The sequence below is a fragment of the Canis aureus genome, chromosome 5, assembly GCF_053574225.1.
Source record: "Canis aureus isolate CA01 chromosome 5, VMU_Caureus_v.1.0, whole genome shotgun sequence".
In the NCBI taxonomy this organism is placed as follows: domain Eukaryota; kingdom Metazoa; phylum Chordata; class Mammalia; order Carnivora; family Canidae; genus Canis; species Canis aureus.
The window spans coordinates 56423817-56659998 of NC_135615.1; the positions used below are offsets into that span (position 1 = coordinate 56423817).

At 41.2% G+C, this 236182-nt stretch overlaps 4 protein-coding genes and 2 long non-coding RNA genes across 15 annotated transcripts; 4 read left to right on the plus strand and 2 right to left on the minus strand.

The window, feature by feature from the left end:
• Positions 1-18804: 18804 nt before the first annotated feature.
• On the plus strand, positions 18805-20402 carry LOC144314242 (uncharacterized). Its single transcript, XR_013380068.1, has 2 exons — positions 18805-18914; positions 19190-20402. It is a non-coding gene; the product is annotated as an uncharacterized LOC144314242 (long non-coding RNA).
• A 22474-nt stretch (positions 20403-42876) lies between these two features.
• LOC144314243 (uncharacterized) lies at positions 42877-51381 on the minus strand. The gene is made up of 5 exons (XR_013380069.1): positions 51199-51381; positions 49836-49957; positions 48685-48763; positions 44485-47918; positions 42877-44223 (listed from the first exon to the last, which is right to left on the minus strand). It is a non-coding gene; the product is annotated as an uncharacterized LOC144314243 (long non-coding RNA).
• A 120-nt stretch (positions 51382-51501) lies between these two features.
• Positions 51502-51861, plus strand: LOC144313566 (histone H2B subacrosomal variant-like). The gene has a single exon (XM_077896500.1). The coding sequence runs from the start codon at positions 51502-51504 to the stop codon at positions 51859-51861; it is 360 nt and encodes a 119-aa protein (XP_077752626.1).
• A 37475-nt stretch (positions 51862-89336) lies between these two features.
• LOC144314245 (uncharacterized) lies at positions 89337-112118 on the minus strand. Its single transcript, XM_077898135.1, has 4 exons — positions 111676-112118; positions 110775-111536; positions 90372-90459; positions 89337-89451 (listed from the first exon to the last, which is right to left on the minus strand). Exons 1-2 carry the CDS (start codon positions 111952-111954, stop codon positions 111093-111095), a joined length of 723 nt encoding a protein of 240 aa, XP_077754261.1. The 5' UTR covers positions 111955-112118; the 3' UTR covers positions 89337-89451; positions 90372-90459; positions 110775-111092.
• Positions 111885-208759, plus strand: TNPO1 (transportin 1). 4 transcript variants are annotated; one of them, XR_013380070.1, is made up of 26 exons: positions 111885-112029; positions 146942-147055; positions 149543-149618; positions 153489-153638; positions 157475-157581; positions 159692-159825; positions 165809-165890; positions 169403-169525; positions 171552-171670; positions 178913-178973; positions 179545-179713; positions 183259-183411; positions 184143-184368; positions 186492-186663; positions 188093-188179; positions 189520-189627; positions 189761-189919; positions 189999-190086; positions 192477-192575; positions 192787-192882; positions 195732-195807; positions 196691-196790; positions 199538-199612; positions 200486-200628; positions 201613-201726; positions 203017-208759. XR_013380070.1 is itself a non-coding variant. In XM_077898132.1 (25 exons), exons 1-24 carry the CDS (start codon positions 112015-112017, stop codon positions 200591-200593), a joined length of 2697 nt encoding a protein of 898 aa, XP_077754258.1. In that variant the 5' UTR covers positions 111886-112014; the 3' UTR covers positions 200594-200628; positions 203017-208759. The 4 variants fall into 4 exon arrangements, 2 of the variants coding, with proteins under 2 accessions (XP_077754258.1, XP_077754259.1); XM_077898132.1 differs by lacking the exon at positions 201613-201726 and having other exon boundaries at positions 111886-112029; XM_077898133.1 differs by lacking the exons at positions 111885-112029; positions 201613-201726 and adding an exon at positions 146696-146828.
• A 2981-nt stretch (positions 208760-211740) lies between these two features.
• Positions 211741-218532, plus strand: LOC144314246 (uncharacterized). Of its 7 annotated transcripts, none has more exons than XM_077898139.1 (4): positions 211741-212243; positions 212745-212864; positions 217613-217703; positions 217981-218532. In XM_077898139.1, exons 1-4 carry the CDS (start codon positions 212154-212156, stop codon positions 218175-218177), a joined length of 498 nt encoding a protein of 165 aa, XP_077754265.1. In that variant the 5' UTR covers positions 211741-212153; the 3' UTR covers positions 218178-218532. The 7 variants fall into 7 exon arrangements, 5 of the variants coding, with proteins under 5 accessions (XP_077754265.1, XP_077754264.1, XP_077754263.1 ...); XM_077898138.1 differs by having other exon boundaries at positions 218106-218532; XM_077898137.1 differs by having other exon boundaries at positions 212745-212850.
• Positions 218533-236182: the final 17650 nt, after the last annotated feature.

The window sequence follows — 236182 nt, forward strand, 5'->3', positions numbered from 1 at the left end:
CTTGGCGACACTGTGCTGAAGATTATCTAAGGACTCTGAGTTGTGTTTAACTCTAGCCTTGAGTGTGGTTTTCTTGTGGCCAGGGCATCACCCAAGCCTGAGGAAAAGGGTGAGGGTGCTAGGGCCTGGGGAAGAGAAGAGTAGAGTGCCAGGACAAGTGAAATGGGGAAAAAAGTTTGGCAAAGAACATCTGGAAGCCTTTTGAAAATGGTGGAGAAGGTGGAGAAATTTTGCCTTATCCGAATATCACCTGTATTATTATTTAACTGTTATCTTTCTTTATATCAATGCATGTCATACTGCCCCCTCCTTTAGACTTGTCCTGAGAAGTAGGATCCAGGTTAGATAATGTTTTGCAAAAATGCATTACAAAAAATATGATGCAATTATTGACATTTTTAAAAATCATCTGTGTGCTACTAAAGTCTTTACAGAACTACTAGTGATCAGAACATCATCCTTAGGAAAACAGCCTTTTACTCTGTGAGCTTCCGAAGGGCAGAGATTATGTTCATTCCCTTGGCAATTCCTTGTGATTACCATTCTTCCTCTAGGACAAAGAAAGTTTTTAAAGAAACACCTGTTTTCCAGAATGAAGATTTACCTCTTGCCCACCTTCTAAACAAGGCATAGTTCATCAGAGGTTGAGGGTCCTGAACAGTTTGATCACCATACTGTGCACATACATGATTGCCACTGTACAATGCAAATGTGCCATGAATTAAAAGTCAGTGCAACTTCCCCAGAGGGTATCAGAATTACCATCAGAGCTCTACTTTTTATTTCTTTACTTTAAAAGTTCAGTTTTTTAAGAAGGGCTTTAGAGTCAACAAAATGTATATAATATCCTAAAGAGTGCAAATTCAAAATATTTAGAGGAAATTTTCTTGAAATAGGAAAAAAAGAAAAAAAATAGGAAAAAAAGTGCAAGTGTAACTTTTTTGCAGGTTTAGGTTTTGTTAAACACATATAAAAGAATGTGTTCAGATGAATTTCAAGTATGTCTTTATCAGTGACTATTTCTCCTCCTTCAACATTCCTTAATAGGGGAGGTTGTAAGGAAGCTGCCTGCATATGCAACAGTAAACTCATATCCCAGTCTTCCAGGAACATAATGCAATCATAGTTTGCAAATACAAATTTGGGGGAGACACTAGGTTCAGTAAATAGAGATTTATGAGGTTGTCTCATTAATATTTCTTGGTAAGCACGTATTACACAAAAGGGGTGAAGTGAAATCCTCTATAGCATTTTGAGCATCCTACTCATAATGAGATATGTAAATGTTGCAAATCAGGAGAGTATAATAATGTTTTCCATGCTAATAGGCTAAGTTCAGTCCTATTTATTATACATTTGGTTCTATTTGTTGCGTGAGTGCTGTATTCATGCCAATCACCATTTGGGGGGACTTAAAATGGAAGCATACATTGATGTTTCTTTTCCTGGCTTAATGTTTTCATAGTGCCAATTGAGTAAACATCTGCAGGGAAGACGCATATGCTTTAGGCAGAACAGAAATCTTGTATTTTTATCAAAGTGCTAGACCCCTTCTGTTTGCATAGCCAAACAAACAAAAAACCGTATCTCTATGTACTAAAAACACACTGGGTTGTAAAGCCCAGAAGAGTATGCTTTCTTTTCTTTTAAAGGATTTTATTATGTTTTCCAATATACTATGTATAATGAGCATGGTTTTGGAAAGCAAAATACTTCACCAAACTAGGCTAATTGCCTAGAGAATAATGCAAATGCATATAAGATTCAACTTTCTATACTTTTCTTGGTAGAACAATCATTCCTATCCCGAGGACATTGGTGTTTTCTTTAAAATATGCTTACCCTGGATACTTCAGGGTATGTGTGCCCAAGCAAACAAAATATTCACATCTAGGGCTTTATTTGTCATTTCTCTCGTATCTTTCAGGAAAAGTCCTAACTAGTATATAGTTTCATCAGATCCTAAAAAATAGCTAACTCAACTTGGATGGACAGTTCAGAAGAATCAGAATCAGAGTAAGATCCTTATTTGTATAGTGACTTGTGTGGCCGAATAGTTTCACTGAGAAACTCCACTGGGCTGTCTGTGCTCAGCAGTAGGCTTGAGAAGAAAGAGAGCGAGCGGCATTAGACTCTCCCCTTCTAAAGATCGCAAGGGCTTCCCTTTCTCCAAAGCAGAAGCACAGAGCCTTTGGATTTAGTCTCCCATGTATTAAATTCTACATCTGAAAAGATGTGAGGAAGGGTAGAGAGGCAGGCAGTTAGGGAGGGTTAGTGATATGTCATGTCTCTTCCACACAGCCTTTCCAGGGTGGCGAGACCTCCAATGAAGACCTACATGGAGCCACATACTGAACACCATGCGCTCTAGACTTGTGGTCCTCAATCAAGACACTACTGGCCAAGCTTGAGCCAGCTTGGCCAGACCACAGCTGTCGGGGCCTTTATAGGGACTCTTAGGAGCCTTCCAATATGAGAGGCTTTCAACAGGATCCTCTACAAAATGGGAAAGGCAGGTGCACTGGCTTAAATTATCAAGCTTGAGTTTTTATACCTTACTCATGCCAGCACTATGGCTCTTGTCATATCTTTCCCAACCACCAAGATATTTTAAATACAACTAATATTGCTCATTAAAAATGATTTCTAATATCTCTTTTGTTACCATGCCAGCTTCAAGATAATGATTCAGACTAATTACACCTACACCACACTCCTCAAACCCAAATATTTCCAAGTACCATAAATCCAATATAACAATGTGGCTTCAAGAGAGTGGGTGCCAATCACAGCAGCATCTCCTGTCTTCAAGTAAACACCACAGGTTTGGACAGGGATGGTCAATGGACTGATGACCAAAAGCCTTTCCCCCAAATTTCTTAGATTTCTTAAATCCCTAGATTTCGTTATCGCCTAGATATTGCAAGCCCCAAGGAAGGGCGACAGGCCACTCAAAAATTATATTTGTATTTCTTGACCCAACTAATTATGTATCCAAGTTCAAATTAATATGGCTTTTAAAAAAAAGTAATGTGACATTTCTTGTGCTCAAGTGTTAGGACCCAAATTCACATGTCTTACATTGGTTTAATGTCTGTCTCCCTCACCAGACCATAAGCTTCTTAAAGGCTGGGGCCAAATCTGTTCTGTTCACCACTGTATTCCACACCACATTACATATACTCAGTAAATATTTATGGAAAGATGGGGACAGGGAAGGAAGTAGACGAAGGGAAAGGTGGGGGAGAGAATGTGTAGAATAGTGTTAAAACAGAACTGCCAAAACCAAGCCCTCCGCCTCTAGTGTACCTCATTGTTCACTATGAGGATTTCAACTCCAGGGCTCTATGCAGTCTTTCTCCAATATGTCACAGGCCCAGTGACATCTCTAAGACTAGACAAGGCACCAGAATAGAGTAACTACACAATAGTCCTGTCTTCTCAAGCTAAAATAGATCTCTATGTTTAAAAATACTCCAGAAGGACAAATAGTGTGCTATACCATAAATCAAGAGCTGACAGCCACAGGTGCCAGGCTCATGAAGGAATCAGTGCTCTTTATCAAATGTCCAGGCTAGGAGGTGGCTGCAAGATCTCCAGGAGCAACCCTGCCCCTTACGGATGAGAAGAACTGAGGCTGATGATTCTCTACTGGCACAGCCAGGATGGCAACCGATGATTCTTTTTAACTGATGATTTTTTTAACACATAATCTCATTCCTTTGATCTAGTCCACGCTCTTCTCACCATATGAAGTTCTTGAGATGGGTTTCTTCAGAAGAAAGGCAGAAAGGAAAAGGTTAGGAGATGGAGGTTTTAAACATCCAGGGTGGCAAATACAATGAAATGTAAAAACCGAGGGAAGGGTATGTGGCATAGCAGAGGTCCTGAAATCCCTGCTTCGTAACATCAAACACTGAATAAAATATAATTAAATAACAGGTCATGGAGAGATAGACAACTTTAATTGAATGTCTCAGGCTTCCAGAAGCTAAGAGCATATTCTACTGAAGTCTGGAACAAGAGTCTAGAAGGTAAGTGAGTTTGGAAGCCACTGGTGTTCAATCTGTGGGGTGGTGATGGTAGCGGAGGCTCAGGGTGAGTGCAGTGAGAGGGTATATGGAAACTCTGCATACTTTCCCACTTAATTGTGCTGTGAACCTAAAACTTCTCTAAAACAAAATAAGTTCCAGTATTTTTTTTAAAAAGATCATGAGGAAAAAAGCTCAGTAGATGACTGAAACAGCAGGTTAAACACAGATGAGGAGTGGATTAACTGAAAAAAAATTACATATAACGTAGCATAGAAACCAAAATACACACATGTACACTTCACATGTAGAAATAAATTTTATTTATTTAGAAATAAAGTTCACATTTACAGAGGGTATGGCGAGAAAGACCAACATATGTTTACTAGGAGTTCCACAAGGAACAGAGGAGATTGTAGGAAGAATAAAGGAGAGGCAACATTTGAAGAGACTGTGGGAAGAATAGTCCAAGCCTTCTCAAATCGAAAAGCACCATGAATCCCAAGCAGGATAAATAAATGTAAAGACACACCTAAACACATCATATTAAAATGAGGGGAAAATACCTGAGTTAGAGACACTATCTTAAGAGCAAGTACGAACAAAATAAATTACCTACAGAGGAGAGGCAAGAGGATCCATAGCTGACTTTTCAACACCAGCAGTGGACTAATTTTTTCTATGTGCTGAGAGAAAATGAGGAAAAGTGAACCTAGACCTTCGGGCTCCGAAAAACTACCCTTGAGGAATAAAGGTGAAATAAAAATATTTTCAGAAGAACAAAACCTCAAATTCTCCACAATTTCTAATGTACTTCAAGAAAAAGGAGAATTTTCCAGAAGGCAATCTGAGATAAAAGAAGAAATGTTGATAAAAATAGATCATATGATGATGTAGGCAACTCTAAACAAATGTTGACAAATTATAACAATATCAATAATACTGGGTAATTTGTAGTCTAAAAAAGATGAAGCTAAAATATCAGTAGAAGCCAAAATGTCTTGAATTCAGAAAGTAGGGATTGCAGCTTTCAAAATTTTAAGGTTCTTGTATTTTTGAAAGAAGAAAAGCAGGTTCAGTAACATAAAGGTTATTTTACTAAAAATTCAAGGGTAAATATAATATTATACAGGATCACCAAAGCCAGAGTTGTTTTTAAAACCCTCGAGCAAGAAATTATCAAAAAGTGAAAATAAAAACAATATTAGGAATGAAGCCAGGTATAATTCCAGACAAGGAAAAAACTTAAAAAACAGAATGATAACACTTCTATTAGAATAAATTTGAGAACAAGCAAAATGAAAAACTCTGTAGAAAAATATCTTGCCTGAATAGATAAAGAAGATGCAGTCTAAACACAGTGGAATATTCCTCAGCCATCAGAAAGGATGAATACCCACCATTTACATCGACATGGATGGAACTGAAGGGTATGATGCTGATTGAAGTAAGTAAGTCGGAGAAGGACAGTCATCATATGGTTTCACTCATATGTGGAATATAAGAAATAGTGAAAGGGACCATAAGGGAAGGAGGGGAACTGAGTGGGAAAAATTAGAGAGGGAGACAAACCATGAGAGACTCTTATCTCTGAGAAACAAAGGGTTGTGGAAGTGGGGGAAGGATGGGGTGATGTTATACTATATGTTGGCAAACTGAATGTAAATAAAATTTTAAAAATAAAAATTAAAAAAGCATGTCACAAAATCTAGAAAAAAATATAGTAAAATAAAATAAAATACACACTTAAAAAAATATATCTTGCCAAAATGGAAACATTGATAGATCTGTCCTTTAACACTAAAGAATTCAAATCAGAAATTAAAATCTTACCCCCAAGAAAAGATTAGACACATACGATATTTTCAAATATTCCAGAATCAGATCTTTCCAATTTTATGCAAAACTTTCCATAGTGTAGGAGGTGGGGAATGGAAATAGTCATCAAGTTTTTCTAAAAAGCTAGTATAATCTTAATACAAAATTTAGATAAGGCTGGTTAAGTGAAGGAAAACTATAGATCGATAGCATTTACAAATATAGATGCGAAAATCTTGAACAAAATATTAACAAACAAAATCCAAAGTAAATAAGAAAAATAATCTGTTTACCAAGTTGTTTTTTCCTAGAAATGCAACCATATTTTAACACAAGAAAATTTACCACATTAACAGATTAACATAGAAAAACTATACAAGCATCACAATAGATACAGAAAAGTATTTGATACAAAACACTACATCCATTCTCACTAAAAACCTTTAAGCAAACTTGGCATAGAAAATAAATTCTTTAATCTAATAAATGATAACCACTAAAAAGTCTCCACAGTGAAGAGTTCTCTTGTAGAGACAACTTCCTAAAAATCAGGAATGATTTTGACAAAATAATATTCTGAAATATTCCTGATTCCTTTGTAATCAGGAATAAGAAATAGATGTGTGCTGGTTCACTCCTTCTCTTTTATACTGTCCTGACTCGTGTAGGAAGATGAGATAACAAAATATAAAGTATAAGAATTGGAAGAAACAAAACTGTAATCACTTGCCAGTGTTATGATCTCTTACATGGGAAAAACTACAGTAATTTTCAGGATTAATGGAGAGTTCCACAAGGAAGTTATGTAAAAAGTCAACATACAATACTAATTGCACTTTTGTACATTAATAATAGACACTCAGAAAATGGAAATTGTTTAAAGCTGTCCCTGTTCACTTTACTTTTAATTCTATTTTTCTATACATTTCACACTTGTGACAATAAAAGGGAAATACTGAGAAGATAATCAAAACACAGATGTAACATCCCCGGCCACAAAAACAAGAAGATACCTAGCACTAAATCTAACAAAAGTAGAAAATAACCTTAATGAAGGAAATTACAGAATTTTACTTGGGAAATCATTAAGGAATACCGAAATAAAACAGAATGTCGTGTTCATGGATGGAGAGATTCAATATCATGGAGATGCCAGTCATCCTCCAGTTGATCTAATTGGTCACCAACCAGAATCACCCTTTCCGATGACCCAGGCTCCAGGTACAGCAGAGTAATCAAGACCAGCTCAGTGCACAGAAGACAAGGATCACGGGTAGGAGCTTCGTCCCTCCAGGCACAGGTCATCGCATCTCTCCAGGCGCAGTCATCGTGCCTGCTTCCATCAGAGCAGCAGTAGCTGGTCTTTGGGACCTAAATCTCAGGCACGGTATTTAGTGCAGGATTTCTCTACCCTGGCAGCATTGACATTTTGGACCGGATGATTCTTTGTTGTAGGGGACTATTCTGTGCATATGGGAGGATGTTTAGCGGCATCTCTGGCCTCTACTCACTAGATTCTAACAGCATCCAAGCGCATGTGCCACTTGTGACCATCATGAATGTTCCCAGACTTCGCCAAACAATGGAGCACGTGCCCTATGGACTTTTCTCCTTTATTCACATGTCTTTCTGCTGGACTTTGTTTTATAGTGCTGGGCTGAGTCAGTCACCAAAAGACACATCCCAGGTGCAGAGAATCGGGAAACAGCAACATGGAAAGCCAGAACACCAAAGAGGAATGCCTTTTATTCATTTATTTTTAAAGATTTTACTTGTTTATTCATTAGAGACACACAGAGAGAGGCAGAGACCCAGGCAGAGGGAGAAGCAGGCTCCTCGCAGTGAGCCCGACATGGGACTCGATCCTGGGTCCCCAGGATCATACCCCGGGATGAAGGCAGAGGCTCAACCACTGAGCCCCCCAGGCGTCCCGAGGAATATGTTTTTTGGTTTTTTTTGTTTTTTTTTGTTTTTTGTTTTTTGTTTTTTTTTTCCGAGGAATATGTTTTAAAACTATAAGAGGAAATGATTTCGTCCCGAGGAATATGTTTTAAAACTATAAGAGGAAATGATTTCGTCCCGAGGAATATGTTTTAAAACTATAAGAGGAAATGATTTCCAACTGTGGCTAGAATATTAGAATTCGCAATATTCCTGTTTCTCCTCTTCCTCCTGGACATGCAAGTAGACTACACTTCCCAGCCTTCTTTCACTTAGTCCATGTGACTGAGTTTTGACCAGTGATATGTGGGTGAAAGTGAAAGCTACTTCCAGGCCAGACCTCTAAAACCTTCCAGAAGATCCTCCACGTTCTCTCCTTGAGGGAGAGAGAAGGGATGCACAAGTCCCAGGGGAAGATTCCAAGCCCCTGGTGGGGTCTCCAGATGGAAGAAACCTAGGTCCCTAAATCATGTAAAAAAACTCCCCCATAAATAACTACACTTAACTATGAACAGAGCAAAACTTGGTGTTACTTCCCTGACGCGTGAGAGCTGTCCGATACCGCGGTTAGCTTGTTCCAACTAATGCAGCCCCTTGGAATCCTGCACCCACACCAACCCTCAAACAAATGGGCAAATAGGAAGGACGGGGGGTGGAGGTGGAGAAAGTAAATTTCAGAAACTTATCTCCTCTGAAATTTTTTCTCAGAAAAGCCAGTAGAGGACATACCCCATCAAAATAAGGGAGTAAATCAAAGAAAGAAGCCATAGACTCCAGACAGCGCAATCCGATGCGGGAGCCAGGCAAAGAGAATCCTTAGAGCAGTGGCGAGAGGCCTTGGTGGGATGGCTGGGCAGCAGCTAAGACAGCAGCCAACAAAGATGAGAGCAGGAGGGCAGAGGCTTCAGAAGGGACCTTCAAAAAAAATAGAAGCAATAGATTATCTGGATTCTTTGTTTTATAGTGCTGGGCTTCGTGCCCTTCTACCAGAGTCTGGGGTTACATCAGTGATGAAACATGGAAACTGAGGCAACCGGGGGCACCTGGCTGGGTCAGTCAGTTAGGCATCCAACTCTTGATTGCGGCTCAGGTCATGATCTTAGGATCGTGGGGTTGAACCCATAGTTGAGCTGCTTAGGATCTTCTTGCTCCCCCTCGGCCCTCCCTGCCTAGCTCACACACACACACATGCTCTCTCAAAAAAAAAAAAAAAGACTGAGGTAATCAACTCCAAGGAAAACAAAAGGAAATATAATTCTGACACACTCTGACATTTAGCTATCACAGTGTCTATGTAGACACAGCACTGTATATCTTGAATATTGACTTACGGCCCAATTATTACACATTTGTATTGGGAGAATGGGAGGTAGGACACTCTCCAGGGGAGCGTGAGGGCATAGGAGGGGGAATTCATAAGACGAGTAAGTTCTTGGGGTGCCTGCATGGCTCAGTCAGTTTGCCTTTGGCTCGGGTCATGATCCCAGGGTCCTGGGATCGCCTCCTGCTGAGCCAGGAGCCTGCTTCTTCCTTTTCCTCTGCTGTTCTCTCTTGCCCTTATGCGTGTGCTTTCTCTCTCTCTCAAATAAATAAATAAAATCTTTTTAAAAGATTTTAATCTTTTAAAAAAATCATTTAAAAAGACAAGTTCTTATCTTCTATAATGGGAAGTTCATGGATAATGTCTACAATTTAAAAATCAAGAAATAGCAGTATAAGCATATTATTTAAAAATATTGAGGCAAATTGCTCCCTGAACCCCCAAAAAGAAATAACAGCTAAAAGAAGTGAAAGTGGTTGCTTATTGGGAGAGAAATCAGGGGCAGAAAGGTTGGGAAAGGGCTGGTGTCCTTTGTGATTAGCCACTTAGTATTATTTGACTTTTAAATGACATATGTCAAAATTACTTTGTTTAAAAATTAGATTTAATATTTAGGAGATGAAAGGAGGAAAGAAAGAAAGAAAAAGAAGAAAGAAGAAAGAAAGAAAGAAAGAAAAGAAAGAAAGAAAGAAAGAAAGAAAGAAAGAAAGAAAGAAAGAAGAAAGAAAGAAAGAAGAAAGAAAAGAAAGAAAGAAAGAAAGAAAGAAAGAAAGAAAGAAAGAAAGAAAGAAAGAAAAGAGAAAAAAAAGGAAGAAAAGAAAAGAAAAAAGAAAGAGAAAGACAGCCAAGCTGGGGCAACTCATGTAAGAAACAATAATGATGCAGAAAAAATTATTTACTTTCAAATCAAAGAAATAGAAATTAAACTCAGATACAATTTATTTTAACCCATAAACTAGAAAAGGTTAACAAAAGAAAAAAGAAAGATGGCTTACACGGTTGGGGTGGGAAGCCCCCCGCCCTCGAGAGCAGCGGCCTAGCCTCCCGGGAGGTGGCTCCTGCCCTGCCAGGCCTGCTCCAGATGACACCGCGGAGATTGTCTAGACTCCATGACTCTTCCCAGCTGAGCTGGAACTAGGGCTTCAGAGTCTTACTCAATACAACCCTCAAGACAGTCATTACCAATTGATCAGAATTAAGATGTAAGCTCAAACAAAACTATTTGCCCTCCTGGGATAAAAAATACAGAAATAATATCGTCTTAGCCCAAATCCTCTAGAACCCAAAGCTAAAGCTTTTGTGCTCATGCTTTGTTGGAGGCGCAGTCTTAGTGAAGCATTAATGAAGGAAAAAGGCAAATGAGTCCCAGAAGGAGGGACAGCAAATACATTGCAGGATGTTATCAAGCAATACAGTTGCTTGCTCAAAGAAGACTTTTCCAGAGAAGGGACCTGTAACCCTGCTCCTCAGAACACTCTTCCTCCTCCAGTGGAGGAAGGATGAACAATTTTCTGCTCATCCCTTCCTTTCTCTCGCTCATCGGAGTCCACCCCACAGGCCATTAGCCTTCACCCCCTTTCTAGACTGCATCCCCTGACCTCTCCAGACAGCCCCTGGACGTGCAGTGGCCCCTGTGGGTACAGTCCAGCTGGAGGCCAGGAACAGCTTCCCTCCTTCCAGGCAGTGGGGACAATAGCAACCGTGAGACTCGCAGGGGAGCAAGGCAACCAGGGCCAAAAAGAATTAGGTGGTGTATAAACTAGGTGTGATACAAATATGATCCCATTTTTGCAAAAATGTTTAAAATCTGTAAAATATAAATATTTACATGTATACATTTGCATAGGAAAGTCTGGAGGAATATGTACAAAAACATTTTTAGAGGTTATACCCAAGTGGTTTCTTTTTTGTTTACCTATATTTTTTAGATTTGCTCAAATAAACATTTATTTCTTGTATAAAATGAAGAAAGGGAGATAAATCCTTTAAATTTTAAAGCATAATATCATGTAGTAAGTCTAGTAAAATTTAAAAGATGGTACTCGTTAATGAAATTTAAAATTAAAAAAGACTTTTAAGGAATTTTTGTAATATGCCCAAATACATATTGAATAATGAATATCAAACAGAAAAATGGACAAAAGCAATAAACAAGAAATCCATTTTTTAAAGAATGTATATGTATGAAAAAATTATTACTATAATTTTTGTACCGCAAAAGACCATTTTTAACCCATCAAATCGACAAATATGTTTAAATGATAATACCCAGCATGGCAAGGGTATAGGGCAAAACTTTTCATGCACTGAGAACAATTTAGGATACGTAGTGCTATGGACTAAATTGTGTGTTTCCACTCTCTCCTCCCCCAAAATCCGGATGTTGAAGCCCTCGCACCTGATGTGGCCATATTTGGAGACAGGGCCTTTAAGCAGGTAATTAAGGTTAAATGAGGACATAAGGATGGGCCCCTAATCCAATGCAATTAGTGTCCTTATAAGAAGAAGAAGAAAGGGGGATCCCTGGGTGGCGCAGCGGTTTAGCGCCTGCCTTTGGCCCAGGGCGCGATCCTGGAGACCTGGGATCGAATCCCACGTCGGGCTCCCGGTGCATGGAGCCTGCTTCTCCCTCTGCCTATGTCTCTGCCTCTCTCTCTCTCTCTCTCTCTCTCTCTCTGTGACTATCATAAATAAATAAAATTAAAAAAAAAAAAAAAGAAGAAGAAGAAAGAGCTGAACTCACTCTGTCTCCTTGTGCACAGAAGAAGGGCCAGTGTGAGGACACAGCAAGATGGCGGTCGTCTGAAGCTGCCTCGCAGGACTGCTGTGACTATTAAGGCAGATAATCGGGTCATTATAATTAAGGGTTTCTCTAAGTGGTAGCCACAGAGTGGGTACTAGGGACTCAGAGAGTCAAAGGATTCCAGACAGGGTCCAGCCTGCTCCGTCGTGGACCTTGGGCAAGTCATTCTACCTCTCCCACCTTCAGTTCTTCATTTTTAAGATGAGAGCTCTGTCTCACTGAGCTTGAAGGATCCTTGTGGCCCAAAACCCCTAGGAGGCAAGTCCACATCACATCAATAATGGGGGATATTACGGCTTTAAGCAGTCAACTGCATGCTGATGCCGGGCTCCTCTGTGGTCATTGCCAGCCTTCTTGTCAGAGGAGATTTTCACATTAGACGATGCCAGTGCCCATGTGATAGTTTTCATAACCACTGGTTCTAAACATACATCATGACAAGAGCCACTAAGCACTCGGCATTGCTCTTAAATTAATTTTTATTTTAATTAAGCCCAATAGCAACCTCATTCGCTTGAAAAATAGCAACACTTACATGGGAGACACTTCCTTTATCTCGCTCACAGGCCTTGCCTGGTGCCCTTTGTCCTCTTGCAGACCCCTCTAGACTATGCCAAGACCCTCAACTTAAGAACCACTCGGAGGCCCACTTGGGAAACCACTAACAAAGAGGACGTCTTCTCAAGGCTTTACCAGGAAAGTGAAGGAGAAAGATCTTTTCTTTCGGTGTCTGTCTACAGTTTGACACTGAGCCAAAAGGTACAGTGTGCTTGTAGCCTCTGGGAAGACTTCTCCTGGTTGGAGTGTCAGGAGGTGTTAGACACCTGTGTAGCCCCTGGGCATCTGTGGGGACTGCCTTTGAGGTGAATAATCCACCCTGGATCTAAGAGTCATTGCCCTCCTAGAGCCAGAAGCATGAGGAGGTGACAGATAGAATGGTTTCCTCCTTGGAGAATCTTCACCATCAAAGAGAGACATTACCCTTGATTCCTACCCTTGAACTGAAATCATATTGTTAGTTGTGATTTTTGTTACAGAAAATGCTGGAACCTGTGCTTGAAATACGCAGTTTCCAAGTCAGTGTCTCTTGATCTCCATTCCCTCATCTATAAAAGGAGTGAAGATAATGCCAATTCAATGAGTTATTGTCAATCAGATAATGAAAAGCTCTCGATAAACTCCAAAGCACTATGGAAATGCCAATTATCACTAGTAGTATCATGTAATTTTTCAAGGTAAAAGAAAAAAAGTGCTAGTTCTCTCTCTCCACGGAAATCTGGCAACCCAGATAGAAAGTCTTTTAACAGCATGCAAAAATGACCAATTTAATCCCTAGCAAAACCCATGCCCGGCCGTCAGCCTGTCAAAGGTGCCTTCTGTGCATAAGAATGATCTATAGAAGCCTGAAGGTTGATTATAAAATCTCAAGTGTCTGCTTGCCTCGAGCCATTTTAGATGAGCTATTCAAAACGCATCCGAGTAATCAGTTTGCTCTGATGGACAGGAATAACAAGGAGGAGGGCTTGATTTCCCCAGCTGAAGACGAGGCGCATCCATTGTTGTCTACCTTTCCATAGATCACATAGCCAGCTCTTTGTTCTTACTTAACAATATGGCTTGAGGCTTAAAATTTGTGTTCAAGTTTCCCTGCTAGGGAAGACCATGTTACTTACTTCACAAAGAACTCCAAAGACTCACAGGCAGAGATGAAACCAACCAACTCGCTTGGCCTGCAGCCTCTTCTAGAATTTAAGGGCGTATTTATATTTTTGGAAGGGAATAATTATTTTATATATGCATATGTGATATTAAGGTCCCAAAGAAGAATCTTACTAAATGCATCATCAAATATTTACGTCGGTCTTGTTGCCTCTGTCTTAATGAGGGAATACTTCCAATACAAATTATTAATTAATATCCAATTAAAATCCCAAAGCATCTTGTTAGCTGGAACTTGGGGGCACTGGGCTTGTCCTCGTGGTCAGAAGTCACCATGATACGCTGACAGAGCACAGAATTCAGACCTGGATTGACTGTGTGTATGTCAACTCGAGGAAGTCTGTGTCATTTCTTGAGTCTCCATTTTTTTTTCATCTAGAAAATATGAGTACTAATGCTTCCGAGCAGAATGAAATGAAAAAGTGGGAATGAGGACATTGTCATCATGACATAAACGTTTGTGATTGTTGTTACTATTAGTGGCAAGCTATGAGGACAACAGTTGGCCCAATTATTCTTGGTGGCCCAAATGCGGGGATTGGTACTACCATCATTGTTACCGCCCTCACCACCTCTGCAGCGTGAACAACCTTAGGGAAAAGATAGGTGTATTCTGAAATATTTACAGACGAAACGACACAATTCCTGGGGTTTGCTTCACAAATGAAAAAGCAAGTTGTAGAACAATATAAACTATATGCTTCCTTGGAGAGAGACATAAATAGGAAAGCTGGTATGAATATAGATACACAGAGCGACCACAGAGGCGTAGATGCCGAGATGAATGCAGGTATGATGCCTCATAATACGTGGTGATTATATCTGGCTGTTCTCATAGGAGGGTTTCTTTTTCCCCTTCTTTGTGACATATCTGTATCTTTCCAACTCCTTTACGATGAACACTTAGATTTCTATCATTTTTAAATGTGTATTTTTTTTCATTTTTTTATTTGGTTTTTCAAAAAGATATTAGGAAAAAGAAAAGCCACAAAACTCATGATGAGAACGCAGAGCGTTAACTCTGTACTCTGTCGTACAACTAACACGACCTCCTGGTGATTTTAGCTTCACAAAGGCTCATCTCTCTACTTGGACCATTCCCACGGCTCCGTAATCAATGGTCTCTACTTCACATAAGCATCTAAATGCATCTCCTCAGCAATGTCCTAGCTGGTCTCTCAGGTGAAGCCCACTGACTTTGTTCATAGTGCCCGGAATAATATTATAATTTTATTCTTTTGTTTCCTTGTTACTTGTTGGTCTCACTTGCCCACGAGCAAGACTATGCCTACTTGCTTTATCACTGTATCCCCAGTGCCTAGCACAGCGCTTGGTGCATAAACACGCATTGGAAGGATGGATGAATGAATGAATGAACGAACCAGGCTCCACGCAGGAAGGCAGATGTCTTCACCCAGATAGATCCAGGTGAATCAGACTCTGAAGGTGAGGGTGGGGATTAAGTCGACAGGCACCCGAGGGCTGGCATATCAATAAATATTTCCCTGCTATACTGGAAATGAAACCTGAAGTGGTAATGAGCAACTTCTATTTAAACTCAAAGGACTCCTCAGGGCAACGCTTACTGGAAAATTCTAGAGCTAAAAAAACAGAACTTTAAAATCAAACTCTGTGTGTGTGTGTGTGTGTGTGTGTGTATCTCATGAATAAATAAATAAAATCTTTTTTAAAAAAAATAAAATAAGGGGATCCCTGGGTGGCTCAGCGGTTTCGCGCCTGCCTTTGGCCCAGGGCGTGATCCTGGAGTCCCAGGATCGAGTTCTGCGTCCGGCTCCCGGCATGGAGCCTGTCTCTCCCTCTGCCTGTGTCTCTGCCTCTCTCTCTCTCTCTCTCTATGTCTATCATAAATAAATAAAAATAAATCTTTAAAAAAAATAAAAATAAAAAAATAAAATAAAATAAAATAAAATAAAATAAAATAAAATAAAATAAAATAAAATAAAATTGAACTCTCTTCTGCAGATGGGGAAAGTAAAACCAGAGAAATCTCACTAGGCCGGGAGCCCTGGTCCCTGGCCCCTGGTCGCACCTGCCAGGCCAGCAACCTCTCAAGTGCCCCTCGCTGACCCCAGTGTGACAGCGACATAAGCCAGGCATTCACACAGATTGATAACCCCAGAGGCTCCTCTTGGCATCTGCTAGCACGAGGAGTCCGAGAGTAAATGAATAGACTTCCTACCCCGATGTCCTTTTTCATAGGTTGTTTATTACATAAAATACGGATTCATATCTAGCTTGACATCAACAGTCCTTTTATTGTAGAGCTATCTCAAATCCCCAACCAGCATGGAGTGCACTCTCTCCCTAGGCTTCCCTACCTCGCCAGCTCGCCTAGCGTCCCCCAGAGCTGGGTCTAGATTTAATTATCACTCGCCTTCATTTTGGCATTTAACAAAGATATTTAAATATGTGTATTTCCTACCCATTTCTTCTCCCTTCCCTTCTATTCCCTTTCACTATCAGAAAGGGAGACAGAACATAAAGACTCCTAACTCTGGGAAATGAACTAGGGGTGGTGGTGAATGGGTGACGGGCACTGAGGGGGGCACTTGACGGGATGAGCACTGGGTGTTATTCTGTATGTTGGCAAATTGAACACCAATAAAAAAATAAATTTATTATTAAAAAATAAAAAAATAAACACTTATTGCTTTCTAGTTAAATAAATAAATAAATAAATAAATAAATAAATAAATAAATAAATAAATAAATAATTGTAGCCACAATTATATTTGTTGAGGGCTTAACGTAAGCCAGGCACGACTTTGCGACACTTCGCATGTTGGGATCACAACAACCCTGTGAGAAAGGTGGTATTACGTCCTTTGTAAATGCGTAAAATGAGACACAGAGAGCGCTTTAAATAACTTGCCTCATTAGCAAGCAAGTGGCCCTAGAACTGGACCCAGGCAATCTGGCTCCAGAAAGCACGTTCATAACTACACATGCTTTTGGGGAGTTTCTGTGTTGTTTACTCTTTGTATAGATCAGATACACATTTGTTCCTGTGTTGTGTATTCTGGCACAGGTGTGTGTGCTCCAGGACTGTAGGGGAGAATAGTTTTCCCTCCACATGTGGCTTTTATCTCTAAATGCAAGGCTGTCCATCAACTCGTGGCCACTTCCCAGGCTGGGGAGGTGGGAAGAGGAAGAGGAAGGCAAATCGCTTCCCTCTCTCCCGGCAACTTTTCATTTTGAAAAATGTCAAACCTACAGAACAAAATCTAAAGATTTTTTTTTAAGATTTTATTTATTTATTCATGACAGACACAGAGAGAGAGGCAGAGACACAGGCAGAGGGAGAAGCAGGCTCCAATGCAGGGAGCCCGACGCAGGACTCGATCCCGGGATTCCAGGATCACACCCTGGGCCAAAGGCAGGCACTAAACCACTGAGCGACCCAGGGATCTTCCTCTTTTTTTTAATGGAACCAAGAAACTTTCGGCTAGATTTATCAATTGTGGACATTCTGCAGTTGGTTTTCTCTCCCTTTGTCTGATGAGGGTGATGCTGACAGTGACACAAAGGAGTGTTGCTCCCAATAGAAGCAGAAGATCAACCAGCCACGTTAAAGACATTCTGAATGGAAACAGTGGGTTTGATGAAATGAAATGCGGTGGATGATTTTCCTCTTTTTATTCCTTTCATGATTGGAATGCTTGCCCCGCAAACAAAAACACAAACGAGAGAGAAGATTTTTAAAAAGATAAAAGCATCAAAGCCACAACACCGCGAACGTCGCTGGCCTGGCCTCTCCTTACAATCTAGGGACTGACCTCGTAAGACGATCGGCACCTCCAGCGGAGCGGACGCAGAACGGATTTTGAGAACCGGGTACAAACCCTGACTGATCCCTTGCTGAACTGTGTGATAATCAGGCAAGTTTGTTTTTGTTTTTTTTTTCCTATCCTTTCTGAGCCTGTTTCCTCATAGGTAAAATATGTGAGGACTCACTACAAATCTCTATTTCCAATGATTCTAGGATAGAACCTACAAGAGTTGCCCTTTTTAACAAATGCAGCATAGGTGGGCTACAGAGCCCTTTCTGTGGGGCAGTGGGTCGGATCGGGAATGGAGGAAGAGGCCCCAAAGCTTGGACACTGTCTCCTGAGCTCCCTCCTCCCCCGGCCCTGCTGCCTGGACCCTTATGCTCTCCCACACGGGAGGCCGCACAGAACTTTGCTTCTCTGGTTCCAGTTTGTTGTTCTCCAGTTGAAGTCCTCTTCTGGCCTCTTCTCTACCCTGTGCCCTACCCCAGCTCAGCTGAGTTTTCCCACCAGTGTCCAAGAAAAAGCTTCCACTGTGGCCAGCCTGATCTCCGGGGACACCATGAGGACCTAGCACCTCCCACTTGGCCTCCCCTCTGCCTCCTGTTCAGGGCCCAGCCTAGGTTGTCTTCTTCCAAGAAACTCTCTGCTTCCGCCACCCAGAGTTCTCCCATCCACCTTGCATTTCATTCTACCCCCATCATTCTCTTCCCAGCCCCTTGTCCTATGCTGGGCATTGCTAAATGAGCCCTGAGCTCTGTCGGGACAGAAGCAGTTCTTCTCCTTCCTCTTTCTCTCTGTGACCCTTGGCGGAGTACCAGACACACAGTAGGTGCTCAGCTCAGCCCATGGCGACAGCCCGCTCATTGCCATGACTTGCTGGGGAAGACGAGAGGAGGTCAGCGGTGAGCACAAACATAGAGCCTCCTGTAGGGGCCCTTGAGGATGGCCGAGCCGGTCTTCAAGGGTGGTTTAAATAATGAGCTCTGTGTGACTGAATAAAAGTAGAGCTCAAGATAAAATCTGAAATAAATGAAAAGCAATTGGTAAACAGCTGCTGTCACATGCTCTGTTGTGTCTTTGATGAGTTTCAATTAAAAATAGCCCTAATACATCCAAAAAAAAAAAAAAAACCCATGGCGAATTCCCTTTATTGTCCCTTTAATGTGTTACTAAGGAGTTATTGGTATCATTTCATGGCTCCAGCACAAATGCCTCTAGGATTTATTGCTGGGTTCACATCTCTGCTCTTTTATGGATTCCTTCCAAGAGGGGCTTGAATCCGGGGCTCCCATTATATGTCCCTTGTGGTTGGTTGGCTGGAGCAAGCTGCATCAGCAAATGGCAATAAAGCTCACCAAGGCAACAACTGTTCTTCACCAGTGTAGTTTGATTTAGAGCAGAATGTTTCCAGATGGGTTCTGATGTAACCCTTTTCCTTCCATCTCCCGATGACACTGAAACTGAAAAATCAGTCGCAGCACCCAGGTTTTGTACATCGCTGAGTTTTGTGTGGGTGGGAGGAGAAGGGGTGGTAAAAAAATATATATCCGCCTACGCATATATATGCATAGACCAGACATACTCATTTCTCTGTGGGCAGAAGCGCATTTTCTAAATGACTCAATAACAATGAGAGAAGGTCCAGGAAGGTGATAGGTGTGCTCAATAGGGCCGATTACAAATAAGTACTATTAGAAAAGACCTTATTTATTTTCGGGTTTCGAGGCCGCTCAAATCACAAACTCTCAGTTTGTTATGTCAACAGGCTGTCCGTGAACATGGGGTTCCTGGGGTCAGCAGCGTGGCTAGTGCCTTCCTCAGTCCCGCTTCTTTAACCAGAGGCGGTGGCCAGACCTCATGAGCCATCATCTAGCAGTTACATTACTGCGTGACAAACCGTCGGAGAGAAAGCTTAGATCTGCCAGGCTCTACCCCCAGGAAGGAGAGGCCGACCGTCGGTGGTACCAGCTCTAACAGAAAGCCAGTCTTCGGCCGCCGGTGGCCTGCGTGGGCTGGGCTGGGCAGCCGGTGCCTGCAGACTTCTCGAACCTGCCCCCGGGGGTGCTCCCTGGCTCAGCCTCTGTGGAGGAGGCACGATCAGCGCCATGAAAGGAGCTTGAGTTCGGGGACACTAATTAGAGGACTGTCTCCCATGGAAGTGCAACCCCTGAGCCACCAAGCAGGGAAGACGGGCTGTCCGGCGTGCATCTGGCTTGGCAAGCAGGCCCGGACACAATACTCTCTCGTCCTGTACGTGCCAGGCCAAGGAAGGACCGCAATCAGACTTCCTGTCTTCATTGCCACACCCTCAGGTGATTTTCTCTTGGTTAAACCAACGTGCCCTGCGAGCAACACCTTATTCCCACCACGTCCAACTCATATTTGTCTAAACGACAACCTGTCAAATTGTGTCGTAAATTGTCTCCACCTACCAGATGCTCAGGAGGAGTCTCGGTTCATTTGATTGCCCACGTCATAGAGTGGGGCTTCTGAAGCACCCGGGGGTCTGGGTACAATGCGGACTCTGACGCAGGGAGCCTGGGGTGGGACGCTCAGAGTCTGCATCTCCAACCCGCTCTCAGGTGGTGCGGATGCTGCAGGTCGGAGATTCGCATGCTGGGCCCAGAGCGCCTTAATGATGTTCTCTGAAATTTCCAACAGGAAACATAAACACAGTCACATAATTTTATGCAATTTGCTTCCTGAAAGATAAGAATGATGATGTTTAAAGAGAAGTCGATATTGGACATGAATGTTGAAACACAGTTAGAGTCTCCCCGGACGCTACCTCCACGGATAAACATCTTTGGAGAGCTCGAAGAGGTCCTTTAAGGTCGATGAATATTGACTTCAGGAAGTGATCCAAAACAGAACACAAACTGATTCATTTAAAGCAAAGCTTGAATCCAATACTTCTCCCCAGCTGCTCTATTGATGACTGCTTGGCTTTTTCTTTGCAGTAAATGTACATAAACAAATCGAAATATGCTCTCCTTATTTTTTAAAACCTCTTCCTGAGAATAGGATTCGAATTCATTTGCTCACCTGCAACATCCACTGTACAACATTTATTTAAACGAGACATAAATAAGATTTCTGTTATATAAACTAATTCCCTTTGAAATTGATTAGCTAATACATCTTCAGCTGTGGATATAAATGTCAAAGATCAGAGCATTCTGGTTCACCGTTAATAATATTAGGGCCCTGTGCTTAATAACTACTTTCTTCTGAGGAGCTCATAATACCTCATATTTATCCTCCCACTAACCTTTCCTGAGCTTGGTAAAGAAATGTGTTCTTTTTATAGATCTGGATTTGCAAAGCTAATACCCAAGGACTATTTAATTTTTGTGTCTCTGGGTAAATAGATATTAAGCAGAACATAGTAATACCTTAGAGGTGATTCTCTTACTGAGCCTAACTCAGTTTTCCAAAAGCAGGGTTAATGGATTCACGGGTACTAGCACGATTTCCTATGCCCAAGAAGAACATTGTAATAACACAGCTAAATGTGCTCACTGCACAGATATTTATTTAGCATCTATAATAGTAATACTAATGATAATTAATAATAAGCGCTTATAATAAACTAGAGACTATTTTAAGCACTTTACATATAAATCAGTCTTCCTTACAACAACTTACAGAGTAGATACTGATGTTAATCCCCATTTCACAGATAAAGACAGTGAAACACTGAAAGGTCAAAACTTTACCCAAAGTTATAAAGCTCGTAAGTGGCTGCTATGGTCTGAATGTTTGTGCCCTCCCAGAATTCATGTGTTGAAATCCTAACCCCCAAAGATGATGGTGTTAGGAGGCGGGGCCCTTGGAAGATGCTCAGGTCATGAGGATAGACCTCATGAATGAGATTAGTGTTTTGTAGAAATGGCCCCATGTTTGCAAGAGGTGAGGGTAAGAGGGCTCTTCTAGAACTTGCCATGCTGTTCTCCTTGATCTTGGACTTCCCGGCCTCCAGAACTGTGAGGAATGAATTTCTCTTGCTTAAAACTCACACAGTCTATGTTATTTTGTTATACCAGCCCCAAACAGATTAATCCAGCTAATCTTGGTCAAGCCAGAATTAAAACTCAGATAACTTAGCCCCTGTGTCCAAGCTCTGTCATGTGTAGACACCATGATAGGTAATGATGGTCACAACAAAAGTGCTTATGGGAGTAGCGGACATGCTGCATTCACAATACCTCCACCCCACCCCACTTCCAACCGACGGTAGTCATCACATCCTATAAAGTTAGATTCCTATCTTCCAAAATATAATTACGCCCAGGTTTTTAAATTTTTTTTTATTATTTCAGAAAATCGTACTGAGGAAAATGTGAGATTTCCGTTTTAACAGTGATGGGGAGAGGACGTCTTTCTCAAGCACGACCCAAGTCCATAAAACATAAAAACAGATTTCACTGTATAAAATCGCAACACTTCCATACTGCAAGGATACTATAAGCAAAATTAGAAGATAAATGACATTTCCAAAGAGCGGAGATAATGGTGGCCACCTAAATCTGAATCTCCCTGCACACCCTCCAAACAACTGTACAGGTCAACAAAAAGAAACACACACACACACACACACACACACACATCTCATACTTTCATCTTAACTAGAAATCCCAATAACACTACAAACTTCATATTATCTGTAATTCAGAAAAAACACATCAATTTACAGCAGCACGAGACCTGGACCTGCCACCACAAGTTTTGCAGAGACCTGGGAGGGCATCTCCGGAAAATCTACGTGGAAGAGCAGAGAGGGAAGGAAGTGAAGACAGCTCTCAGAAAGATAAAGGCCATCTTGGGTGTGAAGATATTGAATGCGTTCTGGTATCTAGGAGCACTGACTGTGGTACAGAAACTGCAGAGTGATGTGAGATTCGAAAAAGCAGTTCTGGAAAGGCTGGGGAAGAAACGGATGGAAAAGTCGAGGCAATCTTCGGATACTTCCTAGAGAAGGCAAAAAGAAACATGGGAGAAAGATTCAAAGACTCGGGATCTGTCAAGACAAAGAAAACCAAAATTAAAATAAAATAAAATGTAAAATATAAAATAAAATAAACACAAACACTATTTGGGCCAAATATTTTTTTCCTTACTGAAGTATAGTGGGGTCTCTTCCGAACATTGCAGGGTATTTGGCAGGACCCTGTACCTCGTAGATGCGATTAGCATGTCAACTCCCCCACTAGCAGCTGTGACAACCAAATATGTCTCTAGACGTTTCCAAGTGTCCAATGACCTAAAGCAATCAACTGTCGCATTGCCGATTGGCTCGTTTGTTGTTTGAAGACTCATCTTTAAATGTTGGCCTTTTTGGCGTTAACCAATAAGAGAAAAAAATAAAGACCATTAAAGGAAAGGAAAGCAGCTCTCCTTCCTCACGCCCTCATTCTTTGCCCAGGTCCCCGTCGCACGCCCGTGAAGTCATGGGCCGGGTAGCAGGCTCTCGGCCCCGCAGGTACGCCCCCCGGGTCATTGCTCTCATGTCACTGTGGCTTGACTCGCTGGGCGGTGGCTCTGCTCCTTCCACCTGCCTGACATGTGCACACAGCCCAGGACGTGGCCGAGGGACGGTTCAAGAATCAGGGCCTAGGTTACAATTTACCACAGTGGAGGAAAAAAGCCTTGTTTTATGATTTCTAAGTTAAGATTTCTTTTTTTTCAAGTTTTCATGTCAATTCCAGTTAACGTCCAGGGTTGGATCAGTGTCGGGCCCACAGGAGAGCCAGGGCACAGGCCCCTACCCCCCGAGCTCCTCATGCCAGGGCCCCTCCTTCACCCACCACCTGCTTCAGCCGTCCCTGCCCTGCGGCCGGTGACCCTCGGTCCCCATAACTGTGTTTCTTGGTTTGTCTCTCTCTCGGATCTTTGGCTCATCTGTTTTGTTTCTTACATCCCACATAGGAGGGAAGTCACAGGATACTCGTCTTTCTCCGACTGACTTCCTTCGCTGAGCACAATACCCTCTAGCTCCATCCACATCGTTGCAAATGGCGAGATTTCATTGTTTTATGGCTGAATAATTATTCGTTCCTTTTTACAGCTGAGGAACTCTTCAGCTGTACATATGTGCAAATACACCTTGTTTATCCACTTGTCCACTGACGGCCGCTGGGGCTGCCTCCCTGTCTTGGCTGTTGTAAATAATGCTGCTTTAAACACAGGGGTGCAGGCATCCCTCTGAATTAGCGTTCTTGTATTTTTGGAGCAAATCCCCAGTAATGCAATTGCTGGATCATAGGGTAGCTCTATTTTTAACTTTTTGAGGAACCTCCACACTTTTCCACAGCAGCTGCACCAGTGTGCACTGCCACCAGCAGGGTTCCTTTTTTTCCATATCCTCCCCGGGGCCTTTTTTTTTTTTTTCCGGTGTTGTTGATTTTAGCCATTCTAATAAGTGTGAGGTGATCTCTCATTGCAGTTTTGATTTGCATTTCCCTGATAAGAGATGATGAGCCTCTTTTCACATGTCTGTCAGCCATCTGGATATCTTCTTTGGAGAAATATCTATATAGTATCATGTCATCTATAAATAGTAGAACAGAATAGAAAACCCAGAAGGAAAAAAAAAAAAAACGTGAAACTATATGGTCAATTTATCTTTGACAAAATAGGATAGAATGTCCAATGGAAAGAGGACAGTCTTTTCAACAAAAGGTGTTGGGAAAACTGGACAGCAATACACAAAAGAAAGAAACTGGACAATTTATTAAACCATACACAAAAATAAATTCAAAATGTTTAAAGATCTAACTGTGAGACCTGAAACCATATAAATCCTAGAAGAAAACACAGCCAGTAGCCTCTTTGACATTGGCCATACCCACTTGAGACAAGGGAAACCAAAGAAAAAATAAACAACTGGAACTACATCAAAATAAAATCTTCCACACAGTGAAGGAAATAGTCAACAAAACTAGAAGGCCACCTATAGAATGGGAGAAGATATTCGCAAATCATGTGCCCGATAAAAGGTTAGTATCCAAAATACAGAAAGAACTTATAAAACTCAACACTCAAAAGGGAAAAAGCCCTCACTTTGTTGAGGTGCTTTTTTTTTTTTTTAATCATGAGCAGATGTTGTACTTTGTCAAATGCTTTTTCTGAATCTACTGAAATGATCATATGGTTCTTGTCCTTTCTCTTATTGATGTGATGTACACACTGATTGATTTGTGAATGTTAAACCAAACGTGCAACTCGGGAATAAATCCCACTTAATCCTGATGAATGATTTTTTTAATGTATTGTTGAATCCAGTTTGCTAGTATTTTAGTGAGGATTTTGCATCTATGTTCATCAAGGACATTGGCCTGTAGTTCTTTTTTTTTTAGTGGGATCTCTGTCCGATTTTCATATCAGGATAATGCTGGTCTCTTAGAATGAATTTGGAAGATTTCCTTCCTTTTCTACTTTTTGAAATAATTTGAGAAGAATAGGTATTAATTAACTCTTATTTATTTATTTATTTATTTATTTATTTATTTATTTATTTATTTATTTTGGATATCTGTGTGTCTCTCTTGTTATTAACTCTTCTTTAAATGTTTGGTAGAATTTACTGGCCAAGCCATCTGGTCCTGGACTTTTGTTTGTTGGGAGTTTTTTTATTTCTGATTCAATTTCTTTGCTGGTTATTGGTCGGTTCCAATTTTTTCTTTCTTCCTGTCTCAGTTTCGGTAGTTTATATGTTTCTAGGAACTTACCCATTTCTTCTAGATACGTCTAACTTTTGGTGTACGGTTTTCACAATATTTTATTCTAATTGATTATATTTCTGTGGTGTTGGTTGTTATTTCTACCCTTTCATTTGTGATTTTATTTATTTGAGTCCTTTCTCTTTTTTTCTTGGTAAACCTGGCTAGAAGTTAATCAATGTTATTGATTTTTTTTTTCTCAAGGAAACAGCTCCTGGTTTTATTGATCTATTCTGTTGAGATTTTTTTTAAGTTTCTATATCATTTAGTTCTTCTCTAATGTTTATTATTTCCTTCTTCTACTGGTTTTAGATTTTCTTTATTGTTCTTTTTCTTGCTCCTTTAGTTGTAAGTTTAGGTTATTTATTTGAGATTTTTCATGCTTCTTGAGGTAGGCCTGTATTGCTATAAACTTTCCTCTTAGAGTCACTTTCGCTGTATCCCACAGGTTTGGGACCATTGTGCTTTCATGTTCAATTAATTCTATGTACTTTTATTTCTTCTCTTATTTCCTGGTTGATCCATTCATTATTTAGTAGTCTGTTATTTAACCTTCTTGTATTTGTGGGTTTTTTCCAGGTTTTTTTTCTTGTGATTGACTTCTAGTTTCATAGTGTAGTGATCAGAAAAAAATGCATGGTATGACTTCAGTCTCATCTTGCAACTCAGGAATAATTCCCACTTGATCCTGGTGAATGATTTTTTTTTTAATGTATTGTTGAGTTCAGTTTGCTAGTATCATAGTGAGGATTTTTGCATCTATGTTCATCAAGGATACAGGCCTGCAGTTCTCTTTTTTAGTGGTGTCTTTATCCAGTTTTATCCAGTTTTCATATCACAATAATGTTGGTCTTTTAGAATGAATTTGGAAGTTTTCCTTCTTTTTCTATTCTTTGGAATAGTTTGAGAAGAATAGATATTAACTCTTCTTTAAATGTTTGGTAGAATTTACCTGCCAACCTATCTGGTCCTGGACTTTTGTTTGTTGGGAGTTTTTTGATTTCTGATTCAATTTATTTGCTGGTTATTGGTCTGTTCCAGTTTTCTCTTTCTTTTCTTCCTGGCTCAATTTTGGTAGTTTACATGTTTCTAAGGGACTTTAACAGATCTTTAACTTTTGGAAAAAATTTTATGGGCTATTAGGTGATGATTCTGCAGACAGTTCCATGTGCATTCTGCTATTTTAAGATGGAACATTCCCGGGATCCCTGGGTGGCTCAGCAGTTTAGTGCCTGCCTTTGGCCCAGGGCCAATCCTGGAGTCCCGGGATCGAGTCCCACATCGGGCTCCCTACATGGAGCCTGCTTCTCCCTCTGCCTGTGTCTCTGCCTCTCTCTCTCTCTCTCTCTCTATCTCTGTGTGTGTGTGTGTGTGTATGTGTGTGTGTGTGTCTCAGAAATAAATAAATAAAATCTTTTAAAAAATAAGATGGAACATTCTGAATATATGTTTAATCCTTCTGGTCAAGTGTGTCATTCAAAATACTTATTTCCTTGTGGGTTTTCTGCTTAGGTGATCTGTCATTTGATGTAAGTGGGCTGTTAAAATCCCCTGCTGTTATCACATCATTCTCAATAAGTTCGTTTGTGTTTCTTATTAACTGTTTTATGAATTAGGGTGTTCCCATGTTGGGTGCGTAAATACTTAAAATTGTTATAACTACTTGTTGGATTGTCCCCCTTATTGTTATATAGCATCCTTCTTTGTCTCTTGTTATAGTCTTTGTCCTAAAGTCTATTTTGTCTGATATAAGTATTGCTACTCTGGCTTTCTTTTGTCATCCATTTGCATGGTAGATATTTTTCCAGCTCCTCACTTTCAAAGGGGACTGTAGGTGTCTTTGGGTCTAAAATGAGTCTCTTGTAGACAGCATATAGATGGTTCTTGGTTTTTATTTTTTTATCCATTCTATTACCCTATGTCTTTTAATCAGAGCACTTAGTCCATTTACATTCAAAGTAATTATTGATAGATATGTATGTATTGCCATTTTATTACTTGTTTTGTGGTTGTTTCTGAAGATTTTGTCTGATTCTTTCTCGTCTTTCTCACATGTTTTATTGATTCTCTTTAGTGATATATTTGGATTTCTTGCTTTTTATTCTTTGCATATTTATTAATGGTTTTTGATATATGGTTACCAATATGTTTGTATATAACCTCTTCCACATAGAGCAGCCTATGGTTGATGGTTGTTTAAGTTTGAACCTATCCTTTCCTCTCCCCCTCACATTTTAGGTATATGTTATTATATTTCATATCCTTTTTGTGTGTGTGAGTTCCTTGACTGATTTTTTTAAGAAAAATACTCATTTTTACTGCTTTTGTGTGTGCTACCTTTATATTGTCACTTTTGGCCTCTCCTTTCTACTCAAAGAGTCTCCTTTAATATTTCTTGCAGGGCTGGTTTAGTGGTCATGAACTCATTTAGTTTTTGTTTGTCTGGGAAACTCTTTATCTCTCCTTCTATTCTGAATGACAGCCTTGCTGGCTAGAGTGTTCTTGGCTGCAGATTTTTCCCATTTAGCACTTGGAATATATCATGCCACTCTCTACTGGCTTGCAAAGTTTCTTTTGAAAAAGCTCCTGCTAGCCTTATGGTTTTCCCTTGTAAGTTACTTGCTTCTTTGATCTTATTCCTTTAAATAAAATTGTATCACTATATTTTGCAAATTTGATTACAATGCGTCTTAGTGTGGGTCAGCTTTTGTTGATTTTAATGGAAGTTCTCTGTGCCTCCTGGATCTCATTTTCTCTTTCTTTCCTCAGATTAGTGAAATTTGCAGCTATTATTTCTTGGGTTTTTTTTAAGATTTTATTATTTATTTGACAGAGAGAGAGAGAGAGAGAGAAAGGGAGCACAAGTAGGGGGAGGAGCAGGCAGAGGGAGAGGGAGAAGCAGCTCTACACTAAGCAGGGAGCCCCCTGTGGGACTTAGTTGCAGGACCCTGGGATCATGACCTGAGCCAAAGGCAGACACTTAACTGACTAAGCCACCCAGGTGCCCCTTCAGCTCTTATTTCTTCAAATAAATTTTCTGCCCTCTTTTCTCTCTCTACTTCTTCTGAGACTCCTATAATACGAATGTTATTGCATTTGATGGAGTCATTGAGCTCCCTAAGTGTATTCTTATTTTGCATAATTCTTTGTTCTTTTTGTTCAGTTTGATTATTTTCCATTACTCTGTCTTCTACATCACTAATTCATTCTCTGTGTCTTTCATCCTGCTATTCATTCCAGCAAGCACATTTCTCATTTTGGTTTTTTAAGTCCTTTATCTCTGCTATGTCATTCCTTGTCTCTGGGTTGAGGCTCTCATTCATATCTTCCAATCTTTTCTCAAGTCCAGAAAGTATCCTTTTAATCATTGCTTGAAATTCTTACCAGGCATGTTACTTACATCTGTTTTGTCATGATCTCATCCTGTTATTTCATTTAGGATAGAGGTCTCTGTCTCCTCATTTGTTTACCTCCCTGTATCTGTTTCTATGTATTAAGAAAGTCAGCTATGTCTTCTGTTCTTGAAAGTAGTGACTATGAAAGAGAGGTCCTAGAGTGCCCAGCAGTGCAGTGTCCCTTGTTCACTAGAACCCGGCACTTCAGAAGAGTATTCAGTGTGTGCTGCTTACGCCCTGCTGTTATCACTGAGTCACGTTTCCTTTCAGTGCAGTGTCTACACTGACTCTCTGCCTGTTATGGACTGTTTGCTCTCTACGGTGTTAGAGGGATGTAGGCAGGCCAACTCTGAGGGCGCAGGCCCACCAGGGAAGTTGGGGGCAGGGTTAGAGTTATAACAAGATTTGTGCTGGGCCACTAGTCCTATGCTAGATTCCCTGAACCATTGCAATGGATGGGATTTGTGAGCTGGGGTGGCTGTAGGTGCAAAGCTGGGCATGACACACAAGGTAACAAAATTTGCCTTCAGCTCAGTACCAAAGCTACACGTATGGAGTGGGCAGGTCCACAGGAGAACTCATGGGACCAACATCCTGCTGGCTGGTTAGGTAGCAAGTGCCTATACAGTGCCACCTCCCACAAGTGTGTCTGTGTTTATGCTGGTGGGCACGGGAGGAAAATAATGACTGCCAGCTCCCTTGTGGAGAAGTCCCCCAACATGCTCCAAAATCAGGAAGAACAGATCTGTCTCCCACTTCTCCTAGCATTGTGTAAACTGTCATTTTGATGTTGCCTCTTTGCACAGGTTGCTGTCTCTTTGAGGGCAGTGGCCCAACTATCTTCTCCCCTCCTGGCTCACCCAATGCTGAGTTAGCTGAATTTTAAAGCTCTAGGCTCCAAGTCCCACTGGTTTTACTAACTTACAGAATTTAGGGGCGCCTGGGTGGCTCACTCAGTTAAACACCCAACTCTTGATCTCAGCCCAGGTCTTGATCTCAAGGTCGTGAGTTCAAGTCCCATGTTGGGCTCAGCCCCTGTGGTTTTTAAAGCCAAATGTTAAGGGTATTAGTCTTCCCCCTGTGAGCTCCCTGGTGTAAGGACCTATTTCTTTGCCCTCTCCATGTGTACAGCTCCCTCCCTCCTCCAGGCAGCCTCCCTCCACCTTTCTGAACCTTCCAATCTTTCAGATGCAACTTCTCCTCCCTAGTTAGTTGCATAATTTGTTCTGCCAATTTTCCAATTGCTCTTAGTTCATTGAGTTGGATGTGGATGATATCTAGTTGTAAACGTGAGCTCAGGGTCCTCCTACTCCACCATCTTCCCAAGCTACTCCACAAATTAAGATTTCTGAACACAGATCTTCAAGTTAAATGAATGACTATAATAGAATCATAATTTTCAACGATGCAGAAAAAGATTAAATAAGCCATCAACCTCAGAGGATTTATTATTTCAGTGTATTTTTATTAAACAGGCAGCAATACCAAATTTACCTATATTAAAGCAATTCATTTCTAGAGACCAACATTTCAATGATGAATGCCAATAAATGACTTTTACTATCATATATGTTACACCTTTTATAGCTGTTTTAGTAAGAAACGTTTCAGATGCCTTCATTTATATTCTCTATTTGTTCTTAAAAGGAATTTTCCTGAAACATAACACTTCTTAAAATCAAGTCCTGATCCAATAGATTTAAATGTCTACATTCTGTGTACTCCAGGGGAAAAAATAATTGGATTATGCTTTCTCATTCATGACTATTTAAATATTCTGTTTCTGAGGTTACATTTTAGTGTGTTTTTATGTTTTATTCAGGACACAGTGTTCCAGCAAATATCACAAACCCAAATCAATGGCTTATACTGACATTAAATATGCCATTAACATGCTTGCTCTCAGGAAAGTTCAATGAGAAGCTGTCAACAAACCTGCAGAGAAAGCCTTACTGCATTCAAAATAAATGATAAAAGAGGAGCCAGAAATAACTTAAAACTTTTAGGATAATAAAGAGAAGAAAAAGTAATCTGAAAATATCTAGCTCTCTGCTAGGCAAACAAAAATTATTTCAATTTTCATATGCCTAGAGCTGTCATTTTCCACAGCAATCATGAGGCTGTTCCTTTCATCCCTGTGACTTAGGTGCTTAGGATGTAATGTGACTAACACCTTAAAGCCCTGGTCTTTAATGTCCCCATCACCATGAGCAACAGTGAGGTCCCACACAGCAGCACTCTAAAAAATAGCATCAAAAGATCAGCCACTCAAATAGAGGGACAAAAAAAGAAGATAGTGTGTCTGAGGTTTTAGAACTATTTCATCATTATTTCATTCATTCATTTACTAAACTGAGGATGCTTACTGGCCAAGTCTTTGAAAGGGAATACATGGCCCACCAGCTGGGATTCACCTTGAAGATAAAGGAGAAGGCTGAGTGAAGCCAAGGAAGTTGAGTGAGTGAGGGCTCATTAGTGCTGGAAAGGGAAAAATGAGAGCCTCTGCAGAGATGGCCTGTGAGCTCTTTCCTGTAGAAGAGTTTGGCAAAACACCTGAGGCCAATGGTGCATCAAAGAAGGTTTCAGAGCAGAGGAGGATATGCTGTTGACAGGAGGCCATGGAAGCTGATAGCAGAAAGGGGCCAGAACAACTTGAAGAACAGACCAAATCCCAGGTCCAGACTCAATCATTTATATTTGTCTGAGTTCATTTTTGAGCCTGTCTAATAATAATTCACATTCATAATGGTGACCCCAGAGTCACTCATAAAGTATTAATCATATTCATTTAGCTCTTTAAAGAAATGCAAGACAAAGGAGCTTCTTTCTTGAAAGATTTTCATGAAAAAACTGTTACAAATTTTTAAAAACTTTATTGAGGTATGTAATTTATATGTAATAAAATATACTTATTTAAAATGTACACTTTGGGGAGTTTTGATTTAACTATATATCTGTGAAACCATTACAATTAAGGTAGTGAAAATACTCATTAACTATGAAAGATTAAGAATGCCCCTTTAGAATGCCACCTTCCTGTATCTCTGTCTCCACAACCAATTCCTAGACAACTACAGATCTGCTTTCTATTACAGTAGATTAGTTTGCATTTTCTATGATTTTATATAAATGAAATCATACATTATACACCCTTTTTTGTTTGATTTCTTTTACTCAGCATAAATATTTTGAAATTCATATATATTATGTGTATCAATAGTTCATTCTTTTGAAATTGCTAAATTAAATAAATAATAATAATAAATAAAATAAAATTACTGAATAGGATTCCATCATATGAATATACCACAATTTGTTTCTCTTTTCACTTGTTGATGAATACTTAAGTTGTTTCCAATTGGGGCTACTAAAAATAAAAATATGTATTTGTGTATAAGTCTTTGTATGAACATATGATTTTACTTCTCTTGTGTTAGTACCTAACATTGGAATGACTGGATCATACAGTAGGTGTATGTTTAACATTTCAAGAAACTACCAAACTGGTTTTTTTAAGTACTTGTACCATCTTGCTTTTCTACCAGCAGCGCCTGAGAGTTATGATTGTTCCACATTCATACCAACACAAGGTAGAATCAGTCATTTTAAATGTAGAAATTCTAATAAAGTGTGTAGCGCTATCTCAATGTAATTTTAATTTGTATTTTCCTAATAACTTATGGTGTTGAGCATATTGTCAGGTGCTTGTATGTCATCCATGTATCTTTTTTTGGTGAAACATCTGTCCAAATCTTTTACTCATTTTTTAATTGGGTTGTTTGTTTTCTTAATAAGTTTTTCTTATCACTAAGTTAGAGGAGTTTTTTAAACAGATCTTCCTCAACCTACAATGCGGTTATGGTCTCATAAACCCATCCTGAATTGAAAATACTGTTGAGAAGTGTTCAGTTGAGCAAAATCATCAAACACAAAGACTATTTTATAATAAAGTGTTTAATCTCCTATAATTCATTAAATACTGTACTGAAAGTGAAAAGTAGAGTTGTTGTATGGATGCAGAATGGTTGTACATGTATCAGTTGTTGACCCTCCTAATCTGGTGGCTGACAGAGCTGCGGCTCACTGCACTGCCCAGCATCAGGAGTGAGTATCATTGCTAGCCAGGAAAAGGTCAGAACTCAAAATTTGAAGTACAACCTCTACTAAATGTATATCTCTCTCATACCATTGTAAAGTCGAAAAATTGAAATTCAAAACCATCCTAAGTTTGGGGCCATCTGTACATTCATGATACGTATGAATGCTTTATCAGATATTTAATTTGCAAATATTTTCTCCCAATATGTAGTTTATCTTTTCATTCTCTTAACATTATCTTCTGTAGAGCAGAAGTTCTTACTTGTAATGGAATTCATTTTAATTTGCTCTTTTATGAATCATATTTTTAATGGCATATCTAAGAAGTTTTTCTTTGCCTACCTAATTTAAAGCCAGAAAGATTTTTCTCCCATATTTTCTTCCAGAAATTTTTTAGTTTTAGGTTTTATGTTAATGTCTGCTGTCCATATTGACCCAAGTAATTAAATTAATTTTTTGTATATGATGCGAGGGACTTTTTTTTATATCCTGTTGTAACAACATTATTTGTTAAAAGGAGTCCCTTTCTCCATTGAATTGTCTTTGCTCCCTTGTCGAAAATCAGTAGACTATATGTATAGGTCTCTATTCTGTTCCATTGATTATTTGTCCATTTTTATGCCAATACCACACTGATCTGATTACTGTAGTTGTGTAGTAAGTCTTAAAATGAAGTAGCATTAGCCTCCAACTTTGTTCTTTTGGAAGTTGCTCTAGTCCCTTTGCATTTTCATATGAATTTCAGAATCAGTTTATCAATTTCTATTTTAAAACCTCAGGAATTTGGATTTGGATTTCATTGAATCTATGAGTCAATTTGGGGAGAATTGAAGTCTTTACATTTTTGAGTTTTCCATCCCACGAAGACAGTATATCTCTCCATTGTTCAGGTCATCTTTAATCTCCCTCACAGTATTTTGTAGTTTTCAATGCAGAGGGCTCACTCATCTTTTGTCAGATTTATCCCTAAATGTTGAATACTTTTGATGCTATTGTAAGTGATATTTTTTAAGTTCAATTTCACATTGCTTATTGCTGGTATATAGAAATACAGTTCTATTTGTATGTTGATCCTATTACCTGCAACCTTGCAAACTCACTAGTTTTAGCAGCTTTTTTTGTACGGTCCATAGGATTTTTCATAAGACATAGATCTGGGAATAAAGACAGTTTTACTTCCCCTTTTGTAATCTAGATGCTTTTTCTTTCTTTCTCTTCCCTTCTTGCACTGACTGGAACATCTAGTTAAACAGAAGTGTGATTTAAATTAAAAAAAAAAAAAAGCTTTGTTTTGTTCCTGATCTTAGAAAAAAATAATTTTTTCTTTAAGTATGATGTTAGCTCCATGTTGTTCATAAATACCCTTAACTGGGTTGAGGAAGTTCCCTTTTAATTCCTAGTTTGCTAACAGGTTTGTTGTTGTTGTTGTTGCTATAGTTGTTTAAATCAGGAATGGACATTGAACTTTATCAAAGATTTTTCTGCATCTTTTGAAACGATCATTGGGTTATTTTTACGTTTGTTACTATAATGAAATCTATTTTATTATATTGATGTTCACATATTAAGCTTGCTTTGCACTCCTGGGATAAACCTCACTTGATATCATATATCATCTTTTTTTTATATTGTAGGGTTTGATTTGCTAAAATTCTGTTAAGCATTTGCATCTATGTTCACGAAGGATATTAGTTTAAGAGCTGAGCTGAACTGGAGGGAGCTTAGCTGCCAGGTGTCAACTAAGAAAAGCCAGAATGAAAGTCATAGTCAAGCTTGTAATCAATTACTGTGAGAAAATGCCAGCTCCTTCAATGCTCCACGTTTTTTTCCCAGGAACAAGGCAAGTGAGGGTCAGATATAGCAGCATGAGTTGGGGTACCTGTCTCACTGCTGAGGGAGCCCCATACAAAAGACTCCTGCCATTTTATGGACCCAGCGAGTAGAGCTGAGGGAGAAGGAAAGAACCAGGAATGGAAAAGTACTGAGTATTAAGTCAGAGTGGAGAAAAACGTCTTTAAGTCATCCCCCTTCCTCTTTCCATTCCAGTAAAAAGAGAGATGTTGGCAGAGATGCCTGAAGAAGGCCTTGGCCAAAGGCTTCCAATAAAGAGGCCCTAAGAGGAGGCACCTGGGCTAGGAATGCATCTATGCACAAGAGCTTGGCCAGCCGGGGAGCCTGAGCTCTTGACTGCAACTTCCTCCAGGCAAGTCTGCTGTGGAAGGGGCAGCTTGTTCCTAGGACACCCAGTAGGGTAAGCCTTTGTAACTATCTGTGTTCAGGCCTGGAAGATCACACATCGAAATTTGGCCAGGAGCCAGACCTTAAGTTGGGGGGGAGGGGTTCTTGTAATACTTTTGTTAGATTTTGGTGTCAGAGTAATGCTGGCCCCACGAAATGATGGAAATGTTCTCTCTCCTTTTCAATTTTCTGGAATAGTTTGTGTAGATTTGGATTGTTTCTTAATGTTTATTTGCTGGAATTTACCAGTAAAGTTATCTGGGCCTGGATTTTTCTTTGTGAGAGGTACTACAAACCTGAATTTAGTTAATTTATGAGGATATTTAGATTATCTATTTTTCCTGAGGGGGGGCTTTGGTAATTTGTGTCTTTCCAGAAATTTGTCCATTTAATCTATGTTGTGGACTTTATTGTCAAAAAGCTGTTCGAGCTTCTCATTTATCCTTTTACTGTTTCTATAATCTGTAGTGATATTACCTCTCTCAGTCCTGATCACTCTGGCTAGGCAGTTATCAATTCTATTGATCTCAATCAGTTTTTTAACTCATTAATTTTTCTCTACTGTTTTTCTCTTTTCTGCGTCATTGAGTTGTAATCTGATCAGTATTATTTCCTTATTCTATCTATTTGGGTTTCATTTACTCTTCTTTTACAAGTCTCTTGAGGTAAAAACTAAAGTCATTGATTTGAGACCTTTCTTCTGCTCTTACGTAGTTCGTTAGTACTTCCCTTCTAAATCCTGCTTAAATTTAATCCCACAAATTTTGATATGTTGTGCTTTCATTTTCTTCAGCTTAAAATACTCTGTAGTTTCTTTTTAAATTTCTTCTCGGACCTATAGGTTGGAATTATGCTTCTTTATTTTCTAAAAATTTGGGGGTTTTAAGAGATATGATTCTCTTGATTGCTAGTTTAAATCACTTGTGGTCAGACACCATATTTTATGTGACTCAAATTATTTTAGATATATTGAGATTTGTTATATGGTCTGTCTTGGCAAGTGTTTTCTGTGCTCTTAAAAAGAATGGATTATTTAACTGGAGTGTTCTATAAATATTAATAGGCCAAGCTGGTTGATAGTGTTGTTCAGGTCTTCTATATTTTTACTGAATTGTGGTCTACTTATTCTAGCAATTTTTGAGAGATAGCTATTGCAACCTCTAATTATACTGTGGATTTTTCTATTTATTCTTTTTTTCTCTCCATGTCTGGATAGTTTTTATTGTTGTGCCTTCAAATTCACTACTTTTCTGTAATATCTAATCTGCTATTAATATGATCTCTGTGTTTTTCAACTTATTGTTGGTTTCATCTTAATTTGGATCTTTTTAAATATATTTCATGTCTCTCCTCAATATGTTCAATCTTTCATTTAGCCTTTTCAAAATATACCATCTAGCCATTACTGTTTTAATGTCCTTTTTTACTAATTCCATCATTTGTGTCATTTTTATTTCTATTGATAATTTTTTCAACCTATTATGGGTTTTATTTCCCTGTTTCTTTGCTGGTTTTGTTACCAGATGCTAAGTATTTACCATGTTGTTTCGCTTTGTTCTGGAGTGTAGTCAAGTTGTGTATACACTCCAGGTCTTACTTTGAGGCTTTGTTAGACAGGACCAGACCAGCATTAAAATAAAACTAATTTTGTTCTGCTACTGAGAGAAAATGCTCCTGAGTACTTCACCTCATGACCCAGGAATTACATTTTCTACCCCTCCTGGTGAAAACAGGCACTTTTCCCTGTGTGCGTGAGCCAGAGAGATTACTCCCTCTGCCTATTTTGAATGATTCTTCCCTCCTTTGTAATTGGTTTGTATATCTGCATAAGTGGATCAGTACCCAGCTGAATCCTCAAGGGGACCCTAAGCAGACCTCTGAATTTCTGTGTGCATCTCTCTCCTTTCTGGTACTCTGTCCCATGAATTCTTAACCATCTGGCCTTCCTAGACTTCTGGCTTCACCCCCTTATACTCAGGAGAATGCTGAGCTCTAGCCTGGGTTCTCCTCCCTGCACCATAATCTAGAAACCATCTCAAGACAGTAAATTTGGGGCAATTACAAGACTCATGTTGCTTGTGTATCATCTCTCAAAGATCACTGTTTTTCATTACCTAATGTCCAGGATCTTGATAATCATTATTTCTTATATTTTGTCCTGCTTTTCATTTATTTCAGACAAGAAGGCAAATCTTTTCATTATTACTCCATTATGGCCAGAAACAAAGGTCTGAAAAATAGTTAAGCATTGTAATATCAGCCAAATAGTTTTTTTTTTAGTTAAGGTATTTAAAAATAAACTTAAATTACCTAAACATCTACTTTTTCCTCACTGATAGCAAATAAACAAGATTTCAATATAAGTTGTCATTCATCATGAAATTGTTCAGCTGTAAACACTGGGAAATAATGGACTTTGCACTAAGAGTTTTATAGATCTTGATGCACATTTTCAAGGAGCAACAAGAAGAGATCAATAAACAATTAACTTATTTGAGAAGTCAACCTTTTAGATGTTACCAGACTGTTGAGCTTTGAACATCTTCACTAGAGTGGGACCCAACAAACAGGAAGGAAGCCTCTGCGTGTGGCCATACACCCCTTGTGGGGAGCCTTTCAGTTTAATTCACCTATTCAAAGTATATTTACTGAGTTCCTGCTGTCTGCCAGCAACTTTTCAAGTCCATGAAGATACAGTAGTGAACAAAACAAAGGCCTAAACCTTTGTGGAACTTAGTAGATGAAACAGACAATAAACCAACATAAAATGGTTCTACTGAGAAAAAAATGTAATCAGAAAAAGGGGCTAGCGAACTTCAATTTTAGACTGAGCTGTCAGGGAAGACCTCTCTGAGAAGGTCACATTGACTTTGAATGAAGTGAGAGAGGACACCATGCAAAACTCTAGAAAATATTCTGGAGAAAGGGGACAAATGCAAATACTCTGAGGTCCAAATGAGGTGAGCTGATTGAAGGATTCTGGTAGGAGTCTGATCCGAAATTAGCACTAACAAGGAACCATTTGGTTTTGTTGAACTACGTCCATTCATTCACTTATATATGTAAACTACATATCAACTGCGTATGCATTCGCTGTATGCGTGAATGCAAGGATGAGCTGCATAAAATAAAACATAAACACTACTTAATGGGAGAGAATCTGGTACATAAACAAGAATGGTCATAATAATGGGTATAGTGAGGCTTCAAGTTTAACAGCTGGAAGGGTATACTAATTGTAAGAGATTGGCCTACTTGGCCATGTGCGATTGGCCCGCTGGGCCCTATATTCATGAAGGGATCGGAGATTTGGGGGACATGCTCTGTGTAAAGATGAGAAGCAACTATTCAAAGGGAAGTGCTATGTTAATCAGAGCAAAGGGCCTACTTGTCAGAGCCCTTTGGCCCTGCCTCTCTGGGTCCATGCTCAAGTTCTTTAGAAGAGAGGTAAAGGGCTTCATTGTCGAAATCTGTATAAGAAACCAGAGCACCAAGCCATGCTGCTTGAGGAATAGTTCATATTGAACCCCCTTCACTGGAGTAGCTGCTGGAGAAACAGGGACAGGGATGAAGCAGCCAGAACACCATGGACAGAGACCCACACCAGCCAAGGCCAAGAGTCAGAGCAGCCCCATGGGGCCACCAGTGGTAGAGGAAATGCCTTGGTAGCCAGTAGGGCTGTGCTTAAAAGCACAAGAGAAAACTCCTGAGGATTCCTTAAATTAGTCCCTGGATTTTTTTCTGATGCAAATGTGTGACCTTGGGGTTATAAATACTTTAGTTATAATCTTAAAACAGCCAATTATTAGCTGTGTTTTCTTGGGCAAATTACTAAACATCTCTGGACCTCATTTTTTCATTGTTAAATAGGGATAATAATATCACTGTTAGGTGTTAGGATTGCTATGAGGTTTTAAGAGCATGTGGTTGGAGTGTCTGACTGGCTCAGTCAGTAGAGCAGATGATTCTTGAGCTCAGGGTCATAAGTTCAAGCCCCATGTTGGTTGTAGAGATGACTTAAACGTAATTTTTAAAATCTTAAAAAATAAAAGTAAGTGAAAAGCATGTGGTGTTTGAACAATGGCAACTGTTTTTATTATAATTACTATTAGTATTATTATTATTAAATTTTAGGAAACCTGAAATACCCAAAAGCTGGTTAGTATAGATTAAATTAATACTACTTAAAAACTATTATTAGGATCCAGCTCTCCCCTCAAGCTCTTGTGCTCTGGGAAGCATGAGATAACATTACAAGTAAGTACACAGCTTGGGCAATTTATTTAAGTCCCTTGAGCTCACTTTCTGTGTAACGGGGTATTAGTAATACCTGCCCCTTGTCCTCATGGGGTGGTTGTGGGGTCCCCTTCCAGCAATGGGCACAGAAAACCTTTTGTAAAGAGCTGTTCAAATATCACTGATGTCCAGCTGTCGTCTTTCCCACCAGCTCTGCTTTATGAAGCTCCTGGGACAGAGAAAACTCATTTTCGGGCTATTTTCAGGTCTGTAAGATGCAGCTGCTCAGAATCAATCGCTGTACAGCCAGAAGATTCTACAAGCCACCTGTTAAGGCTGCTGGATGCAGAAGCCCTGGGACAATCTTCCCCAAGCTCCTGACTTGCATTGCTCAAGGGACCAAAGGTAAATATCTTTTTCCTACTGTTTTGCTGTATTTACTTCCTGTTGCCTGACTACTTGCCTCCAGCATCAGTAATAGCCTCCAAACCCTTGAGTATATTTCTTTTCCATCCGCTCTTTCCCTGTTAGCAACAGCATTTACGGTGCCTCTAAAGAGCCAAGTCCTGGAAATTACCGCCCAAAAAAGCACTCAAAGTAGTAGAGGGATAATTTTCTCCCTTGTGTTCTCACACACTGAACGGTGTGACTCCAGTCCTCAGAGCCCAGGAAAAACTACCTTAAACCACTGGGCAAACTTTTCTTGCTCAGGTGCATATGTGCAAAAGGGGGATAATACTGATTCTCTGAGAAGAAAGTTAAATCCAACTCAAAGGTTTAAAAAAAAAAGTTCAGACTTGAAATAAAATTTAAATTTAGGATTTAGGGATCCCTGGGTGGCGCAGCGGTTTGGCGCCTGCCTTTGGCTCAGGGCGTGATCCTGGAGACCCAGGATCGAATCCCACGTCGGGCTCCCGGTGCATGGAGCCTGCTTCTCCCTCTGCCTGTGTCTCTGCCTCTCTCTCTCTTTCTCTGTGTGACTATCATAAATAAATAAAAATTAAAATAAATAATAAAAATAAATTTAGGATTTAAAGGAAGGAAGATTTGAAAAAACAAAAAAAAAAATACAAGAAAGGAGATGTAAGACCTTAGAAATGTGAAATATGAGAGAAGGGACAATGAACCGAAAGAGATATATGTTTACATACTAGAAGGAAACTGAAGATGATGGGTAGCTGTTTGGGAGCTTAAAAAAAATATACAACCTGGAAGAATGAGGATGATAGAAATCATAGCTCAAGGTGCTGAGAATAGCAGGATTTTACAGATTTAGGGATGGGAAGGGCAGCCTCAAAAGAAATTCTTTCCAATCGTTTGTGATATTGAAGGAAACAGCAGACAGCTGTTCTCCAGGAGAGGATGGGCTTAACCTTCAATAGGAGAGATTTAGGATAGACATTAGAAAATACCCAGGTATAAGTGTTGTGAGAAAAATGTGGAAACTCCAGCTCTGAGGATGTTAGGCATTAATAAGAGTGGCCACTGTCTTGTAGTCGTGGCTTCAGGACAAAACTGAGCTTTCAAAGGTCCCTCCATCCATATGCAACTATGACTCTCCATGAAGTTTTCTCCAGTCCAATTCCTTCTTTACCGTGTGTGGTAGAACATAGGAGATTCCTTCAGAAGTCTTTGCTGTTTTCTGAGTGTATCTGAGTCAGCTTCTAAATCTGGTCCACCTCTCTGACCTGCACCTTGAATTTTCCTTTAAAATGTTTCCCAGGGACGCTTGGGTGGCTCAGTGGTTGAGCACCTGCCTTGGGCCCAGGGCGTGACCCAGGGGTCCCAGGATCGAGTCCCGTGTCAGGCTCCCTGCATGGAGCCCGCTGCTCCCTCTGCCTCTGCCTCTGCCTCTGTGTCTCTCATGAATAAATAAATAAAATCTTAAAAAAAAAAAAAAAAAGGTTCCCATGGAACTCCAAGAGCAAGAGCCCGTATTTCTCTCTGTATCCCTGGCCCACCCTGTGCCCAGCACAGATTGTACTTGACAAAGAGCCTCAGAACAGCCTTCAACTCTGAGAAGTAAAGAAAACCACTGCAATAAAATAAAATATGGTTTGTGGAAACATCAGCGATACCAGAGAGAAATGGGTTGAGCTCCGGCCTCCGCCAGAGCAAGTTGGCTGCAGAGCCCTGACGTCCCGCTGAGGAGGGATGCCTGCGGGCCCTGAGCTCGGAGAACTGACCAGGGCCCTATTGTCCGGTTCAGGTTGAACTTTCACCCCTGAGCAGTGCAACCCACAGGAGCTACAGGGGCAGGGAGACTGCGAGGGTCGGCGAGGGCCTGAGTGCGGGTCCAGCCACCCCGGTCCCCGGTCCCCAGTCCCCGGTCCCCGGCCAGCACTCAGCCCTGCTCTCAGCCGCCCAGCCCAGGCCCCACGGGGACCCTGTCTCTCTCCAAAGCCAGTTGCTCACGCATCATCTTCAAGGTTTTGTCTTATCTTTATAACCCCGATTCCTCTTCTTAAGATTCATATTCATTTGCTTAACATTTGTCTTTACGTTGTCTTTAAGTAAACCTCTGAATTTCACTTATACTACTCATATGTAATGAGAAATTAGGGCTTTATATGCTGGTCACGTTTTTTTCTTTTTTAAATTAAATCCGTAATTTTAAAAATAAAAAAGATATATGAACGTGCTCCCCAGGATTTCCCCCAGTAGTGGAAATTCTACCCAGGGTTAAAATTCAAGCTATAGCCTAGCTACTCTTCATTTTTTTCCTCCACCAAGATGTCCATGGGTGCTATTCACAAGGCCACCATCCTCCTGCATGAGCGCCTGAACTTCTAACAGAAAATCTGGAGCAACACTGTATTATTTTCTCATTCAAGGTGGTATATGAGAACACAAGAGAATGATCACAATTATAGGGATAACCATGAAATCACTAATACTTTCCTCATAGAGCTGTTGAGGGGCTAAAACGGAACAATGAGCCTTTAGCATGGTGCTTGGCACACAGTCGGTACTCAATAATTTGTTCCTGTTTTGTTAACATGAATTATTCATCAATTTTGGTGATTTCTCTTCTTTTTTCATAAAAGAAGAGTGACATGACCTCACTACTCATGGTCACTGTGTCTGAGGACCCTGGCCACCACTCACACCAGTGGGAGCTGCTCCAAGAAGATGGTGGATGCTCCACACAGAGCACTTTCTCCCAGTCTCCAGGAAATTATTTTTCTATTTTTCTATTAATTCTATTAATTCATGGACTATGGACTATGAGTCCGTATCTATTTTCTGTTTATATTACAGCTGAGAAAACTTAGGTCCTTATAGAATCTTTTCCATTTAGAACTTTATCTTATTTCTCCATGTAGCATTACTCTGGCTCTGACATACTCCTGGTTTCTAAAGAAACCCACAACCACATTATGAAGAAAAATGTGAACTTCTGTTGGAGATTTACATGGGATAAAATAGTTACCTACGTTTCTATGAACACTTATACGAAATACGGAAAGATAAACCCCAAAACTTTTATTGTAAATGAAGTCGCTAGGAGACACAAGCAAACCGTGACCAGGTATAAAATAGTCATTGTATTCCAAAGAATATCCATCTATTCTTTTGTTTATTCATTCTATTCTATACATATTTTTGGACCAGTATTTATTTATTTATTCATTCTATTTAAAATACTTTTTTCAGACCACTGTGATAAGAGATTCTTTTTGATCAAGTCACCTACAGTTCAGTAAAGAAGACAATACATGTGTAATATTTTTTTTAAGATTTTATTTTTTTATTCATGAGAGACCCAGAGAGAGGCAGAGACCCAGGCAGAGGGAGAAGCAGGCTCCATGCAGGGAGCCCGATGCGGGACTCGATCCCGGGACCCTGGGGTCACGCCTTGGGCCAAAGGCAGACGCTCAACTGCTGAGCCCCAGGGGTCCCAATACATGTGTAATATTAAGCAACATTAGGTAAATATCTCACCATTTAGCTTCTAACCTTCCATCGTGGGGGTACCCTGCGTTTGTGTACCCCCTTGGAATTTTTACTGACTACTCTATAGCACACGCAGTTAAGTCATAGTGAGCGCCACTTAAATTTTGTCTTGGCACAAGGCATCTTCAGACATAAAGCCAACACAACTCATCTGAGATTTTTTTTTTATTATTAAATACCAAAAAGAAAAAAATTAAAGAAAACAATACAACAGGAGCACCTGGGTGGCTCAGTTGGTTGGGCGGCTGACTCTTGATTTCTACGCAGGTCATGATCTCAGGGTCATGAGATCGGGCTCCACTCTCAGTGGGGAGTCCGCTTGGGATTCTCTCCCTCCTACCCCTGACCTCCCCCCGCCCACATGCTCACTCTCTCTAGAAAATAAATACATTTTTTAAAAAGAAAATAATATTTTAAAGAAAAGAAAAAAGAATGTAATGGACATCTGTAACATTTTTTTGTCATATTTGCAATAGATTTCTTTTTATTTTTTTAAGATTTTATTTATTTATTCATGAGAGACACAGAGACAGAGGCAGAGACACAAGCAGAGGGAGAAGCAGGCTCCATGCAGGGAGCTCCATGTGGGACTCGATCCCGGGACTCCAGGATCACTGCCCTGGGCCAAAGGGAGGTGCTAAACCACTGAGCCACCCGAGCGTCCCCTATTTCTCTTTTTAAAAACAATTAAATAAAACATTACAGATACCATGAAAGCCCCACTCTGATCCTTCTCCATCCCTCCCTTTCTCCCCACAAGAGGTAACCAGCCTACCGCTGGGCAATAGGAATGCTTCCCATGTGTTTTTCATAGTCATGCTGCACATGTCTAAGTCTATAAACGGTCTATGCTATTGTTTTATGCTTCACTTTTTACATAAGGGATATCATACCTTACATATCATTTTGCAACTGGCTTTTTTCTCACCAGGATCTAAGTTTTGTGCATAGACCCCGGTTCATTTGTTACAATTGCTTCAGATTATTCCACCATATGAAAAATCATAGTTTATTCAGCCATTTCCCTACTGAGGGACAGCTTGTTCCACCTCCTTTTCTGTCCAAGCGTCACTCCAGGGGACATCCGTGCACTTGCCTCTGCACGCACATGTGCATGCATTCTTCTAGAGCAGCCCTGGATCACGGGTGCTGAGCTGTAGGACGTAAGCGTCTTTATATATATATATATATATGTATATATATATATATATATATACATATATATATATAATTTATTTATTCACGAGGGACAGAGAGAGAGAGAGGAGAGGCAGAGACACAGGCAGAGGGAAAAGCAGGCTCCATGCAGGGAGCCCGATGTGGGACTCGATCCCAGGACCCCGGGGTCACGCCCTGGGCCAAGGCAGACACTCAACCGCTGAGCCCCCCGGGATCCCCGGGCTGAGCATCTTTACCGGCTGGGCCGTGGCCAGAGTCGCCGCCAGGTGACCTAGCACCTGACACTCTGCTCACGGTGTGACCGCCAATAACTGTCAGCTGCTCCCGCCGTCTCCCGTGTCCACCGTTAGCGCGGGAATTCACTGCTGTGCGTCAGTGGGTGTGAAGTACACTCTGTGGCTTTAGTTTGCCCCCCTGCTTCCTCCTGCACGTCCCTTGTGGAGCAGGCCCAGCTGGCAGCTGTGAGGCAGGAGGCCCCCCTGTCTCCCCCAAGGTGTGGGGATGCCGCAGCAGGTGCGGTGGGACCCGCAGCAGGTGGCGCAGCAGCAGCGCCCCAGGGCGCCCGCACCCCGATGGGAGGTTCAGGTCCCATTGCGCTGCCACCTGCTCTACAGTCTGAGGCAAATCACCTCTGTGCCCCCCCGCACCCCCCAAAAGAACGGCTGCCGTGGGCAGGACCCGTGTCACCTGGTTGCTGCACGACCCCACCGGGTTGACGCTGGGAAGCACTTGGACAGCGTCTACACCCCGAGTCCGCGCTCAGTAAAGGTCAGCGTCAAACCAGAGGCGTCCTGTGCCTCTTGGCCAGGCCCCAAATCCATCGTGGGATCTGGCCCATTCTCTCGAAGACAGTTCCTCCCCCCACAGCCCCCCTGCCCGGGTCAGACCTGTCGTGGGTCACTTGGGGGCCACTGGGCAATGACAGTGCCACCCTGTTCTAATCCCCCTTGGGCCCAGCCCGAGACCACCTCTCTCCAGCGTCACTTGGAGCCCATTAGTCCATGCTTCGAGTTCTCGTGACTCTCGAGTAGAGTAACTCACCGCAGGCTACGACCCAGGACACCGTGGCCACCCAGCCACCCCCTGCCCCCGGGGATACAACCCTCCAGCGGAGCTGTGGGTCCGCCGGTGCTGCCGCTCACCCCCTTTCTCCTGCATGGAACAGCCCCCCCGCCCCGGGCCCACTAACGAGGGACCGGGTGCCTGGGTGTCTAACCGGCCTCCACTAACCTCCTGGCCCCCAGCCTCCTGGCCAGGGGCCCGCGAGCAGCTGTTAGTCCCACCCCGTGTTTGGCAAGCTCTCCCCCTTATTACCCAACCTTAGAGGAAAACCCGTTTAACGATGCTCCTCGATTGATTCGGGCGGCGTTTCATGACCGTTGGGCGAAGCGGTCCTACCACAGGGCCTACCATAGTGTGTGAACCAGAACTCAAGACAGAAGTGACATTTTTCTTATGCCTGTTGTCCCAACACACGTTCTGTGTTGTCGTTGTTGACGACCTCAGACTCACGGGGAACTTCCTCGGGGGCTGACCACCTGCTCTTCACTCCCAAGCTAATTCCTTCAGGTTCTTACTCTGCACAAAGCTAATCTCATTACTCCTTCTGGGGTCACCTGAGAACAATGACCCAGCTTTGAGATTAGCCAAAGCAGGATGCAGGCAGCTCCACTACCGAAGGCCAGGCCTCCGCCTGCAGAGCTTAGCAGTGTCGGCCTCAGGAACCCAGCAGGAAAGCGAGGATAAAGTCGAAGAGAAACGACCCAGGCCAGAGCCAGAGCGTTGCCAGCACGGCAGCCAAGGGGAGCGTGGGAAGCGCGCTTTACCCACCCACCCCCACCCCCGGAACCACGAGGCGGGTAAGACACCAAAGCACAGTGGGCCCAGCCTCGTTCCCCCGTCTCCTCCGTACCCCCCGTCTGCTCCTCGGAAGCACTGAAAAAGCTTTTTGGCAAAGTTAGCCTCAGTTTAAATGCACAGAAACACGTTTACACCAAAGTCTGCATCTCTTCATGTCCTTGAACCTGGGGTCCCCTTGGCCAGAGAGCACGGTCCACCCTCTCTCTGCCACTCCCCCCGCTACTCACCTGTCCCCCTCCAGCCTCTTCCTCCCACCTGCTCCACCTTTCCTTCCAGTTGGTATACGGTTGTTAGGTTCCGGCTACAACACAGCGACCTGGCAATCCTCCGCATTATCAAATACTCACCACAGCACGTGTCGTCACACACAGCACGTGTCGCCACACCATGTGTGTCCACACAACGTTATCACGATGCTGTGTCCCCTGTGCCTCTCCATGGATGGAACCGGAGCTTCGTATCTCTGAGCCGCCCTCATCCACTTGACCCCTCTCCCACCCGCTTCCCTTCTGGGAACCACCAGTCCTCTGCATTTACGAGCCTGTTTCTGTTTTGTGTTTGTTCATTCATTTTGTTTTCTACATTCCACATATAAGCGAAACCATATTTTTGTCTTTCTCTGACTTAGTTCACTTATCATAATATACTCTAGTCCATCCATGTTGTTGCGAATGGCAAGATCTCATTTTCTATGGCTGAATAATATCCCCTATATCTGTGTGGGTGTGTGTGTGAGAGAGAGATATGTATATATCCCACATACATAATATCTCATGTCTCTCTCTCACATCTTCTTTATCCACGCATCTATCACTGGACACTTGAGTTCCTTCCATAACTCGGCTATTATAAACAATGTTGTGCTTAAAAATAGGGATGCATATATCCTTTTGAATTAGTATTTTTGTTTTCCCCAGGTAAATACCTAGAAGTGAAATTGCTGGATCATGTGGTACTTTTTAGTTTTCTGAGGAACCTCCATACTGCATTCTACTGTGGCTGTAGAATTCCCACAAACAGTGCACAAGGATTGACCCTTCTCCTCATCTTCCCCCACACTTGTTATTCCTTACCTTTTTTGATACTGACAGGTGGGAGGTCTCACCTCATTTTGGTTTTGATTTGCATTTCCCTGGTCATCGTTGATGATGAGCGTCTTTGCACATGTCTGGTGGCCATCTGGATATCTTCTTTGGAAAAATGTCTTTCCAGGTCCTCTACCCATTTTTTATTGTGATTGTTTCAGGGGTAGGGGGGTGTTGAATTGTATGAGTTTCAACCCTGGCCGTACATTAAAAGAACTTAAAAAAAAAAATGTCTGAGCTTCACCCCTGTAGAAGCTGCTTCATTTGGACTGGGGTCTAGACCTGGAATGTTTGGCTCGTTGGTTATAATCTCCCCAGGTGACTTCAGTGTGCATCCAAGCTTGAAAACAACAGCCTTACCTGAAACCTGGTTCTCCCCTGACCAACAAGTTTCCTTTGCCTCTTGCTGGAGAATACACATCCTCCCATGCCTGAAAACCATCAGCCAAGCCAAGCTAATCAAGCTCAGGCTCTTCGAGACCATAGTCTCCCATTCTCATGTAAGAACAAAGCAAAACCAAAAAAATCATATCTTTACTCACCCAGGCATCCCAACAGTATTTTTAATATATTTCTCATGGGGATTCCTGGGGGGCTCAGCAGTTGAGTGCCTGCCTTCGGCTCCAGGTGTGACCCCAGGGTCCTGGGATTGAATCCCACATTGGGCTCCCCACAGGGAGTCTGCTTCTCCCTCTGCCTGGGTCTCTGCCTCTCTCTCTGTGACTCTCAGGAAGGAAGAAATAAAATCTTTAAAAATATATGTTTGGTCCATCTCCTAAGGGCAATATTATTCGTCTCTAATATCTGTATGATCAGCGACCCAGAGCTTCCCTGACAATGTCATCCTATTGATGGTGGCCCTCAAAGTTGTGCATTTCCCAGATTCCTTACCTAGCGACATGGGATGTGCAGATGAAACTAAGGATATTGAGATGTGGAGAAGAGCCTGGATTATCCAGGTGGACCCAACGTAATCACAAGGGTCCCTATAAGTGGAGAGGGAGGCAGGACTCTGTGTTAGTGATACACCATGAGTTAACTTGATCATCTATTGCTGGCTTCCAAGGTAGAGGAGAAGCCAAGAAACACAGGTAGCCTCCAGGAGATGGAAGAGGTAAGGAAACAGATTTTCCCCTAGAGCCTTCAGAAGGAATCCAGCCCTGCTGACTCTCGATGTTAGCCCAGTGAAACCCACTCAGACTGATTCCACCACTAGAATTGTAAGGTCGTTTGTGTTGTTTGAAGCCATTCAATTTATGGTAATTTGTTACAGCCGCAGCAGAAAACTAACACAGTGGCGGTAAAAATGTTCCAGAGTACACTCATACCTGCCAGGGCGTGCTTTTGGCTTCGAGTTAGTGTCACCTCTGCTACAGCTCCTGTGGAATAATCACTGAGAGTCTTGGTGATGACCTTGAGTCATGACTAGGCCTTCAGCCATAAAGGGAAGAATAAGCAATTGTAACACAGTATACGTACTTGCAGACCTACCAGGAGTGCGCGTGTTTGTTCATGGGAGACACACAATCCATGCCCCAGATGGACAATGTGATCAAGCACAAAACAAGAGCTGGGAAAAATTCATGAAATGGTTGTTAACTTTTTTTTTTAAGATTTATTTATGATAAACATAGAGAGAGAGAGAGAGAAGCAGAGACACAGGAGGAGGGAAAAGCAGGCTCCATGCAGGGAGCCCGACGCGGGACTCGATCCTGGGACTCGATCCTGGGACTCGATCCTGGGACTCCAGGATCACGCCCTGGGCCAAAGGCAGGCGCTAAACCACTGAGCCACCCAGGGATCCCCGGTTGTTAACTTTCAATTCCAGCTACACTAGAGCAGGTCAGAGACCACAGACCTCAGGCCTCTGGCACATTGGTCCTCACTCCTTTCAATCTCCTGTGTCCCCTGCTAAGGACATCAGGTTTTGTTCTAAGGCAACGACCTTGAGGGGCAGGGCAGAGGAGAAGAGAGGACAGATGGAGGACTTCCCAGTGCTCATTCCCAGGGTAGATGGATGCAAAATAATCAGATTTGCTCCATTGTCCAAACTGATAATCCAACAGGCATCTCCTGAAGGTCATTATGCTAAACAGTGTCTGTCCCTTGTTCCAGACTGTCTGGAGGAGGAGGGAGGGGGAAGGAAGAGAAAAACCCACATATCAGCGGTGAGCTCATGCATATTTTAGAATGAATCATTAAATTTTAAAAGGGGAATTTGGGTTAACCCAAAAGTAGCCAGAAATTTTGTAGAATCAGTATTCCTCATTTTCCCAACTTCCTGACCATCAGTATCTTAGCATACAGCTTATTTTGTCTTGAAAGCCTTTTGCTTTTAACTTCTGTAATGTATCATCACACCCTCCCTTTTCCCCCATGCAGTCTCAACCGATCAAGAGTCATAGGGATTAGAAAGACAAGGATCGAAATGTCGAAATGTCGGCTTTATGACCGCTGAGCTTTTGGAGGAGAGCCCTACGTGTGGGGCAACAACAGGCTTTCTTTTAGAGCACCTCTGAGGTAAGCAAAATGACCTCCTCCGTTAAGGCCGGCTAGTGAGGGTGGCCCGACCCCAGGAGCAGAGCTGCCCACGGCCAAGGTCTCAACAAGAGTCCAGAAGGGGCTGCCACAGGCTTACCTACCTTCTCCCTACCTCAGCGACCCCAGGGAGGGTTGTCCCAGGAGCACAGGCCAAGAACACTACACTCCTCAGCTTGGGTACGTGAAGAACAGGGAGTGAACCTTCTCCACCTGATAGCTTCTGCTAAATGATCACAAATAAAACTATGCTGTAATTAAGCTAACCAAGTAATTATATCCGGAGAAATCCTGAAAGCAAAATTAGCAAGGGCTGACTGAAGATCCATCACCACAAAGCGTGCTTAGAAGCAGCAGCCTCCAACTCAGGATGACGCAGAGTTTGAGGCGTGTGGCTAGGAATAAATAAAGTCCGGACATTCACCAATGATGCCTGTGCTCTTTAGAAATCAGAACCTGTTCAAAGTTTTCCCTGTAATAGCATTTTTCCTACTCACCTTATTTCAGATCTACTTTCTGGAGTGACGGAAAAGGGGGAGGAATTACATGTAGCATTCCAGAAATGACCATCTTATCTGTGAAGCCACCTGCAGGGAAGAATTTTTCCCCGTAGCATTCATAGCTGTGGCAGTTGTGCACTATTGAAATACCTGGGACTTGGGATTTTTCTAGTTACTCCTGTTTATTTTTATTTTTATCGAGGGACAGAATTTGATTAAGAAGATAATGGAGTTAATTTTTTGTTTTTTTGTTTTTTTTCAGCATGAATATCAACACATGAGCAAGAGTGACCCCACGTTTCTGGTTAATAGTGAGATGAGCTATGGTATCACGTAAAAAGCAAACCATGTATTGAAATACGTGAAATTTTCAAGAATGGTATTAATATCGTCTTAAAAACTTAATGCACGTGACTCACATATATTAATTTAGACAGCAAAGTTGGACAGTTTTTGTTTTACTCTCCTTTTGTACATAGTTGCTTATATGGAGTTGGGGGTTCAGATTTATTTTAAATAGGATTCATTTCTAAATTAATTTGTAGGGATCCCTGGGTGGCACAGTGGTTTGGCGCCTGCCTTTGGCCCAGGGAGCGATCCTGGAGACCCGGGATCGAATCCCACGTCCGGCTCCCGGCGCATGGAGCCTGCTTCTCCTTCTGCCTGTGTCTCTGCCTCTCTGTCTCTCTCTGTGTGACTATCATGAATAAATAAATAAAATATTAAAAAATTAATTAATTAATTTGTAAAAGCCGATGAACTATATTTACTTGTATTATAAAATAATCACTGCAAGTTTTTTAATGGCTTATTGCTCCTAAGCTTATAAAATGACTTCATGAAAACTTTTAGAGACAGAGGTTCCCCCATAAAAGGCTCATGGTACATTTTCCTTTGTGTTCCTGCCACCAACTCGCCAATTTGATGAGATCTGTCCAATTCTGAAAATATCGTATGTTATGCTTACAAAAACTGCCAAGAGATAGAGTAGGAGAAATGAGCACTCTCTTCTGCCCTGAAGCCAACTCGATCCTTCTACAACACTCTATCCTCTTAGGAAAGCTTTAGGTTGGCCAAGAACCAGATTTTCCCTTGACAACAAATGAGTCCTGTTGCTAGGTGATTGTGACATAGGAAAGGTAACCTCCAATCAAAGAGAAGCCCTAAAAGGCTGATTGTGGCATGCCAATATAAATATGAGAGCTCCCTGCCACCACTGTTAGGCCCTTCTCCTCTCCACTCGTAACTGCCAAGGGGAACAACATCTGCAATGGCCAGATCCATCACCAGAAAAACCAGACGACATCAAAGCCCAATCTCCAGAAAGAAATCACATTCCAGCACCGATTTTGGCCATAGAAATTATTCACTCTATGTAAACAGGGTCCTAAAGGAAGTGGTTCCCCAGAGGGGCATATCATCTCGCACCTTGGACATCATGAACACCCTGATCAATGACATCTTTGAGCTCATTTCTATGGAAGCCTGCAGCCTGATGTGCTTCAGAAATCGCTGTACCCTCACCCCGGAAGATCTAGAGAAGGCAGTGTACTTGGTGTTGCCCACGAAACTAGCTAAGTATGCGGTGGCTTTTGGAAGTGAAGCTGTCCAAAGATATGTCCACTCCTAAACTCCATATACCAGCTTAATTAAATCTTGGGGAAAGTAAATCGAACTTACTACCCAAATAATCACTCCACTCCAGAATTCATTCTTCTTTTTTTTATATCATAGCGGTATTTCCTGGTATAACGCCCCCTACCTGTCCCCGACCCTTGTCTCTAGAGAAGAATTATTCTCTTGTGATTTTACCTTGTAACGATTTGGCTAATTAGGTTTTTCTGACACCTGCTCCCTGCCCAAGTTCTACCCAGAACGCTTGTTTTTCCTGGGAGTGTGTAAATCTCATATAAATTCAGTGCTTGTTGTATTGGTATCGTTAACCATGTACAGGATGGCTCAAGCTGGTTATTCCAATCCCCGGGTCACACTGACTTTGAGCTTATGGGTTTATGAAGACATTTTAATCAGGAGTATACCGGCACTGAAGATTTTTTTAATCAACAAACTGTTTTCTAAAGCAAACTATATTCAACCAATTCAGTTCCTTAACGAATCTCTCTACAGTGTGTCAGTGATTTCCTTCGTTTTGTTTCTTAGTTCCTGATTTTCAACAAGTTCTGTCCATATCCATGTACATTTTATCTTTACATTTATTTTTTTAAGATTTTATTTATTTATTCATGAGAGAGAGAGAGGCAGAGACACAGGCAGAGAGAGAAGCAGGCTCCCTCTGGGGAGCCTGATGTGGGACTCGATCCTAGGACCCCAGGATCATGACCTGTGCCAAAGGCAGATGCTCAACCACTGAGCCACCCAGGGGCCCCTTATCTTTACATTTAAAACTGATCTTCACATTTGTTCACATCTTCACATTTGTTGCTCTCCACTTGTAGCATAATAAGACCAATACCCAGGACCCTACTACTCAATTGATAAACCTTTTTTTTTTCCCACAAATGTCACTGTTTTGTCTACGAAATACTGGAGGTGTTTCCAAGTCCCGTTTCCCTATCCACTGTCTTAAGTCTCATTTCTTTCCCATTCCCTTGCTTCTCTGTGTATTTTTTTGCAAATATCTCTACATAGTAAGTTGAATTTTGCTTATTTTGTAACATGAGGGTATGCGATTAGTGCTCTTCTGTGCCTGCCTCTTTCTCTTAAAGCTGTTATACCTGTTGAGATACATATATATATATATATATGGCTCTGGTTCATTCTTTTCACTCCTAGGCTGTATAATATTCCTTAGTGCGAATATACCAGAGTTTGTTTATCCATCCTCTCTGGATGGACATGTTTTTGTTTGTTTTCAATTTTTCCTATTACAAACAATGAATTCCAACAACAGCTAAGACTAGCAGAGCATTTGCTATACTTATGCCCAGCATTTCACATAAATTAACTTGCTGAATCCCTACAACCTTGTGATAATTAAATAATTTTCCCCTCCTACAGATGAGGACAATGAGGCACAGAGAACTAAGCTCTCCGTCTGTGGTCACACACCTGTGTAAGTGGCAGAGCTGAGATCTGACCAGGTCCATAGCACCCGCCGGGGCACAGCTGTGAGCATTCTTCTATGTGTAGCTTCCGGTACAAACACACAAGAATTTCTCTAGATAAAATAGCACACCATGGAATTGCCAGGTCATTGATGTGCTCGTATTCAACTTTGTAGATATTACCAGACTGTCTTCCAAAGTGTTTGTACCAATTTACATTTGCAGTAAGTGAGAGCGATGTAGATTCTTTTGGTTACGAGGAACATATCACTTACAGTTCTTTGAGAAAAGAGGGTTCCTTGTACATAAATACTAGGATAGGAACCGAGATTATTCTAGGTGTCTCGCTCTTAGGACCCACTGTGTTTCTCCTCAGTTGCTCCCTTCTAAATGCTTCCTTCTCAGAGTTGCCAACAGGAATCCAATGCCAACATCGGATCCCACCTAAATGAGTGCCACAGTAAGATTTTACCACAGCAGAAAATGGTTTAAACATTTTTAAGTGAGTATTTCATACACATGCATTTATATGATCAGGCTCGAAATTAGCTTATTTGATTTGAGCCCACACAGAGGTTGCCAGCCGTGCCAAAGATTGGTCGACCGTGATTACATAGTTGCCCACAACTGCCCCCCTGCTGGGGGTTGGCCCCAGAAGGACTTCAAAGGTCTACTAAGGGTCAGGAAACTACAGCCACTGGGCCAAGTCTAGAAACAGCTCTTTTTTGTATGGCCCCACAAGCTAAGAAGGTTTTTAAATTTTTATGGGGATATTTGAAGAAAAAAGTAATTATTCAACAATGTGACCCCACAAAGCCTAAAATATTTATTGTCTGGCTCTTAACAGAAAAAGTCTCCGCCTGTGGTCTATACAGTTGCTGCTGCTTTTGCAGAGATTGTGATGAGGCAGGTTTTCTAAGGCTTTTCTTGGGACACGCATGTTGGTATAAAAAGCTTACCGATGTGAAAAGTTCATCGTTGGCTCTGCAAATCCTTGCAATAAGGGCAGTACCTACAAATGGTGCTCAACAATAGGGGCAGTGGAATAACCATTCACAAAAACAGTCTTATTATAAATTGAGGTGTTAAAGACGGGTTAAGGGAAGTGGAATGTTCTTTACACGTTATTCTCTCTATTTCTGTATATGTTTTTGAGATATTTTAATAGCATTTCAAAATAGGGGGCACCTCAGTGGCTCACTGGTTGAGCGTCTGCCTTCGGCCCAGGGCATGACCCCCGGGGTCCCAGGATCGAGTCCCAGGATCGGGCATGGAGCCTGCTCCTCCCTCTGCCTGGGTCTCTGCCTCTCTCTGTGTGTCTCTCATGAATAAATAACATCTTTAAAAAAAAAAAAAAAGAATTTCTTTCAAAATAGGATCAAGATTCTTGGCCAAAACCCTCTGGCAATGGATTCAAGTCTGATTCTATAAGCGCATGTATGTAAAACTATCCACATTTTCAAAGAATTTTAACCTTTCTTTTACCGTGGTCCAAGATAAATAACATAAACCCTGCTATTTTAGCCACTTTAAAGCGCCCAGGCACAGTAAGAGCATTCACCCTGTTACGTGACCAGCGCCACCAAGCATCTCTAGTACTTTTTCATCTTCCCAAACTTCACCCCACCCGCCCCCAGCCCCTTACAAGTACCATCTGCCCTCTCCAGGAATCTGCTGACTCCAGGGACTCGGTATAAGGGGAGCACACGGGCATTTGTCCTTTTGTGACCGGTGTCTCACTTGCACGTCTTCGAGGTTCATCCATTGTAACACACGTCAGAATTATCTTTCTTTTAAGAGCGAATACTATTCCAGTGTGTGTGTTTATCAGATTCCGTTTATCCATTCATCCATTTATGGTCACTTGGGTTGCTTCTACCTTTTAGCTACTGAAAATACCACCACTCTGAACAGGGGTGTACCAACATCTCTTGGAGTCCCTGCTTTCAGTTCTTTCAGGTATATACCCAGGTGGGAAATTGCTGGATCATGTGCTAATTCTATTTTTACTTTTTTGAGAAACCACCGTGTCATTTTCCCAGAGTCTCACAAGCAATGCACAAGAGCTCCAACGTCTCCACATCCTCACCAACACTTGCTAGTTTCGGTCTTCTGTTTTATATATTGTATATTCGAGTCATCCTAATGGAGAGAAAGTGGTTTTGATTTGCATTTCCCTAATGATGAATGATGTTGAGCATCTTTTCGCATGCTCACTGGCCATTTGTACTTTATCTTTTTCTTTTTTTTAGGGTTTTATTTATTTGAGAGAGACACAGCACAAGCAGGGCAGAGGCTGAGGGAGAACAAGAAGCAGACTCCCCACTGAGCCAGGAGCCTGATGACATGGGGCTCGATCCCAGGCTCCAGGATCATGACCCGACCAAAAAGCAGACACTTAACCAACCAAGCTACTCAGTTGTCCTGTACTTTTCTTTAAATGAATGTCCTTTGCTCATTTTTAAATTGGCTTTTGTTATTGCTGAGTTGAAGGAGTTCTTTTTATATTCTATATTAATTTATTCCTCGATATAAGATTTATAAATAATTTTCTCCTGTTCCATGGGTTGTCTCTTCAGCCTGTTGATAGTATCCTTTGATACACAGAAGTTCTTAATTTTTATAAAATCCAATTTGTCTACTTTTTCATTTTGTGTCCTATGCCAATTAATATTTTTATTGCTCCTTTATGAGTAAATTATTTGCAACATTAATATATTTTTTTAATTTGGGAATCAATTCCCAAAGACAACATAGCTTCTAAAATTTGCAAATAGTCTCACACTAGCCAATGCATTATCAAAATATCTCAGTGCATAATTTTGACATCAGTAGGGCCATGTAACCATTTTTTCAGTCTTGGATCCTAGTTACCTGAGACAGTTAAATGACAGGAAGACAAAAAAATAGTACACACTGCTCGTAGTCGTCTCAAATGTATTTACTCCTTCTTCTCAGAAATAGGACCCCAATTTTTAGCTGAGCTCATGGCCACCCAGGTCAAAGGCTCTCTTCCAACCCTTCCCTTGACTGGTTGTTCCACATGGCCAAGGGCCGATGAATGGGAAGGTGTTTACACCTTCTTTTTTTTTTTTTTTTTTTTTTTTTAAATAAATCCCACTCTGTGGTGGCTGTGATCCAAACTGATCCCTGTGATCACTACCTCCTGATACTTTTTTTTTTTTATTTTTTTATTTATTTATGATAGTCATACAGAGAGAGAGAGAGAAGCAGAGACAGAGGCCGAGGGAGAAGCAGGCTCCATGCACAGGGAGCCCAACGTGGGATTCGATCCTGGGTCTCCAGGATCGCGCCTTGGGCCAAAGGCAGGCGCCAAACCGCTGCGCCACCCAGGGATCCCCGGTGTTTACACCTTCTGAAAAGTTTCCTTAAATACCAGCAAAGTGCTCTTTTCCTTTTTCCTCTTTCTTACTGACTGGACTGAGGATGTGAAAGCTGGGGCTGAAGCTGGAGCAGCCACCTTCACCCAGGAGTTGAAACCTGTACACCGAGGCTGATAGAGCAGCAAAGTCAAAGGGCTCTGGTCTCTGATGACTAAACTGCCATGCGGCCCAGGACTGCCGACGTGTACGTGAGAGGGAAATAAATTTCTGACTTGTTTCAGCCAGTATTATTTTGAGTTTCTCTCATTCATAGTCAAACCTAATTCTAATGTAGCCTTACAGAAGATTACTGATGGCTAAACAATGTGGTTAGTCTCAAAAATGATTGCACACTTATTAAATAAAAACATAATAATCTATAAATAGAGGATGATGAACGTTCTGTGTATTTACCAGGAGATACTTTTGTGAAATGAAATCTCGTACTACTTAGCAGCCCTTTCTCAGAGATGCATAATGCAGGAGCTTAACTGTTGTTAGTCTACCGGACACACGGCGGCTCTGGAGACACTACTTAAAATATAGAAATAGTAAGAGATTCAAAGAAGATAGGAGAGAGAACTTCCAACTAAGCCAATGTGACCAACATGCCAATTCTATGGTAATTGGAAGCTAGTGATACACAGTATCATAAACGAGGTCCTGCACCACTGAGAAAGAATAGGGCCGATTTCGTAATACAAATGATCCCAAGTTAAAAAAAAAAATCTAACAAATTTAGATTCTCTTTCTAGATTATCCTTAGATACCCTTGTCCTTAGGTGAGATATCTGAACTTATTTCTGAGTTTAGAAACCTTGTTTTGGAATTGACTAATGTAACCTCACATAAACCTATGCTGTCACCAGGACCCGTTAAGGTCTTGGTGTGCACCCTGGAGCGTGTTCCTCTACGGACTAAGTATGTTGGGAGCTGCTGGAGAACAGAAAAGTATCCCATTAAGTGTGATACCTTGCACGTGGCGTTTATAGGTCACGGAAACGCTGCCTTCGTGATAGATGCTGAGCAAAGGCAAGGTCTTGAAACGCTTAGAACCGCGTGAAGAAACGGAAAGTGGAGTAAGCTGTTGAGAGCCACGGAGAGCCTTGAATGCCGCTGCCAGCCGGGCACTGCCCGCGCGCTCCACCGGTGCCGGCGTGACCCCAAGGCCCGGGGCGGCCACACGAGGCACTGTTCCCGTTTCACAGTCGGGCAAACCGAGGCCTCCAAGAGCAGGGAAGCCGGCCGCAGCTGGCACAGCTGGTAACGGGTTGTGCGAAGGCCGGGAGGGCGCCCAGGCCGAGCCAGGGGTCCTGCAGGGGCGACGGCCCCCCGGGTCCGGGGAGGACGAGCAAAGGCGGCGGGGGCGGAGGCGTGGCTGCTCCGGAGCGGCTCGAGCCCCGGGCGGGACCCCGAGGGCACCTTCCGCGGCAGAAGCACGTGCTGTCGTTTGGCTCCAGGAAGGTCGTCTCACGGCGGGGACAGGTGCACGGGCTGGCCCGGCGACCACGGGGGACGCGCGGGCCCCACCACCCCCACCCGGGGCCGCGGGCTGGAGGAGCGGCGGCAGTGAGCGGGCGGCGCCGGGAGGCCGGTCCCCGCGCTGGGAGGGGCTCCCCGGGGCGGCGGCCCCACACCTGGCCAAGCCCGCGCGGACCGGCCGTGGCTGTGGGGCAGTGGCTGTGGCTGTGGCTGCGGCCGAGCGGCCGAGCGGGGCTGCCCCGGGGCTGGCAGCGGTCCACCCCCCGCCGGGTGCGCGCGCATGTGACTCCGCCGGGGCGGGGGACTCCCGGCATGGGGGGGCGGGACCCCGGGGATGGGGGGGACCCTGGGGGGCGGGGATCCCGGGGATGGGGGGCGGGGACCCCCGGGGAGGCGGAGATCTCGGGGATGGGAGGGCAGGGATCGCCGGGATGGAGGGTCGGGAATCCCAAGGGGGCAGGGACCCCGGGGGGGGGGGCCTGGAATCCGGGGGATGGGGGCGGGACCCCGGGGGGGCGGGGACCCGGAGATGGGGGGCGGGTACCCCCGGGGAGGCGGAGATCTCGGGGATGGGAGGGCGGGGATCGCGGGGATGGAGGGTCGGGGATCCCAGGGGAGCAGGGACCCCGGGGGGTGCCTGGCATCCCAGGGGTGGGGAGGTGGGGACCCCGGGGGCGGGGAACCCTGGGCGGGGCGGTGGAAGACCACCTGAGCGCCAGTGACAGGGTCCGGGACCCAGAGGTGGGCCTGGGCCGCCCCTCCTTCCCCTGCCCTGCGCCTGCAGGCCCGAGCCCAGGCCGCCAAGGACCCGAGCTCCCGGGCCGCTCTGGGGGCCCTGTGAAGCCAGGCCTCTTGGGACCACCGGGGATACTGCTGCGGGGAGCTTTGGGTGAATCCCAGCTAAGATTTTATTTTATTTTTTTTAAGATTTTATTTATTCATGAGACACAGAGAGAGAGAGAGAAGAGAGATGCAGAAACCCAGGCAGGGAGAAGCCCGACGTGGAGCCCGACGTGGAGCCCGACGTGGGACTCGATCCCGGGTCTCCAGGACCCCGCCCTGGGCTGAAGGCGGCGCTAAACCGCCGAGCCCCCCGGGATCCCCCACAGCTAAGTCTTTAACTGAAGAGGACTTCGGGGTTGGCCCCACACCATCCGTCCCCCAACGAGCCGGGGCTCCTGCAGCCCGAGGGCGCGAGCATCACCTGCTGTCGGGTCCCGCTCCGCCTAGGCGCACGCAGGCCCCGCTCCAGGGACCGTTTCAGGACACGGTCGCCGAAGCACGTAGTCCTGGGCCCAGTAGGACGCATTTTCATCAGGGCGACGGTATAGTTAACAGCTTTCCAGAAAAATGAACAGGACCGTGTAACCCGCAGGCTGCCTACAGGAGGGCTTCCGGCTGGCCTACTCCCGGCCCTGCACCCGGTCTGGCCCCTCCAGGGTACATGGGGGGCGCGCTGGGTCACCACACAGGACGACGGACAGCGTGTGGCTTTCAAGCCTGCCCCATTTAGGAAAAAAAAGCAATGCCACTTCTGTATTTCCTCTTGGATGACTCGTTCTGGGGAAACCAGCCACCGGGTCGTGAGGACATCAAAGCCACCCCACGGAAAGGTGCAAGAGATGAGGAACTCAGGTCTGCTGCCAGCAGCCAGCAGCCGCTTGCCAGCCGCCTTGGAAGTGACTCTTCCAGCTGCAGTCGGGCCTGCCGAGGGCCGCAAGCCGGGCCAACATCTTAACCAAAAACGTCCAAGAGACTCTGGGTTACAACCACTCAACTGAGCTGCTCTGAATTCCTGATGCTCAAAAAATGTTATGAAATAAAAATTAGTGGGGCACCCGGGTGGCTAGGCAGTTGGGGGCTGCCTGTGGCTCAGGCCATGACCTGGGGTCCTGGGACTGAGTCCTGCATCGCGGTCCCTGCAGGAGCCTGCTTCTCCCTCTGCCTGTGTCTCTGCCTCTCTCTGTGTGTCTCTCATGAATAAATAAATAAAAATGTCTAAAAACAATAAGAGTACTATTGCTTCAAGTTCAGGATAATTTGTTAAGTGGCAATATTTAATGAACTCATATACTTAGTTTATATCCACATGAACAAGACCACGGACCAATGTAATCCCCCCAAAACACAGAGATCGCCCCATAACAGGTTTTATCTTCTACTTCTAGTCAACGAAAGTGTATTTCTGGCACTTTTCAAATTCAATCATGTTTTTGTCCTCACTTAGAGATAATAATGTTCAGAAATATTAAAGCCTAAATCCAAAACAACCATGTAGGTAGCAAGCTAGGCTCCAGAGTCTGCTAAATTAATTTCAAAAAAGCAGGCAAAAAATTAGTCTAGACAGTCTCTATGGGTAAACAACATCATTACATTCAATTATCGGACCAGAGAGAGAAGGCAAAAAATAAAATTCTGACAGTAATTTGATTTTAGGAAAAGGGAACTATGATAAAATGCTATTGTTAAGGAAAAACCAAGTGGTATATTTTCCAAAGCAAAATGCCTAGGGCAGCATGAACACATTCAAAATCTGTTATTGAGGGCAGCCCGGGTGGCTCAGCGGTTTAGTGCCACCTCAGCCCAGGGCCAGATTCTGGAGACCCAGGATTGAGTCCCACATCGGGCTCTCTGCATGGAGCCTGCTTCTCCCTTGGCCTCTCTCTCTTTCTTTCTCTCCCTCTCTCTCATCTCTCATGAATAAATAAATAAAATCTTTTTTAAAAATCTTTAAAAGAAATCTTTTAAAAAACAATCTGTTATTGACATTCCAAGGAAAATGCTGGCCTCTGCATGAGGGGAGGGGCTTGAAGAGGTCTCAGACTAGGAGCAACATTGTGAATAAATTCAAGCCAAAAAAAAAAAAAAATCAAGATGTTTCAGTTGGCACAAAAAATAATAATAAGCAGAACTAGAGACAACTACTCAAGTTTGGAAGGATCTCAAAAATGAGATTGTCGGTTGTCCTAGTGCATGGCTTTGCACCGTGGCTCATGCTTTACGTATCTGTCACTTGGCCTAAAAGCACAAGCTCCTAGAACATAGGGACTCGGCATCTGTCTCAAGTCACTACCTGTAGTTAGTGTGTTAGTCTGGGTTCCCTAGAAAAGATGATTCCGAAGCAAGACTTTCTTGGCAGGTGCAATCACAGGACAGCCAGAGTGAAAGTAAAGGCAGACAAGTCAGGAGGGTGGGAAGAAGACGTGCACTGATGCACTGACCACGCTGGAGACTGGTCTATAACAAGCAGCTGCTTGGCTGGTGTTGCCATTTGGCCCTGCGGGGCACGCCTGGACAGATGCAGTGGAAAACCATGACTCAGAACAGTCTATGGTCGGGGGGAAAAAATAGAGAAAGAATTTATCTGCAAGCTCCATCCTGACTTCTACTTTTCACTAATCAAAGTTCATTCCACGAAGAGCTTATTTCCGTGAACACCCAGGTTGCGGCCCCTTCAGCCACCAGTAGGGCAACAACCAATCTGGAAAGGTCAGAGCGACCAGAGGTCCTAGGCATTCCTCTCAGGTCAGAGAAGTGCAGGGACCCACAGAGAGTCCTTCCCCACAGCGGCTACAGGGAAGATCCACAGCCCTGAGGCATTGGGGGTCAGGTGAGCTGCACAAATGCATACGGGATAGCCAATGTTAGCCAATGGTAGTGGATAGAAGCTTCTTGAATGCACAGCAATCACAACCACAAGAATACTAATATTTATCATTTTCTGAGTACCAGCTACTGTCTCAGAGTCTTCATTTACATTATTTCCTATAATTCTCACTGCCTGCAAAGGCAGTGTTATTTTTTTCCCCATTTTACAGATAAGAAAACTTCGAGGCTCAGATATTAACTAATTTGGCCAAAATTACACAGCTAGCAAGTGCACCCTTCATTCTGGACCCAGATTTCTTTCCACTGACCCAAACTCCTTGTATTGCCAAAGTACATTAAAGCTGACAAAAACAAAAAAATAAAAACAAGACAAAACCATGTTTTTTTCACACACGCACTAGCTCTTTTCATCCTAATCATGACTTACTTTCTGGATAAGGAAATTGAGGCTCAAGACGTCAGGATACCTTTTCCAGGTTCACACAGCTATGAACTGTCAGCGCTAGGAGTTGAAGCTTAGCTGGATAGTTGGTTTTTGGTTTTGTTTTTCAATCTCTGCCTCTCCCCAGAAACTACCAAATGCTTGGTTGAAACCCCGACTGTCTGTGTTCCACTCAGTGTTTGTTGATCTATCATCATGGACACGCTACCTAAATATTTGTTTCCACAAAATCCTGTTAAATTAAAAAAAAAATCACTTAAAGCAATTGGCTTCACAAGTTCCTACTCTGAATTGATGAGAAACCTCCATGTTCATTGAAATAAGTGGGATTTTATGTGCGGCCCTCGTGAGGATTGGAGAGAAGAGGGCGATGAGAGTGGAGGAAATGATGGGACCCATCCAGAGACGCTGAACGTGGGGGGATGGCAGCCCGGATCCCCAGAGCGGCTGCCGGCTTAGCAGGAGACCTGGGCGACTGTGGGAGGAGGGGAGATAGAACTCGGATGCTGGAGATGAGCAGCGACGAAACCACGCCATCCAAGCACTTGAATGGACTGAGAGGCACACGGAGAAAGTTTTCGTGAAAAGTTTGTTACTTTCTTCGAATATTTATTAGAACTGGGCTTGGCCGCATCAAACAGATCCAAACAACACTGGAAATAAGATAAAAAGTTTGCATCTCTCACGCAGCGACTAGAAATTGGCCATTCGAGGCTGGTATGGAGTCTACACGGTGTTAGAGACCCGGTACCCTCCCCGGCAGCGGCTCGGTGACTCGAGGCTTCCGTGTGCACAGGAAACTCGTGGCCCGGGCTGGCTGCTGGGGTTCCAGCCTGACACTTCAGGCCACAGGAGGAAAGAGGGGGAAGAGAAGGGTCTCCTCCCCCCCCTTCTAATGACATTTTCCAGAAATAACTCCCCACTTCCTCTCATATATCACTGAGCACAGTGGACACCTCATTGCAAAGAAGGCTGTCCTTGTGCTGAGTATATTGTCCCCACCGAAATGCAGGTTAAAAGGGCGCCTGGGGCTCAGCGGTGGAGCGTCTGCCTTCCGCTCAGGGCGTGACCCCGGGGTCCCGGGATCGAGTCCCCCATCCATCGGGTTCCCCACAGGGAGCCTGCTTCTCCCTCTGCCTGGGTCTCTGCCTCTCTCTCTCTGTGTCCCTCATGAATAAATAAATTAAATCTTTAAAAATAAATAAATAAATAAATGCAGGGTCATGTTACTGAGGAGAGAGAAGGGATCTTGAGGTGTGCAACTAGCGGATTCTGCTACAAATGAGTTAAAGGATTAGTAATAATAATAATAGTAACAACAAAAATAATAAAACTCAGCCCACCTCCCGGCCTCCTCAGACACGTCCACGACAGGACACTCCAATGCCAAACGTAAACTGGCACCACGGTACCATTTTCTATTTACAAAACCTTTAAAGTGAAATCAATTTAGATCCGTCTGAAGCAAGCTTGGTGGGGATGGATTGATTATAAAGCCAAAAGTGAGAAAACTTGAGTTTTGCATTATTCTAAAATCACAGTTTTCCTCTAATCTGGCAGTTGGCTTTTGTTCTCGGGCTGTGGTGGCTGGCAGCCTGTGATAAGAAGCCTTTTATGGTCAATGTCATCTGTATGCGTGCGTTGTTGTGCTGCCGATTGCTCGAGTCGAACTTGCAGCCGCCTTCTTTTCTACTTAACTGTATTCATATTTCAAGCCAACACAGCTCACATTTCAGGGGAAAACTCTATCAGAAATGATATTCCACCCTTCTGCATTCAAAACACTGCGGAGAAGCTGAATGCTCACCTCTTTCTAAAATGGTATAGAAATAAGCCATCAACGGGAAGGAAATTGTGGGAAAAACAAGACGTCTGATGCGTTCCTGTGCAAAATTGAATGTTCTTTTAATTTCTAATAAATGATAATAGTAGCGAGCATTTATTGAGTGGTTACTATGTGTGGAGAGCAAAGGAGAGCATGTTGCTCTATTCATTCATAAACTGTAAGAAGAGCCTCAAGTCTGTCTTCTTAAATTTTTGCTCCACAGGCTCTGCTGTTCGTTCATCCTTCCATAAACATTTGCCAGACGTTTATTATGCACCTAGCACTACGCTGGAAGATAGAGACAGAGATTTTTAAAAAACAGAATTTTTTAATTAATCTAAGGACATCTGCTTTTTTTTTCTTTTTCCAAATGAACAAAAGGAGAAATAAAAGGAATACATTTCAATCCCTGCCCGCTTGGCTTTCCCGAACAGGCCTTCGGGTTCACATCCTGACTCTGAACGCCTAGCCGAGGGGCTCGCGGCAAATCTCCTGACTTCCCCAAGTTCCCATTTCCCCATCTGAAAAATGGGACTAGCAGAGGACCCCACGAGACCAGCCGCAGCAGCCCTAACTCCCTGCTGGGCGCGGTAGGCACCCAGTAGGTGTCCGTGGTGATGGCTCCTTAGGGTCACAGCACCCAGGGTGCTAACGGAAGGCGCGAGGCTGAGCTCGGCCACCGGGCCGCGAGGCCTAACGACAACACCCAAGGCGAGGGTCTAAGACGCACACCCCAGACATCGTCCTAAATTCTCAGCCCTCGGGGGGCAGCCCTGTCTCTCATGCCCAAGTCGTCCTGACGCCCGCACCCCTAAAAGCACAAAGTCTCCTCTCTCCACGGGCCGCCCCCCAGGATCGCAGCCAAAACCCGAGGCCTGGAGCTGTTTCAGAGGCCCCTGGGCCCCGCCAGACGCCCCCTCTACACGATGGCTCCACTCTGCGCAGGCCGGTCCCCTGTCCCCCGGCTGTCTCTGCTCCCCTGGCCCCGCTCCCGGCCCCAAGCAGGCACAGAGCCTCCTCCGTCGAGGCTTCAGGGCTCACCCAGGAGACGCCGTCCCTTTGAACAAGGCTCTGCTGCAACAGTGGGGAGGACCCACAGGCCGGGGCTCTGGTCTTTCCCAGTGGGGGTAGCAGCCGCTGCACCCCGTGCACAGGACCTCTCAGCACCTCTATATTCCAGCATCCAAGCTCCGTCTCCCTTTTGGTGCCAGGGAAGATGGAAAGCCTCTCTCCCCTGAGGCTGAGGCCCTTCTGTCTCCCACCTCAGGGTGGCAGGTGCATGGGCATCCAATTTCTTCAGGGTGCGTGGCCGTCCACTCAGGGTCACAGCTGCACAGTCAGGTGAACCCACAAACATTGCCCCCAAATCGACATTATCCATCTTCGCTCCTAGACAGGAGATCAGCGGTTCAGTCCATCCGGTGCTGCCTCGAGGTGATCTGGGTCCACATCACAGAGGTGGCCTCGAGACGAAAGGAGGCCCAGGCCTGCATGAACTTGGTAGCTCCTTGCCTTGTACACACGCGGCTTGGACAACACTACACCCAACTCTACCAACACATCCCTCCAGGCAAAAAGGACACTGTAAATCCAGATTTAGGAAAATCCGCTTTCATTAATTTGCTTTACATTATTAAACAGAACATAATAGGAGCATGTGGGTGGCTCAGTCGGTTGAGCTGTCTGCCTTGTTCTTTGGGCTCAAGTCATGATCTCAGGGTTCTGGGATCGGGCCCCACGTGGGCTCCAGGCTCAACGGGGAGTCTGCTTCTCCCTCTGCCTCTCCCGCCCTCCATCCTTGTGCTCTCTCTCACTCTGTCAAATGAATAAATAAAATCTAAAAAAAAAAAAAAAAAAGAAAGAAAGAAAAAACACAAGAGGTTACTCTGAAGGTTTTTGCATTTGGGGTTATTATCCTACTTTCTGGGCTTCCCTAAGATAAATGGATCAGTGTTTGCCTTACAGATGCATTTACTAAAAAGAATTCATTCAAGTGGTCCATCCTCAAACAAATGGAAGTCTCACCCCAAAGACAAATGTTTACCTGTCAAATGTCTCATTTCCTCAGAGCTCTGCTCACAGACAGATTTTATGTTAGGTATATTTTGCTTTTCCATAAGTGTATGCTTCAGTCGTTTAGAACAGAAATAGCCCAGAGCACTTTACAAGCAATAAAGAACTTTCTTGTTAAAAGGCATTTTAGTATTCTATTACTAGGGAACACAATATTACTTCTTGGCCAGAAACTCTTTCAGGGACATTAGGCGTATAAGGTAAAGTCCCCATCTGGAAACCAAGGAGAACCACTTTTTAAATAGTCGAGAATCATTCAGCATTTGGACACGGACCCAAAACGATTTGTATTAATATTACTCAAGCGATCGTTTAAGAGTTAGTGACTTTTACATTCCTAGAATCATTAGCTGGAGTGTATTGTGCTAGGCAAAACAGTCAGAGAAAGACAAGTACCAAATGATTTCACTCCGACATAGAAACAAAACAGATGGACATTGGGGAATGGGGGGGAGAGAGAGAGAGAGAGAGAGAGAGAGAGAGGTAAATCATGAGACACTCTTAAACGATAGAGAACAAAAGGAGGGTTGATGGAGGGAAGTGGGCGGGGATGGGCTAGATGGGGGATGGGAATTGAGGGGAGCGCTTGTGATGAGCCCTGGGTGTTGTACACAAGTGATGAATCACTGAATTCTACCCCAGAAACCAATATTACACTATATGCTAACTAGAATTTATTTTTTTAAGATTTTATTTATTTATTCATGAGACACACAGAGAGAGGCAGAAACACAAGCAGAGGGAGAAGCAGGCTCCCTGTGGGGAGCCCGATGAGGGACTCTATCCCAGGACCCCGGGGGTCACGACCTGAGCGGAAGGCTGATGTTCAACCACTGAGCCACCCAGCTGTCCCAATTAACTAGGATTTAAATAAAGACTTGAACTCAACCATCCAACCAACCAACCAACCAACACATCTCTCCTCTGCTTTACATGGGCAAGTTTAGACAAGTTCAGACTTTCCCACCAATAAGTCAAGTTTCCTCTCTGTGGTAGGGAATTTCAGAAAATACTTTTGTTACTATTGTTACTAAATAACTGAAATGTTAAAAATAGTTTTTGCCAGGTACTTCAATGGATTGTTGGAAAAACCAGCTGGGGTAATAGGGTGACGCGTAGAACAACTTTTAGGAAACTGTAGACCATGTATGAATTATTATCATCATTGCTTTGTTAAAATCAGAGGAAGGTGGATAAGTGTTTATTGTACACATGGCTTTAATACCCGGCCTGGGGCGCTGGAAGCAAGAGGGGCTAACTCATACGAGACCAATTCTGTAATCGCTTAGTCTGCCTTAATCCTTCATTTCTAACCTATGAATTAGATATTTCTATTTTACTAAAAAAGGAAACAGAGGACAGGAGGGGTTAAGGGACTTGTCCTATGGCCCCATGACTCATAAGAGCCTGAATGGGACTCAGACTCAAAGGGGAGGGCTCACAAAGTGTTAGCAGAAGAATAGCAAGAATGGGACTGTCTAACGTGCATCTCACTGTTGCCCGGCCCAGCCTCACCTGGTTCCCCTTGCCAGTGAGGAATGTGACCACCCTCTTCCTCCATCCCTTCCTGCTCAGCCTCAGCCCCCAAGATCACCCAACCAGGCTGGACCCTGGCCAGCCAACAGCGAGAAGAGGACACGCACATGGAGTTGCTGTGTAGAGCGGCTGGTGAACCTGCCCGGAAGCCCTGCGCATCCAGAGACCCACGGAGCTCTAGCTCTCTCCTGCCTCCACCATATTGCCCAGGTTGTAGAACTGGGATTCTTCGGGGCTTTCCACCCTTCCCATTTCCATGCTGGGGTTGCAGGCCTATCCTGAGTTTCAGGACACTAACTTCTCCCAGGGGGTTGAACTTGCCCCTTGGACTCTAAGACAAGCAGATAGGCCATCTTGAACCCATGCATTGTCCCTCATCAGATTTTTAGTATTACAACCAGGAACTCCTGTTATGCTGTCCCATCCATGAGACGATCTCCTCGGGCCAGGATTCCTGGCTACGTCACTTCTGCATTATTTGCTTTGGCTTTTGAGATGTTGCATGTTGGCTAACAGCTAACGCCTTTGGATCCAGACTAACCCCCTGCCCTTCCTTTACTCTCTGCCCAAGCTTGTGACGTCTTGGTGTGCCTCATGGCTAAGCCATCTGAGTTAGGGCAGAGCGAGGCTTTGCCTCATCACGAACGGTTTGCCGTTAAGTGAAAAATGCCTGAGCTGAAAATGGGCAACATGCCGCAACCACCCAAGAGTGTCACAATCCACCAAGACATGGCCTGACTGGAGAGTCACAGATTAAGAACAGAAGTTTGAGAAGACGTAGGCATGAGGAGTTTGCTCCACTTACTAGCTCTGCGATCTTTGGCCTCCGTCCATAGTGTCACTGTGCCTCACTTTGCTCATCTATAACATAAGGGCAAGGATACCTGTGTCACTAGGTTTTTATAAGAATTAGTTGAGATGATGTTTGTCAAGGATCAGGAACAGAGCCTGGTAATAGTAGACATGTAGCAAATGCTGTATATAATTGATCCTAAGATGCACGTTTGTTTTCACATTTTAACACTCTGAAATTGGAAGGAATCTTATATTGTGTCACAGTTTCATCAACAGATATTTTTTTTCTTCTTTTTTAATGGACATAAAATAACAGTACATCTTAGAATCGGTGGCGACTTAAGTTCAATGAAATGCGGTCCAGATGGTCCCCAACTTACCACGGCTCAACTTACAATTTTTTTTTTTTTTTTTTACTTCATCGTGGTGTGAGAGTGACATGCGCCCAGTAGAAGCTCTACTTCACATTCTGAATTTGGATCTTTTCTCCAGCTGGCAATGCGCAGTAGATACTCTCCATGATACTGGGCAGCGGATCCATCAGCCACGTGTGCATGACCATGAACAACCCATACACCGACAAGCACTCTGTTTCTCACTTCCAGCACAGTATTCAATAAGTTACATCGGAGCCAAACTTAAATACGAAATAGGCTTGGGAAGCCTGGGTGGCTCAGTCAGTTGAGTGCCAGACGCTTGGTTTCCGCTCAAGTCATGACCTCATGGGTCATGGGATGGAGCCTCAAGTGGAGCTCCGTGCTCAGCGGGGAGTCTCCTTGGGGTTCTCTCTCCTTCCGCCCCTTGTCCCACTATTGTGCACGCTCACTCTTGCTCTCTCTCTCAAATATAAATAAATATTTAAAATAAACAAATAAATAAAATGCACTTTGTGTTGGATGACTTGCCTAACTGTAGGCTAGCGTAAGTGTTCTGAGCACGTTTACGGCAGGCCGGGTTAAACTATGATGTTCCACCGGATACGTGTATTCAATGCATTTTCAACTTAGGATATTTTCAACTTACGTTGGGTGTATCAGGATATAACCCCATCTTAAGTCAAGGAAGATCCGTACTATCTTTCTCTTGCCACTGTGGTCTCCAAGACCTTACTTTATTCCTTCCCAAACCTGACAAGTCACACAGCACTGTAATGGATGATGCCTTATAACCATTTAGAACAATTGAGAACAATTTTCCCTATTTCCCCTGACAATTCCACGCATAGGGCTGTGAAAGGAGCACTGAGATCTTTGTGAAATAACAGGATCTTTAAAGAGGGCTCTTCATTTTTGCATTTTCCATGGACAGGCCTTGTTTTTCCAAAAAACAATAATTGCTAACTCTAGATAATGCAGCTCTGTCAGAGGAAATATGTTCTTCTTGTTTAAAAATGTTGCACTGAAAAAAAAAAAATGTTGCACTGAGACCCTACTGGTTGGATCCGCCAAATCACCAAACATTTCTAAACAGATTGAATTGTTTGGGTCCAAGTCCTGGTTCTAAAACTGATTCATATGAAGACAGCCATGAGTGAATGAGCCCCACAAACACACCTACTCTCTCATCGGTCACTGGTCCCTTTCTTCCTGGAATGCCCTTTCTCCTTGCCTCTCCATCTGCTGAATTCTTATCCAAGAGCCAACTAATGAAGCAAGAAACCATAGATCCTTCGAGCTTAACTGAAGCATTCCCAGATACCCCCAACTCAGAATCAACTGCTCCTCTGTTGGGTTTCCATAATCCTTCAGCCTTATTTCCATTCTAGTACTTATCTGCCACAATTATGGTTTTAGGGAGTCTCTGTCTCTTTTCACTTCTCCTCATTGGCTTTCAGAGTCCTGAAGGACAGGGCCTTATCTTTGGCTTATCTGCATCCCCACAGCACCTTACAAAGTACCTGAAATACAGTCATTGTTCTAGCTTAGCTGAAATGTACTGAATTAAGCGAGACTTATGTATAAGTGCTTTTCACCAAATACAATGGACTCTGTCAGTACTGTTATAATATGGATAACATCAGAGAACCCACATAATCACAAATGAATATGGGTCCTGATTAAGGAACTGGACCTTCCCTGAAACTCGGTTGGTCTTACATGCAAGACTATTCCCAGAAAACCCTAGATCCTCCATAAATATTGAATGAAGGAACATCTACTCTGCCTTGCTTCTCACAATCATCCTATTTTTCCAAATATTCTTCTAGGGAGTTATAACATTTTCCTTTTGTCTACTCAAGCAGAAAACAGCTGCCTTTCTTTAATCTCCACATCATGACCACTGTCGCTGTGACTGTCAGAGCCTGACACCTGTCCACAGTCCTCTTTTTGTTCCCTCTCGCCCTCCAGTGCTACAGCTCCAGGCTGACACAGCTGCTTATAAATTTTGCTAATGACCCTAACCAAGCCATGTATAGATGGATGATAGATGATAGATCGATAGAGATATATGGAAAAAAGACATATATCTTTTAAAAATATTATAATAGGGATCCCTGGGTGGCTCAGCAGTTTAGCACCTCTCCTTGGCCCAGAGCATGATCCTGGGGTCCCGGGATCAAGTCCTGCAATGGGCTCCCCACAGGGAGCCTGCTTCTCCCTCTGCCTGTGTCTCTGCTTCTGTGTCTCTCATGAGTGGATAAATAAAATCTTTAAAAATAAATAAATAAATAAAAAATAAATAATTATAAGTAAATAAAATATTATAATAACTAGAAAAATGGAATAATAAACCCAAAAGTACAATTTTTTAAAATTATCTGTGGGAAAGGGAGAAAATGGCCTGAGACAGAGAAAAAAGTTACGTTACTCCAAATATATTTTATTTTGTATATTGGAATTTGAGGCCACATAAATATTTTATGTAACTATAAGACAAAATTAAATTTAAGGGTGCCTGGATGGCTCAGTCAATTAAACATCTGACTCTTGGTTTAGGCTCAGGTCATGATCTCAGGGTCCTGGGATTGAACCCCGTGTTGGGCTCCACGCTCAGCATGGAGTCTGCTTGAGATTCCCTCTCACCCTCTACCCCCCCTCAACTCTCACACACATGTGCGCTCTCTCTTTTTCTCTCTCTCTCTCAAATAAATAAATCTTTAAAAAATTACATTTAAAATTCCTAAAAACAAAGACAGAATCGAAAAGTTAATTAAAAAGTATTCCAAGTGATTTCACAACAAATAATTAGACTGTACAATTCTAGTAGGATTAAATGACACAGACAACTGTAAAATCGTTTTCAGTAACTATAATGTCGGTATGATGTTGATACTGTTATTGTGCTGGGCATGTTTTGTGGGACAGAGCAAATGAGTAATGATGCTGATGTCATTGGGAAGTCATCAACTCTGGCAAGGGAGAAAAGAGATGAAGGTGATGTAAGACTGATAATGGTAAATAACAACTCTGTAATCCTGAGTTTGAATGGGAAGTTATCAGTGTGAATTCGTCATGCATTTTATCTTAAAACTTTTTTCCTGGCTCTGGCCCCTGAAAAAGACAGGAAACCCGATTGTAGTTTCAACGTGACATTTTTACTTGAAAATGCAGAGCTTCTTGGAGAAATGGTTGACTCCAGGTCTGGGGCAGAAAATGCATCAGATGAGGCTGGACGATCACATCATACCACGAGCGAGGAGGTTATAAAAGAGTAACAGGTTGTTGTCCAAAGATGCGGGACCAACTTCAAGGTTCTCCCACTGGCCAGAGAGGGGACGATTTGGGCATCAGTAAGTAATTTGATGGAAACCCATCAAATAAGTTTGAATCCAGAAATTCATAATACTTAAAAAAAAATCCTTGCTGGTCACATTTGAAGGATGCTGGCTAAACGATTCATTATTTTGAAAACAGACAAATACAGGGAAAGAAGCATCCATTTGATCTATTTTATGCAGATCATACCTCAGACTACAACAATCATCTTTTAAATAAAGAAGTTTCTTCTTCTAGAAATAGTCCAGGTAATAAGTAAAGAATGATATAATTTAAATATAACCATTTCATAAAACGTCATGAAATAATGGGTCTAGAAAAAAGAGTATTAATAACTGCTAACATCACACAAAAAAGAGACATTACTCTATCCAGATGGAAGTACCTAAGAGCACTTACGAAGTAGCCACATACCCAATAATCAAACATAAATCTCTCCAGCCTTGATGTTTAAATACCAAGTTACAGGAATAGGAGGAACAGTAGAACATGTTGAACAAAGCCTAGGGATGCAAGTAGCAAAATCCAGACCATGGATAATTCTACAGGACGTAAAGACCCAATTTCTCCAACAAGTCAATTGTTAAGGAAAAAAAGGGAGGTGGGGCAATTATACATTAAAAGAGACTTGCCATACTAGCAAGCAGTATGGAGACCTTGCTTGGATGGGGATTCAAACAAATTCTAAAAAAAAAAAAAAAAAAAAAAAAAAGGAAAGAAGAAAGAAAGAAAGAAAAAAGAAAGAAAGAAAGAAAGAAAGAAAGAAAGAAAGAAAGAAAGAAAGAAAAATTGAGACAGAGAAGTTGAAATAACTATTTTATAATGTTAAGAATTGTTGCTAAATTTTTAGGTAAAAGAATGGTACCTAATGTTTTAAAGATTCATATTGAAATATTTGCAGATAAAATGACATTGGTCTGGGATTTGTTTTAAAAGAATGTATGACAGAGGAACATTGAGTGGAGATACAGATAAAACTCAGTAGTGAAATTATTGAAGCTGAGTAATGGGTCCATAAGGAGAGGTTCCTTAGACCATTCTCTCCACTTTCAAATAGGTCTGAAATGTTCCATAACGAGAAAAGGTTTTAATGTACCACCATAAAAAGTCATTTCACACCTCAGGTGAATGAATCCTGTAGAATTGTCAAGAAGTACTAGAGATGGCACATGTCCATATACGTAAAGTCCTGTTTCTTCGAGGTGGTCAGATATTTCGAGACACAGGACACCATAGTCTGAACGAAGTCCACGTTTAGATCCACATAAACTCATTCAGCTCTACTTTTTATCCAAGAAAGGCATCTTTGGATGGATTTGGCTCCAAACCCACCAAATTTTTGTGCATCGTCACTTCCAGAAGATTCTATGATAAACTAACCATGTCTGGAACATCTCAGAAACCATCATGGGTCTCCTGGCACTACTAAGGTTTTTTCTGGGCATCGGTAGCCCTGTCTGGGCCTCTCAAGTTTAAACATACCCAGGTCCCTCCCAGTTGAGGCCACAAATATCCCTTACATGATCTTATAAAGAAGATAAACATCCCCGGATCCTCTTCGCCAGGATTTTGCTCATTTTTTCAAGGCTGTAGGCAAACAAAATTACTGTATTTACCTGATGGAGGCTGTTTGGCCAGCACATTGGCCCAAATTGGCAGCAGCGACGGGGACACAGCGCAGAAGCAGGGGAGCAGCCCCAGGGGTGGCCCGGGCTGAAAGGGGGGCTGTGCAGGAGGCCCCATGGGGCCCCGGGGAGGCTGGCTTGCCCCTGGCCCCTGGAGCCTGGCCGCGGTTCTGCACAAATACCAACTCTGGCCAGAGGATGGGAAGGAACTACCGGAACAGAGGCAGTACACTTGGTCAGTAAATTATTACAAAATAAGGGTTTACACATTGACACTGCAAGAAAACATGTCAAGGAGTCTTCACAATCCTTTGGAGAGTTTAGAATCTCCGTTTTAAAAACTGCTTCCACATTGCCAAGCACATAGCCACAGACTCAGACACAGAAAAGACATGTAAAGACTCAGAAATTTTAGGACATTTGACCATAAAGCATACTGCACTCATCTTACCAATTATTAATGAAGCATGATCATTTTAAAATAACTTTTTCCTGGTAGCTGAAAATGCACTGACAGAGTGCAGAAACCAGAGTTTTGAATTCTATATAAATCGTGAAGCCACATTTGATTTCTTGTACAACCTCCACAAGTTACGGAAAATGTCAGAGGAAACATTAAAATACTATTGCATAAATTTACATGTAAAATTAAAGTTTAACTTACACGAAACGATTTGTATGAAGAATTAAGTATTTTGAGAAAAAAAAATTGTTCCATGGGAATTATGTGCTCTACATGTATTACAATTTTTATTTCAAAATAATTTATCAGAAATATATCTGAAATGTTGCCACAACTGGTAAAATGCTCTTAACAGCTTCCAACGACAATTGCCTCAGCAGAAGAATCCTTGTCAGAATTTAAAATGACCAAAAATTATTTGCAATCCTTCATGCCTCAAGAGCAACTGTCTCCTTCAACTGTATCAACTAAAAATAAAGTTGCTAACCATGCCTACTTTAATGATCCAGTGCGTAAATTCACAGAAAAACAAGCCACAGAATGGTGTTGACTAATCAAGATATCACATTAATAATGTTACTTATTGTATTGCATAAAGTCTTGACACCAAAAATATTTTTTTACTTTGTGAGTTATAGTGTAACTCATAGGTTAGATTTATAGGTAAATCACTATTACCTCTGCTGTATTTTACAAGCAAAATATTTTTATCTCTTCTTTTTGGTTGTTACAAGTAAAATACTTTTAAAGGAGAAGCTTCATATCTAATACTTTTAATGGCACTTCTTTCCTGCTTTTGCATTCGGCACCGCGCTCCTCCAACTATGAAGCTGCCCTGTTCATAAAAAGGCCTGATCTTAAAAAAAAAAAAAAAAAAAAAAAAACCTGATCTTACAGGTCTCCTCTGGGGGAGCAGCTGTCAGCAGCAGGTGCCCCCGGGGCCAACGCTCGCCCAGCCCCGGGGGACAGAAGCTTCTAGGTCGGGCGGGGCCTTAGCCATCAGCAGTTCCCCTGCATGCAACCACGGCTGCAGGAGGTCCCAGGTGCGGTAGAAGCAGACCTGGAAGTCTCCAGCGCCCCCAGCGCTTCCGAAGTGTCCCCAGGGCCCGGGAATCCGCCGGCGACCGCGTCCCGAAGCTCAAAGGGAGCGGTACTAGGCAGACCCCGACCGGGACCCCCAGACCCCAGGACCCTCAACCCCAGGACCCCAGGACCTCAGGACCCCCAGACCCCAGGACCCCAGGACCCCCAACCCCAGGACCCCCAGGACCCCCAGGACCCCAGAACCCCCGGACCCCAGGACCTCAGGACCCCAGAACCTCAGGACCCCAAGACCCCTGGACCCCCAGGACCTCAGGACCCCAGGACCCCAGAACCCCAGGATCCCAGGACCCCCAGGCCTCCCCATCCTCGTCTTCCTCCTCCTCTCCGTCCTCCTCCCTGTCCCCCTCCTCCCGTCCCCCTCCTCGTCCCTGTCCGCCTCCTGTCCCCGTCCCCTTCCTCCTCCCCCTACCATCCCCATCCCCCTCCCGGTCCCCATCCCCCTCCCGGTCCCCGCCCCCCTCCCATCCCCCTCCCTGTCCCCCTTCACTTCCCCCTCCCGTCCCCATCCTCCTCCTCCTGCCCCCTATCTCCGTCCCCCTCCTTCTCCTCCTCCCCATCCCTGTCCCCCTCCCCCTTCTCCTCCCCATCCCCATCCCCCTCCTCCTTCCCCCATCCCCGTCCCCCTCCTCCTCCCCATCTCCGTCCTCAGTCCTCGTCCTCCTCCTCCCCCATCCTCGTCCTCCTCCTCCCCGTCCCCATCCCCCTCCTCCTCTCCATCCCCTTTGTCCTCTTCCTCGCCCATCTCTGTCCTCCTCCTCCTCCCCCCATCCCCCATGATGCAAATAGCATCATTCCTGATAAAGTCTTTGCCAGATCTTATTTTCATGGATCCCATAGCAGATTGCTAAAAGAAACATATGTTTCTTTTAAGGAACAAATTTTAAGAATTTGAGGATACAGGTTTTTCTGATCCATCGCAGAATTCTTGAACTTCCTCACGGAATTATTATTATTTTGTTGTTGTTATTGTTTACGTGAGGTCCCTGTATAAGGACTTTAGTTAACCTGTTAAGTGGGCATTTTATTAAAATATTTCAGTAGTATCTGGAAAGCATTTATGTAGTATCTGTGGCACGATGTACAAGTCTCTGTGGTACCTCTTTTACCATGAGGCCCTACTTTTATTACAGCAGTTATTTTAGATATCACGAAGGCATCTCATAATTAATGTATTTATTGCTTATTTGTTGTTTATTTTTAAAGAGTACCTAAGATCTTAAAACCTCTTTTTATAGCAATATTTCAAAGTAAACTATTTTAAAAGAATACTATTCTATTACTTACTATTATATTTTAGTTATTTGAAATGCCCTAGAAAAGACCATACTTTAATCGTTTGCATAATTTGAACAACTGGTAAGGAATGGTCTTTATAAGAGAGAGTGGTCTACTTGTTGTAAAGGAAGCCTGGTCTTTTTCTTTGTGGAAAAGAAAGGAAAGGAAAGGAAAGGAAAGGAAAGGAAGGGAAGGGAAGGGAAGGGAAGGGAAGGGAAGGGAAGGGAAGGGAAGGGAAGGGAAGGGAAGGGAAGGGAAGGGAAGGGAAGGGAAGGGAAGGGAAGGGAAGGGAGAAAAGAAACATAACTTACCATCGTAACCTTCTTTAAATGGATAGTTGACTAGTCTTATGTGTATTCCCATTGTTGTGAAACAGATGCTAGAACCTTCTCATGTTGCACATCTGAGACTCTATCCCATTAAACAACAATTCCCCTTGCCCTGTCCCCCAGGGTCTGGTAGCCACCATCCCACTTTCTGTTTCTGTGAACCTGGCTACTTTAGATCTCATACGAGGGGAATCATGCGTCTTTGTCTCTTGGTGTCCGGCTTATTTCATTTAACGTAAGGTCCTCAACGTTCGTCCATGTCGTAGCATCTGATAGGATCTACTTCCCCTCAAGACTGAATAATATTCCATTGTGCGTACACACCACAGTGTGTTTATTCATTCATCCATCAGTGGACACTCGGGTTGTTTCCACCTTTTGGCTCTTGTGATTAACACAGCCATGAACATGAGGATGCAAATACCTCTCTGTGCTCCTGCTTGCAGCGCTTTGGGATATGTACCCAGAGCGGGACTGCAGGATCATATGGTAGGTCTAGTTTTGATTTTCTGAGAAATCTCCATACTGTTTTCCTTAGCAATTGTACCATTTTACAATCCCACCAACAATGCACAAGGGTTTCACTTTCTACGCATTCTCACCGACACTGGTTTTTATATATACATCATTTACATATATTCTATTTTTAAATATCATATTATATATTAACTCATCAGATATACAATTTGCAAATCTTTTATCCCTTTTCACTCTGTGTTCTTTGGTGCATAGAAGTTTTTAAGTTTGATATAGGTCATTTGTCTATGTTTTCTTTTGTTTCCTGTGCTTTTTTCCTTGTGTCAGACCCAAGAAACCATTGCCAGATCCAATGTCATGAAGTTTCTCCCTGTGTTTTCTTCCAAGAGTTTTATAGTCTTAGGTCTTACAATGAAATCATTAATCCATTTTGTGTTAATTTTTGTGTATGGTTTTAGGCTTCATTCTTTTGCATGTGGATATTCAGTTTTCCCATCACCATTTGTTGAAGAGACTGTGCTTTCCCTATCGAGTGGTCTGGGCACCCTTGTTGAGTATCATTTGACCATATACATGAAGGTCTATTTCTGGCGTCTCTATTCTAGTCCATTGGTCTGCTTGCAGGTCTTCTTTTTTAGACCCATGAACAAACAGTATGGTAAGCATTTAGTATTACTTTTTATAAAGATTTTATTTATTTATTTATTCATGAGAGACACACAGAGAGAGACACACACAGGTGGAGGGAGAAGCAGGCTCTTGCAGGGAGCCTGATGTGGTACTTGATCCCAGGACTCCAGCATCACGCCCTGGGCTGAAGGCAGACGCTAAACCACTGAGCCACCCAGGGATCCTCTAGCATTTAGTTTTAGAGCAACAAAGAATATTAAGTCAGCAGTTAGTACTGGAGGGTCCAAATATTCTATTCTAAGCATGAAATTAATTATCCTCTATTGGAAAAGGGTAAGAGAGGTACCAAAATAAGAGTATGCCATTGGTGGATGACAACAGGAGAAAAAGGAAGCATCCATATTTTATAATTAGTTAATTGGCCAGCATAAAAATGCTGTTTTTCACTAGCAATATTTACTATGTATAATATGAGATTTAAAGATGATCACAGTATATGATCTGAAGGATTTTATAATAAATTTATTTTTTATTGCTGTTCAATTTACCAACATACAGAATAACACCCAGTGCTCATCCATCAAGTGCCCCCCTCAGTGCCCGTCATGAAGGTTTTTTTTTTTAAGATTTATTTGTTTCTTTCTGTCTGTTGTCTTTATTTGAGAAGAGATAGAAAGGAGAGAGAAAGAGAGAGAGCACACGTGCATGAGAGGGGTGGAAGGAGAGAGATAGGCAGATGCTTTGCTGGCGAGCCCTGCACAGGGCCTCATCTCACCAGCCCAAGATCATGACCTGAGCCAAACTCAAGAGTTAAACCCTTTACCAACTGAGTCACCCAGGCGTCCCTCTCTGAGGATATTTTAACTTATTTAGTTGATACCCATAATTGTTTGAGGAACTAAGCTAAGCTTTGGCTACTGAATTAAGGGATCAGCTTTTTTAAAATACTTTATTTAAACTCAATTTGCCAGCATACAGTATAACCCCCAGTACTCATCCCATCAAGTGCCCTCCTCAGGGCCCATCACCCAGTCCCCCATCTGCTCACCCTCCTCCCCTTCTGCAACCCTTGGTGTGTTTCCCAGAGTCAGGAGTCTCTGATGGTTTGTCTCCCTCCCTAATTTTTCCCCACTCAGTTCCCCCCTCTTCCCTTATATTCCTACTCCTTATATTGCACATATGAGTGAAACTATATGGTGATTGTCTTTCTCGGACTGACTTACTTCACTCAGCATGATCCCCCCCAGTTCCATCCACGTCAAAGCAAACGGTGGGGATTCATCTTTTCTGATGCTGAGGAATATCCCATTGTCCATATAGACCACGTCTTCTTGATCCAGTCATCTGTCGAAGGACATCGTGGCTCCTTAAGGGATCAGCTTTAATACACAATAAGTCTTAACAGTGCCAGGTAAGTGAGTGAAGACCTTTAGAGCATGGCCTAACTTTCTCATATTTGTACAGAAAATGAAGAGCTTATATAATCCAGAAATACGTTTAAGGACTCTGTTCTAATTATTCTACCTATGTTCAGGGAACGTTTTGCCCAGCGGAATTCTAGAACACAGTTATTTCTTGAGTGATTTTTCAAATCATGCATAGTGTAGATCTATTATGAGCCACATCAGCTATACTTTTATTGTGTGTGAGAAAATGTATGAGAGTTTAAAAAGTCCTCTTTTTGCAGTTCCATTTGCAAAGTAAATTCCTAGCCATTAAATTTGTAGGAATTGTTTCACAGAAATGAAAAGAATGTCCTGATAATGATTTTGAAGTGTCAATTACAGGTCGGGACCTCAGAAACAATTGGGATTTTTAGAAATTTTCATTATTTTAGTACTTCCAGGAAACAAGGCGACTTGTTTTTCCTGACGCCTTACGCAACGCACTGTATATCCTCAAATCTGTCTTTTGTTATCTTCTTTTACCATCTGGCACAACCAGTCAGTTTTACTTAGGATAAAATTTCTGTTTCTTTCTTATTGAAAATCTTTCTCAGTTTTTAAACAACTTTAAAATTTTACTCTGACAGATCTGATGTTCCATAGTAAAGAGATTAATGGTAGATGAGTGACTCCCGTAGTGGCGATTAAACTGCATTTGTCCCTCTGAAAGTGTAGAAGGAGAAAAAGGAAGTATTTGGGCTTAATGTCACCATTGGAGCAGCATCAATAGACACATGTGGATAACTGTCCTGTTTCTTAGCCGGTATGGAACATTGGTTCTTTCGATGATCATTGTATTTACAATATCTACATGTATCCTTATCCGTAGTCTCCCAATTTTTAGAGGACAGTCTTTTTTAGTGATTTTTTAAACCAGTTGCCAAACACTCTATTGAGTTTCAGCTTATTTACTTCCAAAGTCTCTGGAAATGTCTAGCCACAAGTTGGATATTTTTTAGATTGGTAATTTTACATTTCAGTTTCTTTTTTATTATCAAATTTTCTATCTCTGATTTGATCCTGTTTGCAAGAGTGTAAAACACATCTCTACTTTAGCTGTGGGTTTATTCCAGGCTCTAGAATATTTCCTGAGCTCAATTTCTCATCTTTTACCTATAATCTGAAACTTTTCACCATCTTTCCATTCAAAAAATCACCTCTGAAATTATCTTACCATAGTAAATTTATTTTTATTGCTCCCTTAGGTCAGTTTTTTTAAGAGTTCATTTAACTGAATGATTTAAATCTTTTCTTTCCTATCTTTCTGCTTATTAATGATTTTTCCTATATGAGAAGCTAAGTGTTAGCCGAACAGATCTGCAGTAGAGGAAATGAAATATACAACAAAATATTAAATTCTGCAACAAACTTCTGCCTGAATTCTGAAAGTTTAAGAAAATCTTTAATTATGTTCCTTAACTTGGCTCTAGACAAAAATTCTAATTCAACTTTCTGGTCTAGAAATTTTACAATATAATTGTTCTCTCAAGAAAACCCTGAAAAATGAATAGCTCATTTAGAAGGTCAAGCTCTGCACTTTTTTAAAAAATGCAGAGTTTTCAAAAGATTAAAAAGTCTTCGAGAGAAACTGTCTTGAGTTAAAGGGGTTTTTTTGGTTTCTGTTTTGTTTTGTTTTTGCTTTCTTAAGCCTTAACATATCAGTGGAAGGAATTGACTACTGATTATTTAGTTTGGCTCCTATAATTTTTAGAGTTTCTCTTAACAATATTAATTTAGAGATTTGGACGTTTCCTGAGAAAAGTGCAAAAGTTAGATTTGCAACACTTGTTAAAGGAAATGGAATCCTTCCAGGAAGAGGATGAGACATTGGCAAGGATAAACCCATAACCCACAAGAAAGACAAGCCTTTTGGATGGTACTTTTGGACTTTTGAAGGGTTTTGGGCTCCGTAGGCAGGCAGAGGCGAGCGAGAGGCTGTATAGTGGATAATCGGACAACCCCTGATGCTTGAGTATGGGCAAAACAAAGTGAGCCGCTTTCACAAACCAACAAGAAAGGGGATAACCTCATGAAGTTTTTGTGGGGGACCCTAGAAAATGTTTGACAAACCCTTTTTTCACACCTTGATGCTGACCCAACAGACCTTTCCAATCATGAGCCCTCAACACTGACCTGCCTGAGCGGAAACTTAGCAGGCTTATGTTTCAGCTGTTCCCTTATACATTCGAAAGAAATAAACCAAGACAGAACAAAACAAAAACAAGACTTTGCACGTATAGATGAGCAGCAGCAAAAAAACAAGGCAATCAGCAGGAGAATACACAGGTTAATGGCAAAAACATTTCTCAAATGGCACACCTCCAAAGCAAAGGTCTAAGACTCTTGTACAAAGACATGGGTCTAATCATTTACCAAAGGGTGTACCTCTAAACCATGAGGTCTAATTGCCGCACACAAAGATCCAGGCCTACACAAAGACCCATCTGGTTACAAATCCTAGACTAACAAAATAAGGTTAGCAGGATGAACTCACTGAAGCTGGGAGAGACCAGATTGTTATGGAAACTGACTTACTTGAAAACATATCTGAAAAGTAAAGAGAAACTTGGCACAAGATGCCAGTGAATGCATGGGAAGGCTAGAATCCGGGATTGCCTAGAATGCCACCAAGTGAGAGTCTTCAGGATGATTGTGGTGGAACCTCCAAAAATCTCCGATGAGACCATCATGCAACACCTGAAATATAAAGGCAAAACTACCTCACTGCATGTTATGGTAAGAGGTGCCCGTCAGACACATGTACTCAAGTGGGACAAATTGCCAGTCTCAGGCAAGGTGTAGGGGGAAGCATGACGTTCGGGAGTCGGTGGAGTCCCAGCGGCATAAGTGGGTAGACGTCATCTGTAGAAGCTCGGTTATGCAAGTGAGACTATTGCGGGTTAGGTACCACTCAGAGGTGAGCCGCTGGAGTGAGTCTGTCCTTGACCGGCTGAGTTTCAGGAGACATGGACGGAGTGGTTGGCTTCTGGAACTGTGTTAACCAAGGTGAGTTGTTGTTGTTTGACCTAACAGGTTAAAAGGAGTACGGTGGTCACTTGTTACATGACTTATTGTTGTTGTTGTTGTTACATGACTTTAGAATAAGCGATCTTTTCCAACATTTGTAAGAAATTTTTTATCCTCAAGTTCAAAGATGAGATAAAAGAAGGAAGAAAAAGTAAGAGCTATATTGGAAGCTACTCATGATATCAAAAATGGTGCAATTTTCCACTGTGGAACAGGTGCTTGAGTTCAATAGTGCAGTCTGGTATGAGTGATACTTCTGTGCGTATGGTTACACTTTATATGATTGACCAGCAGAAGAAGGGAAAAAGGGATGATTCTGGAAAAAAGAGTTGTGATTTCAGTCAGTACATATTAACATGATTTCAAATTTTAATTCCCTACTGTCATCAATCCTTATTGTACACAATAGTCTTCTTAATTAAATATATTTGTTAAACATACATGTAAATTTGTTGAGAGGATGTTCTGTATTTTGCTTTTGGATTCTCTTACTTGGTTTTTCTTCTTTATTTCAACATTATGGCAAGATTCTCTTCAGAGAACTTCGTAACTTCACATTTTTTTTAATATTCAATATTAATATCGTAAGCCACTTCTAGTTTTAATTTATGATACCCTCTTCATTTCCCAGGCAACCGGTTATAATGTTATCTGTAATCAGAGAGAACTTGATCATAGAGGTAAACAACAGAGAAGGAAACTCTACATTTATTTTTGGAAAAGAAGAGGAAGAAAAGGCAAAATCAGTATGATTAGCAGCTTAATCTCTAGTTTCAGACAGAACTGATATAAGTCCCGACGCTTCTATTTATGAATCGTATGACCTGGGGCATGTTACTCAACTTCTGCAAGCTTTGTGTTCTCATCTGTAAAATGGTGATAATAAATAACACCTACTTTGTATGGCTATTGAGAGGATTAAAAGCAGTAAATTATGTAGAGAGTTTAGCATAGTTCCTGGCACATGGTAAACATCTAACAGGTGGGATATATTAGTTTTGTAATTAATAGGGAAACACATGAAGAACCGTGCTAAAATAGATCATTTTTGTGTTTTTCTCTTCTTGTTTCAATGTTGTGTGTTTTTACAAGTAAAAATACCTTGTAGTATTTTGAAACTCTTTTTCTAACATGTACAACACAAAACCCTACTTAGATCTCCACAGCCCTTTAAGGTAAGAAATATGTTGATGACTATGTTAAGATATTGATAGTAGGAAAGAGCTTTACTCGGGTAAGGTAACAAGGGTTAGAGTATGAGGCCAAAGAAATGCATGAGTTCATTAAATCTGGCTGGCGTGTCCAGGGAAGATGGTAATTTATCCTCCTAAAGAACTTTCACTCCAGCCACACTCGGCCCATATAATGATATAATAAATGGAGCCATGGGCAGCTGCAGGAGAAAATCACAGAGCGCCGGATTAGGACAGGGCCTCTGGATCCTTAGGAATGGCTCAAAGATACAGGGACAGAGAGAAGGTTTGCAAAGGCCAAGAAGAGCTCTTGTGATGTTGGTGGCTCATTCCATTGCACCCTAGGAAAACCAAAGTTCTGACCAGCTCTGGTTGAATAAGTATCCATTGAAGGAATGTACTATAACACGTTTAACCATTTCCCTCGTGGAACGTGTAGTTTTCCCTCACTTTTTTTTATAATGTGAAAGAGGATGCCACAAACATCTTTATATATAGAACTTTTTTTCTTCCGCTGAAGCATCATGGTGCAGCCATTATGAGTCCAAACCTGGGAGCTTCAAATCTCAAGCTCTGCCAGTAGCCAACCATGTGATCTTAAGCAATTTGGGCATCTCTTGGTTTCCTCATCTGTAAAATAGGGAATAATAGAAGTAGCTACTCCATGGGGCTACTATGAGGACTAAGTGAGTTAATTTATGTGAAGCACTTAGAAACGTCCCTGGCACAAAATAACATTCTAGATGGTAATTACTATTCATGGTGAGATTTTGTCTTAGGATGAATCTTTGATTGTAAAGGCATTTATATTTTTATGCTCTCACTATTTAATGCTATGTCACTTTTCAAGAATTATGGTTATTCCATCAGTTTATACTGACAATAGGAATGTCTGCATTGGGATCCCTGGGTGGCGCAGCAGTTTGGCGCCTGCCTTTGGCCCAGGGCGTGATCCTGGAAACCCAGGATCGAATCCCACATCGGGCTCCCGGTGCATGGAGCCTGCTTCTCCCTTTGCCTGTGTCTCTGCCCCTCTCTCTCTCTCTCTCTCTCTCTCTGTGACTATCATAAATAAATAAAAAAAAAAGGAATGTCTGCATTATTATTTTTCTACAGTCTGTTCATAGTTTTATAATTACTTCTTATACTTTAAAGTTCATTAATTGTGAGATATTACCTTATTGTTGTTTTTAATGCAAATGTATTTGCTACTGAAGGTACTTTTTTAAGTTTCTCTTGTTTGAATGTGTCAGTGCCCTTTTGTACTATTAGGGATTCAGTGTTAGGCTTTAGCTTTGACTAAAGCCTGATCTATATAACATTTTATTAGCTTATCTGTCATATTTAGCACAAGCAATTCCCTGTTTTCTTTTTTGGCTTCCTTTACAAATTTTCATTCTATAGAGATCTAAAATATTTATATAGTCATATAGATCCATCTTCTATTTTTTCATTTCTGTTTCCTCTCCTGTTTTTCTTATTTTCTTACACTTTGATTTGTTAATATTTAACTTCTTGAGTTTTCTCCCAAAAGGTAGAGACTCAGTTAGTCATCATGGTATCTACATGCCGAGCCCAGTCCCAGCACATGGTGCACAACCCTTAAATATTTGTGGACTGAATGAAGAAATGAAGGGTCATGTAAATTGGCCATAGTAGTTCACAGAACACATAAATCTAGGACTACATACTAAGGTCACATTTCCTTTAGTAGCCAAATGACAATAACCATGAACCATTTCATAGTCTGTCAGAAACCCATTCTTCTTTGGGATTTCTCTCCCACAGATCTATTACATGGTCCCCTAAATCAGTCCTCGGGATCATTTATCACCACTGTTGAAGTCCAGAGTGTCCAACCATCTGATGACCAACTTCTCCAGAATGCCCTTCTCCCCAACCAGTTTCTCTCCCAGGATGAGCTCTTATTTCTCCCTTTATTCACCAAGGGATGGCCAGGACAAGAGTCAAACAGTTAAAAAATATATATATGTTATGGATTCAGGTAAGCTATAATGATGTAAAGGATAGATTATAGGCACTGCTAGAAGATGTTACTTTTAGAACACCCAGTGTGGCAGTAGCCACTCACCTCCACCCCCAACAGAAAATCTCCAGCCATTGCCACATACTGGAATACGGCACTGAGAACCCCTATGGTGGGAATGGGTGTGACTGTGTTTGTGTTCATCCATGTGTGTGTGTGCACGTGGGTATATGCACACATAAGAGAAAGAGAGATAGAGACAGAGATATTCAGTGAGAGAGAGGTCTCCGCTTCAAATCCATGCCCTGCCTTCTATGGCTGTTGTGAAGATGGAGTTAAACAAATTAAACAGTTGAAAGTGGGAATACCCACACATTCAGAGTGGGATCTGGCTCCCATGGCTCCTTCAAGGCAGTGATAAAAGTCAGTAGTGCATTTCTCAGGTCAGAGATATTCTGTTTTAAATAATACTCTGTGAAAGGCACCAGTGGTCCAAACCAAGTATTCTTGTTGACCAACTCCAGTCTGGCTGATTTCCCCTTTCATACTTTTTATCTCTAGCATAAAAAGACCAGGCCTACCCAACCTTCTTTGAATGGTCCAGTATGACAATCTCCTGTAAGGAATTAAGTGAATGAAACACCTACGCCCTATCTATTTATTTATCCATCTGCCTCTTCTAAAAAAATAAACAGTACTTTGCAAAGACAGTTCAGCCTAAACTCATATTCTGGAGCACTCTAATTTGAATGTTTGCATCTGCCCAAAATTCACATGTTGAATTCCTAATACCCAACACAATGGTATAGAGCAGGTGGGGCCTTTGGGAAAGGGCATAAATGAGAAGGTGGAGCCCTCGTGAGTGGGATTAGTACCTTATAAACAGAGGCTGCAGCGGCCTTGCAGTTGTGTAAAGATACAATGGGAGGTCTGCCCCCAGGAGGAGGGCCCTCATCAGACAAGGCTGGCACCCTGGTCTGGGACTTTCAGCCCCCAAAACCGTGAGAAATAAACTGTTATTGTTTATAAACTACCCAGTCTGGTAGTTTGTTATGGCAACCTGAACAGCCTAAGTCACCCGGCTATCATGTTTTTCCCCCCTCTGATTTCAAAAGGACATACACCAGTCAATAAAAACAATTTATGCTTCGAATTCAAACTTGTCAGCTTAGTGGTGACTTCAGTCTCCTCCAAAAGCAACAATTGAGTACTTGTTCTACATTCATGTAATTACAAGGGTCTATTTTGGTGCTTTTCTCAAAACTAAAGGAGTGTTCTCCAAGGATGAATTGATGACTCCATTTGTACAAGAAGAAAACTGGAAGCTTTTAAATAATGCCAGCTTTCAGAAACAGTAAAATCCTGATGGGCAGCCTCTTGAGGAAGGGATAAAAAGGCAGGGTGAGGTGAAGGCCTAAGATGACTTTTCTTTATATATTAATATCTGGTATTCTTACTAGCTCTTAAATCATCTCCATCATTTGGGTAGACTGAATTTGTATGTTAAACATTTATATAAACTAGGTTTTCTCTTCCTTTTGATTACCCTTTCCTTCATTTTTGAACTAATACCATTTCCATTCATTTCCTTTAGAAGTTTAGTATCTACCAAATATGGTTCCTCCTTATTGTTCCTTTTTTTTTTTTTTTTCTTCTAGAGAGTGCTACAGTTGACCCTTGAGGGATTAGGGTCACTGACTCCCTGCACAGTTGAAAATTCACCTGTAACTTTTGGATTCCCAAAAACTCAACCACTGGTATCCTATGGTTGACTGGAAGCCTTACCCATAACATAAACAGTTGATTAACACATATTTTGTATGTTATATGTATTTTGTACTGCATTCTTACAATAAAGTAGGCTAGAGAAAAGAAAATGCTTTTAAGAAAATCGTAAGGGAGAGAGAATACATTTGCAGAACTGTACTATATTTATTTTTTAAGTTTTTATTTAAATTCTAGTTAATTAACATATAGTATAATATTAGTTTCAGGGGTACAATATGTGTACTGTATTTGCTTATTTATTTTTTAAAAAAATCCATGTGTAAGTGGACCCATCCAGTTCAAATCTGTGTTGCTCAAAAGTTAAGGGTATTTAATAATTCTGTCCATTCATTTTACCAAAACAGTTTTGGAGTCATTTTATTGAGCTCTATAAAGTATTCTTTAGTTTTTAATGAGAATATGTTGAATATATATATTAATTTGGGAAATATCATCTCTGCTATCTCCAGTCATGGTATGTCTCTACATTCATTTGGTTTTTTGAATTCTTTCATTAAAATCTTTTTAGAGTTTACTTTTTTGTGCCTTACACTTTCCACATTAATAGCCATGTATTTTATAATTTACTGACATTCTTTATATGATCTTTCTAGTTATCTTTTCTAGTTGGTTTTTACTGATATATAACAAAGATATGTGCATTTATAAATTTATCTTCTCTTTGTCCATGTCACTGAACACTTTTAACATCTCAAATAGTTTTTTGTTTAGGGTGGGAATGGCTTAATTTAGGTCTTCTATTTATTCAAGTAATATTTGTTGCCCCTCCCCCACCCCAACAATATTTAGTTCTCATTTCTTTTGAAGATCCTATAAAAATAATTTTCAGGAGTCCATGGCTGGGTCAGTCGGTGGAGCCACTCTTGATCTCGGGGTTATGAGTTCAAGCCCCACGTTGGGCATAGAGATTACAAAAAAAAATATAGGTGTATATATATATGTATATAATTTTTAACATTATATTGGAAAATACTGGTGACACAGAGCACCTTTGCTTTGTTCATTTTTTAAGGGAAATATTGCTGGATTTGCTCTATCATTTGTAAAATCAACACCATTTTAAATTCTTAGTTTTTCCTTTTTTATGTAAAGAAAGAACAAGGTTTTATTTCACTTTTAAGGTGTTTAAGACTGGATATTGAAATTTATCAAATACCGTTTGGGGCTTTTATTGATAGGACTTTATGGTTTTATTATTGAAATTATTGATATGTGCCTTTTGTTTTGATAATTTCCCTTTGATTGAATCATTTATTGATTCAAACAGAGTTCCTTTGATTCCTCAGTCTTGAGTAGGCTTCCATCTCTCTGTCACATTTCTCATTTTATTCTCTTCATGGCAGTTACTTCTATCTGAAATTATCTTGTTTATTTGTTTATGTATTTATCATCTGTCCCCTATGCATTGGGCCCTTACTTGTATTGTTACTTTGAAATCCCTACTGGTCACATCATCATTGCCATATTACATTGTCATATACCCTGATTTAGCATTGCAGTGAGATCATGGAGCTGATGAAATCCAAAGCTGTTTCATAAATCCTAGCTTTTCCGACAGATCTGTTTGCAAGTCATCTCTGTGTAGAAGTGGCCTTTCACTGAGCAGAGAGCGCTGCATGGAACTGATGGTTTTCCATTTCTGAGCTCAAGTTCTAAGCTGCTGTTAAGTCTTGCTGCCACTGGACACAGCAACATCAGGGATTTATATATACTTTTATTCAGAGATTGTACAAATAAGAACACATCATCCTTAAAATTTTTTAGCAAAATAAAAACCATTTCCGAGCAAGTAATAAGATCAAGATATCAACACTGGATAAGAAATAACACTTGGACTCCAGCCCAGATATTTTCATTTATTTACCATGTGACCTTGGTCAAGTTATTCATCCCCTTATATTTCTCCTCTGTAGAATGAGGGAACTGCATTAGATTTATCAATGCCTTCCAGCTGCAATTGAAAATGAATAATTTATTAGAGGTAATTTATAAAATTAATATTAATACACTACTCTTTTTATATCTAAGTAGTTAAAATAAACCTTGGTGAGACTTCAGGTACTGTCGTTCTACCAGAATATGATGGTAGCTTAGTGGGATTATTTTCCCCAAACATCAAATTACCTCTTCAAATTAAATCACATGAATCAAATAATTTAGAGAGAGACTTCTGCAGTGGAAAACTCTGAGGTACTCTCCTGGGCCCCACTGCTTCATCTAGAAACTGCTCCTCCCTCTCTTTTTCCCCCTCTCATTGCAGTGGACCCACAGCAGGGCAGCCCTTACTGTAACTCAACTCTTCTGGCCACAGTTAATTACCCATGGTCCAAGTTAGACACCTCATTCCTTAAGGACCAGTAAGCCCATCCTAATGAATTTGGGTCTTAGGGAGGAGAGAAATGGAGAGCTGGTCCCTAATGTTTGAAGGCATAAAAAGTAAAGGTTGGGTATACCAGGCAGCCGTGTTCCCCATGAAAAAAGATGATTTACAGAAACGGGAGGCAAGCGGAGGATCTGACATTGCTGGTCCAAGGACAAACTATATTACTGTCCCTAGAGGAGAGGAGAGATTTAACTCTTCTTGAGAAATACCTCAGTATACATTCAATAAGTTATTTTTGCCTTCATTAGCCAAAATCTGGTTTTGAAGCCTCCCCCACCCCTCAGAAATGTAAAATAACACAATTTCTATCAGTCTCTTGTCTTCAGATAATCTCCCTGCCAAGGTTGACTACTCTTCTCATAGCCCTGTTTATCTCTGTGACTTCTATACCGTCTTGAGTGATCTGTTCATATTACTTCTTTTAAATTGAAAATCTCCATTAGCTTAACTAGTAAAAGATGTGCTTTCTAAAGTGCAGCTAAAATGACCTGTATGACTTAGAGATATTTTCACCCTGTTTCTTTCACTTCTGAGCCCTTCTCCTTCAGATTCTGTTGCACAGAGCACTACAGCTTCCTGTAAAAGACAATATGATACACACAGATCAGTAGGTGACCTCTATATCTGTCAATCTATATACTTCCCTTGCACCTTTAAGAAGCGCCTTAATTTTATTTGCTCAGATCTTGATGTGAAAGAAAAAACTAAAAGACACGTGAGAAATAATCATTTGAGGCAAAACAACTCAAGATGTATTAGAATCGTGATAAATCATCCAAATGGCAGTGAGATGGCATCCTGCCTCAGCAACCCAAATTCCAGCATTACATACATTTTTAACGGCGTAATTATGCACTCCGTATACTGGAACACAGTTCTGAGGAAGGAACACAAAGTATTTGAGCAGAATTATTACTAACAGGCATAGAAAAAAAATGGTTAATGAGGAAATAGGAAAGGTGTTAAGGGATATAAATTAACGGCTTATCCACAACTATTATTGAAATTTTCCTTTGTTTTGATTTTTAAATGTCTTATCAGCTTATATGTTCCTCAAGATAAAATTCCTGAATGGTTTTTCTTTCTAATTTCTGTAAATATGCATCCCCTCAGAAAAATCTGATTCTAAGTTAGAAAGCTTTCCTTCTGTTTCGTCCTTAGAGACCATGAGATAGATTTTCCCCCACAGGCAACACAAGTCCTGTGAGATGGAAGCGGAGCTTTTATATCTTGAAATTCGCGTATCTGAATGTACAATCATGACCAGTGTAGGCAAAGCAAATCCAAATTACTACTTCCACTTTAGGCCAACTAGAGAAGAGATAGCCTTCATTTTAGATTTCTTTAAATTTTCCCTGACAGGAGTACGAGGAAAAGCATAACATATGGAATCACAAATTGGTCTTTTGACAAACTGCCAATCTAGTGAGTCTTAAAGGAAGGCCAACAGTGAGCACCAAGGACAAGACAAGAGTAGTAGCTGAGAGATGCAGCTGAAAATTGAACTAAAAATGCAGAGAAGGGTCGGAGCAGAAAGAAGCCAGTCCAGCCTATAAGTAACTTCAGAGCCCCAAAGGAAAACTTCATAAGGAAATCTTTTATTGCTTTAAGATTTATGAATAAATATAGCATAAAGTCCCTGTGGTTTGGTAGAATGCTTCAATATTATAACCCCAGAATTTCTGGTGCAGAAATTAAAAGTTAAAAAAAAGATTTTCCTATTTTCTGTCTCCAGGGATGATTTATTTGAAAAGATGTGCATATATATTTAGTTTGTAAGTTGTGCTATGACATTCTACATCTAAAAACATAAATCTTGGGATGCCTGGGTGGCTCAGTGGTTGAGCATCTGCCTTTGGCTCAGGGAGTGTTCCTAGGGTCCAGGATCGAGTCCCCCATCGGGCTTCCTGTGTGGAGCCTGCTTCTCCCTCTGCCTATGTCTCTGCCTCTCTCTCTCTCTCTCTCTCTCTCTCTCTGTCTCTCATGAATAAATAAAATAAAATCTTAAAAATAAAATAAAATAAAATATAAAAACATAAATCTTTCTGGACAGAATATCTTCCTTATATGAAAGGTAAGGATTCACTTGTAAATTGATTTTGTAAGGAATTTTCATGACACACAAAACATGAAAATTATAAGGTAGTTTATTTGGAATGATTTAACGTTATCCCCTGTGGGCTATAATAGAATCATAACAGGACTCCTAAGGTATCTGGAATTCAGCCTAATTTTTTTTAATACTTAATTTCTAGTTGCTAACCTAATCTACCGACTCAAATTACATGCATTGAAAATTTTAATTTCTTACTCAAAATTTAAAGTGAAACCATGTCCGGTGTATTATCTAACATTTATTTTTTAAAAGCAGGATCAGAAATTCTGGCTTAACCTGTTAGATGTATTTTTCTCTCCTCTCTTGTATGAAATCCCCTGAAAATGGCAGTAAAGGAAATTTTCTAAAAGGTGTAAATCCACGAGCACAAAGAGGGCTGCAAAGACACCACTGGCAGACAAGGAATGTTAACAAATCCGTGAAGATGGAAAGCAGATGAAGAAGTGGAAACTGGCTTAGAAGAACAGATAAAACTGAAATCTAAGTGCCTAATGCGGAACTGAAGCCTGCTGATTCTCTCCCTGGAACCAAGCAAGGGCTCGGGAAGTGCAGGGACTGAAACGGGGAGACGCAGAATCCGACAACAGGAGACGGCGCTGAAGTGAACCCTGGAGCCCTGCCTGTACCTGTGAAGCCAGGTAACGACTCTTGGCTTGCCTTAGAAAAATGGGAAGTCTAGTCTCTCTACTAATTGAACTAGAGAGGCCCTAGGGCAGGGATGAGGCACCAAAATGAAAATTAATCAGAGTTAGGCATAAGGACCAATGCGAGCTCCCCCTGCATCCCTGGAGCCCTTTCCAAACCGCGGAACCCCAGAAGGCCGCTTGGCCCTCCCAGTCAAGACATCAGAACTCTTGCCCACTTGAAAGTTGTCTCAATACCCATCACACAATGAAGACGCCCACTTGTCCATAATTTCTCCATCACAACAGAGCCTCCAGTGTGCTTTTCAGTGCCCTACTCTTAAACATGCTTGAAGGGTGAACAAAGTCTCACCAGACATTTAAGGAAAGCTCCAAAATGAAAAGATGAAAAGAGACAAAAATAAAAAGAATTTGGGGGCAAAGGGGAGAATGCAGGCAGTAGAAGAAAACTTAATTTTAACCTTTGATCAAAATCCTCCAAGACAGAAGACTAGCCCAGAAGGTCTCCTGCCATGCTCTCCAAAAAGAGCTGGATTTGGGATTCCTGTAGGTGCCACTCTCCCTAAGTTCTGCCACTGTTTGCCACTATTTCTGCTTTGTTGGGACGAGGCAACCTCCCCAACTCATCTTTATCTTTAGTAGAGTATAACACAATTCCTCAAAGCATTTATCAAGACAGAGACATTTTCACAGGGAAAAAAAGTTTGCATCGCTCCATTATATGGTTAATAATATTAGAGCAATGAGGATTATTTTCAGTTCACTTAGCAAAAATCATTCCCTGTTCCAAGCAGTAATAATAATAATAATGAGGAGGAGGAGGAAGAGAGCTGGCACGTGTTGAGTGCTGGGCCTACTATGTGCTGTTCACAGCCCTAGGAGGTGGGCCCTGCTATTATTCTCATCCTACAGGTGCAGAAACCAAGGATCCTAAAGGTCACTCAACATCTCCAAGATGGCAAAGGATTTGAATCTACCTGCACTCGGCACTAAAGCTTTGCCTTGAACCTCCACATTCACTGCTTCTTAAAGAAGGAAGAGGAAATCAAAGTTGTATCATGAGGGTGCAAAAGGAAGGGGATTACATGGTCAGTTGGTGATATATGTCATCTGATAGACGTATTCCTCAAAAGTCTTACAAGTTGGGGGCACCTGGGTGGCTCAGTCGGCTAAGTGTCTGACTTCTGCTCACGTCATGATCTCAGGGCTCTGGGAGCAAACCCTGTGTCGGCCTCCACACTCAGTAGGAAATCTGCTTCTGAATAAGCCTAAAAATGTTACAGAGGAAGCAGAGCTGTTCTCCTAGACAGGGCCTCACACAGGCCCTTTATCTTGACCGGGTATTGATAGGGTTACCATGGCCCAAAGTTAGGAGTTGTGACTGCTCTTCTAAGAAAAGGTGCCCAGCAAGGTCAGGGGTCACCTGGCAAAACTCTCAATCCAGCGGTAGGTCTGCTTCTCAGGAGCAAGCTCCCATTAACCAAATGCAGGGAGACATATGCATTAAGAATCAGAATGTCAGTGAATGTCCCAACATGCCCAGAATGGTTTTTTTTTTTCTCCATTAATCAAATTTGTGTGGAAAGCTAATTTATGATCAGAAAGTTGCTTAGGGAGCATGGAAATAAAGCCAGGGAGTTGGAGTCTCTTCACAGCTAGCTAGCTTCGGCAGGCGTTAGAAGGTAGAGGAGGTACAGCAAAGATGAGAAGGCACCTTGAGGTGGAGAAATGAAGCAAGCCCCTCCATACATCGCGTAGAGTCCTGCTCAAGGAAATTTACTCCTGGAGAGCATGATCTGCTGCTACACAGCTATTCTCTGCCAAGTTCTGACCTTAATCCACAAATTTATAGAGCAAAAGGATGTGGTTCTCTAAGGTGGCATCATCCATGTGCCAGAGGAGAGGGAGGGGAGGCTAGCTCTCCAAGTTATCCAAACAACATTAGGGAAGGTGGGAGCAAGCCGCCCTGCGTTCTGCTTGGGGCAGGCATTAACCTCCAAGGGCCTGGAACGTGCAGCCCCTCGCAGGAGGTCGTGGCAAGGACATGAGTAAGACGGAGGGCCAACGCCGGAGATGGTACTGCCAGCGCTCCTGGGCCGAGCTAGTCATCCCTTCATCCACTCGCTTAATACTGTTTATTTAGTACTTGATTTTAATGCTGAGGATGTGCTTGTTGATACGAGAGACGTCGACGTTCCTGTTCTAATGAAGTCTGCATTTTAGTGCAGAGATGGACCTCCTCGAGCAAATGCGGGGCCTGACGTTAGATACCGGTAAGCGCAATGGATGAGATTTCATGGCCAGCAGATAGAGCGCTGATGGGTTGGTTAAGAAATCTCCAGCCAGATGTTTGCGAACTGAATAGGTGAGAGAGAGACCACTGGTAGGTCCTGGGGGACAGCGAAATCCAGCGGAGAACGCAGCAGGGTGGAGAGCCAGAGGCGGGGGCAGCGTGGCTGCAGTCAGGTTGGCGGGAGCGAGCCGTGGGAGCTGTGATCAATCGGGAAGCAGGCCAAGGCCAGATGGTGTAGGGTGTCGGAGCTATGGTAAGGATTCCATCCCGGGAGCTATGGAGGCCATTGGGAGGTTCCCAGTAAAAATGACAGAAGGCAGTTTCTGAGAGATGCGCCTTGGAGCGGAGTGAGGGGCAAACTTGGACTTTCCTTTGGGAGTGGTGTGAGGCCTAGCCGCTAAGTTAGGCGAGTGACATGGGACGAGTGACAAAATTCTAGCTGATGATAATTGAAAGTGGTGTGTGCAGCTTTCCCTAAAGAAGGCCCTTGCACCACACCTTATTTTTTCCCTCCTTCCCAGTGGCCGGGATGTGACTGTAAATCCCTAAGGCAAAACCTGGGAGCTCACGCTGGACCACGAGAAGAGAGCTTCATGCCGAGGATGGAAAAGCAGTGGGACGCAAGAGCCTCCGTCCCTGATCCTTCTGAACCTTCCAGACCAGCGGCGAACTGCTGGCGGTTTACTCCAGAGACGCATTTCTACCTTGTTGCGAGTTTTCTGTCGCTGGCTACTGACTCGAATCCGAACACACTTGGTCATCGCTTGCGTAAGACTGCAGAATGACCAGAAATCTGGGGTCAGGACACTTACAGGCGCCTTCCCAGCAACACGATGCGACACCCTGAACCCTACTCCTAGTTTATCATAGGGAGGTCGGAGCTGGACAGTGGCGCCCTGCGGCACCCAGCTGTACGGAGGGAGCACCCGGTCTGTCCAGCGTCTGCGTCTCCTTTCCGGGACCACCCGACCGAAGGCTGTGTTTCTCTGACGAAAGATAGGCAAATGCACTCTCTCTCCAACCCTAGAATTACTTTTGAATTGATGGAATTTTGCATTTTCTCTTAATGTAGGACCCCACCACGCTGACACCTAGGAAAACCATCGCCCATTTAAATTAGGAAACGTTTTGGATCCAATGGAGGAGAGAGAGAGAGAGAAGGCTTGAGTGGCCTTTGCCGAAGACACCCGGGGTGTAGGCCTGCTTCACTCAGTGTTCTCTGGAAATCCATCCAGGTTGGTGTGTGTGTCAATGGTCTGTTTCTTTTTATTGCTGAGAGGTATCCCGTGGTAACCGTTTGTCCACTGAAGAACATCTGCGTTGGTTCTAGTTTGGGGCTGTTACAAATAAAGCTGAAGTAAACATATAGGCTTTGTGTCAAAATAGGGTTTCATTTTTCTGGAAGAAATACTCAAAAGTGCAATTGCTGGATTGTATGGTAATTGCATGTTTAGTTTTTTTAGGAAAGTGCAAAACTATTTTCCAGGGTGGCTATTCCACTTTACATTCCCAGCAGCAACGGGTGAGTGAGTTTCTTTGAATCTTCACCAAATTTGGGTAGTGTTGCCTTCTTTTTCTTTTTTCACTGGCCATTCAGATAGGTGGATAGGGATAGCTCATCTCTTGTGGTTTAATTTGCGTTTCTCTGGTGGCTGATGATGTTGACTAGTTTTTAATTTTTGTATGTATGTTTTTAAAGATTTTATTTTTTTATTTGAGAGAGAGAGGGAGCGCGTACTCTTTGTGTCTTTTTTCTTTTCTCTCAGTCTTGCTAGAGTTTTATCAGTTTTACTGATTTTTCCCCCAAGAAGCGTTTTATTTCATTGATTTTTCTGTCGTTTTTGTTTTCAATTTCAGTGACTTCTGCTCTTTATTATTTCCAGCTACTTTCAGCCTGTTCTTATTGATATATTTGAAATGAGTCTCTTGTAGACAACATATACGTGGCTCAAATTTTGATCCATTCTGTCAACCAAAATACAATGACATTTATACACCATTTATGTTTAATGTAATTATTGCTGTGTAAGGGCTTTAAGTATGTTCCTTTACCTTCTGTTTTCTGCTTGTTCTATTTTTTATTTTTGTTCTTCTGCCTTTCTATGGGTTATTTGCACAGTTTTTGAACTCCATATTGATTTATCTATGTTTTTTAGTGTATCTCTACATCACTTTTTTGACTAGTTGCCCTAGATAAGACATTATATATATGTACATATATAGTTAAAGTTATATATACTCTATGTGTTATACATAATAAATATTATGAATGTATGTTATCCCAATATACTGGTAGTGTCATTTTACCAGTTCAAGTAAAGTGTAGGACCCTCAACTCCTTTTACGTCTCTTTACCTTCTCCACTTAATACTATAATTGTATTAAATATTTCCTCTTCATACATTTAGAATCACATTAGACATTATTTTTGCTTTAACTTGCATTTCCCTAAAAGCTACTTATTTTGAGCATCTTTTACCATATTTATCATACATAATTTGGAAAACTCAAGAGGAAAAGGAAGGGGTGCCTGGGTGGCACAGTCAGTTAAGTGCTGGACTCTTGATTTACACTCAGGTCATGATCTCAGGTCTGGGAGACTGAGCCTTGCATCCAGCCCCACATGGAACTCCGAGCTCGGTAGGGAGTCTGCTTTTCTCCCTCTCCCTCCCCTGACTCGCATGCTCTTTTTCTTTCTATAAAATAAAAATAAGTCTTTAAAAAAACAGAGAAGGGAAACCTGTAATATTTACTCATATTTTTGTTTACCTTAGTCTTCCTTCCTAGTGTCCCTGTATTCTTTATTTTATAATTTCCCTTTTGTTTAGAGACCTTCCTTTAGCCATTCTTTTATGAAAAGTCAGCTAGGTACAAAAATCTTTTACTTTTCCTTCTTCTGAATATGTTATGATTTCCTTTTCAATCCCAAAGGATATTTTTGCCAGATATAGGATTCTGGGTTGATAGTTCCTTCATCTCCACACTTGAAAAACATATTGTTATTTCCTTTTGGACTCCATGATTTTTTTTTTTTACAGATTTTATTTATATGAGAGAGAGAGTGTGAGCATGAATGGGGGGGGAGCTGAGGAAGAGAGAGAAGCAGACTCCCCAGTGAGGGTGGAGCCCACATGGGGCTCTAATCACAGTACCCTGAGGTCATGACCTGAATTAAAGGCAGATGCTTAACCAACTGAGCCACCCAGGTGCCCCAGGACCCCATGATTTCTGTTGTGAAATCATTGTCATTCAAATGGCTTTTCCCTTATAGGTAAAATGTCATTTCTTATTCCTTGTCTTTAAAGCTTTTTTCCTTTATTTTTAGTTTTCAGAAGTTGAACAGTGGGTCTTGCCATGGATTTCATTTGTTTATTTTTTAAAATAATAATTGCATTGAGATATAATTTATGTACTATAAAATTTGCCCATTTAAAATGTACCAGAAAGTGGTCTTCAGTATATTCACAAGCTAGAACAACCTCCACTATCTAATTTTAAACTGCTTTCATCGACTATCCACTGGAAAAAAGACAGTCTCTTCAATAAATGGTGCTGGGAAAATTGGACATCCACATGCAGAAGAATGAAACTGGACCACTCTCTTGCACCAGACACAAAGATAAACTCAAAATGGATGAAAGATCTAAATGTGAGACAAGATTCCATCAAAATCCTAGAGGAGAACACAGGTAACACCCTTTTTGAACTTGGCCACAGTAACTTCTTACAAGATACATCCATGAAGGCAAGAGAAACAAAAGCAAAAATGAACTATTGGGACTTCATCAAGATAAGAAGCTTTTGCACAGCAAAGGATACAGTCAACAAAACTAAAAGACAACCTACAGATGGGAGAGGATATTTGCAAATGACATATCAGATCAAGGGCTAGTTTCCAAAATCTATAAAGAACTTATTAAACTCAACAGCAAAGAAACAAACTATCCAGTCATGAAATGGGCAAAAGACATGAACAGAAATCTCACAGAGGAAGACATAGACATGGCCAACAAGCACATGAGAAAATGCTTCACATCACCGGCCATCAGGGAAATACACATCAAAACCACGATGAGATCCCACCTCACCCCAGTGAGAATGGGGAAAATTAACAAGGCAGGAAACCACAAATGTTGGAGAGGATGTGGAGAAAGGGGAACCCTCTGCACTGTGGGTGGGATTGTGAATTGGTGCAGCCACTCTGGAAAACTGTGTGGAGGTTCCTAAAGAGTTAAAAATAGACCTGCCCTACTACCCAGCAATTGCACTGCTGGGGATTTACCCCAAAGATACAGATGCAGGGAAACGCCGGGACACCCCACTGTTCATAGCAGCAATGTCCACAACAGCCACACTGTGGAAGGAGCCTCGGTTCCATCGACAGATGAATGGATAAAGAAGACGTGGTCTATGTATACAATGGAATATTCCTCAGCCATTAGAAACGACAAATGCCCACCATTTGTTTCGACGTGGATGGAACTGGAGGGTATTATGTGGAGTGAAATAAGTCAATCGGAGAAGGACAAACATTATATGGTCTCATTCATTTGGGGTATATAAAAAATAGTGAAAGGGAATAAAGGGGAAAGGAGAAAAATGAGTGGGAAATATCAGAAAGGGAGACAGAACATGAAAGACTCCTAACTCTGGGAAACGAACTAGGGGTGGTGGAAGGGGAGGTGGGCAGGGGGTGGGGGTGACTGGGTGACGGACACTGAGGGGGGCACTTGACGGGATGAGCACTGGGTGTTATGCTATATGTTGGCAAATTGAACACCAATAAAAAATAAATTTATTAAATAAATAAATAAATAAATAAATAAACTGCTTTCATCACCCCTAACAGAAATTCTATATCTATTGGTAGTCGCTATTTTCTCTCTTCTATTATTTGGAAACCACACATCTACTTTCTGTCTCTGTAGATTTGCCTATTCTAGATAGATGATAGATAAATAGATAGATAGATAGATAGATAGATAGATAGATAGATGATAGATAGATAGATATGGTCTTTTGTATGGATCTTTTCACTAGACATGTTTTCAAGGTAGCATGTATTGTATTAGTACTTTATTCCTTTTCAGTACCAATTGATATTCCATATATGGATATATTTCATCTATTCATTCATCCATTGATGGACATTTGAGTTGTTTCCACTTTTTGGCTCCTATAAATAATGCTACTGTGAATATTTGTGCACAAGTTTTGTGTAGATATCTGTTTTCATTTCCATTAGGAGTGGAATTGCTATGTTTAATTGTTTGAAGAAATGCCGAACTGTTTTCCATAGCAGCTGGAACATTTACATCCCCACCAGCAATGTGTGAGACTTCCAATTTCTCCACAGTTTTGGCAATACGTGGTATAAGCTGTCCCTCTTATTATAGCTACCGTAGTGGGTGTGAAGTGGTACCTCATTATTTTAACTTGCATATCCCTAAAAGCTACTTATTTTGAGCATCTTTTCCCATATTTATCAGCCATTTGTATATCTTCTTTGGAGAAATACAGATCCTTTGCCCATTTTTTAATTTGGTTATTAATCTTTTTTATTACTGAGATGTAAAAATTCTTTACTCCAGACACAAGTCCCTTATCTGATAGATTATTTGCAAATATTTTTTTCTCATTCCGTGGATAGCCTTTTTACTTCCTTTCTTGATGGTATCCTTTGAAGCACAAACATTTTAAATTTTGACAAAGTCCAATTATCTAGTTTTTTCTTTTGTTGTATGTGCTCTCGGTGTTATATCTAACTTGTCTTTGGTTTTCCTAACTAAAGGAAATACTTACTTTCATGTTTTCTTCTAAGAATTTTACAGTTTTAGCTCTTACATTTAGTTCTATAATTCACTGTGAGTTCATTTTTGTGTATTATATGAGGTAGAGAGCCAACTTTATCCTTTTGCATGTGGATACTCACTTGTCTTAGGACTATTTGTTGAAAACTATCTTTCGGGAGGAGGGGCAAGATGGCAGAGAGTAGGGTCCCCAAATCACCTGTCTCCACCAAATTACCTAGAAAACCTTTAAATTATCCTGAAAATCTATGAATTCGGCCTGAGAATTAAAGAGAGAACACCTGAAAAAAAAAAAAAAAATAAAGAGAGAACACCTGGAATGCTACAGTGAGAAGAGTTTGCGCTTCTATCAAGGTAGGAAGACGGGGGAAAAAGAAATAAAGAAACAAAAGGCCTCCAAGGGGGAGGGGCCCGCGAGGAGCCGGGCTGAGGCCGGGGCGAGTGTCCCCAGGACAGGAGAGCCCCGTCCCGGAGGAGCAGGAGCTGCACCGACCTTCCCGGGCAGAAAGGGGCTCGCAGGGAGTTGGAGCAGGACCCAGGAGGGCGGGGATGCCCTCGGGCTCCCTGGGACACTAACAGACACCTGCGCCCCGGGAGAGTGCGCCGAGCTCCCTAAGGGCTGCAGCGCGCACGGCGGGTCCCAGAGCAGCTCGGAGGGGCTCGGGCAGAGGAAGAGGCTCCGCGGAGGCGGCTGCGTGGCCGGGAGCGCGAATCCAACAGCGCAGGCTGGGAGCACAGGGCGCCGGGACACAGCCCAGGATCCGGCCTCCCCCCGGGACAGGCAGAGGCCGGGAGGGCCCAGGACAGCAAGGACGCTCCTGCCCCAAGCTGAGCAGATCAGCGGCCCCGCCCCGGAGCCTCCAGGCCCTGCAGACGGAGAGCTCTGGAGTTCCTGCGGGGGCTGAATCCAGGTTTACAGAGCTGGCTCCACCACTGGGTTTGTTCCTCCTGGGGCCTCACGGGGTAAACAACCCCCACTGAGCCCTGCACCAGGCAGGGGGCAGAGCAGCTCTCCCAAGTGCTAACGCCTGAAAATCAGCACAACAAACCCCTCCCCCAGAAGACCAGCTAGACGGACAATTTCCAGGGGAAGCCAAGGGACTTAAAGTATATACAGAATCAGAAGATACTCCCCCATGGTTCTTTTTTTTTCTTTTCTTTTTTTTTTTTTTTTTTTTGTTGTTTTGTTTTGTTTTGTTTTGCTTTGCTTTTTGATTTGTTTCCTTCCCCCACCCCTTTTTTCCTTTCTTTTTTTTCTTCCTTTTTTTTTCTCTTTCTCTTTTTCTTTCCTTCTTTCTCTCCTCTCTTTTTCTCCTTTTCCCAATACAACTTGCTTTTGGCCACTCTGAACTGAGCAAAATGACTAGAAGGAAAACCTCACCTCAAAAGAAAGAATCAGAAACACTCCTCTCTCCCACAGAGTTACAAAATCTGGATTACAATTCAATGTCAGAAAGCCAATTCAGAAGCACTATTATACAGCTACTGGTGGCTCTAGAAAAAAGCATAAAGGACTCAAGAGACTTCATGACTGCAGAATTTAGAGCTAATCAGGCAGAAATTAAAAATCAATTGAATGAGATGCAATCCAAACTAGAAGTCCTAACGACGAGGGTTAACGAGGTGGAAGAACGAGTGAGTGACATAGAAGTCAAGTTGATAGCAAAGAGGGAAACTGAGGAAAAAAAGAGACAAACAATTAAAAGACCATGAAGATAGATTAAGGGAAATAAACGACAGCCTGAGGAAGAAAAACTTACCTTTAATTGGTGTTCCCGAGGGTGCCGAAAGGGACAGAGGGCCAGAATATGTATTTGAACAAATTCTAGCTGAAAACTTTCCTAATCTGGGAAGGGAAACAAGCATTCAGATCCAGGAAATAGAGAGATCCCACCCTAAAATCAATAAAAACCGTTCAACACCTCGACATTTAATAGTGAAGCTTGCAAATTCCAAAGATAAAGAGAAGATCCTTAAAGCAGCAAGAGACAAGAAATCCCTGACTTTTATGGGGAGGAGTATTAGGGTAACAGCAGACCTCTCCACAGAGACCTGGCAGGCCAGAAAGGGCTGGCAGGATATATTCAGGGTCCTAAAGGAGAAGAACATGCAACCAAGAATACTTTATCCAGCAAGGCTCTCATTCAAAATGGAAGGAGAGATAAAGAGCTTCCAAGACAGGGAGCAACTAAAAGAATATGTGACCTCCAAACCAGCTCTGCAAGAAATTTTAAGGGAGACTCTTAACATTCCCCTTTAAGAAGAAGTTCAGTGGAACATTCAACAAAAACAAGGACTGAATAGATATCATGATGACACTAAACTCATATCTCTCAATAGTAACTCTGAATGTGAACGGGCTTAATGACCCCATCAAAAGGCGCAGGGTTTCAGACTGGATAAAAAAGCAGGACCCATCTATTTGCTGTCTACAAGAGACTCATTTTAGACAGAAGGACACCTACAGCCTGAAAATAAAAGGTTGGAGAACCATTTACCATTCGAATGGTCCTCAAAAGAAAGCAGGGGTAGCCATCCTTATATCAGATAAACTAAAATTTACCCCGAAGACTGTAGTGAGAGATGAAGAGGGACACTATATCATACTTAAAGGATCTATTCAACAAGAAGACTTAACAATCCTCAATATATATGCCCCGAATGTGGGAGCTGCCAAATATATAAATCAATTATTAACCAAAATGAAGAAATACTTAGATAATAATACACTTATACTTGGTGACTTCAATCTAGCTCTTTCTATACTCGATAGGTCTTCTAAGCACAACATCCCCAAAGAAACGAGAGCTTTAAATGATACACTGGACCAGATGGATTTCACAGATATCTACAGAACTTTACATCCAAACTCAACTGAATACACATTCTTCTCAAGTGCACATGAAACTTTCTCCAGAATAGACCACATATTGGGTCACAAATCGGGTCTGAACCGATACCAAAAGATTGGGATCGTCCCCTGCATATTCTCAGACCATAATGCCTTGAAATTAGAACTAAATCACAACAAGAAGTTTGGAAGGACCTCAAACACGTGGAGGTTAAGGACCATCCTGCTAAAAGATGAAAGGGTCAACCAGGAAATTAAGGAAGAATTAAAAAGATTCATGGAAACTAATGAGAATGAAGATACAACCGTTCAAAATCTTTGGGATGCATCAAAAGCAGTCCTAAGGGGGAAATACATCGCAATACAAGCATCCATTCAAAAACTGGAAAGAACTCAAATACAAAAGCTAACCTTACACATAAAGGAGCTAGAGAAAAAACAGCAAATAGATCCTACACCCAAGAGAAGAAGGGAGTTAATAAAGATTCGAGCAGAACTCAACGAAATCAAGACCAGAAGAACTGTGGATCAACAGAACCAGGAGTTGGTTCTTTGAAAGAATTAATAAGATAGATAAACCATTAGCCAGCCTTATTAAAAAGAAGAGAGAGAAGACTCAAATTAATAAAATCATGAATGAGAAAGGAGAGATCACTACCAACACCAAGGAAATACAAACGATTTTAAAAACATATTATGAACAGCTATACGCCAATAAATTAGGCAATCTAGAAGAAATGGACGCATTCCTGGAAAGCCACAAACTACCAAAACTGGAACAGGAAGAAATAGAAAACCTTAACAGGCCAATAACCAGGGAGGAAATTGAAGCAGTCATCAAAAACCTCCCAAGACACAAGAGTCCAGGGCCAGATGGCTTCCCAGGGGAATTTTATCAGATGTTTAAAGAAGAAACCATACCTATTCTCCTAAAGCTGTTTGGAAAGATAGAAAGAGATGGAGTACTTCCAAATTCGTTCTATGAGGCCAGCATCACCTTAATTCCAAAACCAGACAAAGACCCCACCAAAAAGGAGAATTACAGACCAATATCCCTGATGAACATGGATGCAAAAATTCTCAACAAGATACTGGCCAATAGGATCCAACAGTACATTAAGAAAAGTATTCACTATGACCAAGTAGGATTTATCCCCTGGACACAAGGCTGGTTCAACACCCGTAAAACAATCAATGTGATTCATCATATCAGCAAGAGAAAAACCAAGAACCATATGATCCTCTCATTGGATGCAGAGAAAGCATTTGACAAAATACAGCATCCATTCCTGATCAAAACTCTTCAGAGTGTAGGGATAGAGGGAACATTCCTCAACATCTTAAAAGCCATTTATGAAAAGCCCACAGCAAATATCATTCTCAATGGGGAAGCACTGGGAGCCTTTCCCCTGAGATCAGGAACAAGACAGGGATGTCCACTCTCACCACTGCTATTCAACATAGTACTGGAAGTCCTAGCCTCAGGAATCAGACAACCAAAAGACATTAAAGGCATTCAAATTGGCAAAGAAGAAGTCAAACTCTCCCTCTTCGCCGATGACATGATACTCTACATAGAAAACCCAAAAGCCTCCACCCCCAGATTGCTAGAACTCATACAGCAATTCGGTAGCGTGGCAGGATACAAAATCAATGCCCAGAAATCAGTGGCATTTCTATACACTAACAATGAGACTGAAGAAAGAGAAATTAAGGAGTCAATCCCATTTACAATTGCACCCAAAAGCATAAGATACCTAGGAATAAACCTAACCAAAGATGTAAAGGATCTATACCCTCAAAACTATAGAACACTTCTGAAAGAAATTGAGGAAGACACAAAGAGATGGAAAAATATTCCATGCTCATGGATTGGCAGAATTAATATTGTGAAAATGTCAATGTTACCCAGGGCAATATACACGTTTAATGCAATCCCTATCAAAATACCATGGACTTTCTTCAGAGAGTTAGAACAAATTATTTTAAGATTTGTGTGGAATCAGAAAAGACCCCGAATAGCCAGGGGAATTTTTAAAAAGAAATCCATATCTGGGGGCATCACAATGCCAGATTTCAGGTTGTACTACAAAGCTGTGGTCATCAAGACAGTGTGGTCCTGGCACAAAAACAGACACATAGATCAATGGAACAGAATAGAGAACCCAGAAGTGGACCCTCAACTTTATGGTCAACTAATATTCGATAAAGGAGGAAAGACTATCCATTGGAAGAAAGACAGTCTCTTCAATAAATGGTGCTGGGAAAATTGGACATCCACATGCAGAAGAATGAAACTAGACCACTCTCTTTCACCATACACAAAGATAAACTCAAAATGGATGAAAGATCTAAATGTGAGACAAGATTCCATCAAAATCCTAGAGAAGAACACAGGCAACACCCTTTTTGAACTCGGCCACAGTAACTTCTTGCAAGATACATCCACGAAGGCAAAAGAAACAAAAGCAAAAATGAACTATTGGGACTTCATCAAGATAAGAAGCTTTTGCACAGCAAAGGATACAGTCAACAAAACTAAAAGACAACCTACAGAATGGGAGAAGATATTTGCAAATGACCTATCAGATAAAGGGCTAGTTTCCAAGATCTATAAAGAACTTCTTAAACTCAACACCAAAGAAACAATCCAATCATGAAATGGGGAAAAGACATGAACAGAAATCTCACAGAGGAAGACATAGACATGGCCAACATGCATATGAGAAAATGCTCCGCATCACTTGCCATCAGGGAAATACAAATCAAAACCACAATGAGATACCACCTCACACCAGTGAGAATGGGGAAAATTAACAAGGCAGGAAACAACAAATGTTGGAGGGGATGCGGAGAAAAGGGAACCCTCTTACACTGTTGGTGGGAATGTGAACTGGTGCAGCCACTCTGGAAAACTGTGTGGAGGTTCCTCAAAGAGTTAAAAATAGACCTGCCCTACGACCCAGCAATTGCACTGTTGGGGATTTACCCCAAAGATTCAGATGCAGTGAAACGCCGGGACACCTGCACCCCGATGTTTATAGCAGCAATGGCCACGATAGCCAAACTGTGGAAGGAGCCTCGGTGTCCAACGAAAGATGAATGGATAAAGAAGATGTGGTTTATGTATACAATGGAATATTACTCAGCTATTAGAAATGACAAATACCCACCATTTGCTTCAACGTGGATGGAACTGGAGGGTATTATGCTGAGTGAAGTAAGTCAGTCGGAGAAGGACAAACATTATATGTTCTCATTCATTTGGGGAATATAAATAATAGTGAAAGGGAATATAAGGAAAGGGAGAAGAAATGTGTGGGAAATATCAGAAAGGGAGACAGAACGTAAAGACTGCTAACTCTGGGAAACGAACTAGGGGTGGTAGAAGGGGAGGAGGGCGGGGGGTGGGAGTGAATGGGTGACGGGCACTGGGGGTTATTCTGTATGTTAGTAAATTGAACACCAATAAAAAATAAATAAAAAAAAAAGAAAACTATCTTTCCCCATTTATTGTTTTGGCATCGTTGTTGGAACTCTGTTTAACTTCTCAAGTCTGTAGGTTTACGTCTTTTGTCAAATTTCTGAAGTTTTCAGCTATCATTTCTTTATTTTTTAGTGTCACCCTCTTTCTTTTCTCCTTCCAGGACTCTGAGGACATGTTTGACCTTTTGTTAATTCCATAAGACTCTATTCATTTATTTTTTCAATTTATTTTCTCTCCATTGTTAAATTGGGTCATTTCTAATGGCTCTATCTACAGTTTCACTGACTCTTTCCTATCTTCTCCATTGTGTTGTTGAACCCATCCACTCTGTTTTTTTATTTTGATTATTGTTTTAGTTCTAAAATTGATTCAGCTATTCTTTACATCTTCTATATATTTGCTGAGACTTTCTATTTTTAACCTTTGTTTTAAGCGTTTTATTTTTGCTTTAAAGAAATGTCAGATAATTCTAACATCTCTGTTGTCTTGTTGTTTGTCATCTATCAGTTGTTTTTGTGCAGTTTGAGATCTTTTTGGTTTTTGATATGATGAGCAATTTTCAACTGAAACCTCAACATTTGGGATATTATGTTACAAGACTGGATCTTATTTAAATATTCTGTTTTGGCTGTTAGAGGAAGTCGGGGTTGGGAACAGACACCACCTCATTACTGCCAGGTTGGAGAGTAGTCTAAGTTCCTCACTTGGCCTCCATTGACACGGAAGATGAAAGTCTCTCTTTCTCTCATCATTGGCCAGTGGGGATGAAAGTTTTGGCTCCCCACTTAACTTCTCTGACCCTTATAGGATGGGAGATGGGGTTGGGCACCTTGTTACAGTCTGCTGAGGGTGGAGGTCTAGGCCTTCCACTAGGCCTTTGCTGACTTGAGTGGGGGATGAGGAGAAGCAGTTACAATTTTTTCCTGTGGTTTCTGCTTTTCTTTAGTTTTATCAGTTTTGTCTAAATGGTTTGTTGCTGTTGTTGTCGGTGGTGGTTTCTGTCTGTTATACTGCCTCTTTTCTGATTCTTCAACTTAACAGAGCGGTATTTTGTTGGGGATTATTTTTTTGTCTGAACCATTGGCATTTTCAGGTTACTAGATCCTTTAGTTTCAAGTTTGGGATATAGGAGGCAAAAAAAGAAACAAAAACAAAGAACAAACAAAAACCCAGGGAACTAACTATCCTGTCATTCCTTGGATCTTGAGATCCTTGCTGGTCTGTCTTCTCTATATTTCAGGGTCTTCTTATGTTTGTTTTATATGTAATGTTTAGGGGCTTGTAATTGTACTTACTGGGAGAATAGGGAAAAGTAGGTCTACTCTATCTTCCCAGAAGTAGAAGTCTAAGTAGACTTTTTTTATAAATAGAATCATGTTTAAAAAAAAATCATGTTTTAATCACAGAGACATTAATAGTTAAAGGAACTTAGAAGTTAATCCTTTCCCAGATGATAATAACTCTCTAATTTATCCTTTTTGTATATTCAAACAGTGTGGTTTGCTTTAAATGAAAAGTATCTCTAGATTATTTACACGCTTTTAAGTATAGACAATAACTGTCCTCTTTCAAAATTTGAATTAAATTCTCCTAAATAATTACTTTTAGAAATTTTTTTCCTTAATGCCAATCTGAAGATATTTCAATGGAAGGCAATTCCTTAAATTGTTTGGTATTGAAAGTTATAATGAGAATTCCCACATCTTTCCAGAAGTATACAGTGGGACAATTTCTCAGAGGTACTCTATTTTAGAAGATTGCCTGTATTATTTCACTTCTTTTACTGTGTTTCTATATATTCACAAACAACTGCCTATTAAAAATATTTAACAATTTTTAGGTTTCCAAACCTATAATTTTTTTCAATCGCCATTTCTCCTTCTTAAACATCTGTTCTTTTATATGTATTAATACCTAGTAATACTATATTTTATTGCCCTCTGTCTGCCAGGCACTCTGCTAATGAGCTCTTAATATACTTTATCTTATTTAATCCCGTTTAAGACAAGTGAAGCTTAGAAAGGCTGAACGGGAAGCATTCATAAGAGGTAAAGCTAGCATCTGCATACAGATGCCTCCCAGTTTCATGTTTGTTTTGACAATGCTACATCTGAGCAAGTAAGCATCTTTTTCTTCCAAGGGTAAGGCTTAGAGGTATGTTTCTCTCTTAATGCTATTTTGTAATTTCTACCATTCTTTCATTTTTATCTTCTTCAATTTTTTCACCTAAGAATTAATACAGAAATTTTAAATATAGGGTATCTGTAATAGGTTTGGGGGGTTAAAATCTAAGTTATTTGCTATTTTTAACTTAGCTCTATGACATTAAAAATACTGACAAAGTTTTATTACAGGAGCTCTGCTGTTTTGTGTTTGGGTATAAAGAGAAAATATGACTGGATAGCTACTATGTCATGTGCAAACTGTGTAAAGGGTAAACAAAAACAGAAAAAGTAAAAACCAGCCATGTTAATAAATCCTTGCTAATGGTAAGAAGATCTACTGTTTAAAACATGTATTTTTAATTTAACCTAGAAGGTAGAAACAAAAAGGCTATATGTATAAGCATCTCTTCATTCAAAGCCGAACTGTTTCATACTAAATTTTTAATTCACTTTCATTTAAATTGCACAGAAGTATGGATATTAATTTGCTTAGTCTCAAATTCACAACATTTGAGAATCAATACTTTTTTATTCAAAAGATTTTGGTCAATAAATCTTCTTACATACACCAAGCAATACTTCACTTTTTAAAGTTAATTTCAATTACTATATATAATAAAATATTATTCAGGTGAATTCCTATTTGCTTTGTCAGGAGTTCTTTACATCCATCATTATTTGCTGAGCTTTTACATTTAGAAGGTATTCCTATTATTTTTCTTTAGCAAAGTAAAATACAGATACCACACATCTCCTGATTTGTACAGATCCAGGCTCCCCCGATGTCCTCAAAATGTCCCACAATGGGACTTTTCACATGCAGAAATAAGCCCTTTTTGTTATTTGGGTAAATATACAGATTCTGAACAAATGTTCTTGCAGATACACTAAACTACCATTTCAGAAGGTTTACATTAAGTGTTTTTTTTTCTTGTAATCTCTTCCTATTGGGAGACCTCGTCTTGCTGTGTGCTCCCGTATCCAAGTGCTATCAAATTAACAGTAGGAAACACCTACCAAACAGTAGTAGGTGGGTTCATAATGATGAGAATTCTAGTTATTTAAAATATTTTTCTTATTATGTTCCATTTCCTAATGATATAGTACTATACTCAAATATAAGTGAAATCAATTGTTTTGTAAAATAACTTGTTGCAAATGAACATCACTAGCAAGTTTGTTAACAGTGAAGCTATATCAATATAAATTTTCAAAACTTTGTAGTATTGGTACTATAATCTTGCTTAGAATAAGCCTGGAAGGCAACAACTGCTACACATTTTTGAAACATAATATATACAGCACCGGCCAGTAGGATAGATGAAACTGCAGGCATTTTACACCCGCTGATCTTATGGGGAAGAGAATTCTAAGCGGCATCATCACCATAGGCTGTGATGATTACCCAGCTATGCAAATTTAAAATATTCATCGATGGTAAACTTATGGGTAAGAATAATCCGGAGAGGGGAACTGTTATTTATGATTCCTCACCATTACTATACCTGAGTATAAAAATACCTACCTCTCCCGTTGTGAATTATGTTGTTTAGAAAACAGAAGGCGTTTTAATTTGCCGCGATGGCAGCTAACGGAGAGGAGGGCCTGTTACTTCTAAGAGCAAGCAGCTGGTTCTCTGTGCCTGTACACCGGGACAGGTGCAAGGCAGCCTGAGCGGGGCTGCAGTTTTCCCAACACAGCGGATGGCGCCAGACAGGGCCCAGCTCCAGGCGGCCTCAGCGGGCGGCGTGGGAACCTGCTCCGGGGGCGCGCGGCCTGCTCGGTTTGCAGGCTCCCGGGCCGGGCTGTCACCTGGGGAACAGAGGTTCGGGAGGTAGGGGCGTCACCCCAGCAGGCCCTGCACGGCCCCGAAGCGCCCGCACTCGCAGGGCCATTTGCGGGAGGCCCCCGGGGGCAGTGCGGGGCAGCGGGGCTCGAGCCACCGAGGTTGCGTGCTGCTGGGCGCAGGTACGCAGGCCCCGCAGGTGCGCAGGCCCGGCAAGGTCAGCAGGCCCTGGCCCTGCAGGCCCTGGCCCCGCAGGTACGCAGGCCCGGCAGGTCCAGGCCCGCAGGTCAGCAGGCCCAGCAGGTCAGCAGGCTCCGCAGGTACGCAGGCCCGGCAGGTACGCAGGCCGGGCAGGTCAGCAGGCCCTGCAGGTCCAGGCTTCGCAGGTCCGCAGATTGGCAGGTCAGCAGATCTGCAGGTCCCGCGGGTCCGCAGGTCCGCAGGTCTAGGCCCCGCAGGTGGGCAGGCCCCGCAGGCCCCGCAGGTCCCGCAGGTCCGCAGGTGGGCAGGTCCCCAGGCCCCGCAGGTCGGGAGGTCAGGAGGTCAGCAGGTGGGCAGGTCCGCAGGTCTAGGCCCCGCAGGTGGGCAGGTGGGCAGGCCCCGCAGGCCCCGCAGGTCTCGCAGGTCCGCAGGTGGGCAGGTGGGCAGGTGGGCAGGTGGGCAGGTCCCCAGGCCCCGCAGGTCGGGAGGTCAGGAGGTCCGCAGGTGGGCAGGTCCGCCGGTCTAGGCCCCGCAGGTGGGCAGGCCCCGCAGGTCCCACAGGTCCGCAGGTGGGCAGGTGGGCAGGTCCCCAGGCCCGCGGCCGTCCGCGCCGCGCCGCCGTTGCTAGGCGACCTCCGCCGTCCCCGAGGCGGCCCCGCCCCCCGGCCCATCGGCCCCGCGCTCGCCGGCGCCCACCTTCCCTTTGTTCCGCAGCCATCTCGGGCCGGACGGGAGGCGGCGGCTTCGGCAGAGGGCCCGAGCGCCGGAGGCCTCTGGGATGGTGTGGGACCGGGTAGGTGGCGACGCGGAGGCGGCCCCGCGGGAGCGCGGCGGCGGCGGAGGCCCGGGCGGAGCCCCGGGGGAGACGCGCCCGACCCGCCGCCCTCCCGGCCGTTTGGAGCCCGGCGGCGGCGCGCTTCCTCGGCCAACAGCTGCGGGCGGGCCTGCGGGGCGCGGGGGGCGGGGCCGGGGCCGGGGCGGGGGGCCTGGGGGCGGGGGGCCCCGGGGTCGGGGCCGGGTCGCGGGGGGCGGTCAACTGGGGGGGGGGGAGGCTGGGGCGCAGGGGCCCGGGGTCAGGGTTGGGGCCCAGGGGGCCCGAGGTCGGGGCTGGGGCGCAGGGGGTCCGAGGTCGGGGCTGGGGCGCAGGGGGCCCGGGGTCGGGTCGCGGGGGGCCCGGGGTCGGGGTCGGGTCGCGGGGGGCCCGGGGTCGGGGCTGGGGCGCAGGGGGTCCGAGGTCGGGGCTGGGGCGCAGGGGGCCCGGGGGGCCCGGGGTCGGGACTGGGGCGCGGGGGTCCGAGGTCGGGGCTGGGGCGCTGGGGGCCCGGGGTCGGGGCTGGGGCGCGGGGGCCCGAGGTCGGGGCTGGGGCGCGGGGGTCCGAGGTCGGGGCTGGGGCGCGGGGGGCCCGGGGTCGGGGTCGGGTCGCGGGGGGCCCGGGGTCGGGGCTGGGGCGCAGGGGGCCCGGGGTCGGGGTCGGGTCGCGGGGGGCCCGGGGTCGGGGCTGGGGCGCAGGGGCCCGGGGTCAGGGTTGGGGCCCAGGGGGCCCGAGGTCGGGGCTGGGGCGCAGGGGGTCCGAGGTCGGGGCTGGGGCGCAGGGGGCCCGGGGTCGGGTCGCGGGGGGCCCGGGGTCGGGGCTGGGGCGCGGGGGGCGGCGGGGGCTCCCCGCTAGGTGAGCGGCCAGGGCCAGCACGCACCTGTTGGGCCCAGGTGCGGGCCTCCCCGGGGACCGGGCGGCGGCTCCCCACGCGCAGTTGCACGGCCGGCGCGCTCCCGGCTGCACCGCCTCCCACGCGAGCTTCCCGGGGCCGCGGCTGCGAGCCGACCGGCCAGCCCGCACTCACGCGGAAACGGCTTCCTTCCCTTAGGAGTGACCGCCTCTTGGCCTCCTGCCGGTCAGAAGCCCGCCTGGGCCGGGAGCGCTCGCAGCCTAAGTCCGTTACCCTAACCAAGCCGCGCACCGGTTGGCTCCATCAGCAGACGTAGGAATTTAAACTTGGCAGCTTGTCCACACATTGATTGTGACAGTTGTGTCATTAAGAAGCTTAACCACAATCCTGCCTAGAAACAATGATGAGTTTATAAATGGGACTTTATTTTTCAGCCTAAAAAGAAAGAAAGAAAGAAACATGCTGGTTGTTTTGTTTTGTTTCGTTTTGGGGTTTTTTCGTTTTTGCTTTTTAAAGAGGTTGTATGGTCCAACAGCTCTTTGGAAATCTGAGGTTGTAAGACGGCTGTCCTGACCTCCTCATTTTTTTAGGATAGCAGGAGTTCCTTTTGGATTCCAAGTTTCCCTGCTACATGAGACCTTTCCTATTAGAGTGGCAAATAGGTTATGCTTAGTGAAACAGAAGTGTTTCGGTTTTGGGGGGAAGCAGTTTTGTTTTCTACTTTCACCCTCTGTCTGCGCACCGTCTTAGAGGACGGCTTCACCAGGTTGAAAACTTGCAGCGGCAAAAGGGGGAATATTACTTGGAAGGCACAGATTTTCTTTTTTACTCTTACTGCATATGTAGTAATAAATGCCTCACAGTTCAACAATCCAGTTCTTACTTCACCTAATTTAATGTTAGCCTGATGAACTATTAGTACTCCAGTTTTCTTTTTCCTAAAAGGGGCCCCCACCGTGATCATCAGCCTTGATGTGGTTATAGTTCTGCCCTAGGTTTTCAGGGACTTATTAAAATTCCTCCCACTGAACTACCTATAAAAATCTTGTAAAGTAATCGAGCTTACTACCATTGTATATTATGAGCAGGATAAGATTTTGGTAAAGATACAGATGATTCCAGTTGTAAATATTTTCATTATCAACAAGTGACACTGTATTCATTGTTTTTATGACTAGTTTTTCTTTTTTATACATAATGTTTAAAGCCTGCACATGAACTCAGTTTTCCTAAATACTGTAAATGAACTGCATTGAAATGTAAATGTACTATCTTTAGAAGAATCACTTTTATCTGTGTTGGATTCTGCAAATACTGTTTTTAAGAAACCTGGTTAATAAAGGAAGGCAAAACAAGTGACACATGTCATGAAGTTTATCAAGTGTGAACCGCAGAGAGGAGCGGACCAATAAGTGGGAGTTACTTTTATTGCTCAGGGCCTAAGTTGTGAATATTCCTTCCTGGGATTAATAAGTCGAATATATATTGGTGCCAAAAAGGTCTTGTTCCAGAGAAACCAATTTGGTTTACCAGCAAAAGGTTGAGAAAGCTGAAACAATCAAAGTGATTGATTAACTGATTATTGTTTTCAAAAACAATTGAGAATAATGCCATCTTCAAAAATAGGGATCAGAGGCGAAAAAAAATTCCCCAAATGTTGGGAAGTCTTTCTTAGTTGGCCCCATTCACCCAGTGCCATGGTAGATAGCCATTGAGAGTTGGCAGGTGAGAGGGGTCTCCTGGGTTGCAGGGTGGACTTGATGATGGAGGATGGATGTTTGTGAGGGTGGTAACTAGACTTGTAGTCATGTGGATGGGTGTCGGTGTAGGAGAGTTTCCAGAAGCCACCTTTGGTTACCTCTGGACCTCCTCACTAGAATTCTTTGAACTATTGAAAGTAGGTGTAATGACTAAGAATAGTTAAATGAGATACTGGAACTGGAAATAGGGATGCAGATTTGTCTTGGAATTTTCTAGAGTAGATACAACCCATAGAGGAATGGTGGCCATGTCTTATTCCAAAATGGCCCCTGATGGCAAAGCAAATTCTTGAATTCAGCACTGAAAGAATGCCTAAAGCTAAAAGAAAGCTGGTAGCAAGATTTGAGTTGACATATGTCTTGTTAATGGTTAAAATTGTAAAGCAAAGCAAATCATTGAATGTTGCAGTTGGGAATAGGAGCTCTCGAGCCAGACTTCTTGGATTCAAATTATGGTACCTTCTGAAATAGTGTGTGAACTTGGGCAAGTTACTTAATCTCACTGTGCCTCAGATTTTCTCATCTCATAATTCTTTGAGTTAAATGAGTTAATTGATATTAAATGATATTAAATTGATATTAAATATCAGTTTTTTGATATTGATATTAAATATATTAAATGAGTTAATATAGTATGTTTAGAATGGAGCCTGATGTAGTAAACACTCCATAAATAATAAATGCGATCATCATCATCATGATCATTGATGTTTTAGAAAACAACTCATAAAATTATAATCACTAATATCGACACTATGAGGTAACTACTGTAAACCCATTGATACATTTCCTTACGATACTTTTTCTCAGTTTATTTGATTTTTACATAGTTGAGATTTTGCTATACAAACAACTTTACATTCTGCTTTTTTCACTTAACATCATAAGCATTTTCTCATGCTATTAATTATTTGGTCAGCATCTTTTAAAATGACCACATAATGTGGCTTTCTCATAATTAAACATTTTCCTATTGGACAGTTAGCAAGTTCCTTTCTTTCTTTCTTTCTCTCTCTCTCTCTCTCTTTCTTTCTTTCTTTCTTTCTTTCTTTCTTTTTCTTTCTTTCTTTCTTTCTTTCTTTCTTTCTTTCTTTCTTTCTTTCTTTCTCTTTCTTTCTTTCTTTTTTCTTTCTTTTCAGTTCTAAGAAACACTATAGTGAACATCCTTGTAGATGAAACAACTTCTGTGTTTTGGATTATTAGGATAGATTCTCCAAAGTGGAAATATTAGGTTGGAGTATCAAAGCTCATGGTACATGTTGCCATATTGCTTTTACTTAAGGGAATTTAATAATGGGTGTAAAATAAATTGAGGAACACAGCATTTATTGCCCTTATTATTGCTCAAGATGGGAAGGAAGAAGGAGTGAATTAACATTTTTTCTGCATGATATACAAGGCATGATTTCTGGTATTTTCGTACATTGTTACTTTTACATGCATTGTGCTTTTTATCATAGCCCTGTGTTCTGCATGAACCTAGATTGCCTGATAGCAAAGCTTACATCCTTATTTGTAAAATTTCATGTAATATACATGTCAGAATCTTATAATGAATGCGTATACGTCTAATAAATACAGAACCTTATAATGAATCTTATAGTTTACTGTAATTTAGTGGATCTACTAATTGTAGATCATAGACCACATTATGAAGACAGTAAAACTTGACCAGGAAGTAATGAGTGAGTAAGTTACAGAGTTAAACCAGACAGGGCTTAAGTATCTGCATATATTTTACAAAAGGATACAATATCCTTACCTGAATGAGAGGTGATTAGTAATGAATATATAAAACTGGTTTCTAAAATGAATGCAAAAAGTATTTGTGGTAAAACCCTCTTAGTAACTACCTCAGCACAGATAGGGTAGAAAAAAAAATCCATCAAATTTGGGGGATCTGTATAAGAAGTGACAATGGCCTATTACAGAACCAAATTGAAAAGTACATTTAGTAAAACCCCTGCCAAAGTTAGCTAAGGTCTTAATAGAGAAATAACCAAAACAAACAAACAAAAAAATTAACAGATATACCAGTTAAGGAGAATAAGACTACCCACAAGCTATGGGAAATTAATTATATACTGAAAACTAAAGGAGAAAAGATTCAATTGGATTTTTTAGTTGACTTTGAAGCACTCTGAAGCCACTAGTAAAATAGTACTCGGCGGAGCCCCTTAATCCTCAGATGCAGAAGTTGCTGCCATAGATAAAAAGGGTCATCTCAGAAAGACCAAGATTTCATTGCTTTTGTCTTTACTAAGGAAGAAATTAAAGCAGAGAAATACTTCATCAAATTGTGAACATCCTAAATAGATGCAAATGAATGATTAGAAATAGATGGTATCCTACCCAAACTGTAAATAGTAAAAAAATAATATGCTGCCATTAAAAACAATGTATTTTGTATGTAAGTATTTTGAAATAAATTGTTTCATTGTTCCTCAATTTATTTAAAACAATGAAACAATGTAAGTATTTTGAAAAATACTTAAGTAAAAATAACAATAGTTTTGGCTGGAGCATAGGAAAACAGGAAAATGATGAGAAAGATGGCAAATTATGAAGAATTTATTTTAGGTGCCATTTGTTCATTCACTAAACATTAGTGCTGGAACTGACCCTTTTCATTAGGAAATGTATATACTACTGGAGAGAGAAGTAAACAAAACAGTACAACAAAGTGTAGTTACAGCTTTTACGATCTGCATCTGTGGAGCATCCAGCGGGGCTAGTAGTAGGTTCCACACAAAGAATGGGAGAAATGGCTCCAGCATTTCAGGGGATTAGGAGCAGCACTTCAGAGCTATGTCAGCAAAGATAAGGACCTACTGTGGTCCCTAATCTCCCAATAATTCAGGGGCCCTAAAAGGTACAGAGTACGGGTCCACAGAGTTTTTCTGTAAAGGATTAAGGTAGTAAACATTTTCTGCTTTGTGAGCCATACATCTCAAATGCAGTCAAAAGTAGTCCTGGACAGTATCGAAATTAAGGGGTTTGACCAATGGGACGGGTGGGCCTTAATTATCTCTAGTAGATAGTAGAGATTTGCGGGAGAGGTAACCTGCCGGGCCTAGCACGAGCCATTGGAAGATCTGGAAACAAGAAATTTACGACATTGATTTGTGTGAATCATTACGAGTGGAATAAAATAGAAAAACAGTTTCTTTCTAAGTGCTATAAACCATTAAGAAAAGACAACTCAATTTCTTAAATGGCCAACCAATTTCACAGAAGAGGAAAGCCGACATGAAATAGTGCACTGCCCCGCCAGTAGGGAAGTGCAGAGTAAAACAGTGAAATATTGTTTCCCATCATCCTGGCAAAAGTGGAAAAGTTTTGCTAGCAAGTGTTGGCAAGGTTGTACCGAAATTCATACATTGAATAAATCAGTGGAGCCATTTTCATTTTAAAGCAAGAACCTTTTGACCCACGATTTCCATTTCTTGGAGAAGCGTGTGGGTGTACAAGGATCCCTATGGGTCCGGGGGTGGCTGTCGGCAGACTTCCAGGTCGCCTTTCATCGCCTACACTCCAGTTCATAAAAGGGTCCATATTTGTCTTAAAAAAAAAAAAAAGCAAAACCAAAAAACAGAGGCTCCTGGGTGGCTCAGTCAGGTAAGCGTCTGACTCTTGGTTACGACTCAGGTCGTGATCTCAGGGTCCTGAGATCGAGCCCTGTGTTGGGCTCCGCACTCAGCAGTGAGTCGGCTGGCTTGAGGATTCTTTATGTCCCTCGCCGCTGTCCCCCCTCAAATAAATAAATGAATCTTAGGCAACCAAAACCCTTCTAACTCTTCATAGCCTTCCACTGTGCCCGCTGGAATTGGCATCATCTGCAGAGTCCGACCTCGGCCTATTCGTAAACATCCCTTCACTTGCTTGCTCTCCTGGAAACCTGCCTTTTGCGCTCTTGTTTTTTTCTGTAGCTCTCCTTGTCACTCTTCCTGGAGGTGGGAAAAGCGTCTGTTGTCACCTCCTGGATGCTCTTGGACTGTTCTCCCACCGCTCCCCACCCCGCCACCCCCCACTGCCCCAAAAATCCTCAGCGTCTGTGATCCATTTGTTACCAACTAGTCACAGCATAATTGCTACCAGGGACTTCCAGGTCATTCCTCTTCGTTCCCCGTGCTTACTTTAGCTCCAGGCCCATTGCCCCTGTCTCCAGTACTACCCCAGTCTTTATAACAGAAGGGAAGGAGGACACTAACTGATGTGTTCAGTGCCCTGGCCTCCTCGACCTTGCCTCCGGCATCCGTCTACTCCGTCTCAGGCCCTCACTCCCACAGTCCTGCCCTCTTGCAGTCCTGCTGTAGTTACAGTTTTGTGTGTTCTACTCTGTGATCTCGTTTTCTATTTTCGTAGTTCACTCCTTCCAGGATCTCAGCACCAACCATCTTTTGACCCCAGTGGAATCTCCGATGCATTGATCCTGCTCTGGTTTCCCTGCCACTGACCTTGATATTTTCACTCCCTTTCCTAACTCAGCTGAGATTTCATGGTTAATCATTTTCATCAACTCCTTTGGATCCACTTCCTTGCCCTTTGCTTGTTTGATAGAAGCACAGCCCTAGTTAAAACCAATTCTCTGCTTCATACTTGCTTTTCTGTAACTTGGTATAGCCGGGCAAACACACCCCCGTGCCTGACCACACTCCTCAAGGGGGCCTTAAGTGCTGCCTGTTGTTGTACTGTATTAATCTGTTCATCCTCCCGTTCCTGCGTGACTACTTCCTATCTTCTCTTCTTCAAACCTCTGGTATCTCTTTTCCCATCCTCACTTTTAGCTCCTGACCTTGCTGAGAAAATGGAAGCAATCAGAGAACTTCCACAGATTCCCAGCATCTTGTGTATCTCCCAGCCTCTGTGTCAACACATGCTGTCGTCCTGCTTGCTTAGGTTCACTGTTCATGTTCTTGTGTCTGCTTTTGTACTAGATCCCATCCTCTCCTGGGCTCAAGGGCATTGATTCAGCTTCTCTCCTTCCACATCATTTTTTTCCTTTATTGAATTATCTCCATCAGCAAACAGACGTGCTATTATTTTTCCCATTATTTAAAACAAAAAACTCAAATCACTTCTCATCAACTTTTCCCTGTTTTTTTGTTTTGTTTTGTTTTGTTTTTGTTTGTTTTTTTAGGTTTCCTTTTGCAGCATTATTCCTCAAAAGACTTGTCTGTACTTGGTAATGCCAAATTTTTTTTCCTCCCATGTAGTGTGCTAAACCCACTGCAATCAGGCTTTTCTCTGCACCAATCCCACCAAAGCAACTCATGTTCTCCAGTAACTTCCATCCCATCAAATGCCATATGCCATTGATTCTGTTCATCTTACTGGCCTATCAGCAGCATTTGACAGAGCTGCTTATTCCCTTATCCTTGAACCACGTCTTTGCTTTCCAGTACACCACACACCCTTGCTTATCTTCTACCTCTGTCCTGGCCTCTTGTAATTCTGTGTTCCTTTTCTCACAGTCCTTGCTTTTTGTTTTCTGTTCTTTGTTTTTCCTAACAGTACTCACTTGATAGGTAATTTTATTCAGTCTCGTGGCTTTAAATACCATCTAAATGCCAGCAGTGCCCAAATTTAGATCTTCAGCTCTTCTCCCTAATTCCAGTCTCATATGTTCAAGTGTCCACTCAACCTCTCTGCCTGAATGTCTAGTGATTTACATAAAAGTCAGCATGACCAAAACTAAACTCCTAAACTTCCTCCCCAATACCTACTCTACACATAGACTTACCCCATTTCTGTCAGTGGCAACTCCATTCTCCTAGTGGCACAGGCTAAAATCTTAAGAGTTATCCCTAACTTTGCTTTTTCTTAACAATTCCTCAAATCCGTGCTTTCAGGACAACCTATTTTTTCTACACATCAAAATACATCCAGAATTATAGGGTGCCTCACCTTCTCCACTACTACCATCTTGATCCAAGCTACTACTGTCATGAATACTGTTTAAATAGGTTACTGTCTGGTCTCCTCATTCTACCCTAGTCCTTCCCAACAGTCTTTTCTCCATGTAGTAGTGAGAACTAGCCTTTTACAAATTAAGACAGTCCCTGCCACTTCTTTGTTCAGAGCACTGCATTGGCTCTCCTTTTGATTCAGGGAAAATCTAGTCCTTACAATGAGTGGCCCATTAGGCTCTATATAATGTGCCAGCCCCACTCCCCTTTCTCCTTACCTCCTTGACCTTATTTCCTACTACCATATGGAACCTCTGCTTCCCTACTACCGCCTCCCTCCTTGCTCACTGTCCTCCTTGTATCAGAAACATCAGTCATGCTCCTACTTTAGGATCTTTGCTTCAGCTAGTTCAGCTGTCTGGAATCTACTTTCCAAATATCTAGTTGGCTCACTGGCCTTACCTTCTGATCTTTGTTCAGATCTTACCTCCTCTAACCACCCTTCTTAATACTGCATCCTACCCTCTCCCATCCCCCTTATCCTGGATTCTTTTTTAATTTTTTGCATAGTGCATACCACCTTCTACAGTGCTATATCAGGGTCAGCAAGCTAGAGCCCCCACTGCCTTCTGGCCTGTTTTTGTACAGCCTGTGAGCTAAGAGCAGTTCTTACCTTTTAAAGGATTGTAAAACAAAAAGAGACAATATATAGGAGACATGTGGTCTGCAAAACATAGAATACTTACTATTTGGCTGTTTGCAGACACAGTTTGCATTGTATATTCTGTTTATTGTCTTTCTCATCCCACACAAATATAAGCTCCAAGAGGGCAGAGATCTTTGTTTTGTTTACTGCTCTATCTGCAGCAACTAGAACTAGAATGTAGTAGGCATTCAGCAAATATTTGTTAAATGAGTGAATTGCTTGTAATGGTATAAAATTATAAATAAGTATTCAATAACTCATACTGCAATAAATAATGAAATAGAACTATATATAATGAATAGGAAAGCTAAGGCATATTTTGAAAGAAGTTTTTTAAAAAAAATTATTTTAAGTAATCTCTGTACCCAATGCAGGGCTCGAACTCATGACCCCAAGATCAAGAGTCCTATGCGCTTACCTAGTAAACCAGCCAGCCAGCCAGGCACACCTGAAAAGAGTTTTTATAAAACATTGTTTCTACAGAAACATACTATTTAAATGTAGACAAAAAAAAAAAAAACTGCTCTATCAACTTATATATCCAATCAGTATTAGAGTACCTTTGGGGAGGAGACCAGGATTACGAGAGATACTTGAAGGGAGCTAGAATTTCATCCATATTGTTTCCTTTTTTTATACAGTGAGAAGCAGCCACATGTCACTTTTTCATTTGGGGAAAAGAAATAGGCACTAACTAAAGCAGTAAGAGGAAGTAGTAGTGGGATGTAGGGAAAGGGAAGAAAACATTGCCTTTCTTAAATACCGTATTTGGCAAGCAATCTGAATGAAGAAAAGGAGTGAGCAATATGAATATTTGAGGAAAGCAAAAGTAAAGAGTCTTAGGTGGGAATAAGCATAACATCAAGGAGCTGTGAGAAAATCAGCATGGAACACAGTGAAAAAGGATTTGAAACTGCTAGGAGATTAGTTCAGAGAGAGATGGGAGCTAAGATTAGGTACAATTTTGTAGGCTGTGCTAAGGATATGAGGTTTTATTTTAAGTGCGATGAGAAACTATTGGAAAATTTTGATGGTCAGAAGACTTGATTTAATTGCAGCTTCAATATTATCATTTTTGCTACTTCATCTCAGAGAATAGGCTGTTAGGGGAATGAAACAGAAAGGCAAGGGAACCCATTGTAGTAGACCATTGCCATGCTAGCATGTTTTATATACCTGGACTAGGGTAGGCTGGAAGGGATGAGAATTGGTCAGATTCAGAGTATGTTTTAGGATATGTTTTGATAGCACTGGCTGGTGTTTTGGATGTAGAACATAAAGGAGGTCAAGGGTGACCCCTTAGCATTTTGCCCTGAACAACTACGTGAACCTTAGTGGCCTAGGCAATTGGAAGAGAAGCGGATAAAATGGGATGAGGAAAAGTATCAAGGGTTGTGGTTTAGCCAGCAAAGTTTAAGATGCCCATTTCACAAACAAATGAATATGTCTTATAAAATGTTGGTGCCTGAGTCTGGAGTTCAGAGTGCTATTCAATGGCACAGACTAGATGAGATTATATAGACCGAGAAAAGAAAGGGAGCTAGGATATATAGGGGCAGGAGAGCCAGCAGAGGAGACTGACGCAGAGCAGCCAGCGAAATAAAAAGAAAACCAGGAAGATGTGAGGCTAGAAAGGAAAAGAGTGGTTGCCTGTGTTCAGCACTCTGGAGGAATTGTGGTAAGGCCAAGAAGAAATCATTCGGTTTGGCAGCAAGGAAATCTCAGTCTCACTGGAGTGCAGTAAAGATGGGGACGTGGTGACTGTATACAACTTTCAAGATGTTTCTGTGAACGGAAGGAAGTACAGAAATTGAGTAGGGAATGGAGTCAAAGCTTTTTTTTTAAGATAATATTTTAAAATAATTTTAAACTTAGGAAGATGGTGAGAATAATTCAGACAATTCCCATATATACCTTACTTGGATTCACCAATTGTTTACATTTTGCCACATTCTTTCCACCTACTCCTACACACAGTTATATTTTTGATCATTTGAGAGTAGGTTTCCTAAGTCTTGTCTCTTTACCCCTTAAATACTTTAACATGTGTATCTTAAGAGCGAGGATATTATCTTCTGAAACCACATATAGTTATCAAATTCAGAAATTTTCTATTTTTTACAGTCAATATTATAGTTTTGTCACTCATTCAGTAACATTCTTTTTGTTAAAGATTTATTTTTTTTAATTATTTTAGAACAAAAGAGCATGCATGAGCAGTGGGAGGAACAAAGGGAGAAGCAGGCTCCATGCAGGAACCCCGATGTGGGACTCAATCCTGTGTCTCCAGGATCAGGCCCTTGGCTGAAGGCGATGCTAAACCGCTGCGCCACCCGGGCTGCCCAGCAATGATCCATATAACGAAAGGATGATTGTAACTTTCTAGGCTCTGTCTTTCAAAAAAGAGTTTATTTAAGCTCCTAAAATGCTGCATGTCAGACCTTTATTAGAAAATCTTATGAGACTTAATTTTGGAAAAAAAAAAAAAGCATTAAACAGTGAATCATTGAAACCAGAATAGGAAAAATCCATTGGATTTTTCTTTTTTTATTTTTATTTATTTATTTGTTTGTTTGTTTGTTTATTTGAAAGAGAGCACAAGCATGAAGAGGCAAGGGGGTAGGAGGAGGTGCAGAGGAGGATGGAGGAGGAGGGGGAAAGAATCCCAGGCAGACCCTACTCTGAGTGCGGAGCCCAGCCATCACAGGGCCATCTCATGACCCTGAGATCAGGACGTGAGCCAAAACCAAGAGTTGGAAGCCCAGCTGACTGAGCCACCTAGGCAGCCCCACTCCGTTGGATTTTTAGTTGAATAATGCTTTACATAGTTTCTCCTACACCATTCTTTAAAAAATATTTTTTATTTATTCATTTGAGACAGAGATGGGGGGGGGGTACGAGCTGAGGGAGGGGCAGAAGGAGAGGGAGAAACAGACCCCCCACTGAGCAGGAAGCCCTACATGAGGCTCGATCCCAGGACTCTAGGCTCATGACCTGAGCCTAAGGCAGACACACAACCATCTGAGCCCCCAGGTGCTCCTCTCTTACATAATTTTAAAGGGATAATGGGTAAAGACTTTTGTTGGATAGAAATCCAACTTATGATAAATAACGTTTTCAACTAAAGATTGTTCTTGCTCGGGATGCCTGGGCGGCTCAGCGGTTGGGTGTCTGGTTTTTGCTCAGGGCATAATCCTCGGGTCCTGGGATCAAGTCCTGCATCGGGCACCCTGCATGGAGGCCTGCTTCTCCCTCTGCCTGTGTCTCTGCCTCTCTCTCTCTGTCTCTCTCATGAATAAATAAACTCTTTAAAAAAAAAAAAAAAAAAAAAAGATTGTTCTTGCTATTGAATGCGACTTCTGTAAGAAGTGACCTAAGCCCGGCACAAGAGCTCTGCATTTGCAGAAAGAATCAAATGACGTGCAACTTAGTAGGTCCTGTAACTACATTAGAACAGTTGAATTGAATCCAAGTCACTGGAGGCTTGGAGAACTCCAGTACCAAGTGTAAAGAGGAAAGGCTGGCTTTTGTGTGTGGAATATGACCAGACTGTTTATAATCAGCAAAATGGTTCACTTCTGGAAGCTGAGAAGACCAGGGTCGTTGGTTGCTTTATAGCTAAGGGAATGAGCCAAATGACTTAAGCAATTTGTGCAGGATTGTCAGCCGGCCAGTCTTCCTGTAGAGGAGAACTGGGACAAGCACCCCAGGTCTCTGACACTCCTTTTGTCCTGGTGCTATTTTGGCTCTTCACAACACCGAAGACTTAAAGACCCATGGTTGGAAGCAGTTTGTCCAAAAGTTCCATGAAGTTACCCGGAGTTGGTGGCACCAGAGAGGCTGTGGCCGTGGTTCAAGTGTCAGGCCGCCCATCCTCCCGGATGGGGATGGATGACACTTCATCCTTCCTAAAGTCAAGGATCAAACTGGAAAAACTGTGAAGGGAAGAGGTTTTTCAGGAGTCTTGTTTTAGAGCAAATATAAGCTCAGATTCAAGAGCATGGTAGGGTGGTTGAAGAGTAAGTGTAGGAATTTGATGGGGAAGCGACCAAGCCAGTAGAGGAGTACAAGGCTGAAGCATGAAGAGGAAAAAGCTCTAATGAAAATGCCAGCTTTACTTTCCCCTTTCATCCTAGACGGCTAGAGGCTTGTGTTTCGGTGTTGGGACTTGCGGATCGTACACAGCAGGCAATTTTAAAATTATTTGTAAAACAGGACTGATAACATTCATACTCCCATGAGATCCTAGTAGAGTTTCAATTGCTTGGCAGTCAGAGCAAAATTGTGATTTCAGGTGAAATGAACATTTTCTGAATCTTGGAAATACAAACTCCTAGACATCTCAGATGTTTTCAGTCATGTTCCTCAAATGCCTCATAACACATTGAATTGTTGGCCTAAATAACATAAAGAAATCTTAGGAATTTGTGTTTGCAGTTTCCAGCTCTAAAATCCTGCATGTATCAGTGCTTAATGAATGTTTGCTTATGGATTTAATTTTTGGAGTTCCTTCCTTCTAGAGTATGTGTACTATTCCTGTAAGAAAGCATAATGAAGAGTTGACTGGAGATATGTCTTTTATGAACTGTAAACAATATGGATTAGTTGCTGTATGAAATTTTTTTAATTGAAATATTTCATGTGACTTAAAGATTTGCTTTCTTTGCATCCAACCAGACTCTAAGAAAAAAAGGTAGGAAAAGCTTTTTTTTATAATAAATGAATTTATTTATTTTTCTAAGAATCAGTTTAGTATAATAGAAATAATGGGTGCTTTTGAGAGATTTCATTAGACTCCTGTGACTACCAACTACAAGTGTTATGTTCGTGGACGATGTCTCTCTCATAAACCACATAGGTGCATAGAACTATACCATTGACTTCAAGTTAAGATGATTTATAAACATATTTGTTTTCCATCCCTTCTTAGTTATTACACTGACTTCCTTAGGCAGAACAATATATTAAGAAGATTCCACTGATGATTCTAACAATGTTTTTTTATCTTAGTTTTTATTTACTATTTTCTAAATGTTTTCATTTTAAATGATTTATGAATTATTTTCTTAAAGAGTAAAATAGTTTATGTGTCATGATTGATTAGCAAAATGAAAAGAACCAGAACTCTAACATTTATCTGTTTAGTATATATTAAATAGCAAATTTAAATTATTTGTAGTATGTGCTCATTTATTTCTGCAGTTGAAATTTTCTTAACATACATTAGTAAGTTTTGCTTTAATATTTGTACTTATGATTACTGAGAAAATCTGTAGAATGTATTGCCACAAGTCTTAACAACTATTGTAGAAGAATTATATACCCTCTTTTCTAAGCTAAAATTTATTTTAATTTGCTTTTGGCTTTTACATTTTCATGGAATTTTTTTCTTCTCATTCTGCATAGGGTTTAATCAAGCTATTTATTGATTTTTTTTTTCTTAAACGATACTTCTGGAATTATGTGCCAGTGTTTTGGAAAATTATGAACTTAATGAGAGGTGATTGAATTTTTTTTTTAAGTAGTCTCCAGGCCCAACATGAGGTTTGAACTCATGACCCTGAGATCAAGCATCGCATGCTCTACTGAATGAGCCAGCCAGGAGCCCTGAATTTTTTTTTTAAGATTTTATTTATTTATTCCTGAGAGACACAGAACGAGAGGCAGAGACACAGGCAGAGGAGGAAGCAGGCTCCATGCAGGGAGCCTGATGTGGGACTTGATCCTGAGACTCCAGGATCACGCCCTGATCCAAAGGCAGGCGCTAAACCGCTGAGCCACCCAGGCATTCCCTTTATTTTAAACAAAATTTTGGTATTCTTGTTTTAAATTTTGTAGTAGTCTAACTTTTCTGTATATCTTTACTTAGTATTTCATTTAAACATTAAATAAATCCTAATATTAATTTGTCATCATAGCATTAATTTTTCCATGCTTATGGTAAACTATAATCTAAAAAACTAATCAAATATAGAAACTATAGTAATTCCCATTATCTAAGTAAAAGTAAAACTTCCATTCTTTCTCTGAGACTAGGTCTCTGGGAGTATAAAACACCTTCTTTGGTATGATTCTTTTGCTTTGCAGAAACTGAGTTTTTTTCCATTGCTATAAAGATTTTTTATTTCCAGTATCCTCTTTTATATCATTGTGTTTACTCATGGCATAATCTGGGAAAAAGTTCTGCAAGTACTCCAATTTTCTATAACTAAAATTTAACCCTTTAAGTGCCATAACCTTTAAGCATTTTCACATAAAACTTTCTAACCTATATTTCACACCTTTTTAACAAGTAAAAAGGGTGTAATTTAAACTTTTTAATGATTCTGTCATTATTATGAACATTCTCAGGTATTTTTCCCTGTCCCATTTATGACTTCAAACAATTACACTTTTGGAGATTTTTATTACTTATTTTTATTTTCAGGGTAATATAACTGCAGTATTGAAAATTTTTTAAAAACCAAAATGTCCCATAATCTTAACACTAATCCAGTGCTAGCTTTTCATTGTTTCCTTCTAGTCTCTTTCATTTAACAATTCTGTCTTTATTTTATACATATGTTTTACTTCTTTGTAATTGTTCTCTACATGCAACTTTTTATCATTTTTTTCACTTTCTAACCATAAACATTTTCCATGTCATTACAGAAATTAACCATCTTTTTGAATGACTGCATAGTAACCCAGTAGTTGAATGTTTATCCATATAGTTATTGCTGTATTAGAAATAATCCCAGGTTAAAATCTTTGAGAATAACAGTTTTTTCCCCTTTACTTCGGATTCTTAGGATACAGTCTAAGAAGTGTAATCATGAGGACAAAGGGTATAAAAATGCTTATGGCTCTTGATACAGTTGCTGAGTTGGTTTCCGATGGGTTGTATTAGTTTACCTTCAGCAATTTGTTGTAGTTGATTCAAAGATATATCTTCAGCCGCATAGGGTATTATTGTTATAAAATTATCTTTGCTAATTAGTCTAAAAATATTACTTCATTGTTATATTTTTTGATTACTAATAAGGTTCAGTATTTTCCCATGTTTGCTCTTGTATTTTGTGAATTTCATTTCATGTGTTATCAATTGGTTCTAAAATAGCTTTCTAGATAATTAATATATTGCTCTCTTGTTGCATCATCTAACTTTCTATTGTTGTGATATGCTAGGAGCTCCCTTTTATATTTGTTCAAATAAGTCATGTGTTTATCACATATTTATACATTGTGATGCCTCCTGGAAATGTGTAAGGGATATTGTAGGTTCTTTGACATGTGGACTGCCCTAGTCTGGGGAAGCCGGTATCACTTGAAAGCTAACATCATAGTAAGGGTACATCTCTCACAGGCATGAGGTGTTAGCGAAACATATTATGAGGCTTTTTTTTTCCCCTTGATGGCAGCAGAGACAGTGATTGCCAGTGTTCAAAATCAAAATGGTATAATTCGGAAAAGGCAGGGGAAAGGTAGAAGTAGGTGAGTAAAGAGGATGTACACCTGAACTGGCAGCTGGCTTTATTCTTGGTTTTCTCTCTTGTTCTACTCCATTTATTCTGTACCCATTTGGGTATATTCATTATACTCCATATCCCTCAGAGACCTCCGTGTCAGTGTTCAGGTTTACTCTCGTTGTTCAGGCTAATAAGGAAGTTGATTTCCACAAAAGTCATCAGCTTCATTGTACCAGTCCTTACTGTTCCTAGAGAACTCCCTAAAAAGTTTACTTCTTGCTGCTTAAAAACAATTTGGGAATAGTTTGTTATGATATAACACTTAACATATGTAATCTCATGATTATATGAGTCACTTAATATTTCTTTTATAATTAAGTTCTTTTGGTTCCAAGGAAGAGGAACACATTCAGATTGTCTTAAGAGAAAGGGACAGGTTTATCTTAAGTCATTTGTGGAAGTAGAAGGCCATCAGGAAGCAAGGCGGCTCCCAGGAGTAGTTGCCCTCCATCTCGTGGACCATGTAATCTTGCTCTGTGCTTCCCTGCTTCTCTCGGTGCCGTCCATTCTCCTCTCTGCTCCCTTATAATCTCTACGCCTTTGTCTTGCATGGACAATCTAATGATGACCCCCCTGCCTGCCACATCATCACATTCTAGCATCTTCTTTGAGAAATGGCAAATGGTAAATGATCCTAGTACTTTCTTTTTTTATTTTTTTTAATTGTTTTTTCTTTTTTTTTTTAAGATTTATTTATTTATTTATTTATTTATTTATTTATTTATTTATTTATGATAGACATAGAGAGAGAGAGAGGCAGAGACACAGGAGGAAGGAGAAGCAGGCTCCATGCCGGGAGCCCCACGTGGGACTTGATCCCGGGACTCCAGGATCGCGCCGTGGGCCAAAGGCAGGCACTAAACCGCTGAGCCACCCAGGGATCCCCGGTCCTAGTACTTTCTATTCATATTTCTGAGAAAGGAAATCCAGTTGATTTAGCTCATTTTTTTCTTTTTTTTTTAATTTTTATTTATTTATGATAGTCACAGAGAGAGAGAGAGAGGCAGAGACATAGGCAGAGGGAGAAGCAGGCTCCATGCACTGGGAGCCCGACGTGGGATTCGATCCCGGGTCTCCAGGATCGCGCCCTGGGCCAAAGGCAGGCGCTAAACCACTGCGCCACCCAGGGATCCCAGCTCATTTTTTTCATGCCAGGATTCATCATATGGAGGGTCAGGTCACCCAAGCTTGGTGTCATCAGTTAGGAGATGCACTCACAAAGTATCGGCCTTGCCATTAGACCGAACACTGAGGCATAGGCTCTGAACTACCCAGTTCCCTGTAGAAAAAGCTTTTGGGTTTATTAGTAGAAAATTTCAGAAAATTAGTGTACTATGAAAAAACGAAAGGGGTAAAGAATTTAATAATATAGAACTGAATCTTCTGTGTTTTAAAAGTTGAAGTCAGATTCTTCCACTTAATTCATTTGTAATGTTTCTGAGTCTTGATCCCCCCCCCCCCTTCTTTTTTTAAATAGAAGGATTGGATAGATGTTGTCTAATGTTTTCATTCTGAAGATAAGATGTTACAATTGCCATTCTCTAAGTTCAGTTAAAGTTGATGAATTCCAGTTTCATGGGCTGAAAGGGTTGAAATGGTGATAAGGACATGATAAATCAGTTGGCTAATAATTCAGTATCTCTATTTGGAAGAGGACAATGAACTTTTTGAGCCAAGATTCCATTTTAAGTGTATATTTCTTACAAGCTGAACACTTGGTACGTATAGTAGATTAGCATTATTCTTTTTGTCCAGGGAGTTCCTTACCATCTCATATTTCATTCTAGGTTTTATAGTCATTAATGTTTTTTAAAGGATATATTTTTTAAGATTTTATTTATTCATGAGCTACACACACAGAGAGAAAGAGAGGCAGAGATACAGGCAGAGGGAGAAGCAGGCTCCGTGCGGGGAGCCCGACGCGGAACTCGATCTCGGGACCCCAGGACCACACCCTGGGCTGAAGGCAGGTGCTAAACCACTGAGCCACCCAGGGATCCCCATAGTCATTAATGTTTTTATGCCTCAATCTTATGCCTTGAGTCTCTTTGTCATAGTAAGAGAAAAACAGACTTGAACACTCACAAAATATATGCTGTTGTTTTTTATGCTAAATGGTTAGTTGTATTGTACCATCTGTCGTACATTATTTCTTGATATTTTTTTCCATTTGTGGACTACCTCTACAGAATTTGTTTTGTGATGTTCTTTTCCCATCTCTACATACTGTGAAGACTACTCTCAGTCAACTACTTAATTTTTGCCCTTAGAAAATTTTCAGATTGATTACATTCATATCTAATTTAATTATTTAACATTTGATTTCTGATACTTTGTTCTTATTCCTTCAATATTTCTGTTTTGATTTTTATTTCTTTAGACTATCACCTCATTTAAATGGCAAGTCACGCAGCCTATTTCATTGCATATCCTTTGATCACGCAAAAATAATCTCATCTTTGGGTGCCTGGCTGGCTCAGTCAGTGGAACATGCAACTCTTGATGTCAGAGTTGTGAGTTTGGGCTCTGAGTTGGGTGTGAAGATTACTTAAAAATAAAATCTTAAAAAAATAATAATAATTTCATCCTCGTCTTAATGGTGTCTGGTGGCACTAACTGCTATCGGTAAATCTGTTTTAATGATAATTTTAATGGGAGGTGAAGTGCAAAAGGAATGAACATTACTCAGTGTTCATACTTAAGTACCTACTATTGCAGCATTTTGCATTCTCATTTAATCTTCTCTTCAGCCCGTTTCACAGACAACTAAACTGTGGCTTAGAAAGTTCAGCTACTTCTCTCAGAAAGACTATTAAGAGAACTGAGGTTTGAACTCTTGTACGTATGATTCTGGAACCCATGCTTCCTTTATCTTCCAGCCTACTAACAATAAATAGCATAGAACAGTATTCATCTTAGGAACTAAAATTGCACAAATTGATTTCCTTTCATAAATTATTTCTCCTGTCTCTGCCTTAAATAATTGAAATCTGAATGATATGTGCCCGTTATGTATGAGAAAGATTTCAATGAACAAAGATTAGATAAAAACTAATGATTAGATCAGCCTACTAACCGCTTACCATTTATTACTTTTCTAAATTTTATTGTTGAAGGCACTCTAACCCTTTTCCAGTTAAGCCCTGGCCAGTGAGCACAGTGCTCTGTTCCTTTTTCTCTTTACACTTGGAAATGTGAAATAGTGAGCCAGTTCATTCACCATAACAATCAAGGATATAGACATGAATGAGAAAATCTTAGGGCCCTGTCACTTCAGAAGCAGTCTAACCACAGTGAAACGGTATACTTGTAGTTACCAAAATGATCTGTAATGGTTGTCCTAAGGTGCTAATTTTCCTAAAAATTATCAACTTAGATTTCTATCAATTGTACAATCAGTGTCTTACTTTATAAATACATAGATTCTAAAATACTCACACCTTGTATCGACTTTATAATTTCAGATGTGTTACACAGAAGAATGTTTGTTTGCATCATAGCCCCCCTTTTTTTTTTATCAGTTCCTTAAATATAATAAATGTAGTTACAACCAGTAACTTGCCTGGTGCTAATATATTTTAAATTGTTCAATACCAGGATTTTACTGAGAGCTATCATATAGCCTTGCTAAAGTGCGTACAGGTTTTTTCCATCTTGCATATATGTTCACACTGTTATTTAAAAACAAGCTACTCTTTTAATTATACATACTTATATTATGAGCCATGAATTAAAAGGAACAGTTTAGAGTAGAAGAAACATTGGAACAAGAATAGAAAGGCCTAGGGCAGCCCCCGGACCGGTTTAGTGCCGCCTGCAGCCCAAGGTGGGATTTTGGAGACCTGGGATCGAGTCCCACTTCGGCTCCCTGCATGGAGCCTGCCTCTCCCTCTGCCTGTGTCTCTGCCTGTCTCCCTCTCTCTCTGTGTGTCGCTCATGAATAAATAAATAAATAAATAAATAAATAAATAAATAAATAAATAAGAATAGGAAGGCCTCCATTCCAAACCCAGGTCTTTCTTGGGGGGCCGGGGGGGAGGAAATAGTAGTAAAATTTTCTTATCCACTTAGGTATTTAAAAAAATTTTTTAACCTATTGAGATATAATTGACGTATAGGACATTGTGGAAATTTAAGATGTACAACATAATGATTTTATATAATGTATAGATAGTAAAATGATTACCACAGTGAAGTTAGTTAACATATCCATAATCTCACATATAGTTTTTTTAAATTATTACTATTTTATGAGAATTTTTAAGATTTACTCTTTTAGTAAAACTTTCTCTTATACTCTTTTAGCAACTTTCAAATATACAATACAATATTGTAGCTATAGTCACCATTCTATACATTACATCCCAGAACTTAATCAGCTTATAACTGGAAGTTTGTTATCCTTTGACTGTCTTCATCCATTTCCCCTCCCAATTTTTACCCCAGCAACCACCAATCTCCTTTCTATGACTTTGGAATTCTCTTTATTTCTCAAATATGTGGTTCATAAAGCTTTTGTCTTTCTAATTTATTTCACTTTACATAAAGCCCCAAAGTTTTATCCATATTGTCACAAATGTCAGGATTTCCTTTTTTTTTAATAGTAAATAATATTCCATTTTATATATATATATAAATACAGTTAACATGGAGGTTAATCGTACTGACCACTGTGCAGTTCCAATTCCATATATAATTTTAAATCCCCTAAAACTTAATTACCAATTGCCTACTGTTGACCAGAAGCCTTACCAATTACAGAAAAAAAAATTAATACGTATTTTATATCTTATATATTACATACTTTATCCTCAAATCTAGAGAAAAGAAAGTGTTACTAAGAAAATACATTTTTAGTATTTGCATCAAAAAAAAATTTTTGCATCTAAGTGAACCCATTCAGTTCAGACCCAATGTGTTGTTTAAGGGTCAACTGTGTATCACATTTTCTTTATCCATATATCTGTTGATGGACATAAATGTATTTCCATGTGTTGGCTATTCTAAGTCATGCTGCAGTGAACATGAGGCCCCAGTTATCTATTCAACATAGTGATTTAATTTCATTCTGATAAATATGCAGGAGTGGAATTGCTGGATCACATAGTAGTTCTATTTTTAAACTTTTGAGGAACTTCCATCCTGTTTTTCCATAGTGGCTGCGCCAATTTACGTTCCCATCAGTATTAGTTCCCTCTTCTCCACATCCTTGCCAGCACTTATTATCTCTGTTCTTTTTGATAATAGCCATTCTAACAGGTTTGAGGCATTATGTTATTGTGATTTTGGTTTGCGTTAGTGATGTTGGCATCTTTTTATTGGCCATTTGAATATCTTCTTTGGAAAAATGTATATTCAGGTACTTTGCCCATTTTTTGATCAAATCATTTGGGTTCTTTGCTGTTAAGATGTTATGAATTTCTTTTATCTTTTGGATATTAACTGCTTGGTAGATAATGGTTTGTAAAACGTTCTCCCATTCTGTAGCTTGCTTTTTCATTTTGATGGCAATCTCCTTTGCTGTATGGAAGTTGTGCAGTTTGATGTAGTCCCACTGTTTATATTTGTTTTTGGTGCTTGTGCTTTTGTTGTCATACCCATGAGATCATTGCCAAGACCAATGTCAAGAAGCTTTTTCCCTGTTTTTTCTTCTAGGAGTTCCTTGGTTTCAGGTCTTACGTCCAAGTCTTTCTTTGATCCTTAATGAGTTAATTTTTTAGTAGTGTAAGATAGGGGGCCAATATCAGTCTTTTGCTTGTAAATACCCAGTTATCCCAACACCATTTATTAAAGAGACTGTCTTTTACCTATTGAGTATTCTTGACCTCCTTGTCAAATATTAGTTGACTGTACATGGGTAGGTTTGTTCCTAGGCTCTCAGTTCTGTTCCAAAAGTCTGTGTTTCTGCCAGCTCCATACTGTTTGGATTGCTATAGCTTGGTAGTATAGTTTGAAATCAGGAAGCATGATACTTCTAGCTTGTTCTTTTTTCTTAGGATTGCTTTGACTATTCAAAGTCTTTTTGATTCCATACAAATTTTAGGATTCATTTTTCTATTTCTGTAAAAAAATGCCATTAGAATCTTGATAGGGATTGCATCATCTCTGGATTGCTTTGGGTGGCATAACACCTTAGTAATATCAATTCTCCCAATCCATAAACTTAGGATATCTTCCCATTTGTTTATGTCTTCTTCAGTTTTGTTCATCAGTGTCTTCGGGCGCATCAGGGTTCTTTTCAGAGTACAGATTTTTCACTTAATTAAGTTTATTCCTAATTTTATTCTTTTTGATGTTGTAAAAGGAATTGTTAATTTCTTTTTCAGATGATTTAGTGTTCTTGTATAGAAATACAGCTGTTTTTTGTATTTTGATTTTATATCCTGCAACTTTCCTGAATTCATTTATTAGTTTTTTTAACAAAGTTTTTAGGATTTTTTTTAAGTATAAGATTATGTCTTCTGTGAATAGAGACTATTTTACTTCTTCCACTCTGACTTGGATGTATTTTATTTTATTTTATTTTATTTTATTTTATTTTATTTTATTTTATTTATTTTATTTTATTTATTTTATTTCCCGATTGCTTTAGCTAAGACTTCCAGTACTGTGTTTAATAGGAATGGTGAGAATGATTGCCCCGATTTTGTTCCTGATTTTTTTTTAATCTTTTTGTTTTGTTTTGTATTCATTCATAGAGACACAGAGAGAGAGGGAGGCAGAGGCACAGGCAGAGGGAGACGCAGGCTCCATGCAGGGAGCCTGACGTGGGACTCATCCAGGGTCCCCAGGATCACACCCTAGGCTGCAGGCGGCGCTAAACCACTACGCCACCGGGGCTGCCCTTGTTCCTGATTTTCTTTTTAATTTTTTTTTTAATTTTTATTTATTTATGATAGTCACAGAGAGAGAGAGAGAGAGAGAGAGAGAGGCAGAGACACAGACAGAGGGAGAAGCAGGCTCCATGCACCAGGAACCCGATGTGGGACTCGATCCCAGGTCTCCAGGATCGCGCCCTGGGCCAAAGGCAGGCGCCAAACTGCTGCGCCACCCAGGGATCCCCTGTTCCTGATTTTTTAAAGGAAAAGCTTTCAACCATTCACCATTCAGTGTGATGTTACATGTAGGTTTGTCATAGATGTTCTTTATTATATTGAGGTATGTTCCTTCTTTTTTTTTTTTTTTTTTTTTTGGTATGTTCCTTCTAACACCAAATTTGTTGAGAGTTATCATGAATGGAAATTGAATTTTGTCAAATGGTTTTTCTGCATGTCTTGAGATCATATGACTTGTATCTTTCACTCTATTAATATGTTATATCACACTGACTCATTTGTGTGTGTTGAATTGTCCTTGCATCACAGGGATTAATGCCTCTTGATAATAGTGTCAGATTTTTTAATATGCTGTTGAATTCATTGTGCTAGTAATTGGTTGAGAATGTTTACATCTATAGCATCAGTGGTAAAGGCCTGTGGTTTTCTTCTAGTGTCCTTATGTGACTTCACTATCAGAATTGCTGGCCTTGTAAAATGGGTTTGAAAGTGTTCCCTTCTCTTCAATTTTTTGTTAAGATTTTGAGAAGAATTGATGTTAATTTTTCTTTAAATGTCTGATAGACTTCACTAGTGAAACCATCTGGTCCTAAGCTTTTCTTTATTGGAATTTAACTTGATTTCATCCTTACTCACTATTAAGTCTGTGTAGATTTTCTTTCTTCATGATTCAATTTGGTAGGTTTATATTTTCTAGGGATTTATCCATTACTTCCAGCTTGTCCAGCTTGTTGGTATAGAATGTTCATGGTAGTCTCTTATGATGCTTTGAATTTCTGGAGTATTGGTTGTAATACCTCCTCTTTCATTTATAGTTTTATTTATTTGGTTCCTCTATTTTTTTTCCTTACTCTAGTTAAGGGTTTGTCAGTTTTCTCTTTCCAAAGAATCCACTCTTAGTTTTGTTGGTTTTTCTATTGTTTTCTTAATCTCTATTTCATTTATTTCTGCTTTCCTCTTTATTATTTCCTTCCTTTTTCTAACTTTGGCCTTACTTTGTTCTTTTTCTACTTCTTTGAAGTATAAAGTTACGTTGTTTGTATATTTTCTTGATAGATGAGTGTGCTTATGGCTATAAACTTTCCTCTTAGAACTGCTTTTGCTGCATTCTGTAACTTTTGAGATATTATATTTCCCTTTTCATTTGTCTTAAGATATTTTTTATTTCTCTTTTGCTTTCTTCTTTGATCCATTGGTTATTCAGGTGTGTGTTGCTTTAATTTCCATGGACTTGTGAATTTTCCATCTTTCTTCCTATTACTAATTTCTAGTTTCACCATTGTGGTCAGAAAAGGTACTTGATAAAATTTCTATCTTGAATTTGTTGAGACATTTCATTTCACTAACACATTATCTGTCATAGAAAGTTTTCAGTGTGTTCTTGAGAAAATGTGTATTCTGTTCTGTTGGATGAAATGTGTGTTGGGTCCATTTGCTTTATCGTATTGTTCAAGTCCACTGCTTCCTTATTGATTTTCTGTCTGGATGATCTATCCATTGTTGAGAATGGGATGTTAACAGTCCCCAACTATTTTTGTATTGCTGTTCATTTCTCCTTCTACTTCTGTTAGTATTTACATTATATATTTAAGTGCTTTTGATGTTGGATGCATAAATATTTACAGTAAATATGTAACTTCTTAATGGATTGGCCTTTTTATATTAATATAGTGAACTTCTTGGTCTGTTTAGACCATTTTTAGTTTAAAGTCTATTTTGTCTGATCTAAGTATTGCTACCCTGCTTTGTTTTTGTTACCGTTTACTTGAAATACCCTTTGCGGTCTCCCTTCGATCTCAATCTGTGTGTGTCCTTAAAGCTAAAGTGAATCTCTAATAGGCACCGTATTGTTGGATCTTGTTTCTTACTCTCTTCTCCCATTGTCTTTTGATTAGAGAATGTAATCCATTTATATTTAAATTAATTACTGATAGGTAAGGACATATTATTGCCATTTCAATATTTTTTTGACTGGTTTAAGGTTGTTTTTTTCTTCTCATCTTGCTATCTTCCTTTATGATTTGATGGCTTTTTGTATTGGTATGCTTTAATTCCTTTCTCATAATCTTATCAGATTTTTCCTCTGTGGTTACCATGAGTCTCACATAAAATATAACATCCTATCTTAAGCTGATGAAAATAATGTGACCAAAAGTTAAGGGAATGTATGGAAAGTATTACTGCTGTCTTTTATTTGATTGAAATGAAAAGTTTAAACTCTCTGGGGTGACTCACTGGCTCATTTGGAAGAGTGTCTAACTTGGTCTCATATGATTATGAGTTCAAGCCCCATGCTGGGTTTAGAGACTACTTAAATAAATGAAACTTTAAAAAATAAGAAAAGTTTAAACTCTGAAAAGCAAGGTGCAGTTATCACACCAGAACTGAAGAAAGCAGATACTCATCAAGAGAGCTTTTGAAATTTTGGTCATGCATGGAATAGAGAGGAAAAGAAGTCTACTCAAGAAGTCTACCCAAGAGTTCTGTTAATGGTTAGTCACATGTTCATGAAAGTGGCACAATGAGAATAATACAACAGCATGGTTCAGTGGACAGGCTCTGAAGTCAGGTACATCTGGGCTTAGGTCCTGCCTTTGTTCATTATGACCTCTGTGACTTTGGACACACTACTTGTTTTAAGGCTGTTTCTCTTCTATAAAATAATAATAGTCCCTACTCATGGAATTCAGTGATCTCATGCATTTAAAGCACTTAGTGTAGTAACTGGCACATAGAAGTACTCCGTAAATGATAACAGGGTTGCTGTTATTACTAGGCACAGTCCAGACTCTGAAATCACACAGATTTGGTTTTGAGTGCCCCATCTGCCCCCACACTGGCCAGGAAAGTACTTAACCTCTCTCAACCTCAGTTAATATAAAATAGAGTTAATATCTACCTCATACTGCTGCACTGAATATTAAATGAGCTGTAGTATATGGGAAGTACCTGGTTGTAGTTGGATTGGGTTGTGAAATCAACTTTTCCTTCTTAAAACCTGCTCACTTTGGGGCACCTGGGTGGCTCAGTGGTTGAGCATCTGCCTTCAGTTCAGATCATGATCCTGGGGTCCTGGCATCACATCCCACGTCAGGTCTCCTACAGGGAACCTGCTTCTCCTTCTGCCTATGTTTCTGCCTCTCTCTCTGTGTCTCTCATGAATAAATAAGTAAAATCTTTTTAAAAAGACAAAACTGCTCACTTTGATACTAGACTCTCTTTTTTAAAAATTTTTTTGAATATTTCTATACTTGAGTATTTGAGTCACATAGGCCTAGTCATCTTTGAAGGTCCTCCTGGAAGAGCACTGAAAGAATATATTTATTTAAATTTTCCTTAGTCCCTTTTTCCATTTTCTTTTTGTTGTTGTTGTTAATCTTTTTTGCTTTTAGATATTAATAAATTGTAATGCCTAAGGATTATAATTTTAACCTCTTAGCATAATTCTTCCAAGTGGTGAACTAAATCATTCACCCTAATCAATCAATCAGAGATTGATTGATCACCTATCATGTGCCTCGCACCTTGTAACAGCAGAGGGTTCATATTCTGTGATCCCTCCCCTTTAATCTATTTGAGCTCTGTTCAAGTAGGTTGAGCTGAACAGTTGGGTTTTGCTTTTCCTACTTTTTGTTCTTGAGCCTTAATCTCTGATTACTTTATAGAATCTCTTAAAGGACTTTCCAGTTTCACTGATAGCTATAATTTAACAAGCCTGTTGACATTTTGATTCTTTGACATTAAAATACCTCATTTTTGGGATCCCTGGGTGGCGCAGCAGTTTGGCGCCTGCCTTTGGCCCAGGGCGCGATCCTGGAGACCCCGGATCGAATCCCACATCGGGCTCCCGGTGCATGGAGCCTGCTTCTCCCTCTGCCTGTGTCTCTGCCTCTCTCTCTCTCTCTCTATCATAAATAAATAAAAATTAAAAAAAGAAAAAAAAAATAATAAAATACCTCATTTTTTTAAGTTCTTAATAATCAGCTACCTTTAAACCTTGCCTTTTTTCTTTTCATTCTATTTCTCATCAAACTGAACTTTGATTCAATTTCTCCTAAAAGTTTTATTAAGTAACTTTAAAAGACATAAGAATCTCTTTTTAGCCCTTCGTGTAGCTCTGATTTTTTTTCTTCCCTGTTCATCATAGCATCTTTTTGTAAAAAGCCAGTATAAGAGACATTGACTTTGAGAGTCTACAAATCTGATTCACATTCAGCAAATGACAAAAGCCGTATTTTGTTTTATCTGTTTGTCAAATGAAGATAATACTTGCCACCTAGTTTCAACAAGGAATGCTATAAAGATTCAATTTTGAATGTCTTGAATGCATGTACTCAGAGCTATTGAAATATCTCATTTTTATATGTTCCCAGTATACATACTGCTTTATTTTACAATAGTGAAATTTGATTTTTACTTTGTTACCTCACTATAAAGGTAACAAATACTTGTTATTTCTTTAAAATACAAATGGTCTTATTTATGATTAGTTTCCCAGTTTACAGACATTGATATTTCTGTGAAAAAAGCAGTATATCAGAGGCTTAGAGGTTGGACTCTGGAGCCATATTAGTTGGATTTGAATCAGGGCTTTGTTTATTATGTTATGTAAGTAAACTTGTGCAAGCAACTTCACTGCCTGGTGCCTCAATATACTTATCTGCAAAATATAGATTATTTTATTATTTATTTGTTTATTTGAGAGAGAGAGAGAGAGAGATAGGGAGAGAAAGAGATAGAGCATGAGCCGGAGGGCGAGGGAGAAACAGGCTCCCCGTTGAGACAGGCAGGAGCCTGATGCGGGGCTCCATCCCAGGACTCTGGGATCATGACCTGAGATGAAGGCAGACACTTAACTGACTGACTGAGCCACCCAGGTGCCCCAATATAGGTAATCTTAATACATCATAGAGTTTTGAGGAATAAATTAGTTAGCCTGTGTAAGTGCTTAGGACACTGCCTGGGACTCAAAAACATTAGCTATTGTTACTATTGACAAATAATAGATGTGTTTATCCCTTTAATATTTAAGTACCAGATGTTTTTTATAGTATTTTGGCTGTCTGTGAAAGACGACAGGCTTTCCCCTAACTGGAACTCCATTTTATTTTAAGTTTATTTATTAAAGTAGTCTCTGCACCCAATGTGGGGCTCTAACTCACAACTCTGAAATTTTAACTCCATTTTATCTATCTATAGAGAGGGAGAGAGCTCGACTGGGGAGGAGGAGGGGCAGAAGGAGGGGATAGAGAGAATCTTAAGCAGGCTCCACACCTAGCATGGGGCCTGATGCAGGGCTTGATCTCTTGACCCGAGCCAAAATCAAGAGTCAGCTGAGCCACCCAGGCTTCTAGAACTCCATTTTAAATTCAGAATGCACAGTTAGGTCTTCTGTGCCCTCCTGCCCCTCCACTGATTTCCCACATTGCAGTCTGATGGGTTTTATGTATAAATCATTTTTTTGTTATGAAAATATTATGCTTGTTGTGAAAATTAACATAATACTGAACAGCACAATATTCTCTCCTTTCTCATTTCTGCTTCCTAGGAAGAGTAAGTCTCTTCCATACTTTTATTTGATCATGTCCTCTATTAGTTTATAACCCCTTCCACAAGCTTTCTGTGACCCTCAGGATGCATTCCAACAGGGTCTGCGGGGTCCTCCTAGCCGCTGCACTCCTCTCGCTTCCGCTTTTTGGTAATTGCTGTTAGATTCTCAGGTAAAGAGTCACTTCTTCAAGGAGGTTCTTTCCTGACCTCCTAGATGGGTAAGTTTAATGTCCCCCCAGCCCTTGTACTTGTTCTACCATAGTGCTGCTATCTGGACCCGGGTGGGGGGGCGCTAGAATTGGCGAAGTGCTCTTGGCATTTAGTGGGCGGGGCTGAGGGGTTCTGGGTGGTCACCGGTAAGAATCATCTTAAGCCCTGAGTGACTTTTGATGGTCACATGGGTGAAAAAATGTCAGCTAGAGCCTAACATGATTTTACACATGCACATGGAATTTTTTGCAGGATTTTAATTAAATGTTGAGTTTTCCAGGAATAAAACTGCTATTGAAGGAAGAGTATGCCTTGTTTTGTTTGGAGTGGTTCACCATTTGGGGAAACCCTGTCAAGCAAGGCAACATTTTTCACATCAAAGTAACTTACTTTTATAGGTGGAAACAGCTGACTGCTCAGTAAATTTTTTTTTTAATGTAATTGAAATTAGAAGGGGAAGAAAAAGCTCTGAACCAAAGAGGGATAAAGCACTTTTCTCTTTCCTGGCAGAGTATATTCGTGTTCCTCTCCCCTCCTATCGCACCTTTTTCATATTCTTCATTCATAGACCGCGCATCTGTCTCTCTCATTAAAGGAGAGCTTAGTGGGGGCAAGAACAATATTTTACTTATCTTTGAATCTTTGTTGCTCATTGAGCACATGGTAGTTGCTCAGTTCAATATTCAGTTGAATTAATGGCAGCAGCAATAATATTTATTCAACAAATATTTATTGAATCAGACTCTGCTAGGCAAAGAAGGCAGAAAGACACTGTCTTCTCAGGGAACACGATATATTGCTAAGAGCTGGAAATAATTATAATATGATAGTTTCCGAAATGAAAATATCTATAAACTTTAGATTTGTAATGAAAAAAAAAAACATTTAAGTCTTGTAGGGATAAAAAAAAAAAAAAGTCTTGTGGGGATATCATGGAAGAAAAATAGTATCCAGTATCAAAAATGATGCCAAAGAAGACTCTCAATAAATATTTAGAAATTGAATCTATGAGCGTAGCTCTGAAGAGTGAGGAGTTTGCCAAAGGGTCACATGTAGAGAACCTTCCAGTCAGGAAATCCTATTCAGAGGCTCAGTCGGTATTGGTGGAGCATAAAGTTTGAGGTTAAATCACAAGAGCTGTTTCTAGAGGTGATGGACCAGGTCGTGAATGGCCTCTTCCTTGAAAAAGAAGTTAGATTGTATCTTGCAGGCAGTAGGAAACCAATAATGTGACAATTAAAACTACTACATTTCCAACCATACCATATGCCAGGCAGGTACAGCAGCTCTCCTACCACAGAGCTGATACGGTCTCATTTTATAGTCGAGAAACTGAAGCTCAGTGAGATGAATTAACTTGTCCAGGTTTTCATAGCTACCAAGTGGAAGAATTAGGACTTAAACTTAGGTTGGTTGAGTCCAGACCTCCCATCTGCTTTTTAAACAATATTACAACCCCTCCAACAGGGAAGAAACTAGATTTATTTTTACTTTTTTCAACTAGTGTCTTTACCTCACACGATTTTTAACTCTGGCAAATTCGAACTTTTTATGGACATGCAAAATCTTAACAGTTTGGAACTCTTCAGTTTGCTGAAGGCCCCAAATGGTACCGTACGGTAACTTAGCAGGCAACTTTTTATCCTGGTGTCATCTTCTATTCAGCGAGTTCACATTAACTGTCTTGGCTGATGAAATGCCTTTGGTTGAGGGGTGTTCACCATGGAATGCCATGGACCAACCAGCATGATTTGCATACTCTAAAAGAGAAAAACTTGAAGTACTACTTTCCTTTTTTGAAACATTTAGATCTGAGTCTTCCACATGTAAAAAGAATAGTAATTACTTCAAGAACATCCAGTGTCAATCTTGATATTCTATTTATTATAGATGTAGTTTACTATTTAAATAATGAGTCCCGCCTCGGAATTCTGGTGTTTTTGGTTAGCTTGCAGTACTTCAGATGTTATCTAAATAACCCTGTGGTCCCTCTGGCTACCCTAGCAGAAGATTCCTCCTAATTTTAATGGCTGTTAAAATGTGGTAAGTTCTGGAGAAGTGGGATGGTGCTGATTGCACAATGAGGATGTACTGAAATGCCATTAAACTGTACACTTGAAATGGTTAAAATGCTAAATTTTATATTATGTATATTTTACCACAGTAAGAAAAAAACGGCATTTAGAAGTTCAGAATGACCTGACATCTCTTAGCTAGCAGTTACCAAATATTTTTGAGAATCTGTTCCCAACAACCTGAGTGAGGTCTAAGGGAATGGTTTATCTTTGTTCTATCTATCCCATCATCATAGGCTAATCAAATTAAATGTTCTTAATACTAAACTTTGGGGAAAAAAATTCTACTTACTTGGGTCCAGGGATAGAAGTGTGATAATGATATTATGGGGCACTCCTCATCAGGACAGGTGTGTTGAAGATGTCTTTGGGACTGACCGCTATTGGCACCAACTTCACTTTATTCAAGAGGGCAGCTAAGGAGTTAAGTAGGTTATCCAGATGGCACTTCCACTGGTGTGATGTGCATGGTAGCAGCTCCAACTCGTAACTAAAGTTCAGATTTTTGGGTTCTCTCCTGTTAACCACCCATGTCCCCTACTCTTGTATTAGGAGCAATTAAATTTTTACCCATTAGAGTCACAAAAATTAAAAGAATATGCTGGCAAAGGAAACATTCATATTGTTGGTGAGTGTGAATTGCGTAACTGTTTTTAGAAAGTAATTTGGTAATAACTGTTAGAAAGTTTTAAGCGCGCATACTTTTGGCCTAATAATCCCACTGGGTTGCTACTACTTTGTAGACACATTAGTCACATTAGTGCAAGAATGTTTTTCTGTGACCTGTTCGTTGTGGTAAAAAAAAAAAAAAAAAAGAAAAGTGGAAGCATCCCAGAAGCCCATCAAGAAGTGGTTGAACAAACTATGTTTTATCCATTCTAATGATGGATATGCGACTATTGAAAAGTGATTTAAATACATATGTTAGCTGGGAATGATGGTCTATTATGTGTTTACAGGTTGTAGCATTAACAGAGTGTAGCTTATAGTATGATCTTAAACAAAACCAAACCAGAACTATATGTATGTTTGAGAATAGAGAAAGGTGTAGCAAGATTCTTATCAAATTTAAAACATTCTGTGATGGACATAAGCTTGGAGGTAGGATTGAATTAACTCTATGTGTACAACCATGTTGTTTGGTTTGTTACAACTTTTGTAATTTTAGACAAGTTTCCGAAGTACTAAGAGGGAATGAGAGATCTGTAATGATAGATATTAATAAGAGGGATTACTTTGGATAACTGAGAAGTGGTTACAGTGGAAACCTTGGTGTACTGGTAATGATTTGTATTTTGGTGCGGGCACTGGTTACAGAGGCATCTTCGGTTTGTGAAAATCCATTTAGTCGCATGCATATGATTTGTACAGGTTGTGTATATGTCAAGGTGTATTTAAATTCTGTCACAGCAGTACAAGAGAAGATTATCCTGTTTTTAAAAAACACTTTCAATAAATAATGATACCTGAAGTTGGGCAAAAAAACAGGACAATCCCATTATTATAAAATATAGTGTACATATGAGCACACAGAACGAAGAGTGGAATAAAAACGCTACAATATTAACAGATACGTCTAGCTAATTATTGGTGGGGGGGGGTGGTATTCACTTTGGGTCATTTAGGAAGTAAGAGGTGGTGAGCAAAGCTGCGTTACAGGGTATTACCCAGAAAACAAGGTGGAAGAAGGAGAGAGGAAAGGTTTAAAAATAAGGAAAGAAAGAAAAACAGTGCTAACTAGAGACATGCGGTAAGGTCAGGTAATTTTAACCCCTGCTAGGAAGTGCCTCCTACTAGGAAGGGACTAATTTCATCTGTCAAACCATCAGGTAGGAATAAAGCCATGTGTAATATCCTGTCTTTCATCATACTCAATTTGGTCTTTACAAATAATTCATGCTTGATACTGAAGTTGTGTTTTCAGCCACTAGTTCTATTGAAACTGTGTCATTGGTAGAATAGTTTGAACTGATTGTAGCCGACGCAGCTCTTCGTAGCCTGAGAAACCTGTGCTGGGCCCAGCCTTGGCTAATTAACGGTGGTAATTTGCTCCGATCTTTCTGAGCCCTGGTTGGCACATGGGGGCCGGTAACACCTGCCCAGGTTGGGGGCCTGGAGGGAAATCAGGAGAGGTCTGTGACAGCGCTTTAATAGAATTCAGCACGATCCACTTACAAAATCACGTTTTTCTTGCTTTTCCTTCACCCCAAAGTCTTCAGTTGTGAGATGTGGTATTTCAGACGGAATCTATTTCACTTACAAGTTCAGGAGTCAGGAGTGTATACGAGAACGCAGGTTTTTTTTTTCAGTCCCGTTGTGCAGACGTAAATGCAACCTTTCGTGTTTATTGCGGTGTGGACTGTGATTGAAATACATTTAAGATAGTGGAGACTAAATATTGGAGCTATGCATCTAAAACTGAAAAGTAAACTTTATGATTTTTTTCCCCCTAGTATGGAGCTGTCAGGGAATGATCAGGCTTTCCCCCTCCCCATGTCAGTGGTTCTATCTAAAACTGAAATGTAAACTTTATCATTTTTTTTCTCCCTAGTATGGAGCTGGGGGGGGGGGAGTGATCAGGCCTCCCCCACCCCCCATGTCAGTGGTTCTATCTAAAACTGAAATGTATACTTTATGATTTTTTTCCCCCTAGTCTGGAGCTGTCGGGGAATGATCAGGCTTTCCCCCTCCCCATGTCAGTGGTTCTATCTAAAACTGAAATGTAAACTTTATGATTTTTTTTTCCCCCTAGTATGGAGCTGTCGGGGGTAGTGATCAGGCCTTCCCCCCCCCCCCCCATGTCAGTGGTTCTCCACTGCTCGCCCTGGGGACTCGGAGTGACTAGTGCCCCGAGTCCGACCTCTGCAGGTGTCCCGCGGGGGGGGGCCGGGGGGAGGCAGGGGGGGCGGAGCAGCCGGGCCTGGCCCCGCGCCCTTGCGTCGCTGGGCGGCGGGCGGGGGGAAGCCGCGCGGCACTAGGACCCAGGGGGCTCCCGGGAGCGGATCTAGGGGCCAGATTGCAAATTCGCGGTGACTCAGTCTGGTCGGCTCCTGCTCGGCGGCCGCGGCGGCAGCGGACGCGGACGTTGGCGGCCGAGCTGCGAGGGCCCGTCCCCGGCCTTCGCCGTCCGAGGCTCCCCGGGCGCCCCCGGCAGGTGCGCGGCGGCGGGGCGCGGCGGGGTCGCGGCGGGGCGGGGGCGCGGGGGGGCGCGGGGCCTGCGCGCGGGACTCACGGCCGCCGGCGCTTCCTGTCTGGCTTTCTTTGCAGCAAACCAAGATGGAGTACGAGTGGAAGCCCGACGAGCAGGGGCTGCAGCAGATCCTGCAGCTGCTCAAGGAGTCGCAGTCCCCGGACACCACCATCCAGAGGACCGTGCAACAAGTATCCTTCGCGAGGCCTCCCCGCCGCCGCCGCCGCCCCGCGCGGGCCCCGCCGCCCGGCCGCCGCCCCTCCCCCCGCCCTCCCGCCGCCGCCGCGCCCGGATCCCTCCGCCCTCCGCCCTCCGCGCACGCGGCCCGCCCGCGCCCCGCGCCCCCGCCGGCCCGCCCGCGCCCCCGCGCCCCCGCCCGCGCCCCCGCGCCCCCGCCGGCCCGCCCGCGCCCCCGCCGCCCCCGCGCCCCCAGCCGCACGTGCGCCCGCCGGCCTGCCCCGGGGCGGGGGGGGGGGCGGCCTGGGGCTCCCGGGGTGGAGCCGGCCCCGCGCCGCCCCCGCCCGGTCCCGGAGGCCCCCGAGGTCCCCGGGGCCCCGGCGGCGCGGAGGCGGGGGGCCCGGCCTCGCACCTGTTGCGGCGCGGGCGGCAGGACACGCGCCCTCCCGGCCCCCGCGCCTCGGCTACAGAAATTTAAGACAAAAACAAGACACTTAACGTCTGCGGTTTTTCGCAGAGACCCCTGTGGTCTCTATTGTTAGCCCCCAGCGACCCCGCGGAGCCGGTAGGTAGGAGCCGGGCAGCCCGCGGAGCCGCCGAGGAAGAGGAGGAGGGGGGGGGCGGGGAGCGCGGCCCGGCCCTGCTGCACCCCGGCCCGGGGCGGAGGCACGTGGCCGCTCGGCTCGCCCCGCGCGGGCAATTCCGGGGGGCAGGACCCCGGGGGCAAGACCTGGGGGGGGGCAGGACCTCGGGAGCAGGACCCCGGGGGCAAGACCTGGGGGGGCAGGACCCCGGGGGCAAGACCTGGGGGGGTAGCAGGACCCCGGGGGCAAGACCTGGGGGGGCAGGACCTCGGCGTGCAGGACCTGAGGGTGCAAGACCTCGGGGGCAGGCAGGACCACGGGGTGCAGAACTTCGGGGGGCAGCACCCTGGGGGCAGGACCTCGGAGCGGGGGCGAGGAGCTCCGAGCGTCCTCCGAGCCCGCGGGGTGCAGGCCCCAGCGCCCGGCTGCGACCCGGCCTCGCCCGCGGTGGCTGTGGCCGAGGGGATGAGACCAGTTGATGGTACTTAGTGGACTCGCAGGTGATCGTACGGCACAGTTAATTCTCCACTTAGCCAAGCCCGTGACCAACCTTGCAGTCCCATCCGTAGCGCTATAGAGGATTATTCCCTGTTTCGGTACGTGTTTATTAAATACCTTTTACACGCCTCGTACTGCGCTGGGGCAGACCATCCATGTTTGCAGTCCGTTCTGTGTGCCTGGAGCATAAGGAACAAATTAAACTTCAGTAGGCAAACCGTATTTAAAAAAAAATAATAAGCATTGCTTTATATTCTCAAAGTGCCTGGTGATGGATGACCTTGTTCTTTTGTGTGTCCTAAGGAAAGCGTTTATTGCATTGTCGTTTTTGTATGGGCTTGAGACTTAATAATAAGGGTAGATCCAGCCCAAGTTGCAAGAAGGTAAATCTTACGAGGAGATGTTGATGAAAAATTAGCGCATCGGCTTTTCGATCTTGGCCATTCACTAAAGAAAGAGACCGCTGGGTTTTACTTGAGCAAGGAAAGACTTCGGAAATTTTTTAGAGACCACCTTTTAACTAGTTAATTTACCTTCTCACCACTAACTATTGAGGGTATTCTAGTGAGCAATAGCTGATACCTAAGAGTTTTGCACCATGGTTTTAATTTCAGAACAAAACAACTTAGATCTGAGTAAAGACATTTGAATACTTCTGTCTAGTAAAACCCAATTACGAGTATTATTAAGAAGAGTATTAGAGGTTAAGAGGCCGTGAAGAAAGATATGATACAACATCTACGTCACTGTTGACTGCCAACAGAATGAAATACCTGCAGACTTAAGTCCCTAGAAATGTTAGATCTTGGGGAGGGGGGACAATTGTAGAACTATTGCAGTTCAGTAATTTCATACTGACCTTATGTAATAGGACTTGATACACAGACTTGTGTATAAGTGACATTTTATATTCAGTTTAAGTTTAAAAAGCCATTTTATAAAGTTGATTTCCCTAAGTAATTTTTAAAGACCTGTTTTCATTTCTTTGGAATGCTTTTCATTTTTGTCATCATTTTTGTATCTAAGCACCTTTCTGATTAAGGTTTTTAAAGTTCAAATCACAAATTCTGTTTTGATAATTTTTTTGCTATGTTGAGCCTTCTGAAGGTGAAACATGTTTTATTGAATATAATTATATTTATATTATATTTATATCAATATAAATATTGATATATTGATCAATATAATTATTGATACTAAGTTTACTCTTTCAGTCATAAAGCACCTAAGAGATTTAACATAACCATTAGTGTGTTCTTGGAATAATGTATTGATGGTTTTAATAACTTTATTCTTCTGAAGAAGAAAGTGCAAGGTTAAAAATGACACAAAAGAAGATTCTTGATTTTACATTAAAAACGCTTGATTTTTTTTCCTTAGATTACAATGAGAAGTTTCCTTAACTACTGTTTGTTTTAGAAACTGGAACAACTCAATCAATATCCAGATTTTAACAACTACTTGATTTTTGTTCTTACAAAATTAAAGTCTGAAGGTAAGTAAGGTTTGTATTGATTAAAAACTACTTGGAAAGATCTTCAAGACCTGTTAAAATAGGCTGAGTGATACTCATATCAAAGGCTTGCATTTTGTAGTAACCACTGCTTTACATTGTGGAATGAGCAAAGTATTCAGATGTTTAATAAGCATTAGGTTGTTAGGTGGGTGTTTTTATAATAAGTTCCCTCGTATTTTGTGAATGAAAAGGGTGTTGCAAAGTTGGCTTTGGTATTTTAGCTTGAATTCTTGTACATGAATGTCATAAATTTAATATACCAATTGAACGTAGGATTTGCTAAATAACCGAATGTATGTGGATTCGTAGAAAACCATCGAAAGTTCATATAACCAAAATGACTTACAGTCCTATCACCCAGAGAGATTTATTATATTACTCTTGATTAATCCTACAGTCTTCTATGGCTGTATACTATTTTTAAAATCTAACTAAAACTGGAGTCATTCTCTTCATAAACTTTTGTGACTTAACTTTCTAACCGTATACTGAACAATATAATGAAAACAACAGAGTCAAGTTTAAATTACTTTTATGGCAATTCAGAGCCTGAAAACTAGTTTTATTTTATTTATTTTTAAATCAGTTTTATTTTTTTAAATGATAATGGTCATTTGATTGTTTCTGATACAGGTCATGTGTCCCAGTAGACTTTATTCGTTTCACAAATACCATTGAGTACCACTTCGTGTCCAGGCTTAGGGACAATAAAAGTAAACAAAATAAGAGTCTTTGCCCTCATGGAACTTATATTGTAGTGAGAGGTGTTCTTCATAGTATTATTTGAGTATTGAAGATTCCCTTCCTGGAACATTGTCAAACACCCAAAAGGCACAAAAATACGATTGAGCAATTGATTGGACTCTAAATGAAAACACTATACCCTGTTCAGTGATGGGTGTTTTAGAAGCCATGGAGCAATTAGTTTTGTTTGTTTGTTTGTTTGGTTTTTTGTTTGGTTTTTTTTTTTTTAGAAGAAGAAAAAAAAATCAGGGCACTTGGGAGTTGGGAAGTAAGTCTTAGACACAGATGCTGATTCAACTGTCTTGCTTTTTTTCAGCTACATAATGCCTGCATTAGACTACCAGACCATCGTAAGGGTTCAACTCCAAGGCTCTAGGGGGTTAATGGCCTTCATGTGTAGTAAAATCACACTAATTTTTTTTTAAGATTATTTTGTTTATTTTAGAGACTGTAGGCGCATGAGTGGAGGGAGGGGCAAATGGGAGGGGGAAAGAGAATCCTTAAGGAGGCTCTCAGCTGACCACCCAGGGCTCTATTCCAGGACCCTGAGATAATGACCCGAGCCAAAATCAAGAGTCAGCAGCTCAACTGAGTGAACCACCCAGGCGCCCCTCACTGATCTTGTATTTATTCAGATTTTGGTGATTTATACAGTACTGTGATTTGTTTTTAATTTTTAAAATTCTAGTTAATTTTAGGGATTTTAATTTTTGATGACGGGATTAAACCTAAATCTAGGTTTTAAGAAACGAGGAGTTTCTTCGGTATATATTTAAATTGAGCAATTAATATTCCTTGTTTGTTAAATATACTTGATACTTTGTTTCTTAATACGGAGATTATTTTTCCTACATACTAGTTTATAATCAAATTAGTGTTTACTCCTTTTTTTAAAAATTTTGATATTTAGTAAATGAGTTTTTCTAACCTAATTGTTTGACTTGGAAATTTTAAACTTACTTCCACCAAACCATCTATTCTGTGGTCAGTGTGCACATCCTAAGTTCCAAATGTTAAAGATTGTTAAACTGCTTTATTCTTTCTTAAAGCGTTTTGGGAATGTCAGAGTAAGTCAGAAGTATTTTTGAATTCAAATAGCAAGAGGTTGGGTGTAACTACCTCTAAGGCATTAGTCATTATTTCTCAAAGGACATAGTAGGAGCTTAGCATTAGTATGAGAGTTAATATTTATTCTTGTGTCTTATTTGGAACACAAATTTACTGTGTCTAGTTTTCTATTAAAACTGGCATTGGGGTCATCATATTAGTGTGGGAACATAAAGGACATCTTTAGATGGAAATGCTTATTTAGTAATATCTTCGCCATCCCCTCTTATGAATTTGTTTACACTGAATCATGGAATAAAATTTTAGATCTGGAAGAGATCTCAGAGATAAGCTCATCTAATAGCAAATTGAGGTCCAATAAAGTAAATTAGCCTTAACCTTTTTTTAAAAAAAGAAATGGTGGACTGGTGGCTTCTTGGATTTACGGCAGGATATTTCTTAACTACAACAAATATTTTAATATAAAATAATTGATATTTTTTATTTTAAGCCACTTTTGTATTGTGACTTATTAAAAGTCTTCATCTCATAGCATTTATCGTAAAAAGTGTGTATCTTTTAAACACGTACCATTTAAAATAAAATTGTATGAGTGAATTAGTAAAGGCTAACTTAAGAAAATAGGATTATTACTTAAATAACTGGTTACTTATTTTATGGTAGTTTTAAACTTGCAAGAGAACTTAGAACTGTTTTTGTTTCATTTTAAGTTACTCATTGGGATGGGTTGTAATTGAAACCGTTTTTAGACAGTGACAAAAGATTTTAGGGTATGTTGTTGTGGTGGCCCCAGTAGGGTTTATGTACAGAGAAACTTTGGTATCCTCTTGTGTCTCTGTATGTTTCACCCTTAAATGATTCAGTACCAATCAGATTCTGGGAACATACTGCAAACTACAGCAGGCTGGTAGTATCCTTTTTTTTTTTTTTTTTTTTTTTTTAATAGGGTTTGTAAAACCAGTAGTGCTATAAAGCCTATTCCATTCACCACTCCAGCTCTTCATGTCTTCTAGTCCTTTGTGGAAGGTGGCAATACTATAGAATGCACCAAGTGTAGGCTTGAGCCAGACTCCTGAGGTTCATATTTTGGCTTCCCCACTTAATAGCCTTGTGTGACTTTGGCAGACCCGTTGGTTTGTTCATTTGTGCAGTGGGGATAATAACTCCTGTCTCAAGAGGTTGTGAAGATTAAAAGCACACTAGTTAGAATGCACTTAGCAGTGTTCAGTACCTAATAAACATTCAGAAGATATTAACTGTTGTTATATTGGTGGTGATATCAATCGGTAAAGCATCAGTTACATTCTACTGGTATTAAAGTTCTTCTTAAAAATTTGTTAACACCCGTCTGTGGACTGAATTTTTTTATGTAAATTCTGTTTTTCTGGAAATTTAAAAATTGTTTTACCCTTTTTTTTTTTTTTAGCTCAGAGTCAAGTGAAAAACATGATATAAATGAACGCCATTTATTTTTATATGAAGGTGATCCCGTATATTCTTTGTCCACCTAATTTTTTAATAGGATACTTTTAGTCACTAATACTTTCAGATCTGTAATTTGATGTATATATCAGGTTCCAATAAAGCTTGAGTACAGTGGCCATATATAAACTAAATTAACTCTTAAACTAAGTCAGTGGTTCTCAACCAGGTGCAATTTGGCCCCCCTCCCCTTGCCAGCCGCCCCACCCCTCCAGCAATCCGGACACTATCTAGAAACATTTTTGTTGTCACAACTTGGGAAGGTGATACTGGCATCTATGGCCAGGGGTACTACTAAACATCTTAGGGCGCGCACAGAACAATACCCACCAGAATTATCTGATCTAAAATGTCAGTAAAGCCAAGGTTGAGAAACCCTGAACTACAAATCATGGAGCTAATCTTTTGATAATCATTTGTGATACTTTTTTTTTTCCTGGTTATCGCAAAATTACTGGAATGTTGCAATCAATTTTTTGATAGAAGTATTTGAAACATTAACTACACTTTGAAATGAAAACTACTTTAAAACTCAGTAGTATTATTTTATTACAGATGAACCCACAAGATCATTGAGTGGTCTCATATTGAAGAATAACGTGAAAGCACATTTTCAGAACTTCCCAAATGGTGTAACAGACTTCATTAAGAGTGAATGTTTAAACAATATTGGCGACTCCTCTCCTCTGATTAGAGCCACTGTAGGTAAGTTACAGTGTTAGAGTGGTATGGCTTATCCTGTTTTTAACTGGGTGGTTTTTTGAGATGATAGATTATTCTCCTAGGAACTTTTGTCATCCCTTTCATGTTGGATTTTGAAGGGGGGACTTTTTCATTGCCACTTTTAAATAAATGCTTTGGAAATAACACTCGTTATTGTAGTGAAATCCCTTAATTAGTGAGTCTAGAGTCACTGATAGTAGCTTAATCAAAGTTTATTAAAGTGGGGCATTAACAGATGATATTAATTTAGGACTACTGCCTTTTCTTTGAGTTCCTCATTATCTGACTTCCTTGTGTAATGCATGGGATATAATTTTCCAGTTTCACTTTCTTTACGTGGAAAGAAAACTTTGTAAAACAACTGGAGAATAGGATCTTAGGTTTCACTATCTCCTACCCTTGTTTTTAATATTTGCCTTGTCTATATCTAATTACAGCAAGTTTTGAGACTTTTCAGTGTTCAACTTGAGTAAAAACTACTATTGGTTTATGTAATATTGAATTAAAATGGTTAATTATGATAGCTGGTATAAATAGCTTTGGGAGTCAACACAACTGACTGTTGCTAATTTCTCTTTGTGGAAGCAGAGATAGGCAGTTGGAATCAAGTGGCCTACGAATGGACAGCCTTCAGTACACCATGGGACTTTATGCAGCTAAATTTTATGGAGACCCAGAACACTTGTGTTAATCTGGCAGGCTGGTTGAGTGGAAGTCAGTTAAGAACATCCATAAGGATTCAGTCATTTTCATTGAGAGTTCCTCACTTCTATATTTTTCTGTCTCATGGTGGGCATGTAAAGGCTCTATGACATCTCTCAAAATACACAGGTCTTAAACTGCCGTTACTAACACTGATTTATTTTTTTTTTAAGATTTTATTTACTTACTCCTGAGAGATACACAGAGAGAGTCAAAGACACAGGTGGAGGGAGAAGCAGGCTCGATGCAGGAAACCCAACATGGGACTCGGTCCCGGGTCCCCAGGATCACGCCCCAGGCTGAAGGCGGCGCTAAACCACTGAGCCACCCGCGCTGCCCACTAACATCAATTTTAAATGGGATGAACGGAGGGGAGGTCATTTGTGATTTAAGGAAAGGGAATTATTCCTGGTTCATTCTGATGAACCTGCACATACCTTCCTAATGCGCTGCCAATCTTGACAGTGGGGAGAAAGAATGGTGAATGTGTGCCAGACACATCGATATAAATTTTTAATCTTACCTGTACATATTAGGGAGTTTATTTGAAAAGACTACATTTCCTTGACTGTGTGGTAAGCCATTAGACAAATTCTCCTGTTGAAGAATATATGGTCGGTTTGTAATTTTACTATTTGTGACTATCCTTTATGTGTGTTTATATAATAAGGGAAAGCTGCTGTGGAATTCCTAGAAGTGACATTACTGGGTCAGAGTGTTATGTTTAAATATTTAAAATTTTAGTGGGTATTGCTGAGCACACTGATTTTTCACTCTCATCTTTGTTGTGTACACAGAATTACAATTTTTCACTTTTTGCAGGTGTATTAGGTAGTCGAAAGTCTTTGGGGAGGGGCACCTGGGAGGCTCAGTTGGTTAAGCATCTGACTCTTGATTTCAGTTCAGATTTTGATCTCAGGGTTGTGAGCTCCCTGGACATGGAGCCTACCTTTTAAAAAAAAAGAAAAAAAGGGATCCCTGGGTGGCTCAGCGGTTTAGCGCCTGCCTTTGGCCCAGGGCGTGATCCTGGAGTCCCAGGATCCAGTCCCACATCGGGCTCCTCTGCCTGTGTTTCTGCCTCTCTCTCTGTCTCTCTCCCTCTCTCTTCTGTCTCTCGAATAAATAAAATCTTAAATTTTTTTGGAGTGGATGAAATTATATGGGACAGTTACATTTGAATTTGTTGGTCTATTAACATTCTCTAGTGCTCTTCGGAAGAATATCAGTCTGTTAGTGACAAATTATAGCTTGGCATTTAATTTTTATTACTGCTTATTTTAAGACATTCTTTGTTTTCTTTAGGTAGTCCAGACCTTTCTTCCCCGCCCCCACCCCCAATTCTTAGAAATTTTAACTTTAGGAAAGAATAATTGGCAGGAAGGAGTAGCTCTACCTTTAGCATCAGTGCTTTTTTATCTTACTAGAAGACTGTTTTAAGTGGTATATCTTAAAAATGCTATCAGTCCATTGACCCTTACCATATAGTTAAGATTTTTTTCTAGTGCATAGTACACATTGGCCAACAACTTTACATTTTTTTAGTTCTTTGCCACTGGGAGCAACTTTCTCAAAACTAACTATGGAAAATTCTAAGGTAATTTATACATAAGCAGGATTCGCTGCTTAGTAATAATCATTGATTATTTACTGTATAGTATATGCCAAGCATTGTGTTTGGATATCTCACAATTCTCAAAATAAGAGAACACTTTTTTTTCCCGCTTTTACAAATTAGTATTTTAGAGTACATATAATTTGCCTACTATATAAGAGTTTATATAGATCTTAATTACGGTACTAAATGATCTGTCATCATCAAACTGTTTTATCTTACTCATGTTGAATTTGCTAAGGCAGAGGAAAATATTAACACAAACCCTTTGCGTTATTACTGTTTGTATAAACGCAAAACTTTTGTGTTATGTATTCATACATTAGCAAATTCATTAACTGCCACAACTCAGCTACACAACACACTTGAAACAATCCAGTGGGAGTGTGACATGATCAGTGAGCATGTGCCCCTCAGCCTCTTGGATCCAAGATCACCTTGCCAGTGATTCATCCTTGATCCTGTCAGTGGGAACTGGTGGAGGAGTTGTGTGGGTCTTTCCACCACTACCACCACCTCCAGAAGGATTGTTGCACACGGAATTATCATCAGATAATGGCTCATTTGCTTTCACTCTCCCTGCCATGGTTTTGGCGGTGATCCTAGCTTAGGTCAGACAGCTGATTTTAGCTTTATGTATTTTTGTTAGCAACTGACAGACTCCTACTCATCCCCCAGTGGTAAGCACTGTTAATGTTTTGGTCCATTTTCTTTCTTCTCTTCTGTATACGACACTTCTGACCCTTGAACCGTGTGGGTCTGCTTATATAACATTTTCTTTAGCTTTACTGTAAAAACCATATAAATATAATACATAAAGTATACGTTAATCGAAAATATGTTCATCGGCCATGTTATCCCTAAGATTTCCAGTCAGCTATTAAGTTTTGAGGAGTCGGGGTCCCTGGGTGGCGCAGTGGTTTGGCGCCTGTCTTTGGCCCAGGGCGCGATCCTGGAGACCCGGGATCGAATCCCACATCGGGCTCCCGGTGCATGGAGCCTGCTTCTCCCTCTGCCTATGTCTCTGCCTCTCTCTCTCTCTCTCTCTTTCTCTCTCTCTCTCTCTCATTAAAAAAAAAAAAAAAAAAAAAGTTTTGAGGAGTCAACAGTTAACATGTGGATTTTCAACTGAGGTGGGGCCAGCCTCTATATGCCCCCTCCCCATTATTCAAGGGTCAGCTATAATTTTAATGAATGGGACTATTGTTATTATTGTTGTTGGGAAAGAGCAAGTTGTAGTCTTTGTAAACAGATAATTGTTAAAAATACAACATTTCTAAAATGTTGGAAAACAAGATTAGAAACCTGATTTATGCTGTGGTTTTTTCAACAAATGTGCTATGGCCAAAAGGGGGTCCTTGGTGAATGTTTTTATTTACATGTTTTGGAGGTCTTGGGCTGATTTGTTGGACCATTTAAATGAATGTGTGTGCACGCACGTGTGTGCATTCCTGTGATAGTTTCTAACATAAGATTTCCTAAAGATAACGTGTTTTCTTTCAAGGTATTTTGATTACAACCATAGCCTCCAAGGGAGAATTGCAGAATTGGCCTGACCTCCTACCAAAACTCTGTAGCCTATTGGATTCTGAAGATTACAACACTTGTGAGGTAAAGAAATTTGCTTCTTTAACATACTTCCTCTTCTCTATTTTTCTCATCATGTTGTATATTTGTAACCTTCCAAAATATAATTCCTCTGAGACCTACAACTTAAAAACTTAGAAGCAGAAGCCTCAAGTCCTTCTTATTTACATTAGTGACCATTTTTCTTCCCTGTTTTCTATAAGGATTGTTAATTCATAAAACCTCTTTACTATAATTGCTACAAAGAATTATAATCAGTTAATCCATTAATGTGGTATTTTTCGAAGATAGGCTTAAATTTACCAACGATGAGTACTTTTTTGCCTTCCCTAAATTGTTTTTGTTCCTCATACTTTATGACATGGCTAAAGTATATGTAATCTAGTTTTAATCATGTAGTAATTATGATCTTCTGTTTGCCACTGATAAGTGGTGACCTTTCCATGTGGAAAAGGGAGTCTGTATGGAGTTCTCACTTGTTACTGAGTATTTTTAAGAATCTCTTTGATTAGCAGGCCTCTAGTTTGTTTAGAAATCTGTTTTGAATGGAAACCATTTTAATATTTTTTGCCTCTTTAAAGAAATAACCTAACAAAAAAAATCAGATGGGTCTTTTTCTTTTATTTTCTTTTCTTTTTTTTTTAAGATTTTATTTATTTATTCATGAGAGAGACAGAGAGGGTCAGAGACACAGGCAGAGGGAGAAGCAGGCTCCATGCAGGGAGCCTGATGTGGGACTTGATCCCGGGTCTCCAGGATCAGGACCCGGGCCGAAGGCAGCACTAAACCACTGGGCCACCCAGGCTGCCCCAAAAGTAGTCTTTAAAATCGCACTTCTCGGGCAGCCCCGGTGGCGCAGCGGTTTAGCGCCGCCTGCAGCCCAGGGCGTGATCCTGGAGACCCTGGATCAAGTCCCACCCTTCCTGCATGGAGCCTGCTTCTCCCTCTGCCTTGTCTCTCTGCCTCTCTCTCTCTCTCTCTCTCTCTCTCTCTCTCTCTGTGTCTCTATGAATAAATAAATAATCTTTAAAAAAAAAAACAAAAATAAATAAAAAAATAAAATCACACTTCTCCTTCCCTAAAAAAAAAATCTTATTTTCTCATATATACATTTTCCAATAATGCCTTTAGAAATACACTAAGATTACAGAAAAACTAAAATAATGTGATCGGCCATCAAGTAAGAATTGAATAAAATTTAAATTGTGCTTTGGTATAGTGGTAATAACATGAAAGGAGGTCAAAATTTTTTTAAAAAAACAAGCATTTATCAAGAATTACAAAAAATTAAAACTGCAGTAAACATGAAATTATGGAGCTTCTAATAAGTTATATCTTAAAGTATTCTTCAGCTAACTGTACCATGAAAATAAGCCCTAGGTTTCTGCTGCTGATGGAATTATAAACAGTAAATTAGATGTTTGAGGTAATTAGTAGGTTGCATATTATATATAGGAGCTCTGGGTTGGCCCCTTTGGTGTAAAAATGGTTGTAGGGAAGTAGTTGGTAATTTGAATTTTCTGCCCTTCTTACGGATTTTGTCACCATTATCCAGCTAATGTTTTACATATAAGGAATTTTTTTTTCTATTTTTTAAAGATTTTATTTATTTATTCATGAGAGACACAGGGAGAGAGAGAGAGAGGCAGAGACACAGGCAGAGGGAGAAGCAGGCTCCACTCAGGGAGCCCGATGTGGGACTCGATCCTGGGTCTCCAGGATCAGGCCCTGGGTTGAAGGTGGCGCTAAACCACTGGGCCACCCGGGCTGCCCTATAAGGAATTTTTTAAATGATTTTAAGATTTCTTTCTGACTTAAAATTGATAAGAATATTTCAGGAGAAGTTAACTTTTTGAATTAGATAATATTTATTGCAGTCTCTGCCAACCAGAATATTCTCTAATTTTAAGCCATTAAATGCTAAAAATGTACTAATATATATAAACTGAGATTTTAGATAACTCAGTGGCATGATTTCTGTCTTAAAATTGATGACTAAATTTATGGACTTTATGAGGCAGTATTTTATGTGGGCTGGGAACATTAATTCATACAAATGAGTCAATATTCCTCAATTTCCTTTTAAAATGGTTTCTTTTTTAATTAATCCTAATAATATAAATGTCTTCCACAGGGAGCGTTTGGTGCCCTTCAGAAGATCTGTGAAGATTCTGCTGAGATTTTAGATAGTGATGTGTTAGATCGTCCTCTCAACATCATGATCCCCAAATTTTTGCAGTTCTTCAAGCACAGTAGTCCAAAAATAAGGTATCTATGTAGCCAATATTAAATTAATTTGTAAACTCTAAGCCTGACCACTTTAGTTTGCATTACCTAATACATTTGTGATTGGCAAAAGATACTGATATTCTACAAAGGTGAACTTCAGTAGTTGAAATTTATTCTTTTCATAGCAAAACCATGAAACATTAACTTTTTCTGATGAAATTTTCATTGTATACAGTAGTTCTCTACCTTCTAGATGGTTAATGACATTTGTTAATGATTAACAGGCATGCGTTTCAGGTCCTTTATGTAACAAGGCTGAAATTCATAGTGTTTTGTGGTGGTTGTGTTGTTTTTAATTTATGGATCTTGCCATGTACAGGTACCTTCATTTGCAACTGTGTTAAAAATTGCTCCAGTATGACATCTGGATTATTTAGTAATTGTAGATGAAGAGGTTTTTGTTTTTGTTTAAGATTTTATTTATTAAAAAAAAAAGATTTTATTTATTTATGCCTGAGAGAGAGAGAGAGGCAGAAGCAGAGACACAGGCAGAGGGAGAAGCAGGCTCCATGCAGGGAGCCCAATGCGGGACCTGATCCCGGGACCCCAGGATCACGCCATGGGCTGAAGGCAGTGCTAAACTGCTGAGCCACCAGGGCTGCCCTAGATTAAGAGTCTTACATCTAGTTAATGTTTTGAGCATGAAGGTGGACGATTTTTGAATACACTCTGAAACCAGTAGGCCTGCTTGGCCAGAAATTAACCATGGCCTGTTTTGTTTTCCTCTATATTTATAGTTTATTGCATAGTGCCTAGCATATAGTTGTTAAAATATTTAAATATTAACCTTTGGCCAATTTGATTATCATCTATTATCCTATCAAGCTATAATTACGATGATGCTTTCGCACTATCAAAGTATGTAAGACTCCTGTTACTTCACCAGAGGTTCCCCCAACTGTGCCGTATGTTTTTTCCCTCCTCTCCAATTAACATATTTTAATCTAACTTGTCTTTTTTGTTTGTTATTGTGTAAGAGTCATTGCTCTTTTGTTTTTTTTGAGTCATTGCTCTTGATTGTTGCTTTGATTTTGTTGTTTCCAGTTGTCAGTGCTTCGTGCTTTTGTGTAGAATAATCAAAAACCATATTACTATTTAAAATAGAAGTTGTGCAGAATCCTAGAGGCAGTTATTTAAGGATAGCCAACAGCAGGAACCTAAATGCATACGCCATTAACTGTTAGTTTAGATGTCCTTTGGAGCTTACTCCCAGATTCCAAGCTGTATTCAAAGGATTATGTTTTCAAAAGTGTGAACAGAGGGTAATCAAGAATCTTTTTCTTGCTTAAATCCTCTTTAGTTCTTTTTTTTTTTTTTCTCAATTTTATTTCAGTTACTTTTTATCTTAGGTGGTACTTAATACAGCGTGGTTCTCAGAGAAGGAACTTAATAGCTGGTCATTTATGGTAGTGTCATTGAAGTAAATAGTAACATTCCCAAAATAAAATGTTACTCTTTCCAAAATAGTTAACTAGATAGAGTTCATGTTCCCTAGGAAGTTGTTATTTAATCTTTGAATTAAGGTGATGAAAGAAAGTGTAATTTGCATACTTCTAAGAAACTCAATTTTTGGTGACCAGTTCTTAGCATTAAAAGTAAACATGTTCTTTCATCTCAAAATCACTACTGAACTTTTTTTTTTTTATTGGAGTTCAATTTGCCAACATTTAGCATGACACCCAGTGCTTATCCCGCCAAGTGCCCCCCTCAGTGCCCATCACCCAGTCACCCCAACCCCCCTGCCCGCCTCCCCTTTCACTACCCCTTGTTCATTTCCCAGAGTTAGGAGTCTCTCATGTTTTGTCACCCTCACTGATATTTTCACTCATTTTTCTCTCCTTTCCCTTTAATCCCTTTCACTAATTTTTATATTCCCCAAATGAATGAGACATATGATGTTTGTCTCTTTCCGATTGACTTATTTCACTCCACATAATACCCTCCAAGTCCATCAACGTCGAAGCAAATGGTGGGGATTTGTCGTTTCTAATGGCTGGGGAATATTTCATTGTATACATAGACCACAGCTTCTTTACCCATCATCTGTCAATGGGCACCGAGGCTCCTTCCACAGTTTGGCTATTGTGGACATTGCTGCTATAAACATCGGGGTGCAGGTGTCCCGGCGTTTCCCTGCTTCTGTATCTTTGGGGTAAATCCCCAGCAGTGCAATTGCTGGGTCGTAGGGCAGATCTATTTTTAACTCTTTGAGGAACCTCCACACAGTTTTCCAGAGTGGCTGCACCACTTCACATTCCCACCAACAGTGCAAGGGGTTCTCCTTTCTCCGCATCCTCTCCAACATTTGTGGTTTCCTGCCTTGTTAATTTTCCCCATTCTCACTGGGGTGAGGTGGTATCTCATTGTGGTTTTGATGTGTATTTCCCTGATGGCCAGTGATGCGAAGCATGTTCTCCTGTGCTTGTTGGCCATGTCTCTGTCTTCCTCTGAGATTTCTGTTCATGTCTTCTGCCCCATTTCATGATTGGGTTGTTTGTTTCTTTGCTGTTGAGTTTAATAAGTTCTTTATAGATCTTGGAAACTAGCCGTTTATCTGATACGTCATTTGCAAATATCATCTCCCATCTGTAGGTTGTCTTTTAGTTTTGTTGACTGTTTCTTTTGCTGTCCAGAAGCTTTTGATCCTGATGAAGTCCCAGTAGTTCATTTTTGCTTTTGTTTCGCTTGCCTTCCTGGATGTATCTTGCAAGAAATTGCTGTGGCCAAGTTCAAAAAGGGTGTTGCCTGTGTTCTCCTCTAGGATTTTGATGGAATCTTGTCTCACATTTAGATCTTTCATCCATTTTGAGTGTATCTTTGTGTCTGGTGTAAGAGAATGGTCTAGTTTCATTCTTCTGCATGTGGATGTCCATTTTTCCCAGCACCATTTATTGAAGAGACTGTCCTTTTTCCAGTGGATAGTCTTTCCTGCTTTGTCAAATATTAGTTGACCATAGAGTTGAGGGCCCATTTCTGGATTCTCTGTTCTGTTCCATTGATCTCTGTGTCTGTTTCTGTGCCAGGACCACACTGTCTTGATGACCACAGCTTTGTAGTACAACCTGAAATCTGGCATTGTGATGCCCCCTGATATGGTTTTCTTTTTTAATATTCCCCTGGCTATTCAGGGTCTTTTCTGATTCCACACAAATCTTAAGATGATTTGTTCCAACTCTCTGAAGAAAGTCCATGGTATTTTGATAGGGATTGCATTAAACGTGTAAATTGCCCTGGGTAGCATTGACATTTTCACAATATTAATTCTTCCAATCCATGAGCATGGAATATTTTTCCATCTCTTTGTGTCTTCCTCCATTTCTTTCACAAGTGTTCTGTAGTTTTTAGGGTATAGATCCTTTACCTCTTTGGTTAGGTTTATTCCTGGGTATCTTATGCTTTTGGGTCCAATTGTAAATGGGATTGACTCCTTAATTTCTCTTTCTTGTTAGTGTATAGAAATGCCCCTGATTTCTGGGCATTGATTTTGTATCCTGCCACACGGCTGAATTGCTGTATGAGTTCTAGCAATCTTGGGGTGGAGTCTTTTGGGTTTTCTATGTACAGTGTCATGTCATCTGCAAAGAGGGAGTTCGACTTCTTCTTTGCCAATTTGAATGCCTTTTATTTCTTTTTGTTGCCTGATTGCTGAGGCTAGGACTTCTAATACTATGTTGAATAGCTCACTACTGAATTTTAAGAATATAGAATGAGGCAAAGGAATGAGCTATTGAAAAATCAGAACTATTTTATTTTTTAAATCGTACCACAGGTACACAAAGTTGGGTTATGATTTTTATTTTTTATTTTTTTAAAGATTTTATTATTTATTCATGAGAGTACACAGAGAGGAGACAGACAGAGGCACAGGTGGAGGGAGAAGCAGGCTGCATGCAGGGAGCCCGGCGTAAGACTTGATCCGGGGTTACCAGGGTCATGCCCTGGGATGAAGGCAGGCGCTAAACCGTTGAGCCACCCAGGCTGCCTGGGTTATGATTTTTAGCTCATAACATTGTCATCATGGCCCACTTCCATTTAGTCTTCAATTACTTATTATTTTTAACAATAAGCACTCAAATCTGCCACCCTGAACAAGAGCTGAGGTCTTGAGGACCATAACCCACATCTAATCCCAACTTTTTCCTTCTCTTACATTGCTAAAAAATAAGTTTACTGCGTATAGATATAAAGGGTATGTAGGTCTTTGTTTTTAACTTTATAAAAATATTGTACTGAATTTGATCTGACTTCTTAAATTTAATATTATGTTGCTAAGATTCATCCATATTTTGTCGTTATAGCTCATTTGTTTTGACTATGGTATACTACTAGGCATGACGATTACACTATTTACTCATGCTCTTTCCTCAACCCTCCTCTCCGCTTCTGACCTTTGGGTGGCTTCCAAGTATTTGCTGTTGTGGATAGTGGTGCTGAAAGCATTTATTTGGTTGTCTCCTTTGGTCTATTTGCAAGAGTTTCTCTAGGAAGACATAAAATTTTGGGGGAGGAGCTTCTGGGACATAAGGCAAATAACAAGGAGAGAACCACCAGAATTGTCCAGAGCGGTTGCATCAAATAGTACTATTAACAAAGCACAAGATTCTCGGGATGCACACATTCAGCCTTTAGTATTGTCATATATTTTAGTTTTTGCCAGTCAAATAGATTAAAAATTGTGTTTTGTTATTAAGTCAGTGGTTTACTTCTCTGTCATTAGTCATGTTGAACATCTTGTCATAGGTTTATTGGCTGGCTGTGGTACCTTTTTGTCTTTTTCTCTTGGGTTATCAGAAGAGGCAAACAGGACAGACGATAAAATTCCATGATGAATACTGTGGAAAAGTAACGAGACTAAGGGGTTAGACTGTGATTCACAGGTATCGTACATACGTTTTCTGTAAAGGTAGCATGTGCAGAGACTCTGAACAAAGTAAAGTAGCAAATCTTCGAAAGGTCAAGGAGAAGGACATTTAAAACAGGGAACAGCAAGTGTAAAGGCTCTGGAGTTGGGGACAAGCCTTTTACAGTGACAAAAGAAGAAAGCTTTGTGTAGTACAGTAAGAAATGAAGTTTAGGAGAGCAGAGTAACCACATTATAATGGAATGTCTAGGTCTGTAGTCCGCAAACTGTGACCCATGGGGCCAAATTCAGCCCATAATAGGAGCTAAGAGTGATTTTATATTTTAAAAGGTTGTGTTTGGGGAATGGGGGATGAAGTGCCACAGAGGTCTTAGAATATTTGCCATCTGAGTTTCTGTAGGAAAAGTAGATTATGGTGGGGTTTTTTTATTTGTTTTTTGGAGTAATCTGAACAACGGTGTGATGTGATATTCATGTGTATCTAAAAGGTTGTGGTAGGGTTTGGTATAGCAGAAGTTAGCCAGTTAGAGCCCGTTGGAGTAATCCTGGTAGGAAATTATGGCTTGGACTAGGGAAGAAGTGAGGTTGGTAAGAAGTGATTGGATTATGGGTGTGTTTTTAAAGGTGGTGCCATTAGGAATTGCTGTGGAGTTGAATTGGCTAGATCTAAACATAAAGATCGGAGAGTTTTTCTCATTTTTAGTTTTAAAAGGAATAAATATAAACCCACTATTTTAAAATCTGTACGTATATAAAATAAATTTCCATTATGTTTCCATCCGCCTTCCCACTCTTCAGAGGTATCCACTATTAAAAATGTGCAGTGTCCTTTCTGACACATTGTACTTTCAGAGAAGTACTAACAATGTTCTAGAACCTGTGTTTTTCACTTAATATTCATATTCTGTGTTGAATATACAAAGTTTATTCTTTTAAGAGTATGTATTTGTGTATATATGTACATATGTATGAATACATATATTTATAGCTATATGTACACCATAATTATTTTATGGAGGAATATTTTAAGTTTCTGTCAGTCTTCTGTAAATAGAAAAAAGCTGCAGTGTGCATGTGTTAAATTTTAAATTTTGTTTCTAGGTCTCATGCTGTTGCATGTGTCAATCAGTTTATCATCAGTAGGACTCAAGCTCTGATGTTGCACATTGATTCTTTTATTGAGGTAAGATTTGTCTCCCTCTCCCCCCCACCCCCTTTGGTTTTAGCAAAGTTAGATGTTAAATTATTTCTGGTAGTATTAAAATTGGAAAAAAAAAAATTAAATTGGATATAGTGTAGACTTTGTGACTTTTGTTGACTTATATTAAAGCATTTTCCTTCTGTTAAACTTTTTAATGTACAATACAAACATTGATTATGGTATGTGGGTGTTTAATATCTTGACTAGAGATTTTTTTATTTGAATATACTATTCAAATTCCAAATATAAATTGAATCTCCCAGTTCACTTTAGTATTTGAAATATAAAACATCAGTGAATCTGAATAATCTTAAGAATCTGAAGGCACAGACTAAACCATTGTAGAATTAGAGGTGTCAGGAAAAAATTGACTCTTAAATCTCAGCAAGTGTTTCTAAAGACCCTTTTATACCTTATACTTTATACCTAAAAGCAGAAAGACAACGTAAGCATGTTTTTCTGGCCATAAACCCTAAGCAGTAGAATTCTTCAGAACTACTACTACTTGGTAACAGCAATCGTAAACAGGTTGGTTTTGTTGTTGTTGTTGTTGTTGTTTAAGATTTTATTTATTCATGAGAGAGACAGAGAGGCAGAGCCATAGGCAGAGGGAGAGCAGTCTCTATGCAGGGAGCCTGATGTGGGACTCGATCACAGGACCCCGGGGTCACGCCCTGAACTGAAGGCAGACGCTCAACCACTGAGCCACCCAGGCGTCCTGTGAACAAGTCATTAAAATTCTCTAAGCACTTCACTTATATTTTCATTAAATGAAAGTCTATTCCTTCAGCTTTTTTTTTTTTTCTTTTAAGACTTATCTATTTATTTATTTTTAGAGAGCCAGCTTGGGTTGGAGGAGGGGGCAAGAATCTCAAGCAAACTTCCTCTGAGTTGCTTTGGTTGTCTCCTTTGGTCTATTTGCAAGAGTTTCTCTAGGAAGACATAAAATTTTGGGGGAGGAGCTTCTGGGACATAAGGCAAATAACAAGGAGAGAACCACCAGAATTGTCCAGAGCGGTTGCATCAAATAGTACTATTAACAAAGCACAAGATTCTCGGGATGCACACATTCAGCCTTTAGTATTGTCATATATTTTAGTTTTTGCCAGTCAAATAGATTAAAAATTGTGTTTTGTTATTAAGTCAGTGGTTTACTTCTCTGTCATTAGTCATGTTGAACATCTTGTCATAGGTTTAGAGAGCCAGCTTGGGTTGGAGGAGGGAGCAAACTTCTCAAGCAAACTTCCTCTGAGTGTGGAGCCCAATGTAGGGCTTGATCTTACACCCATGAGATGATGACATGAGCCAGAATCAATAGTCTCACTGACTAAGCCATCCTAGGCACACACTCCCCACTCCCCAGCCCCAGTTCTTAAAAATTTTGGAGGCCATCCTGCTAGTATTCTTGTTGGGACAATTAAGAGAAAAGGGGGGGAATACTGTCATAATTTTTCCTCAAAACTTAAATTGACCAGCTTCTTTCTGATCATTTCTTACTGGTAGACTAGGAGTAGTAGCCATAAAGATCCTCTCGCCATTTAAAAGCTGAAACTAAAACATGAGTCTTCAGTATATTTACTGAGTCATACTCTGAATCAGACTCTGTGCTTGGTGCTAGGGATACATAAATTTTATGCCTACACTTTGGTGTAGAGGGTAGTGGATAATGTTAGAGGTCTTAGAATAAGACTACCTGAGTTCAAATAAAGCTCAGCCCTACAGCCGTTAACCTTGGGCACATAATTTAACTGATGTTTTCAGTTTCATCATCTGTAAAATGAGGCTAATAATAGATCTACCTCTTGGATTGTTAAAAAGATATTTGCTGTAACTAAATTAGAACAATGCCTGCTACAGAATAAGCAAGCGTACAGGTTAGCTACAGCTATTATTATTTTTAGAATTCGTAATTTTAGTAGTAGCTCTTCTTAGTATTTCACAGCTTAAAAGGGGAACAAGGATAGATATACCAAAATCTTACACAGAAATATAATTTAGAATAAAAGAAATAAAATTCTCTTCTGAAAGCTTTTGCATTCCACATGAACTTTAGCACTTAGCAAGTGGAGCAGAAACGTTTACCAACATTTTAAAATATTCCCATTGGTGTTAAATACCATGTTAACATTTCTTTGCTTCTTGGTAATCCTAAAAGATTCGAGCAGTTTTCCATCCTATAGGAGGAGTAAACCACCAGACACATCGTAGGCCCTCAAACCATTTGCTAAAAGAATCGTTTATTTCTTATTTTTTTTTCCTCAGGGGCAAATATTAAGTCTGCTGAGTCTGACAATATTGAATGAAAAGTGTATTGGTTACTAACAGTGGCTAAGACCTACCTTGGCAAAGATAGATATTGTACTTAAGACAAAGATATCAGATTAAATAAAGAATGTGCATGTAAAACATTTAAAAAGGAAGTACAGAGTGTCAAATGCAGAGGCAGGACTTGGGGAAGTGAAGTTTTTAAAATTTTGCCACAATACTTCACATGCTGTCACATTTGATACTTGAATTTCTCCATTGTCTTACCCCCCTTGTAATAAGATTTCAGGTTCATCTATTTGGAGATGTGTCTGTGATTTTTGAGAAAAGATGGGACACATTGGATTTTTCCTGTCTTTTTAATGATCTTTTTACTACTTTGAAGTCTGTGCAGTTAAAGAAAAATTCAGGAATGAGAGGAGGAAGGCTGTTTTTTCTTCTCACATGTCCATTTTGCAACCCGTACAAAAGACAACTTGTTCTCCTAGTGGAGGCTGGTTGGTACAGTGAAATGAGTGTGGACCTAAAATTCCATGAAAACCATATTCAGATTCCCCCTGCCTAGCAAGTTACATAACTTCTAAACTTTTACTTTATCTGTAAAATTGAATAATAATGTCTTGAAGATGAAATGAAATAGCCTGTTGTTTATTCAGGCTTTTTTCCCCCATAACCTTGGTGACAAGCTTGTTAAGAACAGCTTGAGACCAGTGGCTGCTTTTGCTATTTCCTCAGTAGTTGACTTGGTGAGCAGCAGCAGTTTGGGGTTAAGGCTATTTCTCCATTGTTGATGCTTGTTAAGAACTTATACCTGTTACTACCTTAAGACTCAGGATTGGTAGAAATAATCTCTTGACAGACAGTACCTCTGAAGGAAAATCAAATTGTGTCTTAAAGATTATCCTCTGGGTGAGCTAGATGAATGCCCCGTGTCCTAATGACACGATTTTATTCTCACAAACTAAAAGTTAACTTAAAACACAGCCAATCATTGTTTCCAAAAGAATGGCGTTAGATCATTTTATCAAAATCACAGTTTCTGGCAATTACCATCCTACATTTAATTAATTGTTTTTACAACTTAATATTGCAGTTCAGTTGATTCAGTCTTTATTTGTACCTTACCTTAGAGTTTCTTTAAATGTTACTTACAGATGACTGGTTGTTATGTATAAACCTTTCTAATATATTGGATGCTTAACTAGAAAACGATGTTTCTTATGCAATAGAATCTCTTTGCTTTGGCTGGTGATGAAGAACCAGAGGTACGGAAAAATGTGTGCCGGGCACTTGTGATGTTGCTTGAAGTTCGAATGGATCGCCTGCTTCCTCACATGCATAACATAGTTGAGGTAATACAGGGGACTTAAAAGCTCATTCCTCCATTTCCCCCCCCCCAGAAAAACCTTGGGAACAAAATGTATAATGTTAGATTTATTTAAGACATTTGCTGGCGAATAACTGAAAAACACTTCATGATGGTCTTAAAAATATCTTATGGTGATTTTCGTGAGATTAAAGAGGTTTATAAAGAGAGAAATTTACTTAAAGGAAAAGAGCTGTTAACCAGAAGAACACAAAATAATTTAAATATTTCTATGTTAATTAGATATGTGTTAGACCAAATGATCACTAAAACTGTTAAATTAAGTGGCACATTCTTATGTCTTTGGAGTTTGGAATTAAAGTTAAGTGTTTGCTTTCCATCCATTGCTGGTAGTATTGATCTGACCCACTTAACGATTTATGGTAAAAGTGAAATTTCTGAGACGAAAATACATAATTGTTAGTTGCAGCAAACCATTTAGATATTAAAAGACTATTTCAATCCCTCTGCAATTAAAATAATTTTACTAGGAAATTCTGAGTATACGTTGATCAAGAGTTAACCATATTTAAAGGAAGTAATACATAGTAACAAAATAAAATTATTATTAGAACAAAACTTGTTTGGACAATAGTCCTGCTAGAATCAAATTGTATGACCTAATTTTTATATTACTGGCTATAGTTGTACATTAGTATATAGCTTGCAAGTGTATTAAATAATATGGTGTTTGTTTTTTTTAAGATTTTATTTATGAGAGAGAGAGCACGAGCAGGGTGAGAGGCAGAGGGAGAAGCAAGCTCCCCACTAAGCGGGGAGCCCAATGTGGGGCTTGATCCTGGGACTCGGGATCATGACCTGAGCTGAAGGGAGACACTTAACCAACTGAGACACCCAGGAGCCCCTAAATAAGGTGTAGATCCTCTTTTCACTTCCAGAGATATGGTATGCAGAAGGAAGATCTTTTTTTAAAGAATGGGGGTCTAACAGTTGTAAGAAAAAGGCCAGCATCTACAGCGTACAGCAACTCCTTTTCCAAAACCTAAGGAAAGATCATTGTAGAGGTAAAGATAGGCAGCAGGATTAGGTGGGAATAAGTGATGAACCTGTTCTCCCTGAAGTGCTTAGAAAGAATCAGGTTGAATTGGTTGAAAGTTCAGTGTAAGTCGGAGCTAACCAGAAAGTTTTAGCATTTGCTGGGGTCGAGTCACAGCTGGGAGCCTAACTTACAGGGCCACAGTTAGTTAGCAATACTCAGCTAGGTAGTAGGACACCATGTGGAATGTAATAGCGGCTGGCCTATCACGACTGTTGTGTTGCCACGTTTTGCCACATGAGATGTTCTAATCAGGCAAAGGATAAATACAAAGACTTCATGCAACACTTGACCTCATTTCCAGGCTTGGGTACATTGGAAAAACATATGTGTGCCTTTGATTAGATTTATTTTGTTTTAACACGTAAAGTTTGTTTTTGTTTTTTTTTTTAAGAGGGGTAGGCGCTGCCTTTGGGTAAATTTAAGATCAGTTATTCCTACAATTAAGAGTGAATTTGGTTTGGCGTGTTGGAAACTACAGTTGCACTAGGAAATGTCCCTACTTCTTTCTAAATATTAAAAAATTTACTTTTGTATTTGTATAGTATATCACTTTACATATGTGAAAATATATACAAGAGACAGCTTGAGTTATGATGTTATTAAAAGATTTTTCATTTTAAAGAAAGATACAATGGAGTTTTTTATTTTGATCTAAGAAGACAATTTTTAATACAGGTTTAAAATCTCAAGGGTTTCATAAAATACACCTGTATAGAAGCAGATACACCATTCGTGATTTGAACACTTTTCATTAGGCAGCATTCTAAAGCGGTGGTTAAGTTTGGCTGCATTTTCGAGTTGACTCGGAAACTTTTTGAAAAATCCAAACCCTGGGTTGAGAATCACTGTAAAGTTAAGGCAGTAGCAGAGGACCTTTAATTTGCTAAAAAAATAATTAGGTTTATTTTAGTTTTATAACTTAAATTGATTAACATTAATGCTTTGTTTTCAGTACATGCTACAGAGGACGCAAGATCAAGATGAAAATGTGGCTTTAGAAGCTTGTGAATTCTGGCTCACTTTGGCTGAGCAACCCATATGCAAAGATGTACTTGTCAGGCATCTTCCTAAGTAAGTGTTCCTTCTTTTGCATGCTACCTTGTTCTTAAAATTAACAGTAATTCGGGGATCCCTGGGTGGCGCAGCGGTTTGGCGCCTGCCTTTGGCCCAGGGCGCGATCCCGGAGACCCGGGATGGAATCCCACATCGGGCTCCCGATGCATGGAGCCTGCTTCTCCCTCTGCCTCTCTCTCTCTCTGTAGCTATCATAAATAAATAAAAATTAAAAAAATATATTAAAAAAAATTAACAGTAATTCCTCATTTTTACATTTTTTAGATGACATTCTTCTGCCATCAGGGAATGAAGTTCTAAAAAGTCAGACTTAATTTTACTTGGCATAACTTGGTTATAACTAAAGAGATTTTTCAGGAAGCCATTGTTTTTTGTTTTCAGTGTTTTTTTTTTTTTTTTTAACTACATGGTTTATTCTAAATCATAATTTTGGATAATTCATGGCACAGTTCTTTTTTAATTATTTCAATTTGACTGGACTCTGATGGGGTTTTTTTTTTTCCCCTCAAAAACTGATTTTCCAATAGTTATAGATGCTTTCTAGTTTTTTTATTAGCCTGTTATTAAGCCCATTTGTAATGCTGTTACATCAGGTTTTTAAAAATACTTTTTTCCAATTTTATTGAGATATAATTGACATAAAATATTGTGTTGGTTTTAGGTGTACAACATAATGATTTGATACATATATTAAAATTACTTCTAAAAGTAATGCTTTTTTCTTTTTAAAATAAATACAGCCTCGTAGAAAAACATTAAAATTGGAAATTTTCAGGAGTACCCAGGTGGCTGAGTTGTTTCAGTGTCTGCTTTTAGCTCACTCAGGTCATGACCCTGGGATTGAGCCCCATGGCAGCCTGTTCAGTGGGCAGTCTGCTTCTCCCTCTGTCCCCACTGTGCTCTCTCTCAAATAAATAAAATCTTTAAAAAATAATAATAATAATTTTCACCACCCTGAGTAATCAGTAAGAGTAGTTTTGATATGTTGTCTTTGATTTTTTTTTTTCTGTGTTAGTACCATACACCAAATACTATTTATTCAGAGTATTGGGGAGGGAATTAAATGTATTAGTCTGTAAAAAGTACTTCATGTGGTGTCTAGCTATATTTAGTGCTTAAAATTTTGATTATACTATTTTTTTTATTCTTTTCAGTTCTGTTTTATGCAATTTTCTCTGTATCATCATTTTTAAATTTTGAGTACTTTTCCCTCATGGTGTGTATACTATGTATGTATATTTAATTGACTCTTCTGTTATTGAATATTTAAATTGTTTGCCCTTTTTTTAAAATCATAAATAATGGCCGAGTCAGCATCTTTCCTTGTCCATAAGTGGTTACTTCTTCCAGGTAGAAATCTTTTATTAGAGAGGAAGAGGGATCCCTGGGTGGCGCAGCGGTTTAGCGCCTGCCTTTGGCCTAGGGTGCGATCCTGGAGACCCGGGATCGAATCCCACATCGGGCTCCCGGTGTATGGAGCCTGCTTCTCCCTCTGCCTATGTCTCTGCCTCTCTCTCTCTGTGACTATCATAAATAAATAAAAAATTAAAAAAAAAAAATAGAGAGGAAGAAAGAGAAAGACAGTGGGGAAGGGCAGAGGGAGAGGGAGAGACTCTGAGGCTGACTTCATGGCCCACGTGGAGCCTGACCCGGGGCTCAACCTCACAACCCTGAGACCATGACCACCCAGGTGCCCCTCAGGTAGAAAGCTTTACAAGTGAATTTTACCAAGGTCATAGGGGCATAAATACTTCAAACTGTTGTGTGGTAAAGTCAGCACCAGTGTCCCAGCCTATTGCATGCAGTCTTAGCAATCTGGATGAGCAAAAACCAAAGCCACTTGTTTAGTTTGTTACAATATTGGTGGGGTCACATTTTTCCAGATGTTTACATTGCTTGGATGATCTCATTTTCATGTCCATAAAGTTCTTTTTCAGTAAATCCTTTTTCCACCCAGAAAGCAGCAGTTGCACCTCTATTTTGTTCTACTCTCTGGAGTTTATTTGGGAATAAAGTGCCAGGTGTTGTGCTAAATGGATTTTCTCTCTTTAGGAAATCCATATATTAATGTTTTTTCTCCCTACTTATGATGCCACTTTTATAATATGCTGGATATCTATCCACAAGAGAGCACAGTGGTGGAGAGGGAGAAGCAGGCTTGCCCATCGAGCAGGGAGCCCAATGCAGGACTCGACCCCAGGACCCTGGGATCATGCATGACCTGAGCTAAGGGCAGCCGCTTAACTGACTGAGCCATCCAGGCACCCCTATATGCTGGATTCTTACTATAGGACTGTATGACTCCAAAAGTCATATAAACATTGATTCACATAAACTGAAGAAATTCTGTTAATTTAAACCCAAGCTATAACATTAGGAAGTACTTGATAATGTGCAATTTTAGCTTCATGCTCCTACTCGGTCATTATACTAATAAAACCTAAATATCTTTAAAGCAGGCAAGAACTTGGTAGCAGGTTATAAGAGCAGAACTCAATCATTTTGCTGTGCTAATTACTGCTGATATTAAATAACCCAAGTCTGTGATAACTGGCTTTTATTTATACATCTTCCAAACCATTGGTTTGGGATCCATTTTTATATTAAACAAGGCTTTTATTTTTCATTTGAATAATATATTTTGAGAACTGGAGAATATCAACATTGATCTGATGCGGAGATAGAAAATATAATAAAAGATACTAGTTTTTCCTAGCATTGTTAACTAGACTCGTTTTTATTATGAGCAAAAACTATTTGCTTAGGAGTAAAAATTGTATATGTAGTGAGAACTCTCTTATTAGTGTGAACTCACAAAGCACCAAAGTGACAAGGGATGACGGTAAGTTTTATCTGGGGGCACCTCGGTGGCACAGCAGTTGAGTGTCTGCCTTCGGCTCAGGGCACAATCCTGGCATCCCAGCATTGGGCTCCCTGCAGGGAGCCTGCTTGCTTCTCCCTCTGCCTGTGTCTCTGCCTCTCTCTCTGTCTCATAAATAAATGAATAAAATCTTTTAAAAAAAATTTTTTTTACTTGTTTCTGGGCTCTTGGTCTTTTCTTTTTTTTTTCTTTTTTAGCCACTATTCTCTTTTGATTATTAAATATTTAATCATATATATTTTCCTATCTGGTAGAGCAAGTCTTCATTTCTTTTTTTATCCCAGTTATTTTGGCTTTTCCTCGCCTTTATTCTTATGCAGTAATATCTCCTGACACTGTTAAATGGATTAATCCACATAAAACAAGTAACCTAATGCCTAGTCCATATTTTAGGTCTCAGGATACATTCATGGTTGCAGTTAACATTATTGCCTTCCCATGATGTTGCATTAAAAGTTCTCTTTCTGTTGGGACTCCTACCTGGCTCATTTGGTAAAACATGCGACCCTTGATCTCAGGGTTGTGAGTTCAAGCCCCATGTTGGGCATAGAGCTTACTTTTATTTATTTATTTTTTTAAGATTTATCTATTTATTCATGAGAGGCACACAGAGAGAGGCAGAGACACAGGCAGAGGGAGAAGCAGGCTCCATGCAGGGAGCCCGCCATGGGACTCAATCCCAGGACTCCAGGATCACACCCTGGGCTGAAGGTGGCGCTAAACCGCTGAGCCACCTGGGCTGCCCTAGAGCTTACTTTTAAAAAGAAAGGGAAAAAATTTCTTTTTTTCCCATTGGTTACATGAGGCAATTAGACCTAAAAATAATAAACTGCCATACAAGATTGGAATTCATCAGACACGTGGCACATTGCCGCATGGTCAGAGTTAATTTCCATATCTCAGTTTCCAGCTTCATTTTCTTGACCAGCTTAGCATTCCCTTATTTCCTGCACATTTTTTCGTTCTTTCTTTCTCTGGCACAGACATCATAATCCACATGTCAACTCTACTGACCATAAACCTCCAGCTACCCTGCATCTCCCCTGCTCTGCTCTAAAAACTGTCTTTGCTTCTTGTCTTGTGTTTTTGGGAAAATTACACCACCAGGAGAATTGATGGCTATAGAAATCCATGGTTTTTACTGTCACGTGGACTCTTCATGCTGCCAACTTTTCTTTTTTCAGATCCTCTTTTATCTTCCATTCACTAGAACAACTGTTCAAACCTTCATTGTTCTTCTGAATTCTCTTCTTTCATCCTGAGCACTTCTGCTTTATAGGGAAAATAAATGACCCTTCATCTTGCCCCACAACTTAAAGATAGATTTTCACATAGGTTGTCTTCACCTAACCAGTCTTTCTCCTGATGGTCTTGGATAGCATAATCTTTTCTTCAGGGACCTCACTCTATCAAATATAGATACATTCTCTCTTTGAACGTGATCTTTTACTTCTTTCTCCATAACTTTACCATTTTTTCCATCTTAAAAAGAATAAAGGGTGAGGCGCCTGGGTGGCTCAGTGTTAAGTGTCTGCCTTTGTCTCAGGGTATGACCCCGGGGTCCCGGGATCAAGTCTCACATCAGGCTCCCTGCATGGAGCCTGCTTCTCCCTCTGCCTGTGTCTCTGCCTCTCTCTGTGTGTCTCTTGTGAATAAATAAAAATCTTAAAAAGGGGCGGGGGGGCCTCACTGTCTTTATAGTCTGCCATCTGTCCTCCCTATTTCCCCGAAGTTCCAAAGATGATTTTTTCTTTAAAGATTTTAGGTAGGTATTCATGAGAAACAGGCAGAGGGAGAAGCAGGCTCCCTGCAGGGAGGCCGATGCAGGACTCCATCCCAGGACCCCGGGGCCACTTCCTGAGCTGAAGGCAGACGCTCAACCGCTGAGCCACCCAGGCGTCCCAAAGATGAATGATTTTTTTGTATTGGTGATGGAAATGAATCTGACTCAGCTGCAAAATGCCTATAGCTTATGAAATTGGGTTTTATTATAAATTTTATATAGTCATGTTATATTAGCTATAATGTTAAATTACTATTAATCTGTATTTTAGAATTTAGAAGGACTTTAAACAAAGTGTGGCTGTCCCCCCTCCCCCTTTTTTATGTATATATCTCTAGGGAATTTTAAACCCCACTGCTTTCTTTTCCCTATTACTATTCCTTTAGTTAACAAGGGTTTATAATATTCTCTCCTTGATGACAGAGTTGTACTCACAGTTGGTATTGCACATATATTTATTTAATTGACATTAAAGGAGTTAATTCTTTGAATAAAGCCTCTACAAAGGCCTAACACATGAATGTAGAGAGTGAGCGTTTCTTATGTCTGGTATGGGGGAAGAAAATTACTTTTGGTGTTAGGCCAGCCTGATTTTGAATTCTGACTTTCCCATTATTTAAAATTAATGACCTTGTGAAAATAACCTCTCTAAGCATTAGTTGACTCCTCTGTAAAATGGTGATCATAATACCTTTCTCAATAGGTTTTAAGGGAAGTGCTTATTAATAAGCCCACTGCTGGTGGTCATGAGTATGAACTTCTTTTATCTATTCACACTTCGCAAGCCACCACGAACAGTGAAAGGTAGAATTCAGAAGCCAGAGAACTGTGGACTTTGTTTTTTAAGATTTTATTTATTTTGAGAGAGCGCACATGTGAGCACATATGTACCCTCGGAGGCAGGGTGTAGAAGCGTGGGAGAGAAAAGAATCCCAAGCATACTCAGGTTGAGCACTGAGCACAGAGGTGTACATGGACTTGATCTCCTGGCCCTGAGATCATAAACTGAGCCTGAACCAAGAATTGGACGTTCAACTGACTGAGCCACCCAAGCGTCCCTAGAACTGTGAACTTTTTAAATGCTTCCCAAGGGTTTTCATAACTTTTTATCCCCAGTAGACCCCTTTTTTTTTTTTTTTTTTTTTTTAAATTTTTATTTATTCATGATAGGCACACAGTGAGAGAGAGAGAGGCAGAGACACAGGCAGAGGGAGAAGCAGGCTCCATGCACCGGGAGCCTGACGTGGGATTTGATCCCGGATCTCCAGGATCGCGCCCTGGGCCAAAGGCAGGCGCCAAACCGCTGCGCCACCCAGGGATCCCCCCAGTAGACTCTTAAGTGTGTGACGGGCCAGTGAGAAAGAAAATCATCAAAACTTAAGAAACTAGTCAGGGGCAGCCCCGGTGGCACAGCGGTTTAGCGCCGCCTTCGGCCCAGGACGTATGATCCTGGAGACCCAGGATCGAGTCCCACGTCAGGCTCCCTGCATGGAGTCTGCTTCTCCCTCTGCCTCTCTCTGTGTGTCTTCCATGAATAAATAAATAAAATCTTTAAAAAAGAAAAAAAAAAAAAAACTAGTCAAAGCTTAAAATTCTCATAGCTACAAAAGGAATCGAAGTTAGTATTTTGACCTTTTCTTACATGAACTGGTAAATTTTTTTAACTATCCCAGATACCTGGGATCCCACGTTTACAGACATCTTGATTGTGTCTTAATCACTACATTAATACTTCAGACTGGATATGATATCCCAATTTCAATAATTTTTTATTGGAAATTTAAGTTCTTCATTTCTTAATGTATTAAAATTTCCTATGTTCTTTAGTGAAGACTATAATAACCTTTGTTGATAAAGCTCTTTCATTTTTGCATTATTATTTAGGATAAATTACTTTAGACCTAATATATTTTGCATTTTAAACACTATCATCTCTCATTAAAAGGAGTGCAAATACTGAATGTAGGCTCATTGTAAAAATGTCACAATATTTAGAAATACATGATTAATTTTATCCCTTTTTTGCCTATTCAGTTCTCTCCCCAAAAATACCTTTTTTTGTGTGCATTTTTTGTGTATCATTCCTATATAGTCTGTTTATACAAGTAATGACATGGGTAATCTCATGTTTAACTCCAATTGAACCGTGCTATATGTGTTTCATTTTTAACCTATTTCTAACGAAGCCCTAAATGATGGATATTCATATTGTTTCCAGTTTTGTTACAAGGAACATTATTAATCTTTAAGAATTGGGAATGTGTGTTAGCATATTCAGGATAAATTCTTAGAGGAGAAATTGTAAATTTTTTGCTACTGGTTTTATTTCTAAGTGTTGACAAGCTACTAAGATTCCAACAGTAGATCCCATGCATGAGCATGTAAAAGGCCTCAGCTTTGTATTAGGAATACTCGTCATTTGAGAAGGGCAGACATTACACGGTATGGTCTAAGACCAGATTAGCAGTGGTGGTTGTCTCTTTGGTGTTAGTAGTATACGTAAGGTCATTAAGACTTTTTAATAATTCTTAGGAGATCTTTAAATATATATTTCATGGTTTTATTTTTTTTATAGATTGATTCCTGTATTAGTGAATGGCATGAAGTACTCAGATATAGATATTATCCTACTTAAGGTAAGGAAACTATATTCTGGTGAATAGGCAAGGTTGTTTTTTAGACTTTAGAGAATCTTTGATTAACAGAATATTCATTTAAAATAGACCCTGTGTAAGTAAGGTTTTTATTTATATGTGTGTGTGTGTATAAAAAATATGCTACAGAGTTCAAAGATAGAAGTACACAATGAATTTGGGTGCTAGTGTATTCTAACTTCATTGGAACCAGCTGGTGACACTGGCAGAGTTAGCATCAATTTCCTGTTGATTCAAATAATTTATAGTTTATTTTAAAATTTATTAAATATAGTCTGAATTTTATTCAGGTACTCTGGGTTATACTAGCTGATGGGAGGCCATATAACACAGTCAAAAGGCCTGATACCTACCATGGGTTACAGAATAGTTTCTTCTCCTCTTAATAAAGAACTGTTTTCTGCAGAGGGGAGTGGTTCTTAATGAAGAGGTGTATATACCTTCATCTGCATGGCATCATCTCTCAGTATTTGGATTCTTTTATTCATGTATATATTATTATAACATTTTAATACCATCAAAACTTTTCTTTAAAAAAAAAAAAACACAATAGGGTGATGTTGAAGAAGATGAAACAATTCCTGATAGCGAACAGGATATAAGGCCACGTTTTCATCGATCAAGGACAGTGGCTCAGCAGCATGATGAAGATGGAATTGAAGAGGAAGATGATGACGACGATGAAATTGATGATGATGATACAATTTCTGACTGGAATCTAAGTAAGTCAAAAGGAAAAATACGGTTGCCTGCTTTATTGAGAGCTAACTCACATATCATGTAGTACCCTCGTGAAACGGCACAAATCAGTAGTTTTTCATATATTCATAGTTACACGCAACCATCACCACAATAAAATTTGGAACATTTCATCACCTTAAGAAGAAATCCTGTTTTTATTAGCGGTCACTCCCCATTTTCTTCCGATCCCTCAGCCCAAAGCAACTACCAATATCTGTTCTGTCTCTCTGGATTTGCCTATTCTGGACATTACCTGTACATGGAGTCCTTCAATATCTGGTCCTTCATGACTCTGTTGTTTCACTTAGGTTTTCAGTGTTTGTCCAGGTTACGGTATATTATCAATATTTCATTTCTTTGTAGTGTGGAAAAATTATCCATTATATGGGTATCCCACACGTTTTTTATCCGTTCATCAGTTGGTGAACAATTTGTTTCTCTCTTTTGGCTGTTGTGAGTGATGATGCTTTGAACATTTATGTAACGTTTGTGTGTGGACATAGGTTTCACTTCTCTTGGAGATAAAACAGGAGTAGGATATGATAAGTCTTTGTTTAAACTTTTGAGGAACTGTTTAGGCTGTTTTCCAAAGTGGCCCCACCATTTACGTTCTTACGACACTGTCTTAGGGTTCCAGTTTCTCCATATGCCTGCCAACTTCTGTTATCTTATTATAGCAGTTCTAGTAGATACAATTATCTTTTTGTGGTTTTGGTTTGCATTTTCCTGGTGGACCTGTTCTTATATTTAATGTTCATTCTATTGCTTAAAGAATTCTTACCTCAAACTGCCATTTCTCAAAAGGCCATACATTTTATTTGGCATTATGAAACAGGAACACTGGACACAGGCTACCCCTGTTTTCTTAACATAAACTTATTTTTCATGATAATTTGCATGAGTGTTAGTTGATCATCAAGGATAAATATAAAATAACATAAATTGTTTTGTCATACTCAAAAGCTTTTAGAAATGTCTTGTTTTCAACCTTAGCTGCAAATCATATCTGTTGAACTGGCATTCTAGGCCACAGTCTAACGAGATGAGGAACTGAGACGCGTGTTTTGTTTTTGTTTGTGTGCTGATTTTTAAAGCTTTGCTGCTCTATTTAGGGTTTCTCAACCTTCAACAGTTGACCTTTTGCTACATAATTCTATGTTGTGGTGGCTGTCATGTACATTGTAGGATGTTGAGCAGCACCCATGACTCTATAGTAGATGCCAGCAGCACCATACACACACACACACACACACACACACACACACACAGTTGTGACAACCAGCAGTGTTTTCAGACATGGCCTGTTGTCCCCTGGGAAACAGAATTCCCCTAGTTAACTGATAAAGCAGTTAGGGACATGAATCATCAGGCCGGACTGTGTAATTCATTTGGTTAAACGTTAATTCCTCTTGCCCCTTTAGTTTCCTGTAACAGTTCCTTAGAGTGCCCAGTGTGCCTAGCACTAAGCCAAGGACTTGGCATGCACCTCCCATTTAATCTTTACAACAGCCTTAGGTTGGTAAGGAAGCTGCAGAAAGAGAAACTTGCCCAAGGTTGGTTACCATGGCTAGTACTGATGGCACACTTAACTTTGGATCCCAGCTCTCTCACAGTAAGAGAACCCTAGTTCTTCACTGCTATCACAGAGCCAGAGCCAGCCCCCTGTTATCTGCAGACAGTGGGTACCTGAAATCACACACAGTACCAAACCCCGTATATATGGTTTTTTTCTTACACATACATACCTATGATAAAATTTAATGTATAAACTAGGTACCGTAAGAGATTAACAATAACTAATAATAAAGTAGAGCATTGAACATACCATAATAAACATTATGTAATGTGGTCTCTCAGGATTTCTTCCTGTGCAACATTCACCCTTCTTGTGGTGCTATGAGATAATAAATGTCTGCATGATGAGCTGGGGGGCGGTATGAGATAGACATGATGAGAACATTAGGCTACTATTAGCCTTCGGGTGGTGTATCAGGAGGATCATCCATTCCAGACTGCACTTAACCAAAGGTAACTAAAGCCATCAAAAGCAAAACTGCGCTGTGTGGGGCTACTGGACCTTCTCCCAGGGTGTCCCTACTTTGAGGCTGGAGACAGGATGGGTTAAGATTACAGTACAGGGAGCGCCCAGACGGCCCCGTGGTTTAGTGTCTGCCTTGGGCTCAGGTCATGATCCTGCGGTCCTGGGATCAAGCCTCTGTGTCATTGGGCTCCCTGCTGGACGGGGAGTCTGGTTCTCCCTCTGCCTCTCCCCTCCCCCTCCTGCTCTGTCTCTCTCTCTCTCTCAAATATATCTTTTTTTAAAAAAAGATAATAACATATAGTTAACTTTACACAAGCTATATAACATATGTTGAATTGGGGAAGGGAACTACTACTTCACATCCCATTTTTATATCTTTCCAGAAGTTTCTCTATGAACATGCAGGGGGGAAAAAAAAACCCTTGTTTTTATTTTATTGGAGAAAAGACTGACTTTCTAGAGATTAAATGTACTTATTGGTTGTTTTCCATATATCATGTAACTCATTTCTGTATTAGTACATAAAGATTTCTTTCTCTTGGGGATCCTTGTGTGGCGCAGCGGTTTAGCGCCTGCCTTTGGCCCAGGGCACAATCCTGGAGACCCAGGATCGAATCCCACATCAGGCTCCCGGTGCATGGAGCCTGCTTCTCCCTCTGCCTCTCTCTCTCCCTCTGTGACTATCATAAATAAATTAATTAATTTTTTAAAAAATTTAAAAATTAAAAAAAAAAAGATTTCTTTCTCTTTTGTGGTGATGTAATACTCATTTGTATGGATTTACCATGCAGTACAACAAAGACCCTTCTTTGAGTAAGGTGTCACTTCTAGTTTAACAGCCTTTTTTCAAAAAGGATTTTTTTAAATATGAATTTTAATACTGTGGAACAATTCATGACCAACTATTTAGTATGCCTAATCACATTGGGGAAAATTTTTATACTTAACTATATTTTTTGTTTTATTTATTTATTTATTTTATTAAATGCAATCTGAATTGATACCTAGTTCCATGGCTAATAGGTTCCTTTGTCTGGAAAGAATATTTTCTGGCATATTTTATGCTTCACGTGTTGGTGACTTGGTGAGATTTATTTGCTTAACTTCCTCCTGAATCATTATGTATTTGATCCTGAATGATCTACCACTAAGAAATATTAAGTAGAAATAATAAATGTACACATTTTGCTGCAGATTTGTAGAATTGGACATCATATTGTAGAAGCATGAAATTGAGTGGAACAGTATTTGTTTTGGTTTTTCTGGATAGATAAATCCTGTGTGGCAGTCATATACAGAATAGAAGATCTTCGTAATTAGTTTGCTAATTCTTGGTCATAAAAAAGTATTTCTTGTTAATAGAGACAGACTACCTGCTATTTAATTATTTTAAACTTTAGATGTATGATTAAGGCGGTACACATATAATAAATACTCATGATAATAGAGTTTAATCTAATATTCCTGAATTAAATGTTTCTTTAGGAAAATGTTCTGCTGCTGCCCTAGACGTTCTTGCAAATGTGTATCGTGATGAGCTTTTGCCACATATTTTGCCCCTTTTGAAAGAGTTGCTTTTTCATCACGAATGGGTTGTTAAAGAATCCGGCATCTTGGTTTTAGGAGCAATTGCTGAAGGTAAGTCTTAAGTCAAAATTAAACTGTGAACTCCTTGATGGACCCTAATGCAGATGGGCCGCTTTGAGGAGTAGTTATTCTGATAAGCAAAGACCATTCAGTCTGGAATTCACATACTTTTTTTGCTCTCTTGGTGTTGCTGATGTGGAATAAAGGACACCATGATCTACACTAACCTTAAAAAAAGATATTTGAATCCAAAAGCTATCTTAGGATAAGCTTTTACCTTCAACCAGTTAACTCTTATTAAACAGCTATAGGCTTAACTTATAACCCCTCCCAGATATTTTACAAATGCTCCTGTTACAATAAAGGGAACAGAATGAGAGGACTGATGTCAGAAGCATCCCCATTGCTAGAAAAATAATTTTCTCCCTTGCTAAGTATAAAAGCCTGGTAGGAGAGTCTCATCATCCTCTATAGAGGGTTAATGTGTCTTGACTGTTAGGCTTGTATACACAAGAAATCGAAGTATTTGGTAGGTACTTTTGAAAGCCATTATTTGTGTAACAGATGTAAAGTGAACTTTGTTAACCCTACTAGAAGATACTTAGGAGCAGTTAGCTTGTTTTGTTTTGTTTTGTTTTTAACTTGGAGCAGATTATTGTACTATATTGCAGTGGAGATGACTGGATATTTTTTATGGATATGTTTATTTAGTATTCAGCTGAAATAATTTTGTTTTAACCGAATTTTAGTACTTTCTGAGAGATTTGTTACCTTTTTTCCAGGTTGTATGCAAGGCATGATTCCATACCTGCCTGAGCTCATTCCTCACCTTATTCAGTGCCTCTCTGATAAAAAGGCTCTTGTGCGTTCCATAACGTGCTGGACTCTTAGCCGCTATGCACACTGGGTAGTCAGCCAGCCCCCCGATACGTACCTGAAGCCATTAATGACAGAGTTGCTAAAGCGAATCCTGGACAGCAACAAGAGAGTACAAGAAGCTGCCTGCAGGTGGGACAAATCCATAACATTGTTAATTGTGGCGGGGAAGGGAGGGGACATTTTCCGTGAGAAATTAATTTTCAGCTTTGTGGAGGAATGTTGGTATTAAACCATTAATGGAGCTTTTATTACCTGTATTTTTTAATCTGATGATTCTGTAAATCAAAATGTGAGTCAACTATGCATCAGTGTTTGCTGTTCCTTCAACTCATTTCTTTTTTTCTCAGTGGCTATGGTAACAATAGAATTCTCTTCCACCCTAATTCTTGCAGACATCGGGAGTGGTGACGTGACGGTGGACGTCTCGCTTTTGAAGGGATAACAAAGTTTGAGCAGATTCACATCATTAGTGTAAAAACCAGCTACCACAACTCCATTAGAAAGCCCTACAGTGACTTGTCCTCCGTCACTTAGTGAATCTGCTCCAGCAGCTGTTCTGTCATTTGGGTTTGCTGCTGTGTTTTTGTATCAGATCAGCAGTTAGTTTCATTACTATAAATATTCCAGTTTTCTGGAACAAACCTTTCTGTTCTGAAAAGTCCTGACACACTTACAGCTCTTAACTTTCTAACGAGAATTGCTTTATGGTTGACTTTGTTAATAAGAAATAGTTGAAAAAGAGGAGAATAAATTTAAGTGGAATTGTACTTTACCAGATGTGAAGCAAAAATACCTAGATGCATTCTCATTCTTAATAAAAGAAAGTTGAACTAAAGGGGCTCTGGTGATTAATAGTACTACCTTTTGTTGTTGTTGTTTTTTTTTTAACGAGAGAAGGATACAGACTATGTTTGGTTTCCTGCAAATTTGTTGTTGGTTTTTGTTTTTGTTTTTCTAAACTCTCTATTAGCTGTTAGGGATATATTAAGTGCTGAGTTTACAGTCCCTGCCATCTTTAAACTTTGAGGCTAGTATAGAATACCAAACATCCATATAATTATAATTCATGGCAAGTGCTGTAAAGGAAATAGTTTATAATTTAAGGTAGGGTTTTCACTAACAAATAGCTTAAGCCTATCATTTTAGAAAATTCCTGAGTGGTTAGAATAGAAAATAATACAAACCTTAATTTTAGAAATGAAGAGCCAGGTACACCTTAGAGTCCGGATAAATTTAGGTCTAGATTGAAGTTAACTCCTCAGACCCGGGAGTGTTTGCCTTTCATATATATTTGTCTTAATAGATAAGCCATAAATGAGGCAGATTTGTCCTCACAAACACACTGTGCATTCTAATGTATAGTGTAGGACTCAGACCAACATTTTTTAACCTTTACCAAGGAAAAACTGACAAAAATAATCCATATATTTAAAGTGTACTACGCGATGACTTGCTAAACATGCACATTATGGAACAATTGGCAAGATCAGGATAACACATCCATTACCTCACAGAGTTGACATAAGTCTTCTTTGTGTGGTGAAAATGGTTAAGGTCTACTCTCAGCAACTTTCAAGTATACAACACTATTATTATTTATAATCACCGTGCTGTACATTAGATCCTCAGAATTTATTCTTGTAACTGAAAACTTGTGCCCTTTGACCACCTGCATCATCCCATTCCCCCCTCCTGCTAACAAACATTTAGGAGGTCATGATACTGTGTTTGATACACAATTAAACACAATTAAAACGCAATTAAATTGTGTTTAAACACAATTAAAAATGTTTCTGTGTCCTTTTGTGACCCTTAGAGTGTAATCTGAATGGTGATTAGAAGTTAAAGTTTTAATTCTGTTTTCATTAATTTGGAACAGCCACTAGAATTTAAGCTCCCTTTAAGCTTGTTTCACTCATTGCTATAGCCCCAGCACTAAGTGACTAAATAAAAAGTAAATACCAAGTAAATGAATTGAATGACTGACATAAGAACCAACAGCACTTTCAGATTTTACTTTTGCCGTGAAGCAAATGCCCATAGGTTCCAGCATTTTTTAAAGAAGTGTTAGGAAATGGGGAAGAAATAATAAAAATAAGCCTCTGGTATGGTGAAGTAAAGTGATAGGCATGGAAAGTGTAAATAAATGTTCTATAAACTATAGACTTAGTTTTCTATCTCTATTATATAAACTACAACAGTAATAATCTCTTTCTCTCTCTCTATCTCTTTTTTTTTTTTTTTAACTGTAGTGCCTTTGCTACCTTAGAAGAGGAGGCTTGTACGGAACTTGTTCCTTACCTTGCTTATATACTTGATACCTTGGTCTTCGCATTTAGTAAATACCAGCATAAGAACTTGCTCATTCTTTATGATGCCATAGGAACTTTAGCAGATTCAGTAGGACATCATTTAAACAAACCAGTGAGTATCTGTGATTATTTAAAAAAAAGTAAATATGTACCACAGTTAAAATCAATACATTAACATATATCTGGAAATGAAATTGGGGAGATGTGAACAGTTAGTGTTGTACTTTAAGAATGTATCTGAAGAAGGCAGCAAGTATATTTACTTTCTAGATGGTATTAAAAGTAAATAGGTGGGCAGCCCAGGTGGCCCAGTGGTTTAGCGCCGCCTTCAGCCCGGGATGTGATCCTGGAGACCTGGGATCGAGTCCCACGTTGGGCTCCCTGCATGGAGCCTGCTTCTCTCCCTCTGCCTGTGTCTCTGCCTCTCTCTCTCTCTCTCTCTCTCATGAATAAATAAATAAAATCTTAAAAAATAAATAAATAATAAAAGTAAATACGTTCTTGGTGTGAAAATCCTATCATATCACATGAGTGCACCAACACTATCTAGGAAAGGATTGAGGTCTTACACTGTGGCTTTCAGCTTTTACTTAATTCCAAGTATTTTTATATCTACCACTTCATAAATATTGAAGCTTTAGAATACCACATCTAGACATACTTGTTTTCTCACTGGAATGTACAGGCATGGGGAACATATACTAAGATAAAACAATTAGAAATCGGGATAATAAGTTAAAAATGCTAAATAGTGGTATGGAAGAAGTATGTATGGCTAAAGATTCAAATTCTGTTTCCTGTAGGGTTAAGAGGAGGATAGAATTGCATTTGTCTAAATAGGACTTAAATAATAGAATTTCAGTATAGTTCGAAATTCCCAACAGAAGAATAGATACATATTTGTGATTGCTATATGAAAATTCTTAAGAAATTGTGTTTATAAGTTATACTTAAAACTTGGTACAGGACATTTGGTTTGTGGGTTTGCTTTGATGTTAGTTGGTTTTGTATTGTGTGCAGGGGAGTGAGGAGTGTTTCTGAATGTCTTAGACCCTTTGGAATCTGTGCCTCTTGTTTACACAACTATTATTTAGTATATTGTGGATTTTAAAATTTAAATAAAAACACTTAAATGATTGTGAATCTTCTGTAAATGTCTCTTTAAATTTATCTGTCATTTATAACATTCTAGAGCAAGGGCCATGCTACATGTTATAAGCCCCAGGACAGAAAAAAATCAGAGTAAAACTTAAGCAAATTATCCCTGATTATGACCAAATAATTTTTGTGTAGTGGTACATTTGTATACATTTTATTTCAAAAAAGGGTATAAGATGACTTAAAAATAGAACAAGGTTATATAAATGAAAAGCAGAAAAAAAATTTTTTAAGGTGTTAAGTGGAGCAGACTGAGACTTAAAATGCATTCCATAATGATTTTACACAATTACTTTAAACGGATTTTAATTTTCATAGACCCAAAATGGAATTATTTACATATGATAGTGGAGCTTTATGTGTTTTTTCATCATTATAAATAGGAATATATTCAGATGCTAATGCCTCCGCTGATCCAGAAATGGAACATGTTAAAGGATGAAGATAAAGATCTCTTCCCTTTACTTGAGGTATGCTAATCTGGTAACCTTTAATTAATCTAATAGTGTGTTTAATCAGAAACACCTGTGTAAGTATAAAATGTGGGTATATGTGATAAGTAAAATATTAATAGATGTACATTTTGAACCATTCCTGTTAAAATGCTGAATAAGTATGTTAACTGCCCTTCCTTATTAATTGGACATGCAGGGATGCCTGGGTGGCTCAGCAGTTGGGCATCCGCCTTTGACTCAGGTTGTGACCCCGGAGTCCTGGGATCTAGTCCCACATCAGGCTCCCCACAGGGAGCCTGCTTCTCCCTCTGCCTGTGTCTCTGCCTCTCTCTCTGTGTCTCTCATGAATAAATAAATAAAATCTTTTTTAAAAATATAATTATGGTACATCCATACTAAGAAATACTGTAAAATAGAAAAACCATAATGGATGTGTTAGGTTGGGTTTGTATTTTTAAGGTCATCAAAGGATTATATTACATGTTTTCTTGATTGCTTTGCTTCACTGGTAATCAAATATCTTGGAGATCTTTCTGTATTAGCCTATTAATATCCTATATTTAATTGCATTTCTTTATATGGAAACATAACTACGCCACAATAATTAATATAGTTCAAATTATTTTATGTGTTATATACCTATTGTGTAGATACACACATATAGTCAAATGTGAAGTAGCATCAAGCCTTGGTGCTAATAAAGAGGGACTTACCCTTTTTTGTCCAGGTTGAGGCTTGATATTTGATAAGTTATTCAAATAACTGAACGTAATTCAGTTACGTTATTACGTAATCAAATGTAATAACTTAAATGAATTGGTGTTGGTAGAGCCATTTCAGTCATTATCATTCTTCTTTCCCCTGTCATTTCAGTGGTCACCACTTATGCCATGGTTTGTCCGTAGCCAAAGTAAAAACTTCCATAACTAAGAGCTTTGGCTAATTCTGGGCCCAACAAAACAAGGATCATTCTGATTAAATAGATTTACTTTCAGGCAGGGCTCAGAAGGTGCCCATTAAAGTCCGCCTACATCATTGAGCAGGTTGAGAGTATAAACAAATACCTCTTATATTTGAGGGAAAAAAATAGGAATACATAATACTTAGTCTGGTTCTCTAAGGATAATATTCATTACAGAAACTTTTTTTTTCTTGGAGGAAATCTCCCCTTACCAGCAGCAAACTAAACAACAGTGAGTCGCATCCAAAGAGGAGAGGTTTGCAAAGATGACCTATTATAGAATAGTAGAATGAACTCATAAATGACCAGAATTTTACTGAGTACGCTCTTAAGCATTTATCATCATTTTAAGTATAACCAGAAATTTACATTTGTACCTGATTTTTTTTTCTAGTGCCTATCTTCAGTTGCCACAGCCCTGCAGTCTGGTTTCCTTCCATACTGTGAACCTGTGTACCAGCGCTGCGTAAACCTAGTACAGAAGACTCTTGCACAAGCCATGGTATTTTTAAAGACTATTTATACCTGCCCTCCTTGGCATCATAAACATTTTTCTAAGGATAGACATAATGTATACAAATCTTTTCACTCAACTGATCAAAGTAAGTTTTTTTAAACCCTTTGTCTAATTTCAGCTGAACAATGCTCAACCAGATCAATATGAGGCTCCTGATAAAGATTTTATGATAGTGGCTCTTGATTTACTGAGTGGCCTGGCTGAAGGACTTGGAGGCAACATCGAACAGCTAGTAGCCCGAAGTAACATTCTAACACTAATGTATCAGTGCATGCAGGTGAGACTTGTTAAATTAAAATGTATTAAAACGGGATTCTCTGTGTCACATTGGGTTAATTTCTTCTTATTCCTTGTAGGATAAAATGCCAGAAGTTCGACAGAGTTCCTTCGCCCTGTTAGGTGACCTGACGAAAGCTTGCTTTCAGCATGTTAAGCCTTGTATAGGTATGAGTATTTACTACTGCCATGATGCGCTTTTTTAAATTAGTTTTACATCCATTATATTTCTGTATCCTTAGACTGAAATGTCCTGGAACCCAACATTTATAAATGTACATTTTACTACTTAAAGCTGCTCCGAGTGAAGCAGGTAGGACGGGAACCCCCTTGCTCTGCTGAATTCATTATCACTCCAGCAGCTCATTAGGCACTCACTCATGTCACTGGAGAAAAGCTGGAAAAGTAGTACTTTAGTGTGAAGGACAAGCCACCTATCAAACCTTGGTACCTTTATGCTAGTTTCCTGGTAATTTTTGAGTAGCCTCTTTTTGGGGGGTTAGAGGTACCCAGAAGTAATAATAGTCTTTCTAATGATAAACCAGTGTGCTTCTTCAGCCATCATAGGAAACTCTTCAAGCAGTTTAATGATTTGTTTTTGTTCTAATAGTATAGCATTTGTCTTAGCCTTTTGTGACGATACTAAGGGATTCCTTGAATAACATAAACTGTGAATTGCTATCAGAATCATGGATTTAAATGGGTTTTTGTTTTCTTTCACTTCTATATCCCAATGTTTTGGATGATAGTTTCTTACAATACACAGTTTAGCGGACCATGGTTTAAAACACGGACCTGAAATGGTTTTTTCATTTGATAGAGGTATACTCTGGGTGTTTTAGCTTTCCCTCCCTGCCCCCAGTTTTATTGAGATATGATTGACATACAACATTGTGTAAGTTTTGGGTGTATGACATAATAATTTTATATAGGTATCTATTGCAAAATGACAGTAAGTTTAGTTAACATTCATCAATTCATGTACTTAAAAGAATTTTTTTTCCTTATTAAGAGAACTTTTAAGATCTCTCTTAGCAACTTTCAAACATAAAATGTCGTTAACTACAATCATCATGTCGTACAGTGCATCTCCAAAACTTATAATTGGAAGTTTGTACCCTTTGACCAACTTTGACCAACTTCACCCAGTTCTCAGTTAACAAGTGTATTTCTGAACTTTGGATAATAACATTAATTATGCTATATTAAACCCTCATGTTTAAATGTACTACTATGAGTGAAACTAATGAATTCTTATGAATAGCTACTTTACAAATATTTACCACATGATTTAGTTTTTATGAATTTAAACTTGTATGAAGGGATTTTTTTTTTTTTTAAGACTTCATAAACCATGTGTATCTTTTTCAGGAGGTACACTGTCTAGTTACCTCTCTCTCTCTCTCTCTCTCTCTTTCTTTCTTTGTTATCAACCATGGTTATTATTTTCTAGATCAGAGTTTCTCAACCAGGGACAATTTTGATACCTTCAACCCCAAACAATTGGTAGTGTCTGGAGACATTTTACTTAACCCTGGGGATGTGTTACTCATATTTAGTAGGTGGAGGCAAAGAATGTTGCTAAACATCAGACAATGAGTGATAAAGTACCCTCCCCTCTCTATATGCCCCCCTTTCCCCATGGCAGAACGATCTAGACCAAATTATTAGTATTGCTGAGATATAGAAACCCTGGCTTAAGTCTATTAACATTGGGGGTTTTTTAAAAACGATAATTCTTGACTTAACAGTGAGAATACATACATAAAGACTTTTCTCATACCAGTGTTATTACCGTGAGGTACAAACCATATAGGGGAGGCAGGATAATTACTTGATTCTTTCTCTTTGTTTACCAGTTTTCAAAATAATGAAATGATACCCAGCATCTTCCACAGGTATCTATATTTTGTTTCAGAGTTTAGTTTTTTTGTGTGTTTGGTTCTTTTTGAGTGTCAGTATGAATTCATGATGCTCAAATTGTCCTACCACTGGCAGTGGGAGCTTACTTAAGCCAATTGGCTCCTTGGTCCTTCCTGGTATGACAAAATAGTCCAGGCTTGTTTTGTACATTTCCTGCTTTGAGCCTGCAATGAGACATTTCTCTGAAAGCCCTCATTCCTTTTAAGTGGAAAATGATATTTAGAGACCACCATCTGAGCACTAAGGTAAAAGTCACTTTAAAAGCCAAAATCATGGATTTTTTTTTTTTTTTAAGAAATTTGTGTGTGTGAAAAACTAGCTTTGAAGAAAGTTGTATCATGTTTTCCTCATTTTTAATTTAAATTTTCTCCATCTGATAAACAAGAGTAATTACTCTGACCAACTCGTTTTAATGATACCTAAAATAGACCAAAGCTGATGTTTCCTGGTCTACTTCATAAAAAGTTCAGTGGCCAGATATTGGCCTCTTTCACTTTCTTAAATATTATGAAAACCTTTTAAAAATTGCTATTTCTTGCCTAGATTTCAGTTTCTACCTAGTAGATTTCCTTTAAAGCACAATACACTGCTGTTGAAAAGTTTACTACATAGTTGTTAAAAAATTTTTTTTCTAGCTGATTTCATGCCTATATTGGGAACCAACCTAAATCCAGAGTTCATTTCAGTCTGCAATAATGCCACATGGGCAATTGGAGAAATCTCCATTCAAATGGGTAAGATCTTTTTCCCCTTTATAAATGCACTGTAGTTTTTTAGACTCCTTAGTATTTTTGTAATTGCTTTTTCTTTTTAATTTAAATGAGTTATTTACATATGTTTATAAACTTATATCACAGTTAATAAAGGCAACAAAAGTATTTTATGTTGATATATTTTAACATTGAAATTTTTCTTTCTTTGTTTTCTCTTTTGGGGGTGATTTAGGTATAGAGATGCAGCCTTATATTCCTATGGTGTTGCACCAGCTTGTAGAAATCATTAACAGACCCAACACACCAAAGACGTTGTTAGAGAATACAGGTACCACATGACTGAACTGTTATGGTGAAGAGAAAACTATTTGCCTTTTAAGTTTAAGATGCGTAGAGAAACCAAAGCAAAGCTAGCTATAGAAACACAGCTTATTATTAACGGCTGTTTGAGATTCTCAGTAATGATATGTACTGTTTTAACTGTATTGCATTACCAATTGTCAGAGACTTTCAAAAAACACTGTTCCTCTATTCTATGTGTTTTAATACTCCCTAGAATGGACCCCAGCTAAAATAACTATTGAGCAATATGAATTTTAATTTTATGTTAATTCAGAGAGTAACTGGCAGCTGGGAAGTAATTTTTTTAATCTATAAAAATGTGACCAAAAATAGACATCAGTATAGGGGCTATAATTGGTTAACAATGCATGTGTATTTCATATTTTACTGTATATTTTCCTTCAAATTGAGAACTTAGGCAGTATTTTGTGGGATTTTTATTCAGGAGGCTTGTTTCTCTTTTGCATTTATAGAGAGCATGTTGATATTAAAGAGTACCTTCCATACTATAGAACACATTTCAGGGTGATTTCTTCCCACCCTCCCTGAATTTTGTTAATAAGGGTAAAAGATGTGAATTTTGTTTTCAAATCAGGCACATCCTTTTCTTTATGTAACTAAGAGAATTCCAGTAAATATAGTCAGGGATTTACTGAAATACTGGATAAAGTTTAAAATAAGATTTCTTAAATAAGAAAATTTGTTTTCAAAGCCATTTTAATTTTATATTTTTTGAATATAGAAAGTTTTTTAATGTGATTAAAGTTGATATGTTTATTGGTATGGAAGGAAATCTTTGAATTAAAAAACAGTTTTATAGCTGTTTGGCTGTATGGGTACTGTTTATATCATAAAGTGAATTAGATTGTCTTGCTGAAAAGTACAAAAATTTGTGTATTAGGATGGTTATGAAATCTTGTCAGGTTTTTATCTCTTTAGAATGCAGTACCTATACATGACATTCAGATTTGGAACACTTGCCATTATAAAATTACTGTTGAACCTAAAGAAACTTCCTATTTATTTTTAAATGTGAATGCATAACTGCAAATAAATGTTGAATGTAATGTATATTAAAGTTTCTTGTGGGATATCAGCTTGTGAATTTGTTATAGTTCCTTTAACAAATTGGCTTTATTTATAAGTTTATATTCTAAGTATGATTTTACTCTAAATCAAAAGTAGTTGATAACGCCCATCAGGTTGACAGATTAAATTGATATGATTGAAAAAACACTTGGGATTCACTGGATTAATCTTATCACAAGTGGCTGCAGAAAATGTTTCCATTTTTCCTTATCCAAAAGGCGGGGTGGGTGTTAATTACTAAAATAAGATCATTGTCAGAGGCTAATGTCTGTAGATTTTAGCAGCTCTACATTTTCTTAATATTTCATAAAGCCAATTCCTTAGTGTATGCGGTTATTTGCTCTTTTTCCAATTAGTATATCCTACACTGAACTTTCTCAATGGACCATCATCTGCTTTATCGCATGTTTCATTGGATTGTTCATACTTGCCTGTTTAATGAGAATGTTGCATAGTTTGTGTCTTTTGAACATAGGTTTTCTTTCTCTTGCTTCATATGAATCTGCTGGATTTTAGTATTATCTGTGTAGTTTGCTTCAAGTAATCCTTAAAACATTTTTCTTTACCCCTCCCCCCCACCCTTTTTTTATGAAAGGTTAACCTGTAAGTTTTTGAGAGAACACCATTAAAGCACCTTATGGTTTGTTTTCTGTTTGTATTTTTTTTCCCGTTGTGTATAAATGTATTTATATGTATGTACCTTTGAATTGCAGAATGCAGTTCTGAGTTGCAACTTCTTTTAGCTCTTCGTAAGTTTAAAAACTTCCTGAATTTTGATGGTGAATATGTTTTAAGTAATTCCCACTTCGAAATTCTTTTTAAGTAAAGTACTAGCATGTGATCAGTATAATGTCTTATTATCTATTTTGTGCTATGCCTTTTATAGCAAAGACAGATTATTTGTTCCGTCCACATATCACGTCATTACAGTGGACTGTAAATTTCCTTCATGTCAAATACGGTTTGAAATTAGTGGGCTATTTGAGTTGTTACCATTGGTCATCACCATCAGAGGTTTATTGGAACGGAATTTGACACAGCATCAAATGATTGACCAATTGATTTATTCAGTGTATACTGCAACACCTAAAATTTGATGGTTGATTCTTCTATCAGGCAACAAATAGTCCACTGGTTTGTTTTAGAAATGTTAACAAACAAACAAAACAACCTAAATTGGGATTAAATTCCTAGATGATTTTAAAAGATTGAAAATCACTTATTTAAAAAGACATAGAGAAGCAAAGAAATTTTAACTTTTAACTTCTGAGAATTGTGTTTGAGTAAACAATTCAGAAATGTAATCATTCACATTTACTAATATTTCTTGGGGGAAAAACATAGATTTCATTATTAAATTCTGAAAATTCAACTGGTTCTGAATGGAAAATCTCTAAATCCATGCATTTAATCGCTCATCTTTTTAATAACAGAGTATCTTCATATTAGATTGAGCGAGAAAAGCAATTCATCATGGTTTTTGGTGTTCTCTCAATCTTTAAAGTTTTTTTAATTCCTTTTGTTTTCCTTTTTCCAAGAGTATGCCATATATGTTGCTGCCCCTTATTTTAGGGGGTGGTAATAAACAGCACTGGTGAAATCTTATGTTTATTATCATACACAAATTCTGTTGGTTTCTGTTTCTGAGTTATTTGTTGTTTTTTCTTTATTTTTTCTCCTTCCCCCTCATTTGCTCATGTCTTGGTTGGCGTTTGGTGGTGTATAACCGTGATTGCGTTACCTTAGCAATAACAATTGGTCGTCTTGGTTACGTTTGTCCTCAAGAGGTGGCCCCCATGCTACAGCAGTTTATAAGACCCTGGTGTGTATTATTCAATCTTTTTTTTTTAATTCATTTTTCTTCACTCTTTCTTTCTCTTTCTATCTCACTTTTAGATATATTTTCAGTTGGTTACAAAAATCACAATCCTTAATCATTGCCAACCATGTGACTAATCTTGTCCTATCAGGTTTGTGAGGTTTTTCAGTAGCATCGTCATGTATATTTATTTTATGTTGTGGCTAACGACTAATTGATGCATGGGATAAGATTGTCACATGCTTGCTGTGTTAAAAAGCTTGATTATACATGAAAAGCATTTAAATATCCACCAGTAAAATAAAGATGCATGCAAATTCTATAAATTTAGGTTTTTGCATTGTTTCTTTTTTAGAATTAATTTGAAAACTTGGATTGCATTAAGAAATACATGTTTAAATTACGTTATGTATAAAAACCTTATTTGCTTGTTAATGTAAAGTTAAACATCTACACCATAAGTTGTATAACAGTAGTTTATATTGTGGCAGTATATCCTATGTTTTGCTTCTTTCAATTGATAATCTTTCAATTCAAGTCATTTTTAGTAGTGTTTAATGGAATACAAGTCATAATACAGTTTTAAAAATTCATAATTTACTCTTGGCTCAGCCTCATTAACAGTTTAAATAGATTAAAATCAGCTGTCCATTTTATAGATGCAATCTTTCTATAATAAGAAAATGTGAATTTCAAGGCTTCCACTACATTGAGATTAGATGGGCCAGACATGCAGGAAGAATGAGAAATGTGAACTTGATGAAAAATTCCTTGACTCTAAACATTATCTATACTGTGGTGCTTATTCCATTAAATACTGTCCATTAGTATTGTGATTGAACCTGCTTTTTACTTAAATGCTAAACTCAGTTCTATAATTTAATAGGTGCACCTCTCTCAGAAACATAAGGGACAATGAGGAAAAGGATTCAGCATTTCGTGGGATTTGTACCATGATCAGTGTGAATCCCAGTGGAGTAATCCAAGTAAGATGTCACAAAGATTTTCTAACTTTTAATGTTATAATTAATGAAATTTTAAAGTGTGAACTTTTAAACACTTTAATTAGGAAAATGTCACATATATTACATATTTTTTCAAAGATACCAAAAACATTAAGTTCTTAAAAAGTTGTATATTTTCTAATAGTTTGAGATGATAATGCTTGTTTATGATTTCCTGAAACTTTTTGTCATGAAATAAATAGCACTGGGATACTAAAGTTATTATTCTTGTCTCAAATTAAACCAGAGCATATTTCATCCCCATTATCTTTGCACACGCCTCCTTCCATTGAATATTAGTTTGTTGAATTTGCAGATATCTACACTAAAGAGAGTGACCCAAGTAGTTAGGTTACTTTCTGTTACTTAGAAATTCATTAGTGCACAAAATAGAATACTGAATTAGCCATTGAAACTGTTTTAACTTGGAGAGCTTACGATTTATTCCTCGTTTCTTAGTTCATATAATATCTAGACATTTTTAGCGTTTCAAAAAATTATTTGGCAAAAGTATCAGATACGAAATTTGCAAGACACACAAAACAGAGGAACATTTGATTGGCGCCATGTGTACGAGATCAACAAAATAAAATGCAGGCCGTGGAACTCTAGGTTAAAGTATCCCAGGTTGCTCAGCAGATGAATTGCAAGGAAAAGAAAGTATGGGAGGTGTTTCCAGCAAAATAGCCTTTAATTTCCAAGACAAACATCTTTTAATTAATACCTTTGATACCTTCCCTCTTCTGTTAATGTGACTGTGTTGTTTGTTAATTCAGGTTTAGAAACATTATTAATTACTGGCTTGTAAGATTCAAATTAATGTGGTGTTAGGCATTGAAAACTTATAAATCAGAAGTGGAAAAAAATCTTTTGACTGATTTCACATTTGTAAAACAATAACTTAGTATTAAACCGGAACTATCTTTGGAAATAGTCCCTAGTTGCAAAAATCCCGTTCCTGGCATTAAGTTTTCTGGTTTTTTTCAATACTCAAGAACTTTTTGTCATCTTAAATGTTTTTTTTTAGAGTTGTCCGATACAATGTATACTATATTAAGAAGAATCCTTTTCCCATCAGGATTTTATTATTTTGTTTGTTTTTGAATTAACATTAAGACTGTGAAAGGAGGGATCCCTGGGTGGCGCAGCGGTTTGGCGCCTGCCTTTGGCCCAGGGCGCGATCTTGGAGACCCGGGATCGAATCCCACGTCGGGCTCTCAGTGCATGGAGCCTGCTTCTCCCTCTGCCTATGTCTCTGCCTCTCTCTCTCTCTCTCTCTGTGACTATCATAAATAAAAAAAAAAAGTGCGAAAGGAACACATAATAGGTGTGGTCATTAAATCACTACCAACTTAAAGAGTTGGTTAGAAATCCCTGCTTTTTATATATTTTTATTTGAATGTGGTTAAAAGAAAATATCTTGGGATCCCTGGGTGGCGCAGCAGTTTAGCGCCTGCCTTTGGCCCAGGGTGCGATCCTGGAGACCCAGGATCGAATCCCACGTTGGGCTCCCGGTGCATGGAGCCTGCTTCTCCCTCTGCCTGTGTCTCTGCCTCTCTCTCTCTGTGACTATCATAAATAAAAATTTAAAAAATATATATATCTTCAGTTTTATTAGTTACGTTTTTAATCACAAATTATAGATGTATGTGTACACATGTTAAATTTTTAACATCAGACTTTGATGTTTGAAAGACAATCATAATTCAAATGAACCATGAACTTCAGGCACATGAAATTTTATTTGCTTCAATATTTTATGCACATACTTCAGTCACTAAATTTCAAAATTAAGAAAGCGCTTTGACATTTGTAAAATCTTAAGTAGTTGACATCAGAACATAAGCGATGTCTTCAATGCTCTATTGATCTGTTTCAGTATGATAGTCAAGATTGAAAAATACTGGGATCCCTGGGTGGCGCAGCGGTTTGGCGCCTGCCTTTGGCCCAGGGCGCGATCCTGGAGACCCGGGATCGAGTCCCACATCGGGCTCCCGGTGCCTGGAGCCTGCTTCTCCCTCTGCCTGTGTCTCTGCCTCTCTCTCTCTCACTGTGTGCCTATCATAAAAAAAAAAAAAAAAAAAAAAAAAAAAAGATTGAAAAATACTTAAACGAAACATTTAAAGCATATACCTGTTGTCTCCTTGTTCTTGTAGTGAGAATAACCCAATTTATTCTACTAATTGAACATTGGATTTTTTGTTCCTGTTTGCACTGGGTTGGGTTGAATTAGGTATTATTTATAACTACATAATTAATCTTTCTTCTAAGTTTTTTTCCTTTTAAGTTTCCATTTGAAATTTAGATCTTTTCATTCCCATAGTTCAGATCAAGCTTATTTGGAATATACTTAGGTAGCTTTAAATTATTTCTAGGCCAGTCAGAACTGTGAGATTATTGAATTTATGTGTTCAATATATGAAGGGTTTTTAAGTTGGTTGCTCATTTGATAGTTTCAGTCCGTTGCTGGTGTGCTACATGCTTACGAGATGGGCATTTTGTGATGTAAAAAGAAATACAAAAGGGCATTAAATTCCAATATAAACTGAATGAGTAGAGGTTCCTTGATGGTGGAACAATGAAGACAACCGTTATTTTAAAATTCCTTAAGCATAGTTGATTTTTTTTTTTTTTTTTAAGTTTGTTTGAGGCAGGATTCGGTCATGAATTCATTCGTTTTGCTGTGTTTGACAAATAACAACCTAAGGTGTGTTTCCTGCTTGTTACAGGATTTTATATTTTTTTGTGATGCTGTTGCATCGTGGATTAACCCAAAAGATGATCTGAGAGACATGTTCTGTAAGGTAAGGTAACTAGAAAGTCTTTATGATGAACATATTGGGACTATTACAATCCTAGTTGGAAAGTGTAAATTATTTTTAAAGCTCATATGAAACTTAGACTCTCCAAATCAATATTGGTAGATTATATAACCTTTGTTTTTGGCAAAGAAGTTGGCTTGATCTTAAGGTACGGCAGTGACTCAGTATCGGCAGCACACACACCTCAAAAATCTTTTCTCGGGCAATACCACGGATTCGTGTGGTCCCATTATCACACCTTAGACAAAATAGCACATATTTTCAATGACAGCTGACTCAGATTTGGAGTATAATGTAAACTGTTGAACAAAGTAAATCTGAAGTGGTTTCCACAGGGATTAAATCTGTTTAGTTCTTTGTTTTAGTCACGTCCCTTTGGATTAACTCCAACCAGGACTCAGCTATCACAAAATAAGAAATCAAGTGAATCACTTGAATGCTCTGATACTGAAGTTAGTCAGCTGTGGTTGCAGACATGCACCTAAAGCTTTGTATATTTCTAATTTGAAAAAACTTAATGTGGCATGGAAGTTTTATGCCTTGGATGAATTCTGTAGTGTTTTATTCATTGTTCATTACTATTAGGTCAGAGTTTGCTTAGCATACATCTGTTAGTGGGACCCTTGCTGAATTCTAAACTTTTCAAAGCAAAGCTTAGAATATATTATGAGGTGCTTTTAGGCAAGACACGGACAGAATGTTATAGAATCCAACAAAGTTTGAGAATCATTGTTTCAAAAGGGATAAACTTTAGAAAAAGAAAGTCAATAAGTAGTGTTTTACTTAAGCAATGCAAATTGTTGTTTTTCTCTTGTTACTGATAAATTAACGATTTTTTCTTTTTACTTTTTGCAGATCCTTCATGGATTTAAAAATCAAGTTGGGGATGAAAATTGGAGGCGTTTCTCTGACCAGTTTCCGCTTCCCTTAAAAGAGCGTCTTGCAGCTTTTTATGGTGTTTAATGTCATACACTTAAGCTGCAGTCCCATAATTAGGGGTAAGTTGCAAGAAGTTTGTGGAGTTTTTCAGGGTGAAGAGATTTAGGTCTACAATCTAAAATCACTGAGCAGCATAAAAGCTATGTGTTTTCCACAGATATTAAATATATCTCATGCTATATTAGACTTGAAATTTGAAATTACTTAAGGCTAGAGAATTTTTTTTTTTAGAAACTAAACAAACTAGTCCTTTTTTTTTTTTTTTTTTTTTTTTTCCTCCTGTAAGATTTCACCCAAACTCACTGGCGGGATAAAAATTATTTTGAAGCATGAAAAATTTATAGTCCCTGATATATCAAGGACTTCTGTGTTGTGAGCTTTAGGGAAGAGCCCACTAGTATTGTTACACTTTGGGGCTCAGTAGATAGGAATATTTAATACTCATTTTTTTTTTCAGTTTTTCTGTTATTGAGCACCTACCATGCGGCCAGCACAGTATTTTAAAATTGGACAGTGGATGAGTCTTTTTGGATTTGGGGTGGTAGAGGGGTAAGTCCGTATGGACTCTTGTTCCTTCAGTTCTTCTGTACTGAAGTCGAACTAACAGTCCTGATCTCTTAGCTTCACTTCCTTCTTTGAGCTATTTTGTAAATAGTGAACTATATGTGATGCCAGAATTTAGCATATTGCTAAATTTATTTTACTAAATTGAGCTTAGTAAAGTAAGCTCAATAAACGTTAGTTAGGAATACGGATCAGTACAGTGAACAGGGATACACTTCTGTAGGTCCTGAACATGAGCTGAGACATACTTGACTGGAGGGCCAGAGAGTATACTCGGTGTGCATCCAGAAGATGTCCCCCAAACTTAATTATCTTCTCAGTTGGAATTTTTGTTGGCTCTGCCTTGCTTGTTTACTTAGAGCTAGTTTTTAACCCTGGAAAGAGTTCCCCATCCAGGCTGTGTAACCTACAAGGCCGTGGGAATGGACTTGCAGCCTCTGGACTATCTCAGAGCCCTGAATGTGTTTTTTTCCCTGTAGTTTTGAGTCTTTGTGGCTTTGGCGTTTGGGAATAGTGCTTCATTGTCTTTATGTTAAATCATGAAAGTGGAATAGATGAGAATGACTCAACATCAAGGCCTGAAAGATAGAACAGTGAGTGGAATCTTCAATTAGCACTTTCAGATTTATTATCTTCTGTGATCTGTACCAAGTTGATCATGTTCTAAGACAAAGTATAAAATAATTACCAGTTTGCTAATTAGAGATAAAAGTGGATCAGTATCTTCTCTTCCTTTTTTTATACTCTTTTTTTCAGAGGCAGAGAAAAGTTGCTGCTTGCACTTTTCCACAGATGGGCTAATCGTCCTCTGTGAATTCATATCAGTCTTCATAAATGTCCATTGTTTGGCATGAGTGGTTAGTAGATTTTTGTTGTGAAAGGACCACTATCGGGCACTGATTACAATATCCTAGTAATCTTATTTCTTAATGTGTTTCTTACCATTAAAACTGCTAGTGTTGAAAAAGTCCTCAACAGGAAAATCGGGTCTGAGAGCATAGGAAATGGCTGACTAGGATAGGATCCGAAGAATTATTAATAAATATCAAGAAGGCAGGTGTTAAAATTCACTTTTTGCTGAATGTAGTGACCTTAGTGCAGTGTGAACACCTTTAGTGCCTCCTAAGCTAGAACTCAGACAGCCAACACACAGTAATGCTCCTTTATTTTTTGATGAATTAGATTCTTTGTTTGCTTAATATTGGGCATATTGTGAACCCCCCCCCCAAAAGGTAATGTTTTCATTCTCACCAAGTAAAGGATTATTTTAAAAAAGAAAACATTCTTTGATTTTGATAAAAGTACGGCAACTTGTTAAATAAGTGAGGAATAACCAATTCTATTCAGGGCTCCTCATGCAAAGGGGGAAAAAAAACGAGATGGATAGCATCCTACAAGGCATCCACTGGAATTGCATCTATATGATGTAGAGCTCCACACCTCTCTCTGCATGTCCCTAGCGTGGTGTCACTTTTCATATCTGATGCCATGGCCATTGAAAACCATAGGGGAGGGCAGCCCGGGTGGCTCAGTGGTTTGGTGCCACCTTCGACCCAGGGCATGATCCTGGAGACCCGGGATCAAGTCCCATGTCGGGCTCCCTGCATGGAGCCTGCTTCTCCCTCTGCCTGTGTCTCTGCCTCTCTCTCTTTCTCTGTGTTTCTCATGAATAAATAAATAAAATATTTTTTTAAAAAAGGGGGGAAGAAAAGAAAACCATAGGGGAAGGTACCAAATGGGTTATCAGTGACTGCCAGCATGATCTTAGGCAGTTTGTCCCGTTTCTCATTTTCTTTAGAGATAGCATTCTTAATTAGTCTTCTGTTTCACTGGCTTTAAGAGAAACAAATGTTAAAATATAAAATTGTTTTGTTTTCTTACAGGTCCTTCAGTCTTGGAGACTATGAGGGAGCCTCTGCACCCAGGGAAAATGTTACCCTTTACAGGGGGGAAGGGTAAACCAGTAGGGAATACAGTACAATCCCAACCCTACTGGGAGGGGCGGGAGGGAGGTGTTGCCGTCACTGTATTAAGTCGATGTTGGGAAATGTTTTAACATCTGGAGCCTTTGTGGGTGGAAATCTGTCTCCAATTACAACTCCACACTGGATGTGAAGAAGCAAAAAACAAAACAAAAACAAAAAAAAACAAAAAAAAAACAAAACCTATTCAGTCTACTCACAAAACAGTACATCCTGCAATATTATGGGGAATTGTACCAAAACAAGAACCACATAAATGATGCATAGGGATGAGAAAGAGGAAAAATTCTATAGCGCACAATAAAGGAAACCTAAGAATGGGGGTTACAAACAGTAAAGAAGCTTTTTTTATTATTATTATTTAAAAATTTTTATAAATTTTCCCACATGTTGGGGCCTTGTTTTTGCATGCTGATGAAGAACTACACAAATGAAGCTAATAGAATTAAAATCAGCTTGCCTACCCATAGCAGAAGCAGGTTCTTGGAAGTTACAATTTAAGGTACCCCAAAAAAGTTGGAAATAAAACAAAACAAATTGAAACAATGAAGCACCCTGTGAAATGCCAAATGAGTCACTCCTTTTACCTTTGTGGGGTGGGCAGGGAGGAGGGAATAAATGGGGTTGGGCGTATCAGACTAAAGATTGACATCTTGATTTTGCATTAAAACATTAATGTAGTGGATATAATTTGATGGTTGTACTTCATTAGATTTAATTTCTAGGCCAAGATGTTCTTTTTTAAAGTGCAGTTTAAGGTTCAGGCATGCATTCTGGCTCATAGTGATTGAAAGTACTTTAAATTAGTGGGAAAGTAGCATGCTTGCATCACATAGAGTGAGATTGGTATTCATTTACCTCTGTTGCGCCAGTTTGTGTTGCGGTTTACCAATTCAATATAGCCCTGCATTTAAAATTCCTTTTTAAGATTTGTGGATTTTTTATTTTTATTAAGAATATAGATATAAAGTACTGTAGTTTACAGCTAGGCCTTGAAATATCTTTTTAGGATCTTGTTAGGAGTAAGATTGATATTGTATTGTGTGTAACCCGCACAATGTGGAAAGCTGATATACCTGTGCAAAATCCTTGCCTCTGTGCTGTCAGTGTGATGTGCTTTCTGCATGGTTATATACTAGTGATTTTATCGAAACTTCTAAACCTTAAAATACATGGTAAAAGATCTGTAAGAGGCTGCATAAATGTTAGTTGGCACATAAAGACAATTGTAGAAGTTGAAGACATGATTGCTCTATTTCAATGTTTATTCCCACTCAACATATTGCCTTCTAAGCTTTCTTTTTTTTGTTCAAAGCATGATCTTAAAGATATGTTTAAGTTAATGGATGTAATGCAGGGTTCCTACACTGTATTGGCGCATGTTGGTGGCCCTCTGTGCCCTAGATATATATGCACACAGGGTGCAAGTAAAAAGCTACAGAGTGAAAGTTGGTTTGGATCCTCTTCATTTCATTTGTTTAGCTTTTCTGTTATTTTTCTCTACTTACATGTATTCCTGTGAATAAATCCTTGTTAAGTTAACCCTTTACTTTTCCTTCCATGTGTATTTTCTTATATACTGTGAATGTGAAAACCTAACTGGTACACTTGATCTTGTGTCCATATGAAAGTGCAAGTCTTTATTAATTTGGATTGCCTGAACAGTGTATCCCATGATGATGAAGGAAAATGGAGAGATTTTTCTTTTTAACTCTGCTGGTCAGAGATGAAGCCACACCTTTCCATTTTTCAATGCTGCATATTTAATCTGCAACAAAAATGTTAAGCCATAACAACCTTTTTATATTTTAGTTTGTCACCTTTGCATTGCAGAATAAATCCTGAATAACCATTTTTATAAGCAGTTGCTCCTCTTTGCATGGTTCTGTTCTTCTAAAGGTGTTGAATGATACAGCCATTGCACCGAAGTTTGAGCTGTATGCGTGTGAATTTTAAAATACCGTTTCAAAAAAATTTCAGATGCATGGTAGCATGCAGAAAAGGTTTTTGTTATTGTGTGTGTGTGTGTGTATATATGTGTGTGTATTTTTTTAAACATGTTCTTTCACTTTTTTTCCTCTACTTTGGCTTTGCAAATTTCAGTCTGTAGAGCCTGAAATCAAATCCTATTTTATAATGTCCAATTTTTTTTTTAATTATAAGTTGGATCCAAAGGGTATGTAGCATTTTGCTTTCTAGTACCTTGCTTCACTGGGAGCTCAAAATTTGCTTCATAGTCTTGAAAACCTGATGAGAGTAGCTGTTTTATCCTTAAATCCTAGTGATATGCTGTAGTTTTTCAAATATTTTTTAGAATTTAACATGAGAGATATCTTAGTATTCTGGAATAAGTAAAATTTAAGTTGAAAGAAATGGCAAAAGTCTTCTCTAAACACTTGACTAAGACAAACATAAAAACAACCTTCAATAAAGGTATCTGGACCTGTGATTGACCATTTTATATTGACAAAAGCAATTTGTCACCTATTCGGTTAAGAATTGGTTTCCAATTAAGCAGATATGTAACACAAGAATGTGCCCATTTTTGTCCCTTAACCTGTTTTTAAATTAAAAGGAATTTAATTTAAAAATAGACGGTAAAACTAATAAGTAAATACGACTGGCAACCTAATTGGGGTTGGATGTTTTGTGTTTCTCCCCTCACCCTCCCCCCAGGTTATTGTTTCTTCCTAATTTATATTTCAGATGCATAGTATAGCATAGGAATTTGCAGAAGCCATTTGAGTTATCTTTTGAGGTAAGCTCTGATTTAGCGTTTATTATTCTGATAAAACTAAATACATCATGGGATATATATATAAAGCAACTTAATTCTTGTGGTGTAGTCTTACTAGTTTTGAATGTTGACTGAATGTCTATGAACTTGTGTTTGTCTTTGTTACATTCCAGTGTTTTCTGCCTCTTGGCATGCTTAAAGCACGGCTTACTTCATCTGCTCCTTACACACTAAAGTGCTGTTAGTGTGCTCAACTACAGAAATAGCCGCTGCTAAGTGATGTAGATTTTCTACTTGAATATTTTTATGTTGTAGGAACCTCAGGAGGTCAGTGTTTACTGTTTTATATATGCCTTCTTTTTCCTGTTCGAGCTTCTCTCTTTGAAGGATTCTAACAGAACAAAAGCTGCTGATCAACCTAAGTTGGAAACAGAAAGTGTATTTAATATAATTTAAATGCATGTTTGGCAGTTCAGTGTTGTAGTCAGTCCATTAGCACGTGACACAGAATTCATTTATTCAGGAAAGAATTTTGCTTTTTGTATTGTCTAATCTCTTTAATAACTTCATACTGTGTAAAAAAAAAATCACTTTTTTATATTTTTAAGTTGGTTATTTCCCAAATAATCAACATGTAAATAATCTTTAAGAGCCAGTTCTGATGCTTTACATTATTGCTACTTGATTTTGTGACGCAAGTTAGGTTTCAGAAGAATAGATTTTAAGACACTTAACCAAGCCATTACATCTTAAAAATGAAATAAGTAGCATACATTTTGTAATTAACATATTGATAAACACTGTGATTTTTTTGTTAAGACTTTTTCATTGATCTGAATTGCTTAAATTGCATATATTGTAAAATAGGATCAGATGTATATTTTAAAATAATTTCAACTGACTTTCCTCTATTGAAATGCTTTGTCTACTCAGTTATGGAATATTCAGATACAAGTTTTATCTCAGGTGAATACTCTTGTATCCTTTTTGCTTTGGTGACATGCTTATAAGGGGTCGTCATCCTTTGTTTCTTAGTGTATTTCATGAAGAATCTTTGCATTTAGTCAGATTTTCCAGTTCTTATCTAGCAGACTAGGGTGATACAGACCCCTCCTGGCAAGCCTTTTGCATGCAGGTTTACCTTGAAAGTGAGCTCAATTTGGTCCTCCTTTTCTCCAAACCTTTAAGATAGGGAAATGGATTTTTTTTTGTCCTGTATTAAATCACCCTGCATAGCTGAAATGCCAGAATTAAACTAATTATCTCTTAAGCCCTTTAGTCTAAATTTAACTTAAGCCCTTTGCCATAAGAAAAAAAAGTGGGTTTTTTGCTTCATATAATTAATCTATATTATTCATATTGAATGTATTAACAGATAACGGTGCAAAAGACACTCTTCCCAAGAGAAGAGTGTGCCATGCATAACTGCAACTTAAATCCTTCTTTAGTAGTACTTTAAATAAAACACACAGCTTTGCTTATTGAGTTTTTGTTTTTGTCTTTTGCAAATATTACAAGGGGGAAAACACTAACTTGCTACTAGTACTGTTACTGAAGTGTAGGCATTGGAATCTTAAAACTGTGGTCTTCAGATTAAGGGATAATCTAGATGAAAAATCAGATCAGTAAAGCGCTGTGTAACAATATCATCTAGTAATTATGCCGTGCAAGAGCATTGTATACCCGCTTAGTACATTTCATACTGTATTAAATACGGAGATATTTCTAATGCCTCTGAAATTTTGCATAAAAGTTTCATTCACTTGTACACTTTCCAGGTGACTTGTGACTAATTTTTTCAGTCTAAAGTAGACCTTTCCCCCATTGGTATTACTTATATGTAGAGGATTCTTTATCTTTATGCCTAATTATTATACATGTTAATTTTAAGATATACATTTAAATTATAGCAACTGTTTATTGTGATTTGTATCCCAGAATGTATTGTGTTAAAAAAAAAAACAAAAAACCTGTATGCATGATTTTGAGGGAAGTTAAAATGGTGATTTTTTTTTCACCTCTTGTACATTTTAAAACCATACCAAATCTATTTGCCAAGCATTGTATCGCTAATTAGGAAAATAGTATTTTCCCTCTCATTACAATTTTTGTTCATCTACCTTAGAGTCCCCTTTTACTATGGCTTGGTATTACGCAGAATTATCTACTTTGCAAATCTAATTATCTTCCTCAAAGCCTACTATAACATGGTTAGCCTATAAGGCAGTGTTTGTCCCCTCCTAATAATACCAGCCTCCTGAAGGGGTTTTGCTCTACTTTCCCCGTATTACCTTATTGATGTTTTCCTATGTGGATATATAACCAAATTAAGATTGGATGATTTTTATGGAGATAATAATTAGACAATACTGTGTAATTAATTTTACTTAATAGATTATCATCTGTGAGAAGAGATGTTTAAACGTGGTTAATGACTTCACTTCATATTATTAAAGCAGTTTTACAATTAATATTCATGTTAACATTGGGTGCAATAATTTAGTAGTTTTAGCTTTAGTTATAAATAACTGGATCTTTCTGCTGACAACTTAGGTTGTATGAGTTATGCTTAAAAGCTTTAAATCTGATGTTTCCTGTACCAGCCACACTATGTTAGAATGTGTCCTTCAAATATATCCTCCTGCAACTTCTCAAACTGTACTAAATTGATATTTCTTGAAGTCTAACTCTGTGCTAACAGATCTTCATTTTAAATAGAATATGGTTTTAATTTTTGATAAGCTGCTGAATTTTAAAGAGAGTTTTTTGGGGCCACCAAATATTTTGGATCATGCAGAGAATATATATTGTACTGTAGTAATTTTGTATTTACATTTGTATGATGTGACATAATAGATGTGAATGTTAATCACTGCTTGACTATGTTAATAAAGTTGTTTAACTATAGATGTTTCACTCTGATTTTTAATGAAAGGAAATGAGCTTTCTTTTCCTCCCCCCACTTTGGGTCCTGATAAGTCTTTTTGTGTTGTTCTTGGGGTTTGGGGTTTTTGTTTGAGGGGTTTTTTTTCTTTTCCTTAGCTTACACATAGAACGCTCTTGTTTGACAACCATTTTTAAATTATTTTTTTATTTGTATAATTTAGTAAAAAAAGAAAAAAAAGAAGGAACATTTGCCCATGTTTTACTTTAACTGCTTTTGGTGGTGTGTTTCCTAAACAGCTGATTGTAGGTTCATTTCTTGGTGGGCAAGGAGGGAAAAATACTGCTCTGTAAAAGGAATTGAAAGACGAAGTCCTGAATAAATAAAACCACGTACGGATAGATTGCATGAATGTGTATGAATGTGTGTCCTATTAAGGCTCCCTATTTATCCTTCAAAAAAATTCAGGCTTGTGAATTTGGAAGTTAATATGACCGTCTTCTCTTCAGGTTGTAATCCAGTTATTACGGTTGCATGTGACTAATTCAAATTAAACATATTAATACATTTCAGGGGAAATGTGTGCACAGCTGTTGAGTGGTCTTTTTTGAGATTTTAGGACATCTCAGAACAAGGGAGGAACCTGAAATTAGATGAGTGCAACAACAACAACAAAAAAAAACGTTAAGGGAAATGAGGCTCCTCCGATTTCTTTCCTTTTGTTACCTGCTCATGGAATATTAGAATCTCCGTCGTGTTGCAGAGAAGAAGAAAAAAGAAAAACAGCTTTGCAATTTGGGTGGTATCTTACTCTAAAATACAAACCACATCTTCAAGAAAGATTCCGGAATCTAGGACGTGGGTTGTGGGCGAAGATGCCCCGAAGCCGCCGAATTATTTCTCAGGATCCCCATTTTTGCGGCAATCAATCGCAAAAGAAGTACCCGAAGCTAAAAAAAAAAAAAGCAAAACCTTTTTTTGGTAAGTCTCTAACATTTTAGGGAAACTGAAATACAGTCGATGTTTTCACTCTGTGCACAGGTCGTGGGCCGCGGGCGCGCCCCCCCCCCCCCCCGGGTTCGCGTCGCCTCCTGGGAGCCGCTGGCCTGGGCGCCAGGAGGACGCACACCGGGCGCGGCCGGGCAGCCACCTGCTGCGGGACATCGGGTCCCCGGGGCTTCCGGGGCACCTGCGGGGCCGGGGGGCCGAGGGCCGCGCCCTCTGTGCGCTGGGGGCTGCGGGGTGACGCGAGGGCCACAGGGTGACGCGGGGCTGAGGTGTGACGCGGGGCCGCGGGGTGACGTGGGACTGAGGTGTGACGTGGGGGCCGAGGTGTGACGTGGGGGCCGAGGTGTGACGCGGGGCTGAGGTGTGACGCGGGGCCGAGGTGTGACGCGGGGCCGAGGTGTGACGCGGGACTGAGGTGTGACGTGGGGGCCGAGGTGTGACGCGGGGCCGCGGTGTGACGCGGGGTGACGCGGGGCCGCGGGGTGACGTGTGGGCGCCGAGGTGTGACGCGGGGCTGAGGTGTGACACGGGGCCGCGGGGTGACACGGGGCCGCGGGGTGACGCGGGGCTGAGGTGTGACGCGGGGCCGCGGGGTGACGCGGGGCTGAGGTGTGACGCGGGGCCGCGGGGTGAGGCGGGGCTGAGGTGTGACGCGGGGCCGAGGTGTGACGCGGGGCCGCGGGGTGACGCGGGACTGAGGTGTGACGCGGGGCCGCGGGGTGATGCGGGGCTGAGGTGTGACGCGGGGCCGCGGGGTGACGCGGGACTGAGGTGTGACGTGGGGGCCGAGGTGTGACGCGAGGCTGAGGTGTGACGCGGGGCCGCGGGGTGACGCGAGGCTGAGGTGTGACGCGGGGCTGAGGTGTGACGCGGGGTCACGCGGGGCTGAGGTGTGACGCGGGGCCGCGGGGTGAGGCGGGGCTGAGGTGTGACGCGGGGCCGCGGGGTGTCGCGGGGACCGAGGTGTGACGCGGGGGCCGGGGGGTGACACGGGGCCGGGGTGTGACGCGGGGGCCGCGGGGTGACGCGGGGCCGAGGTGTGACGCGGGGGCCGCGGGGTGACGCGGGGCCGAGGTGTGACGCGGGGGCCGGGAGGTGACGCGGGGCCGAGGTGTGACGCGGGGCCGTGGTGTGACGCGGGGCTGAGGTGTGACGCGGGGGCCGCGGGGTGACGCGGGGGCCGGGGGGATGATGCGGAGTCCGAGGTGTGACGCGGGGCTGAGGTGTGACGCGGGGGCCGCGGGGTGACGCGGGGCCGAGGTGTGACGCGGGGGCCGGGAGGTGACGCGGGGCCGAGGTGTGACGCGGGGGCCGCGGGGTGACGCGGGGCCGAGGTGTGACGCGGGGGCCGGGAGGTGACGCGGGGCCGAGGTGTGACGCGGGGCCGTGGTGTGACGCGGGGCTGAGGTGTGACGCGGGGGCCGCGGGGTGACGCGGGGGCCGGGGGGATGATGCGGAGTCCGAGGTGTGACGCGGGGCCGAGGTGTGACGCGGGGGCCGCGGGGTGTCGCAGGGACCGAGGTGTGACGCGGGGGCCGGGGGGTGACACGGGGCCGCGGGGTGACGCGGGGACTGAGGTGTGACGCGGTGACGCGGGGCGGCGGGGTGACTCAGGACCACGGGGTGACGCCCGCTCCCTCGCTCGGTGTCCAGCCCGCCCTGCCGTGTGTCCCGCGCCCCGGCTGCCGAGGGCGCCGCAGGCTCCTTCCGTGCAGGTGCCCGTGGGGGGCGGCCGGGGGGCGGCCGTGGCGGCAGGGAGGACAGTGCAGACGGTGGCTGTGGAGCCCGAGCCTGGAGGAGGAGCCCGTGGCGCTCCGCCGAGCGCAAGCCAAGGGAAGCGGCAGCCGGGCCTCGGCGGTCGGGGCACGTGGAGGGCGACTGTCCCCGCGACGTCGCCAGGCCGGGCACAGGCCCCAGGGACCGCCGGGGCTCCTAGAGGTGCCTTAGGGGAGGGGTCGGACCGGCCGCGGACGGGGGCGGGCGGGGGGAGCTCCTCCACCGGGTTGGGTTTGGGGAACTCAGGCCTGTGGACGCGAGGCTGGGGGCGGGAGTGGAGGGCAGGCCCCTGGGGTCCGGGAGGCGACCTGGCCGCAGGCGCAGAGCTGGCAGCGATGACCCCAGACCCCCACGCCGAGGTCCTCCGTGGTGGAGCGGGAGCGCCCTGGGCCGCCCTGGTCCCCGAGCAGCTGCGCTTCTTGGAACCTGATGTCGTTCACGGATCGTGGGAGCTTTCCAAGAGCAGAGGTAACAGGGCTTCCCCGACGATGAAACTGGCCCAAAAGACGAGCAGCGGGTGTTTGTCTCAAGGCAGGAGCGTCCCAGGGCTGCTGTGAAGGAGCAGGAGGTGCCAGCAAGGCCAGGCCGTGCCAGGAGGCTGGGCCGTCCCAAGCCGCTCACTTCTTTTTTTTAATGACACCTGCAGAGGTGGAACTTCAAGGACGGCGGCTCAGGCCTCGCTGCCGAGTGGCTCAGGGGTTAAGCGTCTGCCTTCACCTTCAGGTCAGGATCCTAGGGTCCCGGGATCAAGTCCTGCGTCAGGCTCCAGGCTCAGGGGGAGCCTGCTTCTCCCTCTGCCGCAGCTCGTGCGCTCTCTCACTCTCTCAAATAAGACCTTTAAAAAATAGCTCAAAAGAACCAAATCTGGAAACCTCTAAATACACATGAAACTAGTATATGACACTTAAGTGAAAAAAAAAAAAAAAAAAGATGGATTATTTGACAACTGTTGAGCAAAACTGGGTAGACATTTGCAAAAAAAAAAATCCTTCCTCAAATTGAGTAAAAAATTCTAGATAGCTCTACATTAAAAACACTAATAAGAAAACGGAGACTAACAACTATATATAGTCTTAGTGTGGGAAGGCGTTTGTAGGTCGGACTCCCTAAAAGTCTCAAAGATTAGTTTAAAAAGCCTTAAAGTCTCTACATGACAAAGGAAAAACTTGGAAGAAACTTTGCAGCTCCTTCCACAGAAAAAAAAGGTTTTCTTAAATTCTAAAGACCCATCAGGCAGTGCCAGCGGGGAAGCAGGCGGAGGGCGGTAGGCGTCCACGGGATGAACCAGCTGCAGACGGGCTCCACACGGCACCTGGCGCTCACCGTGCAGGTGCGCTCACGTGGGTGAGTGTGGGGCCACGGCTGCCCCGCGCCCTCCCTGGGGATGCGAGCCCAGCTCCGGACACCGCCAGTGGGAAGGGCAACCTGGGAATGTCAGAAAAGGGGATCCCGGGGGGCTCAGCAGTGGAGCACCTGCCTTCGGCCCAGGGCGTGACCCTGGGGTCCCGGGATGGAGTCCCATGTTGGGCTCCCTGCGTGGAGCCTGCTTCTCCCTCTGCCTGTGTCTCTGCCTCTCTTTCTCTCTCTGTGTCTGTCATGAATAAATAAATAAAATCTTTTTTTAAAAAATAAAAACATAAAAAAGAGGGCACCTGGGTAGCTCACTGCTTAAGCATCTGCTTTTGGCTCAGGCCGTGACCCCGGGGTCCCGGGATCGAGTTCCGCATCGGGCTCCCTGCATGGAATGTGCTTCTCCATCTGCCTGTGTCTTTGCCTCTGTCTCTGTCTCTCATGAATAAATAAATAAAATCTTTAATAAATAATAAAATAAAACCTAAAAAAAAAAAAAAAGTCCTGAACACAGGAAGCCAGTTGCAGTAGGACACCTGCAGAAAAACCATCTCCATACAACTCAGAAACAGCCAACATTTGTTACAGGAGCACAGGAACACAGGTGCACAGGAGCACAGATGCACAGGAGCACAGGAGCACAGGAGCACAGGTGCACAGGAGCACAGGAGCACAGGTGCACAGGAGCACAGGAGCACAGGAGCACAGGAGCACGGGTGCACAGGAGCACAGGAGCACGGGTGCACAGGAGCACAGGTGCACAGGAGCACAGGAGCACAGGTGCACAGGAGCACGGGTCCCAGAGAGCCACGGCAGGTGCCAGGAGGCCAGGTCGGGGGCTGCTCTCCAGGGGGCCCGGGGATGCGGCTCAGGGACACGTCCCAGGCCACCCACCGCACGTCCTCCTCTTAGAGCAGAAACAGACCGGCACTGAGGAAGCAGCCACGTGTCCGGCAGCGCTTCAGGGGCACTTGGAGCCGTGGCCTTAGGGACCGAAGAGCTGTGAGGACTGGCGGCCTGGCCCCGGTGCCCTCACATCTTCTACGAGGCCGGGTCAGCATCCCCCGGCCCGGACACGGGGCCCGCTAGTTGGCGGTCTCCTACCACGACCCCCTTGCTGCAGCCGGACCCCACGCAAACCCTGCCCCCCCTTCCAAGGCCCACTGTGGACACGAGGGGCGGAAGGAGTTAATGTGGTTCTTTTTTTTTTTTTTTTTCTTGAACTTTAGGATTTTAGGAGAATTTCTTTTTGTTAGGCCTCCTCCTCCTTTGGTCAATCCTTGTGCATTCTCTTGAAGGTTCTGGACACACACTTCGATGCTCTTGAGGTCCCTTTAGGCCTGAAGTGCGTCGGAAGAGGCTTGAGGCTGAGGTTGCCAGCAGGTGGGGCTGCGCCTGGCCGTGCTAGGCCGGTGGCGCAGGAGCAGCTTTCCGCCCCTGCGGTTCACCCCCAGTGCTCCTCCAGGGAGAGAATCTGGAAGGCTGCCTGCGCTTCCTGAGCGCGAGCTTGTGAGCGGCAGCATTCCCATGTCGGGCCACACGGAGCCGCCCGACGGGGCCTGGGTGCAGAGTCCACAAGCCAGGGAACCCACCTCACGGCCCAGAGGCTGCGGAGCCCCCTGTGCTCCGGGAAGGCCCCCACGCAAGGCGTGCTCCCCCCTCGCTCGGCCGTGTGCTGCTACCCGCACGGACCCCCAGACGCTCATCCATTCTCCGGGGCCCAGCCCAATGCCACCGTCGCTTGTTGCTCAGATTGTTCCAGCTTTGACGTCCGGGAACTCTGCCAGCTTGGTGTCTGTACGCTTTGACAGGTGTCCCCCATCCTTTCTTGTTTCTGTCCTTAGCCCTTGCTCCCGTCTGGCCCTAAGTGATGCTCCGGGCTCACCTTGTGTTTTCCTGCTCCCGCCAGGCTCAGCTGGTTCCCCAAGGAGCCCCCCCCCTTTTATTGGCGATTGGGACTTCAGCCCCCAGGTCCGGGTGCGGGGCGTGCTGAGTGCCCTGCGTCCTCTCCCTGGGCAGGGCAAGGAACCCACGGATACGCACTAGCCCACGCATACGCGCCTACCTGCATTTATTTCCGTGCCAGTATGTAAAAATCAACAATTTTTTTTAAAGATTATATTTATTTATTCCTGAGAAACACACAGAGAGAGAGAACCAGAGACCGAGGCAGAGGAAGATGCAGGCTCCTGCGGGGGGCCCAACACGGGACTCGATCCCGGGGCCCCGGGGTCACGGCCTGGGCCCAAGGCGCACGCTCCCCTCAGCCCCCCAGGGGCCCCTAAACCAACACAGGTGTATAGGGGTCCCTCCAACTCTAATCCGATCCAGCCCCCGCCTGCGCTTGCACCCCTGCCTCGCTCACCTCGCACCTGCTGCCCTGAGAGCCCGAACCTCACGGCCCACGCAGGCCGCACTCACTGGCTCCCTCACCTCCAGTGACCCCGTAAAGTGGTTCCAGGATCCGTAACCCGAACTGCTGACCACGGCGAGAAACCAGCTCGCACTCCCTGCCCCGCTCTCGGGGCTCAGCCTTGGGCTCGGCGGGAGCCCATGTCCTCACCCCACCCGAGCTTGCCTGGTGCTCACCCTACTGCTTAGACATGGAGGCCCACGTGTGTCCGTCTGCACCTGGGAGCCCATCTGCGTCCCCCCAACTTCTTGGTTGATTTCTTTTTTAAAAAACCTGCCTCCAGGGGGGCGTCTGGGGGGCTCAGTGGTTGAGCATCTGCCTTGGGCCCAGGCCGTGACCCCGGGGTCCTGGGATCGAGTCCCGCATCGGGCTCCCCGCAGGGAACCTGCTTCTCCCTCTACCTGGGTCTCTGCCTCTCTCTCTCTCTCATGAATAAATAAGTAAATGTCTTAAAAAAAAAAAAAAAACTGCCTCCAGTAAACATCCTATGGATTTTGACAAATGTAGCACATCATTTCTCTGCTACCCTGTACTATGCGGGACAGGACAGTTCAATACCCCAAAAACTGTCCCTGTGAACAGCCACGCTCTGTCGCTTCAGGCCTTGGCCGCCTCCGGTGTTTTCCATCCTTACAGTCTTGCCTCTTCAGCACCATCCTATAAATGAGTCATGCAGTGGAGAGCTCTTGAGTCTGGCTTCTTTTACTTTGGATAAATGCTTCTAGGATTTATCCACACTGCATGAATCAGGGGCTCATTTCTTGTTGTTTTAGGGGTTATTCCGCTGTATGAATGTGCGACAGCTTACTTTTTCCTTCCCTTGTCGAGGAACATCTTGGTCATTTCCAATTTTTGGAAATGACGAATGAGGCTGCTCTAAACCTGCACATACAGGTTTTTGTGTGAACATAAGGTACTCCGTTGGGGAAATATTGTTGTTTGGGGTCTTTAGGTGCAGGGGTAATTGGTTACACAGCGATGGTAACTGGTACTTTCTTTCTCCCCTGAACCACTTGAGAGTAAGTTGCAGGTGTCGCCTTATCTGTCCATACTTCAGCAGGTATTCCATAAAATACGCTCTTGCCTGAGCGTACTTTTACACAAAAGTAACCAAAATTAGATTCTAATTTGCATGCTGATTCCAGTTTTACCCATGGTCCCAATAATGTCATTTATAACAAAATAAAATGTCTGTATCCCTCCTTATAGTCAGGCAGGTGTGTGTCTCTTTTTAATCGAGAACCACTCCACAGTCATGGTCTTTCATGATATTGACATTTTTGAAGAGGATAAACCAATTATTTTATAAAATGTCCCACAATTTGGGTTTATTTACTGCTTCCTTACTACTGGACTCAGAAATATGCATTTTTGGCAGATGCCAGTTTGTGCTGCTATTAGTGATGTCAACTTTGATCTCTCTCTCTCTCTCTCTCTTTTTAGAGAACACACAAACTCATTCAAGGAAACTTACAGATTTGCTTAAACGATGCTTTCAGATTTGGGACTTTTAGCATTAGGGTGCTTTTATATATATCACTGGTGGCCGACAAAATTGTACTATCTATATCTATCTATCTATCTATCTATCTATCTATCTATCTATCTATCTATTTATATTTTAGAGAGAGAGAGGGAGTGGAGACAGGGGGTGGGTGGGGTGGGGCAGAGGGAGAGAGAGACTCTGAAGCCGGCTCCATGCTAGGGGACCAGGGGCTCGACCCCACAACCCTGAGGCCATGGCCTGAGGTGAAATCAAGAGTCCCATGGTTAATCGACTGAGCCACCCAGGGGCACCAACTTTGATCTCTTAATTAAGGTGATGTTTGCTCTATTTCTCAACCATCAAGTCACTATTTTTCCCTTTGTAACTGATAAATATCTTGTGGGCCGATAGCCCGAAATTATGCACATATTCTGTTTTAATGAGAATTCACTCCTTCATCTCAGCATTTATTGATTATTCTTTTTTTTTTTAAGACTTTATTTATTCACGAGAGACACACAGAGGCAGAGGCAGAGACACAGGCAGAGGGAGAAGCAGATGCCCCGGGCCGAAGGCAGACGCCTACTGCTGAGCCACCCAGGTGTCCCATTTTATTGATTTTTTAAAAAATATTTTATTTATTTATTTATTTGAGATAGTGAGAGGGAGCCAGTGGGGAGAGAAGGGGAGAAGCAGGCTGTCCCCTGAGCAGGAGGCCCAATGTGGGACTTGATTCTGGGACTCCGGGGTCACCCCCTGGGCTGAAGGCAGATGCCCAACAGCTGAGCCCCCCAGGCGTCTCCCGAGTGGATTTCTGAACAGATTTTTTTCTCTTACCCCCAGTGTCATCCATACCCGCTGTCTTGCATCCTGAGGTCGGAAGTAACCGCTGCTACTGTGTCCTGGGTCCACGAGCCGCAGAAGAGGGGGGCAGGTGGGGCCCTACACTCGGCACATCAATAAGGAGACCAGGAGGAGCCGGGCCGCCCCGTCCGTCCCCCTTCAGCGACCTGGTGCCCTCCTCATGGAGTGAAGTCCCCCCAGCTCCACCCTCCTGTTCCCCTTGGGGACAGTCCCGCAGCCCCACACTCCTGTGCCCGTGGCGACGGTCCCCCAGCCCCGCTCGCCTGTGCCCGTGGGGACGGTCCCCCATCCCTGCCTGTCTGTGCCCGTGGGGACGGTCCCCCAGCCCCGCCTTCCTGTACCTGCAGCGGCGGTCCACCAGCCCCACTCGCCTGTGCCCGCGGGGACAGTCCCCCAGCAGCCGGGTGCCCCCAGGGCAGCGCTCCTGGTTCCCAGGTTCCGGGCTCCGTGGACCTGGATGTCCCCTCCCCAGACGCTGTCGCACGGATGGCGGCGGATCGCGCCCGGCTCAGAAGCTGCTGTCACCCCGACCTCCTCCTCCTAGGCCCGCAGGCAAAGGAGGGACACGATGTCCCCAGTAGGCCCGACGGTCCGAAGCAGCGCCCCGGGAGCAGGGAGCGACCCCGGCCCAGGCCCCCTGAGTGCTGCTGCCGCCCTCCGGTGCGCGTCTGGGAGCTTGCCCGGGTCACAGCCCAGGGGACCGTGGCTCCTGCGATGGCCGCTGGCCTCCTGGGGCTCCTACGGCTCAGCCGGCGGTGCTGCCCCACGTCGGAGAAAGGCCCTTAGGTCCTTAGGTCCTGTCAATCATACACCGTCAGGATTGCCCGGGGCATTAAAATGTTATGATTTTAACGAATTAATAAATTACGATTGACTTAATTGTTAAATAAACAAGTAAATACACTTACTTATTAATTACATTTCTTTTGGCTTGTATGGCTTGATGTATATTTTCCATCTTTTTTCTTCTTATGTTTCTTTTTTGTTTATTTTATTTATTTTTTTAAAGATTTTATTTATTTATTCATGAGAGACACACAGAGACAAAGACCCAGGCAGAGGATCACACCCTGAGCCAAAGGCAGACGCTCAATCGCTGAGCCACGAAGGCATCCCACTTCTTTTGTTTATCTTTTCTTTATCTTTATATGAACCACTTGAAAATGGCAATTGAGGGACGCCTGGTGGCTCAGTGGTTGAGCGTCAGCCCAGGTTGTGACCCCGGGTCCTGGGATCGAGCATGGAACCTGCTTCTCCCTCTGCCTGGGTCTCTGTCTCTCTCTCTGTCTCTCTCTCTCATGAATAAATAAATAAAACCTTAAAAAAAAGGGGGGGGGGGAAGAAAATGGCAATCTGAAAGCATATTGGATTTGCTTTTAAAATCCAGTCTGACAGTTTTCGTCTCATGAGAGTTTAATCCTTTTGCATATATTATGATTACTGCTGTGTGTGGATTTATCTCTATATCTGTCTCAACTCTTTCTCTCCTTGACTTTTTTTTTTGGGGGGGGGGGGAATGATTAGACATTTTTCTTCTTTCTTTAATCCCTTTTTTCCCTATTAGTTTGAAAGTTGCATTCTTTTACGGTGATTTCAGCTATTTTAATGTGCATACCTAATATGTCATCCAAGGCTGTCTATAATTAACTAGTATTTTTGAGGTGGAGGGGAACAGTGCCAGGATCTTAGGATCTTGCCCACTCTGGCCCTCACCATCTCCCACTTATGTGCAATTATTGAATATTACTTAAGCTCTTGCTCTTTTAAAAAAAAAACTCTATAAAGTATACATTATATTTACTTTTATATTTTACTTTTCTTTGGGTTTATCATCTTTCCTTATCATTTCCAATCTTTTGCCTAAAGTCAGTTTTTACATGCCTGAAGTATATATTTTAGAATTTCCTTTAGTTGTAGTAGCTCTATTTTTGCTTGTCTGAAAAAAAAAAAAAAAGACAAAAAACCTCTTAATTTTGTTTTTTTTTCTTGAAGGATATTTTGGCCTGGTAGATAATTATAGACTGACATTTATTTCCTCTTCGTACATTGAAGGTATTTTTTCACCCTCTTGAGCCTTACATTGTTGCTGTTAAAACATCAATCTTCAGTATAAATTGCCTTTGAGGCAAAGGGGTGGTGGGCTAGGTGATCTATTCCTGTTTTTAAGGTCTTTTTTTGTCTTTGGTGCCTCCTTTCACCATGATGAATCTGCACATGGAAATATTTTTAATGAATCCTGCTCGTAATGCACTGGACTTGCTAGGTCTGAAGATAAATATCTACTAATAATTTTTATCCATTCTCTTTGTTAAAACGAATGACTTTATTATATTTTTATTGAAGTAGAGCTGGCACACAATGTGCAACATGGTGGTTCAGATTCCCTATATGCTATGCCGTGCTCTCCCCACGTGCAGCGGCCATCCGTCCCCACACAACACTATTCTCCTACCTTCGACTCTCTTCCCTATGCTGAGGATTTCACCCTCCTGACTTAGTCATTCCATAACTGGAAATGTAGGTCTCCCAGTCCCCTTCACCCACGTTGCCCATTCACCCACCTCCAATCCATTCTCTTAAAATTATTGAAACTTCACTTTCATTTTTTAAAGCTCTTATTCACTTCTGGAACTGCCATTAAATGTTTGTCAGAGGGAACCCTGGGTGGCACAGCAGTTTAGCGCCTGCCTTTGGCCCAGGGCGCAATCCTGGAGACCCGGGATCAAATCCCACGTCAGGCTCCCGGTGCATGGAGCCTGCTTCTCCCTCTGCCTGTGTCTCTGCCTCTCTCTCTCTGTGTGTGTGACTATCATAAATAAATAAAAATTTAAATTAAAAAAAATAAATAAATGTTTGTCAGAACGTACTCCATCATCTATATCGTTTAATATTCTTTTACGATTTTAGCTCTTTCTCAATGTCTTCAGAGCTTTAGCTTTCAATTCACTAATTCTACCTTTGGTTCTGTCTAATTGGCCATTTAATTCTCCCACTGATATTTTTCTAAAATATTTTTAAAGGTTTAATTTATTTATTTTAGAGAGAGAGAAACAGAGAGAAAGAGCACATACATGAAGATGGGAGGGGGCAAGACTCCAGGCTGAGCGTGGAACCCGAAGTGAGGCTCCACCTCATGACCCTGACACCATGACCTCAGCCAAAACCAAGAGTTGGATGCTCAGCTGAGTGAGCCACCAGGCGCCCGCCCCAGCCTCCAATTGAGTTTTAAGCTTTAATAATTATAGCATTGACCAAAATTCTACTTGACTCTTTTTCAAATCTGGTCATTTCACATAGTCTCTAATTCCTTGCTCATTATTTTCAATCATTTTTTGTTGTTGTTTTTGCCTTTCAACATACTCATTTCACTGTCCGATCATTTCGATATCTGAATGTATTGTGTGTCTGACTCTGGTATCTCTGATATCTCTCACTGCGGGTGCCTGGTTGGCTTGTGTTCTGTGATGTTCACCCTTGCTCTCATATTCCTTGAAATTTTATTCACAGAAATTCTTGAGCTGGGGTTTAAAGGACTGTCCTCCAGAGAGGATTTTTATTTCCCTCCACTACTTACTTGCCATATGAGTAGCCCAGGGTCCCTGAAATAAGTGTTCTGCTGGAGGTGTTTGTTTGCTTGCTTTTTCAAGTAGCATGAATCCAGAGGACAAGTTCATGTAAGTGCTAGCTTGTGTTTATTTTAGCAGATTTACCTTCTCCATCCAGTGTGAAGTTCAGGATTAGCAAGTTTCTTCATTCTTCCCTTCTTCACAGTAGGTTTGTTTCTAGTTCACCTTCACCTTGATGGCATTGCCTTTGATGTCTTAAATTATGACAAAGGTGACATTGTAAATCAATAACAGAATGACTCTACGCTTTTTTTTTTTTAAATAAGTAGGCTCCATGCCCAGCTTGGAGCCCAACTCGAGGCTTGAACTCAGGACCCTGACATGGAGAACTCAGCGGAGATCAAGAGCCCCACGCTTAACCGACTGAGCCACTCAGGCATCCCTCAATAACAGAATGAAAAGTTGGTAAACACTTGTGTGATAACCTGAAGAAAATTCAGTTAGATCCCTGTATCGTGCCTTAAGATGTATTCTTGAGAGATTAAAGACTTCAAGGTGAAAAGTGAAATCGGGGAAAGATTATAAATATACTCTTTATATTCTTTTTCTTCTGACGCAACTCAAGGATTTGGCGGAAATGGGACAAACTTGGTCACTCTAGGGCTCTTGGGGCAAGTCCCACTGATGAGCCTGTTGTTTTGGATTTTATGGAGTCAAGCAGGTGGCATCCAGGAGTGTAGCTACTGCTGCAAAACAAACCACTTCAGAAACCTGGTGGCTTAAAACAACAGCCCTTTATTATGCTCATCAATCTGCCGTTTGGGTGGGTCTAAGAAGGGAAGCCCATCTCTACTCAACATTTCATTGGCTGGTGGGACCTGCCTGAGGACTGGAGGATCCACTTTCAAGATGTGTCATCATAGGACTGGCAAGTTGGTCCTGGCTGTCGGCTGGCCTCTCAGCTGAGGATGTGTTCCCTGGGTTTCAGTTTCTGGCTGTACGGACCTCCCCACAGGCTGTGGGCTTCCTCACAGTGTGATGGTTTGGTTTCAAGGTGTGGTGTCCCAAGATAACCAGATGGACATTGTGTTGCTTTTTTATGAACTAGCATCCAAAGTCACATGGTATGATGACACCGAGGTCACAATCCTGCCCAGGTTCAAGGAAAGAAAACATAGGCCGCTCCCTGCCACACCTTTAAATTGCAAGAGTGTCAGAGGCACATTATAGCAGAGCATATGGGATGGGAGATGCTGTTTTGCCCATTTTTGGAAAATACATTCTCTCACAAGGAGATAAGCTGGCTGTAAACCTGCCTCTGTAACGTGACCCGGGAGGTAGCCGCTGAGCTCATGGATGAGCCTGTGCACCCGAGGACCTGAAACTACTGCTACCCGATTATTTGATGGGGCTTTGGGAGTTTGCCATTGACAGGAAGCGACTGCGTACCTTAGGCACACACCCACCTGGAATCTACCACCAGCACTGACTCACGACAACCCTCACAATACTTCCCAGTTTGGAATACTGCCTCAACCACTTAAAGACCGTGTGACCTTTCTGTGTCTCAGTTGCTCCATCTGTAGACTTGGGATAATAATGATGCCTGCTTTAGAAGGTTGTCATGATGATTAAGTTAATTGACTCGTGTAAAGGCTTAGAATAGTGTCTGCCATATAGTTAACCTGAAGGAGAGTCTACTCCAGGGACAAACTCACTGGGTCCTGTGCTCCCGCCCCCCCATGTTTCCAGGATGGAGTAAATTTCCTCCTGGCTGGAGAGGCTCTTCCAAGTGTCATGGTCCCAGTTGTGTCAACCAAAGAATTGCATGTAGGGGATCTGGGGTTGACCGCCTTCTACTAGTTTCTGAAAAAATCTGAGTAGTTATCTCATTTGGTCTGTGAGGGTGGAAAATGCTGGTCTGTGAGCGTGGAAGAGACTCACCTGGATCCTTCTGCTTTGGCCATCGTGGGCCGCTCACCGTGTCCACCCCGTAGGGGGGCACCTGCTGGGCTGCTGCCCTCTGGCCAGTGAGGCTCTGGAGCGCAGCAGGTGTCCCCATCGGGAGCCCACGGGGAGAGGCAGAGAGCCCGTCAGCCACCAGGCTTCCCAGCAACCTCCCAGCGGCCAGCTCGAGCCTCCGGGCCTGGGCAGGACAATGAGCCCACAGGAAGGCCAGCGGTCACAGGAGGACAATCAGCCTTTGAGAAATAAGAGGAAGTGACTTCTAATGAAAACAAGTCAAGACATGAAACAGGAGAACTTCTGCTTTGCCGCCCCTTCTCCAAATCCCCATAAACAGCAAAGAAATAGAAAAACAAATTCAAGGCGGCGCAGGAAAGCCAGAAAGGCCATGTTGTAAGGAAAGCGATAAAGGAAATGAGGATCGGCCGCCAGACCAACCTAGCGGAGCAGAACCTGAACCCCTTCCCGAGCCGGGGCCCCGGAGCAGTTAACGAAACAAGGCAGCGGTTGAGCCCAGCTGCTCCGGCCTGGAGGCCTCCGCCGCGCCCAGCGGGGTGCGCTCCACAAGGCCAAGGGCCTGGTCCCGGGAAGTCTGCTCTGTCGGCTGGCCGCTCTCCCAGGCTTGGGGGCTGGCGTGCACGTCTTTCCGACGCACCCCCCAAGTGAGGTGCTGCTGGCCTGACAGGGCCCGGGGAGGCCTGATATGGGCCCAGGGAGGCACCAGGACACAGCGATCAGCAGCTGCTGCAAACCCAGGCGGGCTCCCCTCCTCCCAGAGCCGCGGTTAAACATTTACCAGCAGATGACAGTGTGTGTGTGTGGGGGGGGACTAAGGTCACAGAGAAAGGACAATGCCCCGGCGGTCAGGGAGACTGAGGGAAAAAGAGAACTTACCTACTTAGCCTCTCCCATGAGGCCGATTCCTGTAACCAAACATGCATTCGCTGCCATGTAAACAGTTCTTCTTTTTCTTTTTATTCTTCTTTTTTAAGATTTTATTTATTTATTCATGAGAAACAGAGAGAGAGAGGCAGAGACACAGGCAGAGGGAGAAGCAGGCTCCTTCAGGGAACCCAATGTTGGACTTGATCCCGGGACTCCAAGATCACGCCCTGGGCCAGAGGCAGGTGCTAAACCGCTGAGCCACCCAGGGATCCCCTGAAGAAAATTTTAAAATGATTGCTAAACCTAATAATTGCAGCGAATATGCAACAAATGAGTTGGAAAACTGAGTTGAGAAAATTCTCCTGGGATGCCTGGTTGGCTCAGTGGTTGGGTGTCTGCCTTCGGCTCGGGTCCTGATCCTGTGGTCCGGGATTGAGTCCCACATCAGGGCTCCTTGTGGGGACCCTGCTTCTCCTTCTGCCTGTGTCTCTGCCTCTCTCTGTGTGTGTCTCTCATGAATAAATAAATAAAATCTTTATTAAAAAGAGAGAAAATTCTTCCAAAATGGTATGGTAAGAAAAGACAAAGGAGAAGGAGAAAAAAAAGAAGAAAAAAGAAGAAAGAGAGAGGGAGAAAAGGAGGGAAGGATGGGATGGAGAGAAAGGAAAAGAAAGAAAGAAAGAAAGAAAGAAAGAAAGAAAGAAAGAAAGAAAGAAAGAAAGAAAGAAAGAAAAGAAGAAAGAAAGAAGAAAGAAAGAAAGAAAGAAAGAAAGAAAGAAAGAAAGAAAGAGAAAGAAAGGAAGAAAGAAAGAAAGAAAGAAAGAAAGAAAGAAAGAAAGAAAGAAAGAGAGGGAGAAAGAAAGAAGAGAGGGAGAAAGAAAGAAGAGAGGGAGAAAGAAGGAGAAAAGAAAAAAATAATGTTAAAAGACATGGAAGATAAATACAACAAAAACTATAGGTATAGGACTGTGAGAATTAAAAGGAAGAAATTATCAAAGAAATAAGAAAAGAACATTTCCTGGAACTAAAGAGGGACATGGACAGAAGGGGCCTATTCAATGCCAGGCAGAGTAAAAGCAATATTATCTTCTGAAGGTATCTGCGTATTAACCTGACAAAGAAAAGTTAAGTCATTCCCTGTCTCTGATTTTAGAAACCACCCATGAGTAATGCAAAGAATGAGAAGCAGTAACGCCAACTCCATATCTGATGAAACTAGAAGGCATCTGTAGCTAAAATAGGAAGGAATCCTGCCAGCCTGGCAAAGGTCAGACGGACGCAGGGGAGCATGGGGCCCAGAGCTGCAGAGCTGAGCACAGGCCGGTGGGGACCATCCCTCCAAAGTAGAGAGCTTGGCTTAAGGGGACAATTGGTAGTCCCTCCTTTGCAACAATGTAATGAAGAGGTGGGAACTTCTCTGGCATCAGTTTGTTCCTGAGAAAAAGCTAAGGAAGTTGACTTAAGCAAAAAATATCATAGAGTAATCATATTTTCCAGGAAGCCGTCTGTTGTTGAGGGAGGGGGGAGAGGGAGAGAGACTGCCTTGGGTCACCCCTTTGAGGCCACGCTGGTGGGCTACGGAGGAGCAAAATCTAAAGGAACTGATACACACGCATCACCATGTGCTGTGAGGAGAGTTTCTTCTGACCTTGAATGGCGTCTTGGCCTTTGTCACACGGAATTCCAGTAAATGGCTATCCAAATAGCTTATTTAAAGCTGAATAAGTAAAAAAAAAAAAAAAAAAAAAAAAATAAGAGAGAGAGAGAGAAAGAAAGAAAGAAAAGGAAAATAAAAAAGCTAAATAAGTAAAAAAAGAAAAAAGTGCTATCATAGGAGCAATAGAAAGAGAGAAGAAAGAATGCTGATGGGGGGGTGGGGGGGCAGGCAAACCAAATGACAGATGAAGAAGTCTCACCGTGGAGCAGATAAAAACTGAGACAAAACAAGTTGTCATTAAGTTTTAAATTTTTATCTCTATTAAATTGATCTGTGTAAAATAAGAGCACAAAGCAGAAATATTTAAAGGAATGTAATAACATGTAATAACATGAAGACGTGTTTCTTTGTGTTGTGACACAAGATAGTTGGGCTCAGGGAGAAATGGAAAGAAAAGAAAAAAATTGTTGAGGGGCACCTGGCTGGCTCGGTCGGTAGAGCATGTGACGGTTAATCTCGGAGTCCTGAGTTTGAGCTCCAGGTTGGGCGTAGAGATCACATTTTAAAAAGCTTTCTAGAAAAGGGCAGCCCAGGTGGCTTCAACCCGGGGCATAACCCTGGGGTCCTGGGACCGAGTCCCGCATTGGGGTCCCTGCATGGAGCCTGCTCCTCCCTCTGCCTGGGTCTCTGCCTCTCTCTCTCCTCTGTGTTTCTCATGAATGAATAAGTAAATAAAATCTTTCAAAAAAAAAAAAAAGCTAGAAAAAACATTTGCAGATAGGAACCTGACATGAGAGGCAGCACAATGGAAAATAGGTGTTGCTGAAAGCACAATGAGGTAGGCACACAAAGGAGAGGAGGACTTAAAAAAAAAAAGAAACAGAACAAAATGAAAAAACAAAATTATCATTTTTGGAAAACAAGGAAAAGAAAACCTATATATGTACGATTGGTATCTGTCAGTTTACACACTGAAATAAACTAGTGAAGGTATCATTCAAATGAACATTTAGGAAGTATTTAAGATATAATTCAAAAGAATATTCCAGTAACAAAAGACTTATCCTAACGGATTGAAGAGACACAACGTATCGTTGGCCAAATCTACTTGCCAGCTACCAAAATTTGTTTTCCCCTTCTTCCAAAGAGCCAGGCATCAGGCTGGACTCCCTGCATCCCTATGTGAAGAAGAGCCGTCCTATGATCTACTTCCCCTCTTCGGACATAATCACAAAGGCTTCTGGGTCTTTTGGCTCAGACTAAATGCAAAGACAAGCCTAGGTACCAGTTTCTTATATATGCTTCCCAAGATAGGATGTAAACGCGTAAGAAAATACTCACACTATACATAAATTGTGTGTGTGTGTATATATGTATAAAATGTCTATGTGTATATATATATACATGTGAGCATATACGTTTGCATATGTGTACACATATACAGTATCCTTTTTTTAAGATCTTATTTTTAAGCAATCTGTACACCCAATGTGGGGCCTGAACTTATAACCCCGAGATCAAGAGTCGCTTGCTCTGCTGACTGAGTCAGCCTGGTGCTCCCACAGTTTTCTTCTTTTCATGCAAATGGGACATGCCATACGTTTTGCTGTGCACCTTGCTTGCTTCTGTTTATTCACACACCTTGAACACCATGGTAGTATATCTGGAGAGGTGTGGTGGTGAACAGTTAGCACCACATTGTCTTGCCCCTGTGTAGCTTGTTCTAGCAGCCAGCGTGCTCTTGCTGGGTCGTGATCCTCCTCTGCTGAAGGCCCTGTGATGGCCTCTTAGGATTCTCCCAACAACACCTGAAGTTGTTCTGTGGCCTACGAGGCTCTGGGTGACCTGGTCTCTGGTTTTTCCTCGTTTTCTACGGCTCCTACCTGCTTGTTCTGCTTAAGCCACACCACCTTCATTGCTTTATGCACCCCCTTTTTCTTCTTCCCGGAGGGACTATGCCCCCAGACAGCCGGTGACTCCACTCACCTTCTCAGAGAGGCCTTCCTCCAACATTCTCCCTGAAATAGTGCCCCCGTCACCCCTGGGCCTCTTAATAACATGCACAGCTTGCATTTATCACGTTTCCTATATGCCGGACACTATTCTAAGTACTTTCCATGTTTTAAAGAATTAAGTCCTTACAGCAACTCTCTGGGGCAGGTGCTAGTATTATCTGCACTTTACAGACGTGCGGTTGGGTCGCACAAGTAGTTGAGTAGCTTCCCCGAGATCAGAGAGCTCACGAGTATCAGCGTCAGGATTAAAATCTTAGTTCCAGAGCCATATTTTATTTAGTCGCTCAATTGCTTTTTTTTTTTTTTTTTTTTAAGATTTTATCTATTTATTTGAGAGAGAGAGCAAAGGGCACAAGCAGGGGGAGCAGCAGGGGGAGAAGGAGAAGCAGGCTCCCTTCGGGGAGCCTCGATCCCAGGACCTTGGCTCACAACCTGAGCTGAAGGCAGACGCTCAACCCACGGAGCCACCCAGGTCCCTCTCTCATCTGCTATTTTAAAATAAAATATTAGGGCAGCCTGGGTGCTCGGCGGTTTAGCAAAATCTTCAGCCCAGGGCCTGACCCTAGAGACCTGGGATCGAGTCCCACATTGGGCTCCCTGCATGGAGCCTGCTTCTCCCTCTGCCTGTGTCTCTGCCTCTCTCTCCCTCTCTCTGTGTCTCTCATGAATAAATAAATAAATAAATAAATAAATAAATAAATAAATAAATAAAATCTTTTTTTTTTAATAAATAAAATCTTTAAAAAATATATAAAACATAAAATACTTTATGGCCCTTGATCTCTCTTATTTCTTTTTGTCTTATTTTTTTAATGTAATACTATCACTAGACTATGTGTCTCCTAACATAGTGCAGACATTATACTCTATATTTACTTACATATTTTATTTTATTTTTGCCTGGCATTCCTACTGTGCTGTAAGATTTCTGAGAGCAGGATTTACCTGTTCTCTTCATTACCGTGTGTCATACACGTAAAACAGTACCAACACGCAACACACAATTGTTGAATGAGTGAATGGGGATGTGTACTTGTAGATATATCCACACCCCCAATATGGGAGCCCATATGGAAACATCGAGAAATAGGAGATGATGTGTTTTCAAGAGTGAACAAAGAAGGACGAATCCCCACAACCACCAATACAAGCACATGCACCTGCAAAAAAAAAAGAGAAAAAGAAAAAGAAAGAAAAGAAAAACAATAATTATGCCACATAGAACAGCATAGAGCTGTTTGTGTCAAGATAAAAACTACTTAATAATCTAGAGACACCCGGGTGGCTCAGCGGTTGCGCGTCTGCCTTTGACTCAGGTTGTGACCCTGGGGTCCTGGGATCGAGACCTGCATCAGGCTCCCCACATGGAGCCTGCTTCTCCCTCTGCTTGTGTCTCTCCCTCTTTCTCTCTCATGAATAAATAAATAAAAATCTTAAAAATAAATAAATAAACAAATAAAATCTTAAAAAAAAACCTTAATCTAAAGGCTATATGTGTAAATACATGGGGAAAACAAGAAATATAAGTGAGATTACCCAGAAGGTAATGGCTTGGCAGTTTCTTTTTTTGGAGGAGTTATCCTTGAAGACAGCTTGAAGAAAGAAGTGGTTTTAGCTAGTATGTGGGAAGTGGGAAGAAAAAAATTAACATACATCTTCTGGACCTAAATGAAAAGAAAAATAACTAATTGGTGACAGTTTGTTCTTGAAACAATATTAAAAAAGCATATGAAGGCAGATGTCATCCAGTGGACTTGTAAAACTAGACATGAAGCTTTATTGGGTCATCTTTGGATCTGGCCAGTTTGGCCCAGACCAGCTGCCTCCCTGCAAGCTCATCAGAATTCCCGGGTCTTAAGGATTTGATAGGGAACATCGCAGTCCTGCCTACAGATGGACTTGGTTGTTTGTTCCCTCTGCTTGTCAGAAGTGACTGGTTTCTAGTACAATGACCAGACATCCTGTTTAGGGTGGGACAGCCCTAGATTTTGATTGGAATCTGAGTTTTGGACAATTACATTTTTTGCGTGTTTCAGAATTGACGGTGTGGAGAGAAAAGACTTAATTATTTATTTTAAGATTTAATTTAATTTATTTATTTGAGAGGGCGAGAGCTGAGTAAGAGAGAGCATGAGCACAGGGAGGAGGAGGCGCACAGGGAGAGAAAGAAGCAGCCTCCCCACCCAGCAGGGAACCAGACACGGGGCTCAATCCCAAGACCCCGGGATCAGGACCTGAGCTGAACGCAGACGCTTAACCCCCTGAGCCACCCAGGAGCCCTGAGGAAAGACTTAGTAAAATAGAAAGATGTTGGGATCCCTGGGTGGCTCAGCGGTTTGGCGCCTGGCTTCAGGTCATGATCCTGGTGTCCTGGGATCGAGTCCCGCATTGGGCTCCCTGCAGGGAGCCTGCTTCTCCCTCTGCCTTTGTCTCTGCCTCTCTCTCTCTGTGTCTTTCATGCTTTCATGGATAAATAAATAAAATCTTTAAAAAAAAAAGAGTAAGATGTAAATACATTTGTTGGAAATTTTTTTTTTTTTAAAGATTTTATTTATTTATTCATGATAGTCACAGAGAGAGAGAGAGAGAGGCAGAGACACAGGCAGAGAGAGAAGCAGGCTCCATGCACCGGGAGCCCGATGTGGGATTCGATCCCGGGTCTCCAGGATCGCGCCCTGGGCCAAAGGCAGGCGCCAAACCGCTGCGCCACCCAGGGATCCCTTGTTGGAAATTTTTATGGGATCCTCATTAGTTCACATTCACGTTCACTCAGAGCACCTAGGTTCGAAGGAGCTGTCGAATGAACACCAGGCCATGAGTTAAAAAGAAAAAAAAAACAAACATAAATAAAAGCCCTGGGTGGATGAATTTAACGTTCACCCTTGATCCGTTATATATATATATATATATATTTTTTTTTTTTTAAACCTGTTTCTTGAGGACTTGCCCATCTTTCTTCATAGTACTTGGGTCATGCGTTTACCACTGTTAGTAAGTCTACCACAAGCCAGCAGTAGTTTGCCATCCGTTAGTCGTTTGACCTTGGCAACTTATTTAATCTTCTGGAGCATCGGTAAGCCTGGGATCCTAACAGTGTGGCCTCAAAGGGTCAGTGTGGGGACTCGGGGAGGTCACACACGGAGAGGACGCTGCCCGTGCAGAAGTACAATTGCGCGATGCAATTAGGACGACTTTTTCCAACTATGTGATCACAATCCTTATTGGCCATAAAGCTAGAAGCACCCTCCTGAAGCTCCAACTTTGCTCTGGATTCCACGTCCTTTCTTCTGACTCAAGGACCCCGTTTCTACAATTATCTCCCCCTTCCATCTCTGGCTCATCCCCTCTGGCGTCCAAGCTCATCTTCAGGCTCTCCCCCTTCCGTCCCTGCTCCTTTCAGGAGCCGCCTACCTCGCCCTCCCCTTTCACAGCAAAACTTTTCGAACAAGTTGGCTTTCCTGGTGGTCTTTGCTTCCCCTTCCCTCTTCCACCCACTGGAATCACAGTCACACAGCCGCGGAGAAGGCGGCGTGTGCAGACCCGTCCCTCGCTCCGGCTGACTGCGGTGGGCATTTCCCCGTGTTTGTCACCCACTGACCAGTCCTACAACCTTCTCTTGGCTTCAGCGTTACCCCTTGGTCCTGACCCTTCTACTTTGCTACTCTTCCTTAATCTCTTTGCTGGCTCAGCTCCTCCCTTTTTATTCAGGTCCCCCCTCCTCTCCTGTCTCTCTCTGTGGTCTCATCTGTATTTGTCCATGACCCTGAAAGGTGCGGCATCTGTCCAGCCTCTGTCCTGAGCTCCAGAACCACACGCCCAGTTGCTTGGTAGACGTTGCCACTTGGACTTCCAGCGGGCAGGCACCTGGAACCCAACCCGGCCAATCAGAGGCCTTGGGTCTTCCTCCCTTTCTCCGGAACAGCTGCTTTTTGAGTCTTTTCCATCGGTACCATCTTACCTCTGGTATCATCCTGGATTTCTTGCTTCCCCGCGTGCCCCATGCCCCGCCAGCAGCACATCCCGTCCGCTTCACAATCCAAGCGCATCTGGGGGTGGCTGCTGCGTCCCTATCCCCTCCATTGCCCGCAGGAGCCTGCTGCTCCTCTCCCGCCCTGACTGTTGCATCCCTCCTGCAGGTGCCTCCGAGTCACCAGCCACCACCCTCCCTCCTCATCCCTTGGCACGGAGCGGTCCATGCGATCTTTCACAGCATAAAGCAGGCATCTCTGAGGCCGTAAGCCCTCCCTGGCTTCCTAGGCCCCTTGGGCTACGCGCTGGCCTCTCTACCCTCGGGTCTGCTTTCCTCTCCGGCTTCATCTCCCGTCTTCCCCCGTTGGCCTGCTGCTCCTGCCCTGCGGCCTCCTTTCCACTCCTTTGGACGCAGGGAGCTCACTGCTAACTCTGGGCCTTCACGTGGTTGGATCCTTGGAGGGGCCTCTGGGCAGATGTTGGCATGGCTGTTGCCTTTGGTTCACTCAGGTCCTGGCTCAAACGTCACTTCCTTAGAGATGCTACGGTGGGTGAAGAGGTCACCCTCCCTCCCACAGTCCATCCCAAGTGAATCACTATGCTAGAGGATCTCATCCTTAGGGACTGTCTTCCCACACTTAGTGGGAAGGAGTGAATTATGTGGACCTCCCAGTGTGTAGAAGAGGGTCTAGCTTAATATAGGTGTTCGCGAAACGTCTGTTACACAAACGGAGGGGTGCGGCGCCCTACTTCCCCTCCCTGGACGCAGAGCCCACCCTTCTTCCGGGCGCACTGCTGCCCCTGAAATCCAGTGCCACGGGGCGTGTACAACGGGCTCCGGCTCTCTGCTCAGGCTGCAGCAAATCTTCAAGGGAGACCAGGCCCACTCCTTCTATTCGGAGCTGATCAAAGATGCCTCTTCCCGTGGGTTCCTATGGTTATAATCCCTAGGGCTCTGTCCTTCCAGGCCCCATATACCGTTAGCCCCTAGGAGGCTAGCCCAACCCAGAAGCGCAGAGTTTTAAAAGTTGCTCTGGATCCCACTGCCCCAGGGACTAGAGACCTCTGGGCTAATGGAAGAAAGCCCCTGTGAATCCAGGGCAATTTCCTGTCACTTTCTTAAAAAGAGGGAGAGGGATCCCTGGGTGGCTCAGCGGTTTAGCACCTGCCCTTGGTCCAGGGTGCGATCCTGGAGTCCCAGGATCGAGTCCCACGTTGGGTCCCCAGAATGGAGCCTGCTTCTCCCTCTGACTGTGTCTCTGTCTCTCTCTCTCTCTATGTCTATCATGAATAAATAAATAAATCTTAAAAAAAAAAAGAAAGAAAAGAAGGAGAGAGAGAAAGAGAGAGAGGTGGGGAGGGAGAAAAACAAAAGGGGACAAATTGAATTTCTTTGAGGTTATCCTTCTGAACAAACAGTGACTTGTTCATTTTGTTCATTTTTCATTTAATAAATGTTTATTGCCAACTGTACACCAGGCACTCTTCTGGGCACATTGTTTTGGATTGTCATTGTCTCCATTGTCTTATTTCTTATGAGTCTATGTCAGATTGTGAATTTTTTTTAAGATTTTATTTATTTATTCATGAAAGACACAGAGAGAGAGAGGCAGAGACACAGGCAGAGGGAGAAGCAGGCTCCATGCAGGGAGCCCAACGTGGGACTCGATCCCGGGTCTCCAGGATCACACCCTGGGCTGAAGGCGGTGCTAAACCGCTGAGCCACCTGGGCTGCCCAGATTGTGAATTTTGTAAGAGCAGAGAGTCTTTTCATTGTGTTAAGTGCCCAATAATTGTTCATTGTTTGAATGACTGAGAGGAGAGAGTTAATGAAAGACCTAGGAAGATATGGCCCAGTGACATTTATTTTTATTTATTTTTTATTTTTTTTGGCCCAGTGACATTTATACTCAAATCAAAACAAAGGACAGTGATTGCTCTTTATATCCTACTTTAGAATACATTTTAGGTGTTTAGTAATTGTCACAATCTCAACACCGGAACGCATACATTTTCCATTTTCTTTTGATTTTGTCCATTTATATGCATATTTGTACACTCATCATTTTAATGTATCTTCCTTATCATCTTCTCTTTCCACTTAACATTTTTGTATGTGTCTACAGTATTGTACCTTTTTGACTTTCTGTAATTCGTACATTTTTGACTTTCTGTAATTGAGCAAATTCTCCTTTCTTACCTGTTTTTTAAAGATTGTATTTATTTATTCTGAGAGACACACACACACACACACAGAGGCAGAGACACAGGCAGAAGGAGAAGCAGGCTCCATGCAGGGAGCCCCCGATGCAGGACTCGATCCCAGAACCCCGAGGTCATGCCCTGAGCCGAAAGCAGGTGCTCAACCATTGAGCCACCCAGGTGTCTCTCCTTTCTTACTTTTTAAAAATAAAAAAAAAATTTAGGTCATCTCAGTGCCCCTCATAACGTGGGGCTGGAACTCATGATCTTTTTTTTTTTTTTTTTTTTTTTTTTTTGGAACTCATGATCTTGAGATCAAGAGTTGCGTGCTCCGCCGGCCAAATCAGGCAGGTGCCCCTATCTTTTTCTTTTTTTTTTTTCCACTTTTGAAACTTGTGTTGGGTTTCCTGTGGTCAGCAGCACTGTAAACCCCTGAACAACCTGTCAGGTGTTCTGTGTTTGTTTCACAGCATGATGATAGAGTCCATCAGAAAGCACATCTCGGGATCCCTGGGTGGCGCAGCGGTTTGGCGCCTGCCTTTGGCCCAGGGCGCGATCTTGGAGACCCGGGATCGAATCCCACGTCGGGCTCCCGGTGCATGGAGCCTGCTTCTCCCTCTGCCTGTGTCTCTGCCTCTCTCTCTCTCTCTGTGACTATCATGAATAAATAAATAAAATCTTTAAAAAAAAAAAAAAAAAGAAAGCACATCTCATTCTGGATTTAGAGAGGACGCCACACCGAAGAACAGCCAGTGAACCCCGGGTGCACTCAGGACAGAAGCCGGGTGTGCCCAGAAGCTGCTCTGACATAGACCAGCGCGTGGAGGATGATATTTAGCTCTAGTCTGCACTTTGATGAGCGTGTCTGTGTCTCCCCGCCCTTGCAGAGCAGTCTGGCTGCACACCATCTGCTAAGCTTTTGCTTTTCTCTCTGTTTTGTGTAAAGCTCTGGCTTTCGATATGCTGCTGTTGAGTGGGGACAAACAGGAGAGCGCCAGACTCCAGGGATCTGCCTCTTTCTCTTCTTTCAATGGAGCTTAGTTCTTCTGCCCCCTGTTCTCGCCCAGTACGAGATGCGGGTTGCATACAGGGTCTACTGCATCCCGCACCGGATGCTGCCCTTGAAGAGATCAGCAGGATGTAGGAGAGGGTTAGCACAGCTTCTCCTCTTCCACTCTCATCTTGGAAACACATAGAAGCACCTTTGCAAAATTGTATTGAAAATAAATGGGAAAAAATGTGTTTTATTTTGTAGCCTACTCTCCGGGAACAGAACTGGTTTCGAATGAAGTAATGAGGAAATGGCCTTTGTAACTGAATGTTGATTAAGGAGGTGTGAGCTGTGACCTCAAGATGGGAAGTACAAGATCAAACTAAGGAATGAAAAGGGATATCTTGTCCTCAAATCTGGGAGACAAGCCATATTTTGTAAAACCAGAGAATGTAGATTTAGGTAATTTTGCGTTAATTTCTCCTCTCTTATTTGCTACCACTTGTCAAGTCGTGGGTGTTTTGTTACCACGTTAGTAGTAACGCACATGCTTGGGGCAGAGTTTAGTGGGGACCAGCAGCAACCCCTGGAAGCCAGTTTTTGAATATTATTATCTCAATTTTTATTACAAAAGGCAGCTTATCCTTTAAGGAGCGTACTCAAGCTGGGGTGCCTGGGTGGCTCTGTAGGTTAGGTGGCTGACTCTTGATTTTGGTTCGGGTCATCATGATCTCAGGCTTCTGGGGTCAGGCTCTGTGCTCAGTGGGGAGTCTGCTTGAGAATTCTCTCTCTGTACCTCCATCTTCTCTCTCTCTCTCTCTCTCTCTCTCTCACTCTCTCGCAAATAAATAACCCTTAAAAAAAGTATATTCAAGGGATGCCTGGGTGGCTCAGTGGTTGAGTGTCTGCCTTTGACTTAGGGCATGATCCCAGGGTCTGGGATCTAGTCCCCTATCAGGCTCCTGCAGAGAACCTGCCTCTCCCTCTGCCTATGTCTCTGCCTCTCTCTCTTTCTCTCTCTCTGTATCTCATGAATAAATAAATAAAATTTAAGGATTTAAAAAAAAGTATATTCAATCCCCAAAGAATTCTTTCGAAAAAATCAATGTGAGAAAATTATATCAAGTAGAATGTAAATAATGCCATTTTTTTATAAAGCTCTAAGACCTAGCACCAAGGGTATGAGTAAAAGAATGGAGTCACTGCATAATCAAAATCTCATCCACCGTGACATTTCTATGATAGGTGCAGTCATTCATCCACTGTCTCACCGCATGTTTATTGAGTGACTATTAAGTA

Coding starts and splice junctions, on each gene's coding strand:
- LOC144313566 (XM_077896500.1), top strand. CDS start 51,502: ATGGCCAGATCCATCACCAGAAAAACCAGACGACATCAAAGCCCAATC.
- LOC144314245 (XM_077898135.1), bottom strand. CDS start 111,954: ATGGCTGCGGAACAAAGGGAAGGTGGGCGCCGGCGAGCGCGGGGCCGA. Junction 111,537..111,675: donor CCACCTGCCCACCTGCCCAC/CTGCCCACCTGC, acceptor GGACCTGCCCAC/CTGCGGACCTGCGGGACCTG.
- TNPO1 (XM_077898132.1), top strand. Junction 186,664..188,092: donor GACATCATTTAAACAAACCA/GTGAGTATCTGT, acceptor CATTATAAATAG/GAATATATTCAGATGCTAAT. Junction 195,808..196,690: donor CAGCAGTTTATAAGACCCTG/GTGTGTATTATT, acceptor ATAATTTAATAG/GTGCACCTCTCTCAGAAACA.
- LOC144314246 (XM_077898136.1), top strand. CDS start 212,154: ATGACACCTGCAGAGGTGGAACTTCAAGGACGGCGGCTCAGGCCTCGC. Junction 212,244..212,744: donor GCGTCTGCCTTCACCTTCAG/GTCAGGATCCTA, acceptor TAAATTCTAAAG/ACCCATCAGGCAGTGCCAGC. Junction 212,851..217,612: donor ACCTGGCGCTCACCGTGCAG/GTGCGCTCACGT, acceptor TCTTACCCCCAG/TGTCATCCATACCCGCTGTC.